Source organism: Chiloscyllium punctatum, chromosome 26, assembly GCF_047496795.1.
Source record: "Chiloscyllium punctatum isolate Juve2018m chromosome 26, sChiPun1.3, whole genome shotgun sequence".
Lineage (NCBI taxonomy): Eukaryota > Metazoa > Chordata > Chondrichthyes > Orectolobiformes > Hemiscylliidae > Chiloscyllium > Chiloscyllium punctatum.
In genome coordinates, this window is record NC_092764.1 from 30,624,352 (window position 1) to 30,857,040 (window position 232,689).

The following is a 232,689-nucleotide window of genomic DNA, read 5'->3' on the forward strand; positions in this document are numbered from 1 at the left end:
AAGGCACACAGTATGCCTCATTCAGCTGAGATCTGACACTAATTTCTCTATCTCTCTCAAACACTTCATCTGATCCCCTGAGCTGTTTTGTGTCGTGCATTCATAACGGTCTTCAAAACATTGCCATTGCTTTTTCAATGCCTTCTTTCTCCTCGTGATCTTGTGCAAATTCCGCCTCATATTTATCTTTCTGTCTCTAATTTCTCGCACTGTATCCCCTACTGTTTCCGGCAGGTGAAATAATTCTCAGCTTTTTCTGTAAGCCTGTTTATCTCTTTTCGAAGATCATCTAACTCGGCTCGTAGCCTCATTTTTCTGCTGACTTTCTCTTTAATCCTTTAGCATGTTGACTCCCACAACCTTTTGCAACTTTTTAAACTTCTTGTCTGGCAAATTTCCCTTGGACCATTTCCAAAGAATTTCCCTTGCGGTGTTTTCCTAGCCGCTGACGTGAGGAACACACTGTATTGCAGCCACTTCCCCATTAGATACGTGTGGAAGAGTCCCCTCCAATCAAAACTCTCCAAGTTCCCAGGCCTTTGACATCCCCTTTGCTTCGTCATCGTGGGTTAATCTTGCTTACTTAAACCAAGACTCTAGTTCTCCCTGTGCTTGGGCAATCAGGTCCGACTCTCTGCTGACTCAATGGAGAGATCTATCCTCAAGCTCACTCACTGTCTCTGTCGGAGACAACAGTTAACCTGAGTACACTTTAACTTAACTCCAACATCGGAGCAGTAAAACTGTTTCTTCTCGACACCGACCCAGGTACGCCAAATTCTGTTGTCTCGTTCCCACCCTCGACTACAATTATTAGCTCCGCACAAAGAGAAAAAGAGTCATGTCTGCATCAACAAACAATCGACTTTATTGTTCAAACAGACGTACAATTCACACCGTTTGGTTATGAAAGGGTTAAAATCAGGCATGTAATTCACACAAGACTAAAAGTTGTACATCAGGTGGTTAAAGGTTGTTTAAAGACTAATACCCGAGAATTGGAGCTCATGCTGGCTAGATCATTGGATAAAAGCAAATTACTGCGGATGCTGGAATCTGAAACCAAAAGAGCTTTGACAAAGGGTCAGTTAGATTCGAAATGTCAGTTCTTTTCTCTCCTTACAGATGCTGCCAGACCTGCTGAGATTTTCCAGCATTTTCTCTTTTGGCTAGGTCATCCCCGGGTACTTGGTGGAATCTCCAAACATTCAAGTGTAGGGTCCTCCACTTCAGCAAGTTTCACTGCCAGCACACTTGAAATTCTTCATCTTCATCCTTTTTCCTTAGCTTCCTGAACCTTGTCTTACTTCTCATTGGCTGGTGTGCTTCCAATTAAACCTGTTGGACGATACCTGGTGTTGTGATTTTTAACATGTTCATCTAGTGAGCCTGTGCCTTTTCATTTTAGGCTCGCCCCAAGGACACGGTTAGCATTACTTCATTAATCTTCCACCATATTACACCTTATGCCATTCCTCTGAGCTGACTCGCTCAAACTGGTTCCAGCCAGCACAAGACAGTGGCTGGGGCTTGGTTGACTTGAGTTCACAAGCAACTGTTTTTATGTGTGGGCAGCCTCTAGCCAACAATGTTCTTGTGCAGTATGATGTATGTGCAGCGTATGAGACCTTGGAATGTCTTTGTGATATGTGGCCCAATGGTGACACCTTTAAAGTTGCCTGAGATTACTTCTGCTTCACAGAGATACTGCAATTAATTTGTAACTATTAATGACATGGTCAAGTTTGCTTGTGGCCAGGGTTTATATCCCATAGTTGGTCACTGCATCCATTTTAGATCTACTTAACATTGCAGTTGAAGTTAACATGTCCTATGCCCTTGGATGGTCTCAAATCACTCAAAAGTAGAGCCTACAGCTTTTTCATAAGAAATCCATCCCGCATAGACCTATCATTCAATGCTACATCTCCTAGCCTTACACGTGGAGTTGCCTCCATTCATGCTTATTGGCCCCTCTGCATCCCATCATACTGTCTCCAATGACTTTCCCAGATTCCCTCCTACGATGGCTCCTGAAACCTCTCTACATCGTTTATGAACAGGGTTTTCTGACTGATGGTGGCAACCCCCACCCCGACTGACCTGGAACAGAAGCCCTGACTGATGAGTGACCATTCTCCTTACCAATCTCTGTGCAGCTCCCAGACTGACTTGTTTGGGATTTGTTGCACTGGACCTGCAGAATTGACGATACTCAACTCACTTGACTGTAAAGACAACCTAGCTGCTTTAAGTTGCCACCTGACATTTTTCAAGCCCTTGACTGAGATCAAATGGTGCTTTGACTCACTGTGCCCTGACTGTCAACAGTTCCCCATGACTGAGAATTCCTCTCCCTAAACTTTGAGACATTTCTATTTGGCTGAAGCACATGCACTATATTGAATCCTAATGTAGCACAGTGTCATACAGCAACATGCCCATCCCCTTGATTGAACAAGATAAGCTGCCTGGCTTTGTATTTGTGCTAAAAGTTATGGCGAAACAGAAGTGTCGTGAGCACCCATGTAAGCACAATCTGCGTAAATGCTAAGAAAGCAAAGAAAGAGCTCTGCGATACGCCTTGCATGCAAAAGGGCCTGGCAGCAGCACAGCAACAAAGCATGGAGTTGCAGTCCGAAATGCAGCATTTAAATGAGCAACTAAGTGGCAACTTGAAAATAATAATTAAACACTCAGAACAAATATTATAACATCAAGAAGGGAAAATAGAAGTTTTTTTCTTTGTAATACTGGGAAGATGCAAGAATTGAAAATGCCATCTCTACAAAATAGTTTACAGATCTATGCCTTTTTGTAAATTGTTGCTTTTCATAAGGCTTGAAGAAATATCAAGCAGTTTTTCTTCCTGATTTCTAACATTTGTTTGGAAATTTATTTTGGATATGTGTAATTCTCAGAGCTGAGTTAGACAATGGTTAGTTTGTTAATAGTTTGTCTCTGAAAGTGTATCATTATTTACATGCTTTGTTTTTCATTAAAATGAAATGCTTTTGAAATGTAGTCACTGTGAGTGTGCAGACAAATACATCATGGTCCCTCAAATAATAATGGGCTGAATGACTAGTAGTTGAATTAGTGGTGGTAGTCAAATGATAAAATTTGGTTAGGGCATTAGAAGAACTGAATAATTCATAGTGAATAGTTCCAAAAGAACTACTGATATCTAATTCGAAAGATGATACCTCTAATGATGTAGCACTTCCTGAACAATAGACTGGGAGTCTCTTTGTTATAAATACTGAGTGGATGTTTGAATCTATGATCTTGTCATTGCTTTAACAAAGCTAAACTAAGCTAGTACTGTGCTGTCCACATCAAAGTGTCAGTCTCTCATTGGATCTGAGCTTCCTCAAGCCTGAAATCCAAAAACTGAACAACTTGGAATGAACTAAGAGAAATATGGCTCTCCCATCTAAACATCTAAAACACGGCCCTCTCTCTCATTCAGCAGATCATCATCTCATAAAATAATTTTCCCTCCTAAACATTTTTTTTGCTGTGTACAAGTGAAAAATATCAGGAAGAAAGAATCAAAAAATATATTCTGCACATATATAGCATGAAAATGCATTTCATGGATGCAATAAATTATTTTTGTGGTTTGTAGTTTTTGGTTTCTTCTGTTGTGATAAGGTCTATGAGGAAATATAGTACTAAAAGGGTCGAGTATTATTTTTCTTCTAGTTGGTTGATCCACCTTTAATATAATCCATGTGCTTTACAGGAACATGACGTGCAATGTTCAAACATAAATTATCAGCATCTACTATATAAAGTACATTAACACAGATTAAGAAACAGGAAAATTTACCTGATGTGAATCCATTTGATGGTGGCAGAATATGATATTTGCTCTTTTCTGATAACTGCATATCTTTCTATACTGTTCCACTTGAAACAAAATAAAAGTATTAAGTATTCAGTCATGAATAGTAACTTTTAAAAAAAAAAATTCTTTCACAAATGTAGGTGTCACTGGCCAGGCCATAATTGTTGAGAGGGCAGTTGAGAGTCAACCATATTGCTGTGGATCTGGAGTCACATATAGGCCAAACCAGGTAAGGATGGCAGGTTCCATCCTTAATGGACATTAATGAACTAGATGGGGTTTTCCTGACAATCTACTTCATACTCATTATTCAACTTTTAATTCAAGACTTTTATTCAATTCAAATTCCACCATCCACCATGATTGGATATGAACCCAGGTCCCCAGAACCTAGGTCTTCAGATTATTAGTCTAGCAATAATACCAGTAAGCCATCACCTCCCCTAGGAACTTTTAGGCAATGAGGAATCAAAAACCTTTTTAAAAAAAGCAATAATTACAGAATCCCTACAGTGTGGAAACAGGTCCTTTGGCCAAACAAGTCTACACTGACCGTCCGAAGAGTAACCCACCCAGACCCATTCCCCTACATTTAACCCATGACTAACGCACCCATCCTACACATCCCTGAACACTCTGGTCAGTTTAGCATGGCCAATTCACCCAACCTGCACATCTTTGGATTGTGGGAGGAAAACCAGCTCCCAGAGGAAATCCACACTGACATGGGGAGAATGTGCAAACACCACACAGAGTCACCCGAGGCTGGAATTACACCCAGGTCCCTGGCGCTGTGATCCAGCAGTGCTAACCACTGAGCCACCATGCTGCCCAATAATGCTTGGCTGGTTACAGGAAAATCAATATAACGACAGTTTGCTCTTGTGTTTAACTGTTTTCTAATTATTCTTAGGTCAAATTACAAAATCATGATTTTTTAGAAAAGTATTACATCCCTACCCATTTTCCAAATACACAGGCAAGATGAGCTTCATCCCAGTGTAAATGAAGTAGCAATAGAGATATTGGATGCATCAGCATATATCATTCCTAATTCAAAAGATTCTGGAAACTTTTCTGCTGATTGGAAAGTACCAAATATAACCCCACTATTTAAGAAGTGATGAAGAAAGCAAGTAGCAACTACAGGCTTGTTTGGTTTGGCATGCATGGCAGGGAAAATATTACAGGGAGGAGAAAGTGAGGACTGCAGATGCTGGAGCTCAGAGTCAAGAATGTAGTGCTGGAAAAGCACAGCAGGTTAGGCAGCATCCGAGAAGCAGGAGAATCGATGTTTTAGGTATATGCCCTTCATCAGGAATGATGAAGCCCTTCCTGATGAAGGGCTTATGTCCAAAACATCGATTCTCCAGCTCTTCGGATGCTGCCTGACCTGCTGTGCTTTTCCAGCACTACATTCTGGGAAAATATTGCAATCTATCAAAAATATATGATAATCAGTGATAGAAAAAAATGGCAAAATTGGGTAAAGTAAACATGGATTTATGAAACCGTGGAAATATGTTTGGCAACTTATTGTAGTCTTTTTTGAGGATGTGACTTGAAGCACGGCAAAGAAGAAACAGTGAATATAGTGTATTTGGATTCGCAGGAGGTTTTTAAAAGGTCCTATACAAGGTCCTATAAAATTGGCGCACATGGGTTAAGAAGAAAAAAACTACTTTGGATTGAGAGTTGGTGAATAGAAAACAAAGAGTAGGAATAAATTGTTCATTCTAAGGATGGCAGGCATTACTACTGACCACAATGGTCAATGCTAGGTCCATAATTGTTCACAATCTATATAAATGATTTCAATGTGGGGACCAATTCTAATATTTCAAAAATTGCTGATGACACTAAATTGGGTGGGAACATAGTTGGCATGAAGGCAAGTGAAGATAGGTGCAAGGAGGTTTTAAGAAGACTTAGTCAGGATAACTGAATGGGCTAGAATATGGCAAATAGAATAAAATATAAACAAGTCTGAAGTTATTCATTTTTCTAGAAAAAAAGCAGAAAAATAGATTATTTCTTAAATGGTGAAAGTTTGGGAAATGTGAGTATCCAAAGGAATTTGGGTGTCCTTGTCCATGACTCACTAAATTCTAGAATGCTGCTTTAGCATGCAATTCGAAAGGCAAATAGTTTTAGAGTCATAGAAACAGACCCTTCGGACCAACCTGTCCATGCCGACCAGATACCCCAACCCAATCTAGTTCCACATGCCAGCACCCGGCCCATATCGTTCCAAACCCTTCCTACTCATATACCCATCCAGATGCCTTTTAAATGTTGCAATTGCACGAGCCTCCACCACTTCCTCTGGCAGCTCATTCCAGACATGTACCACCCTCTGCATGAAACGGTTGCTCCTTAGATCTCTTTTATATCTTTCCCCTCTCACCCTAAACCTATGCTATGTAGTTCTGGACTCCCCTAACCCAGGGAAAAGACTTTGTCTATTTATCCTATCTTTGCCCCTCATGATTTTATAAACCTCTATAATGAGAATTCAAGGGAATTTGAGCACTGAAGTAAAGATGTGTTGCAACAATTGTGTACAGCCTTGGTGAGAACTGAACTAAAGAATTATGTATAATTTCAGTTTCCTGGCTTCAGAGGAAACAAAACAAAATTAATCCCTGGAAATGGTGGGATTGTCTTATGACAAGAGATTTGAGGAATTGGGTCTGTATTCTCCAGAGTTTCAAATAATGAGAAGTGATCTCATTGAGGCGGGACAGGGTGGTCAGTTGTTCCCCAAGTTGGTATCTCTTGAGCCATGATCGCACGGTAGGGGGCAGGTCATTTAAGATGGAGATGAGGATCAATTTCTTTGCTTGGTTGTGAATTTTTGGAATTATCTACCTCAGAGGATAGTGGAAGCTCAAACATTAAACAGACACAAGACAGAAATCTACCGGTTTCTTGACACTAATGGCATGAAGGCAAGTGAAGATAGAGTGGGTATATGGCATTGAAGAGATGATCTGCCATAATCTAGATGAATAGCCAACACCTCTTCCTGTATTCCTAAAAGGCATTGATTTACTCTTGCCTTTAACTCTCTCTTCGTCAATGTGGCAGTAGTTTTTACAGCCTTTTTTCTTAAAAGGTCACCTTATCAAACAGTCGAATCAGACACAATGAGGAAATTCAGTGTATTGTACCGCTGCCAGCACTTTGAAACAAAGATCCAGTTAGTTTTATTAGAGGGAAAATTGGGTAGGACATAGTTAACCGCATGAATTTCTAGCTGGGATTAGAATGCAGTAGAGTGTTTTAGTTAACATTATAAATCATTTAAGATTAATTTTCACTTATTCTTATTCAAGAAATTAGTCAGGTATAAAGAAAAAATATTTAAACTGCATACGATGTAAGATTCGATGTTGATGCAGAAGACAGAGTTTCTGTGTAGCTGCCACATAGCTGAACCAGCATTAACCCTGAGGGTTTGTTTGGTAGTGGAGTGTGAGGATGAGCCAAACCAAGGAATACAAAGCAATGGGGTTTAGACAAGGATGGGAATGAAGCACAGGAGATAGAGGAGAGGATGGCACAGGAAAGGAGACAGGACGGCACCTGGAAAGATAGGGAGTGGTGAGACTAGGTAACAGGTATTGTGCCATACTGTGTAAAACAAGATGTTTGTCCAAAATAGACTATTTTGGAATTTGAGTAATGTACTGTCTATGTGACTTATAATGTATCTGATGAATCCTCGTTGAGTTAGTGCTCTCTCAGTATCTTTTCTGGGATGAACACTTCCAATGTTGGCTCAATAAACCATTGTTGACCTGAGGTTCCTACTGCCTTGCACTCTCTAACACATTCTAAATGGAACTGGAAATTCATGTGGAGATTTACAGGTTAACTCCCATTACACCCAAATATACCCCTTAAGGCACTTATTGAATTGCAAATTTTTCTCTCCCCGATTTGCAAGTTGCTGTTGAATATACTGCTGCCAGAGGCAGTGCATTCCAGATCATAACAACTCAATGCAAAAAAAATCCAACTCATCAACACCAAGCCCTATTAAATCTTTTGCCAATTTTTGATATTAATCCATGAGATGTGGGCATTGCTGGATAGGCCATTGCCCATCTTTAAATATCCTGAAGAAGGTGGTGGTGAGATGCCTTCTTGAACAGCTACAGTCCTTGAAATGTAGGGACAGCCAAGAGCTATTAAGAAGCCAGTGAAAATAATATCACCTCACATACACTGTTAAAACCGCTCATAATATTGAAAAGTAGCAAATCATGGATTCGAATAAGGAAGGTATTCAGTTTATTGAAATAATCCAATCAGACCTTTCCTCTTTCCCAAAGTTCCTGCAATTTCTCAGCTTACATCTATTTATCCAGTTACCTTTTTGAGAGTATCACTGAGTCTTTATCTAAGACTCTAGCAGGCAGCGCATTCCAAATTCTCATCACTTACTGCATTAAAAAAATGACTCACTAGTTCTTTTGCCAATCAGGTCAAATATTTGTTTCTTGTCATTGATCCTTAAACCACTGGAAACAGTTGGACACAATAGTGGTGTTAAAGTAAAGTTGTTTGAGACATTGATTAACTTCCTGACTTTTGTATTGTGTCTCTGTTTACAAAAGCCTTGATTCCAAATGCTTTCAACTCTCCTTAGTCTTTTCTCCTTTAAAGAGAACCATCTTAATGAAGTCCCTCATCCTATGTACCATCGAGTAGATCTCTTCATCCACTCCAAGGCTTTGACTTCCTTCCCAAAATGTTAAGTTTAGAAATGAACACAAAATACTTCTAAAAATCTGTTAATTCAAGATGTGTTGTATTGTACATCCTGTCTTTCTCAAAATATAATTTAATCAAGGACACTTCCTCTCTTCAGTCTATGTATTGAAAGTGCTATCTACTATGACTTCTTAAAATGGATTGCAGAAGTTACCTTAAATTTTGAGGAGTTTATCATTTCCTTTATAAGAGTCTGCTCTTCCTGAATAACAAGTTCCATACCTGACCAGAGTGTAACATTTACACAATTCTACTTTCTTTAAATTTATCAAAATTTTGATTAATACTTTTATTATCTGCTCCTCAATCTCTAAGGCACCCATAAGACCTTAGATGTAAGATACAAGTCTACAACTCTAAGAGCAGATGTAGGCTATTCAGCCTACTGAGTCTGATCTACCATTCAGTGAGATCACAGCTGATCTTACTCGCAATTCCACTTTCTAACCTTTTCTCCACAACCCTTGATCCCTTACTGATTAAAAATCTGTCTATCTTAGCCTTGAATATAAATGACCTGGTCTCATCAGTCCTGTGGTATATATTTTCAGAGATTCATGAACCTTTGAGAGAAGAAATTCTTTGTCTTAAATCTGCAACCCCTTATTCTGAGATTACACCCTTTGGCTCTAGACTCTCCCATAAGGTGAAAACAACCTGTCTGCACCTTCCTGGCCAAATCTTTCAAGAATCTTGTATGTTTCAGTAAGGTTGTTTCTTACTCTTATAAATTTCAACAAGTGCAGGCCCAAATTACACAACCTGTTCTCAAAAGACTGTCCTCCATTCCTGGTATCAAGCTAGTGAATCTTCAATGGACTGTATCCAACGTCAGTACACCTTTCCTCCAATAAGGAGCCCAAAACTGTTCACAGTATTCAAGCCAAGTCTGATTAATGGCTGATATAATTTTAGCAAAAACCTCCCTACTTTAGTACTCTATTCCCTTTGAAATAAAAGCCAAAATTCCTTTGGATTTTTTATTACCTGCTGTACTTGGAAACAAGCTTTTAGTAATTTATGAATGAGGACTCCCAAAACACTCTGTTCTGTAGCTTTCTGCAGTCTCTATCCAATAAAATAATATCTGGCTCCTCTATTCCTGCTGCAATATTGCACAACCTCACATATCCCCACAATATATTCAATTTCCCAAGTTTTCACCCACTCACTTAACCTGTCTATATCCCTTTGCTGACTCTTTGTGACATCCTTACCATCGAGTCATCCAGCACAGAAACAGACCCTTCAGTCCAACCATTCCATGCCAAACTAAACTCGTCCCACCTGCCTGCTTCAGTCCCATATCCCTCCAAATCTTTCCTATTCATCTACCTATTCTAATACCTTTAAATGTTGCAATTATACATCCAACACTTCCTCAGGAAGTTTATTCTACACATAAATCACCCTCTGTGTAAAAAATTTGCCCCTCATTCAATTTTTAAATCTCTCTCTTCTCACCTTAAATATGTACCCCCGAGTCTTGAAATCCCCATCCTAGGGAAAAAACTCTCATTATTTTATAAACTTCTATCAGGTCACCTCTCAACCTCCTATACGCCAGTGAAAAAAGTCACAGCCTATCCAGCCTTCTTTTATAATTCAAATCTTCCATGTCTGGCAACATCCTGGTAAATCTCTTCTGAACCCTCTCCAGCTTAATAATGTCCTTATTATAATTGAGCAACCAGAACTGGATACAGTATTCCACATCAGAAGAATGTTGTGAAACTTGAAAGGGTTCAGAAAGGATTTACTAGGACGTTGCCAGAGTTGGAGAATTTGAGCTATAGGGAGAGACTGAATAGACTGGGACTGATTTCCCTGGAGCATTGGAGGCTGAGGGGTAACCTTTAAGAGGTTTATACAATCAGGAGGGACACAGTTAGGATAAATAGACAAGGTCTTTTTCACTGGGGTGGGGGAGTCCAGAACTAGAGGCATAGGTTTAGGGTGAGAGGGGAAACATTTACAAGGGACTTAAGGGGCAACTTTTTAACACAGAGGGTGGTGCATGAAAGGAATGAGCTGCCAGAGGAAGTGGTGGAGGCTGGTACAATTACAACATATAAAAGCCATCAGGGTGGGTAAATGAATAGGAAGGATTTATAGGGATATGGGCCAAGTGCTGACAAATGGGACTATATTAGGTTAGGATATCTGGTCGGCATGGACGAGTTGGACTGAAGAGTCTGTTTCAGTGCTGTACATTTTTATGCCACTAAGAGTGCTGTATCATGTAATGTCCTGTACACTTCAACATGACTTCCCAACTTCTGTTCTCAAAGGACCGAGAAATGAAGGCAAGTGTGCCAACCGTCTCTTTAACCAGCCTGTTTATATGCGATGCCAACTTCAAAGAATTATGTACTTGTCCCTCTATTGCACAATACTACCCAAGGCCCTACTATTAATTGTACAAGCCCTACTAAAATGCACTCTTCATATTTATCCAGATTGAAATCTATTTGCCATTTTTCATTCTTGAAAACCTTCTTCACTCTCTACTATGCCACCAATTTTGGTCTCATCCACTTGCCCACCCATTTTTCTTCCATTTGCAAACTTGGCTATAGTACGATTGAGTTTTGAGAAGATTTGTAGCTCAGGTTGAGGTTTGCTCACTGGAAAGTTCATTTTCAGATGTTTCATCACCATAATACATAATAGGTAACATCTTCAGTGAGCCTCCAGACGAAGCACTGCTGATGATTCCTGCTTTGTATTTATATGTTTGGGTTTCTTGGGGTTGGTGATGTCATTTCCTGTTCTTGTTCTCAGGGGGTGGTAAATGGGGTCCAACTCCATGTGTTTGTTGATTGAGTTCCAGTTGGAATGCCATGCTTCTCGTGCATGACTCTCTTCAATTTGTTCTAGGATGGGTGTGTTGTCCCAGTCGAAGTGGTGTCTTTCGTTATCTGTATGTAAGTGAGAGAGGGTCATGCCGTTTTGTGAATAGTTGATGTTCACGTATCCTGGTGGCTAGTTTTCTGCCTGTTTGTCCAATGTAGCATTTGGCTATAGTACATTCACTTTCCTCATCCAAGTCATTGATATATATTGTAACTAATTGCAGCCCCAGCACTGATCCCTGTGTACACCAATAGTTACAGGCTGCACTCCTGAAAATACTCTCTTATCACAACTCTATTAATTAGCCAATCCTCCATCTACGTTAATATCATACCTTAAACATCATGGGCTTTAGCCTAATGTGTGGTACCTTATCAAATATCTTCTGAACTCCAAGTATACTATATCCACTACTTCCCCTTCATCTATTCTGCATGTCACCTCCTCAAAGAATTGTAGTCAATTTGTCAGGCATAATTTTCTTTTTATGAAGCCATGCTGACTCTGTTTGATCACTTCATGTATTTATAAATTCTCTGCTATTCCATCCTTTACAATTTTCCCAATAACAGGTGTGAAGCTATCAGGTCTTTACCTACCTTTTTTGTCTCCTTCTCTTCTAAATAAAGCTTTTGGATTGGTAGTGTTCCACTCCTTGGGAACATTCCCAGAATCTTAAGGATTTATGGAAAATTACTATTAGTGCATTCACTATTGCTGTACCTACTTCCTTCAATATCATAGGATGCATTCCATCAGCTCCAAGGGACTCATTAGTCTTTGGTCCCATTAATTTCCTTTGTACTTTTTCTTCTAGTGATAATTATTGTATTTATTGCCTCTCCCTTTGTGCCCCTTGAACTTTTAGTATTTGGAGAAAGCTATTAGTGTCTCCAACCATAACGAGTGAAGCAAAGTACTTATTTCAACTCCTCTGCTATTTCCTGGTTCCCCATTGTTTTAGGCCCCTTAGAGAATGAGGCTGGGCGTGTGTTCACTTTTGCTTATGTCCTCCTTATATATTTAAATAAGTTCTTTCTGTGCAACTTGGTATGACTTGTTCGTTTATCCTTAAGGGCTTTTGTTGGTCATAGAAGTGTCTGCAGGTTGAATCAACATGCGCAGCAAAGCGACCATCCAAGCTACATTTGCTCTCCCAATATAATTCCTTCTCAAGCAGAAGCGTCGAGGATTAAAGAGCGGTCAGTTGCTCTGTATAAGGTAAAAACAATGACTGCAATTGCTGGAAACCAGATTCTGGATTAGTGGTGCTGGAAGAGCACAGCAGTTCAGGCAGCATCCAAGGAGCAGCAAAATTGACATTCTGGGCAAAAGCCCTTCATCAGGAATAAAGGCAGAGAGCCTGAAGTGTGGAGAGATAAGCTAGAGGAGGGTGGGGGTGGGGAGAAAGTAGTATAGAGTACAATAGGTGAGTGGGGAAGGGGATGACGGTGGAAGGTCAGGGAGGAGAGGGTGGAGTGGATAGGTGGAAAAGGAGATAGGCAGGTAGGACAAGCCATGGGGATAGTGCTGAGCTGGAAGTTTGGAACTGGGGGGGAACTAGATGTTCCCTAAAGCGCTCTGCTAGGAGGCACCCAGTCTCCCCAATGTAGAGGAGACCGCATCCAGCACCACTAATCCAGCTCCGTATAAGGACTTTATTCCTAATGAAGGGCTTTTGCCCGAAACGTCGATTTCGAAGCTCCTTGGATGCTGCCTGAACTGCTGTGCTCTTCCAGCACCACTAATCCAGAACCAGCTCCGTATAAGACCAAGCGTGAAGGCTAAAACTTCCATGAAGTTCTGTTTTGCTACAGTTCTGCTCTGTTTCTTACTGATGTGACACACTTTCACCCTGACGCCTGTCGAGACCAATATCCACGAAATGCAGATTAATCCGTTATCTGCTACAGGCCAGGATCACGCCCTGTCGAAAGGCACTTGCGTCACATCCGGCGTCGAGGTGGGGAGGTCAGGTGACCACCGACGTCACCGAAACACACCAGGTGACCGCTGACGTCATCGAGGCACCATCAGGTGACCGGAAACGTGACGGAGGCTCTGTCGGTGGTGTATTGTGAGGGTCGTTAGGTGAGTGAGAGTGACGGGGAATGGAGTGGGACTCTCGCTTGCTGCACCAGGCCCGGCCGCCTGCCCCTTCCCTGCCCAGCCGAGCCGAGCCTCAGACACTTCTCCAAGTGTGGTTTCTTAGCATCCCTCAACTCACTTCCGTGTTCCCATACTCAAGGGGCTCTTAAGGCCTAAAGTAAATAACTTACTGAAGCCTGTGTCTTGTAAATAAAGTTTGAGGATTGGATCCAGTTTAGCTGATGTTTTTTTTTACCTCGCTCCTGTGATCAAGTTTGAAATGAGCGAGCCTGACTTTCACGTTGACTCTGATCGAGCTGAGAAACTTTACATTCTTATTGTCGGCGTGAAGGGTTGTTGTTAAAACTTTTTTTTTGGTTGATGCTCCTTCAACTGGAATTAAAAGCAATATAGTTTGGATCAGTATTGCCTCTCAGATCAGACTTAATTTTTGGCGTAACGCTTGCAGGGTCCAAAACCCACTCGATGCTTGGGATGGAGAACTGAGACCAGGTGCTGGGATTATTTCCACTGAAACTGGAAAGGGCTTAGGAGAGTTTTGTAAATGAATTGGGAAAGACTATCTTCTGGGTTGGGATATGAGATCAGGTGATTAAAATTATCTCTGCAGAATTGGTGGAAACAAACTTCACATTATGGAATAGATTAGATGGTTGAAGGGAACAAATGACAGGCATATGAGATAAGCACAACTGCTCTTGAAGGATAAACACTGGTTGGGTTAAATGGTCTTACATTGAAATCACAAAATTAAAATAAGAGAATATTATTTAATTTAAGCATGAAAATACTTAACAAGGCATCTTATGGATAGGCATAAGAAATGTGGACACCATCCCAAAAATAAATTAGGAGAGGCTGTTTCAGTTTAATGAAATAAATCGTTTTGAGAAGATTGTTAATGATTAAGAGACTTGGAGAGGGATTTACAGAAAAGTAATAATCAGAGGAAAGTGACATTCACTCTGAGTTATTGGTTCTGAATGTTTTTTCAAACATCGGTTTGGATAAGACTATGGAAAAAATAATATACCAGGATGGAATTCATTGATAAATTGAACTAGCAAAGAGATGGAAGGATAAAACCAAAGCAAGTGTTGTGTTGCTAGCTGGCATAGTTAATTATTATTTAGAAGTGGTATCAATATTAAAACCTAGCTGAAACCTTTTCTTTTTTTTGGTTTTTTTGAGTTTACTCTGTTTTAAAAATTCTGCAATGTTATTTCAGGTTTCAAAGTCCAGTTATGCTGCGATCAGGATTTAGACCTGAACGGTTGCGGGTCAACTTACGTCTTGTTATCAACAGGCTCAAGCTATTGGAGAAAAAGAAAAGTACGTACTTTGTTTTCTGTGAAATAATAATTAGTGATTTCCTGCTTTATATAGTTAATTGTTATTATTCATGTGGTCTCAATAGCTAATTCATGAAGTATTTCCTGTATATATTGGCGTTAGACCACTATGATCCACTTTAGATCATGATTTATAAATAGACCTAACATATCAGGCAACCACATCTTTTTTGGCACTAAGATTCATGTTTAATTCTAAACAAATTAACATTTCCTTTTCTGTGAACAAATCTGTACTTATTAGGAATGGGTTACTCCTCAGAGGTCTGTTTCCATACTGTAGGGAATCTAATCTAATCAACGTATGCTTTATTCACCTTACATCAGCATATAGGATCAGCAGGCCATATATGTTGCCAAGAAAATGTACAGGAGTTCAAGACATGTCTACACGGGAAACTGGGCCTGGTGAACAGAATAAGTCCCCAAGCAGTGCAAACGAAGTACCAAGCTGGTTTCAAGCTAGAAATCATAGCATTTGTCAGCTTATCAAATGATTGTGCTGCAGTGAGGGAATTCTGTGTTACTGAAAAACTTTTGGGGATGGAAGAAGAGGGAATTCACTCTGAAGATGCTGGAGATACAATGCTCCATGAGGACAGGAACTAACCGATGTCCTATGGTATTATCAGAATATGTTCTTGGAAAATTTGGAATAATTACAGATTCATCTGAAATGCAATGTGTATAGATTTTAACAATTCACTCATGGAATGTGGGTATTGCTTGCTGGGCCAGCAGTTATTATCTGCCCTTGAGGAGCTGGTGGTGGGCTGCAGTCCATTTGGTGTAGGTACACCCACAATGCCATTAGGGAGGGAGTTTCAGGAATTTGACCCAGCAACATTGAAGAAAAGATGATATATACTCTTTCCAAATCTGGACAGTAAATGGCGTGGGGGAAAATTTACAAGGAGTGATGTTCATCTATATCTGTTACCCTTGTACTTTGAGGAGATTGTGGTTTTAGGAATGCTGTCGAAGGAGCCTTGGTGAATTTCTGCAGTGCATCATATAGATGGGGCATGCTGTTTTCTATTGAGTCTGGAGGCACTGAATATTTGTGGATGTGGTCCTGATCAAGCAGGCTGTTTTGTCTTGGATGATGTTGTTAGAGCTCCATTCAACCAAGCAACTGGGGAATATTCCATCACACTTCTGACTTGTGGTTTTAGAGTCAGGAGATGAATTACTTGCAGCAAGGTTCCTAATCTTGGAGTCATATTAAACCCTGTATCTAGCAAAAGATTTAGAACTTTAGTTGATATAGCTATTTTATTGATGAGATCAAGGTTCTAATAGAACAGATGGGAAGTTGATGAAGACTAATATGTATACTGCCTGATATGATTGTATGATTTCATTATCAAATCATGGGATTCTGTTAGAATACAAATCATCAGATTGTTAAAATCATGTGAAATATTTAATTCAATGACTGAAGAGAGTGGCAAGGATAGAGAATTGGCTGATGGACAGGAAATAGCTAGTGGAGGTAATGGAGGTATCTTGTTCAGATTGGTGACCTGTAACCATTGATTTTAGTATGAATTAGTATTGGGTTTTTCTTATTTCAAAATGTCGACAAATTACACCAACCTGGGTGGCTCATAGTTTCTGCTGTGCTTAAATCGACCTTGATGTTGGAAAGATTCAAACATTGACTCATTTGTTGTGATCTACTGAAACTGCTGATGTGTAATGAATTTTTACTTTCCAGCTCTGGTACTGTATTTGTAGTTCAATTACTTGTAATGTAAAATATTACATGTTTAAAAGATGAATTTTGAAAAACATTGCACCATTTGTTATTATTTGGTTTCTTACAGCTGAGTTAGCACAGAAAGCCAGGAAGGAAATTGCAGATTATCTTGCAGCTGGAAAAGATGAAAGGGCCCGAATCCGTGTTGAGCACATCATTCGAGAGGATTACTTGGTGGAAGCAATGGAAATTCTGGAATTGTACTGTGATTTGTTGCTTGCACGCTTTGGCATGATCCAATCAATGAAGTATGTAGCAATTGTGACACAAAGTTGTATTATTGCAATAAGCATGCAAACGTTTGGTTGTGTATGCTGTTTATCCACTAGTCTTATGTCATATGTGGCTGATGAACAAAGTATTGAAGTGCTGCTTTTGACTGAAAAGTGAAAAGTCACTTGATGCTAGTGTTAAATTTGTAATAGTATGTTTGCTGAATTGTTGCTGACATTCATATTCTGCCAAAACCATACAATTGTTAGCCACCTCTCTGAAAATCTCGATGCTAACAATAATTACTATGTTCATGTCTTGGGACAGATCATTTATTTTTGTGTTAATTCTTAATGATAACAAAGGCCCAGTATAACTGAGTTTAACAGTGGAATAATTTATGGTATTTACTAATGGTATCAACTTTTTCTGTGAAGCACATATTTATTACCTCAATATGTATGAATACTAGAATTATCACATCGGTTCACAAAATTGTGCATAATGTTAAGCTGATAGATTTGTATTGCACTTAGTTACATATTTTTATTTACCACTATCCTTTATTTGCTGATTCAAAGCAGTACTCTGTTAGGGTTCGAAGTTGAGTTTTCTGGCAAGAGTAAAATTTGTTCTACTTATAACCATTGAGAACAGGTTCAAATCTGTGCTTGTCACTTGTCTGGCAACTAGCTATTGAATACTTGGTTTTGGAATTTTAGCAATGTGGGATGGAGTTGTGGTGAGTAGTTGTTGAATTAGCTATTGGGGTAAGGGAAGGTAAACTGGGTTAGTTGTTTATAGCAAACTCAGATATCCAGTATTTTAACCAGTTAGGTTAGTATTCCAGGTTGTTAGTAATAACTGACCAGGCAGTCTAGCTCAGTAAAAGCTCCTGGAAGAGTAAAAACGTCAGTTTGTGTCTGGTACCTCCCACTTGAAACTTTGCAAGCTGTTCCCCAGTACATAACAAGGTCAGAGTTGGGCAAGTTTATAAGCAGTCCTAACTGCTATCACATGTATATTTGAGGTTAGAAGCTGAGCATTGCATTTTCCAAACTAGGTGACTCTGGTTTGAGTAGTGGGTGTATCCCTTCTGGAAATGTGTGCGCATTTCTTAGTTGGTTCAGCTACAATGCACATTTCTTCAATGGAATTGGCTATAATGTGATTGAAAAATTTAGACCATTATTTGTAGAACATTCAACTTTTCTTATCTGTATTGGCCAAAAGGCAATTCTGATCTCATTGGTTTAAATGGTGCTGCTCTTACGCGATTTTCTTATAATGGGGGATCACACAGGAACAGAACAATTGCATTACATCAGAACAAACTGCATTGAGAAAACAAAACCTCAAGGTGATTTTTCAGTTTGATTTGCAAGTGTAGGTCAGCAGCTAACTTTTTTTTTAAAACAAAGAGTTGTTGAAGCACCACTAAAGTTAAATAAAGTGAGGAATCTTTTTCAAAAGGATATGTTTTATTTGTAATCTACCTTTTTCCTTCTGTATACATGTAGGGAACTTGACACAGGCCTCAGTGAATCTATTTCCACTCTGATTTGGGCTGCTCCACGTCTTCAGAATGAAGTTGCTGAATTGAGAGTTGTAAGTAATCTTTTAAAGTTGACTGCTGATGAGTTGTGGTTTCCATCTGCCCCCTTTTCATTCAGGGATCTGGACCCAGGCCTGGCAGAGGCAGTTTCTTCATTAATCTGGGCTGCCCCAAGGTTTCATTCTGAAGTAGGAGAATTGAAAATAGTAAGTAGCAGAGATTGGTGGTGGAGGTAGCCAGGCTGCAATATCCTGCTGCCGTTTTGCACGTGTTCTGCATGTCCACGTTTGCAGTGAGGTGCTACTGTTAAGTTGTCAGTTAGTGACTGTAAGTAGAGCATAGAAAATACTTGAGTTTTTTTCATGGAATTTGTGTAGTAGAAAGTATTTGTGACTAAGTTATTTTATTTTCCTTTTTAGCTCAAAAGTGATGTGTGTGAATGATTGAGCTTCCCTAGATTCACTTGTGTAGCCAACTGAATGCAATTATTGTTATATCCTAATCTGTTTGCAGTTGTATCCTTTTTCTTACTTGCCTTAAGTGGAAACAACAAGTTCTGTACTTTTCATTATATTTACCAATCTGATATTAAGGCAGACTAAGAAACCACTTCTGTTTCTAATTCTTTTTGAATTTTGATATTCGATTTTATACCTTGAGTTAAGTTTATTATAAGCTTTACTTGTAGAATTAGAAATTCTAGAATTTGAGGGTTAAAAGACACATTGAACAATCCTATGTCTGCTCAAGGAGCCCTTCTCAGTGGGAGCATGCTTCAAAGCTAGGGCTGTTGTACTAATACTCTGACCCATGTTTCAGTGAGCGAGGTACCTTAGCATATGATCATTGAATACAAATATCTGTATTTTGGTTGAGGAAAATCTATTGGCAGAAGAATGCTCTTTAAGTATATTTTTAGATGGTTTCTTAGATTGCCCAAATTATCTTAAATTTGAGATGTTAGTGGTTATGTTTACTGTTTTGGGCGGCACGGTAGCTCAGTGGTTAGCACTGCTCCTCACAGTACCAGGTTCCGAGGTTCGATTCCAGCCTCGGGTGACTGTCTGTGTGGAGTTTGCACATTTTCCCAGTGTCTGCATGTGTTTCCTCTGGGTGCTCCGGCTTCCTCCCACAGTCCAAAGATGTGCAGGTCAGGTGAATTGGCCATGCTAAATTGCCCATAGGGTTAGGTGCATTAGTCAGAGGGAAATGGGTCTGGATCGGTTACTCTTTTGGAGGGTCGGTGTGGACTGGCTGGGCCAAAGGGCCTGTTTCCACACTGTGTGGAATCTAACCTAATCGTAATCACTAGTAAAGGTGCTGTGAGTTTATGTTAGCCATACATAAACTTTCCAACTGGAAGTAATTGTAATTTTTGCAAAATGTTAATGAGTTATTATTGAAATACGTTACCATGTTAGATTCTACACATGAAAAATGGGAGTAGAATTTTAGAATAGATTACATTTTTCCAAAATATTACACCGGACTTTTCTACCTTTAATTTTTGATCTGTTTATCAATGCTGTTTTTTTTTTTAACCTTGTATCATTTTTCTTCCTCAATAATTTGATCTTTAAAGATGATGAGTGAATAGTCTGGGAAGGGTAAATTTGTAGCATAAAGAACAGTACTTAAAAAGCCTTCTAATTCATTCATTCAAAAAAAATGCGATTAATCCCCGAAACTAAATTTAGCATGCTGTGATTATTTTAAGCAAAGGAATCTCATTATTTTTAATGCTCCAAACATTTTGTGTATTTTTTTTCTTTAATGGATCTTGGCCATTATTGCTATTGTTTCTCATTAATTTCTGTAAAACTTTTTGTATAAGTACTACTCATTTTCATATTTTATATATATAGATTTTCATGATTTATGAAGTGTGATTTGCATACTAACCAATTATTATATGAACAAATTGGGATCAGTTTTTTAAAAAAAAAACAGTAGCGAAGAAATTAATGGGACTGAAAGTTGATACATACCTGGACCTGATGATCTACGTAGCTAAGTCATCGAGTCATACAGCACGGAAACAGATCCTTCAGTCCAACCAGTCCATGCTGAACATAATCCCAAACTAAACTAGTCCTGCCTACCTGCCTGTTCCTGGCCCGTATCCCTCCAAACCTTTCCTATTCATGTATCTATTCAAATGTCTTAAATGTTGTAATTGTACCCACATCCACCACCTACTCAGGAAGTTCATTCTACATGTGAACCACATTCTGTGTATAAAATTTGCCCCTCATGTCTTTTTAAAATCTCTTTTCTCTCACCTTGAAAATGTGTCCATGGTCTTGAAATCCCTCACCCCAGGGAAAAGACAACAACCATTAATTCTATCGATACCTATCATTATTTTATAAATTTCCACCAGATAGTCTGTCAACCTCCGACACTCTAGTGAAAAATGTCCTAGCCTATCCAGCCTTTCTTGATAACTTAAACCTTTCATACCTGGCAACATCCTGTTAAATCTCTTCTGAGCCCTCTCTAACTTGATAATATCCTTCCTGTCACTAGGTGGCCAGAAGTGGACACAATATGCCAGAAGAGACCTCACCGATGTCCTGTAGAACATCAAAATGACTTCTGAACTCCTATTCTCAAAGGACTGAGCAATGAGGGCAAGCGCGTCAAATGCCTTTTTGATCACCCTGACCATATGTGATGCAAACTTCAAAGAATTATATACCTGCAACCCTGGGTCCCTCTGGTCTACAACACTACCCAAGACCCTATCATTAATTGTGGAAGCCCGACCCTTGTTTATTGTGTTATATGGGTAAACCCTCCTGCTAAATTTAAAACCAGCAGCGCAGAAAAGATTTATCTGCTGCAGTAATCTGTAAAAAAAAAAAGAACTATTTTTAAAGTAAAAATTAACAACTTTTTTCTTAAAGTATAACAGAGAATAATTAACTAACCGCTATTTACAATTCCTTCCTCTAACCTATCTTTTACCATCCCTTCTATACTAGTCTGATAAAACTCCCAATTAAGAATTACAAAACCATACTTCTTATAACAAAACCAGACAGCTTTTGTTCTTCTATTCAGATCTTCGTGTATCGTCCTTTCTTCTTCTTTAGGAATTTCTGTGTCACAGGTTACTGATCGAAAAGGTACCTTTTTTAGGCAGTTTATTTACATGCTGGGCTTGTCGGTTCTCCTCTCAATTGTTCAATTTTCCCTGATCTTATACCCCCAAAACATCGGATTGTGTCATTGGTTTTTAAAATTGTCAGTATACTCAATTCAAACTGGATTGGAGTTTGATATTTTTCAGAGCATAATTTATATTGATTGGCCGAATTCAAATTTGTCTTGTCTCCTGGCAACGAGCTAATAGAGTTGCTCGAGCAAGGGTTACATTGTTGCCTTACTGAGAACAGTTGGTGCTGTGTCTGGTAGTTCTGCTTTTAGCTCTCTTAAAGTACACACACATCTTCATAACAATTGTATCAAAATTCCATGACAACACTGAAGTGACAGAACTATTTGCTTAACATCATTAGCAAGCAAAATGTTAGAAACTATCAGAAAGGATGTTTTAAGTGGACAATCAGAAAATAAAGGTTGGAATTGGCTGAATCAACCTGTATTTATCAAAGGAATATGGTGTTGTTGAATTTTGATGCTTTTTCTCTACAAGTTGCTGCCAGACCTCTGAGTTTCTCCAGCTTTTTTTTAATTTTGTTTTTAGTCTTCACGTTTCTCACTAGTTCACCTTCATATCTATTTTCTCTTCCTTTATCAACTTCTTGGTCCCCCTTTGTTGAATTCTAAAATGCTTCAAAGTTTTCAGCTTATTACTTTTTAGTTACTTTATAAGCTTCTAATAATCTTTATAATCTTTGATTTCTTGTGGTAACTATGTTTGAATCACCTTTTTTGCTATCTTTTTGTGCCTCAAAATAATGTAAATGTATTGTAAACTATGTAAAAATTATTAAAATGTTAGGGATTACCTGTCCATCATCACGCCTTTTATTAGAAACATAGCAAATAAAAGCAGGTGTAGGCCATTCAGCCCTTCAAGCCTGCTCTGCCATTCAATATGATCGTGGCTGACCATCCATCTCAGTTCACTATGCTTTGATCCCTTTAGCTCTAAGAATTATATCTAGCTCCTCCTTATAAACAATCAATGTTTTGTCTTGAACTGCTTTCTACTGCAGAGAATTCCATAGGTTTACCACTCTCCAGGTGAAGAAATTTTCTTCTTCTCTGTACCGTTAGACTGTGACCTTTAGTTCTGGACTCCCCAGTTATCAGCAACTTCCTTCCTGCATTTATCCTGTCTGATCCTGTTAGAATGTTATAGAATATATATAGGAGAAAGTGAGGACTGCAGATGCTGGAGATCAGAGCTGAAAAATGTGTTGCTGGAAAAGCGCAGCAGGTCAGGCAGCATCCAAGGAGCTGGAGAATCAACGTTTCAGGCATAAGCCCTTCTTCAGGAATGAATATATATATCTTCCCCTCATTATTCTATACTTCAGTAAAGAAAGATACAAATAAACCATGTAATTCTCTGCAAGTCTATCTTTTGTTTACATTATAATGATTCTTTGTTATTAACAGACAAGTTTTCAGTTACATTGTTTTATGCCCAGTATCCCATGATTTCCACTAAAACAAACTTTAACCAAGCAATACTAAAATGCTGCCATTTGCTTTGTATTTTGAGTCGTCCAGGTGATTAAGTTTTTCTTACTTTCCCTTTTAGGATTTCTGAGACTTGAATATACCTAGCAACATTTGATAATGTTTTCTTTCTTTGTAGGTCTCAGATCAGCTGTGTGCCAAGTACAGCAAGGAGTATGGAAAACTTTGCAGAACAAATCAAATAGGGACTGTGAATGAGAGGGTAAATGCAATCTAATTTTTTTTATAAAGTACTTTGCTCAAAGGAGCGTCACTACCATTTCATTACAAAACAACAAATTTTGACACAGTGAATGCTTACTGCAAAGTTTAAAAAAGCTGTAGCCCTCAAAGTTAGATGATGCAACATTCAGCCATCCATTAACTGCAGTTTGCCAATAGCCTTTATTCTATGGATCAGTGAATATAATTATGCCCCAACACTTAGTTATTAGAAATTACTACAATGATAAGAATAACTAAAGAAGTTGGTTTATCTCATCAAACTTGCCCCTTCTGTATAAACATATGGTTTTCTTCTGTTACTAAAATATGAATAGAGAATGGGAAAATTAATGAATAAAACTTTCAGATATTAGCCATTCCAAGATTTTTTATTTCTTTAGGTTGACTGACTGATTTTGGTGTAAAATGCATAAATATTTGCTCTCAACATCTTCTGAAATAGAAAAGCAGTGCAATTTTTCTCAGTCTACCATTTAAAATTAAGTATTTCAATCTGGTATTGATGCTTAGCAGGGTTTAGATTCTCCTGATTCATCAGTATTTTTCCTTACAACGTGGTTACATTTTAAAAGTGTACAGTTAAAATTAGCCTATTATGAATTTGTTCATACAGAAGTTCTGATTATTTGATAGCTTGCACTAATCTAGCAATAACTAATTTTGTATTGCATTATTCATTTACAAACTGCTGCGACAGTTACTTGGAATTCTCAAGATTTCACCTTTTTGCATGTTTTTCTCATTGATTGAATTCCTTTTCAGCTAATGCTCAAACTAAGTGTTGAAGCACCACCTAAAATCCTTGTGGAGAGATACTTAATTGAGATAGCAAAGAACTATAATGTTCCATATGAGCCTGATGCTGTTGTCATGGTACGTACAAAGACAGTTCCATCTACAACGGTTCTAAGGTACAATCTGAATTGTTGCTCCAAGTCACAAGTTGTACAGTTTATTAATAGTTGCAAGAGTGGGTAATCCTATCAAGAATGTAGTGTAGTTTGTTTTGAAATGAAGTTCAACTGAGTATTTATTTAATTAGGTTAAAAACATTTCATATGATGTCATTCTCAGCTGTAAACCTTGCTTTCAATGTCATCAATATGTCCTGCTTAATAACTGAAAGACATTCTCCTGATCAAAGAAAATTTGGATTTGTTAAAAATGGGTCATGCGTACTGAAACTGATTTGAAGTTTTTTGACAAGCTAACTGAAGGAGTGAGAATGTCTATGCATGTTACTTATATGGACTTGCCCCTTGAATCAAGAGCCAAAGAACACAGATTTAATGTGATTGGCACAAGAGCCAAAAAAAACCCCATGGAGAACAAGTTTTTAAATACAGAGAATAGCTATGGTTGAGAGAGTGCTGCTGAGAGGGTGGTGGAGTCTAACAAATCTTTTATTCTCCAAGAGAATTGAATAAGTACAAGAAGAGAGAAAATTGCCAACTACTGAGAAATGGATAGGGGAGTGACATTAGCTGGATTGATCTTGGCGAGATACGTCTTAAACTGAATGACTATTGCCTGTGCTGTAAGCATTCTTTGGTTCCTTAAAATATTATATGCTAACTTTGAAACTCATGACATTATTGACTTTGTTAGGAATTTGGCTACATGTAGGTGATGGAGTAAAGATAATGGACAAGCACCCTAACTGGCAGTATGAGGTTAGTGGTGATCTGCAAGGATTTGTGTTGATGTCTCAACTAATCACCATATTTATTAATAGCTTAGATGATAGGATAGAAACTCTCACCTACATTTGCAAATGGCATAAAGATAAGTGACCTTGTAAGCCCTGTAGGTGAAAGCATTAAATTCAAAGATAAATTGTTAGATTAAATGAATGGATAAAATGCTAGAAAATGGATTTCAGTGTAAGCAAAGATGTGTTATCCATTTTTGATTTAAAAACAATAGATCAGGATACTTTAAGCGATGGATAACTAGTAACAATGAAGTCCAAAGGAACATGGGAGTCGGGTGTACGGATCTATGAAATGGCATGCACACATGCAGAAAATAAACAAAAAAGGTTAATTGAATGCTGGCATTTGTATCTAGGTGACCTGAATAACTACAGTTAAAAGTTATGCAAAGTTCTGTTTAGGCCATACCTGGAGTATTTTGAATAGTGCTTGGTATCACGTCCAAGGAAGGGATATGTTGGTTTTGAAAAGAGTGCAACACAAGTTTACCTGAATGTAACTAACTGGGCTTCGAGTTAAATGCAAGGAGAGGTAGTGTTGTATTCCTTGAAACTTATAAGGTTAAGGGGTGATTGATGACCTTTTCCATTTATTCTGGGCAGCAGATAGAGTGGATATTGAAAACGTTTTATTTCCTAGATGAGGCTTCGTGACAAGGATCACTGTATAAAGGCCAGAACCAGATCATTCAGAAATGAAATCAGGATCACTTTAATATGCAACTGATGGGATAAGATTGAACTTTCCTCTGCAGATGACAGTTTTTCAATTGCAGATATTAAATTTGGGTATTATTATACAAGGATATTTAGAGACAAAAGTAGTTTACAGATCAGCTGTGGTCTTACTAAATGACAGAATAGGGGCTAAATGGTTTACCTACCTATTTGTGTCCACAGCAAATTACAAAGATTGATAACACATTGTGAAAACATTTCTCTTAACCTTGGTCCTAAATAGCTAATTCTGATGCAGTTCTAGTCCGTCTGCTATAGGAAAGATGTTGTTATACTTGAATGGGTGCAGAAAAGATTTCCAAGAATGTTTCTAGAATTGGAGGGCTTGAGCAATAGGGAGAGGCTGAATAGGCTGGGGCTATTTTCCCTGGAGCGTCTGATGCTGAGGGGTGAGCTTATAGAGGTTTATAAAATCATGAGAGGCATGGATAGGGTAAATAGACAAGGTCTTTCCAGCATAGGAGAGTCCAAAACTAAAGGGCAGAGCTTTAAGGTGAGAGAGGAAAGACTTAAGGGGGACCTAAGGGGCAACTTTTTCATGTGGAGGGTTTTGCATTTATGGAACAAGCTGCCAGAGGAAGTAGTGGAAGCTGGTACAATTACAACATTTAGAAGGCATTTAGATGGATACATGAATAGGAAAGGTTTAAAGTGATATGGGCCAAATGCTGACAAATGGGACTAGATTTATTTAGGATATTTGGTCAGCATGGGCGAGTTGGACCAAAGGGTCTGTTTTTGTGCAGTACATCTCTAACTCTATGACTCTAATCTCTTATTCTGAGATTGTGGTTTGCAGTTCTAGATTTATTATTATCTACCCAGCAACCCCTTTGAGAATTTTGTGTTTCGGTAAGATCATTGTGCGACTCTTTCTTCTAATTTCTGGAAAAATATAGGCTGAGTCTATTCAATTTGTCTTTGACACAGTCCCCCATTCCAAGAGGCAGTGTATTGAATCTTTCTTGTGCTGCTTCTGAGCCAGGTTTGTGCTGCTTTAACCAAAAGTGTGTACTGTACACCAGGTGGTTTTGCCTGTGAATGATACTATTCTTTACAATCTCTCTCTTGGTTTATCTCCTTATTAAGCAAATTCTCCACACATTAAAATTGCTTCATCATGTCTAATGATCATAGAGTCATCGATGTACAGCACGGAAACACACCCTTCAGTTCAACTCGTCCATGCTAACCAGATATCCTAAATTAATCTAGTCCTACTTGCCAGCACTTGGCTCATATCCCCCTCAACCCTTTCTATCTTTAAGTCTGTTCATTTGCACAGTATTTATAAGATTTAGAACAACTGACACAACCTTCCATATCCAGATGATGCTATTGATCTTATGCATTTATTAAGTTCTGAATTTGCTGATTTTTCAGTAAATCATAGAGTTGAAGAATAAGCTAATGGTTTTAAATTATAACACTATAAAATGAAGGTTGTCTTCTAACTGCTGTGGCAATGAAATGAGTATTAATTTTAGCAAAGTCTGTGCTTGGAAGTTATAGTTGAGATTGGAAGCTCTCTGCAAGTTGATTATTTAGAAATCAACACTAGTATGCAGGCACTTTGAAAAAAAATCCAATTAGTTCTACTCCCCTGCTCTTTCCCATAGACCTTCATTTTCTTAATATTTATCAGCATATTTTTAATTTTTACTCATTGAGGATGTAGCTTTACTGATTAGGAATGGGCAATGAACACTGGCCCAATCTTTTACCCCACTCCCTTTTTGAAGCTGTTTTAAGCAGTGCAATCTAAATCATAACTCGTGTGTTTAAACAAAAAACCTCCTGATTTCTCTTCCTGAGGCTCTTCTAATTCTTTTCAATCTTTGTCCTTTGGTTACTGACACTTCTATCAGTTTCTTACTATTCACTTTATCAAAACCTTTCTGTTAAATATTATCTTACTGTTGTTTTAAAGAACACCAGTTTTTCATCCTTGATATCCATAGTACCATTGCATGAGTGTTTCAATGGCAAGTTCCAATATAACATACATTGTAATTTTTTTGGGTTTTGTGGGTAAGTACTTTTGGAAATTTTAGTGCTTTGTTATGTAATACAATTATATTTTTCATGATTTGAAATGTTTGCTAATTACTTCTAGGGTGAAGTCCCAGTTGGAGTGGAAGCAGATTTGATTGATGTGGATAATGGTGATAAAAAGGGTGGCCCTGGAGGGGGAGGTGGTGGAGGATTTACAGCACCTACTGTAGACACTATGCCAATGCCTATGCCAATGCCAACACCATCTGTACCATTTTCATACCCACCAAGGAAAGGGCCAGTAAGTATTTTCGTAAACAGTTTGCCCTCAAATACTGTGTCCAATTTTATTCAGTTCTGCCCAAAGAAACAACTTTGACTTACTTCATATCCTTTAGGAAAAAAAAGGATCCTAAGAGTCCTTCACAGAAATATAATCAGACAAAAATAATTGGTGAGATGCGCACAGAACGTATTAGGTTAAAAGCTTTGTCAAACAGGAGAGACCTAAACATGGAACAGGAGAAGCAAAGGGCGTAAAGAAGAAATTCCACACTGTAGTTTTGGGACAATGGTGGCAGTTATGAAGCAAACTGGTGGGGAAAAGTGGGAGTGGAATGCAAAAGGAACTAAAGGGTCTGAGGTTTTTTTTGTCAGTTGAGAAAGAGAAAGCAATGAAGGAATTTAATCACAAAGATTAAAATTTTATATTTATCATATCAGGCTGTGGGAGCCAATGTGATGCTGAAAAGCATGGGTAATAGATTATTGAAATGCTGTAGGATTGGATGTGGACAGCAGAAGTTTGGATAAAATGAAACGAAGACTGGAGGCTTGACAGGAGAGTGTGGGTCATGAATAGAATCATGTATGGAATGCAGAGTACAACTTGCATCATAAAAGCAAAATACTATGGATGACGGAGATCTTAAAAGTTTCAATAGGAGTCTGTTCCTGTCTCTGCAGGTGTTACCAAACTTGCAGAGTTTCTTCAGCACTTTACTTTGCTAACTTGAATACTGCCTTTGTGATTCTAAACCAGTTACAGTTGTATTGTTTTTTTTACGTTTGGGCGTATATACTTGGGATGGGTTATTGGTAAAAATAACTTCTGAAAGGGTCTATGAAAGGTTAGTTGGCTGTTAACCAAATCTAGTTGAAATCCGTATTGTTAAGGGTTCTTTTTTTTCCTGGTACATGTAATAATCTGCTTGTTTCTGAAACTTCTGGTTTAAAGTGTAGGTTCTAAATTCTTTAAACAAACATTTAAGTTGCCTGAATGGCATCTTTTTCATAGGCAAAGGATAGTATGTATTCTTTTGCTTCAACTAGACTAGTTTTTTTTTTATTGCTTGCTAAATCTTGACATGGTGATTGACACTCTTTATATGAAATTACATATTTAATTTTCAAAGTATCAAGTATACCCGTTCAGTGGTCACTGGTTCACTTGCTAATCCACAATCTGCAATATATTAAAAACAACAATATTTAGTGAAGTAAATGCTTCAGTTCTCCTGTGAGTTTAACAATTTGTAAAGAGTGTGATTGATCACATTCGATCTCTTAAATTCCCAACATATCTCTGAAATGGAGGTGGAACACTGAGTATATTAGTAAAATCTCATTCTGTGCGGTCAGTTGTGTGAGAGGTCAATTAATTGGTAATTGTATGGTGTGTATCTCTGATGACCAAGGTATGAAGCAATTATAAACAATCCAATTTGAGGTGCTGGAAATTCCTGGTGAAATGTGTATTGTAGCATTGAACATGCCTTCTGATTCAGATGTATTCTGTGATCTGAATTAGTGGTTTTGGATGGCACTGATGAGTTGAGATTGCACATCCCTAATTTACTCCTTTTGTGGGTGTGGGGAAAGGTATGGAAAATAATGGCTCCCAACCAAGCTGGTTAACATACAGTAAACAAGAATTGTTAAAGCCAAGTTACATAATCCTGCTGATTTGATAGTGTAGATGCTCATAGACTTGATCATCAAAGTTGCAATGGGAGGTGTGATATGCTGACACTGTATTGGATTGAATCTTGTCTTTTTTTAATTTCATCTAGGATAACAATCTACCAGTGGACACTTACCAGCCATTCAACAACTTCCAGCCACCTAACATGGGGGGTAACCCACCCCCAATACCAACACAACCACCAACGTATGAATCTGTAAGTTGCTGAGGTTCTTTTGCAGCAGCAAGACCTGAATATGGCAACTGGGGAGAATGGATAATCAGGAAAGATGTTTCAATTGTTCTTTCAATGCTTTCAGCCATGCACTAATAGTATTAACACCATTGCCCAAAGCTATGCTCAATTGTGCTTAATGTTAGAGTCACTATTCTTACTCTTATGTTTTAAGGAATGTAAACTATAAGAACATCCAAAGTATCATTTTTTTCCCCCACAGTATTCCATGGGTCCCCTAAAACCTCTACTGTACTACCAAACAACCTTTTTCAACACTGGAAATTAGTATGGAGTCCCATCTCTTCAGGTTCTAATTGTTCGAAATTTTAAATGTATGCTGTCTAAAGAACCTTGGTGAATTTCCTCAGTGTGTCTTGTAGACACTGCTGCTTTGAATGTTATTGGTGGAGGGATTAGATGTTTGTGGGTGTAATGCTTATCAAGTTGACTGTTTTCGTCATGGATGGTATTGAGCTTTTTGAGGGTTTGTTGGAGCTGAACTCATCCAAGCAAGTGGGGAGAATTCTATCACTCTCTTGACTTGTGCTTTGTAGATGGTGAACAGGCTTTAGAGAGTTAGGCACGTGCTTGCTGTCGGTTCTTAGTTTCTCCTCTGCTCTTGTAGCCACTATATTTATATAGCTACTCAAGTTCAATTTCTGGTTAATAGTAGCTCTCAGGATGTTGATGGTGAAGGATTCAGCAACAGTTGTGCCATTGGATGGATGATAGTTCGGTTGTCTCTTATTGGAGATGATCATTGTTTAGCACATGTATGACACAAATGTCATTTGTCGCTTGTCAGCCCAGGTCTTGTTGCATTTGGGCATAGATTGCTTTAGTATCTGAGTTGTGAATGGTGAATATTGTGCAATCATCAGTGAACATTCCCACTTTTGACATTATAGAGGAAAGGCCATAGATGAAATAGCATAGAATAGACATTTATTGTCATGTGTACCTTTACATGAAAAACATAGTGAAAAGTTTTAAAAGTCAACCTATCGTTGCACCTCCATTAATGACCAAAGTCATACATCATAAGTAAAATTAAGACTAAATTTATCACAGTTTGGCTAACAGTTAAATAGCTCAAAATGGTTGGGCTGAGTATACTACCTTGAGGAATTCCTATGTAGATGTCCTGGAGCTGAGATAACTGATCTACAACAACCAAAATCATTATCTTTTGTGCTAGATATGACTAGCCAGCAGATCTATTTCTCCCTGCTTCCCTTTGATTCCAGTATTCCAGCTTCTTGATAGCACACTTGATTAACTATGATCTTAATGGCGAATGCAATCACTCACCCCATGCCTCTGGAGTTCAGCTCTTTTGTCTATATTTGAACTAAGCGTATAATAAAGTCATGAGCTGAGTGCCCCTGGCAGCACCCAAGCTGAACATCAGTGCAGTATGCGTTCTAAGTGGTAACACTGTTGGTGACACCATCGTTGTACTATGATTGAGAGTAGATTAATAGGTTGATAATTGGCCAGGTTAGATTTGGGCTGCTTTTAGTGATAGTTGCCAACGTTGGTGTGTAAATGACAGCGTTGTAACTGTACTGGAACTGCTTGTTTAGGAATTATGCAAGTTATGGAGCACAAACTTCAGAATTGTTGCCAATTTATTGTCTGGTCCCATTGCCTTTGCAGTATCCAGTACCTCTGATTATGTCTTGAAGTTAATCGGAGTGAATTGAATTGGTTGAAGACTGGAGACTGTAATGCTGTGGGCCATGAAAGGAGAACGAGATGGATCTCCCACTCGATTTTTATGGCTAAAGATTGAGGAACAGTTTCAACCTTGTCTTTTGACCTGGGTTTCCCCATCATTGAGAATGGGGATGTTTGTGGAACCTTTTCCTCCAACATGTTTTTAGTTATACACCACATTCATGACTGGATGTAGCAGTTTTACAGAGTTTAGATTCAATCTGTTAGTTGTGCACTCACTTAGCTCTCTCATTGCTGCTTATGCTGTTTCATGCACAAGAATTTTAAAAAATTTATTGTAGCTTCACCAAGTTGGGCATGTTAATTTTAGATATGCCTGGTGCTGCTCCTGGCATTCCCCCTTGCACTCTTCATTGAAATAGTTGACCTCCTGGCTTGATTGTATTGGTAAAGTGGGAAATATGGCAGTCCTTGAGGTTACTTATTCTATAAATTTTACAAGGTCTACAAATTTGCTACTGCTGATGGCCCACAGTACCTCATGGATTTTCAGTGTTGAGTTGCTAGATATATTTGAAGTCTACCCAACTAAGCAGCTGCACAATGTGAAGATTGGACTTCGTCTTCACACAAACTGGGGAGTGGTCACCCTTGCCAAATTGTCATGGATAGATGCATCTGCAGAAAGCAGGTTGGTGAGGGTGAGGTCAATGATGTTTTTCCTTCTTATTCGTTTTCCCATCTACTATCACAGACATAGTCTAACAGTTATGTCTTCAAGACTTGACCAGTTTAGCAGTAATGGTGATAGATATTGAAATCCCCCACCCAGAGTACATTCTCTCTCCTTGCCACTGTCAGTGCTTTCTCTAAACGATGTTCAACATGGAGGAGTACTAATATATCAGCTGATAGGCTGTGGTTTCTGGGAATCAATAGGAGGTTTTCTTGTCCATGTTTGACCTAATACCTTGCGAATTCATAGGGTCAGAATCAATGTCAAGGACTCCCAGGGCAACTCCCTCACTCAATGCCATTATACCGTTATCCCCACTGGGTCTGTCCTGTGTGTGGTATAGGACATTCCCAGGAATAGTGATGGCATTGTCTGGGGCTTTGTGTATAAGGTAAGACTCTGAGTATGACACTGTCAGGCTTTTGCATGACTCATCTAAGACAACTCTCCCAATGTTAGCTCTAGCCCAGATGTTAGTAAAGAGGACTTTGCAGATAATGGGCCTGAGTTTGCTGTTGTTGTTTCTAATGCCTTCATTGATGCAAGGTGGTCTATCCAATATCATTCCAGTTTTGAGATTTTTTAGTGGATGAAGCAACTAAGTAACTTGTTCAGCCAGTCCAAAGGATAGTGAATAGCCTAGTACATTGCATACACGTAGGCCAGACCAGGGAAAAGTGACATTTTTGCTTCCTTCAAAGACATTGGTGAATCAGATTCATTTTGACAGCCTGCAACGGTTTCATGGTTAGCATTAGAATTTTAATTCCAGATTTTCATTTAATTTGAGTTCCACTATGTGCTGTGTGGTAGAATTTGAACCAGAGTCGCAGAACATTATGTGGGTTTCTCTAGTATTATTCCAGTGACAATACCACTTTGCTGTCACATCCCAAAATCTGCCTAAATTTTTCTGGGACCCGTGGCCAGGATACTGGCATGTATAAATGTAGACGAAAGTGAGGACTGGAGATTAGACTCAAGAGTCTGGTGCTGGAAAAGCACAGCAGATTAGGCAGCATCCAAGGAGCAGGAAAATCGATGTTTTGGGCAAAAGCCCTTCATCAGGAATGAGGCTGGGAGCCTCAGGGGTGGGGAGATTATAAATGTAGTCCCATTGATTATTCCATTGTGCTTATGTGTTTAATATAGAAAATTATTTCACTAACAAGCTTGCCTCTTTTTTTTTTGAAAAGCCCATTAATATTAACATGATCAAGAAATAAAAGGTTTCCTTGTGTAAAGTCAAAGCTATGGTTAGATGAAGTAAAAAAGAAACCATTGAGGAGCATAATCACTGCCTTTGACTGACTAGTTGGGCTGAATACCTATTTGTGTGTTGTACATTGTGCAATTCTACGCAATTACTGTTTTCAGGGAGTTTGAGTTGATGCAAATAACATTGCTTTCTTTCATGAGTTAATGTCGACTTTCTAACAACATGTGTTTGATTGGGACCTTTTAATATAGAAAAAAATCCAAGTTGGTTCACAGGAGGAGAAAACCCTAGCACTGAATCTTTCAAAATGTTTAAAGAGAAATGGGGGCAAGTTTATTTGTAGTAGGATATTTTGAAGAGGCTTTGAAACATTTGACAAAGGCTTCAGGGAGGAAAGGTGAAATGGAAAGCATGGTACAGGTCTAAATCTCTACATTTTTAGAAGAGGAGAGAGGGCCATAGATCTTTAGAGAGTTTTGATGTGGGGAATTATGGTAAATGTTTTAGAAAGATGTACATGCCCAAACAGAAAATATTTCAATAATGAACAAAAGCAAACAAATATTTCAAACACTTCACCTCCTTTCTAAATCTGAAAGGACAAAGGTCCATTCTGCTCAATCTCTCTGCATAAGAGAGCCCTATAGTCTCAGGAATCAAGCTGGTGAACCTTTGTTGCACTCCCTCTGTCAAGAATATCCTTCTTTGTATAAAAGGACAAAAACTGCACTCCAGTTGAGGGATGTTCTAACCAAAGCCATGTCGCATTGCAGCAAATCGTGCTTACTGTTGTATTTGAGCCTCAGTCTAACAAAGGACAGTGTTTGTTATTTGTCTTCCTAATTATTGTGTGCCTGTAGGCTGACTCCCTATGATACAAGGACACCCAGTAATCCCTCTGCAAAACAATATTTGCTTAGTCTCTCATCTTTTGAAAATATCCTGCTGTTGTATTTATATTCTCATATAGAAGTACTAACTGTATCAGCAAATATTATGTTTAATGAAGATGATTGAAGGGTCAGCTGTTCAGTAGGCAGGAGGTGTACTTGGAGAGACAGGTTTTGGATCCCTCATTACAGGAATTACCTCTAGTGCCTAACCATCAACAGCGTGAAGTTTGCCAAATCTGTAACTCGCTGCTTACCTGAATGAAATCATTGTGTGTGCTGGGCATCAATTTCTAGGATAATATGCAGTTGAGTGGGAAATGCTTCCAGCTTCTGTTAGTGAATATTTAATTCAGGTCATTATATTTCATCCGTTGCCATGAAATACTGTAGATAGCTTGTCATGGATATTTGATTATCAAGTCTACTTGATTTTAATAAATGCTTCTAACAGAATCCAACTCAACAATCTAGACTGACTTATCATGAACAGCATATTCCAGATCCTCAAGTGACATACCTGGTCTGAAATTGACCTTTTTTTTTTGGATTAATGTTGGCCAAAACTTTCCAATAAGCAAATGCTTCTCTTACTGTCTGACAGCTTGCATAGTGACATTTCTATCGTTAAGTTGACTTGATTGTATTACTGATAATTGATATTGTTTAACAGATAGATGATGTTAGCAGTACTGACACTTGTTTGCCTTCTCCCAAGCTTCCTGGTAAGTCAATGCAGATTTCATCTATTTGTACACTTTGAAAATGTTTTTGATGATTTTATGTTAGCTGATGTGACACTGCACTGCATAAATTTTGTTTTATTATTTATATTGTGTAGGTCCTTCCGTCCCAATACCGGCACCTCGACAGTTGCCAGGACCTGCTTCTACTTCAAGCAACTTTGTTTATGACAACGTGACAATACCCGAATTGCCTTCTGTGCCTGACACCCTACCAACAGCATCTATTGGTGGCACTTCCACAGCTTCAGAAGATATTGATTTTGATGATCTGTCTCGTAGATTTGAGGACTTGAAGAAGAAAACTTAGTTTACTGATTAAGAATGTTGTACTTTAATTTTCATGGAGCAATTCTAAATTCACTGGTTTATCTCTACAAGAAACTGTAATGCTTTATAATGAACCAGATGCTATGTATGCTGGTATATTAACACTCCTCCCTTAAAATATTATTTGAATTTCTCTTGATAGTTGGTATACTGTACTTTCAGACAATATTCTAATCCTGTCCCTGGTTATATTTATGGGGAAGGGAATTCTGGCATAACTTAGGGTTAATAGTTGAACCTGGATTCAAATCCAGTTTTGGCTCATGAATATTCTAATTTGAATCTAATTTTCTTTCTCAGTGCTCCAAATAATCAGGGATGACAGGTGGAGTTGAAAGAATAAACAGTATGTTACATAGTGAGATTGCATGTGATTTGAGACTAATGTAAGGGAAATAGCTGCCTTGACAAAATTGTCAGTAACATTTGGTAAAAGGGTAAATTGTTTTCAAACAATCATTGGTCAAGTATCTTGTGTATTCCAAAAAAAGTAACATGCACCTTCCGATTCACAGATGGAAAATTCCTATATTATTTAAAATCTAATTTAAAATTCATCTGTAGTAAACATCTGTAACTTTTCATGATTCATTCATGTTAGAATAAAATTTTTGAACTTCTAGTGTAGCAACTGGTATGCTTGGTATACTTATTAGTGATTACCAAGAATGGTTGAAAGATGTCTACATGTCTACTTTAAGAGCATTCCAATTGAAGCTGTTAATACAGTTTACTTTCAATAGAAAGCTAAAAAAAATGAACTTTTATGTTGCAGTTTTAAAATTGATCTAGGTAGTTGGGGGATGATGATGACTAAAATCTTAAACAATAGCTTACTCACAAGTCCCTTCAATGCTGTGGGAATTCCATCTTATTTTTAACAATGACATATGCATTGCTTATTTCTGGCTTAAATACCAACAGAAAATGGAGCAATCAAATCAGTAAGTTTTTGTGTGCACATTGGATTCCATATACTGAGTATGTAAAATTCTTTTCTCAAGAAGATTGTTAGCATAAAGTAGTCGTCTAACCATTTTGTTGTAGAAGACATCTTGCTTCACCGTACAGCCAAAAGGATGGATGGATTCTGTGGTGCAGTACCTTTGCTGTTGCCTTCCAGTACCAATGGACTTCAAATCTTTACTTGCTGATCAGTCCTTTGCTCCAGTCAGAAGCATCCAAGACTGAAGCATTCAGTTAGAGATGTAAATTGAGCCCCTTACCCTTTTGATTGGGCTGATGTCTGAAGGGGTTAGTGGAAAACTAGAGTAACTTTGACAGCCCATAACTAAGGCAATAATTCTTCGAGTCACTGACCTATGCTTTTGGTGGACAAGATGTGTGATACAGTGAAATTACTTGAGACAAAATGGGATAAAATACATCTCTTCCTTCCAAATGCCACAAACAGTCTTTTTGAGTAGCTGCTATGTCTCCAAGTTCCTGTAATCACAAAATTTACAATCTGGAGAATGTAGGTGAATGCTACAACAGAACCATGCTAATACCTTGCATGGTCTGTAATGACAGGTGAGTGCATCTGTGTGTGTGTATATAAAACAGGATAAATGATAAAAAGGCAGACCAGTGGCCTGAGCTTCATAGTTTCCTGCATCTGTTTCTACATTGTCATTAATAAGCTTTTAATGGAGCAAAACTGTAAATGTTCTAAAAGTTTGAAGTTATTGAATATTGTTTAACTTATACATTTTATCATATAATTAAAGTGGTTTACATTAGCTACCAAACAAACTAGATACAGCAACAATAGTAATGAACTCATTCCTGGGACATGTGAAATAGTAATGATTTTGCAAAGTTGATTTACACATGCATGCACCTAGGATTGATATCTCAATGTACATGAGGGCTGGACATAGTCAAAATAGCTTTCAAACAGCAAGTCTGGCCAGTAATCATCTGGTAGTCCAAATTATTAGTGGGTTAGGAATAACCTTTTAGTGGAAGTAATGCATTGTTATAAATCATCATAACTATACTTTCAATGCAGATTGATCTTAAATTTTCACTTTGTAATGTGTTGATTTTCCATTCTTCTGCTCATAATTAAACAATGTTTTGAAAGCCTTATTTGTCACATTTGGGGTCCTTTACAAAAATGTATGCAATCTTGGTGTACTTGATATTCTTTATGTTTAAACATTGCTAAATAAAACAACTTTAAAGGGTTTCTCTGGTTGAAGTTCTGTTAATTCAGGTAGCATCTAGAATGTTTGGTACCTATCAGTTTAATGTGGATATTTACTATGTAAGATTGTATATTAGCACAACCTACTTGTACAGCTGATGATAGACTATTTTCCATCTGTTAGTTGTTTAAAACAATGGAATCCTGAAATTCCTTGTAACCACAAGACTGTCCTGTCATTTTAATACTCCAACCTTGGGCCTGTGGTCATTAGCATAGTGGGCTCGTGTCCATCCTATTTTGCTTTAGAATGATTTTCCTGTTGGAAGTAAGTAGGGTTCTGTATACACTGCAAAACAAGCTTGTATTTGCTGCTACTCTAACAGTAATTGATTACTCTTGTGCATAATATTAAATTGTGAAATGTAGACCCTGATTTTTACCAAAACATTTTGTTGAGTTCTTAATGTTTAAAATCATTTTTGGTTTGGAGCTGAGAGTTGAAGGTGATCTTTGGACTGAGAACAGTAGCTTGTTTTTCTGAAATAAAATAGAGAACAAACAAAATGATATTTGTTTGAGGCCAGGCCTGGAAGTTATTTGAAAGTTCATTCTTGTTAAAAGTACTGCACAGGCATCTTGACTGCAGAGACATTTTTACTGTAATGACAGGTGAGTGTATGTATGTATGTATGTATATATGTGTATATATAACAGGATAAATAATAAAGACAGACGAGTAACTCCAGGTCTGGAAAATTGCTAATGTGGCACCCTTGCTTTAAAATGGAGTAAGGCCGAAGATGGAAAATTACAGACCAATTAGCCTAACCTCTGTCGTGGGTAAGATCCTGGAATCCATTGTGAAGGACGAGATTTCTCCATACTTGGAAATGTATGGGAAAATAGGGCAGAGTAAGCATGGTTTCATCAAGGGGAGGTCATGCCTGACAAATCTGTTAAAATTCTTTGAGGAAGTAACTAGCAGATTAGACCAAGGAGAACAATGAATGTTATCTACCTGGACTTCAAGAAGGCCTTTGACAAGGTGCCCCACACAGAAGAGAAGATAAGGATCCATGGTGTTCAAGGCAAGGTGCTCGTATGGTTTGAAACCTGGCTATCTGGCAGAAAGCAGAGTGTGGTGATAAGAGTCCTTTTCAGGGTGGCAGCTGGTGACAAGTGGTGTTCCACAAGGCTTGGTGTTGGGACCACAACTTTTCCTTTATACATTAACAATCTAGATGAAGGAACTGAGGCCATTCTGGCTAAGTTTGCAGATAATACAAAGATGGGTAGCATTGAGAAGGTGGGGAGAGTGCAGAAGGATTTAGACAGGTTGGGAGAGTTGGGAGAAATGACAGATGGAGTTCAACATGAGAAAGTGTGAAGTCATGCTTTTTGGTATGAAGATTAGAGCTATGGACTTTTTTCTAAATGGGAAGAAAAATGCAGAAGTCTGAAGTGCAAAGAGACTTGAGAGTTCTAGTCCAGGATATTCTCAAACTTGCAGGTTGCATCAGTAGTTAGGAAGGCAAATGCAATGATTAGATTAGATTCCCTACAGTGTGGAAACAGGCCCTTCGACCCAACAAATCCACGCTGACCCTCCGAAGAGCAACCCACCCAGACTCGTTCCCCGACGTTTATCCCTGACTAATGCACCTAACACTACGGGCAATTTAGCACAGCCAATGCATCTAACCTGCACATCATTTGACTGTGGGAGGAAACTCACGCAGACACTGGGAGAATATGCAAACTCCACACAGACAGTTGCCCGAGGTGGGAGTTGAACCTGGGTCCCTGCTGCTGTGAGGCAGCAGTGCCAGCCACCGTGCCACTGATGGCATTTAGTTTGAGAGGACTTCAATATAAAAGCAGAGATGTACTTCTGAGGCTCTATAAGACTCTGGTCAGGCTGCACTTGGAGTATTGCATGCAGTTTTGGGCACCATGTTTCAGGAAGGATGTATTGGCCCTGGAGTGTGTTCAGAAGAGATTCACGAGAATGGTTCTAGGAATGAACAGCTTAACATTTGAGATATATTTGAGGACTCTTGAGTCTATACTCGATGGAGTTTAGAAGGATGAGGGGGGTTCTAATTGAAACTTACAGAACATTGGCCTGAACAGGGTAGATGTTGGATTGATGTTTACATTGGTAGGAGTGACCAGGACCCAAAGGCACAGCCTTAGAGTACAGGAAGACCTTTTTAAGAATAGAGATAAGCAAAAACTTCTTAAGCTAGACAGTGTTGAATCTATGGAATTCACTGCCACAGAAGGCTGTGGAGGCCAGGTCATTGAGTATATTTAAGATGGAGATAGGTTTTCTATTGTAAAGGGGATCAAGGGTTACGGGGAGAAAGCAGGAGAATGGGGTTGAGAAACTTATCAACCATGATTGAACGGTGGAGCAGACTCTAGCTGAATGGCCAAATTTCTGCTGCTATGTCTAATGCTCGATAGGTGGCAGGTGTTGAATATTCACTAATGCTTTGTGGGGAGGTAGTCAATCTGGCAGGTGTTGACCTTTTTTTTGGGGAGTGCATTTAAGTCAGATTGTGTGCTTAAAAACTACAAAATAGAGGGTTGATTGCTCCCTGGTTGTCCTCTCATCAACTTATTGAAAGTTCAAAGAATAGAATCTCTGTTATAAGCATTAAATGAATATACTTCCGCCTACTGAAGCTGTTTGCATGCATTAGAACATTGACAAAACCAAACAAGATACCATTTTGTTTGTGTGAGAACCAAAGATAATTGAGTTTAAATCATTAACAATTAACTTTGCTCCAGCAAATCTACTATGTTATTAATAGCTAACTGTTTTGTTGAAGCTACAAACCTGGTGTACTGGTTATTCAAAAAGTCTGTATGGGAACCTTTTGGGGGCAGTTTTGAGGGTCATTGTTTTGATTTTATTGCCTTGTGTATACAAGGATAGGGAGGCTAATTTGGTTTGGCTGTCTGTGTTGCAACAAGTGCTGCATTGCTGCCAATCTCATCTGATCAGCAAATGGTGGATACAAGAAGAATTCTTTAACCACCTGTTAACAATTTTCAAAAAGCATAGAGATTTTCCAGAATCTTGCCCCAGCCAAATCTTGGTCCCCCCCCCCCCACCCTTCCCCTTCACCTTCACCTCTGATGCAAAATATAGGAATTTTAAGAGTTGGATGTTTTCAGTCTGTCCAGATTATGACATAGCTTTCTAGAAATGAATTATGTTGATTAGCAAAGTTCAGAATCCTCTCCAGTGAATGTTCAGTTAGTTCCTTTAAAGAAACCACCCAGGTATATACACAAAATCTGAAATACATTTTTCCATGTTCCTCCAAAACTTAAGTCATCCAAACAACAGAGAAAAAATATTGTGTATGCTGGAAGCTCAAACTGAGAATGCTGGAGAAACTCTGCAGGTCTGGCAGCATCAGTGGACAAAGAAACAAAATTCTGAGCCCAGTATGACTCTTCAGAATGGTTATGAAGAAGTCCTACTGGTTTCTAAATGCTGACTGTTTTTTCATAGGTGCTGCCAGACCTGAATATTAAATATGAAGCATCTGGAGGGCAATGAGTTACTTCCATTCCACCTGTGAGTGATAGAGATATTCAGCTCATGTTATAACCTAAATTTATGAACAATGGTAATACTGGTAGTGGATTTCAATGAAGTATAAAATGGTATTTTTCTTCAGTGGAGGTTGTTATTTTAATGGATGGTTCTAAATGAGAAAATTAATTGAAAATGTGAGAAGTAAATGAGAAGAGAGGAAGAGAATGGGACAAATATAAACAGGAAGTCAAATTGAATATAATCAGTTTTTCCACTGGAGCAGTGTCACCTGTTGTTAACTTTTGTAATTAAAGCCAAATAGTTAAATTAAGAGATTAAAATCAGGATATACAGGTAGTTCTCCTACAAAACCGTGGTTGTGTTCCTGTGTGACACCATGTTATAGAAAATGAAATTGAAATAATGGGGCCTGTGGGAAAAACCAGGCTTGAGGTGAACCACCAAAAATACCAGTAAAAATTTAAACAAAAATAATAGCCTAACACAAACGATAGCACAGTCCAAGTAAATTCTGATGTTTTACAACTGTTGTGTGCTATTATATAGTGCAAGTCATCAGAATCTTCAACAGATTATTCTCAATTGACATCTATATCTGTTGGCTGCACTACATTCTAGCCAATCTTCTGATCCTTGCCCAATGATGACACTGGTCAGATGCCAGAATGAAACCTGTCTTGATAGATCAAGGGCTGAATCTTAATTTGCTAAGTGTCAGTTTTGTCAAGTTTTCAGAGGGTATCACATTGTGATGCTTGAGGACATCTATCACCTTATTTTACAAATCTGCCTGATTTATTACCTACCCCACCCTTTGGTGCATGTCTCTCACATTCTAGCACTGTCATACCATGTGCCATTTCCAACTCGCCATTTCCAACTCACCACTTCCTGGATATGCCAGAACTGACTAACATTTGTGGTACAGCGTCATCTTTAAAAAGATATTGTGCAACCAAACAAGAGCTGTCAGGCTGGAGCTACGCTGTATAGTTCCTGACATTGGCCCTGGACATGGCAGGCAATGGAAAATTGGTGCCTCTCTTTTTGGGCTGGCATTGGGAGATGCTGCTATTGGGGATGGGATGATGCAGAGGCAGGGTGTCATTTTTCTCCCAGGCCAATAAACGACACTATTCTACTGGAACTGCACCAACCTGGAGCAGGGTTACCATCCAGGAGAGTGCAATTTCAACCATCTGAAGGAATGCACAGAATGTAGGAAGAAGATCAATGACATTCTCCACTCTGCCAGTGTAAGTGCCACTATCATTGATATCTCGCTCTGTCTCTGCTACTGTACCCATCATTTCCTGCAACATCTTCCCCACTCAATCTCATTTGCACTAACATCTGACCCTGACTAACCTGAATCTCTTCTGCACAGCCTACTCAGCCCCTCGACATCTCCACACATGCATCAAAAATAACTGTGTGCCACCCATCTTTCTCCCTGTCATCCATGTGCAGAGTTTCCTGACTGACCACCCTGAGCAGTTGACTGACCATGTCCAAACCCCTATACTGATTTTTTTGCAGTTGGTTAGTCACTGAAACAGAATCACAAGGGTGTGCAGATATTCTTTAACACCTAAACATATTTTTTTGAACAAAAAGAGAGAAAAAAGCTCTGGTACAAAAAAAAAGCCAAGTTTCTAACTGCTCTTCAACACTGTCCTTTTACTGTTAGTCAATTCCTGTGAAATTTCACTATTATCTCAACTCTAAGTTTTTGAATTAACATTTTGCTCCCAGCTTCTTTCATAATACTTTTCCAAGTTCACTAGTACAAACATTTCACAATACTGTACCTGTCACAAAGCTCTTCAGGAGAAAGTGCACAAGCCAACTGATCACGTGGTGCTGGCGTGGAGTCCAGTCCTCAGCGCACTGCAACACCCAGTGTCGGCGATGAGGATCATGTAAGAGCGAACGTTGAGTTCCCTTTGTAAGAAAAAGGTTGGCAATTCACAAATCGCATTACAGATAAATCACGTTTAATAAATGCGTGTTACAGGAGAACGACCTGTAAAAGAAAATGATTCAATTGAGTAATGCACATGGGTGTAAAAATCTAGGTTCATAAGCTTCCCCCAAACTGCACTTTAACCAGCTGCACTGATTTTATGAAAATGTTTTAAAATGTGCTATTTCCTAAGAAAGGCTAGAACGCTTTGTTTTAATCAGTAATGCAAACTGATGTCACTATTTTGGTTTGTGCTTCACCACGCTAGAATTATGATAGAGTGCTGATGAAGAATTACATAAAGGAAAGTATAGATACAAAGAAATGAGTTACCATTTTCCCCATGAAAACCTACAATCCCAGTAACACAGCATCCAAATACCTGCTGAAAATATTAATTATTGTTAGTCCTGAATTTGCTTTTTACTGACTTGGACCAATATCTCCTTGTCTTATACTTGTAATTTAATTCGAAGACATGTTTGGATTATCTGTCTGTACATTTATAAAATGCCCAGTAGTTCATTGTCATGCACTGCCTTTAAAGGTTGCAGTTCTACATTTTTTACGAGTTCCTCCTTCAACATAATGGATCACTGAAAATAAATGCAAAATACATCTTGGACTTCAATTTCAGAAATTTGATCCATCATTGTAGTCTGACATGCCTGAATTAATTCTTTATTACTGAATAAGTCAGGCGGAATCACATGGCTTATAAAATTATGTTTGTGAGATCACTTCTGATCTTTATATTTTGCTGAAGGTTGAAGTATGGAGTTCCAAATATTTCTTGTAATTGCTATTTATGCTTGTTATCAGACTGATGCAATACCTTGCCTGAGAAGGCAAATTGAGTTTCGAAGTTCATGCTATGAATTTGTGCCAATGCAACTCAACTTTTCCAGTGCCCAAGGATGGTGCAAGCAACATGGTGGGCATCTCGCCTTTGTCAAGGATAATGCAACAGACATATTTCTGAGAGACCACATTACAGATAATACAACTACATGGATTGGTCTGGCTTATTTGGTACATAGTTTGATTCCTAAATCCAATAATCCAGGTAAGAGATGTAAATCAACAGTTAAATGCAAGTTTAAGGGCTATACATGACAGCTGTATAAAACAAAATTAACGAAAACATCAGCAAATTAAAAGTGAGAAGAATTAGGAATTTAAACAGAGGCTAATGTTTGTTGTCTGACATAATTTGGTCCAGATTACTGCTTGTCTGGGGCTATGAATGTGATTGATCATTAATTGTACAGTGTTTAAGTTGCTGATAAACTAATGTGACAGCATTGCTCATGTGGAGCATAAATTCAACACAAATGTGTTGGTCCTAACGGTTTGTTTAGTGATTTAAGTTCTATGTTAAATTCTGTGATGATATTTCCAAATGTATAAGAAGTGAAACAAAATAGTTTATAACAAGTATTGATAATTTGCTTTATCATCTTTTCAATTTGTAAGTATCCATAAATAATAGTGTAGCAATGCAGTCACTTGTATAAAGTAACATACAGATTTTTTTCCATTATTATCTTTCATCAGGAACTCAGTGAAATAGCTGCAAGCAATTACAACGGAGTATTTTATCTGTACAAGATATTTTGAAATGTGATAAATTTGTACAGTTCATTTGCAATTTAGTTTTGTCTTGCATTTTGCAAAGTGTAATTGCATGTCTTTTTTTTGTGGTTAGCATAAAGAAGACAAAACCTAGATACCTCATGCACAGAAATGTGCAGTTTTAGTTTATGTTGATACTAAATTATAGCTAGAATAATGCTATTAACATCAATTTACACAACAATGCAGTATGATGCAACATTAACTATATCAGGTATATTGGATGAAAAAGTACTTACGGCAAATGTGGCAGGTGGGGTAATAAAGTTGTTGGACAGATGATAACTTTCAGATTTTTACAATTAAGTAGATTGGCCATGTGAATTTAATTTATCAGTATAGGCTGAAGATTTTCAGTAGGTTGATCAATAAATTTTTGCTTTTTGGGCAATATTTGCTGAACAGACTTTTCAACCTGCAAATATATGGCATGAGGATCTGACTAAGGCCCTACATTTACTGTAAAAGCATTTAAATAGACATAAAGTACAAATGTAAGCAATTAATTTCTTTTAATTAAAGTACCTGAAAACATTCTTGTGCATTTGTCAAGGACTGCAATATAATTGCACAATTTGATTTGTCTTTGCATTAAATGTGTGCAAAGTAAGATTTTACTCTCACTATTTGGGTATTAAATATTCAGAATAGATTGCTGCATTTTTTATAGAACCCACTTAAATTTTTTCTAGTGCTAACTATGACTAAGCAGTCTATCTTGATGTATGCTCATGAGTTTGACCACCAAAATGACCTATAGGTAATAAAATTATAATCAACACTGTATGATTTAAAGAGGCATTACCTCAAAGGAAAATGTTTGATAAACTCGTCACACTAGGCCAAGAAATCTGTATGCTATCTGTGTCAATAACATTGCTAATGTTATTTTTCAAGTGAATTTCATAATTTTTGTTTTGTAGTACTAACAAATTGAAATAGTTTTTTAACATCAGTGGTATACTAAATACATTAATGGTGGAAGTATTCATTGAATATGCAGTGATGGATGTAAGAAATTCTCTGTCTCATTGGATCTTGAAAACATCATGAAAACAGACCCTTCAGTCCAAATCGTCTATGCCAATTAGATATCCTAAATTAACCAAGTCCCATTTGCCAGCATTTGGCCCTTATCTCTCTAAACCCTTCCTATTCATGTATCCATCCAGATGTCTTCTAAGTGTTGTCATTGTACCAGCTTACAACCATTTCCTCTGGCAGCTCCACACGCTCATACACTCACCACCCTCTCAGTGAAAAGGTTGCCTCTTGGGTACCTTATAAATCTTTCCCCTTCTTCCCTTAAATGTTTTTTCCAGATATAATATTCTGATCTTACTGATTCTTTTCTTCACATTGTTTTCTTTTGCAAGTTCTTTACCCATTTTAGTGAAACTGCCATCTATCTGTTGAAAAGGTAATGGTACCAAACCAGAACAAATTTCATATTGCTGTCCTATCACTATATTTGATGAAGTGTTTATTGCATGAGTTTCAACTTTCAATTTATAGTTGATATGCAGGCCCTTCAGTTATTGGCATTAGCAAAATGACTCAATCACTGCAACCTATTCACTAGTAAATGGATGTAAATGTTATTTCATCTAGCCTCAGAAACCTGTTGACATAACAAACTTGCATCAAAAAGTGGGAAGTATCCAGCCACAATGTTTATCTGTTTTCAATGTATTCTGCTAAAATCTAGAAATCCCTCCCAGCCAACTGTTTATTCAGAAATTTTACATTCCTGAAAGTCTTGTACAGAACTTAAACCAAAACTCTTTGTATTTCTTTTTTCAGCTCTCACTTGGTTAGATGGATCTTGCCTAACTTACAAAAACTGGCTTGTACAGCCATCCTCTTCTCCAGAAGATTGTACCTATATTCGCAAAGCAAGTGGATACCTGAATTGGCTCATGACCAACTGCAACAGCATGTTTTCCTTCATCTGTGAATTTGGTATGAATACTTTGATACCAAACTATGGCAGAAGGTCTTGTTAATAGTGAAGAGTAAAGAAATGCTTTAGGGTGCTGTTTTATGGGCTCCATTGTTAGTTGTGTGAGGTGAGAGTCATAATTCTCCAGGTAGATTTCCTGCAGTATATGCACCTGCCAGTGGCCATTTTTATAGCGGAGCAGTGAATAAGGCCTAATGGATTTGAAGTCGAATGGCAACTCAAGGGTTGTGTTCCTACTTGGCTGCAATTTTGAGGGTAGTGGAAGGAGTTCAGTGACAGTAAGAAGCCTGTCATGTTGTCCTCCTAGCCCTTGAGCAGGAAATGGCACTGACCCCCTTTGTGGCCACTATGGGCTGGGCCCCTGAATCCTCCCTACTCAGTGAGGGGAAGCTAATTGGAGTGTTAGCTATGGGGCTGTCAAGAGAGTGATTAGCTCCGAGGAAATAAAGGAAGGGACACTTTAACCATGCTGGTGATATCAGGACTCAAGTGTTGCATCAGATCTTCTTACAAAATGAACTCATGCACTCATTCATCAGCCCCCTCTCCCCAACTCTTTCCTCACTGATTCTGTCTCTGAAATTCCCTTTAAACTTGGAAGACTTTTTAACTCTTGGATTTCCATCATGGAGCATGTCTTTCCTGTTGGAACAGGAACCTGCACTCGTGCAGGATAATGTTATAAATTTCCTTTCTGGTGCACAGCTGCCACGTTAACATATGCTTTCATTTTTGCAGTATCCTGAATTGCCAGCCCAGGAAATGTCTTCCTCATAGTATGCTGGATATCTAAGCCACGTAATTTCTTCTTGACCATGTCTTGAATTGTTGGATATTGATCATCCATTCTCAGTGGTGACTTCCCTCAAGTTGTTCACACCATATATCCAATCTGAGTAAACAGAGTTTACAATTCTTAATCTGTCAGTAAATCTGTCCTGAAGTGTGTAGACTCCTTACTTTAACTTATTACTTAACTCAACTCTTTCATTTGATATCACTGATTGTAGTATTTGTGAAACCAGCATATTCACTTCCTAAGTCGTCTTATTTGAGGATTGGTTCATGCTTAGCATAATGTTTTTATAGCTACTGAGGATTCTTCATTGAAAGCTAAGAAGCTGAACTATTTTGCTTAACTTGACTCTGCTCAGAACCTGACCCCACTACTGTTCACAATGCCATGTTGCAGTTTGAACGTTGGAGGTTCATGAATGAGCTCAAGTAGGTATGCTGCTCATAAGTTATCATTGTTGGTGTTGCCTTACAAACTTGTTGACTCTTGCAGGTTTAACTCTCCTCCGTGTTGACAGCAACAGAAAACATTTCTGCTAATCAAGCATAGTTGCAGGTTGTCATCTTGCTGAGAGTATGTGACACATTTCTTATGTCAACCAAGATAATCTCAACAAGAGTCTGCCTCCTGTGTTGATTCCATAAGCTTAGACCAGATCACCTACAGTATGGAAACAGGCCCTTCAGCCTAACAAGTCCACACTGCCCCTTCAAAGACTAACCCACCCAGACCCATTTCCCTACATTTACCCCTGACTAATGCCTAACACTATGGGCAATTTAGCACAGCCAATTCACCTAGCCTGCACAACTTTGGATTGTGGGAGGACACTGGAGCAAACCCACATAGACACAGACAGAATGTGCAAACTCCACACAGACAGCTGCCCAAGGCAGGAATTGAACCCAGGTCACTGGTACTGTGAGGCAGCAGTGCTAACCACTAAGCCACCAAGCATCTTATGAAGGATTAGTTCATACTTAGTGGTGAGTCTTAGAGAGTTTTATGAAGTGCTATTATTCTTTGACTGGTTGTTCCACAACTGATTGTTCAGTAACCAAATGTTCCTTTACCTATAATTCTGTAGCTAGTTATATCTAGACCACTGATGTTTTCATTTGAAATAGTTTGATTCCTTCTACCATTTGAAAAGGATTGAGATCAAGATATTAATGTTCAAGAGTGATCATTCTTGATTGTGAAAGGCATGTGAGTTCTCTACTATCTGATGTCCCTTATAATGGAGAGTTGCTTGTAGTAAACTTTTAATCTTAAATTCTATGCCTCTTGGAGCTTGTAGTTGCACAGCTGATCGCTGTAGACAGTGTGGTTTCAAGCATGGTACACTATCTGCTAATATTGTGACACTCACCCTTGAATTGGTGTAAATGTAGTGAGAATCCTATTGCCATAAAATCCCCTTGCTAAAAGGCTAGGTGTGGATCACTTATTTTAGCCAGAGAAACTTTCGGTGATGAAGTGGGTTTGGTCCACAATTCCTTGAGGAATAGATGCTGAATTCCTCGGTTATATCCTGCATTTTCAAGAATTTTATTTGTTCTGATATTAAAGTAATTGCCAAAGGCTTTCATACTTTATAAAATAATCTATTGCTTCTTTGACGCAAATGCACTTTAACTGAACTCTCGATGGAAAGTAGTATATTAACTTATTCAGCTTCAGATTTAGCATTTTATTTGAAAGTTATTCTGCATCTCAAGAACTGATTTCTTCAAAATATCTAACTCCGTGATATATTGGGTCCATTTCTGAAATTATGTCTTCCTGGCAATATTATTTCTGATGTCATGTATTCTTAATATGATTATTTACTTTCCTTGATTTAAAGGCTTCTAACTTTGAAATATAGCACTGCTGCTGCTTTATACCTCTGTACTAGAAGGGTTTACCATGTTTCTGCAATCAAAATGGAGTATTTCCACCTTCTGTTAGTTAAATAGGAAGATGAGGCAGGTGAATGCAGAACACTAGGATTGCCTGTGGGGTGGACCTGTACAAACGAGGTGGTAGCAGCTGAGTGGAGCTAGCAGAGTTTCTTGTGGAGCATTTTGCTGTTAGAGAAGCTTTAATCTTAACAGCCCAGGGGTGTAAGAATCAGGCGAGAATAATAGAGTTAATAGCAGTATGCACAAAATAGAATTGGTTCTAATATGACATGAAAGTTCCGTTCTTGAGTGACATCGAGTTATAAGAAAATTGTGCAATAGCCGCACCATTTAGACTAATGAGACTGGAATCTTGCTATAGCCAACACAGGTAAGGAAAGTTTGCATTCTACAAATATCGGTCTAAACTTTTCAATTTGAGTTGAAGAAACCTGCATTATAGCAGAACCGACTGCACTGTAAGAGACAGAAAGTACTAGAATTGAGAACAGTATATTAATAGGTGGAGTCAGAGCAGAGGAAAAATTAGACTTTTCTAAATCAGCATTGCACTACATGTATGTTGTTGCACGGAGAATAAAAAACTAATGTTGGTGAGTTATAGGCACAGATTGTGATGTGGAATTATGATGTTGAGATGACAATAGCTGACTGAAGGAAGAGCGGGATGGTGTGTTAAATATTCCTGGTTTCAAGATGTCCAGGAAAGACAGCAAAGGCAAAAAACAAGGAGAGGTGGTACTCTTGGTTAAGGAGAGCACTGCAGTACTTGAGAAATAACTTGTCCTAGACTGGTCAAGGACAGAGTCAGTTTGGTTTGAGCTAAAGAGCAAGCATTGTGCAATTATATCACTCTGTGTCATCATCAGCCAAGCGACTGGTGAGAAAGATGTAAAAAAACAAATGTGCAGGGAAATCACAAAGAAGTGCAAGCAATATGGTGTATTTATAATGGGTAAATTATAGTTGCCCAAATATAGTGTTAGTGGGATAGTGGTAGTGTTAATTGTAAAGGGGCAAGAAATCTTAGATTGTGATCAGGAGAATTTCTTGCAGCACGATATGTCCAGTCCAACAGGAAAGAAAGCATGTTATACCTGGTTCTTAGAAATGAAGTTGGCCAATTAGATCAAATGTCAGTGGAAGGCCATTTAACAGACACTGACAATTGTAATGTTTATGATGATGTTGGAAAGGATATTGGACATCAAAGTAAGAATAAATTACTCATGGTAATAGGGGGAGGCAGTGATATAAATGTAAAATCATCATTGTCTTGTCAGACCATAGAGCTGCTCCTCCACTAGAGAGAGAGAACTGGTGGTTTAATCTGAGGATCACTGAGCCTCGGTGAGGGGAGAAGTTGAGAAGCAAAGTCCTTCGTAGTGACATCAACTGGTTTGGGAATTGCACCCATGCTTTGGCGTCACTCAGTGTCACAAACCAACTTTCCAGTCAACTGACCTCCATTACAAATGGTGACACGTATTGCAGTGGCACCAATAAAGGCATATGTGATGGGAAACAGCTCCATTCCCTATTTCTAACTAGTCTGCTTCAATTAGCACAGAATTCAATTAAATATAAAAATCAAACAGGAACAAGGCATTTTCATGATATTCCACCTAACTTAGCTAAATATTATTAAAATAGCTATTGATGTCTCATATGCTAAGAAGAGCCAGGAGGGGACATGAGAAATCATTGGCAGATAGGATCAAGGAAACCATAAAGCTTTCTATGGGTATGTCAGAAATAAAAGAATGACTCGTGTAAGATTAGGGCCAATCAAGGACAATAGTGGGAAGTTATGTGAGGAGTTTGAGGAGATAGGAGAAGTGCAAAATATTTTTCATCAGTATTTACACCGGAAAAAGACAATGTTGTCAAGGACAATGCTGAGATACAAACTACTAGACTAGATGGGATTGAAGTTCACAAGAAGGAGGTGTTGGAAATTCTGGAAAGTGTGAAAATAGATAAGTTCCCTGGGCTGGATAGGATTTATCCTAGGATTCTGTGGGAAGCCAGGGAGGAAATTGCAGAGCCTATGGCTTTGATCTTTATGTCGTCATTGTCTACAGAAATAGTGCCAGTAGACTGAAGGATAGCAAATGTCCTCTTGTTCAAGAAGGGGAGTAGAGACAACTTGGTAATTATAGACCAGTGAGCCTTACTTCAGTTGTGGGTAAAGTATTAGAAAAAGTTATAAGAGATAGGATTTATAATCATCTAGAAAGGAATAAGTTGATTAGGGATATTCAACATGGTTTTGTGAAGGGTAGGTCGTGCCTCACAAACCTTATTGAGTTCTTTGAGAAGGTGACCAAATAGGTGGAAGAAAGTAAAGCTGTTGATGTGGTGTATATGGATTTCAGAAAGGCATTTGATAAGATTCTCCATATTATCAAATCTTGCACAAAATATGTAGGCATGAGATTGAGGGTGGTTTAGCAGTTTGGATCAGAAATTGACGAGCTGAAAGAAGACAGAGGGTGATGGTTGATGGGAAATGTTCATTCTGGAGTTCAGTTGCTAGTGGTGTACCGCAAGGATGTGTTTTGGGGCCACTGCTGTTGTCATTTTTATAAATGACCTGGATGAGGGCGTCGAAGGATGGGTTAATAAATCTGCGGATGAGATTAAGGTCAGAGGAGTTGTGAATTGTGCTGAAAGATGTTGCAGGTTACAGAGGGTCAGAGGTGCAAATGGAGTTTAATGCGGAAAAGTGTGAGCTGATTCACTTTGGAAGGAGCAACAGGAATAAAGAGTACTGGGCTAATGGTAAGATTCTTGGTAATGTAGATGAGCAGAGAGATCTCGGTGTCCATGTACATAGATCCCTGAAAGTTGCCACCCAGGTCGATAAAGTTGTTAAGGCATACAGCTTTTATTGGTAGAGGGATTGAGCTTTGGAGCCATGAGGTCATACTGCAGCTGTACAAAACTCTGGTGTGGCCACACTTGGAGTATTCCATACAGTTCTGGTAAACGCAATTTAGGAAGGATGCGGAAGCATCGGTAAGCGTTCAGAGGAGATTTACTAGGATGTTGCCTGGTATGGAGGGAAGGTCTTATGAAGAAAGGCTGAGGGATTTGAGGTTGTTTTCATTCGAGAGAAGAAGGTTGAGAGGTGACTTAAATGAGACATATAAGATAATCAGAGGGTTAGGTAAAGTGGACAGTGAAAGGCGTTTTCCTCGGATGGTGATGGCTAACATGAGGGGACATAGCTTTAAATTGAGGGGTGATAGATATAGGGCAGATGTCAGAGGTAGTTTCTTTACTCAGAGAGTAATAGGGGTGCGGAACACCCTGCCTACAACAGTAGTAGACTCGCCAACTTTAAGATCATTGGATAAACCTATGGATGAAAATGGAATAGTATAGGATAGGTGGGCTTCAGTTGGTTCCCAGGTCTGCGCAACATCGAGGGCCAAAGGCCTGTACTGCTCTGTAATGTTCTATGTTCTATGAGTGGGACAAAGTTGTTTAAAATTTTAAACAGAGGATCATACAAAAGCACAGGAAAAAGTTAAAGGGTAATTGTATTGTTCTAGCAATGATCCAAATGGGTTTTGTCTGTGCTGCAAACTTCTGCTGACCTGATGCTATTTCAGATACAGATCTAACACCTTGCTTTACAAACTTAACATACATCAGTCCTGATAGCAGCATATCGTTATATAATTATCTTTGCAAATACCATGTGTGAAGTAAAGCAAGCTAATTTTATGCCAGTTGGATTCTAAAGCTGTCAGCAAATAGTAATTATCACAAATTATTGTGAGCGTCAATAAAGCACTTTGTGTGATTTAACAAAAACCTTTTGCAGTGCAGTACGTAATATGAATTTCGTGCTTGGTATAGACTCCAAGATGCCACCTATCTATTCTGTTTTCCACATCATCCCCCCATTGGAATGGCAGTTCAATCCAAACCCAGAAAAATTCTCATGTACAGTTTATACAGGAGATGGAAAAATGTCCTACTTTTACCATCAACAACAGTAAGTAACCTTCTAATACTTTAAATTTTGCTTTTCTTTATTTGTCATGGTATGCAAATCTTGAGTGGAGTGTTTTGGGCATAAGTACATAATATAATACTGCTTGTATGAATAACGTAGCTTGTTTCCATTATAACTGACTCATTATAGACTATTGTTTCTTCAGTTTCTTTATTCTATTTCCCACAAACTTGGGAAAAAACTGAAAAGTAAGAGAAAAAAAAATCAGTGAGGGAAGTGGGAGCTAAAAGTAAGATAGGAGAGTAAAGTTAAAACAGAGAAAAGTGAGAAACAGATGAAAGTATGGCAGCAAGACAGAAATAGTAGTTGACAAGTAAGAGAATGAGAAATGCAAAACTGAAAGAGGAAAATATGTGAATGATGTTGAAGATCCATATTCTGATCGTGTAGTGTTAAGGTAGATGATGAGCCATTGAATAGCAGAGCAGGCTGATGAGCTGAAAGGCTTATACATCTTTGTAAGTTCCTATTTGAATAAAATCACCTTTACTAAACAAATTGGAACAAACAAACTTTAATGAACTGACCTCCACATAAACTCAACCCTGTGTGCTTTATGGTGCAAAAGGACTATCGTAATATTAATTTATCCACACAGCCACACTTTAAATATTTAACCTTTCAATAAAGTGAATGACTAAGTAAATATATTGATTTGTTCTTGGTATGATTTGTCTTTCACTTTTGTTCCTGTTTTTACTTTAATTAGGTCGTTTACAATGGCACACCTGTACAACGCTTTAGGTGTTTATTCCATCTCCATTGAATGTAAAAACAGCAAAGACGTTTGGGCAATTGGCAAATCCAAAATTGTGTTGGAGCCAGTTAATAAACCTAATGGCTTACAGTGTTACAGTCCCAGTCTACTGGACACAATTCGTAACTGTGCAGTTCAGTATGGTGACACATTGTGGATTCAGACAGAAAAAGAGAATGGTATAACTTACTTCTGATATCTAATACTTACATTATAAGCTTAAATAATTAGATGTTTATGTTGAATTTTCATTAAAATTAACAGTACAATAATTTTTTATGGGACAATAAAAGGATATTCTATTTTATAATCTAGTCTATATATTCTATACTAACTGACGACCACTCCTTGACTCCTCCACTGTTGCTCAAGTTTATCCAACACATGGAACTAGATGAGCATAATCTTTCTTCGATAGATTATGGCCAAGTCATAGGTTGTTATTTTCTGTTCCTGTTCCAACTTCAATTCCCTAACTATTTCTTGCGTTTTCTCCTTGGCAACGGTCTGAGATTTATCCTCATGTCGTATTTGACACCAAGTAGAGCTTCTGACCACATTTTTGTGTCATCACAAGGACTGACTTTTCCAATTTCATAACATTACCCAGCCTTGTCCTAGTTCAGCTCAACTGCTGCTGAAACCATCTTTCATATACAATTTGTCAGGAGTTTCTATCCATGAACGTCTACAGAGGAACCTTGATTATCCGGCATTTGATTATCCAAATATCAGATTATTTGGCAAGATTGCAAGGTTCTGATCCTCGGCTAAACTATGTTATTCAGCATTCGATTATCCGGAATTCGATTAACTGAATGAAATGCTCCCCTTCCGTGTCCTTTGGATAATTCAGGTTCCTCTGTATCCCAAAGAGCGGTCAACTATGTCAAAAACAAATTCCTATCATGAAAAAACATTGCATTACTTATTTGCCCAAATTTTCGTTGTTTTGTTAAAATTCATTTTTAATTATCTTTTTCATGTTTTGATAGCATTTCCATGATGATATGACACTGTCCTATAAATATCTTGGCTGATATTATTTGTGTGGCTCTGTCTCCTCTTTGTTTATTGAGATAGGTCATGTTACTTATGCAATAATAAGTCAAAGAGTGAATTTGTAGCTACCCTTTGCCACATGGCATAATTGGGTCATTGTTGTAGCAGTTGTCTGGAAAACAGAAATGTTGCTTCTAACCAAAGATTAATTTAACATCAAAAGCAAAAGCAAAGTATTGCAAAAGTTTAGCGACTCAGGTAGCAAATTTACAAAGAGAAATGGAGATAATGGGCAAAATGTGAATGAAAGTTCTCGCAGCTGCCAGAAAGGGTTGGTAGAGGAGCTTGCTGGGCTAGGGCAGCATTAAGTCTCAAACCTGCTTCTTAGCAGCGTTGGCTTTTCCGCACTCTTTAACTCAGCCATAGTTTTAGAATCCCAATCCTGGGTTTCCCGGCCCGTCATGCTTGGGGAACGAAGATGGCCCTCATTATTCTGGATTGCTGACCAGACAACATGAATATTTGAAAGTTCCCTGCCTAATCTCCCTCACCAGGTTTTGGAAGCCCAAAGACTAGGAAGTTGGGTTCAAAGTATTGCTGCCATTGCCAGGATGAACTGGAAAGGTGACCATAATCAACAATTCCAGAAAAGCATCCAAAGCATATACATCTGTGCCTGTGAAACAATTCATTGTGAAAGCCATTTAAGTAATCTGATCAGTTTTGTTATTTTATTTGATTTATCCCTTAACTGTGTGTGTTTGTCTGCCTGTCTTTACTTTGAATGTTCAGGTTTAAAGCAGACACTAATCAGTTTAACATGCTGTTTAATTTTCTCTCTGCTAAAGTTATTGCATATTTAATAAATAGTTAAGTCTTATGTTTAAGACACAAAACCAGTGTCTGGAAATTAATTATTCTCAAAGTCTGGGATTGATTATTCAAATGTCTGATTGATTATTCGAACTATTGAAATAACTGTTGGGTGTCTCTGACAGTTTTAATTTTACTGTATTGCGAATACAGAGGTAGAAAGGTTAATTTGGCTTAGCTGTTTGTCTTGGTGTCATAACACTGGGCAACTACATAGCAGATGTAGTATAACGTAGACAAGTGTGATGTTTTCCACTTCAGTAGGAAACACAGAATGGTAGAATATTATTTAAATAGTGTTAGCTTGTGATCTAGAATAAGGGCTCACAATCTCAGGATATAAGATAGACTATTTAGGACTGAGATGTGGAGAAATTTGTTCATTTGGGGAGGAGTGAACGTGTGAGATTCTCTATCACAGAAGGCAGTGGAGGCCAAGTCACTGAATATATTTAATAAATAAATAGATTTCTAGACTAAAGGCATCGAGGGGAATGGGAAGAGGGCAGGATTGTTGCATTGAGATAGAGAATTAGCCATGCCCATTGAATGACAGATGCAGACTTCTTAGGCCAAATTTTCATCAGAGTCATACCAGACTCGAAACGTTAACTTTGTTTCTTTCTCCACAGATGCTTCCATATCTGCTTAGTCTGTTCGATATCTTCGATTTTTATTCCATCCCTAACTTTTTCAATTAAGGTTTTGCCCAGTGTTCTAGCTCAATGACATTTCATCTGAATTTTCATTTTTAAAATATATTCATTCATAGACTTTGTTGGCTTGGCTGATTTGGCTGGTATTTCTGTCCATTCCCAATTGCTCTTGAAAATGTGAGCCACTTTCTTGAACTGCTGCATTTCATGTGGCATAGTCCACCCAAAATACCATTAGAAAGGGTTTTGATCTAGCAACTGTGAAGGAACAGTGATATAGTTCCAAGTCTGGATGAGGTGTGTAGCTTGGAGGGGAAACACACAGGTGGTGGTCTGCCCATGCATCTACTGCCTTTGTTCTTTCTGGTGCTAGATGCTGAGGGTTTGGATGGTGCTGTTGCATAGAGTATGCCGAATCATCATTAGTTCTGCTGTCTGATTGACCCCATATAGTGTTGTATGTATGTAGAATACATACAAAAATATGAGATTAACCTAAATATATATTCAGTCCTATTTGGTTTCAAACCAAATTTGTACAAGAACTGCAGTGCATCTGTTTACAGGAACTCTTCATCCATTGCAAACCTATTGATGGTGTACTGCATTACCACTCAATTTCCCTGAGCTATTACTAAGACTAATCTGACACCGCAATTCCAAAAGCTGAATAGACATCTGACCGAGGTTGTTGATGATTTAAGAATGTATTGGAATAAATGTACAGGCACTGAGGGACCTTGTATTTAAAGCATAGATGCCGATAACATAATGAATAAATGAATAGAAGTGCTGGTAAAGTGTAAATGTTGGGAGATAATTTGATCTTTTCCCTCTCTTTTCATTTAAAATTCTTGCTTTCCTTTCTTTGGATTAAGCATTCCCAATAAACTGGTTGTATTGTAACATTTGCAATACAAAGGAGAAAGTGAGGACTGCAGATGCTGGAGATCAGAGTCAAGAGCGTGGTGCCAGAAAAGCACAGCAGGTCAGGCAGTGTCCGAGGATCAGGAGAATCAACATTCTGGGATTCTTGATGAAGGGCTAATGCCCGAAATATCGATTCTCCTGCTCCTTGGATGCTGCCTGATCTGCTGTGTTTTTCCAGCACCACGCTCTCAACCCACATTTGAAGTACAAATCCAATACACAATAATACAGCAGATACAAGTTTTATTAAATAAAATTAAGTTATTGAAGCACTCAATTGACTGTAGAAAACTAGGAGGTTTAGTTTGGTTTCAAATTGCATAGACTGAACTGAATCATGCAGTTAATTGCTATAATCTACAAAAAAAATGTTAAAACACATGAAAGAATTTTAGTAACTGCACTGGTTTATATATGTATGTCTTGTATATAATTTTCATCATTTTTTCCTTGTAGGTTTCAACTTGGCTTATACTATGTCAATTGGAAATACCACTCTTCACGCATCTACTCTGATACCAGGAGTTATTGTTATAGACGGGTCTTCGCAGTCCCTTATTGGACCAGGTCAACACAGTGTGACTGTTTATGCACGAAATAGCTCCATAGAGATATCTCAAAACTTAACAATTCTTCTACTTCTCAAGATCAGTGGTTTGAAGGCTGAGTTGGAACCACATGCCCTGAAACTGGGCAACAATGTCACCATAAAGGTCTCTGTATCTCAGGGTTCACCAATAAGTTTGCAGTTTGACTTTATCGATTCTCACAACATTTTGTCTTATACAGCGAAGAGTTCTAATGGTCAACTTCCAGTTTATACATTTTTGATGCAGAAGGAAGGTAAATGTTGCATTGTTATTGGGGATTGGGTTTAATTTTTGTTTCAGAAATAAGTTATGTAACATAACTTTATTTGAAGCATATGATACATCCCACAAAACTCCATTATTTGTCCATGAATTATTTACTGATTGCTGATCAAATTTATAAATCGCAATGCTCAATAAATTGATTGGCCCATTTCTTACATTCCTTTACAGAAGAAACAGACACAAGAAATATGAGGAAAAGTAGGCCATTTAAGACTTCTTTGCCCATTCAATAAATCATTGATGACCTGAATGTTGCTCAACTCCACTTTCCTGCTTGCCCTCCATAATCTGTGACTTCCTTGTACATCAAAAATCTGCCCAACTCTGCCATGAACATATTTAATGACCACTGCTCTGAGGTAGAGAATTCCACAGATTAACAACCATCTGTGAGAAGAAATTCCTCCTTATTTCTATCTTAAATGGGAAATCCCACATTTTGAATTGGCATTTGTTGGTTCTAGGTCCATCCTGAGGGGAAACATTGCCCATAGCTATCAATCCTGTCAACTTCTCTCAGGATCTTGTATGCTTCAATAAGATCACATTTCACTCTTCTGAAATTTAATGAGTGTAGGCCCAAGGGCTTAAGCCTTCCTCATAAATCAATTCTATTTTGGGAATCAGCCCAGAGAACTTTCTATCAGCAGCCTCTAATGCAGCTGTATATCTCCCTAAGTAAGGACACTAAAGCCATGCAGAGTACTCCAAATATATAACCTCCTGTACAACAACCAGCAGACTTCCCTACTTCTATACTCCATTCTCCTTAGAATATAAGTCAGTATCCCACTGGTATTCCCATTACTTGCTGTGCCTTTATGCTCACTTTTTGTGATTCATGAACCAGGACAGTCTGATTTCTCTGTACTGCAGCATTTTGTAATTTCACTCCATTGAAGTAGTCAGCTTTTCTATTCTTCCCCAAGTGGACAATCTCACATTTTCTCACATTATACACCATCAGTCCCCTGTTTGCCTACTTAAGTATTTTTCTACATCCCTTTGGCTGAACCTTATTTTTTATGGCTAGTTTCATCAGGTTTAACTGAGGGTTTCTTTCCTTGAGGTCTAACTAGATCTTCTGGCATATCTTACAAAAGTCACCTCATTAACTCCCTAAATCACCCCATGATTTCCATCTTGCTCTATTTTGCCACGCACCATTCCCATAATAATTTGTCTTTGCTGGGATATCCCAGAATTGACCAACGTCCCTTGGTTCCTGTACCTTCTTTAAAAACTGATTGTGTACTGGGACATCACTGTCAGTCTGTGGCTGCCTTGCACACCACCTTCTATTTGCCCCAGACTGGGCAGTCACAGGAAATCATTACCCCACTTTGCAATAAGGAACCAGCAGTGGAGGCCATGACACCAGACCCTGCCAGCCTGATCCAGATTAGTGCAGTCCTAGTCTGGAGGAATGCCCAGCACTCTAGGAAGAAGGTCAATGACTTAATCCACTCCACCATTGTAAGTGCACTCCACCATCTTCTCTCTGATGCCTCACACTCACGCTCCACCAGTCTCACTACTGCCTGCAACACCTTCCCTCATTCACTGTCACCTACTCCAACCTCCGATGCCACTAATCCTGCATGCCCGCTCTGCTGCCTGTTCAGTCACTCAGATCACCTCCCCACCTGCACTAACAGTAACAGCTGTAGCACAAACTTTCAGCTTCCTCAATATCTGCCTCTATATCATTCCAGGAGGAAACTAGCCTGCAATAGGGCTACAACATGCCCTTATGTGGCTTGGATCCTGACTGTGACTGCTCTGAGTGTTGATTGATTGTTTCCAAGCTCATGGATATTAAAAGTTGCCCTTGACTTGTGCTGGATTAGTGGTGCTGGAAGAGCACAGCAGTTCAAACAGCATCCAAGTAGCTTCGAAATCGACGTTTCAGGCAAAAGCCCTTCATCAGGAATAAAAAGCTGAAGGACTTTTGCCCGAAACGTCAATTTCGAAGCTACTTGGATGCTGCCTGAACTGCTGTGCTCTTCCAGCACCACAAATCCAGAATCTGGTTTCCAGCATCTGCAGTCATTGTTTTTACCTCCTTGACTTGTGCTTACATACCCTTTTGGCAAGCTTCATTGCTTGACTTGACTGCGACTCTATGACTGAGAACTGTTGGCGACCATAGCTTTGGATGTGTTGCTAAACAGCACAGCAATACTGTGAGCCTGTTATCTCTTGCTGAATGATCAAAGTGCAAATAGGCAAGGCAAGGAAACGGTACCCTCTACCTGTCTTCACTTATCCCCACTTGACAACCCTGCCCCTGCCACCCCCTTTATCTGCAGCTCCCCCTACACCTACCTCCAGTCCTGAAAAAGAGTTACCCCTGAAAAGTTGACTTCTCCACCTCCTGATGCTGCCTGGCTTGCTGTGTTCTTCCAGCACCTGCAGTTTATTTGTCTCTAAGGAAGTGCAACGCAGACATGCAGTGAGCATCCAGAAAGGCTCAGAGTGAGCGATCAAGCACTATGAGAGCAAGTGAATGGACAATAATACTATAAGATGTAAGGGCAGATGTTGACCATTCAGTCCATCAAGTTTGCTCTGCCATTCAATGGTATTTAAACAAACCTGAGATGCAGCATTGAAGTACAGAAGTTTACTGAGAAGTATACATTGCCTCAATATGTGACAGTTACATAATAGATGCAGCAAGTTGCTCCTGACATTGAGATAGGCCTCACTGCAATTGGTACGTGTTGAAATGGTTTGCCATTGTTTGAGACATTAAATACACTGAAACTGGTGTTTATCGTATCAATAGTCAAGTTCTTTGTGTTTTGTCAAACAATGCAAACCCTCAAGAAATGATCCTTGCACTGTGAATGTTGGTACTTTTATCTGGGAAGTGGATAGTAGTGTAGACATGGAGAGGGTCCTGTTGTTGCCATGGTTGATGCATTTGGCATTTCTCACTCTCATTCACAAGTATTGAAAATCCCAATTCATCTGTGACCAGCACATTTGATTCAAGTGATAGTGCCTTGTGTGTTTCATACCCACTGGTTTGTCATGGGCATGACTATGGACAATGCTGTCATGCTTTTGGCATTAAGACTTGTTTGCCCTTGAAAATCATTTGTTGATATATGCCAAGTTCATCTTTATAAACTAAAAATGAATGAATGTTAGATACTTCTTTACTATTGTTGGAGTGGGGTTGGGAGAGTGATCCTTGAGCCTGTGGGCAGGGATGGGGTAAGTCCTGTCCCTGGAGAGAGGACATTGATCCCTGGACCTGGGGAAGGGGATGGGGACTGCCCTGAATCTAGAAGGTGGGGTGGGTGGCTGGTGAGGGGAGTGAGGGGTTTGTGGGCACAAATTTGATTTGTTTCCAGAAGGTGTGAATGGTCTAGCCTGAGCTTTAGGTGGTCTTACCTCCCTGTACTTTGGAAGGTGGTTTGATGGTGGACTGAAGCGTTGAATGTACCACACGATCATGGTTCTGAGACTTTTATTGGATGGTAGAGCTTTTCTCAAACATTTTTGATTCACAATACATTTTTTACCTTTTCCTTCTCTTGGTAAAGTAGACAGGGACTGTTCAGAAAGAAGTTCCAGTGACAGTGAAGTCATGATAGTCAGTGACTAGGTGCTATTATTCACATTCATCTGCTGTCCCCAACCATCTAGATGATGGGTTTTGAAGATGGAACACTGGAGTGGGCCCAGGGGTCACTGCTTGGCAGAGTGGGCCCAGGATGGGAGGTCACCCTCATTGAGTAGCTCCAGAGACACCAGAGAACGATCAGAGGGGAAAAGCAGTCTCCCATTTGAAACAAAAGAGTCAGGAAGGTGCTGGGAAAATGTTTAAAAGTGCACATTAAGATCTGTTTATAACAAAGGAAGCTGCATTTGATGCCTAGACATCTGCATAGACAAAATTAACAAGCTGTGATCACTTTGGAACACTTGACAGTTCAAGGATAATCATCTGTTTTCAGAATTCCACCCTGTTTGCATTACTTTATGTTCGTTGATAGTCTGCTGCAGTTTTGAGCATTTCAGAGCATGTTGAAAGTTCACCTTTTTCTGGTCTGGTGACAAATCAACCTGGAGAACCTAACAAACAAAAACCCAAAGAATTGTGGATGCTGGAAATCAGAAAATAAAACACAAATTGCTGGAGAACTGAGCAGGACTGGCAGCATCTCTGGAGAGAACATAGAACATAGAACATAGAACAATACAGCACAGAACAGGCCCTTCGGCCCACGATGTTGTGCCGAACTTCTAACCTAGATTAAGCACCCATCCATGTACCTATCCAAATGCCGCTTAAAGGTCGCCAATGATTCTGACTCTACCACTCCCACGGGCAGTGCATTCCATGCCCCCACCACTCTCTGGGTAAAGAACCCACCCCTGACATCTCCCCTATACCTTCCACCCTTCACCTTAAATTTATGTCCCCTTGTAACACTCTGTTGTACCCGGGGAAAAAGTTTCTGACTGTCTACTCTATCTATTCCTCTGATCATCTTATAAACCTCTATCAAGTCACCCCTCATCCTTCGCTGTTCCAACGAGAAAAGGCCGAGAACTCTCAACCTATCCTCGTACGACCTACTCTCCATTCCAGGCAACATCCTGGTAAATCTTCTCTGCACCCTCTCCAAAGCTTCCAATCTTTCCTAAAGTGAGGCGACCAGAACTGCACACAGTACTCCAACTGTGGCCTAACCAAAGTCCTGTACAGCTGCAACATCACGACTCTTGAATTCAATCCCTCTGCTAATGAACGATAATACTCCATAGGCCTTCTTACAAACTCTATCCACCTGAGTGGCAACCTTCAAAGATCTATGTACATAGACCCCAAGATCCCTCTGTTCCTCCACCTGACTAAGAACCCTACCATTAACCCTGTATTCCGCATTCTTATTTGTTCTTCCAAAATGGACAACCTCACACTTGGCAGGGATGAACTCCATCTGCCACTCCTCAGCCCAGCTCTGCATCATATCTAAGTCCCTCTGCAGCCGACAACAGCCCTCCTCACTGTCCACAACTCCACCTATCTTCGTATCATCTGCAAATTTACTGACCCACCCTTCGACTCCCTCATCTAAGTCATTAATAAAAATTACAAACAGCAGAGGACCCAGAACTGAACCCTGCGGAACTCCACTTGTAACTGGGCTCCAGGCTGAATATTTACCATCTACCACCACTCTCTGACTTCGACCGGTTAGCCAGTTTTCTATCCAATTGGCCAAATTTCCCTCTATCCCATGCCTCCTGACTTTCCGCATAAGCCTACCATGGGGAACCTTATCAAATGCCTTACTAAAATCCATGTACACTACATCCACTGCTCTACCCTCATCCACATGCTTGGTCACCTCCTCGAAGAATTCAATAAGACTTGTAAGGCAAGACCTACCCTTCACAAATCCGTGCTTGCTGTCCCTAATCAAGCAGTGTCTTTCCAGATACTCGTAAATCCTATCCCTCAGTACCCTTTCCATTACTTTGCCTACCACAGAAGTAAGACTAACTGGCCTGTAATTCCCGGGGTTATCCCTATTCCCTTTTTTGAATAGGGGCACAACATTCGCTACTCTCCAGTCCCCTGGTACCACTCCCGTTGCCAGTGAAGACGAGAAGATCATTGCCAACGGTACTGCAATTTCCTCTCTTGCTTCCCACATAATCCTAGGATATATCCCGTCAGGCCCGGGGGACTTGTCTATCCTCAAGTTGTTCAAAATGTCCAACACATCTTCCTTCCTAACAGGTATCTCTTCTAGCTTATCAGTCCGTTTCACACTCTCCTCTTCAACAATACGGTCCCTCTCGTTCGTAAATACTGAAGAGAAGTACTTGTTCAAGACCTCTCCTATTAAGCAGAGTTAATGTTTTAAGTCCAGTGACCCTTCTTCAAAACCCTTCTCATTGAGCTGTTTGCATTTCTGAATCTTCTTAAATGTCTCCTTTCTGCCAATGTTGTAGTGCATTGTCTTGTTGGTCACCTGTGCTTCATTCTGAGGTCTGGCCCTATTTCTTGCTCAAAGCATCCTTTATTGGTGCAGATGTAATAACAAACCCAATGAGCTTCTCTGACAGTTCTTTAGACTCCTGCTGAAAGCTGCAGCATCTTCTGACAAGCTAATCAATGGAGTTGATGGCTGCATGGCATCCGTTAAGTCTGTTAAGTTTGACATTAGTCTGATCTTGAGTTTGCCTTTGACAGAACTTTTCTAGATCTTTCTGATTATCCATGGAAAGACCAGACACCTTAATTTTGTGAAGTCTTTCCTTGAAAATGGCAAGCAATGTTTTTAGAACTCTTTTCTTGGTATTATTTTTTCATATAGAACAGATTACATTCATTGGACAGCTGTAATTCAGTAAACCTGTCTTTGGAAGACAGTCAAAAATGAGGTTTCCACTATCCACGATCCCACCTTAAAAACATTGGACTGTATCACTGTCATTGATGTGTCCCTGATTTTGTGTCAGTGTAAATTTAAAACCATTCCTTCAGTTAAGAACACAGATTCTGCAGCTGCTGTTATCAGAACCTGTTACTAATGCATTGTGTACACTGGCTGACAGAGTGTTCTTCCAGCTTCTTAGATACATTATACTTGCTTTGTGTTGCAGCTCAGAAAAGCACTGCAGTCTTATTTTCTTTTCCTTTTTTGATGAAGGTAATCTTAGAAATTGATGTGGTATTGCTTACGTACTCCCATAATTTAAAAAACTGGCTATGGATGTTGTGATATCGAAGAAGCCAACAGATACTTACTGCAACCACTATATAGAAACATTGCATGCTTCAAGTGCATAAGTGTCTGGGTTAACATTGATATTTTACAGTGGTAGAATTTGCTTTCTGTAGAGCATCATGTTTTAAGGGATCTGACATAAGATGCAGTATGAGACCTTAACATCCTCAGGTCACATGTTGTGTTGCAGTGATGACATTGAGCATGTCGTTTAAATGCAACTGTGGCATACAACAAAACATACTCTTCCCCTTGCTTTCAAATTCTGATATAGTTTTGACTTTCCCTTTTGTATCCTCCTGTAGGCCTACAGGATACCTGCGTTCTTTCACTTTTGGCCTTGTGAACATCCCAATCCAAATTTTAGGAACACTGCCATCAGTGGCTATTTATTCAGATTCTTAGGCCCTAAGCTTTTTAATTTTTTTCCTTAAACTTCTTTGTCGCTAAGTCACTTTCCTTCTTTAAGACACTTCTTAAAGCACTCGTCACCTACTGGAGTATCCCATTTTGCACTTTAGTCTCAAAGTCTGTTTGATAACACTCCTGCGCAAAATCTTAGAGCATTTTACTGCCTTAAAGATACTCAATAAATACAAAGTCATTTTCGATAGCTTTGATTAACTTTGAGTTCCGTTGAAAGCTGATATTGTTACCCACTTACCAAGTGCTCATTTATCAATAGTCCATTCATGTTCAGTCTCTGGTCACTTTATTAAATGGAATGGGTGCTAGAAGTCTCAAAAAGTCTTCCCATCCCTCAGTCAAACACTTGAATATTAATTGGTATCAATGTTGTGTTTCAGAATGGATTAAGTTGGGAAGGGAAGGAAGTGAATAAAATGACGTTTAATTTTGAGAATGTTATGTTGCATTGTTATTTTCAGCTTGCCATTTTTGCCTTCTTTTCTCTGCCAATTTCAGGTACATTTCTCGTGATGGTAACTGCTACAAATATCTTATCTACCGAGCAGTTTATTGTTGGCCACGTCATGGTTACAAATGATTTCTCTAAAAGGAGCACTGCGATTAGGAAAAGAGCCTTACCCAATGTAAGTAATGAAAACTGATTGTATGTTTAGCTAAAAACTACAATGTATTTATTTGAATAGAGAAGATGATGGTCTATAACCAGTATGATATGTAATTTCAGGGTGGCATAGAAAGAACAGTGGTGAACAGTATATTTGAGGGTGATTTCCTGTTCATAATGTGTCACGCCATCTACAGGGGACAGTTCTATAATAGCCCAGCTTCTTCCTTTCTCCTGTTATTGCTGTCACAGATGCCTTAATAAGGAAAATTCCATCAATTAGTGAGAAAGAAAGCCTAATAATTTGCTGATTATTGCACAATGTTTAGCACCATTCATGACTCAGATACTGAAGCAGTCCATGTTCAAATACAACAAGACCCTGGACCATATCCAGGCTTGGGCTGACAAGTGGCAAGTAACATTCATGCCACATAAGGGCCTATCTCCAACAAGAGAGAATTTAACTCTCTCCCCTTGACATTCAGCGGTGTTACCATCACTAAATCTCCCACAATCAATATCCTGGGAGTTAACATTGACCAGAAACTGAACTGATCCAGCCATATAAATACAGTGGTTACAAGAGCAGGTTGTAGACTCGGAATCCTGCAGCAAGGGAACTCACCTCCTTCTCTCCAAAGCTTGTCCACCATCTGCAAGGCACAAGTCAGAAGTGTGATGGAATATTCCCCACTTGCCTGATGACCAACTGCAAGTTTCTGTCCAAGCCAATCACCACTCACCATCCTGACATGGATATGTATCACTATTCCTTGGGTCAAACTGTTCCTTCAGTGTCACTGGCTCAAACTCCCTGAATTCCCTCCCTAGCAGCATTGTGAGTGTACCTACACCTGGTATATGGACTGCAACGGTTCAAGAGACAGCTCACCATCTTTTCTCAAGATCAACTGTGGATAGGCACTAAATGTTGGCCCGACAGTAAATCTCACATTACAAGAATGAGCAAAAATGAAATACGGGAATTCATCGTGCCGTAGAAACTTTTGCGACAGTCAATAAAACTAAAATGTAAAGTACCCAAATATCCCTGGTGAAAACATTCATACTATACTAATTTAGTAACAGGAATCCCCAGGCTTACAGTAAATCCTTTGTCTCTGTGATTTTTCCAATGAGTCAGTACAGATTTTGTTTTGGCACGGTCTTGAAAGCAGACAATTCTAAATGTAACAGACCTGGTCTGCTCTCCGCACTGGATTCCAGACAGCAGGATATATCAACGTAGGATTGAAACAGCTAATAATTTAAATGCCAGCTTTCTCTGCAAACTCTGCAGCTGCGTAAAGCTGGGGCTGTCACCAAACCTAGCCTTGAAACCAGAAGTGAAACTTTTGGCCAAAGAATTCTAATTTGTCTCCATTATGACAAAAATCATTTTCTTTAAGATCACAGGATAAGTAAGCTATGGTTGCAAGTCTACTAAGGAGAACTATTTTATTTATCTTAAAAACAGAACATTAAAATTTGTACAACAAGATGCTTACGGCAAGGATCAGATGCAACAAACCGTTTGCTGAAGACACTTCCAAACTCTGAAGACCTTTTTAGCAACACTCCCAACCTTGAGCAGGTAAAGAAGGTAGATTGCAACTTCTGTTGTGTTTGTGAACAAATTTCCATCTTGACACAGAGATTGACAGAAAAAGCGAAATATTAATTTGTTTTGATTAGAATATTAGCATCATAAACACCAACAACAGAAATAATCTTTGGTGGGAGTTAGGGATTGGGGCAAACTCCAAGTTTCATATCTGTGGTTCACAGAGGATCTACACATGTTAAAGTGCAACTGTCTCTGGCTGCAGAAATTTTCATGTGCGACATTTAAAAAATGACTTGTGACCTTTTATATCTGGTAGGAGAAAGTCTAAAATTGTCAGAGTTCTTTGGGAGATAGGCCTGGGACACCTTTGGGAGTGATAAAGTGCCCTTTGTTATTAAAAATATGACATGAATGTACATAAAACGTACTTTTTTTTAGATTAGATTAGATTACTTACAGTGTGGAAACAGGCCCTTCGGCCCAACAAGTCCACACCGCCCCGCCGAAGCGTAACCCGCCCATACCCCTACATCTACCCCTTACCTAACACTACGGGCAATTTAGCATGGCCAATTCACCTGACCTGCACATCTTTGGACTGTGGGAGGAAACCAGAGCACTCGGAGGAAACCCACGCAGACACGGGGAGAACGTGCAAACTCCACACAAGTCAGTCGCCTGAGGCGGGAATTGAACCCGGGTCTCTGGCGCTGAGGCAGCAGTGCTAACCACTGTGCCACCATGCCGCCCAAACTCCCAAACTACTTAAACTCATTAAAGTTAAAATTTCCATTTACTAGAGTATAATGTTTTGAATCTTGTGAATGATTTGATAGCTAAACAATATAAACATGCGTATTTTGCAATCAGAAGTATTCCATTTCTGATTGGCTGTTAAAAGATGATAGTATTGTGTGAACATCACAACCTATTATCTCTTCACTTGTTACTCAAGATATTAATTATTAATAGACCTTATCACTCATTACAGCTCATTTCCAATACATTTTATGGCTTTCCACTGGGATAATGCATTTATAATGATATTTTCTTTTCCATTCCTTTCAGATAAGAGCATGCATATTGTCATGTTGTTGTGACAATTAATATAATCCCCATTCATGTTTAATAGACAGATATCCTCATACTGCATCAGGCAGTAAAATACTTGTCAATATTTACTGTTACTTCATTTTTAAACAATGTTTTTCTGCAAGTTACTAGTTCTATCCTTTTGGGTCCTATCCCTATCCAGAAGCCCAATGCTCTCCTGCAGAAAATCCCAACTCTGTGTACAAACACCAGTGAGCATTCCCTGCTCTGAGCTGACTCTGAAACTGTTCTGTTTTATCCTTAAAGGCTATTGCATTTCTAACATTGTCAATTTGTTCTCTTCTCATCTCCTTTCATCATTCTGCAGTAAGAGTCAAAATTATTATTTTCTCCAATACTCTGTTTTGTTTTGCTTTCTGTTATAAGGTGATTGAGGACACCTTGCAGAAATTTTCTGGGATAGCAATAAATGCATCCTCCCTGCAGGGAGTAGAGACTGCGACTACTTATCTTGATATGATCACCTCACACCCTGATAAACTGACTGTTAGATCACAGGTAAGATCAGCTTTGTATATTGCCCTTTGTTATGATTCTGATGCAGGGAGTGTGCTGATAATCAAGCCCCACTACTCCAAGAGCCATATAAAATGTCAATATTTTATTAAATCACCAAAACGGTCAATTTGTTTCTCTTTATTGCTGTTCTCCAGAACAAACTTGATTGAGTTTTTTGAAGAAGTAACAAAGAGGATTGATGAGGGCAGAGCAGTAGATGTGATCTATATGGACTTCAGTAAGGTGCTCGACAAGGTTCCCCATGGGAGACTGATTAGCAAGGTTAGATCTCATTGAATACAGGAAGAACTAGCCATTTGGATACAGAACTGGCTCAAATGTACAAGACAGAGGCTGGTGGTGGAGAGTTGTTTTTCAGACTGGAGGCCTGTGACCAGTGGAGTGCCACAAGGATCGGTGCTGGGTCCTCTACTTTGTGTCATTTACATAAATGATTTGGATGTGAGCATAAGAGGTACAGTTAATAAGTTTGCAGATGAAACCAAAATTGGAGGTGTAGTGGACAGCGAAGAGGGTTACCTCAGATTACAACAGGATCTTGACCAGATGGGCCAATGGACTGAGAAGTGGCAGATGGAGTTTAATTCAGATAAATGCGAGGTGCTGCATTTTGGGAAAGCAAATCTTAGCAGAACTTATACGCTGAATGGTAAAGTCCTAGGGAGTGTTGCTAACAAAAGAGACCTTGGAGTGCAGGTTCATAGCTCCTTGAAAGTGGAGTCGCAGGTAGATAGGATAGTGAAGAAGGCGTTTGGTATGCTTTTCTTTATTGGTCAGACTATTGAGTACAGGAGTTGGGAGGTTATGTTGTGGCTGTACAGGACTTTGGTTAGGCCACTGTTGGAATATTGTGTGCAATTCTGGTCTTCTTCCTATCGGAAAGATATTGTGAAACTTGAGAGCATTCAGAAAAGATTTACAAGGATATTGCCAGGGTTGGAGGATTTGAGCTATAGGGAGAGGCTGAACAGGCTGGGGCTGTTTTCCTTGGAGCGTCAGAGGCTGAGGGGTGACCTTATAGACGTTTACAAAATTGTGAGGGGCATGGATAGGGTAAATAGGCAAAGTCTTTTTCCTGAGGTCGGGGAGTCCAGAACTAGAGGGCATAGGTTTAGGGTGAGAGGGGAAAGATATAAAAGAGACCTAAGGGGAAACTTTTTCACTCAGAGGGTGGTATGTGTATGGAATGAGCTGCCAGAGGATGTGGTGGAGGCTGGTACAATTGCAACATTTAAGATGCATTTGGTTGGGTATCTGAATAGGAAGGGTTTGGAGGGATATGGGCCGGGTGCTGGCAGGTGGGACTAGATTGGGTTGGGATATCTGGTCGGCATGGACGGGTCTGTTTCCATGCTGTACATCTCTATAACTCTATAACTCTATGACTCTATGAAACTGAGACTTTCACTGGGTTTCTCAGTAAACTCAAAAATAACCTTTTTTTTATACAGAAGCAAACTTACTATTGCAATAAGTAGTACGACTGGGTAACAACTAAGCCAAAATATGGAATTAAACTAATCCTATATCCTTTAATTCCCAAATGCACACCATAGACAATATGATACAATTCTGCAGCAAAGAGGAGGCTTATATAAAGTAAGGAAATGTGAAAGTCCCCTCAATTGCATAAGGGTCAAAACTCAAAAATAAAAAAAAGGACTTCTCACAGACCTGCTGACATTGAGGTTGCAATGCTGACAGTTACAGAATCGATGAGATTCTCAAATCAGACCTCATTTCAGATAAGAGTCAGTTAGACTAAGATCTTTGAATGGCAGAAACACTTACACGATCAGAATTTAAGAGTAAGATAAAGATACTGATTTATGGGACTTCTTCCAAGTTCCCAGAAGAAACTTTACTGAGACAGGAAAGGCTGTCTTTCTGTTGCTCGTTTCTTGGAAGCTTTTTACTTCACTTATCACCCTGTACTGAAACAGCAACTTCAGTTCAGAGTCTGTTGCTAGTGAGCCTTCAATACAGGCAACTGACCTTTTGTAAACAATACTCTCCAAGTTTTAACTTCTCAGTAATTATTGCTGAACACAACTGCCAGAAATTTTGTATCCGTTCAAAACGCTTTCAATTCAGCACATCCTAATCCTTCCATATATCCGTTCCTCATAGCCCTTACATAAAACATGTATCCTTAGCAAGTCAAATTTAAAATGCATAAATAGGGAACAATGTTTCATTCGCTTGCAACTTACAATACTCAGGCAATTTACAATGTTGTAATGTTTCAGTCAATTAAAAATAAATTACTATTAGTTGTAAGTTTCATGCTGCTTCCCATACTAAGGGGCATGCATTTAAGGGGGTAAGGGGTTAAGGGGGTGGGGAATATTCAAAAGAAGCATGAGAGGCAAGGTTTCTTTTTACACAGAGTGATAGGAGTCTGGAATTCACTGTCAGGGTGGCGATGGAGGCAGCTATGATAAGGGCATTCAAGGAGCTTTTAGATAAGCACATGTATGTGCAAGGAATGGAGGATTATGGATCAAAGGCAGGCAGAAGGCATTAGTTTCATTTGGCATTGTAATTGGCACAACAGAGGGCCAAAGGGCCCATTCCTGTGCTGTACATTTCTATGTTCTAGGGGGCATAGGTTTAAGGTAAGGGGGAATGGTTTCAAAGGGCTCTAAGGAGCAACTTTTTCATGCAGAGGGTGGTGCGTGTATGGAATAAGCTGCCAGAGGAAGTGGTGGAGGCTGGTACAATTATAACATTTAAAAGGTATCTGTGTGGGTATATGAAAAGAAAGGGGTTAAGAGTGATATAAGCCAAATTCTGGCAAATGGGACCAGATTTATTTCAGATATCTGGTCGGCATGGGTGAGTTGGACTGAAGGGTCTGTTTCCGTGCTGTACATCTCTATGACTCTATGACATGTAGACTTTGTCAAGAGCACCCATTTACAATGATTAAATAAATCAAACTATGTTTCAAATAAAGATTATTCCAGGAATATACATAATACTTTTGGGGTCTAGACTGTGGTGCTGGAAAAGCACAGCAGGTCAGGCAGCATCTGAGGAGCAGGAGAATCGATGTTTCAGGCAAAAGCCCCTCATTAGGAACTCGGATGCTGCCTGATCTGCTTTGCTTTTCCAGCACCACACTTCCGCCTTTAATCTCCAGTGTCTGCAGTCCTCACTTTCGTCTATAATATCTCTGGGCCCAAGTTGTATGATTTAGCATAGTGCATATAAATATTCAAATTAGGAGTAGTCTATTCAGTCCCTCATACCTGTTCCACTATTCAGTAAGATCATAACTGATCTGATTGTAACTTCAAGTCCACATTCCTGCTGTGGACTTTTCATCCCCTTGCTTAGCGGAAAAATATCTATCCTTGTCTTAAATATATTTAAGGACTCCGTTTCAACATCATTTCAAGAAGAGCTTGAAAGACTCACAACCCGCTAAAAGAAATAAATGTTTCCTCATTTTAGTTTTCTCAAGTGCTAAATGCAAAGTGTTGCCATGCCCCAGTGCCATCTTGAAGCACTGAATATAATGTAAGATGTTACTACAATAGAGTTCATCTTTCTCTCTTCTTAATCCTCCTCCAGTTGCTGTTTGACATTTGAAACAAGCTCCTGGGTCTTTGTATCAGGCTTTGGGGTCTCATTTACAAGCCTCCACCACCTCAACTGTGACCACCGTGTCCATGGTGGAGCCATAGAGCTGGGGGTGTGTGGGTTCTATACCTCCTCTTCCCCATCTGATGCTTCTCCAGACACTGCCACCAGTCATTGGTTATCAGGGTCCTTTGCCATCCCTTTCACTGAAGCTTCCACTCCTTCAAGCACCTGGACCTAGCTGTAGACCTGGAGCCTTAGCTCAGTCCAGGCCCAGGAGGTCAGCCCAGGGCCTATTTCGACTTACCGGGAAATCTCGGGTTGGGGTGTGGCCATGTTTGGCTCGTCCTGACGTTGCTACCAGTTGTCTCCTCCTTCATTGGCCACTCTTCTAGCTTTAAAGAAAAAAGAAAAAGAGCAAAAGAAAGTGAAAGAAAGCAGATTGGAGTGGAGCTGAATGGTAAACGCCATTTTGAAATCTCATTATTTTTCAAATGAGCAGCAAAAGGTCAGGTTTTTAAGGAAGCATCATTTCATATTTGCCATCACAAAAATCATTCACAGCAACATTCCCTTGAGCTGCATGGCCATCAGGCTCCACGTATTGGTGTGCCAGTGATCTCTACTTCTAGTTTCAGAAGTGCTGTGACTGGACTGGGAGGTCTGCAAAACAGCATGAGATTTTAACAACAATACAAGTTCATAGATGGTGAAGTAATTAAAGAAAACAATGACTGCAGCTGCTGACTCTTTATGCAAATAGTTTAAAAACAAGAAAGAAATGATAATAACGGCAATCCAGAGCTTGGTACTTCAACAGTAGCAAGACAAGTAGAACCTTTGTCTGAAGTCATCCTTCATCAACTACAGCAGGACCTGAAGTACACTGAATGCTTCACACTGCCTTCAAATGAACCGATCGATATCATCACCACAATCCAGCTGACTGATTTTGTTTGTATGGTTTGAAGAACATGACTAAAAAAGTTCTCCTCACCCTTTTGCCCCTTAAAGCGAGGACAAGGGGTCAGAATATCTGCAAAAAGTTCAAAAGTACGTGCTTGAGAAAAGCAAGAAACTGAGTTCTGTTACATCTGGTGTATCAACAATGCTTGGCGCAAATACGAGCTTTGTTGGATTTTGTAGAAATGATCCTGATTTCTCCTCTTTTGTCAATTGCCACTTTATAATCCACCAGCAACTATTAGTGAGTAAAGTTGGGGACATTTCTCATGTAATGATAGTTTTTAATATTGTAAATTCGATTCAAGCAAGACTCTTTCAGCACTGCATATTTAAAGCCTCACTCGATGAACTCTATATTGCCTACGGTGAAATAATCCTCCATGCTGATGTGTGCAGCAGCTTCTCTGACAATGCATGATTGCTCAACTTTGCACTTCTTACAGAAATAATATCAAACTGAGCAAGCTGAGCTATGAACTATGGAAAATAGATATAGCCTTACACATGAGCAGTACTGTGAATGTATTCAAATTGAAGAGAAGTCTGTGGTCACCCCATTTAAAAGAAAATAAAATGCTGCAACACTTTGAGTTGGGAGAAAATATTATAAAAACAAGTAAAAGGTGAAAAGAAGTATTCTACCCTGAATACCTCTGTGCACTCCTGAGGAAGTTAACAGAAGAATTCAACAAGCAATTTCAGGAATTTCAGAAGTATGAAAAAAACTAATCGCCATGTTTGTCTCAAATCCATTCCTTCAAGTACATGTTGATGGGTTGGCTACCAAATTACATCAAAGCAGTGGAATTGCTGAAGATAATTACTATGAAAAATAATCTTGAACTAAATGTCAGAACAAGGAGCTCTGATTTCAGTGGATTTGGAAAATACCCATTTCTGTCATTTTGTGCTTTTAAAGTGAAAACTTTCTTTGAATCCACATTCCTCTGTGAGACAGCTTTCATCCAAATTAAGATTGTAAAACCCAAGAATTGCATCCAGCTCACAGATACCCATTTGATGGACTATGCATTGCTAACAGTCCCAAACTTCAACACAAATTTCAAGACACTGGCAGATAATACTGTTATACTGAGACTTGGTGAGCAGAGCACACAATGAATGATGTTATATACCAGGTTTTAGGTTTGTAAAGCTCTAAAAATAAACTATTAATTCTCTGTTTTTCTGCTTTGCATTTAAATTCAAAAAAGTGATGCCTTGCTTAAAATGTTTGGAGACCACTGCTCTCCAATGAAAACTGATGCAAAGTGCTGATTCAATTTATATGCCATTTCCTTATGTTCCATTCCTAAGTATCCAAACTCACTTTCTGCAGGATCAATGATCATTTTAATTATTTTCTTCTTTAAATATCTAAAGGAAAACTTACTATCTGTTTTTATATTTAAAGTGAGCTTTCTCTTGTGCACTAATTTGTCCCTCCTTATTTATTTTTAGTCCTTCTTTGCTAATTTTTAAATTCTATCCAACCTTCTGACTTGCCACCTACTTCTAATCATCCAAACAGCCCATATGCCAATATAAATCTGTTTATTTTTTCAATTGCCGAATGCGTCTAGCCCCAGCTTCTTCTGTAGGTCATCAAAGCTTAAGTCAAAATTGGACAGGAATAATTTGTCCAGGTAGCTTTTTGAATCATTAGGCTTGTGTCTCTAGCTCATTTAGCTCTGTGTGCCAAATTACTTTGATCCTTTCTTAAAAAAAACGAAGGTCAGACCTTCACAACTGAAAACCAAACTCTCCTTTACGTCTACTTTAGAATCCGAGTTCCCAGAAAATGATTATATTATAAAATACCTTCATACTAGTGAAAATGGCTGCACTGAAGGGGAATGAAGTTAGTTCCAGGAAGAATACCCACAATCACATGTCAGCAGTTCTTGTTTTCAATGGACTTTCCATCTGCAGTGGTAGTCATTGTAGATATGCCCTTAATGGCCCTATAACCATGAATGGAAGAGATATGAAGGGACCTAATCCTGGGTGCATAAACTTTCTGTAAACAGTGAAGATTCTAAATGAAGACCTATTGGTTTGAATACAAAATTCCACTTTCTCTTAATGTTGAGTTTATTAGTTGGGAATTCTAGGATGGAATAACAAAAGTTTTATTGAATGATAAATATTAAATGGGTTTCAACCTCACAGCTGGGTCTGTAGATGGAATGCATTGCAATGAACCCATATTTTGAAAGCTTCCAAGATCTCTCTTCTCCTCAGGAAGAAGCTAATAATGCACTCCTGAACCTGAGTGACAAGTTGCAGAATCTTCCTACTATAAAACCGAGTGATGAACTGTGGAAGCTATATGGAGCAAAAACTGGTCTTAATGCAGTTAACAATCTTCTAAGTGCTTCAATGAAAACAAATAGTTTTGATGTGGAGGAAGAAAAGGTAATGATTCTTGAATGTTTAGAAATGAATGGCTTGGAATTAAAATGAAATAGATTAGAGTGGTGCTGAAGAAGCACAGCAGGCCAAACAGCATCCGAGGAGCAGGAAAATCGACGTTTCGGGCAAAAGCCGTTCATCAGGAATGAATCAAGAATTAAAATGAAACAGGTTTGTTGAGAAAGCTGTGCAGTCGTCTTTCCTGTGTTATCTGTTTAATGTTACAGTGGAACACCGAACATTAGTCACACTTCATCTTCATTAGAGGAATCTAAACCTTACTTTGCAATCTGAATTTTCTCTGGCTGGTGAGAGAATTGGCAAGACACCTTTGGTGCCTCCATTCAGGAAGTCCCACTGAGTAACAACAGATCAGGCAGTGTTGAGGCCACTAGTAGGAAGTGGATAATAAGAATAAATGCATCCTTTTTAGGCTGGCAGGATGTCACAAGTCATGTGTCACAGAGGTTGATGCTTGGGCCTCAACTCTTTTCAATTTAAAAAAAACCTGATTTGGAAGAAGGACCATGCTGATGACGTAATGATAGATGTGAAATTGAGTTGTGAAGAAAATATAAGAAGCCTACAAAGGAATGTAGGTAGGATAAGTGAGTGGGCAAAGATCTACCAAACGGCATAGTTGGGATAGTGTGGAATTTTCCATTTTGACAGGAAGAATAAAAAAGAAGCATGTTATCTAAATGGTTGTAGAACTCTGAAAGGCAGAGTGATCTGGGTGTGCATGAATCACAGAAGATTAATATGCAGGACCAACAGTCATTCTGGAAATCTAATAAATTTAGGATTTGCTACAAAGTGAATTAAATGCAATAGTGGGTAATTTATGCCCCTATTATATGGGCATTGGTGAGATCTGTGTGTGGTACTGGTCACCATAATGATAGAAGTATGTTAATGTATCGCAAGCAGTTCAGAGACGATATACTCGACTAACACCTGGAATGAGTAGGTTGCCTGATGAGAAAAGGCTAGGCCTATGTTCTTTGGAGTTTAGAGGAGTCAGTGATGACTGAATGGAAACATATAAGATCCTGAGGGGACTTGACCGGGTGGACGTTGAAAGGATATTTCCCCTGGTGGAGGGATCCAGAACTCTGGTTCATAGTTTAAACATAAGGGATTGCTGATTTGAGACAGAGAGGAGGAAATTTTTTTTTTGTCAAGGGGTTGAGCGTCTTTGGAATTCCATTCCTTAAAAGGCCAGAGGTAGATAGATTCTTGATTAACAAAAGGATGAAAGATTATCAGGAGATATGCAGGACCACAGAGTTGAAGTTAAAATCAGAACAACCATGATCTTATTGAATGTTGGAGCAGGCTTGGAGGGCTGAGTGGCCTACTCTTCTTCCTTGCTTGCATGCCTATCTCTGAAGCAAACCCCTAGAGGTGGAAGCGAGAGATGCTGGACAATCAGAAACCCATAGCTCTTGCACTAAAGTGCCACTGAGGAGACAGTGGCTGCTGCCTGAAGGACATCAATGGATTCCCAGGATTGTGGGCTGCTCAGGGCACGGTAAGAAATAAAAACAGCAAGTGTTGCAGAAATTCAGCAGGTCTGGCAGCATATGTGGAGAGAAAAATAGAGTCAATCTTTTAGATCCAATGACCCTTCTTCAGAATGTATCAGAGCAAATAAGAAATGTAGGGTGTAATCCTCCTCAGCCCTTCAGCCTCCAACCACAACTCTTTCTCCAACTCATTAATGACATCACCAGTGCTGCTTCCTGCTCTTGAACAGAATTGCAAACAAAATCATCAGTTTTGCTTCCTATTTCCATTTTTCTCTCCCTTTCGCCTGGTCCATCTCTGACTAATCTCTTCCTTTCCTTGAGTTCTGTGTTTCCATTTCTGGGCTGTCCACCAATAGCCATTGCACGTCCACTGACTCCCATAGTTGCTAACTTCCTCACACCCAGCTTCCTGTGAAGATTTGATTCCAAACAGTGTCTCCTTCACATCTGTTCCAATAATGCCACCTTTCACTGGGTTGCGTCTGACATGACTGAAGATACTCTCCCAACTTTGGTTGACAGGGCCCTCAGCTGTGTCCAACCAATCTACCACATTTCTGCCTTCACCCCTTCGACTCCTTCCCAGGACATGGATAGGGTTCCCCTTGTCCTTACTTTCCACCCCACAAGTCTCTGTACTCAGAGGATCATGGTCCACCATTTTTGCCACCCCAGCTGGATGCCACCACCAAACATATCTACCCCTCCTCTCTGCCAATAGCATTCTGCAGGGATTATTCCCTCCATCTCACCCTGGGATTGCTCCATAGTTCCTAATGCTTCCTCACTCTCCCATGGCAATCACAGAAGATGTAACAGATTTTCATCCATCTTTCTTCAACATTTTACTTGTACTTTTTTCAACCTGGTCCACTATATGTTATTCTCACCATGTGCTGTCCTTTTCATTGGTGAGCCCAAACACAGCCTGGAGCACCATTGTATGGAACACCTTCATTTTGTCTGCAGGAATAACTCTGACTTCCCAATTGCTTACCATTTCAATAAACCACCTTGCTGTCTTGCTAATATTTCTGTCCTGGGCCTACAGCAAGTTCCAGTGAAGCACAATACAAACCTGAGGAGCAACACCTCATTTTCCACTTGGACATTTTACAGCCTCTAGGCCTTAATATCAAATTCTGCAACCGCAGAGCCTGACCTCTTCCTCAACGAATTCCGCTTTCTCCTCCTCAATGAATTCCACTGTCTCCTCCTCAACCTCCTCCCACCCCAGTCTACAGCATGAGAAAAAACACCATTTTTGATTACTTTCAGCTCTGAAGAATAGTTGTATCAGAATCGAAACATACTCTGCTTCTCTCACCAGACTTGCTGCTAGACCCGCTGAGTTTCTCCAGTATTTTTTGCTTTCTTAAATTAGGGTGAGAGTGTGTGGTTGTGTCTGGCAGGGGTTGAAAGGGGATAGTAGGGTTGCAAGCAAAGCAGGGGATGGCTCTAGTCAGGCAGAACATTGCTGAAGTGTAATATTGAGGGAACTTTCAGAGGCACTGGCTAAAGCTTTCTAATCAACAGATTCACAGGTGGTGTCAGAGAACTGGGACAATGCAACTTATACCCTTGTTCAAAACAAGGATTTACAGGCTGCTGAAGTTCTTGCCCAAACTCCCGCCCTCCTGGGGTTGGGGACTGTGCAGGGAGTTGTAGATAATTGAGAGGGACTCCAAAAAGCCCGGGGCCCCATGAATGGAACCTAAATGACAGAAAGATGAAGCTTTTAAGTAGGCACCAATTGGCCATTTAAAGCCAGCAGCAAATATCAGTTTGGAGGGAAGACAACAGCTTGGCAGGCACATTATTTTAATGCTGTCAAATTCCTTAATAGTCAGCTTTAACATGATTTGAAGTTGTTAGAAAGATATTTCAAATGTTCGCTCTAACAAAATGCATTCCATTATTACTTTTGATTTTGCATTCAGATGGCAAATATGTTTGATGTTCTCCTAACATCTATGGATAAAATATTTTCATCCCTTGAGAGTCAAATTCAGGAAGATGACCCTCCAACTGTTTTCCAGGCATCATCCTTCAGTATGGCTTTAAAAAGGTAAAGAGCATGTCCCAGTAAGAGTGCTTCAAAGTAGCAATATTACATAACTGCATAACTCTAAAAGAGCTCTGAGTTTATATCTGTGATTATTAAAAGAAAAAGGAGATTTAGTAGAAATAAATGAAATTTAAGTCGTGAAAAATTGTAAAATAGTGGGTTTCTTGAATTACTGCTGAATATAAAATTGAACTAGCAACTGGGTACAAAAATTCTTACTGACATGGATTATGCTTTATTGAAGAGGTACGATTACAGTCACAAAAGTAAATGATAGTCTTTTTATCAAGGACAACATCTTTCATTTTAATCGCTGCATAGATTTGCCAGCTCATATAATGCAAGCTTTATAATTCTCTTTTGTTCTTACTTCAGGTACAGTTCAAAGAACTTAAAAGGAAGCAGGATTGATACCTTAGAGACAAATTCATTTAGTTGCATTTTCCCAGATTCTATTGATCTGCAGAGTATTTCAAATAAATCAGTTCAGTTAAGGGTAAGTATATGTTTACAGGCTATGTTCAATGAAACGTCTCGCTGGCAGTGAGTGTTTAATGATTTAATCTTCTCTACTCAAGAGGTAATATGCTGTGGCTGTGTAAACATTCCTTATTTCATTCTTGAAAGCATGCAACTTTCATCCTTATTAATGTACAGTAGGCAGTTTTCATGGACGGTGATTATTTTCAATGCTTCATTCAAATGACTCTGGATCAGCAACTATGGTCTCAGTGTCATGTTGGATTTTTTTAAAGAGGGTTTTGCACCATGAGGTGAGCTTTTACTTACTGAGCTTGTCTCATTAACCACCTACCCCATCTCCAGGGTGTCCTTCTCACCATTTTCCAGTCCTATCTTGACACACACAATTCCTGGAAGAACCTGCCACTCCTGGGATATGCTGAAATTGACTGGCATTCCTGGCTTGTTATAAAAGACCTCCATGTCAGGCACAGGGTGTCAACATCTCAGGACATGCTTCATTGGCACAGGCCACACATACCTCAAATCCTGGACCTTGGCATCTGACTTTTTCCATCCTAAGAACCCTCATGGCACATCTGTGACCCACTTACAGAATATTTCTGCACTTCAATGCTGTACTTCAGGACCCAACAATAACTATCCTTATAATGCTGGAGCAAGAGCACTGTCCTCTGGAACACCCACAGTTCGTAGAGTGCACGAGGCTGTATCTCCGGGCAGTGAATGACAGTCATTCACTGGTTCACTCCCTGAGCACAATGCCCTGACCAGTCTGTATCAACCTGCCTAGTCTTTGTTTTAAAAAAAGATTATATTTGCTAATCTACCTGTTCAGAAACATTATGACACATCTCTAGAGCAGGTGGGACTTCAATCCAAGGTCTCCTGGCTCAGAGGTAAGGTCTCTATCACTACACCATGACAGCCCTAACCTGCTTCATTCAAAATTGAAACAAGGTTTGACAGCTAATTGTCAGTCAGCATTTTCATAGCAGCATTCCCCATTACAGCGCCTCTAACAATTCGAGTCCATTCCTTGCCAGTCAGGTCAATGAATCAAGTCTGTATATTACTGCCTGTATTTGTGGCACAGTGGTTATGTCCCTATCTCTGATCCAGGAGGCTTGGATTCATGTCCTATTGACTACAGAGGTGTGTACTAACATCTCTGAACTGGTTGTTTAGAAATTATCAATCTGCGTTCTTTCTTCACATCACCTGTGTGTTGCTATCTGCCTGTCTCTGGGTCCTTCTCTCGCATGCTCCTCTATGTGCTGCTGTCTGCCTGTCTCAGTTTCTCATTTACCCCATCTAACATGCCAGTTTATTAATTGGTTTGTGAATCTAGCTCCATGGGAAGGGTGCAAAACACATAAAAGTACCCCCTACCACCAGAAGTAATCCCAAGATTACTGAGATTCACAGCAGTTTCGAACGTAATTCTTCAAACTGTGTTGCAAGGTCTTCAACCTATTCCTTTCTAATTTGGTAATAGTGTGAAACATGGCTTGTAGCTTCCCTCACTTTTCAGAAGTTTTCCACCCATGTTGTAGCACTCTTCATCCTGACACTTCGGATGAAGTTCTGGTAAAATGCATTTTTCACCAACATGAATTGGCTATAATGTGATTGACGAATTGTGGACACTATTTGGATAACGCTAACTTTCTATTGAACGGATATAGTGATCTTCTACATTGCGATTTTCTATCATAATTTCCCATAGCATGATTTTCTATAGCACAGGGTTGGAGAGGAATGCATCTCTCACATTATACCGGAACAGCCTGTATAATGTTCAAGACTCCATGACTGAAAAGTAATCTATTTTATTCGTCAAATCTGAACCATTGCTTTCTTGGAATACCATCCTTTTATTCACACATCTCTGCATTAATTTTGTTTTAATAATGTATCTCAAGAACATAAATATATCTTAGCTCACAGTGTTTTCCTGTCCTGAGTTGTCCTTCTTTTCACAGTCAATTTTTTCCCTTCCATGATTTCAGAGACAGCTGGGAAATGCCCATTCCTTGCCATTTATTTTGGGTGTGTAGCCTGTTGATTCTCAGATCAGCCATTTGCTCAGGCAATCCAATGTTTTGATGTTTCAAGCACATCCAAGCCCCAGAAAAGATTGCACATTAAGATATCCCACATCAGAGGCTGGGTACTTGGGTTATGTGATACATTCCTTGTTCCAGGCCCACAAATCTTCCTCTGGTACATTGATAGTACATTTTTAAGAGTTTGTCTCTTGAGTTGTATATAATGAGATTGCCATACTGTGCCAAACAGTGTAGCACTCATGTCGGATTGTTTATGTATAACCTAGAGTAGAAATCACTGTCGCTGATGTTATTTCATGTTTATACATTGATAGTCACAGAATTGTCTCTTGTTGCTATGGAGTAAATGAAGGATATTGCTTGATGAAATCTGTGATGTGTAAAAAATAATTTGAAAATCCATAATGATCAGTCATAAATCATTTACAGTATGCTAGGCTTGGAAATATTTCATAGTTTGCACTTTATTTCGATTTCTTTTGTTTGGATCATGCTTAAGAATAGTATTTATCCTAGTCATAGAGTCATAGAGATGTACAGCATGAAAACAAACCCTTCGGTCCAACCCGTCCATGCCGACCAGATATCCCAACCCAATCTAGTCCCACCTGCCAGCACCTGGCCCATATCCCTCCAAACCCTTCCTATTCATATACCCATCCAAATGCCTCTTAAATGTTGCAATTGTACCAGCCTCCACCACTTTCTCTGGCAGCTCATTCCATACACGTACCACCCTCTACGTGAAAAAGTTGCCCCTTAGGTCTCTTTTATATCTTTCCCCTCTCACCCTAAACCTATGCCCTCTAGTTCTGGACTCCCCAACCCCAGGGAAAAGACTTTGCCTATTTATCCTATCCATGCCCCTCATAATTTTGTAAACCTCCATAAGGTCACCCCTCAGCCTCCGACACTCCAGGGAAAACAGCCCCAGCCTGTTTAGCCTCTCCCTATAGCTCAGATCCTCCAACCCTGGCAACATCCTTGTAAATCTTTTCTGAACCCTTTCAAGTTTCACAACATCTTTCCAATAGGAAGGAGACCAGATAACAGAGAATGCATAATCTGCTGGTAAGAAATTTCTGTGGTTTTTAATTGTATTTTTTTGACAATGTTCCTTTAGATGGTCAACTTTAGGGACAGTCCTCTCATATGGAAAATGCAAAGGAATGTCAGTGGACCTTTGAGCAATATATCTTTATCTTCAAACAGATCAGAATTAAAAGTGATGAATTTGTTAGACCCCATTGAGGTAATTACAGGAAGTGACAAGCACATTGGAATTCTCATTTTTGTTGCATTTTTTATTTTATAAATTTACATTTTACTGTCTTTTGACATTGAAGTATAACCAAATGTTGTCTTTTTTTTCATCTTGAAGATTTTACTGCCCAGATCGAACTCAACCCAACTCTTCCCAGCTACATATACCACAGCTATGAACCTAGTTTTCCATAGGTTCCATGTAACTGATCCAGAATCAGCCATTGTGATCTCTGTAGAAAGCAATCCAGTTACTTCAACACAACTGTACTTCAAACATGCTTCCAAGCCCAATGAGACACTATATGAGTTTGAAAAAAGCTTCTTTCCACAGAGCAGCACCAGTGGTAAGATAATAGATACCAATCGATTTTGTTTCAATGAAAACCATGAACGTGAATATAATTCTGGGTGGTTGAGAACAGTTTCACAAATTAAACTATTGGCAATCAAGATTGAGTGTCGTGTTCAAAAAAGGCAGTATTGGGAGTTTAGAAAGATTGCGGAAAAAACAGAAAAGGAGTGAGTAGGGGGTTAGGGACGAAAATGGAGAGGGACAGGAAGGTCAATATAGAAGAGGTTATGGAGAACAGAACAGAGTGAATGCTGGAGAGGACAGCAGACATAAAGTCAAGGAAGGCGAAGAGACCATTGGAGAAACACGTAGGAAGTAGACAAGTAGCAAATGGGAAAAGGGGAGAAGAATGGAGGGGAAAGGTAGTTAGACAGGAGGAATAGGTGAAATATGTAGACATATTTATGTGGCAAATGAGTTTATAGCAGCAAAATTTTCTGCTTCCACTGCTGGCAAGCTTGGAGGTAGAAAGAGCATTTAATTAAACAGGACGGTGATGTCTCTGAACCCCACTGCCTTCTCATCTCTGCCAGAATTAGTTTTGAGGCAGGAAGGGCACGGTTAACTTTTCCATTCTGCTACCGAGTGAGGCCTTTCAATGGCCCATTAATGACTGCTACCTGTCACCATATGGTGGTGCAGGATGGGTGATACTGTGTGGACTAGCCCTCATCTTGGGTGTAGGTGGAAGTGAAGCTCCTTTGATCAATGACACTCAGTTCTTGATGAAAGGACTCCACGTCAGGAAGAGGGCCTTTGAATTGCACTCCCCTGCCTGTGTTTCTGGGTCCCGTGCCACCTCTCTCCTCCATGACCTCAACTCTGCAAAGCTGAGTGCCCCTCCCAACATTATTTAGCTGCTGCCTTTGTTCTCTGTGCTCATGAGACTTCAAGGGATATTCTTCTGGCAGTAGTCACACCATCCTCAGTGTGTTACTGAGAGCATGAGCTGCTGGCCCCTAATTGCCTGCCTCTGGCTTCATCACTGTCTGATTAATTTGTGGTTCAGTGGCCTATCTGCAAAGAGGCAGCATGGGTCTCTTGCTAACTCTGCTTTGAGACCCCAAACAACACCAAGATTCTGTCCAAGGAGCATGGGGACGTGAAATGGGAAAAAGCAGCCTCTCCATACTCATTGAGGAGGAGATGGGGTTAAAGTAAGGCCAAGTTGTTCTCTCTGTATAAAGGTATTGGAGTGTGTAGTGCAGATTTGCTCAAGATAAAGTCTCGTCATTTCATCAGATCTTTGAGCCTTGCTCTAGTTTTCTTCACTTGTTTGTAGAAGCTTCCTATTTCAACTTCAATGAGCGATAAGTCTTGGCAAAATATATGTGAGATATATGATTTTCCTTTTGTGTGCTTAAAAGAAACACTGATCCTTTTCTTTCATTAATAAAGAAGTTCTAGCACTTACACCATTACCACCAAGTGTTTGCTGGTGGCCTGTAACTTTGAACATGGAATCTTTTATGTCTGGAGTGCTCTCCCCTGACAGCTGCGGAAGCTAGATCACTGAAAGCATTGAAAGAGGAAGTCAATAAATTTTGAAATATCAGGGAGATGATGGCTATAAGAAGCTGACAGGAATTGAGAATTACACAGATCAGCCATGATCTTATAGAATGATGGGGCAGGCTTGAGGGGCTGAATGGCCTAGTCATGCTCCTATTTCTTTTGTTTCTTCTTTTTACCTAGGCCTGAGATGACTTGCTAAAAGGCAGGGTCAACTGAGGAGGTATCAAATGATCTGGCTATCCTAGGTAAACAATGCACATCCCTCTGGAGAGGTGCTCCAAACTTGTTGGTTTACCTTCTTTTGTTTGTGCTGACAAAAGTGGCAATTAACATTTGTATCACAAAAATGCCCAGTAATGACCATTTCCAAAAGGTGAGAATCTAACCATTGCCTCTTGGCATTCGATAGCATCACCATCACTGAATGTCCCACTATTAACATCCTTGGGGTTATCATTGACCAGAAACTGAACTGGACTCACACATAAACACAGTGGCTACAAGACTTTTTTTGAGGTATTTTGGGTGTTGGAGGTGATTTCCTCGAATTCCAGGAGCAGCAATTACTGTTTTATATGCTGTTGCATTGTTTTGGAGCTTTGGAAAAAAAAAGTCAAAACAACATCCATTTAAAAGGGAGAAGGGTAGACAAAGGAAGCACATGGTGGGGACAGTGCAGGAGAGAGAGAGAGAGAGAGAGAGAGAACCTGCAGTTACTGCCTTTGCTGTTTGAATTCGTGTATCACTGGACATCGGAGTGCATCTGGGAAAGTGATCAAACAATGAAGTTCACGACTAATCTTGGAGGAACTGTTCGGCGAAGTTCACAGCACAGAATCAGATAAGTTAATTGTTGTTTTAAGTCTGTCCAAGATAAAGGCTGCAGTAGTGGGTACAGTGGATTCTTTCTTGATTATATGTTTTTGGAGATAAGTCTCTTGATTAAACTTAAAATATAAGCCATAGCTATTAAGTTAACCTGGGGCAGTGTTTGTAAAGGAATAAGTAATATTTTCTGGGTCTGTAGATTGTGAAGGAGCAAAAATGGCCTTTGCTGGCTTCTTGTCAGATGTGGGAGTTTTTTTTTCTCGATATTTTTATTGGAAATTTAACATTTTTACAAGTTTACAAAAATAAACAAAAATCTCAAGTACAAACATTGATATACAATTAAATCTTAAATGAATAATAACCAAAATTTAACAAAAGAAAAATACCGAGAAAAAAAACCAAAACTCAACTAACTACTAATCTAACCTACAACTAACCAGAGTGTATAATTAAGTCTCTTACATTATTCAACTAAGAGAAAGAAAAAAAAAACCAACGGATAACACAGAAATTGGATAGTGAGATACATGCTCGGAATGTGTTAACATCAAATGTAACAAAACCCGTATTCATACGAAATTCCTCTCCCAAGGGGCCCCGGACCAGCCAGGTTCACAATCTCATTAAATAAAAGCCCTTGCTAGGATAGCCGAAATATCTGTATTTATATAATTCAAGAAGGGCTGCCATATTTTATGAAATAATTTGGTCTCTCGGTGCACCATATTTGTAGGGAAGTCAAGGAGAATACATTCCATAATTAATCTGTGCCAATTTGAAAGTCCAGGGGGGCCCTCAGCCACCCAGTTTACCAAAATATTTTTCCTTGCACAGAAAGAGAGAATAGAAAATAATCTCTTCCCGTACATGTCCAGGGAGGGTAAGTTCGAAAAGCCCAAAAGGAGAGATACAGGGTCCACTTTAACTTCCGTTCCTAGAATTTCTGTCAGGGTACTTGCTACTTTAGTCCAGTATCTACGGATCTTATGACAGGTCCATAGACAATGTACAAGAGTGCCCACCTCTATTTTACATTTGAGACACATTGGCGATGCCCCTGCCTTAAATTTTGCCAATCGATCCGGTGCAAAATGGGCCCTATGAAGTATCTTCAGCTGGATAGCCTGAGTTCTGTTGCAGATAGTGATTCTTCTGGCATTTTCCCAAATGTCATTCCACGTTTCTATAGAGATTTCTAGTCCCAAATCCTGATCCCATGTTTTAAGCAGGTTGTTCATATCTCCCGATACTTCATCATGTAGTAAATGATAAATAGTACGGAAGATACCCCCATTGGTCGTAGCACTCTACATTTTCTATAGATGTGGGAGTTTAAAGAGAGTTTAAGGGTTACTGCGGATTATATCTGCCATAAATGCTGTTGGATGCGAATCTTATCAGATCGAGTGAATCGGTTGGAGAGACAGATAGAAGCGATGAGGAATTTGCAACAGCAACAGTATGTGATGGATGGCAGTTATAGGAAGGGGGGGAAAGTCTCACATACAGTTACTTAGATGGTTTAACTCCAGGAAGGGTAAAAGAGGTAGGCAGCTAGTGCAGAAGTCTTTTGTGGATATACCCATTTCAAACAGGTATGCTGTTTAGGAAATGGAGGGGATGATGGATTCTCAGGGGAATGTAGCAGGAACAGCCAAGTTTCTGGTATTGAGACTGGCTCTAATGCAACGTGGGGTATGTCGGCTTCCAAGAGATCAATTGTGTTAGGGGATTCTGTAGTCAGAGGTACAGACAGAAGTTTCTGTGACCAGCAGAGAAAAAGCAGAATGGTGTGTTGTTTCCCTGGTGCCAGGATCAAGGATGTCTCAGAGAGGATGCAGAATGTTCTCACGGGGGAGAGGGGCCAGCAGGAGGTCATTGTCCACATTGGAACCAACGACAGTGGAAGGGAAAAGGTTGAGACTCTGAAGGGAGATTACAGAGAGTTAGGCAGAAATTTAAAAGGGAGGTCCTCAAGGGTAGTAATATCTACGAGCTAGTGAGGGCAGGAATAGGAGGATAGAGCAGATGAATGCATGGCTGACAAGCTGATGTATGGGAGAAGAATTCACATTTTTGGATCATTGGAATCTCTTTTGGGGTAGAAGAACCTGTACAAGAAGGACGGATTGCACCTAAATTGGAAGGGGACTAATATACTGGCAGGGAAATTTTCTAGAACTGCTTGGGAGGATTTAAACTAGTAAGGTGGTGGGGTGGGACCCAGGGAGATAGTGAGGAAAGAGATCAATCTGAGACTGGTACAGCTGAGAACAGAAGTGAGTCAAACAGTCGGGGCAGGCAGGGACAAGGTAGGACTAATAAATTAAACTGCATTTATTTCAATGCAAGAGGCCTAACAGGGAATGCAGATGAACTCAGGGCATGGTTAGGAACATGGGACTGGGATATCATAGCAATTACAGAAACATGGCTCAGGGATGGGCAGGACTGGCAGCTTAATGTTCCAGGATACAAATGCTACAGGAAGGATAGAAAGGGATGCAAGGGAGGAGGGGGAGTGGCATTTTTGATAAGGGATAGCATTACAGCTGTGCTGTGGGAGGATATTCCCGGAAATACATTCAGGGAAGTTATTTGCGTGGAACTGAGAAATAAGAAAGGGATGATTACCTTATTGGGATTGTATTATAGACCCCGAATAGTCAGAGGGAAATTGAAAAACAAATATGTAAGAGATCTCAGCTATCTGTAAGAATAATAGGGTAGTTATGGTAGGAGATTTTAACTTTCCAAACATCGACTGGGACTGCCATAGTGTTAAAGATTTAGATGGAGAGGAATTTCTTAAGTGTGTACAAGACAATTTTCTGATTCAGTATGTGGATGTACCTACTAGAGAAGGTGCAAAACTTGACCTACTCTTGGAAAATAAGGCAGGGCAGGTGACTGAGGTGTCAGTGGGGGAGCACTTTGGGGCCAGTGACCATAATTCTATTCGTTTTAAAATAGTGATGGAAAAGGATATATCAGATCTAAAAGTTGAAGTTCTAAATTGGAGAAAGGCCAATTTTGGCGGTATCAGGCAAGAAATTTTGAAAGCTGATTGGAGGCGGATGTTTGCAGGTAAAGGGACGGCTGGAAAATGGGAAGCCTTCAGAAATGAGATAACAAGAATCCAGAGAAAGTATATTCCTGTCAGGGTGAAAGGGAAGGCTGGTAGGTATAGGGAATGCTGAATGACTAAAGAAATTGAGGGTTTGGTTAAGAAAAAGAAGGAAGCATATATCAAGTATAGACAGGATGGATGGAGTGGATCCTTAGAAGAGTATAAAGGAAGTAGGAGTATACTTAAGAGGGAAATCAGGAGGGCAAAACGGGGACATGAGATAGCTTTGGCAAACAGAATTAAGGAGAATCTAAAGGGTTTTTACAAATATATTAAGGACAAAAGGGTAACTAGGGAGAGAACAGGGCTCTCAAAGATCAGCAAGGCTGCCTTTGTGTGGAGCCACAGAAAATGGGGGAGATACTAAATGAATATTTTACATCAGTATTTACTGTGGAAAAGGATGTGGAAGATATAGACTATAGGGAAATAGATGGTGAATTCTTGCAAAATGTCCAGATTACAGAGGAGGAAGTGCTGGATGTCTTGAAAAGGTTAAAGGTGGATAAATCCCCAGGACCTGATCAGGTGTACTCGAGAACTCTGTGGGAAGCTAGAGAAGTGATTGCTGGGCCTCTTGCTGAGATATTTGTATCATCGATAGTTACAGGTGAGGTGCCGGAATACTGGAGGTTGGCAAATGTGGTGCCACTGTTTAAGAAGGGTGGTAAAGACAAGCCAGGGAACTATAGACTGGTGAGCCTGACCTCGGTGGTGGGCAGGTTATTGGAGAGAATCCTGAGGGACAGGATGTACATGTATTTGGAAAGGCAAGGACTGATACGGGATAGTCAACATGGCTTTGTTCATGGGAAATCATGTCTCACAAACTTGATTGAGTTTTTTGAAGAAGTAACAAAGAGGATTGATGAGGGCAGAGCAGTAGATGGGATCTATATGGACTTCAGTAAGGCGTTCGACAAGGTTCCCCATGGGAGACTGATTAGCAAGGTTAGATCTCATGGAATACAAGGAGAACTAGCCATTTGGATACAGAACTGGCTCAAAGGTAGAAGACAGAGGGTGGTGGTGGAGGGTTGTTTTTCAGACTGGAGGCCTGTGGCCAGTGCAATGCCACAAGGTTCGGGGCTGGGTCCTCTACTTTTTGTCATTTACATAAATGATTTGGATGCGAGCACAAGAGGTACAGTTAGTAAATTTGTAGATGACACCAAAATTGGAGGTGTAGTGGATAACAAAGAGGGTTACCTCAGATTTCAACAGGATCTGGACCAGATGGGTCAATGGGCTGAGAAGTGGCAGATGGAGTTTAATTCAGATAAATGCGAGGTGCTGCATTTTGGGAAAGCAAATCTTAGCAGGACTTTTTCACTTAATGGTAAGGTCCTGGGGAGTGTTGCTGAACAAAGAGACCTTGGAGTGCAGGTTCATAGCTCCTTGAAAGTGGAGTCGCAGGTAGATAGGATAGTGAAGAAGGGGTTTGGTATGCTTTTCTTTATTGGTCAGAGTATTGAGTACAGGAGTTGAGAGGTCATGTTGCGGCTATACAGGACATTTGTTAGGCCACTGTTGCAATATTGCGTGCAATTCTGGTCTCCTTCCTATCAGAAAGATGTTGTGAAACTTGAAAGGGTTCAGAAAGATTTACAAGGATGTTGCCAGGGTTGGAGGATCTGAGCTACATGGAGAGGCTGAACAGGCTGGGGCTGTTTTCCCTGGAGCATTGGAGGCTGAGAGGTGACCTTATAGAGGTTTACAAAATTATGAAGGGCATGGATAGGATAAATAGACAACGTCTTTTTCCTGGGCTCGGGGGGCATAGGTTTAGGGTGAGAGGGGAAAGATATAAAAGAGACCTAAGGGGCAACGTTTTCACGTAGAGGATGGTACGTGTATGGAATGAGCTGCCAGAGAAAGTGGTGGAGGCTGGTACAATTGCAACATTTAAGAGGCATTTGGATGGGTATATGAATAGGAAGGGTTTGGAGGGATACGGGCCAGGTGCTGGCAGGTGTGACTAGATTGGGTTGGGATATCTGGTCAGCATGGACAGGTTGGACTGAAGGGTCTGATTCCATGCTGTACATCTCTATGACTCTATGACTCTATAACAAGAATCCTGCAATGGACAACTCCCATCCAGACTTCCCAGAGCTTGTCCGTCATCTACAAGGCACAAGTCAGGAGTGTGATGGACTCCTCCCCACTTTTCTGGATGGGTGCAGTTTTAGACAACACTTAAGAAGCGTGACGCCATCCAGGACAAAACAGCTCACTTGATTGGCACCAAATGCACAAGCATTCAGTTTCACCATTACTGATGCTCAATAGTAGCAATGAGTACTATCTACAAGATATAGAGCATCTTCCAAACCCATGACCATCTATAAGATTATGGGCAGCAGATATGTGGGAACACTACCACCTGCAGGCTCCCGTCCAAGCCACTGAACATCCTGAATTGGAAATATATTGCCATTCCTTCAGTGTTACTACCTTAAAATCCTGGAACTCCCTCCCTAAAGGCATTGAGGTATATGTACATCAGATGAACTGCAGTAGTTCAAGAGGCAATTCTTCTCAGGGGCAACTATGAATGGGCAATGTTGGCACAGCTCATGTCCCATGCATGAAACAAGGAACCTCTTTCCGTTGGTATGATGATTTCAAACGAAAAGTCTAGATTTTACAGTCTGAAGACAATTAGGAATCAACCCAGGAGATAGGGTGAATAGCTTAATAATATAGCAGGTTCTTGTGTTCAAGAATGCGTTGCCTGAAAGGTTGGTGGAGACAAACCAGTTTGCAAGGACTGTTCCCTTTGACAGTCCTTGGTTTACGCCACTCTCCCCACCAACATCCCCGCCCGAACCCCCAGGTACCTTCCCCTGCAACCAGAAAAGATGCAAAATCTGCCAGCACACCACCTCCCTCACCTCCATCCAAGGCCCCAAACAGTCCTTCCAGGTGAGACAGAGGTTCACCTGCCCCTCTTCCAACCTAGGTGCTCCTGATGTGGTCTTTTCTACATCAGGGAGACCAAACATAAACTTAGGGAATGGTTCACCGAGCATCATAACTGGGCCTGCATGGGACAACTGGACCTCCCAGTCACTGCCCAATTCAACTTCCCTTCCCATTCCCTTTCCAACATGACCATCCTTGGCCTCCTCCATTGCCACCATGAGCCAAACCACAGATTGCAGGAACAACACCTCATCTTCCATCTATGCAGCCTACAGCCCGGAGGACTCAACATTGAGTTCTCCAATTTCAAATAACCTCCCTTCCCATCTCCTAACTCCCTTCCCAGCCCCTCCCCATCCTTTCCACTGCTCCCTGCAACCAACTGGATTCATTCCTTCCATTGACCAACCAGGTCATACCCTCTACCTGTCTTCACCTATCCCCACCTCACCAACCTGCCCCCACCATCCTCTTTATTTGCAGCTCCCCCCACACCAACTCCCAGGCCCGAAGAAGGGTTACACCCAAAACGTTGACTCCTGCACCTCCTGGCTTGCTGTGTTCTTCCAGCCTGTCTACTTTGAAAGGATGATGGAAGCTGATTCTGTCCCAAAGAGCCTGAACAGGGACCATTGGATAAATGGCCTCTTTCTATGGCTCTACTTTCAGCGATTGTACTCTTGGATTCAGTGCTGTCTTTATGTACATGACCACATTTCTTTAAGTAGTTTGCTTTTAATTTTGGAATCTTACCTAATGATTAGAAATCATACATTTTTCATTATTTTATCATTCTAGTTGAAGCCTACAGTTGTGTCATAACATCTGAAATGTTAATGGGCAGGAACGGTACTTATTATTTAGCAGCCAAGCCTCTCCAACAGTCAACTGCTCCAGAGGCCAACATAACTTTCACAATAAGTACCATCAGTACTAAATGCTTATACTGGGATGAGATGCGGCATCGATGGTCAACCCATGGATGTAAGGTAAGGTGAAGGAAGCTTCAACACTATAAAATTGACAACAGTCTTGTAAATGTGTTGATCAATTCTGTTCCGAGCAACAGATTGTGACTGTCAAAAGCCTCGCTTATTCCAAGTAGTTTACTATTACAGATCTCCATGCAGCATTAATTTAGCAAAATTATATATTATCATTCTTTCTGATTGCATCTTCACAGTGTTTCAGCCACTGTCCACCAGCAGCTGCCCTCCAGTAAAGGAAACAAATCATTGCTGAGAATAGAAAACAAAATTGCACTGAGTGAAATAAGCTGCATTGAATCTAAATTTATAAGGTGTTGTGGAACTGACTAACTCTAGAGCAGAATTTTTTGTTTTGCAAACCTTGTCAGAGTGTCAGTATTATATCACATGAAGCACTACATTAGGTTGCAGGCAAAATGGCAAAATGCAGGCACCTGAGGATTCCTATTGTGCTTTCACTGGAGACCAAATCCAATGAGATTTAGTCTAGTCAAGCTCTGAATGGTGTATTCATTTAGACACAGGTGCTTATAGATAGCTTGTAGCACATGAGAAAACGAAAGTATACTCACCAAGTAAAACAAATGTGTACTTAGCTCCCAGTAGCTCTCTGCAAAACAATCAGGAATATAGAGGAATAAAACAGGTATCTTAACAAAAGGTCAAATGCAAACATTCCTACTCAATGACTTGGTTATTCAGCTCCCACTGAATGAACAAAGTGTCAATTACATTCTACTGGAGGCCATTTGACAATATAATTTTAAATTAAAAATAAAGAAACCTATCTGTCTATCTGACTGCAATTGAGAGAGCTCCACAGATAATTATCATGTGGGTGGAAAAATGGTGAATTTGCAACTTTACAACCACAACATTTAACTTCTGTAAAGTTCTCCAAGCTGCTCTCCATTTTCATCCATCACAAATTATAATTCCTTCAGAATGCTGCAACCTGAATCTTCACTTCCATAGCTCCAGTGCCAAGCTAGGTGACATTAAATGGTCATCTATTCTTTCTGCATCTGTTTATTCCTGGTAATCTGCTGCAATCATACATTCTGGAAACTATTTCTGAAATCAGGTTACTTCCTGCCTGGACAACAGTGTCTACATTTAAAACCATATACCATGTCTTCAGAAATAGCCCAGGTTCTGAGTCCATGTGCCACCAATTTGCTTGGCTTAAAATTTGGAAGCATTACACCTGTGTTTTGGACATTAGAAGTGACTTTAGAAGTCCAAATTGACATCTGGAGCAGCCTTGCACACCTCTGGTTTGAGTTTCACTTGATAAAATATTTGCAAAGGCGTTAGTGCATTGTGGTATTCGTAGAAAATCTTTGAGCTCCCATCCCATGCTTTCTGAATCTGTGTCTTTGCTGGGTCTCAGTTGTGAGATGAAATCCAGCGTCTCCTTCAGCCACAGTGTACTCTGTTGTGTTCTGCAGCCACTCCCAGCACAGTCAACACTGTTGTTGTGCAGCCCTTGTGTCAATGATCAGACTGCATAAGTTGGTGTATTAACTGCTTTGAAATTCTCGTGTGTAGGACAATTGCACCTTGCAATCCCGTTTTATATTTCAAAAGGCTATTGAACTGGCCCCTGCAAAATTGTTCACTCACTCTGTCACAAATCTCTTGTAACTATTCTCCTCAGGTGTGTATTTCTGTCTCCTCTATCTATAATCATACCTTCTTCCTCCAGCTCAGAATATGCTTGAACCTTTCCAACCTTTTAATCTGTTCAGAGATGTTTTTCTGCCCAAGAGGAGATCTAAAAATATGCTAGCCAACATTGAAATACTGCTCAGTGATGAATACTGAATTGTCCTTCATTATTTCTTGGGACTCATCACAATTTCTGTTCTGGAGAAATTCAGACATGAAACACTGTAAATTAGGACAAATTTATATTTTCATCATTAAAACAGGCTTGACCTATTGTGGATTATTGTTGAATTTGTAATTAATTGCAAGTCTTCAGTTCACGCTCAGAAGTCTCCTCCAGAAAGTTCTACATGTTTTGACTTTAGAATTTGCTTTTCTTGCAGGGAAAGAATGATTCACATTTATTCTATCTTTATCATGTAGGTGGGTCCAAAATCAAATCTAAACAAAACCCAGTGTCTTTGCAACCATTTCAGTTTGTTTGCTACCTCTTTACTGGTCTTGCCAAATACAGTGGATGTCATGGAAACTGTCAAATTATTTTCTCAAATCAAAGACAACTCTGTAGTAGTCTCATTATTGGCTGCTGTTTTTGGAGTTTATATCATCTTAGTCATTTGGACTCGAATGAAAGATAGACAGGATTTAATGAAGGTGAGAAAACCTTTCAGAAGATGCTGCAACTTTGAAATTTAATTTACTACCAGTTAGTTGAACTATACTTTTTAAATAAAAGGTGTATTAATGCTTTTGTTGAAGTATTTTCGATTTTAAACCACATATATATCCACATCATTTGAAAATACTATGAAGTTTCAAAATGATAGAAATGTCATGGTATGTTATATTTTCTATTAAAATGGTGACGCAAATCAGCTTAATGTTAGCATATACTATATTATATTATATGTAAACACAAGATTTACTAATCACCTCAGTGAACATAATATTGAACAGAGTGTTTATGTATTATGCAAATGGTTACATTGCAGTGTGTTGTTTAATATCTACAAAAGTGAAAGATGCTCGGCTGTGTGTGCTGACACTGTGGAGTATGCGCAATGGACTTCAGTGAGATGTTTTCATGTCTCCTTTTGATTGTGAGTCTTGAAAAGGGTCTACGTGGACCCTGTTTTAATTAGCCAAGTGTCAGCAGACACTTACTTTGCACCATAGAGTGTTACAAGATTTTCAAGCCATCAGTTACTTATATTAAGTGTTTCTTTTAAACTGCAGCACTATTTTCTGGGTGATGAACTCTGTTGGTGTTAACATTGAATCATAGAATACATGCAGCACAGAAGGAATGCATTCAGCCTGTTGTATCTGTACTGGCTCTCTGCAGGAGCAACTCAATTTGTCCCACTCCTAACCCTTTCCCATGGCCTGGCCACCATGTTTACATTTTTGTATGGTTATCCAATTTTCTTTTGGTAGCTGCCTCACACCCTTAGGCAGTGCAGTTCAGATCTTAACTACTTTCTGCACAAAAAAATCATTTTTTCCTCAAATTGACTTTGGAGCCCCTGTGACTTTGAAAACTGACATCAAAACCCTTGTTTATCTTCTCTTTGAGGTGTATGATGCCAGTTTCCCCAATCTATCCACACAACTGGAGTGCCTCATGCCTGAGATCATTTGTGTGAATCTTTTCTGCACTTTCTTGGTGAAGTCTTCACATTCCTTCCTAAGACAGAGTGCTAAGAATTAGTCACAATGGGCTGAGTTTTCCTATTTTTTGGCTACGTGTTATTTTGGGGCATTCTCATGTAGAGTCTCCCTCATGGCTCATCGACACTTTTCTCATGCAGTCTTCTGTTGCTCATCTTATTTATGATGGGTGTGGGCTCCATGGTGCCCTTCTTGCACAATCATGTGGTAGCAGAAATGGAAGTGCTCACTGGTGTCAGGACTCACTCTATTCCTGCCCTTGGAACATATAAACCCCAGCTGCACATCAATTCAAACGTTGCAAGCCAGACACTGTCCGTCATACCCTGCTGCTTCAGCATTTTTGTCGTGAGATGTCCCAGAAAGGAATGTTAGCACCCAGCTTTGCAGAAAGCGACCTGGAGGTCATGGTGGATGGTGTACAGGAGGAGGAGTCCATTCGCATCAGACTTTGCCAGTCTGGCATGAGATTGCAGCCCTGGGAAGAGCTATTTCATAGACAAAATGTTATGACCAGCAGAGCTGCAAGAGGATCAGTGATCTTTTCTGATCTACAAGGATAGTGTCACCATTGTCTCTCTGATACCTTACACTCAGTCTCATCACAACTGCACCCATCTCCCTCCAAGGCTCATGATCTACCAATCTCACTATTACATGCATGTTCTCCACTTAACAGCTCTCACTCAGCTCAACCACAAGCTACAAACATAGCCTCTTACTGAGATATTTGTATCATCAATTGTCACAGGTGAAGTACCGGAAGACTGGAGGTTGGCAAACGTGGTGCCACTGTTTAAGAAAAGTGGTAAGGACAAGCCAGGGAACTCTAGACCAGTGAGCCTGACCTCGGTGGTGGGCACGTTGTTGGAGGGAATCCTGAGGGACAGAATGCACATGTATTTGGAAAGGCAAGGACTGATTAGGGATAGTCAACATGGTTTTGTGCATGGGAAATTATGTCTCACAAACTTGATTGAGTTCTTTGAAGAAGTAACAAAGAGGATTGATGAGGGCAGAACTGTAGATGGGATCTATATGGACTTCAGTAAGGCATTTGACAAGGTTCCCTATGGGAGACTGATTAGCGAGGTTAGATCTCACAGAATACAAGGAGAGCTAGCCATTTGGATACAGAACTGGCTCAAAGGTAGAAGACAGAGGCTGGTGGTGGAGGGTTGTTTTTAAGATTGGGGGCCTGTGGCCAGTGGAGTGCCATAAGGATCTGTGCTGAGCCCCCTACTTTTTGTCATTTACATAAATGATTTGGATGCGAGCACAAGAGGTACAGTTAGTAAATTTGCAGATGACACCAAAATTGGAGGTGTAGTGGACAGCGAAGAGGGTTACCTCAGATTACAACAGAATCTTGACCAGATGAGCCAATGGGCTGAGATGTGGCAGATGGAGTTTAATTCAGATAAATGCGAGGTGCTGCATTTTGGGAAAGCAAATCTTAGCAGGACTTATACACTTAATGGTAAGGTCCGAGGGAGTGTTGCTGAACAAAAAGACCTTGGAGTGCAGGTTCATAGCTCCTTGAAAGTGGAGTCGCAGGTAGATAGGATAGTGAAGCAGGCGTTTGGTATGCTTTCCTTTATTGGTCAGAGTATTGAGTACAGGAGTTGGGAGGTCACGTTGCGGCTGTACAAGACATTGGTTGGAATATTGCGTGCAATTCTTTCCCTGAAGCGTCGGAGGCTGAGGGGTGACCTTATAGAGGTTTACAAAATTATGAGGGGCATGGTCAGGATAAATAGACAAAGCCTTTTCCCTGGTTTCGGGAAGTCCAGAACTAGAGGGCATAGGTTTAGGGTGAGCGGGGAAAGATATAAAAGAGACCTAAGGGGCAACCTTTTCACACAGAGGGTGGTACGTGTATGGAATGAGCTGCCAGAGGAAGTGGTGGGGGCTGGTCCAATTGTAATATTTAAGAGGCATTTGGATGGGTATATGAATAGGAAGGGTTTGGAGAAATATGGGCTGGGTGCTGGCAGGTGGGACTAGATTGGGTTGGGATATCTGGTCGGCATGGACGGGTTGGACCAAAGGGTTTGTTTCCATGCTGTACATCTCTATGACTCTATGACTTCCTGCCCACTGCACATCATACTGTCTGTAGGAAAGCCAACTTTTGGGCAAAAGTCCTTCATCAGAGCTTTTGTCCAATATGTCAATTTTCCTGCTCCTTGGATGCTGCCTGACCTGCTGTGCTTTTCCAGCACCACACTCTTGACTCTAATCTCCAGCATCTGCAGTATTCACTTTTGCCTAGTTGATTTTAACCCCACTTCGAATCCTCTTCCAAGAATGCCTACCTTGAAGAGGTTCTCCTCTCTCTACAAGGATCTCAGTGAGTCTTTCTCTCACTGCAACCTTTAGGCCATCTCCTCTGCTCTGAAGCTCTGCAGCCACATTCTGAAACAGACTCGCTATTACAACCACATCTCCTTCCTCAGTGCCAAATTCATGATGAAGGGCTTTTGCCCGATACGTCGATTTTCCTGCTCCTCAAATGCTGCCTGACCTGCTGTGCTTTTCCAGCACCACACTGTTGACTCTAATCTCCAGCATCTGCAGTACTCATTTTTGCCGTCATACTGTCTGATCCTAGTTCTTATTTACTCACTCACTTGGGGTGCCTCAGCCCATAGAGTCATAGAGATGTACAGAATGGAAACAGACTCTTCGGTCAAACCCATCCATGCCGACCAGATATCCCAACCCAATCTAGTCCCACCTGCCAGCACCCAGCCCATACCCCTCCAAACCTTCCTATTCATATACCCATCCAAATGCCTCTTAAATGTTGCAATTGGACCAGCCTCCACCATTTCCTCTGGCAGCTCATTCCATACACACACCACCCTCTGCGTGAAAAAGTTGCCCCTTACGTCTCTTTTATATCTTTCCCCTCTCACCCTAAGCCTATGCCCTCTAGTTCTGGACTCCCCAACCCCAGGGAAAAGACTTTGTCTATTTATCCTATCCATGCCCCACATCTCCTGCTCCATTATGGTTGCTAACATTCCTTTCAGTTACTTTCATCTCATTCAATGCCTTCTTTTCTGTCATCATCTTTTCATTCTATTCAGAGTGGTACCATGTTCAATGTCTTCATTGTCCTCCTCAGAATACTGCTGCCACTCTCCCTGCTCCTCAGCATCCATGGTATGCTCTCTCTCTTTCTCTCTCTCTTTTTGTCTGCTCCAGTTGTGTAGGGACACAACATGTCAGGATTGTACCTTGTCTGGAGCATACTGCAAAGCCCCATCAGAGCAATCCAAACATCTGGCCGTCATCTTCAGGAGCCCTCTTGTCTTTTCCACAATGGCCCTGGTGAAAACTGTGCTGCATTGTATCTGTATTCATAGAATCATAGAATCCCTACAGTGTGTAAACAGGCCATTTTGGCCCAACAAGTCCACACCAACCCTCCAAAGAGTATCCTACCCAGACCCAATCACTGATCCTATTATTCTACATGTCCTCTGACTAATACATCTAACCAACACATCCCTGAACACTATGAGCAATTTTAACATGACCAATTCACTCGACCTGTACATCTTTGGACTCTACCTCAGTCAGTGAGCTCCATAAAGGAGCCAGCAACCAGGTTTGGAGAGGCTAGTCCTTGTCTCCCAGCAGCCATGCACATGTGGTATTCAACCCTTCGAATAAGGCAGGAACTCGAGTTATCAAGAATATAATCATCATAGCATCTTCCAGGATAGGGCAATCCTTTCAGCTTTTGCACTGTCCACATTCAGGTTTAAAGGCTAATATCCCCTAATTTCCCCTTCTACCCCTGGCCTACCACATTGCCATGCCGACCATAATGATCCACTGTTCCCCACCCTAATCCCCACTCCCACCATTGAACCCAGGGTAGTGGTGTCTTTGAAAACCTCCTCTTCCCCACTCTACTCCAGGTCCTCCAATGTAGTATAAGAGCTGACCCGTAGATTTGGAATTGAACCCTTCAGTGTCATTCACCCATTAGCCACGCAACCTAATTCAGCTCATTACCAGACTTGGCTTCCCTACTTTCTGCTTCCTTGCATGGACTGGCCCCTGATCAACCCAAACCTCAGGACGAAGCACAGCTCAGCCCTCTGAGTGATGTCTCTACAGCCAACAGATTGATTGAAGCTGACCTGTAGAACCGGGTCCCAAACTCCACACTGGAAGGACACTGAGCCCTTGACCTTGATCGCAAGAAGCACCCGACTGTCTGAGACCACCTCTTTGGACTGGGATCAGAGAGTGTCTTTTATTGAGTATGATGACAGTTACTTACTGACAATAATCCCCTTTTTCTACACTAGGGATAACCATGACAAGCTGGTCTGTCTGCTTTACAAGTTAAGGCAGGACAGAGATGCTGTGAACAGCCAAGTGCAAAGTAAGTGCCAAAGAAGCAAGTTAAAAGCCACAGAATACATCCTGTGTAGATGTAAGAGATGGATGTGTCATATGGCAGGAGCATTACAATATAAGGTGTCAGTGAGCAGTGAGGAAGTGCTAAAGTGTTTTAAGTTGCTCCAAGATCAGCCATGAGGATGTGGTGAGGTTAGGTGCTTTGCCAGTGTCAACTTCTGTTGACAAAAGGTGGAGGCAGTTGCTTCCCATAATGCAGCTTCTGCTTAGTAACCGCTCTGACTTTCCTGTTGGCAACTCGGGCCATCCGATTTCTTGCCAATGCTTGTGAGCTGTGTGGAAAGAAGATGAGATGAGCTATTAATGTGATATAAATGCATGAAAATGAGGTGATTACCATTTATTAGTGAGATTCTAAACTCAATGTTAAAACCTAAAGGGGAAAAAAATGCAGCTTTTTTCTTAACATCGACAATCAGATTTATTCATTCTCACCGTGTTTTCTCAAATTACTCAACATTGCCCACATTGCACAAAGGCTGGGAAAATTCCACCCAATATTCGAGTTAGTGCTGAGCCAGTGCTTTAGAGAATCATCATAGCTTCCTTATGTTTGTTCTCAATGTATGTATTTTAAAAAAAGACACGTTTCCAAACCCCTTTTTAACCACTTTCTCAACAGAGATCATAAGACATAGGAGCAGAAATAAGACCATTCAGACCATTCAATCATGGCTGATGTGTTTCACATATCCATTCTCCCGCTTTCTCCCTGTAACCCTTGATTCCCTTTGATACTCAAGAACCTGTCTATCTCCGTCTTAAATATTCTTAATGATCGAGCCTCCACAGCCTCTGCTACAACCTTCTATGATTGTGCACATGTAGAACCAATCACTTTATTCTTGAACTGCCTTTAGAATGTGCACTTTATTTTGGAATTGCCTCTTGATTGATTGATTTATTGTTTTCACATGTTCCGGGATACAGTGAAATGTGTTGTTTTGCAAACTATGCAGGCATACAAAGTGTATCAGGCTGGCAGAGCAGAGTGTACTGTTGCAGCCACAAAGAAGATGCATAGAGAGAGAGAGAGAGAGAGGTCACCGCCACATTGTTTGGTGCTCCCTCAATCACAGGCTGCTTCTCTTCTGATAGGTTCACCAGTAAAGCACAGGAGAGAGTCAGCTTGTGATTAGAGAAGCAGCTCCTTACAGATTTGTCACTGCTACTTACCTGCGTGCAAAAGCGTCTTTTCCACAGACTGTAGAGAGAGATGCATGGTCAGATTTTGGGCTGACCATGTTGGGAACAACAACCAGATCATCAACCATTGCACAACCAGTTAATGCTCAAAAATATAACATTCAAATTTTTATTAAAATCTTAAAATTGTTGTTTAGTAGTAATTGCATTATATCATCTTAAAATTTGTCTTTCATTTAGGTGAAGAAAACTGTGCTTGCAGATAATGATCCATTTGCCAAATACCATTACTTGGTAAAAGTCTTCACAGGTCATCGAAGAGGAGCAGGCACTACATCTAAGGTCTGGAAAATGAAAATACAGGCAAATTCGATAGAAATTAATTAAATTGAAATGTTAATAGAGTAATTGGGGCTTCAAGATAACCTGCAGAAATCATGGAAGGAACAAAACAGTTAATTAAATGTTCTAATCAGAGTGTAATACATCTTTCATTGATTGCAGTTACTGATATAACTAGTCGAACTGTCATAAATTTTTGACTTATTTCTTGAATTTGGACAATGCTGGTAAGATCCCAGTAATTACACACTGAGAAGTTGGATCTTTTCCTTGAAGAACTGCTGTTAGGTCAGGACTTTCAGGATTTGAGCCTTGGATCAGAAAAGGAGATTTTATAGTTTGTGCTTCCCAGAACTCCATAATAAATCATATTCTTGACACAAAAGTTGACAGCTTACAAGATATATAATTTCTTACATTGCTCCTTGTGTGACATAATGATATCTGTTTGGAGGTGGGTATGGTTCTGTTGTTTGCAAAATTCTCCAAACGTGGGCCACTTTGGGATGGGGTCAATCTAACAGTTACCCACTGTTTTACTGGTCCCACCTACTCACCTCCCGGAGACTGGGAGAATACTGCCTGGTGTCAGTACTTGGATGAGAATCTTAGCCATTGACATCTGGCTATGACATCGTGGCAGAGCTAACAGAATTACTGCTTCTTGCCTAAACTCAATGAAAATAATGCAAGATGGATGATGCTATTGTGATGTCTCAATACAATCGGAACCTGGCCATATGGATTGGCATTTGTAAATGTACCACTCAATCTCCAAATTTTTTTTATACACTTATGACAACATTCCATGATTTTTGTCACTAGGACCAGAAAACTTCCTCGCTTTTGGATCAATTGCAAATTTCTGCTTACTTTCCTGCTCATAAAAATGTCTAAACTTCAAGTCCGACAGTTGGCAATTTTAGAGTTGTGACAATAAGATGCATAACACATTGCTTTATTATTATTTGCTTAGGTAGTAATGATGCTGTATGGTTCAGCAGGCCAAAGTGACTCCCATCACCTGACTGATCCAAAGAAACCAGTCTTTCAACAAGGGTCAGTGGATGAGTTTCTCCTTGCTACTCCATTCCCATTGGGCAACCTCACCAGCATTAGACTGTGGCACAATAATTCAGGATCCAGTCCATCCTGGTAAATGTACTTTAGTGATTCATTCTCTAGAGCTTTCACAATCCTGTACAGCATTCTTTTACAAGGCACATCTTTTGCTGTTTTACTGCGTGCATTAAACCTGATGAAGCTTAACTTACTACAGAATGAATTTTTTTTTAACGGCTGAACTCTCATTAACTGCAGGTACATCAATCATGTAATTGTACAAGATCCAGAAACAGGGAAGCAATGGTACTTTTTCTGCAATTGCTGGTTAGCTGTTGATGCTGGACAATTTGTCCTTGATAAAACCTTCCACCTCGCTTCTGAAGCAGAAATGAAAGATTTCAGGTATATTCTTAACATTTCATATGAAGAGCTGTGCTTATGTTTTCCTTCCCAATGTCAGGTCTTAATCAACTAGGAGAAAGTGAGGACTGCAGGTGCTGGAGATCAGAGTTGAGGAGTGTGTTGCTGGAAAAGTACCGCCGATCAGGCAGCATCCAAAGAACTGGAGAATTGACATTTTGAGCATAAACACTTTGTCAGGAATGAGGCTTGTGGTCCAAGGGGGCTGAGAGTTAAATGGGAGGGGGGTGGGTCTGGGGGAAGGTAGCTGGGAATGTGATAGGTTAATAAAGGTGGGGTGAAGGCGATAGGTCGGACAGGAGGGTGGAGTGGATAGGTGGAAAGGAAGATGGACAGATAGGACAGGTCAAGAGGATGGTGCCGAGTTGGAAGATTGGATCTGGGATAAATTGGGAGGAGGGGAAATGAGGAAACTGGTGAAATCCACATTGATCCCGTGTGGTTGGACGGTCCCAAGATGGAAGATGAGGCGTGCTTCCTGTAGGTATCAGGTGGTTAGGGTTTGGCGGTGGAGGAGGCCCAGAACTTACATTTCCCTGGCAGGATGGGAGGGGGAATTAAAATGTTTGGCCACAGGGCAGTGGGGTGTTTAGTGTGTGTGTCCCAAAGATGCTCTCTGAAATGTTCCGCACGTTGGCCTCCTGTTTCCCCAATGTAGAGGAGAGTACATCAGGTGCAACGGACACAGTAGATGACACGTGTTGAAGTACTGGTAAATCTCTGTAGGATGTGGAAGGATCCTTTGGGGCCTTGGATATGAGGGGGGAGGTGTGGGCACTGGTTTTGCACTTCTTGTGGTGGCAGGGCAAGTTTGGTGAGGGGAGGGAGGGTTGGTGAGGGGTGTGGACCTAACAAAGAAGTCGCAGAGGGAATGGTCTCTCCAGAACGCAGATATAGGCGGGGAAGGAAATATATCCCTGATGGTGGGGTCCACTTGTAGGCGGCGGAAATGGTGGAGGATGATGCAATATATCCGGGAGGTGAGACTCCCCTACATTGGGGAGACAGGATGCCAACGCGCGAACCTTTCAGAGAACATCTCTGAGACACACGCACTAAACAACCCAACTGTCCGGTGGCCAAACACTTTAACTCCCCCTCCCACTCTGCCAAGGACACGCAAGTCCCGGGCCTCCTCCACTGCCAAACCCTAACTACCGGATGCCTAGAGGAAAAACACGTCATCTTCCGCCTTGGGACTCTCTAACCCCTTAGGATCAATGTGGATTTCACCAGTTTCCTCATTTCCCCTCCCCCCAACTTATCCCAGATCCAACCTTCCAACTCGGCACCGCGCTCTTGAACTATCTTACTATCCATCTTCCTTCCCACCTAGCCGCTTCACCCTCCTCTCCGACCTATCACTTTGACCCCCACCATCATCTGCCTAATACATTCCCAGCTACCTTCCCCCAGCCCCACCTCCCTCCCATTTATCTCTCAGCCGTGGCTCACAAGCTGCATTCCTGATGAAGGGCTTATTTTCAAAATGTCAATTCCCCAGTTCCTTGGATGCTGCCTGAATAGCTGTGCTTTTCCAGCAACACACTCTTCAACTATGTCAGGTATTGGTCACTTTCTCCTAACAGTGGACAGAGTATATTAGTTTCAGGTAGCTTGCCACTGATGAGTAAGTTAACATTAGATATTCTTCCACCTATTTGGCCGTCAAGTCCAAAGGTACGTGAGACCCGAACCCAGACCTTTTAGCTCAGAGGGCTGCACCATAGTGCTGTACTGCTTTTGGTTCAAAATTCTCATCCTTGTGTTTGAATTTCTTTGTGGCTTTTCCCTTCCCTGTCATTTTCTCTGCCTTACAAGTATCCCCAAAATTCTCCATTTTTATCATTCCGGTATCTTTTGAATCTTTACTTCCCTTTGCTTTCAGGTATCTCAGTCCCATGCTCTAGAATTCCCTCTCTGAATTGCTCAGCCTCTCCAGCTCATTTCCTGAATTCGCTGCTCACAATGTGGTCTCCTCTACATTGGGGAAACGAAGTGTAGACTGGGTGACCACTTCGCAGAACACCTACATTCTGTCAGCAAAAATGACCCTGAACTTCCACCTTCGTGTTCCCTGGCTAATACCTCTGTCTCAGGCTTGCTGCAGTGCTTCAGTGAAGCTCAGTGCACGTTGGAAGAACAGCACCTTATTTTACACTTGGAACTCTACAGCCTTCTGGACTCACTATCGAATTCAACAACTTTAGGGCTTGATCACGCTTTTCCCCACCTGCACACACCTGCACACATCGTCTGCTACTACACGCATCCATTGTTAACTACCAATAGTCGCCATTAACGGTTACTTATTCTCCCAGGCAGACCAATTGCCACTCCTTTGTCTGTCCAACTGTTCTTCCTTCTCTTTGGGCTCTATCCTCACCTATTGGTTACTCTTTATTTCCCCCCCCCCCCCCAACCTTCTGCATAAAGAATTTTTTTTTCCCCCCAGTTACCATAAGTTCTGAAGAAGGGTCCCAAAATGTTAACTCTGATTTTCACCACAGATGCTGAGCTTTTCCAGAAATTTCCATTTTTGTTTCTGATTTCCAGCATCCACAATTCTTTCTACAACACTGAAAAGAAATGAAAGATAGATTGTTAAAATTAAAATTTCTAGACAGGTCCATTAACAATCAAAAAGTGAACAGATATAGTTTAATACTCAATTGAAGTATTAACTTTTTCAGCTGCTGATGGGGCTATTATTTATTATCTTTGCATTTTATAATTGGGTTAGAATTTGCACTTTTGTGCTTTTCTAGGATGTCAAGGAGGCTAGTACATTTCACAATGATCTGTGTAAAGCACTTCATAAGCAATTGTAAATCAATATTTTAATATTGACTTTGTGATGTTCCTATTTTTGCTTTTCCAGCACATGAAACTTAATGTCAAATGTGTGACTATATTATGTTTGATATCACTTTGACATGGATCCAGTGACTAGTCTGTGATATTAACATAAACAACACACTTTTTTAACTTGTATTCATCTTAGGATATTTTGAAAGAATTCATAACTGATACCTGTCCTGTTTGATGTGTTCCAGCAATCTGTTCTTCATAAAAACATCTGAAAGTTTCACGGATCAACATATCTGGTTTTCGATATTTGCTCGACCCCCAAGGAGCTCCTTCACCAGAGTGCAGCGGGTCTCTTGCTGCTTCTCTCTCCTCTTGTGTACGATGTTGACCAACATCATGTTCTGGGGAACAGCTGATAATGGGACTGAACAGGAGGAGCAATTGGGTAAGCAGTCTGTTGCAGTAAACTATTTAGTGGTGAAAATAAAAATAAAAGATGTCAACTAAAGCTAGGGGATGCTGCAAACATTAGGCTGTAGGCTCTGACAGGGGCTTTTGCCTGAAATGTCGATTTTCCTGCTCCTCGGAAGCTGCCTGACCTGCTGGGCTTTTCCAGCATTACTCTGATCTAAACTCTGACAAGGGGTGCTACCTGAAATGTTGACCTATTCGCTCTTCCAGATGTTGACAAATTCAAGCCAATATTTCAAGCATTTTGGGAGTTCACTTGCCGGTTTTCACCTGAAGGTGCTTCCCTTTATAAATTATAGTTAAACCATTTTAAATGTTCCTCCTGTAACTTTCCAATTGTACTCATTATTCATGTATTATGCAAACAATCAGGCTTATTGGTTTATTTGGCTCTGAAGGCCAATACAAGTGAACATGTTCTTTTCTCGTTTCTGTAAAGGATAATTTTTCATGTTTTTTAAATGTATTTCATATGTGTTTAAAGAACTTTGCTTTCCAACATCAACACTAAAATACATGTGGGAATTATAGAAATGATGAATGTAAGTGTGGAGTTGGTTACAAAATGGTGCTGTAATCAAAGAGTTCAAAAGATTTAAACATGGAACTGAAGCTCTAGTAATCTAAACCGATAGTGAAGATTGGGCTCCAGCTCATTCTTTTGCTATTATTTGTAATTTTTATTTATTGTATTATGTTTTTAAGAATTTGGTTAGGAGCTTGTTTAATGTGTCCTGAATTAGTACGTTATAGGTTTTGAGCAATGTATTTTTTAATCCATAACTTTGAGGAACTTTAATACCCAACCGTGCTGAGGCTATGAAGCACATTCCTTTTTGAAATTTAGATTAAAGCTTTCTCTCCACTCCCAAGTCTTTGACCTTACCCCAGATCTTCCAATCTTCCCCAATGTTTCCAATCTCTCTCAAGGCCTCACACCTCCTGCTGCCCAGCTCTGACCCCTCAAACCTCTGATGGTGGCATTTGATCTCTCATAAGTAGGATTTTAATGCTCCCCGCCTCAGGAATCCAAGGATCAGAGCCCATCCCACCAGGTTAGGGTTGTAACATATCTTGTCCTGTGTCCTTTTCCAGTCTGGCCCTGCCCAACTGGGCATCAAGCTTGACAATCAGGCTGATTCCCAGGCTCGAGTCCTGCCAGCTACACAAGGGTTGTGGAGTTAAGCCTTTCCTGTGCTTTGCATACCCACTGAAGGTGTAAACAAAGATGTTTTTCCAATATTACCTTCCCTCTGCTGAATTGCCCTCCATGCTTTAACAGTATTGATGATTATTGGGTTATGGCAATATTTCCTAACTGTCCTCACCTTGTCCAAAAACATCAAACTGGTAAGGGGGCACCTTGCCTGGGAGGCTTCGATATCTATCCATATTGAAAGAGGGTCCCCCACAAACCCAATCACTTACGTAGGTCAAAAGTGAGCTTAATTGGTAATTTTTAATGTCCGGAAGGTATACTCCCCCCAATCTGTGAGGCAACTGCAGTTTGGCTAATTTAATGAGGGGCTGTTTACGGTGCCAGATAAAGGAGCTGAACCAACCGTTCAGTCTCCTGAGTGTTTGTTTAATGAAAATCAGGGGGACCATCTGTATAGGGTATAGCAAACGAGGGAGAATATTCATCTTAATAAGCGCTATCCGACTCAACAATGAGATTGGAAGTCCCTCCCATCTTTGGAGATCTTGTTTAATTTTTTCAAATAATTGAGTAAAATTGGCTTTGAACAGCCAATCCAGAACTGGAGAGATGAATATGCCCAAATACACAAAACCACCCTGTGACCACCTAAATGGGAATCTATAGTCACTCTCAAGAGCCAACTCTTTCGTAAGACCACCTATAGGCATAGCCTCTGATTTAGCAAAATTAATCTTATACCCTGAAAAAGCGCCAAATGCGTGAATGTATTGTATCAGGCAAGGCACTGAAACTGTTGGATTTGTCAAGAAAATTAGAACATCGTCTGCATACAGCGAGATCTTATGTAATTTTGACTCCACTTCAGAAGCTGATAGAGATCCCCATGAATGGCCTCCGCCAACAGTTCAATCACCAATATAAAAAGTAATGGTGAAAGGGGACAGCCCTGCCGGCTGCCCCTAGAAATGTTAAAATTGCTTGATCGTACCCCGTTGGTAATGACCGCAGCGAGAGGTACACTGTAGAGAACCTTTACCCATCTTATGAAAACTTCGCCCAGACCAAACCGCTCGAGAGAATAGAAAAGGTATGGCCACTCAACTCGGTCAAGTGCCTTCTCTGCATCTAAAGAAATCACCAATCCCTGTATTGACTGCTGTTGGCATGCTTGAATTACGTTAAGCAGCCTCCTAACGTTATTGGAGGATCTGTGACCCTTTATGAAGCCCGTCTGATCCTCTTTAATAATAGGGGGTAACACAGTCTCCAGCCTTAACGCAAGAGCCTTAGAGAGGATCGTAAAGTCCACATTTAAGAGAGAGATGGGCCTGTATGAAGCACAGCCTTCTGGATCCTTCCTTTTTTAAGGATAAGTGAAATATTGGCCTCTATCAGAGATGGTGGGAGTCAAAGATGACTGTATGAACCATTAAACATATTCAGCATTGGGCCTGACAATATACTATAAATTCCTTATAGAATTCACTGGGAAGTCCTTTCCACTCTGAAGCTGCCTCACAGCTTCCTGCACTTCTTACTTTGATAATGGGGCATTGAGAAAGGACTGTTGTTGGGAGTCACACCTGGGAGCTTCAGATCTCTAAAAAAGATTCCATTTTGGCCTGTCCCTCCTCACAATTCTCAGATTGATATAACTTAGAGTAGAATCTCTGGAATACCACATTAATCTTTTTAGAATCACATGTTAGGTTCCCAGACCCTTCCCTAATCGCTGTAATGGTTTGTGGGGCACTTCTCTTTCTGGCAAGGTATGCTAAGTATTTGCCTGGCTTGTCACCATGCTCATATGACCTTTGCTTTGCAAAGGCCAGCTCCTTCTTTGCCGTCTGCGTGAGCACGGAATTTAGTGTAGACCGCAGTGCCGTAATCCTCTGGAGTTTGACCAACGAGGGTCTGTCAGAATAGGCCTTCTCAGCTGCCTTCAACCGTGCTTCAAGGAGACAGTGCTGCTCACTCTTCTGCCGCTTCCTACTTGTGGAATATGAAATAACTAACCCCCTGGCATAAGCTTTGGCAGTTTCCCAGAGAACAGATGAGCTATCAACTGAGCCTATGTTGATGTCTGGGAATTCCTGAAATTCCCTAGAGAAATATTCCACAAACTTGCTGTCCATGAGAATAAAGGGGTCCATTCGCCAGTACTTGAATCCACTGTAACATCCTTAATTTTAACCATGAGGTACAGTGGAGCATGATCGGAAATGGCAATATTATCAATCGTAGAGGATGCCACCAGATCCAGGGTTACCGCAGGGGTCAGAAAAAAAATCAATCCTCGTGTGACATCTATGTGGATTGGAGAAAAACGTGAAATCCCTACCTGTAGGGTGGAAACACCTCCAGACGTTCACCAACCCTAAATCCGCCTACACAAACACAATAACTGTTTAGTTTATGCAGAGGGTATCGAGGGAGCTTTAGGCGACCTGTCTACTGTGGGGTCCATGAGGCAGTTAAAATCTCCCCCTATAATGATGTACTGAGACTTGAGACTTATCAGTTTAGAAAAAGCATCTACCAAAAATTTAAGAGGATGAGCTGGGGGACAATAAACATTTAAAATGCCATATTCTTCCCCATTTATCAAAACTTTAAGAATTACAAACCTCCCGTATGTGTCTTTAACACATTCCAACAACTTAAGTGTGGGATTTTTCCTTACCAGTATAGCCACTCCCCTACTTCTGGTATTAAATAATGAAAAATAAACTCGGTCAAAGCCATTCTGCTGTAATTTCAGGTGTTCCTTGTCATCCAAATGTGTCTCCTGTAACAAAGCAATATCCACCTTCTCCTTTCTAAGACTCAAGAGTACCTTCTTCCTCTTAATTGGTGAGTGACTTCCCTTGATATTCCAGGTACACCATTTAATCAAATCATTAGCCATAATCTTCTGTAATTACATTTAAATTCCAGAGAGGAGGAACCCGAACAACAAATTGCTGAGCCTTAGTGTCACATGGTCCACCAAATATAAAAACTAGATAAACTAAAGCCACTACATTTAACAAACATACAAAATTATTAAAAATAAAAAAACAACGAAAACCAGAAAACAAACCAACATATAAAGCGCCAATAGCTCTGAGTAGGGGAACTCACCCCCTGCCCGGACAGAGCAACTACCTGTCCCAAACTGCCCATAAATAGGCATCTAACCATCTTAACCACCTTCACTTCTCCCAGCTAGAGCCGCATCGCAAGCACAAGCTAAAAAGAATAAACACCCCATAGAATATCAATATGAATAAAAAAACATTCTTTTATAAAAAAAAGGTTGAAATAAATACCCCACCCATCCTTTGGTATGTCCTAACTTAGAAATTTAAAATGTACATCTTAACCACTGCCAGACATAGTTTGAACCAAATTATTATCAATAGAGGGAAAAAAAGGGGAAAAACAAAGCTCCAACTGGATTTCCTCCATTTCTTTTCCAGAATGATAAACACATACACCAGCAACAATATTTATACATACTACAATTGTTTAAATTAGCTTATTTTTCCACAAAGTCTCTTGCCTTCTCCGATGTGTCAAAGAGATGCATGGATCCATCTAAGGTGATCCGAAGCACTGCCGGATATCTCAGGGAGTACTGAATCCCATGCTCCTTCAGTCTTCTCTTGACATCATCATACAATTTTCGTTTCGGGATCACCACCGCTCAAAAAGTCCTGAAAAAACATTATCTTAGACCCCTCGTACATTAGGGTCTTTGGATCCTTCCCCTGGAGACTGGAAGCCTCCATGATTCCTTATCCCAGTAATGACGGAACCGCACCAGGAAAGGACAAGGGCGTTGACCCAGACCCGACCTCTGTGCTGCGACCTGGTGAGCCCTCTCTATCTTCAATCCTCTCATGCCAGTCTCCAAGTCAAGGAATTTCAGAAGCCAATCTTCAACAAATTCCACAGCAGCTCACCTTCCTTACCCTCAGGCAGACCGATGACCCGAATGTTTTTTCTCCACTTGGTCACGCAAATTACGAACCTGCGTCTTCAGGGCTTGGATCTATTCCTTGAATGAACTGGCATCAGCTTCCACCACTGTGACCCTGTGCTCCACCTCATCCGTCCTCTTCTCCAGGTCTCCCAGCTGCTGCTCATCCTTCTGCAGCATGAGAGAGACTGGAGCCAGCTTCTCTTCAATCTGTTTCCCCAACATCTCATGAGATTTCAAGAGCTGGTTCATCAGGTCCTGGAGAGTAATTGGCTCCAAGGCTGCTGCAGGCTGAGCTGCAGGGCCGGCCTCAGATGCTCCTCCTCCCTTTTTAGGCATTTCTGGACAGCTGAAAATACAGGTACGTCAATTTTTAAATGTTTCTTGGAGCTCCACAATCTTTCCAACGCCCCAATAAATCCTGATGACCTGGCTTGGGTGGGTTAAATAATTGTCCTGTTCCTGCTGCGATGCGAAGCTCTGCAGTGTGATCTTCTCAGATCGCCGCCATCTTAGATCCCTCCCTCAGGTCCTTTTTAAATCTTTTCCCTCTCACAATAAATGGTAGCATGATGGCTCAGTAGTTAGCACTGCTGCCTCACAGCGCCTGGGGCCTGGGTTCGATCCCAGCCTCAGGTGACTATCTGCATAGCGTTTGCACATTCTCCCCGTATCTGTGTGGGTTTCCTCCCACAGTCCAAAGATGTGCAGGTTAGGTGTGTTGGCCAAGCTAAATTGCCCATCCTTTTCAGGGATGTGTAGGCTAGGTACATTAGTCAGAGGAAATGTAGAGTAATAGGGTAGGGAAATGGGTCTAGGTAGGATACTCTTCAGAGGGTCGGTATGGACTTGTTGGGCCAAAGGCCTGTTTCGACACTGTAGGGATTCTATGATAAACTTATGTCCTCTAGTTTTGGACTCCCCCCACTTTAGGAAAAGTATCTTGGCTTTTTATCTCACCAATGCCCCTCATGATTTTGTAAACCTCTGTAAGGTCACCCCTCAGACTCTGATGTTCCAGGGTCAAAAGCCCAGCTTATTCAGCATCTATCTATAACTCAAACCCTCCAACCCTGGCAACATCCTTGTAAATATTTTCTGCCCCCTCTCAAGTTTAACAACATCTTTCCAGTAGTAGGGCAGCCAAAATTGTACTCAGTGTTCTAAAAGTTGCCTAACCAATGTCCTATGCAGCCGCTACATGACCTACCAACTCCTATATTGAATGATCTGATAAATGGAGGCAAGTGTGCCAAATGCTGCCTTTAGCACCTTGTCCACCTGCGACACCACTTTTAAACAACTATGAACCTGCACTCCAAGGTCTCTCTGTTTGGCAACACTCCCCAGGGCCCAACAATTAACTGAATAAGGTAAAAACGAGGACTGCAGATGCTGGAAACCCGAGTCTGGATTAGAGTGGTGCTGGAAAAGCACAGCAGGTTAGGCAGCATCTAAGGAGCAGGAAAATCAACGTTTCAGGCAAAAGCCCTTCATCAGGAATAGAGGCAGGGAGCCTACAGGGTGGAGAGATAAATGACAAGTCTAATGATATGTATAAGCCCTGCCTTGGTTTGCCTTACCAAATTGCAACACTTCACATGTATCTAAATTAAACTTTATCTGCCACTCCATTGTTGGTTTTAAATTCATAGAATTATAGAATCCCCACAGGGTGGAAACAGGCTATTTGGCACAACAAGTCCTCACCAAGCCTCCGAAGAGTATCTGACACAGACCCATTCCCCTACCCTATCCTGTAACCCTATATTTCCCGTGGGTCCGGACCTATGCGTCACTGACATTATGGGTAATTTAGCCTGGCCAATCCACCTAACCTGCACATTATTGGATTGTGGGAGGAAACCAAAACACCTGGAGGAATCCCATGCAGACACAGAGAATATGCAAACTTCACACAGACAGTCGCCTGAGGCTGGAATCAAACCCAGGTCCCTGGTACTGTGACGTAGCAATGCTAACTACTGAGCCACCATGCTGTCCCAATGTCTGTTAAATTTTGTTTTAATTTTAGTTTTGTTTTTATGTATTACAAGATACGGAGTTAGGTCACAGACTAGCTATGATCTCATTGAATGGTGGAACAGTATCAGGGGGCTATGACCTATTCCTTTTCCTATGTTCCTATTCTACCCTCATCTCTTGCTGTTGTCTCAGGCTGAACCAGACTGTTTGTATACACATCACTGTATTCAATCACAGGTTGAGTATCCTCCAACCCCATGCATAGACTATCATTTTAAGTAGCAACACTGGTAGTGTTGAACTTGACAAAGACAAGACATCTCTGTTTAACCATTTCAAACTTATTGCAAACACAAAAGACTTTTTTAACAAATAAAACCCACTGAGGCATAGTTAGTAAAATATAAAATTTTATTCTTTCAAGAATTTTCAGGAAAAAAAATCATAGCTGGTAAGTAGCTATTTATTGAATTCAACCAAATTATTTGTTATTACAGATGACCACATTATCGGTTTGCGAGAGGTAATCATTGGAATTGAAAGTGCCTTGATCATTTTTCCTGTGAATCTCATAATCGTGCAGATTTTTCGAAACACGCATCCCAAATCAACTGACATATCAGCAACACTAAATAAGTCAGCTTCTGATGACCCCTCAGAATGTCAACGAACCCCTGAGAATATAATGATGGTGAGGATTGTTTTCTTTCTCCCCCATAGAAATCATTCCACGTGTACAACAAACCTGATATTTGTTAACAATACCTTGTAAAATTCCAAATACCTAACTATAACGAGACACAGCATCTTCAGAACTAAATGGAGTCAAGCATGAAATAAAATGGTGGCCAGGGGTATATCTGGAAATCCCAGTTCTATTTCTGGCACTGACTAATTTTATCGGTTTGAGGAAGGACCGTTTGAGTGTGGGAGATGTACACATTATTGTTTAGAAGTGAGGACATCATTCTGCCATAGGCAGAAATTTCAGAAATTTTGCAATTTTCATCAAAGCAGCTGCATTTTAGAAAACGTTCTAACTTACAGCTGCAGAGTAGAGGTGGGAAGCATGGGTTCGAGGTGTGATAAATATAAAACATAAGTGAAAATGGTATTGTCCCCTTTACATTTCATCATGAAATGCCAATTTCTGAGTTATATCATATTTACTAAAATCAGTGGTGTCAGTGATTGGAAAGTGCAAGTAATCATGAAATAATAGTTACAAGATGGTTATTTCTGACATTGCAAGCTAAGAAGTGAAGGAATAGCGTTGTATAAATACTACATACTTTATCCATTGAACAAGGTGCTATTATGCATTGTACAATCTTGAAATGCTAGCCTTGTGTGAGATCCGAAATTGTTGTTAGCACCCTCTTGGGGATATTATTCCTTGCAAAACAACTCAGCCATCTCATTGGCTGTTTAAAAAGTTTTATTTGGTGTTTGAGCTTTTATCTGCCTTCTAAGGCACTAATGGATCCTGAAGTGCTGTTTTTATCTTTCCAGTTGTCTCATAAGAATGTGTAATTTATGGCTTGGCTACCAAGCATTCATGGATTCTAAAATGCAGAGTTTCCTTTTGCAGCTGCTCCTGGGAAATGCTTGCTTGGTGGCATGGCTGCCTACAAGATAAATTCTGAAGTGCAATAATTGTTTTATTTAACCATCCTGGGACTGCAAGTTTGGTGGCTTTGAGAGATTTATGAGCTTGTGAAAAAAATATAGGTTTTTCAAGTGCCTATTCTAGTGACTTATTTATCTTGACAGTTGTATGAGTTACAGACTGCCTTTATGGGTCATGTGAAATCTGTTTGTACTGGGTGAATAGATTGGGGTTTTGAGAGGGGCAAGAGGTATGTGGGACAGGGGAAAAGGGTAATGGGCTTACTGTGGGGTGAAGGAAGTAGAAGTAGAAAGGCATGAGGAGGTAGGGGGTTAGAGAATGGTGGGAATGGGATTCTATGCTGATCTGTAAAGCCAAGCCAATATTTGTATGGGTGAAGCAATAGTTTCAACCTGGCTGCTTTGGTATCAGTCTGCCTCTGTCTCTTCCTTGGGCTGATAATCCCCCCAAAAGATAAAAATCCCACCTGCCTGCCATGCTGGAACAAACATGGGATTGTAACATGGGAAATGTATCCAACTCCGAATTCTTGCCTCCAAGAGGCATCTTCAGCCCAAGACATCTATGGTGCTGAAAATGATCATTTTCCCTTGTCATGGTTTAGTAAGAGCATATTTAAATCTAATCTTCAGTTATTTTAAAGGAGGTCTTGAGCATTGCTGCTGCCTATGCTTGCAACGAAGATTTTCTATCTCTCTTGTTTGGGGCATCCTCTGCAAAGATTGCCACACCTCTTGGACCCCTGCAAGTGACTGAAAGACCTCATCAGTGATGTGAAAGATAGCAGAATTGCAATTAAAACAAAAAAGAAATACACGTCTACTGTGTCAATAGAGGCAGAGCAATTCCACACATCGACTATAGGGTTTCCATGGATACCAAAAATACCACTGTAAAACCTATCGCTCACACTTTGAGTTTGTTCACCTTAAGAAAGAAGCTGTGCAGCAGTTGGGAATCTGGAAGGAGCTCCATGCTGCTCCTGAGTGTTAGGAACAGAGTGGGTAGAGGGTCTCAGGTTTCTGATGGTGAGATGAAAATGTGCAATTAAGGTCTTAGAACTTTAAAGAGTTTTTGTCAGGTTGGGATCAGAAAACCTTTTTGCATTGATTTGCATGTTATCAAAAAGCCACTTCACCAGTATTATGTTTGTCTTCGCAAAGAAGTTTTGCGTAACTTTTAAAATCATTTATAGGATGTCAATGTCACTGGTTGGACCAGCATTTGTTTCCTACCTAATTGCTCTTGAGAAGGTGGTGGTGAGTTGCTTCCTGACCAATCTGCAGTTTCTTTAATAGGGGAGGCAATAGCCTAGTGGTATTATAGCTGGACTGTTAATCCAGAAACCCAGATAACGTTCTGGGGACCTGGGTTTGAATCCTGCCATGGCAAATGGTGGAACTTCATTTCAATAAAAATCCGGAATTAAGAATCTAATGATGACCATGAATCAATTTTCAGAAAAACCCTCAGATTCACTAATGTCCATTAGAGAAGGAAAGCTGTTATCTGGTCTGGCCGAGATGTGACTCCAGACCCATAGCAATGTAGTTGACTCTTAACTGTCCTCTGGGCAATTAAGATTTAGATTACTTACAGTGTGGAAACAGGCCCTTCGGCCCAACAAGTCCACACTGACCCTCCGAAGAGCAACCCACCCAAACCCATTCCCCTACATTTACCCCTTCACCTAGCACTACAGGCAATTTAGTATGGCCAATTCACTTAACCTGCACATTTTTGTACTGTGGGAGGAAACCGGAGCACCCGACGCAGACACGGAGAGTATGTGCAAACTCCACACAGACAATTGCCTGAGGTGGGAATTGAACCCGGGTTTCTGGCACTGTGAGGCAGCAATGCTTACCACTGTGCCACCGTGCTGCCCATGGGCAATAAATGCTGCCTGGCCCATGATGCCCTAATTCTGTGAATTTTTTTTTAAAATTGGTGTAGGTTCACCCATAATGCTTTTAGGGAGTGAATTCCAGAATTTGACCTCATGAGACTGAAGGTATGGTGTTATATTTCCAAGATGTCAGAGTCAGTGGTTTTGTGGGTGAGGGAATTGCAGGTGGTGGTGTTCCCATGAATTGCTGCCCCTGTCCCTTTTAGATGGTGGTTGTCATTGATTTGGAAGGCATTGTCGAAGAGGTCTTGGTGAGTCTCTGCAGGATCTTTTAGATGGTAAATATTGCTGTTACTGGGCATCAATCTTAGAAGGAGGAGATGTTTGTGTTAATTAAGTAGGCTGCTTTGTTCTGAATGGTGTGCGATAAAGCAGCTCCTTTAACAAGGTTATACAGTCCTTGTTTGTTTTTCAGAGAGGTTATAAATGGCATAGACTCTGAATAGTCTGGATGTAGGGTTTTAGGGCCAGTTTGAGAACAGCTAACAGATACTGCCTCAGGCAGAAGGCTTTCAAGATTAAAAAAAAATCACTTGTACAATGAAAGGGAAGTGGCCATTTCTCCCAGCTCAGCTTTTCTCTGGTTTGTTTTTTTTTAGGGGGTAGGGTAATGTGGAAAAGCCACTGGACCCAGAAGCAGGTCCAGACTGGTACTGTCTCTCTGTGACTTCTATCCTGTAAGAACCTGTATTTGGTTTTGCCTTTTGTGCCCGAAGGCTTGTCGCAAGCATTTGGAACAACATCATTAAATTAGGATGATCTGTTGGGTTTTCGAATAGGTCAGGTTATTCCGTATCCTATTTTCTGTTGTTTGTGTTTCATTCAGAAATCTTGTAAAGAAATCCTGTTTTGTTTAAAACTAAGTGGTTTGACCTTAGCTTAAAACAACTAGCAAAGTTAAGGTCTGGGCTACCTTCTTGAAATGTTTTGACGGAGTCTGGCCTGGTCCATAACAGGTGTCAAGCTTCTTGGGTGATTTTGCAGCTGCAGTCATTCAGGGAACTCAGAAGTATTCCATTGTATTCCTGACTTATGCATTATAGATGGTGGACATACTTTGGTCAGTCAGAGGTGAGTTATTCGCTGCAGGAGTGCTAGCCTCTGACCTGCTCTTGTAGCTACAACATTTATATGACTAGTCAAGTTCTGTTTCTAGTGAATGAATGCTCCCTAGTTTCGAAAATGGGATTCAGCCATGGTAATGCCATTGTATGTTCAAGGGCAATGGTTAGATTCTGTCTTGTTGGAGATGGTCGTGTGAATGTTACTTGTCACTTGTCAGTTTAAGCCTGAATATTGTCTAGATGTTGCTGCAATTGAACTGCTTCAGCATCTGAAGAGTTGAAAATGGTGCTGAACATTATGTATTCATCAGTGAACATTCATATTTCTGGAGGAGTGATCATTAATGAAGCATTGAGTATGGTTGGGCCCTGAGGAACTCCTGCAGAGCTGTCCCGGGACTGAGATAACTGATCTTTAACAGCCTTGGCCATCTTCCTATGACTCCAACCAGCAAAGAACTTCTCCTGGTTCCCATTAACTTTCATTATTTTAGGGTTTCTCGATGCCACACATGATCAAATGTGGCTTTAATGTAGGTACTATTTCATCTCGTATGGAGTTCAGTGCTTTTGTTCATGTTTGAACCAAGACTGTCATGATGTCAGAGCTCCCATCTCTTTAACAGACTAGCTCACATCTGCAAAAGCTGACAGCCAATTGGAAGGCCAACAGCTCTTCAGTCTCAACACTGCCTCCAAGAATGGTGGCCACTGCTGAGACTGCACCCTCTCCACAGTAGTCCACCCTGGATGAAGCTGAGTGGGGTATCCAAGGGACATGTGAAGCATTGGGAGGACTGGGAAGGCAGGAATTGTGCTATCAAGGGCATATGCGCTGTGCCTTTGAGGATAGCCACAGGTACCCATTCACAAGGGACCCCCTCATTTAGGCTGCAATGGCACTGCCAGGATAAACTTGGTGACCACTCCACATGGCAGAGGGCCCACCCATTGCTGCCAGCAGTGGCAAGAAGGGGACACTAACAGGGCATTATTTGGCCACTTAATGTTCTCAATTAAACTCTACTTTGATAGGTTGCCTTCCACTTTCCCTGCCACTGATAAAACGCCAGCAGCAGTGCTAGGCAGTGCATCCACCAGAATCTGCCTTTCCTTTCTACTTCTTGAACTTCTCCCTACTCCCACCTCACTCATAACACTGTCAACCAAGCTTTGGTCAGTGGAAATGTTATTCGTTTAAGTATCAATATCCATTACCAGAATTGCAACATGTGAATAGAGGTGTATCTATTTCTGCTTATTGTAAGTTGCAAAGTTAGATCTCCAAATGTTAACCTCTTTTCTTTATTCATAGGACATCAAAAGGATTGCTAGTTCTTTGCCTGGAAAGCTAAAAGATGCAATGCCAACACTAGAAGATGATATCAGAAATGCAAATGACATAAATAAGTTACTGGTATTAATAGCAAACATTATTCAGCACTGTAATGAACAGTCTGATACTCAGGAGGCTCCTATTCCAGATAACGGTCAGTGCATATGCTTATTTTTATCTTAAAATCAGAACTAGGCCATTTAGGACTAAAATGATGGAGCACTTATTCACTCAAAGAAATGGCAATCTGGAATTCCCTCCCCCCACAAACTGTTACAGAAAAGACAATTGAAATTTCAAAACTGAGTTTAGTTCAGTAAGAGTGTTAAGGGATATGGAAACTAGGAAGGGAAATGGATTAAAGGGCACTCTACCCTTTCTAGCCAGAAAGTGAACTAACTTCATGAATAAACCCATTGCATTCTCCCCAGGGAGTTAGGGATGGGATTGAGTCTGGGTCAATCACCTGATGCAGACTGAAGCTAACAACAGAGGCAGGTGGATGCTGCTGTTGGCAGGTTAGAAGACCTGTCCCCTTTCACAGTGACACTATGTTGGTGCTTCCACAGATATGGCTTCCATGTCGTTCTACCCAATCTTATTTGTCCAGTCAACATGCAGATTAAAATCACCCATGACAATTGCAGTGCCTTTCTGAGGTGCCTCTATTATTTCCTGATTATGCTTTGTCCTACACCAATTCTACAAGGGCCAATAGATGACTCCCGCCCTTTCTTTCCCTTGCTATTTCCTATTTCAGCCAAAATGATCCTTATCATTACTCACCATTGCACTGATACCGGCCTTAATTAACAAAGCTACTTTACCTTCTTTTCGTTCCTGCTTATTCTTCCAGAATGTTGAATACCCTTAAATATTGAGTTTCCAGTCCTGGCCACCTGGGAGAGTTGTCAAGTCATGTCCATTTTTTTAATCTATTTGTGCTGTCAACTGATTTACCTTATGGCAAATGCTGAGTGCATTCAGAGAAAGACCCTTAAGCTTTGATTTTTTTACCAGTATGACTTACTCTGTTTCTAATTTCTACTGCACTCTTCTGTGTATATTTTAAGACCATAAGACTATAAGACACAGGAGTGGAAGTAAGGCCATTCGGCCCATTGAGTCCACTCTGCCCTTTGATCATGGCTGATGGGCATTTCAACGCCACTTACCCACACTCTTCCCATATCCCTTAATTCCTTTGAGATCAAGAATTTATCAATCTCTGCCTTGAAGGTGTTTAACGTCATGGCCTCCACTGCGCTCCATGGCAGTGAATTCAACAGGCCCACCTCTCTCTGGCTGAAAAAATATCTCCTCATTTCCATTTTAAGTTGACCCCCTCTAATTCTAAGGCTGTGCCCACGGGTCCTAGTATCCCTGCCTGACTGAAACAACTTCCCAGCGTCCACACTTTCTAAGCCATGCATTATCTTGTACCCTTTCCTTTTCTACCCTTTGCTGTTACACTTTGATTACCACTTGCCTCTCCGTTACTCTGCTGTTTCCCTTAGATTTTTTAAACCCTGTCCTCCATTAATTTGTTTAAAACCCTATCAACATCCTTAGTTGTGCTATTTATCATGTCACTGGTCCCAGGGAACACTGGGAATAATTTTGCAAAATTTGGAATCTGATTAAATGGAGATTCAAAAGATAAATTGAGTAATCGTGTACTCTTGAGGTGGCTCAAAGGTACAAGTTTATGCTGTTTCTCCAAAATCAACTCCAAGTCGTTCAGGCTCCATATTGGGAACACAAGATTGCTGAATAAGTTCTGCAAAGAGCTTAAGAAATGGACTGTATTTTCACAATGCATACAACACATGTCAAAGAACTGGTGCAAAATGTCGATTTAAATATATTTCTGATGTATTTCCATAACTCATAATTAATAGCAGGAGCAAATGGTAGTCCATAAGTTTACATTGCTAGGTCTGTTACTTTGATTTAGTGGGGGCTGTGCTCTGAGGCTTGCAGGACTTTGGTTGTCACTCTACTGCCAGCATTTCTTATGCTAGATTTGAATCAAAATATATGATGTTGACGTGTCTATTAAAATGCATCTCTTCGCAAACGTATAGTTTCTCTTGTGTCTTCTTTATAACTCAAAATCATTGAAATTCCATATATATATTTTAAGTGCAAGAATATCATTGATAGGAAATGAGGAATATTTCTGTGCTGTAGACCTCTAGGACTCTATATAACCACACCCCTCCCTCTCTTCCCAACATGATGGACAATGTCATATTTTTAGAAAATGATTCTTCAGCTACCTGTAGTCCTGATCAACAAAATGAAGATAACAATTCCATGGTCAGCAATCCTGAAGACAATAATTCCACACGCAGCGATCCTGAGAAAGAAACAGATCAAATGATGAAACACTTCTTACACTATGTGAGTCATCTACTTAACTATGTGGAAACTGAACTGCAAGAAATGGAACTAAAGACATTTCAGAATCCTTACACTCAGATACATGCTACAGATCAAGTGCAGAAGATAATACAGTTCATCAAAGCAGCAATTAACTCTGCAGATGCTAACCACATTACTAAGAGGTATGGAATACTATTTATGATATTACAGAAATATGTGTGTTATACTGTTGAAACAAGTTTTTAAAACAGACAGTGAGTATTTAGAAATTCGGAGTAATTGATTTGAGTAGCTGTGGATAATAGGAGTCCCCTATCCATCCCTGAGCCCTTAAGTATGCAAGTTTGTACACGCAGTCATCTCTATTGCTTTACTGAAAATCTTTCATCATAAGCCATAATTGCAACTTATTGTTAGTATTCATTAATTTGTTCATTTCACGAGCAGTTTGTACTTTATTGAACAGAAGTAAGAAAACAAGCCCTGTTTCGAAAGGTCTCCCTTGGTGGTTCATTTATATTGGCTGGCTCCTGGTGTTTGTCACAAGTAGTGTCTCGGCATTCTTTACCATGCTGTATAGTTTTGATTATGGCAAAGAGAAGTCCATCCAATGGCTCAAATCCATGATTGTCAGCTTCGTCGAAAGTGTCTTCATCATACAGCCATTAAAGGTAATAGCAGAATCAGCAGATAATGAAAACCACCCCATAAATGTGGTAAAATTAAAAACAGTTATCAGTCAAGGGCTGATTCAAATGGTGTCAGGATCACTACTTTCAAGGGACTATCAAAGGGGCCAGCTGCGCTCAGCCAATTCCATAAAATCAACTTGTGAATGGAAGCTAGTTATGGGCAATTAGCAGAAATTCCCTTTTTATTACAGACAGATATCTGGATTATGTAGCAGAGGACTTTCTCACTGTGACATTGAAAAAGCCACATTATGATTCACTTTGGGATCTCCTATATTCTTGGGCATTAATGGAGATCCTTGGGAGCATTACAGTGTCTGTGCTGGGTGGGCACTGATGCTTAGAATTCTCTATTTTTACTAAGATTTTTAGGGCCACTTGCCATGTCCCAAATTGTACAACCATGGCAATTTCTTGAGTCAAGGCTTCAGATCGGAGAAGGATTGACCTGGTTCTGTGGTCTATGTCCAGTTCTGTAATGTTCCAGAATTTCAGACATATTTCTAGAGGTTAGGCAGAACTGCACCAATGGTGCAGGCCCAGACAAAGCATATGGACTGCAAGGGCATGGGTTTTCCTCAATTCTTGCATCATTTTCCCGTAAGCTTGCAAGCGTGGCCCAGCCTGGGGTGGCCCAGCAAAGGCTAGCATTCTGTTCTCCGTCTGCATCAATGCAGGCCAACAAGTGCAGCTACACAGGTCTTAGGGACAGGCTGAAGAAACCAAATAATTCCTTCCCTCAAAAGCTTGATTTCATCCCAACCCAGTTTTAGAGCTCCTGATCTCAAAGGTCTCTAGAGGCTTATAACTCTGTGCTTTCATTCCCCATCCATCAGTGCTAGTCCCTGTCAGGAGATAGATGATGAATTCCTGATGAAGGGCCCTTGCCCAAAACTTCAATTCTCCTGCTCCTTGGATGCTGCCTGACCTGCTGTGCTTTTCCCACTCTTGACTCTGATCTCCAGCATCTGCAGTCCTCACTTTCTCCCTGTCAGGAGACAGGCAGGCTATAGGTATGGCCTGGGGTCATGTAGATTGTCCACTACAGGGAATCCTTGTACTTTTGTAATCATGTCAGGAAAAAACATTAAAGGATGACATGGAATTCTGCCCTTGATAGGATGTGCAGTTTCAGCTAGTAGTTTAAATTACAGGTTTCAATGAAATCTATCAGGCAGTGTCAACCTTTAACAAACAGTACCAATACTAATTGCCTTTCATTTCCAGAGATATTGTAACTAACTAGTTTTAATTGTCTTTCTGTTAAGGTTTTATTTGTTGCTGCCTTCATTGCTCTTATTGTCAAAAAGGTTGAGAGAAATGAAAATGAGGAAAGCTACAATGAAAACTTGCTTTCTACTATCAGTAAGTTTACATAAGATAAGAAATATTGTGGTGATAAGCCTAGAATAAAGTGTATCCAGGCAAGTGATTCAGTGAATCATATTGTAGAGATACAGTAGAAATTCTTCCAGATATAGCATATTTAGCAGAGATATGCAGGCCTCCACCATTATGTCCTTGCCAATCTAAGGTCTGAACATTCCTCTACTCTATTGGCTCCAGTGCAGGATAGACATGGTAACTCAGATAGGAGGCCAATTTTTCACCATTAGACCAAATTTGATTTTCCTTCTTTTCTCCCATCATGCTATGCCTTGATTGCCCTGCCACATGTAACTAAGAGCAGGGACACAGGAACTCACAATCCCATTATTTTAACAGCGTTCTGCTGCTGACATGAAGGAATAGAAAGACAGAGATGCTGTTGGTCCTTAAGGCAGTAGTAGAGGGTCTGCCATTGCACCTATTTCATAAAATCACACCAACAGCAGGACAAATGCATTCGCTCATTGAGTTTGTACTAGGTCTTTGACAGAACTTCCCAATTTTCTTAATCTATAGCCCATCAATTAATTTTCCTTCAGTTGCTCTTTGAAAGTTTTCATTGATTTTGCTTTCAGCTCATGCATTCCAAATCATAACGACTTGTTGTAGAAAATATTTTCTTTTGATGCTGTCTATGCAAACAAATCAATGAAATGCCTTTTCAAAGGTGACATGCTCAGCGTCAACTGCTCTTGTGAACCCTTGCCAGTTCTAAATCAAGAAATTCAACCTAATTAGTAAAACATAGTTTTTTCTGTAATGTGTTCACCTTCACTTATTAAACCATATTTTTCCAAGAGACAATTATTTTGTCTTGGATAAATCCTCTAAATCTTTCTCCATCCCTGATTTTAGGTTGACGCACAGGGTTAATTCCTGTTCCCTAGTTTGAATGGAGTGCAAAATTTGCAGTGCTCTGTTTGGCACTACATTGTATTTTCATATCTGGGCAGATTGTAAAATTGTGTTTAAAACCTTTTTATTTTCCACCCTTCTTTCCTCAACAACACAGGAAGCATCTCAACTAGACTAGAGGGACATATGGGAGAAAGTAGGGACTGCGGATGCTGGAGATCTGAGTTGAGAGTGTGGTGCTGGTCAGGCAGCATCCGAGGAGCTAGAGAATTGCCATTTCAGTCATAAGCCCTTCATCCTACTCCTCGGATGCTGCCTAACCTGCTGTGCTTTTCCAGCACCACACTCTTGATTAGAGACACATATATAAAACTTGGAAATAACAGATACAAGCCTGAACTGATCCTATGTCACTTAAGTGGAACTCTATTTCATACCATTACCAATCATTTCCTCTCCTCCATATCTATTTTTAATCTATATAAATTCACTATCGTCACCCCTTGCATTCTCTCCTTTAGTCAAGTCAGATACAAACTTCTGATTTAGTAACTTAGATATGCTCTTGCTTTTCAATTCTTTACCATATCCAGTTTAATTCTGTACTGAATTACGAATGTGATGTACACAAACTAGTCCATATAGAAAGCCCATCACTATAAACAAAATTATATGGAACTCACTACAGAACTGAAGTATGAAGAAGCCTCAACCCAGTAGTCAGGATAAGAAAAACCATGTGCATCCATATTTTGATTTGTCTTTGTTAAATTCTGTGAAGTAAAAGTTAATATGCTGTTCAGTATAATCGATAAGATAACATGGTTCCATAGTGCTGTATCTTTGAAATTGCAGCTTCACAAAATAATCTATGTGGTGTGTTGTTGTGTCGCCATAATCTTACCAGACCATAGGGGCTGCTCTCTCATTAGAGAGAAAAGCGATTGGTGGTGATTTAACCTGAGGGCCACCAGATCTTTTACCATGCTAGCCCTTGCCCACAAAGTCCAAGTCTGAAATCTACAGTTTCCTTAATGATTGTGGGGCTTTCAAAACCATTCCAGGAATTTCAATCCAAAGCAAAATGGTTATTGTGTTTACACAACATCATAAATGTCAGTAACACATTGTAAGTGTACGAGAAGTATCAACATGTGTATAAATGAGGACAAATATCATTCATATCAGTGCTTATGTTTTAGTCTTACTATGAAACATATTCTCTGTCCAACATTTCAACCAATTCATGCAAAGTATTTTATTAGATGAGGATCTCAATGTGGTAACTCCCAACTATACTAAAAGGTCAGATGCTGGTATTTACAAGCCACCGTCAGTGAAACATGTGGAGAAAATGAAAGCACAGCACCTCAAAGAAAAGAAAATGTATGATTTTATTAAAGATATATTTGGTATGTAAATAATCTTTCTATTTATGATTATAAGTCACAATAAGTTTTGAGAAGGAAAGGTTAAACCAAAGGATTGAAGACCAAAATTAGACAGATAAACTTGGAAATACAGACAACTTGCAGGAAGAAAAATTTGTACTTACATGATGCTTTCAATGACATTAGGATATCATAAAATGTTTTACAGCCAATGAAATGCTTGTTCATGTGCAGTTACTGTTGCAATGAAGGTAACAATGTAGTTAGTTAACACATTATTAAACTATCAGGTTTAATCATCAAAAAGGTGGAATTGCTAACTGTGCAGAGCGAATAAAGAGTCATCTAGACTCAAAATATTTTGTTCTCTCTCCATGAATGCTGCCTGACCTGAAGTGATTTCCAGCAGTTTTTGTTTTCACTAGTAGTGTGGAGAAACCCAGAGTGAGGTATATCATGTGATGGGAGAGCTCCAAATAGAAATGCAGTCCTTTCCCACTCAAGGAGTAGGATTTGGTGGGCTTCAAATGGGCCTCTCTCCTCTGCCCACGGCAGAAATTTTGTAATGATGTCGGTTCAATTCCTTAAGTGGCTGCTTAATGATCTCACATGTCCCAAGGGCGTGTTGACCTTGCCTTGATCTAGCCAAGGGAAGAACATGTATCAAGGCACCTGAAGAGGAAACAGGTACAATACCCAAAATTTCAGCTGTCCAAAAACTAGACATTTTTAATATTCAATTGAAAAGATAATGACTTGCTTGTTTTACAGGCAAACATCATACTAGGCACTACATTCTGCGTCAAATGTCCACCTGCAATATTGCTGTAGGCATCAAAGGAGTACCCAGGGCCTGTACCTCAAGACTGACAGAAAGAGAGAGAGAAAAAAAAACATAAGGATCAAAAATTCTGAAGAAAAGAACATTTGAGGAGAGAGAGAACTGGAGACCAATAAAAAAGAAAAGTAGTAGAAAACAAGAATTTAGAGAAAGAAACAGAGAGACAATTGCAAGCAATGATACCAATATGTTGTTATTTTACAAAAGGTCAATTTGCTGGAATTTTGATCAAATCTTCTAAATTAGAGCCAAGTAGATCATGCAAATATTAATTGAAATACTAAATCAGGCAATTGTTAAATATATGAGTATTATAGAAATGAGTTGAGTATTGCTCTTTCAAATGTGGCACTGGTTGCTCGAATGGTTAACATTTTACATTTTGCCCAAACTGCTGCTACTTTAATCACTTTTGTGTATTTCGTCTACTGTTGATGACCAGAAAGATTCAATGAATAAATCAGAATTTATGAACCACAGGTATCCAATAAAGCAGCATTTTCCAGTCATACAAGTGACATTATGATTTTTAAATTAGATTGACCTACTTGACAAAAATGAAACTAGGTTCTTTGAACTTTCTCATACTTTTTTTTTGCTTATTTTAGCTCACGTGGGATTTCTGGTTGTGTTGGCAATTATTGCTTATGGAGAACGAAGCCCTCATTCATTTTATTTAAACAAAGCTCTCAATGATAGTTTTACCAGGAAGTTCAATGGATCCCTGGCTGTTAACGACTTTTATATCTGGGCCAATGAAATTTTATTACCCAACTTATATGGACCATACGAAGGTAATCCTAAAATAATATTGAAAGAAACTATATGAATCCATGGTAAGCATGCTGTGGACAGAGTATTTTTATTGGTCCTTAGACTTCCAATCCAAAATTAGCATATTTGAGATCCAGTATTAGACCTGTTGTATTTTTTAATATGTTGAATAATTGAAAATATTTGGCCCTAGTATCTTCCTTTTCTGCTGTTTTCTGGGATATAGATATTACTGGTATGGCTAAACTTTGCTGTCAATCCTAATTGCCCTGAAGAAGATGGCGGTGAGCTGCCTTCTTGAACTATTGCAGCCTTTTGGACGCAGGAACACCAACTGTGGTGTTAGGGAGTTCCAGCAATTATATCTTCACTTCTAAACTTATAGAGGCGGGAAGCTCATTGTAAAAGCAACAACAGATGGGTGATCCTAGGACATTATCCTGAGGAGCTCCTGTAGCAATGTCCCAGGACTGAGATGATTGATTATAATCATCGTCTATTGTGCTGCGTATGGATCCAACCAGAAGAGAGACTTTCCCCGATTCCATTGACTTCAATTCTACCAGAGGTCCTTGATTCCACACTCAGATAAATGGTGTCATGATGTCAAGGGCAGTCACTTTCAGCTCACCTCTGAAGTCTATTGATTTTGCCCATGTTTGGACTAAGGCAGTGATGAGGTCAGGAGCTGGGTGGCCCTGGTGAAATCCAAATTGAGCTTCAATGAACAGATTACTGTGTGTAAGTGACTCTTGTCAGAATTGTCAATGATACTTTCCATCATTTTACTGTTGATCAAAAGGAGGTTGATGAGGTGATAATTAGCCATATTGGACTTTTTCCTTTCTTTTTGTGGACAAAACATACCTGGACAATTTTCAACATTATTAGATACATCAACTATTGTACTGGAACAGCTTAGCTAGGGTCATGGTTAGTTTTGGAGCACAAGCCTTCACTACTATTTTCAGATTGTTGTCAGGGCCCATTGCAGGATACAGTGCTTTCAGTCATTTTTAGTTAGTGCGTGGAGTGGATCCAATTGGATGAAGCTTGGCATGTGTCATTTTAAGGAGCTCAAGAAGAGGCTGAGGTTGATCATCCACTCTGAATTTCTGGCTTTAGCCTTGTTAATATGTCCAAAATTTTTATAATTCTGGAAATACATTACTTTAATAAGTACAGTGCATATTGCATAATGTGTCTAAAAAATCTAACAGTAGGGATCATTTGATATTCATTCTCTAAGTCGCCATCTTAAAATCGTAAGTAAATCTTCAGAGTGACTTGAAAATCACTGTGTATTTTCTAACCAGGATTTATAACTGATGGGAATTCAAAGTTGCTTGGAAGTCCTCGCATTCGACAGGTCAGAATCAAACCAACTCCTTGCCCTGTGCCAACAAGATTAGTAGATAGTATTCAGGAGTGTCGTGCTCCTTACTCCTATGGTGATGAAGATATGTTGGACTTTGGAAGTAAAGGGAATTTCAGTGTAAACACAGAATCACTCTGGTTAGCTTCTGCCTGGCATTACCAGAGTGAGTCACAGCTGAAAGGATATCCAGTTTGGGGAAAGATCGCTCTTTACCGAGGAGGCGGCTTTGTGGCTGAGTTGGGAACAGAAAACAAAACTGCAGACAGGTAATTAATATTTCAAAGAGAGAGTGGAAAATTAAAGGATTCTTTTTTTTGTGAAGAATGTTCATTGTAGGATGAGAAATATCCTATCTGTATGCTTCTACTGAAAGACATAAAAACATAAGAAATAGGAGCTGCAGTGGTTTACATGAAGACTCAACCTGCTCCACCATCAAACTTGATTTCAACTCCACTTTCTTCTCGGTAACCCCAACCATTGACTCCTCTAGAATTCAAAATGTGTCCATTGCAGCTTTTAAAACATTCAATTATTCACCCACTGCAGCACTCTGGGGTAGAGAATTCCAAAGTCTGAGAGAAGAAGTTCCACCTCATCTCTGTTTTGAGGAAGAGACTCTTTATTCTAAAACTATACTGTTAATTCTACATTCTTCCACAAAGGGAAACATCCTTGCAGCATGTACTTGTTTGAACCTTCATTCCGTCTAATTATTCCTGCCATGACAGAGAGCTTCGAAGTCCATCTGTGGCAGTAGCTCCCAAAACTGGCTGCACGGCTGAGAGGGAGCATTGGTTCACAACCTCTGAATCTTGTGTGTTTCAATGTTGAAACTTTACTTCCTGGTTGAGGGCCCAATGACGTGGAGCATAGATTTAAGCTAAGGGCAAAGTTAAAATGGGAATCTGGAACTTATTACCTGTAAGGATGGTGGAGGCAGAAACATTCATAACATCGAAGAAGCATTTAGATGTACACATGCAAAGCCAAGGCATAGACAGCTATGGCCCAAATGCTGGAAAATGGGTGTTTTTGATTGCTGCAGATTTGATGGGCCATATGAACTTTTTTTGTGCTGTAGATCTCTATGACTCTATGTCTGTAATAAAATCATCTCTCATTCTACTGAACTCCGGTTAGTTTAGAGCCAATCTGAACAACCTTGCCTCATAAGAATTACTTGCAATAATCTATCCTGCGTCCATCACACACTGAGTCATGGAGTTGTGCAACATGGAAACAGACCCTTCGGTCCAACTCGTCATGCAGACCAGCTATCCTAAATTAATTTAGTCCCCTTTGCCAGCATTTGGTCCATATCTCTTTAGCTCTTCCTAATCATGTACCCATCCAGAAGCCTTTTAGTGTTGTAATTGTACCAGCCTCTATCACTTGCTCTGCCAGCTTATTTCATACAGGCGCCACCCACTACATAAAAATGTGTTCCTTACATCCCTCTGAAATCGTTCCACTCTCACCTTAAATCTATGCTATCTAGTTTTGGGCTCCCCTACCCTGGGAAAAAGACCCTATCCATAGCCGTCATGATTTTATAAACCTCTATAAAATCACACCTCAGCCTGTGACACTCCAGGGAAAACAGACCCAGGCTATTCAGCCATTCCCTATAGCTCAAAATCTCAACTTGGCAACACCCTTGTAAGTCTGTTCTGAACCCTTTCAAGTTTCACAACATCCAATAGCCGGAAGACCAGAATTGAACACTATATTCCAAAAGTCACTTAACTGATGTAACCTCTCAACTCCCATACTCAATGCAGTGACCAGTAAAGGCAAACATACCCAACACCCTCTTCACTACCCTGTCTACCTGTGACTCCATGTTCAAGGAACTATGAAACTGTACTTCAAAGTCTCTTTGTTTGGCAACAATCCCCAGGACCTTCCTATTAGGTGTATAAATCCTGCTCTGATTTGCCCTACCAAAATGCAACACCTCACAATTGTTAAATGCTTTGGCATCTTCACACCATGCGCTGTAACTGTTAACTATTCCTTATCTAATTTGATCATGCAATGTGCAAGTACACTTGCTGCATTTCACACCTACAGAATGCCTTGCTTGATTCTGAATTAGAAATGTAGATTTTTTACATTCATTGTTTATTCAAAATGCTGTGATTGCTTTGAATAATTCACATGTCCACATCATCATGCAGTTGATAACAATTACATTTTTAATCAGAATGGGGATAGCATTTCTCATAGAATCAAATAAAATAGAAGCCAGTGTAGGCTATTCGGTCCTTCGAGCCTGCTCTCCCATCAATGTGATCACGGTTGATCGTCCCAACATAATATGCTGTTCCAGCTTTCCCCTCATACCCTTTGATCCCTATTGCCCTTAGAACTATATCTATTTCCTTTTTAAAAACATTTTGCCATTAACCACCTTCTCTGGTAGAGAATTTCCAAGTTCATCACTCTCTGAATAAAGTAATGTCTCCTCATCTCAGTCCCAAATGCCTAGCACTTAGCGAGTTTTGAGAAGGTTTGTAGCTCAGGTTGAGGTTTTTGATGTAGGTTTGCTCGCTGAGCTGAAAGGTTCATTTCCAGACGTTTCGTTACCTTACTAGGTAACATCTTCAGTGGGCCTCATGCAAAGTAATGCTGAAAATTCCTGCTTTTTATTTATATGTTTGGGTTTCTTTGGGTTGGTGATGTCATTTCCTGTGGTGATGTTATTTCCTGTGGCGAAGTCACTTCCAGTTCCTTATCTCAGTGGGTGGTAGATGGGATCTAACTCGATGTGTTTGTTGGTAGAGTTCCGGTTGGAATGCCATACTTCGGGTTAGACCCTATCTACCACCCCCTGAGAAAAGGAACAGGTAATAACATTACCACAGGAAATGACATCACCAACCCAAAGAAACCCAAACATATAAATAGGAAGCATGAATTTTCAGCATTGCTTTACATGAGACCCACTGAAGATGTTACCTAGTAAGGTAACGAAACGTCTGGAAATGAACCTTTCAGCTCAGTGTGCCTACCACTGTATCCTTCAACTGTGACCCCTGGTTCAGGACTCCCTGGTCATCAGAAACATTATTCCTATGTTTAGCCTACTTAGTCTTAGAAGTTTACAGGTTTCTATGAGATCCCTCCCAATCCATTTAACCACCAATAAATATAGTCCTAACCAATCCAGCCTGTCTTCATACATTAGTCCTGCCAATCCCAGGAATCAGTTTGGAAAACCTCCACAGCCAGAGCATCCTTCTTTACATAAGGAGACCAAGACTGTACTCTATATGTGCTGGAACAGCATATTATGTTGGGATGATCAACCGTGATCACATTGTACAATTGCAACACATCCCTGCTCCATATCCCAGGACATTGTGGGAAGTTAAGGAAGAAATTTCAGGGACCCAGCAGAGATATTTGTATCATTTACAGCCATGGATGAGGTGCCAGAGAACTGCAAGTGACTAATGTTGTCTCTTTACTTAAGAAAGACTACAAGGTGAAGTCTGGGAACTATAGACCTGTGAGTCTGACACCAGTGGTGGGTAAGTTGTTAGGTGAGATTCTGAGAGATAGGATTTACAGGCAGTGGAGAAGCAAGGGCTGATTAGGGCTGGTCAGCACGGCTTTGTGCGAGGGAAATAGTGTTTCACAAACTTGATTCAGTTTTTTGAGGATGTAACCAATAAGATTGATGAAGGCAGAACAGTAGACATTGTCTACATGGACTTTAGTGAAGCATTTGACAAGCATCTGGATGGTAGACTAATTAGTAAAATTAGATGACATGAGATTCAGGGAAAGCTTGCCAATTGGATACAAAATTGGGTTGACGGTAAGAGACAGAGAGATTAGATGGAGGGTTGTTTTTCGAACTGAATGCCTGTGACCAGCAGTATTCTGCAGGGATCTGTGCTGGGTCCAGTTTTGTTTGTCCTTCGTGTAAACAATTTGGATGAGAAGTTAGGAGGCATGCTCAATAAATTTACGGATTACACCAAAATTGGTGGTATAGTCTGAATTAAGTCTACAGAGGACAGTATCGCACCATTGTCACCATTTATTTGTATGGAGAGAGTCCTTGACACTGATCCAGCTCCCTCTGAGACAGCTCTCAGAATGAACAGGATGTCTGACACCCTCTTCTTATTTGTCAGCCAGGGTTCCCTAACTAGACAAGAAAACAGACTCAATCAGGGAATTCATATACTATGAGGTCTACTTGACTGACCTCATTATAATCATAGGCGACAGTGAAGAAGGTTATCTAAGATTAAAAAGAGATCTTGATCAACTTGGCCAATGGGCTGAGGAGTGGCAGATGGAGTTTAAATTAGATAAGTACAATGTATTACATTTTTGTAAAACAAACAAGGATAGGATTTATACAATTAGAATCAGGGCCTTGGGTAGGGCTTATGCTTGAAATATCGATTCCCTTGCTCCTCGGATGCTGCCTGACCTGTTGTGCTTTTCCAGCGCCACACTCTCGATCCTTGGGTAGTGTTGTAAAACAGAGAGACCAAGGTGTTTAGGTACATAGTTCTTTGAAAGTTGTGTCACAGATAGGCAGGATGGTTAAGAAGGTGCTTAAAATGCTTGTCTTCATTTCTCATTGAGGATAGGGGTTGGAATGTCATGTTGTACTGAATGTTGGTGAAGCCACTTTTGGAGTATTGTGTGCAGTTCTGGTTGCCCTGCTATAGGAATGATACGATTAAATTGGAGAGAGCTCAGAAGAGATTTGCCACAATGGGGTTGGAGTGTTGGAGTTAAAGGGAGAGGCAGGGACCTTTTTCACTGGAGCATAGGAGGTTGAGGGGTGACCTCAGAGACGCTTATAGAATCATGAGGAGCATAGATAAGGTGAATAGCAAAGGTTTTTTCCCTAGGATGGGGAAGTTCAAAACTAGGGGCATATTTTTAAGATGAGAGGAGAAAGATTTAAAAGGGACCTGAGGTATAGCTTTATCACACAGAGGGTGGTTTGCATGTGGAATGAACTGTCAGAGGAAATAGTTGATGCAGATACAGTTATAAGAAAGTGAGGACTGCAGATGCTGGAGATCAGAGCTGAAAAATATGTTGCTGGAAAAGCACAGCAGGTCAGGCAGCATCAAAGGAGCAGGAGAATCAACATTTTGGGCATAAGTTTATGCCTGAAACGTCGATCCTCCTGCTCCTTTGATGGTGCCTGACCTGCTGCGCTTTTCCAGCAGATACAGTTATAACATATAAAAGACATTTGGACAGGTTGGACAGAAAAGATTTGGATGGTTATCGGCCAAATGCAGGAAAGTGGGACTGGTTAATTTTGGAAACTTGGTCAGTGTAGATGGGTTGGACTGAAAGATCTGATTCCATGCTGTATATCATTTGCCTTCTTCACTGCTTGCTGCAAGCTTACTTTCAGCAGCTGGTGTACAAGGACACCCAGGTCTCTTTGCACCTCCACCTTTGTCCAATCTGTTGCTATTCAGATAATAAACTGCCTTCCTGATTTGCTCCCAAAGTGGAAAACCTCACATCTATCCACATTATACTTAATCTGTCATGCATAATGTAGGTAAACATTCCTCCTTCATACAATGAATCCTGGAGATGGAAAGATATCTGAGACCACGCTGTATGCCACATCTGTGTTCTAATGGTGAGCTTCTACCATAAACCTTACTGCAGCAACTGGCTTCAGCATAAACAAAATGAAATAGCTATGTCATTCTGAACCAAAGCTTTCTGGAAATAATTACAGCTCAGTTGTAGAGCACAAGCCATCTGCTTTATGACTTCCCTCTGGGATTGCATTGTGAATTAACAAACAGCAGGCTATCTGTTGGATTCATTCACTGCACCAGATGTGGTCTGAGACATCTGATGCAGGAAGCTGTGAATAAATTGCTGAGGGAGTTTAAAAGAAAAGAGTATAGTTTTATTTTGGAATATTGCCCAACAAATCACAGTTTAAGAGTTGAACCTCTGAAACCCATGACTTCAAGAATATCATCCAGTTCCTAATCAGCAAGAGGGTATCTCACGCAGTTATATCTCATTATCAAGTTTACGATACCTGGTTCTTATCCAAATCAGTTATGAAAGTGTGAATAGTGAAACTATAGTAAAGAGCCAATTCCTGAAGGAGTTTATTAATTGCTACAATTCCGAGGAGTTTTAAGAACCTGTTTGTAGTTCTTCCATTTTTGATTGGATTAATATTGAGTCTATTTCATGAATTCTTCCTAGTTTCAAGTGTTCAAGTTTTACTCCCTTGTGGGAGTAAAGATCGTCAGCAACTGTATTTTGCAAGTTCCTTCAATTAATTCTGACTTTCTCTTCATGGATCTACTGTTTCTGAACAGAAATTGGTCCCATATCTCCAAGGTGCAGCCCTTCCAAGTTTCTTCTAAGAGTCTAATCTTCATGTCCAAGACTAGAGATTGTGTGTTCACAGGCTGTCCATTCATGGTTGAGATTGTAGCCAAGCTTGAATCTGTCACAGCCAATACTCCAAACACTTTCCATCTGGAAATCCATAAACACACAGCTGGAGCTCCAGCTGTCTTTCTTCTTCTGGGCCAATCACACCATATTCTTGGCTGTTGACTATTTGTTCCCCACTGGTTCACTTACAGCCTTTAACTTCCTAAAGAGGCAGAGCCATTCCTTTTGGCTCGTGTTTTTTAGGAGAAAGTGAGGACTGCAGATGCTGGAGATCAGAGCTGAAAATGTGTTGCTAGAAAAGCGCAGCAGGTCAGGCAGCATCCAAGGAGCAGGAGAATCGACGTTTCGGGCATGAGCCCTTCTTCAGGAATGAGGAAAGTATACCAAGCAGGCTAAGATAAAAGGTAGAGAGGAGGGACTTGGGGGAGGGGCGTTGGAAATGCGATAGGTGGAAGGAGGTTAAGGTGAGGGTGATAGGCCGGAGTGGGGGTGGGGGCGGAGAGGTCCTCATGAGTTTCCTAATTTCCCCTCCCCCCACCTTGTCTCATTCCCAACCCTCTAAATCAGGCACCACCTTCCTAACCTGCAATCTTCTTCCTGACCTCTCCGCCCCCACCCCCACTCCAGCCTATCACCCTCATCCTATCACGCTCACCTTAACCTCAATCCTGAAGAAGGGCTCATGCCCGAAACATTGATTCTCCTGCTCCTTGGATGCTGCCTGACCTGCTGTGCTTTTCCAGCAACACATTTTCGGCTCCTGTTTTTTGTTTGACATACAATTGTAGATTTCTTCACAAAAGTATATGTTTTGTCAGTTTATTTCAAATATTCCAATGGGATAAGTGATGTTTTGTATTTTTCTCTAAAGAATTATAAACTACCTGAAGGAAAACACTTGGGTTGACATGTATACCAGAGCCATCTTTGTGGAGTTCACAGTCTATAATGCAAATGTAAACCTGTTCTGTGTAGTTACACTGATGCTGGAGATGAACGCAATTGGTAAGAGACAAAGCTTTTATTATATATTATACATTTACTACTAAGGGAATGGGATGAGGAGAAGAACTGACCAATGACAGTTAAGTGAAGTATGAATATGATATTTACACATTTGATTTGGACAAATGTCATGTGGAGGATAGATACAAAATTTAGAGATCTATTGTCATACTTTCTACTCAATGGGCATTTAATCAGCAAATTCATGGTGAGGGGTGAGTTTCATACATCTACAGACTGCTTCAAAATGTATATTGTAACTCTATCTGTTTTGATTACTTTTCCCATTAAGAGGAAGCTATGGATACCTCTGATTAATACCATTGTTCAGGGATTGCAGTCTTGGACAGAGTTCAATCCAGCCTGGGTGTAGGTTTGCTCGCTGAGCTTGAAGGTTCATTTTCAGATGTTTCGTCACCATACTAGATAACATCTTCAGTGAGCCTCCAGAGATCTCCGGAGGCTCACTGAAGATGTTACCTAGTATGGTAACGAAACATCTGAAAATGAACGTTCCAGCTCGGCGAGTAAACCTACATCTAGAACCTCAACCTAAGCTACAAATCTTCTCAAATCTTGTTAATCCAGCTTTTCAACACAGGAACAAGTTGGGTCTACCTCATCATAGCAATCTCCCAGTGGCATGAAAACCTCTTGTTGAAGTTGGAGGCAGGAACAGACTGGTGCAAAAACCTTTCCATTTGTGAATGATTTCATTTAGGCTCTTGCAATGGCAGTGGTAGTGTTCCTAATCGGGCAGACCAAGGTTTAACTTCCACCTGCTCCAGAGATGCACAGTAACATCCCTGAACTGGTTGATCATAAAAATAGGTTAAATAAGAATTTGGAATTCAGTGGTGGCTCAGGGATTACATGGGAGCCACATGACTTTCCTGAGCCTCTGAAGGGCATCCAACAAATGCTGAGATTTGCCTTTCAGGGAAGTCCCTCATTGTCAGGCATTCTATCCCATTGAGAGACTACATCAAATGTTAAGTGCTTTTTAAAAGCTTTGTGTATATCCATGAAATGGTTGGAGGAGAATAGAGTGAAGTTATGAATTGATAATGTGTGAACTAGGTGCTTGATGAATGAAGCCTGTTAGTATGAAATATGTTCAGGTGTAAAATCATTTAAGATTAATACCTCTGATCTAAGACTCAATGTGCTCTGTTCTTGATATTTCAGAGCTTTTGCTAATTTTGAATGTCTTTTTGAAATAGTTATAATGAAATGATACAGCCAGAAACCTCTTTTGAAGTCATGTAATGCTTATTGCTATGTTCTTATATTTAGTGATGAGCACAAACACTTGACCAACCTTTAATATGTTGAAATCCTCATCAGCTATAAATTTATTTTTCAGGTGTCTTCCTGGGCAATATGCAAATGGAAATTATCCGCCTCTATCACTACGTGGACCAGAATTACTCTTCCATCATTGGGGCCCAAGTGGTCTTCATCATCATTGTTATTTATTACATGGTTAAGCAGGTAGGTGGAACATGGAGTTAGAAAATTGGCTTTTTAGTGAATTTTAGCTAAAATCATGGGAATTATATTATATGATGATATTACAGTTTGAAGACATTGGTAACGATTCCTTTGTCTGCTTTTTAAACTGAGTAATACTATCTGTTGTGTCTATTAAAACAATACAGGAATTTGATATAAATCTTTGGTGTTTTTATATGAGATTGTCCTGGAGTGTCAAGAAGCAGCTGCATGTCCCTCAGGGTGCACAAAATGACAGAACAGTCATCACAAACAAGAATTTGTTCTGTAATCTTCATCTGAGTTATGAGTCTTTCCAAATTGAGGAAGCTGTCAGCTGTCCTGAGCTTATTGTGTAAGTCAAGATTTGAGTGCTTATAAGACCATGGCTGAAAAGTAGTTTGACAAACCGAACTGGGGGCATTATGTAGCCCTGTTTAGTGAGAATAAGAACATCTGATAACACCGTTCTGCACTGTACTGGATATCATGCCATCATCAAATAAGTGGATGAAGCCCATAATCATTTCAGGGCAGCTATATTCATGTCGTACCTCCCACAGGCCTCAAGACGATTGTCAAAAAGGGTGGCACTGGAAAAGCACAGCAGGTCAGGCAGCATCTGAGAAGCAGGAGAGTCGACGATTTGGTCATAAGCCCTTCATCAGGAAACCCTTCATTGTGTCAAATTCATTGATCGGGTCTATGAACACCATGTTGAGGTTCTTGATCTGTTGCAGCACTTTTTTCTGAATTTGATGCGTCACAAAGATCCTACCAACTGTTCCTCATCTGGCATGAAATCCACACTGTAAGGGTCTGTAAGATCAGAGGCAATCCTACTGAGAATTGCACAAAATGTCCTTGCTGTGGACCAAAGGGAAATACCACAATGATTATCACAGTCAGATTCATTTCCATTTTGTTTGTATAGGGTGGAGCTTTGGAAATGTTATTGTAGCTATGGGGTCTACTGCCCTGACTCCAGATTAATCTGAAGAAACTGATGAGTATCCTAGCCCTGTGAGCTCCTACATACGTCAGCTTCTGGTTCATTAGTTGATGCCTTTACCAAAGCTGCAGACCTCTTTAATTTCTGCAGTGTGTATCATCTACAAGATGTGCTGCAGAAATTCATCAAAGCTCCTTAGACAGCACCTTCCAAACTCACAGAAGGGCAGGAGCAGCAGATACATGGGTATACCATTACATGCAAGTTTCCCTCCAAGTCACTCCCAATCTTGACTTGGAAATATATTGCTGTTCCTTCAGTGTCACTAGGTAAACCCCTGGAATTCCCCCCGTAATGACATTGTGGGTCAACCTACAGCTTTGAATCAAAACGGCTTGAGAAGGCAGCTGACCACCGCCTCCTCAAAGGCAACTAAAGGTGAGAAATAAATGCTGGCCAGTCGGAGTTGCCCATTTCCCATGAATGATTTTTTTTTTTAGCAACACTCAACTCGATTCTTAATGTTATTTTGGGAATTTAATCTCCCACAACACTATGTTGCATAATAAAATTGCCCATTGTCTGAAAAATGCTAAAAGTGTCTATTCCCTTGCAAAAGTAAGTATTGGACTGGCAAATTCACAGACTTTGGAGAAAGCATGAAATTTGTCTCAAAAGCTGATTTATGACCAGGCAGTCAGTGGCTCTCACATCATGTCTCTGTGGCTATAGGGCATGCACAACCTACCAGTGCCACATTAAACGAGCAGACGCCTTGCATATTTCTCTATTAACAATATCTGATGTCTGGACGTAAAGACCTATAGTTCCTACAAAATGCCTCATACCTGGTTTCAAGAACATGTTGATCAGAAGTCAACGTTGCTCAGTCAGCTATGTGTTTTGCATGGAGGACTTCTGAAACGACAGGTGATATTTCACATCAGCTGAGCACAGGAACTCACACCATGAGGCATCCTGAAGTCAGATAGAAAGCCACTCTGAAAGCCAATCTCAGAGTTTGCAAAGTAGCTCCCACTATATGGGGAAGAAAAAATAAAACAAACTTGGACAGATCCAAATGCAGAAGGTAAAAGGTAAAAGGTTCTGTCATCAAAAGATCTCAACATTTGGAGAAGAATGTGTGAGGTCCCTGCAGGACAAGTGAACATGTTGCAAAGCCAATTCCTTTGCACACCGCTCTGGCAGTGACTTCATATGTAATGTCTTGGGTTTCGAAGTCAAGATTCAGTTTAATTTCACATTTGGGATGCACCAAAATTTAAAAAAAATAGCTGTCGTCTTTGATGAACACTCATTGAAGTAACAAGAGAATCTATCATGTTGTGTAACTTCCAGCTGTCAGTGTCCCATCTTTGTATTTCACCAGTACCTGTAAATGATTTGTAATTTTTTTAATAATATATTTTTATTAAGACAAACATTTTTCAATATTACAACAAATACAAAACAATGCAATTCAAAACAGTACAAAACTAAACCCAAATAATAAAAAAAATTCCCCAACCCACCCTCCTATACGAATGTATAAACATATATAGAGAAGTATAAAATTTTTTAAAAACCCTAAACTAGCTATTTAACTAACTAAATAAATACCTAACAACAAACAAATAAATAGTAATAACTCAGCCCAGCCAAACAAAACACTCATACATTCACAGTTCCTCCTCCCTGGTTATTGGACTCGTGAACCACAATCATTACGGCTATATAAAAGCCCTTGTTAGTGTGGCAGATAAATCTGTGTCCAGGTATTTCAAAAAGGGTTGCATTGTCTTGTAAAAATTCTCAGTTTTGTGGTGTACCATACTTGTGAGAAAATCCAGGGGAATATACTCCATAACAATCTTCCACAGGCCTGGGGGGTTTTCGGATATCCAACCTAGCAAGATATTCTTCCTTCCACAGAATGTAAGAATATTGAAAAGTTTTTCCTTATGCGAGTCTGCAGGAAATACAATGGGTAGGCCCAAAAGGAGCGAAATAGGGTCCTTCTCCACCCCTACACCTAAAGTCCTCTCCATTGCACCCACCACAGCGCTCCAATATGTTTGAAAACTGTCACAAGACCAAAGACAATGGGTAAGAGTGCCCGTACAGACCTTGCACTTGGGACATGCTGAAGATACCCCTGGGTTAAATTTTGACAAACGGTCGGGAGCCAAGTGGACCCTGTGGAGAATCTTCAACTGTAAAGCATGGGTCCTATTGCAAATTGATATCTTCCTTGCATTCTCCCAAATATCCTCCCATGCCACTGAAGAAACTTCAACACCCAGCTCTCTTTCCCACATCTTGCAGAGTCGATCAGACTCCTCTGAGGTGGCACCCCCCAATTGGTGATATAGAGTACTGACAGAGAATGTACTCTTAGCCCTTAGTACCCCCCCCCCCCCCCCCCCCCACCTCTCTATGTCAAATTTGCAGGGATCAGTCAAAAGTGTGGGGTTTTTTTTGAATAAAATCCCTAACTTGAAAAAAACGAAAGAGGTCTCTATTAGGTAACTCGTACTTCCGTACTAACTGATCAAAGGACATCATTACATCTCCCTCAAATAAATCACCCATGCAAGATATACCCCTAGCTGCCCAACATTTAAATCCTGAATCTATCATACCTGGTTGAAAACTTGGCATACCCACTAAAGGGGTAAACAAAGATGATTTGCCAATATTACCTTCCCTCTGCCGAATTGCCCTCCATGCTTTAACAGTATTGATGATTATTGGGTTATGGCAATATTCCCTAACTGTCCTCACCTTGTCCAAAAACATCAAACTGGTAAGGGGGCACCTTGCCTGGGAGGCTTCGATATCTAGCCATATTGAAAGAAGGTCCCCCACAAACCCAATCACTTACGTAGGTCAAAAGTGAGCTTAATTGGTAATTTTTAATGTCTGGAAGGTCTACTCCCCCCAATGTGTGAGGCAACTGCAATTTGGTTAACTTAATGAGGGGCCGTTTACGGTGCCAGATAAAGGAGCTGAACCAACCGTTCAGTCTCCTGAGTGTTTGTTTATTGAAAATCAGGGGGAGCATCTGTATAGGGTATAGCAAACGAGGGAGAATATTCATCTTAATAAGCACTATCCGACTCAACCATGAGATTGGAAGTCCCTCCCATCTTTGGAGACCTTGTTTAATTTTTTCTAATAATTGAGTAAAATTGGCTTTGAACAGCCAATCCAGAACTGGAGTAATGAATATGCCCAAATACACAAAACCCCCCTGTGACCACTTAAATGGGAATCTACAGTCACTCTCAAGAGCCAACTCTTTTATAAGACCACCCATAGGCATAGCCTCTGATTTAGCAAAATTAATCTTATACCCTGAAAAAGCGCCAAATGCGTGAATGTATTGTATCAGGCAAGGCACTGAAACTGCTGGATTTGTCAAGAAAATTAGAACATCGTCTGCATACAGCGAGATCTTATGTAATTTTGACCCCACTTCTGGAGCTGATATATTGAGATCCCCACGAATGGCCTCTGCCAACGGTTTAATCACCAACATAAAAAGTAATGGTGAAAGGGGACAGTCCTGCCGGCTGCCCCTAGAAATATTAACATTGCTTGATTGTACCCCGTTGGTAATGACCATCGCGAGAGGTACACTGTAGAGAACCTTTACCCCATCTTATGAAAACTTCGCCCAGACCAAACCGGTCTCAAGAATAGAAAAGGTACGGCAACTCAACTCGGTCAAATGCCTCTAAAGAAATCACCAATCCCTGTATTGACTGCTGTTGGCATGCTTGAATTACATTAAGCAGCCTCCTAACATTATTGGAGGATCTGCGACCCTTTATGAAGCCTGTCTGATCCTCTTTAATAATAGAGGGTAACACAGTCTCCAGCCTTAACGCGAGAGCCTTAGAAAGGATCTTAAAGTCCACGTTTAAGAGCGAGATGGGCCTGTATGAAGCACAGTCTTCCGGATCCTTCCCTTAGTGTCGTATGGTTCACCAAATATAAAAACTACATAAACTAAAACCACTACATTTAGCAAACATACAAAATTATTAAAAATAAAAAACAAGGAAAACCAGAAAACAAACCAACATATAAAGCGCCAATAGATCTGAGTAGGGGAACTCACCCCTTGCCCGGAGGGAGCAACTACCCGTCCCGAACTAACCATCTCAACCACCTTCACTTCTCCCAGCTAGAGCCACATTGCAAGCACAAACTAAAAAGAATAAACACCTCACAGAATATCAATATGAATAAAAAAAATTCTTTTATTTAAAAAAAAAGGGGGAATGAATACCCCACCCATCCTTTGGTATCTCCTAACTTAGAAATTTAAAATGTACATCTTAACCACCGCCAGACATAGTTTGAACCAAATTATTATCAGTAGAGGAAAGAAAAAGGGGAAAAACAAAGCTCCAACTGGATTTCCTCCATTTCTTTTCCAGAATGGTAAACACATACCCAAGCAACAATATTTATACATACTACAATTGTTTAACTTAGGTTAGTTTGTCCTCAAAGTCTCTTGCCTTCTCCGATGTGTCAAAGAGATGCATGGATCCATCTAAGGTGATCCGAAGCACTGCCGAATATCTCAGGGAGTACTGAATCCCAAGCTCCATCAGTCTTCACTTAACACCATCATATGATTTTCGTTTCTGGATCACTGCCACTGAAAAGTCCTGAAAAAACATGATCTTAGACTCCTCATAAAATAGGGCCTTTGGATCCTTGCCCTGGAGTCTGGAAGCCTCCATGACTCCTTATATAAGGAGCCATGACTCCTTATATAAGGAGCCATGACTCCTTATATGAGGGTAATGATAGAACCGCACCAGGAAAGGACGAGGGCGTTGACCCAGACCCGACCTCCACGCTGCGACCCAGTGAGCCCTCTCTATCTTCAGTCCTCTCATGCCAGTCTCCAAGTCAAGGAATTTCGGAAGCCAATCTTCAACAAATTCTGCAGGCCGCTCACCTTCCAACCCTCAGGCAGACCGATGATCCGAATGTTTTTTCTCCTGCCCCTGTTTTCAAGATCATCCACTTGGTCACACAAATTACGAACCTGCGTCTTCAGGGCTTGGATCTGTTCCTTGAATGAACTGGCATCAGCTTTCACCACTGTGACCCTGTGCTCCACCTCATCCGTCCTCTTCTCCAGGTCTCCCAGCTGCTGCTCATCCTTCTGCAGCATGAGAGAGACTGGAGCTAGTTTCTCTTCAATCTGTTTCCCCAACATCTTGTGAGATTTCAAGAGCTGGTTCACCAGGTCCTGGAGAGTAATCGGCTTCGAGGCTGCTGGAGGCTGAGCTGCAGGCCCAGCCTCAGATGCTCCTCCTCCCTTTTTCGGCATTTCTGGACAGCTGAACATACAGGTAAGTCAATTTTTAAATGTTTCTTGGGGCTCCACAATCTTTCCAACGCCCCAAGATGACCTGGGTTGGGTGGGTTAAAGGACCGTCCTGCTCCTGCTGCGATGTGAAGCTCTGCAGTGTGATCTTCTCAGATCACCGCCATCTTAGATTCCCCTGTAATATCTTTTACCTGCCATTGATATTGACAACGAGGGAAAACCATTCTGCACATGGCTGGCAGAATGGAAGCATCCCACCTTTGGGCATTGCTTCAGCAAATAATTTAGCATTGTTTGGGTTTCTGAATTTGTGCAAGTTGTGTTTATGTATGCAATGTACTTCAATACTAATCACCTGCCAAAACCAATGGAGAAAAGTATTCTTTGAATTGCTCTTTCTGGCATTTAGGAAACTTATGTCAACTATGACCAGCTAGCTTCAGTGGCAATAACATTTTGGATGGAATCATGCTCCCCGATTGGAAATATACAACAAGTATGAATAACTAAATCACTAAATGGTAGTTATAGTGGAAGAGAAATCTTCTTTAAGATGAAGTTGGATGTCAATGAAATAAGTCAAGCTTTTTTCATAACTACAGCTGATTAAATTAATATTACAATTGCACTGTGATTTCTATAAACAACCATTAAAATTAATCAGTCAGCAATAATTTAATCATTCATTTAATTCAATGCCTTGGGCACATGTCTTATACAGAGGTAATTATACAGGAAAATGCCTTGCAATATGATGTATCATTTGGTGGTGGAGAACCTTGATTTATTGTGCCGAGGTAATTGGTAAATCTTTAGGACTTGAATCAGGGTATCTATATTAAGTCCTACTCTTGGATCAAACCTAACAAACAAATGGAATAAAAAGGGAGAGGTTTGATAAACTGTGATTCTTTATTTAGTCACAGAGCATTTCTTTCAACCTGACTGTATTCCGTCCAAAGCACCCGAAAAACCGAGACTAGCGACAGACAGGACTTTATAAGAAGAAAGGGAGACTGTGAATGCTCTGGGAGGGATGTCCGGTTGCTCCACAACATAGTGGCCTCTCCCATCAAAATTACCTGAAAAAATGGACTAGTCATTTCCATCTGAGATTCCATCAATACCAGCCTGAAAGATGTCAAATGAAGGACAACTGGAAGGCCTATCCTTTTGAAGGAATTGTCCATGTGAAAATGCAAATCATGTTTCTGCTGTGTATGAGGAATCCTGATTGTAATTTGGTGACAAGTGGTGGAACATGCATCATACACAATACCACCCCGCATCACCCTGAAGTACAAAGAGAACTGTACTGTCCAATTCTCTCATTCTGAACCTATGCTGCAGCTACCTGTTTACCAGTGAGCTAAACACTTCAACAAAGTCCCACTATTAAAATGGGCCGGGCCTTCTCTAGCACAATGCAATGGGGCAGCCAGCCAATGTATTTTGCTCATTAATCACTTGATAATTAAAACAAATCTCTTTCTCCATCTGAGTTACAAATACAAGTGTAAGGGAAAAATGTTAATCAACTGGTTGTGGAGATGTTGTGTTATTATTTCGCAAAGCTAACTTTGGTAGTACTTAAAGGAGCTGAGGTGATGCTAATGTTCAGCAAATGTACTGAAACAAAAACTTCACATGACAAAGGGGCAGCGCTCTGAAAGCTTGTGATTTCAAATTAATCTGTTGGAGTATAACCTAGGGTTGTGTGACTTCTGACCTTGAAACAAAAACTGGAAGTGCTGCAAATACTCAGCAAGGCAGGCATCAGCTGAGGAAAGAGAAACAACTTTTCAGAACCAGGAAAGGAGTTTTATCCAAAGCCTCTGGTCACATGTGAAGACCAAGTAGCAATAACACCAGAAAACAAAGTTGAGGCTGCTGTTTTTGATTCAGCTACAGACAGATTGAATTCTCAGTCCAATCATTGAGGCCAGAAAGAAGTTTGTGTCATTGCTCGCGTGTAGAGACCAGTCGTCTATAAAGAGAAAGGTTGTGTACAACCAATAAAGTCACATTTACATGACAACTAACTACTTACAATGGAGACTTGTATGGATGATTCAATGACAGTCATATTTGTAACTCTAGAACATGTATTAATATTTCATAGAGATATTAAACTATTACAGTTAAATTCATCACCAATTAATGACAGAAGAAATGTGCAACAAAGGAACAAATGTAAACTGCAGCTTTTTTTTATTCTACCCCATAAAATGTGGGTGTCATGTCTGGGCCAGCTTTTCTTTTCTAAAATGGTAAATGGGGTTTTACAGACCATACACAGCCCAATATGTAGAGGACTAATGGCAATGAAATAAAATAATGTCCAATGGTTGTTTGTTATGATTTGAATGACTTCACATCAAGAATGAAGGTTAAGCGTTGGACCATAATGTATATGTTTGACAATATGATAAGGACCCATTTTTTAAAAATAACTACATTTTATTTACATATTTATTTGTATTGGTGAGCTATATCTTGCTGCTTTAATGTTTAATTTTAAACAGTCATGTGGTACAGAACATAGCATGTTACAAGTAATATTAGAATTATGTTCTGGACATGGAGGTGGTGGTGATGGTAATCTACTGTACAAACATTCTGGTTGTCTCAAATTTGTTCATCTGCTACTTTACTGGAGGCGTGAACTCACTTAGTTTAAAAAAGGACACACAAATACTATTTAGTTAAACATCTCCAAGGTTATAGTCCAACAGGTTTATTTGGAAGCACTAGCTTTCAGAGTGTTGCTCCTTCATCAGATGGTTGTGGAGTATAAAATCATAGGACACAGAATTTATAGCAAACATTTATGGTGTCATGTAACTGAAATTATATATTGAAAAAGACCTGATTGTTTGTTAAGTCTCATCTTTTAGAATGGGCATATTGGTTTCAGTTCTTTCATATATAAATCCCAGTATTTTCTTAAAGTTACATCCTCAAGTGAACTTTAAAAATAGGTGCCAAGTTGGCTCAGATAATGCATTGAAGGTGTGAGGTTCCCTGTGTGAGGCTGTCTGTGCTTTTCTTGCTCATCGACCGCCAGTTCCGACATGCCACAGCAAGAAACCGTAATGACCTCCTCAGGAGACAGACACGAGCTGCAACTGACAGGGTACCCCTCGTTGTCCAGTACTTCCCAGGAGCTGAAAAACTACACCATCCTCCTTGTAGCCTGCAACACGTTATCAATGAGAATGAGAACCTTGACAAGACCTTCCGAAAACCTGCAGTTCTTGCCTTTAAACAACCACCAAACCTCAAACAGATCATTGTTTGCAGCAAACTGCCCGGCCTTCAGGACAACACCATACAATCCTGTCACGGTAGACGCTTCAAGTCGTGTCAGTGTCAACATGGATACCACCATTACACGTGGGGACACCTCCCACCACTTATGGGGCAGGTACTTATGTGATTCAGCCAACATTGTCTATCTCACACGCTGCAAGCAAGGATGCCCTGAGGTATGATACATTGGTGAGACCGAGCAGAGGCTACAGCAACGGATGAATAATAATCAACAGACAGGAGTGTTCCCTCCAAGTCGGAGAACACATCAGCGGTCTAGGACATTCGACCTCGGACCTTCGGGTGACCATCCTCTAATGCTGACTTCAGGAGAGGCAACAACACAAAGTGGCCGAGCAGAGCCTGATAGCCAAGTTCAGTGCCCAAGGGGATGGCCTCCATGGGGACCTTGGGTTCATGTCACACTGTGCGCACTACATACGCACGCACACACACACACACACACACACACACACACACACACACACACACATGTTTGTGGGGTGAATTTGTACTTGCAGAATTACATTTTATTTGCTCAAAAACTGCATGAATCTATGTAAGCTTCTGTAAATTCCTTTTTTAGATTATAATCCGTCTGAACATTGGGACACAGATAACCTCACACAGGTTACCACACACCTTTAGTACATTATCTGGGCTAAAATGGCACCTATTTTTAAAGTTCATTTGAGTATGTAACTTTAAGGAAGTATTGGGATTTACATATGAAAGAACTGAAATCAACATGCCCATTCTAAAAAGATTTAAAGATGCCGGTGTTGGACTGGGGTGTACAAAGTTAAAAATCACACAACACCAGGTTATTGTCCAACAGGTTTATTGACCACCTGATGAAGGAGCAGTGCTCCAAAAGCTAGTGCTTCCAAATAAACCTGTTGGACTATAACCTGGTGTTGTATGATTTTTAACATTCTAAAAGATGAGACACTTAACAAACAATCCAGGTCTTTTTCAATGTATAATTCCAGTTACATCATATTGTAAACTTTTGCTATAAATTCTGTGTCCTATCATCTTATACTCCACAGCCACCTGATGAAGAAGCAGCGCTCTGAAAGCTAGTGCTTCCAATTAAATGTGTTGGACTATAACCTGGGGTTGTGTGATTTTTAACTTTGTACACCCCAGTCCAATACCAGCACCTTCAAATCATGAATACCATATAGGTCAGCATATTAAACATTGATATGCTACTATCCAGAGACTTGATTCACAGTGCTAATCATCGACAGTCATGATTTAGGATTTTCTTTTGGGTTGGGCTATCACTCTTTTATGATCACAAGATGTTTTCACTCCACAACATAAAATACTATATTTATAGGGCACAATTTTTCCGAAAGATAAATAATCCTTCTATGGGACCAAATTCCTTTCCTGACACAAGGGATGAAGCTAATTTGTAACAATCCTATTTCGAGCCCCTCCATGCATCAGCTATTTCAGCAACAAGTCACATTGCCTTTGATTAAACTAAATGCTTCATTACTCAGCTGTACCACCAGATGGTTTGCCGCCTTTTTGAGTAAAGAGTGTATAATGATATTAATCCTGAAAACAGAAATGAATCATAGGTGCAGAAATAATTGAATTTAGAACATTTAAGAAAATGGCATGTTAAAAAACAGACCTGAACAAAAAGGGTCAGAAGTGCAATTTAATCCAATACTGTGATTGTGAAGAAAGATCTTCAATTTATCCAGATTTATTCAAACTGTATGTGTTCGGTCCTCTTTCAGGGAAAACTCCTAAAGCAAAAAAGAATGAAATATTTCTGTGACAAATGGAACTTGATTAATTTAGCCATTATCTTGTGCAGCTGCAGTGCACTTGGACTGTATATAAAACGGGCTGTCCTTGGAACTCGAGTTATGAATGACTACTTGAAAAATCAGGACAGGTAAGTAGACAAATTCTTATGCTGTGCAAATTGTTGAAGATGTATTCAAATCAATGGAGATAAGGCAGGGTCTGTTTTCAGACATAATGCTTGCAGGATGATATGACCCATTGCTTTAAGAATTTAAATTTACTGCTGACAGAGATGAAGTAGTTTACACCTCAACTCTAAATAGGGGTGAGCACAGACTCCTGGTCTAGAGCAAAATATTTCAATTGATTTATTTTCAAAAGACAAATTTCATTTCTAATTGAAGAAGAAAGTAGCAGCTGCTTTTGTGCTTTGGGGACCAGCGCAGTGTTTGTTCTAAAATTTGCCAAAAGAACTGGTTTAACATTCTTGAGGATTTAATGTGTATGGGATAGCAAGTAATTACTATTGACCCATCCTGAGTAAAGAAATGTTCTTTGAACTGCATCTCTGGGTTATTGATAAACACTGGCGCTTATTGCACAGTAAGTTCACAATTCAACTTAGAATTTGGCTCCAAAATGGTCAGGTTTTAAATCTTTTCTTTTTAATTGTGTTACAAAACCATTTCTTTCTTAAACAATCAGGCTACCTTGTTAAGATAAATATGACTACACTTCTGATTGGGCCTAGCCATTATGGTTAACATCCACAACTTTATATTACAACCTTTGTTTTTCATTCCTTGCTTCAAACTCTGGTTTATGTGAGTAATTTACCTTTTGACCCTTATTTTTCCTGTAGCTACTGTTAAGCAGCAAAAATCCCTTATTCACATGCCTCATATTTTCCCAACGAATTATCTAAATTATTGATTTGTTTTCATTTTTAGTCAATGACCTGCACATTGCAATTTTGTTATGATTGATTTCAAGAACTATGATAGCAATTTAGTAAGATGAATCAGTTATAAACTCCAAGTGTATAACTTGCTTTAAAGATAAGGTTATTGATTTGCAAGCCACTGAATTTGAATATTTTTTTAAAATTTGTCCGCATAATGATGTGAAATTATTCCTCTACTACATAATTCTCTACTGTACATATTCTATTCACTGTTAATTTATCCAACGCAAAACATTTTGCAAGTGAGAATCTGGTGAAGGTTCTTTTTGGGTCAGGATTTTACAAGAATGTTCTGCTTTTAATTGAAGTGTGTCAGAATCTTTTACATTCAGCATTGCCGCTCCCACATTTCTCCCAGAGCATTCTGAGTTGGTGAGACATAGTGATAATTCCGAGCCTACAGCTACAATAACTATATCAAATTGCAGTTTTAAACACAAGACAATATTTCAATATAGCTGATATTAAATTGATTAGATAAACATTATTTTTCAAAACCATTTAAAATCTAAATTATGTTGGTGGTTACTTCCAGGTTTGTAAATTTCTACGGAACTGCAATTACAGACTCGAGTCTGGGTTATGTGATCGCTTTTTTGGTGTCACTGGCAACTGTTAAACTGTGGAATCTGCTGCGTTTGAATCCCAAGATGCACTTGATTACTTCTTCACTACAGAGAGCCTGGAGTAATCTCTTGGGACTTCTGGTCATCTTGATGGTGTTACTTATTGCCTATTCCTCTGTAGTAAGAAATCCTTTTCTTCTTAAAACTAAGAGGTTTTCAATTTCTATAACATTGTCTAGATTCAGACTTCCAAATAGTACAAAGCATTTATCTTGCAGGGACATATGTCAGCAAGTATTATGCTTATGCTGCCACTAATGGAATTTAACTTAATCTTTTTCCAAAGTACGAACAGTTCAGATGAAGTAGGAAGTAATCATGGCATTTGTTCCTCATGTACTGTGTCAATTTACTAACAATAACCCTTGGGCATTTTTATGGTGGTCTTTCCAGATGATGCAATCTGGTTGAGAATTCTGTAAAAGAATTGAATTTGAAAACTTGCATTGTTTCTGGTGTAGGATAATCTGATGGCTTGACCCTGTGATTAAACAAATTCATGTCATGCTTTTGATTGGATTAAGATTGCACACATAATTCTCTGTGCAATCACAGCCAAGCTGTATGTAATTTTTTTTAAATTAAGTGAATAGGAGGCACTTCACTGTTGAGAGGTAGGCAGAGAGATGGATTAAGTCATTGCAGAGCCCTGAAAGGAAGCTACTAGCCAGGTATTTGTACAATAAACAGGCATTTCCCAAATTTGGGAAAAAACTGAATAAACATTTTAATATTTATGAATCTACTAATGCCAAGACAATGAATATGAGTTATTTATTTTAATCTATTAAAAGTGTCTCTTTAATCGATCTATTGTGATCTGCCTTAGTCCATTTCCTCAGTCAAGTCTTATTTCTGACATTCTTGAGCCATTTACGGGGGAAGGATAATTGGATCAAAATGCAAGGAACATTTTATTGGTTTGATTAAACTTGGGAACTATAGATACATGCATCATTTGATTGCCCTTTGTAGAACTACTCACTACAAACTGTACCTTATAGTCTGGTATTCGAGGCTGTGCAGTATCTACAACCTCAAATACATAGGTTCTTGTTGTCTAGAGGAATTAAGGGCTACGGGGAGAACGCTGGCAAGTGGAGCTGAAATGCGCATCAGCCATGATTGAATGGCGGAGTGGACTCGATGGGCCGAATGGCCTTACTTCCACTCCTATGTCTTATGGTCTTATGGTCTTATACACACACACACACACACACACACACACACACACACTTCGCCTGGAGGGGCTGGAAGTTCAGATAGCACATGTTCAGAAATTAGCCAACATAGCAGGTTAAATGATGTGACACTTGCAGGTAAATTCAAGATTTTCTTTAGCCAGAGTTATGATGTCACCTATCGATCATAAAAGGAACTTGGGTTTCTTGAGCCTTGGTCAACACCACTCTAAACTAAAAACATAAGGAAGGCTTTGGAAACTTCAGCCACCATTCCTTAAGCTATGGCTTAATAACCTCAGGAATAAGTCTTGATTTAGAACTGGCCTTATTACAGAACGTGGAGGACAGATTAGAGATCTATGAATTAAAACTTTCCTGTTGTTAGTAGGTCTTTAAAAACAACATTAATTCTAAAGATAGATATTCAGGGAGCTCAAGTCATTCTAGGATCTATACTTGGTCTCCTCTAATTTCTCACCAGTATGCAATTCCCTTGGTGACACAGTCCAAAAGAAAGTCATGTTTATATGTATCCTGCTCCTCGAATGATGCCTGACCTGCTGTGCTTTTCCAGCGCCACTCTAATCTAGACTTTGGTTTCCAGCATCTGCAGTCCTTGTTTTTACCATGTTTATATGTATGCTAACAACACCTACCTCCAGATCACTATCACCTCACTCAACCCATCCATTATCATGAATTTGTCATTATGCTTGTATGCCATAAAGTATTGATGAGCAGATATTTCCTCCAACTTAATATTGGAAAGACCATTTTCTCTCCGATATAAGCTATCAACTCCCTCCCTGGTGCAGAATAGGAGTGAACCAGGCCACTGACAGTCTTAGTATTATGGGTGATCCTGAGGTGAAATTCCAGCTACATATTGGCTCCATTCCACCTCCATCATATCACATTAATTTGCCTCCATATCAGCTTATCTGCTGAAACCCTCTTCTATGCCATGGTTTTCTGGAGCTGTTTGAACACAATCCTGACTAACACCCCGTGTCCACACTTCATGGTCTTAAGCTCATCCAAAATTCTGCCTTGGTCTTTGCACATGACAATTCTCATTCGGCCATCACCTTGTGCCTGTTGATGTATATCATTAGTGAAGCAACACCTCAATATTCACCTCATAACTCTCTCTGCCTCTCTAACTTGTTATGTGCTCTTTAACATTTACTTCTTTTATCAAACTTTTAGTCACCTTTCTTAATTTTCTCTTATATGCTCAATGCTGGATTTTATTCAGGCTTCACCCTGAGCCCCTTGAGACTTTTTAATATATTAATGGTGTTATTAAAATGCAACATGTTACCGTAGAAAGTTTTATCATCATGATACAAATTAAGGAAGTCTCATAAATATACAGCTGAGTTCACATGTAATTGCTGTACCTACATTAGCAAATAGCTTATTTGTACTGTGATTTATATTTTGAGTATTGCAAATAAAGGACCATTTTGTTGGAGGTTTTTGATTCAAACTCATTAGGACAATTTGCAAGATTAAATCAAGGGCATTTTAAACGTCATTTTTTGAAAATGCCAAAGATTAGTTTATTGCCCACTAGTAGTTATGCTGGAAGGGGCTGGTGTTCCTTATTGAATCACGATGTGGAGGTGCTGCTGTTGAACTGGGATGGAAAAGTTAAAAATTTCACAACACCAGATTATAGTTCAACAGGTTTATTTGGAAGCACTAGCTTTTGGAGCACTGCTCCTTCAGGTAGCTTTGGAACAGGATCATGATCCTGCTCCACAGTTTCCTGATGAAGGAGCAGCGCTCTGAAACCTTATTGAATCACTGCAGTCATTGTGACATTGGTGCTCCTATTATAGTAGTAAGATTGTTTTTGCCATTAAATGCCTTGTAAATTCCTTCAAAGGATTTTATCAGCCTGTTATATAGTTTGGGACTGGAATTATATATAAACCGAACTGAGTAGGGCTGTTAAATCTGGTGAGTAGATTTGCTTTGGAGGATATATGAAATGTTTCTTCACTTTTGAAGGAGCAGCGCACTGAAAGCTAGTGCTTCCAATTAAATCTGTTGGACTATAACCTGGTGTTGTATGATTTTTAACTTTGTACACCCCAGTCCAACACCGGCATCTTCACTTTTAGTAGCAGAGAATTATTTCACATTGCAACAGTGTCACTGTGCCATTATGAGTTCAATTGTGCAACTGCAAGATCTATTTCTAGGCTGCAAATTTATCTTTATTGCTCAGTATGTGTTGGGATTCCTATAGTTCCACGTGCTATAATATTGGACATATTGGCATCCTCATAAATAAGCCATTTGTTTATCTTGCAAACCTGAGACTAAAATAGAATGCATTAAAGCTATTCTGCAGGATATTGGTTACACTAATAAGATCAATTATCATCTTATGTTGCAGTAACTCAGGCAGTCTGCTCAGTCTACCTCAGATTAGAGCTTACGTATTTGAAAAGTTTGAGCAATAGGTGAAGCTAACTGTTTCCTGCTGCTGCTATGCAGTAGCAATGCAAATGGTGTTCACCAAGAACAGGATGATGCCATCAGGCCAAAACATATTCTGCCAATCATACTAATTAGTGTTGTGATATATGATTGTCAGTGCTGGCGTGATGCCGGCTATGGGGAACACACCTTCCGAAGGTTGGTGGATCATTTCAGAAACATGTCCATGCATGTTCAGAATCTGTTCAGAACAAGCAAAGTACTGACCATACCCAATCAGTCCATGCTTCCAAAACTCACAATATCTAACATTAGATGTAATTCTGCAATTGGACATCTTTTGCTGGATAATCCTGAGTAAGCAAAGAATCATACTAACAACCAATCTAGGATTGTCAGCTAAGTTAGCAGTGTGGCACATTGACATGTAATGTAAGCTAATCATACTAATACACAAGACACTGTTCTTTGTAGATAGAAAGAACATGCATTGCACTGTGCCTGTCAATTCAACAAAATAGGATGACAATGATTTGCTGGTTACTTTCTCAGGGTAATGCCCTAACCAATCAGTGTTAAATTGGACCAGTCCAAAATTTAAGCAAAACCCAGATGTTAGCTGTCATTCATCATTTGGTGCATTCTCCATGGTAATGCCGAAGGCAATTTCAGTTCATTTACCAACCAATCAGAACTTTCCTCTCACTGGGGTAGAATTTCCTCTTTGAAATATTATTCTTGCAAATTGTCCTGTCTTTCTTCAGCAATACTCAAATTCAGTACTACTAAATAAAATCTACATGATGTAAAATTAATGGTTGACTCTCTCTCCCACAGTGTTACCTGGTGCTTGGTTTATACTTATCCTCCTACAGGACTTTCAGCACTGCAGTTATAACAATTATCCATCTGCTGCTTGGAGCCTTCAACTATAATGAGGTGGGATTTCACTAACTGTACAGTATAAGACCATATGATAAAGGAGCAAAATTAGGCCATTTGGCCCATCGGGTATGCTCCGTTATTCGATCTTGTTTCCCAAACCCATTCTCCTGCCTTCTCCCCATAATCCTTGATCCCTTTACTAGTCAAGAACTATCTATCTCTGTCTTAAAAACACTCAATGACCTTGCCTCCACAGCTCTCAGTATTGATGAGTTCCATAGATTAACCATCCTCTGGCTGAAGAAATTCCTCCTCATCTTAGTTCTAAAGGCCGTCCCTTCACTGAGGCTGTGCCCTCAGATCCTACTCTTTCCTATTAGTAGAAACACCTTCTCACATCCACTCCATCCAGGCCTCTCAGTATCCTGTAAATTTAATGAGATCCTCTTCATCCTTTGAAACTCCATAAAGTACAGACCCAGAGTTCTTAACCATCCTCATATGACAAGCCCATAATCCCTCAGGTCATTTTTGTAAAGCTCCTCTGGATGCTGTCTAATGCCAGCACATCCTTCTTTAGATACATGTCCCAAACCTGCTCACACTAGTTCAAATGTGGTCTGACCAGGGCCTTATACTGCCTCAGTACTTCATATATGCTCTTGTACTCTGGCTCTCTTGAAATGGATGCTAATATCACATTTACCTTCCTAACTGCCAAATGAACCTGCATATTAATGTTAAGAGAATCCTGAACGAGGTCTCTCTAGTCCCTTTGTGCTTCAGATTTGCAAGGCCTTTCTCCATTTAGAAAATAGTCTATGCCTGTAATCTTCCTACCAAGGTGCATAACCTCACACTTTTCCACATTGTATTTTCTCTGCCACTTCTTTGCCCACTCTCTTAACATATCCAAGTCTTTCTGCAGCCTCTCCACTTTATCAACCCTAACTGTCCACTTTATGTCATCTTCAAACTTAGCAACAATGTCCTCCTTCCTTCGTCCAGATCGTTAACGTGTCTTACAAATAGTTGTGATAACAACATGGACCTCTGTGGAACTCCGCTAGTCACTGGCTGCCCTCCTGAAAAAGACCCCTTTATACCTACTCGCTGTCTACTGACAGTCAGCCAATCCTCTATCCATGCCAGAACCTTGCCCCTAATTCCATGGGCTCTTATTTAGTAACCTCCCATGCGGCAGGTTGTCAAAGGCCCTCTGGAAATCCAAATAGATTCTGTCCACTGACTCTCCTTTGTCTAACTTACTCATTACTTATTCAAAGAATTCTAATAGGTTTGTCAGGCATGACCTCCCCTTGATGAAGTTGTGCTGACTTTGCCTTTTTCTACATTGCACTTCCAAGTGACCTACAACCTCATTCTTAATGATGGACTCTAAAACCTTACCAACAAATGAGGTCAGACTTACCAGCCTATAATTTCCTTTCTTCTGTTTCCCTCCCTTCTTAAACAGAGCTATTACCTTAGCCATTTTCCAGTCTTCTGGCAGCCTCTCTCCCTCCCTGACTCCAGTGATTCCTGAAAGATCACCAATGTCTCCATAATCCCCTCACATATCTCCTTCAGAACTCTGGAGTGTACTCCATCTAGTCTGGCTGATTTATCCACCTTTGGACCTTTCAGCTTTCCCAGCACCTTCTCTTTAGTGTTGGCCGCGACACTGATCTCTGACACCGACTCTCACTGAAATTATGGTCTGGTACTGATGTCTTCCTCTGCCATTTCTTTGTTCTCCAGAACAACTTCTCCAGCCTCATTTTCCAGTCATCCGAGATCCACTCTTGCCTCTCTGTTACCTTTTATATATCTAAAAATCTCTTGGAATCTTCTTTTATATTACTAGCTAGCTTACCTTCATATTTTATCTTCTTCCCTTATTCTTTTCTAGTTGTCCTCGACTGTTTTTTTTAAAAGCTTCCCACTTATCTTTCTGGTATTGTATGTTTTTCTCTTTTGCCTTTATGCTGTCCCCAGTGTCCCTTGTCAGTCATAGTTGCCTCATTCAACCTTCATATGTTTTTTTCTGCATTGGGACGAAATTCTGCTGTGTCTCCTGAATTACCTCCAGAAACTCCTGCCATTGCTGCTCCACTGTCTTCCCTTCCAATCAACATTGTTTTGTATAGTGTGTGCATTTAAGTAGAACAGCTTCCATCTTGCAATGACTGCACCCTTCTCATTGTTGTCCCCTTATCTGCTGTACCTGAAGTTAGATTTCTGATCCTTTCCAAAGTCTTTGTCGTTTTACTTGTTCTGGAAACTTTAATAATCTCTGCTGACGCCTCTCTGTCTTTAACATTTTCTCCAATTTATTTTAAAGTCCTACACCCCAAGTCCTAGTTATACAACTTGCCAGGACTCTGGTCCCAGCATGATTCAGATGGAGCCCACCCAATCGGAACAGCTCCCTCCTTCCCTAGGACTGGTTCCAATGTCCCATGAATTCAAACCTGCTTCTCCCACACCACACGTGTTTACCTCTTTAATCTTGTTGACTCTGTGCCAATTTGCTCATGGCTCAGGTAGTTATCCAGATATAATTACCTTTCTAGTTCTGCTTTCTATTTAGCCTCTAGCTGTTTACATTCCCTCACCAGAACCTCTTTTCTCATTCTACTCATATTGCTGGTAGCTACGTGGATCATGACATCAAGGTCTTTCCCCTCCCACTCCAGGTTCCTCTGCAGCCCAGATGAGATACCCTGAACTCATACACCAGACTGCCAACACAGCCTTAGGGACTCTTGATCTTGGCCACAGAGAACAGTTTATTCTCCTGACTATACTATCCTTGATGACAACTAGATTCCTCTTGCCTCCCTCTCTTCAATGGCAGTCTATCACTGCACTATGGTCAGTTTGCTCATCCTCCCTAAAGTCTCCACTCTGTCCGACTTCATGAACAGTTTCTTGCCATGAAGTCTGTTGAGTTTTCACCTGTTATCCCATACTTGCCTCATATACTCCATACTACATCCCTTTTCTCCAATGCTCGTCTGACTTTAGCACTTGCCGCAGCCAAGAAAATATGCTGCTGCCAGGAAATCCTGGAATAGATGATCATGGCTTACACCCTTTTGAATTCTGGTTGTACCCTGGTCAAGCACTGACAGTCTGGATGTGCCCTTCACTGTCAGTGCGATGGCACAGCAAACCAACACTTCTCACAGTACAGAGGCAGCATGGCTAACACTTCCTTATACATGCAACTGCATGTTCTAACCACGTGACTCCCTGAATTCTCAGTTTCCTTGATCTCCTTGCTCTGTTTAACAAAGAATAATGTGCCTATGACAAGCTTTTATTGTTACTCATGGAAAAAATCAAGCATATCTATAGCTCTTGTTTCAAGACTTATATGCATTTTAATTTTAACCCTATTAGTATTAACCTTTTGCTCTCATTTCAATCAGGCTATCTTAAATTTTGCATGTAGAAAAAAAAGAAACAAACCCTGCTAAACCCTTAACGATTCACAGACAATTATCCAAGCTCAGCTATATTTTGATACTGCAGACAGAAAAAGCTGAACTCTGTAAATTTGCAGATTTTTACTGCTGCCTTTAAAGCAGAGAACTTGTGCAACACATACTAATTTCTCTGATTGTTAATTGAGCACTAGAATGGTCCCCATGGATTGGAAGGCAGCAAACGTAACTTTGCTGTCAGAAAAAGATGGAGAGAGAGACCTGGGAAAATGTCTGACTTTAATACTGTGGCAAATACTATAATCTATAAGGGCTGTGATACCAAGGCACTTGGTAAACCACTAAAACAAGGCAGAATCAAAATTGGTTCATAAGAGAGAATTAATTTTTGACAAATCTAAATGAGGTTTTTTCGGTGCATAACTGGTGTAGGGTAGATAGGAGAAATGACTAACATTTTTGGATTTTCGGGAGATGATTAATAAAGTGCCCGATAATAGGCTATTTCTCTTGACCAGAGTTCATGGCATTGGGATGATGTATTACTGTGGATTGAATATTGGTCAACAGATAGAAAACGGAGAATAGGGATATGTGAGTCATTTTAGTGCTGGCATCGTATAACCAGTTAATTATCACAAGGATGAGAGCTTGGACCTCAACTTAAAGTACTGTGACAGTTTTGGTTATCTTGCACCTAAAGGAAAATATACTTGTTTTAGTGGGAGTGCACAGTTTATTTCTGAGATAAGAAGCTGACCCATGAATTAATGTTCAGATAGAAAGGGCTTATCATGTCTGATGTTCTGAACTATGAAGATGTATCCCATTGGAACATTTGAAGTTCTCCAAAGGCTTAACAATGTGGCTGCTGAGAAGCTGTTTACCCTGACTGGAGATTCCATACTGTTCTTTCAGGATAAGAGGTCAGCCATTTAGAACTGGGACGAATCAGCCAGGCCATGCCAGTGACAAGGAGAAAGTAAGGACTGCAGATGCTGGAGATCAGAGCTGAAAAATGTGTTGCTGGAAAAGCACAGCAGGTCAGGCAGCATCCAAGGAGCAGGCGAATCAACGTTTCGGGCATAAGAAGAAGGGTTTCAGGAAGAAGAAGGGCTTATGCCCGAAACATCGATTCTCCTGCTCCTTGGATGCTGCCTGACCTGCTGCACTTTTCCAGCAACACATTTTTCATGCCTGTGATCATGCTTCTATTTGAGTCACTTCCCATTTTGTTCTTATCTCCAACATGTTTATCTATTCTCCCATTAAATGAATTTAAACAATCTTGTACATTCTCCTGAAAAGATTCAACCAACTGGACCACTGAGAGTTCAGTATTGAGATACACTTTCTCGCTAATTTGCAGAGGTACAAATTGATTTTGTACCTAGAACTACCAGGAATAATTTGTGCCGCAACTAGACGTTAACAGTTAGAGGGGAAGACAGGAAGTGCAACAAGCATCTTAAAACATCACAAATGGAATCTCTTTTCTGTTAAAGTCAGTATGGTATCCAATGGAAAGGTCACTATTTCATGCAACAATTAAATCTGTAATTTACATGTATTGCTGGTTTTATATTCTGGATTAGTGATGCTGGAAAAACGCAGCAGTTCAGGCAGCATCCGAGGAGCAGTAAAATCGACGTTTCGGGCAAAAGCCCTTCATCAGGAATACAGGTACAGTGCCTGAAGGGTGGAGAGATAAGTGAGAGGAGGGTGGGGGTGGGGAGAAAGTAGCATAGAGTACAATAGGTGAGTGGGGGAGGGGATGAAGGTGATAGGTCAGAGAGGACGGTGGAGTGGATAGGTGGAAAAGAAGATAGGCAGGTACGACAAATCATGGGGACAGTGCTGAGCTGGAAGTTTGGAACTGGGGTGAGGTGGAGTAAGGGGAAATGAGGAAACTGTTGAAGTTCACATTGATGCCCTGGGGTTGAAGTGTTCCGAGGCGGAAGATGAGGTGTTCTTCCTCCAGACGTCGGGTTGTGAGGGAGCAGCGATGAAGGAGGCCCAGGACCTCCACGTCCTCGGCAGAGTGGGAGGGAGGGTTGAAATGTTGGGCCACAGGGCGGTGTGGTTGATTGGTGCGGGTGTCCCAGAGATGTTCCCTAAAGTGCTCTGCTAGGAGGCATCCAGTCTCCCCAATGTAGAGGAGACCCCGATGCGGTCCTCTACACCCTCCTCTCTGACCTATCACCTTCATCCCCTCCCCCACTCACCTATTGTACTCTATGCTACTTTCTCCCCCACCCCCACCCTCCTCTCACTTATCTCTCCACCCTTCAGGCTCCCTGCCTGTATTCCTGATGAAGGCCTTTTGCCCAAAACGTCGATTTTACTGCTCCTCGGATGCTGCCTGAACTGCTGTGCTTTTCCAGCACCACCAGTCCAGAATCTGGTTTCCAACATCTGCAATAATTGCTTTTACCTTGCTGGTTTTATAGTTTGATGTAAACATCATCTCTGGGACGTACTTCAGGATTTTTCCTCCCATCTGGTGCAAGAGCATCATTGCCTGGTTTCCACCAAGACTTTGCCAAAGTTAGTAACAGATCAAGAAAATCCTTCAGGAATTTCAGCCCCAAGGAGTGAAAAAGCAACAGATTTTATATTATCTCTATAAGAATGATTGTGGTAATGTTGCCCGTATCTGAGAGGCAACAGTATACACGTAGACGAAGATACAGCAGAAGCATTTAGGGCTCCATAAAACTCAATTAATTTATTAAGTTCCTAAATGAATAAAACATGCTTTTAGCAACAAGAGATATCGCAATCATTGTCTTTCACTCCCCTGGAGTCTGTAACTAACCCCAAACGTTATTAACCGGGAGAGTTGGCAGCTAGCCAGGTTGGAACTCTTTTTTTTTATATATGACTTCACCACACCTCCTGATGTAGGGTACTCCTGCAGAGTTATCCTTCAAAGTCTTGCTGAAAATCAAGGACTTATACACAGGTCTCTGAGTCAAGTTATGTCTTATTTGTAATTATCCGAACATGTGACCAATCCTGAATGTTTTGTCATTATTTGTTAGAGACGGCAGTAACTGATTTCCTGCAATCTTCGCTCTTAGCAGACCTGAATAACCGAGTGTAATTCCACTCATGTAACAGCCCATTATAAAGTCTCTTATCAGTTCCTGTTAACTTCAGCCTTATCCAACAGTAATGCCACTTTGTAGAGGCCTTTGCCAATAAATATTGTAAAAAAACTAATTGGGTTTAAGAGTTTAATTATTGAAAACTTAATGCCAAAGTAGATATTTATTTATTTACATCAATTATGTTTCTCCTTCTCTTGTTCAGGTATTGCAGACTTACCCTTTCTTGGGTGCAATCATCATCAGTACCTGTGTAATCATCATGACATTCATTCTCATAAACATTTTTATTTCTGCCTTACTCATGTCCTTCAGTGAGGAACGACATCACCCAATGGTTTGTATTAAAAAGATTTTGGAATCTTTATTTTGTTTTTGCTGACAGATATTGTAGATTCACAATTAGAAAGGATCAAATACTAACAAACACGGACACCTATAAATGCTTGTGTACCATTACAACATGGAGACAGCAGTTGAATTAAATCAGCCTTTGTAACTCTGTATTCACAACACCAGTTAAATTAAAACCTTCTTAGACCTTCAAAATTGATCTCATTGATTTGTAACCAGACGTTTGGGTAATCAATCCAAGATTGTGTGAATGATCAATTCTCAACACTGGGTCTGTAGCTTAAAGAAAAACTTAGCAATTTATTAGCAATGCGGTAACTTTAGCAGAGCAAAATTAAACAACAAAGTAATTTAGTTGATGCCTGTGATTTAAACCCAATAACCTTTGTTTCCAGCCCCATTTATACAAAAGGCAGTCAAACAAACACAGTTAGTGACAAAATACAACAAAATAACAAAACTGGCCAGATTCTTAAGGAGTTTTCATGATGTGTTGATCCATAGATGAAGGATTTTTTGGTTGATTTTCTAACGATGTTGATCAGAGAGACAACTTTTCCAGTTCACTCTGATGAAGTCAGTAATACTTCTAACTTAGTTTTGATTCTCTGAACTTGCAATAGCTGATAATACAAGGTTAGACAGGGAAATTTCAAATCTTCATGCTGTAGCATCAACAGTCAAAAACCTTCTCCCAGAAAATGCATTCCAAAGTTCAAAACTCTGGCCCCTCCCTGTCAGACTGACTGACTGAGCTCTCAGCTACCATTCAACATCTGCTACCTGCTTGTGCACGCGGTCTTTTCCAGACCAATTGTTGGAACTAATTCTGAAGTGTTGACTCTTCAGTGACCAAACACCTGTTATCTGTTTAAGCATATTGATCTGCCCCAGTGTCAAAAAGTCTGCAGAAACTTTGGTCAAGAACTAACCTGCAATTAACTTCTAGGCCTGGCCTCACAAGCTAACAACAGTTCTTTCTTTTCTCTTCCTTTCTTTTGAATCACAAGCTGCTGCCCACAGTCTAAAGGTCATATTCAACACATCATTCTCAGTCCACAGCTCCAAAAGCAAAATTGAAAAAAGAATAAAATATGATTAAAATAAAAATAATGAAAAATCAACAAGTGCAGACAAAAATACACATTTGAGATTAGCAGAGATTTATTTTATCCACTTCTGTTAAGTCACTGAGGTAGCAATTGTTTGAGACAGTTCATAATCTAGCATTTTCCTTGACCAGTCAGTAAAGAACCAAAAAAAGGCCACTTTATAGCCAGGAAAATGATATGTATTAACCTCTTGTTACACTTCACATTGTTTTTTGCAGAGGCTTCTAACTTTAGTGCTAAGTGTGCTCACGTAAAATGAATACACAAGTTAACGTTTTATATCAGGCTGTTTCAATAGATCAACCCATAGGATTGTAAAGTTATTGTTCAAACTTCTAATATTTACAACAGTTGGTGTCAATTTTCACTATTTTAGTCCCAAAATTAACTTTTGTTGATTTGTGTTATTTTTGACCCCACATTCCATGAAAGGAGAATAAAAAATGGCACAGGTAAAGGGTTAAGGTCATTTGCATTACGTTGGTAAAAATTGGAAAGTGTAATCATATTCATTAGTTTCATGAACATAGCTGAGATAGACTAGTAGTTACAATTGAATTATTGAATGACTCAATTTTCTGCTTAATTCATTTTTTTTATTTTTCAGCCTTCGGAAGATGAAGAAATAATTGACTTGTTGCTGGTGAAACTGTGCAACATCATTGGAATTCAAAGAAAAGGGAAGGAAGAACCACCATCAAACGCTGAAGAAATGGCATTTGTCCAGGAAAAATAGTCGTCATCTGCAAAATCAGGAAGAGAGAAATTGGAGAACTTGGTGATTATTGTGACATTCTGAAAGAAGAACATGCAATCAAATCAGAAAGTTTTTTAAAAATGCAGAATATTATACCGTAACCATAATAGATTGAATGTTTTAGGTTAATTTTAGTCACTTTTGTGTTTCAAAAGTTTTGTAATTAATCAGATAATCATGAAGAATTTATTTTAAGGTCATATGTTGCTTTGAAATTATTCTTTTGACATTTAGGAATGAAGAAACAAGACTATTTGTCTCTCTGAATGTGTTCTGATGTGCTATTACATCATAGTTAAACTGTACCTTAACTTTTTCTGCCCATTTTGCTCCATATCTTTCAATGCTTCTATCTAACAAAAATCTAACAATGCTGTTGATAACCAGGTTAAAAGTTGTACTTGAACCAATCTCCACAGCCTATGTTCACGAGGTGTGTGTAGGTTGGATTGGTGGGGAGCAATGATACAGTCTGAATTCCCGCTGACCTTTATGTGAAAAATCCTTCTTGAGTTCAATCCTAAGTGGCCTGTTCTAATTTGAAGATTATATGCCACCTTGTTCTGGATCCCCCTGACAGACGAAATAGCGTATCTGCATATAGCCTAGTAAATGCCCTCAACATTTTAAAGACTTTGACCTGGGTTTTCACCATGCCGGGCGGTGCGAGTTGGGAAATTATCCTGGCTTTACATGTCCATTCCCAGAGAAAATGCGCACAAAGGTGGGATCTTTGTTAGATCACATGGAATAGAGGAAGAACTAGCTATTTGTATACAGAACTGGCTCGAAGTGGAGGGTTCCTTTTCAGACCGAAGGCCTGTGACCACTGGTGTGCCACAAGGATCTGTGATGGCTCCACTGCTTTTTGTCATATATATATAAATGATTTGGATGTGAACATAGGAGGTATGGTTAGTGAGTTTGCAGATGACACCAAAATTGGAGGTGTAGTGGACAGCAAAGATGCTTACCTAAGAGTACAATTGAATATGGACCAATTGGCTGGGGAGTGGCAGATGGAGTTTAATTTAAATATATGTGGGGCATTTTGGAAAGGCAAATCAAGGAAGGGACTTATACACTTAAGGGTAAGGTTCTAGGGAGTGTTGCTGAACAAAGAGACCTTGGAGTTCATGTTCATAGCTCCTTGAAAGTGAAGTCTCAGGTAGATAGGGTAGAGGAAAAAGGCATTTGGTATGCTTGCCTTTATTGGTCAGTGCATTGAGTATAGGAGTTGGGAAGTCATATTGCGGCTGTACAGGGCATTGGTTAGGCCACTATTGGAATACCTTGTGCAATTCTGGTCTCCTTCCTATTGGAAGGATGCTGTGAAACTTGAAAAGGTTCAGAAAAGATTTACAAGGTTGTTGCCGGGGTTTGGAGGTTTTGAGCTATAGGAAGAGGCCCAATAGGCTGAGGCTATTTTCCCTGGAGCATGGAGGCCCCAGGATGGAGGAATCCAAAACTACAGAGCATAAATTTAAGGTGAGAGTAAAAAATATTTAAAATGGACCTGAGGGGCAGCTTTTTCATGCAAAGGGTAGTGAATGTATGGAATGAGCTGCCAGAGGAAGTGGTGGAGGCTAGTGTACTTATAACATTTAAAATGCATCTGAATGGGTATATGAATAGGAAGGGTTTAGAGCAATGTGGGCCAAATGCTGGGACTAGATTAATTTAGAATATCTGGTCAGCATGGACGGGTTGGACCGAAAGATCTGTTTCCATTCTGTACGTCTCTATTACTCTACGAGTCATTATTGTTGGGGAGGTGGATATGGGCTTAATTTGGGTTAACTGACCCAGGTAAAATGTGCAAGGCAGCCAAATGGACTGCTGGGTACTGAGGTGGGCTGTTTAAAACACCTCGAGAGTGCGGTGTTGGAAAAGCACAGCAGGTCAGGCAGCATCCAAGGAGAAGAGAATCGATGATTCGGGCAAAAGCCCGAATGAGTTTAAAAGGCCTGCCTCAGGTGCTGAAGAAAATCATCCCTGAAGATTGAAAGAAACAGTCAAACTCAAAACAACTCTTAAGCCTCATATTCTCTTACCTCCTAGACACTCATCAAGTTCTGTACATTCCATCTCATTGTCCCCATGCCAGGATAGAACAACCACCCACACCACATTGACATTCATGACCCCATACCAGGCTAAATGTCCTACCCACCCTCCATATCCACTTTGCCAGGCTATGCCCATCGCCCACCCCAAGTCAATATGTGGCATTTTCCTGCTTTGCTTTTCTTTATTATTTAATTGAGAATGGGCATCATGGCAAGGCCACCATTTGTTGCCCATCCCTGTTTTCCCATGAAAACTGAGTGGCTTACTTGGCCATTATAAAGGGCAGTTAAGAGTCAACTGCATTTTGGTGAGTCTGCAGTCACATGTAGGCCAGACCAGGGAAGAACAGCAGATTTCCTTTCCAAAAGAATATTAGTGAACAGATAGATTTTTTACAATAATTGATAATATTTTCATGATCACCATTAGTTAGTCTAGCTTTATATTTCAGATTTATTAATTGAATTTGAATTCAATTAGCTGCTGTGGTTGGCCTTAATAATTATCCTTAAAGCCTTAGTCTTTGTATAATTAGCCCAGTGACGTTACAACTACTGTCTCCTCTTCTACCTACATTATACATTGTATGAAACAAATGGATCCTATAGCAATAATTGAATGTGTTTGAAAAAAGCTTTTAAAAAGTCATTCATTACTTGCAACAATGTTGAAAAATTTTCTTAAATATGTTAAACATGCTAAACAGCAAACCAATGGAAGTGTCAATTATCCAAATTCTTTACAGTATCAATAGCTAAAATAGGAAGCATTTGAAACCTCTTAACCACGAAATTGACAGCAGAGATTTGAGACCCAGAGTTGTCAATCAGCCAGGTGCTCACATAGTTCAATCCTGCATGTCTTAACTTTCAGCCAAGAATGTTCAATAGAATTGAGTTACTCCTGAGATATACTGTCCAAAACTGAACATGGTATTCCAATGAGATCTGCCCAAGATTTGTATATTGAAACTTACCTTCCTCATTTTTGTATTCTAAACTTGTTGAGATAAACGCGATATTGCATTTTAGATTACTTTTTAGACCTGTATAGGAACTTGCATATTGAAATAACACCCCAATCCCTCCTTATTGCAGTAACTTCTAAGATTCTGATTTTAGTTCCTTAATTCAGAGTTTGAAAGACAGATGGATTTTGCTGTTAGAATTTTTCTAGATTTAATTATCATCAATAAAAATGCCAGTGATGTGCATCAATTTGTGAAATTGAAGTTTAATAGCAAAATGGTAAATTGTGACACATTTGTAAGAACATGGCTCCTGTATAAAATTTAGCATAACAATAACAATTAACAAATGTTCATAATGATTGTTCAGCAATTTCTTTTGCTTAGTTCACTATATTATTCCTCTTATGCCCATTTCAGCTATGAATGAAACTGAATTTGATAATACTAACAGTGTAAAAGATAGTTTAGATAAATTTACCTTTTTATTACAACTGTCCTCAATGGTAATATTATTTTATATGAATGTTGGAAGAGAGACAGTTCATTTAGCTGCTTGTGCTTTTTCTGGCATTTAATAACTACATACCATTACTCCATGTCCCAGAACTTTGCCTGGGTCTGCAGATTAATAGTCTAATGATAATACCACTAAGCCATTATCCTTAATATGAAATAATGTTTAAAAAACAGTAAAGTGTGAAAATTTGAATTTAAAGTTGAAGTGCTACATTATCTGAAATGTGTGAATAATATTTAAACAAATAATAATGTGGATGCAAGTTTGCATGAATGTTATATGCAAGCCCTTTACTACCAGAAACCAATCCAAGGTTCAAAGGGAACTTATACAGGAAGTTGTTGCTCAATTATAAGTATCAATTAGAAGAAAATATTTCACGCGCTCAAAATTAAATTTCTGTCACATATATCATTACAATAATGCAGATTACAAAATAGGGAGTTACCTTGACATAGGATGGAGTGAGTAAACAGGTGAATGATCCTAAAAAAATTACAAATCCATGAACTTCACACTGCATCATGGAAACAAAAAGTCGCAAGACTTTGGCTTGTTTTGTGATTGGTATTCTTGTTCTGCTTTTCCTTTTAGGTTTATGGTGAATGTTGTACTTCTTACATGCAAATATAACGTATACACTCACAAATGATTTAACCTTACATAAATATATAATTGACGACTATCTTTATGATGTATCATATTGGGTTCTGAGTACCTACCACCGGTGGCCTGTGGTTGGGATAGACTGTACCACCAATCTTCCTTTATTTGCTGAGTCTAAGGACCAAATAATTATCAGTGGTAGAAGATGGACTCTCCATAAAGAAAGGCGACCAGACTTTCATAAAAATGTATAGTTTATTGTGTGATAGCAATAAATCAAAATTTGATTAACTAGTTGGTCACAATTAAATACAGGGTGGAGCAGGCAAACAAGTAGGTGAAGGGATGAGGAAACAAAGAAAGTTACAAAGGTTAAATCACCATAATCATCTCTCTTTCTCTCTCTCTCTCTCTCTCTCTCTCTGATGAGACAGCAATCCCATGGTCTGGTAAGACAGTGGCAACCTTGTCTTACTACAGTGTACAAAGAGTTTTCTAGACATCAAGTAAAAAAGTATGATATAAGTGACCTGCTTATTTCTAATTTCTAGTAAAGGTTTCTAATCCGCCAATATATATGGTAATGGATAGAGTAAATTGGAATTATATTTTCTTCAGGACTTTTGTTTCCAAAATACTAATTCCAAATTCCAAAAGGGACCCACATGCTGAATTCAAAGCCACACCAAGATATACTTAATCTTAGTTTTCAGTTTCTCCAGACATCAAATAGAATGGGCAAATAGAACAGTACAGCACAGGAACAGGCCCTCTGACCCACTATGTCTGTGCTGACTATGAAGTTATTCTAAACGAATCCCACCTGCCTACCTGCACATGGATTGTTTCCTTCTATCCCCTGTCTGTTCATGTTCCTGTCTAAATGCCTCTTAAACAATTCTATTGTATCTGCTTCTACCACTTACCCTGGCAACATGTTCCAGGCACCTACTATCCTCTCTCTGTGAAATACCTGTCTCACACTCCTCCTTTAAACTTTCCCCCTCTCAACTTAAACCAATGCTGCCTAGTATTTCACCCAGGGAGAATGACTCTGGCTATCCACCATATCCATTCCTCTTGTAACTATATAAACTTCCATCAAATTGCCCCTCAGCCTCTGACACTCAAGTGAAAACCAGCCAAACTAGTCCAACTATTCGAATAGTTAATACACTCTGGTCCAGGCCACAACCTGGATAACCTCTTTTGCACCCTCTCCAATGCCTCCACATCCTTTCTATAGTGTGGTGACCAGAACTGCACACAATACTCCAAATGTGGCCTCACTAAAGTTTTATACAGTTGCAAAATGACTTGCCAACTTTGATACTCGAAAGCCTGACTGATGAAGGCAAGCATGCCATATACCTTCTTGACCACCTTATCCACTTATGTTGTCACTTTCAGGGAGCAATGGATGTGCAGCCCAAGATCTCCCTGTATATCAATGCTCCCAAAGTCCTGCCATTTATTGTATACTTCCTTCTTAGATTTGACCTCCCAAAATACATCACCTCACATTTGTCCAGATTAAACTTCATCTACCTTTTCTCTGCTAAATTTCCAACTGATCTATATCCTGCTGTAATCTTTAACAACCTTGCTCACTATCCACAACTCCACCAATTTTCATGTCATCTGCAACGTTACTAATCATACCACCTAATTTTCATCTCAGTGAACAGTTAAATTAAGCCTTGAAATATAGAAAATAAGACAAATAACTATAGATGATGGAGATCTGAAACAAGAACAGAAATTGGTGGGAAAAAAAGCAGCGGGTCTAGCAGCATCTGTGGAGAGAAATCAGAGTTGGTGTTTCAGGTCCAGTTTCCATTCTTCAGACCCATTTTCTCCTGTCCCACTAATTTTAAACCTTTATCTCCCCTTTACCACCATTATCCTTCCTTGACTTTTCCTCTGAGCATCTTCATCATCTGTTCCACTCATTTCTCCCCACTCCCTATGGGATCAACAGCATAAAAATGACCATTTTCCATAATTTCTCCATTATTTTGTTTTCCATAAGACCATATAGGAACAAAAAATAGACCATTCAGCCCATCGTGTCAGCTCCACCATTCAATCATGGCTGACAAGTTTCTCAACCCCATTCTCCCACTTTCTTCCCGTAAGCCTTGATCCCCTTGACAATCAAGAAACTATCTATCTCCACCCTAAATATGCTAATGATCTGGCCTCCACAGCTTTCTGTGGTAGTGAATTCCATAGATTCACCACTCTCTGGCTAAAGAAGCTTCTCCTTATCTCCATTTGAAAAGGTCTTCCCTTTAATCTGAAGCCATGCCCTCTCCTACCAATGGAAACATCTACTCTCTCCAGGCCATTCAGTATTTTGAATGTTTCAACTAGATCCCATGTCATCCTTCTAAACTCCATCAAGTATAGACCCAGAGTCCTGAAACGCTCCTCATATGTTAAGTTTTTCATTCTTGGGACTATTCTCATGAACTGCCTCTGAACACTATCCAGGGCCAGTACATCCTTCCAAAAACAGCACATTATACTCCAAACGTGGCCTGACCAGAGCCTTATAGAGCCACAGAAGTACATCCCTGCTTTTATATTCAAGTCCTCTCAAAATAAATACTAAAATTGCATTTACCTTCCTAACTACTGACTCAACCTGTAAGTTTACCTTGAGAGAATCCTGGACTAGAACTCTCAAGTCCCTTTGCATTTTAGACTTCTGAACTTTCTGCCCATTTAAAAGGTAGTCCATGCCTCTATTCTTCTGAGCAAAGTGCATGACCTCACACTTTCCCACATTGTACTCCATCTGCCACTTCTTTGCCCACTCTCTTAACCTGTCCAAATCCTTCTGCAGCCTCCCTACCTTCTCAATGCTACTCATCCCTCTACCTATCTTTGTATCATCTGCAATCGTTGCCAGAATGCCCTCAGTTCCTTCATTAGATCGTTAATGTATAAAGTGAAAAGCTGTGATCCCAAAACTGATCCTTGCAAAACACCAGATTACCATCTTGAGAAAGACCCTTTTATCCCTGCTCTCTGCTTTCTGCCAGTCAGCCAAGTTTCTCTCCATGCTAGCACCTTGCCTCTAATACCATGGGCCTTTATCTTATTCAGTAGCCTCCTGTGCAACACCTTGCAAAAGGCCTTCTTGAAGTCCAGGTAGATAACATCCATTGGTTCTCCTTGGTCTAATCTGCTCATTACTTCCTCAAACAGTTCTACCAGATTAGTCAGGCATGACCTCCCGTTGATGAAACCGTGCTGACTTGGCCCTTTTTACCATACACTTCCAAGTATTCAGAAATCTCATCCTTCACGATGGATTCTAGGATCTTACCCACGATTGAAGTTAGGCTCATCAGTCTGTAATTTTCCACCTATTGCCTTACTCCACTTTAAACAGGGATGTCAGGTTGGCAATTTTCCAGTCATCTGGGACCCTCTAGTGATTCCTGAAAGATCACCACAAATGCCTCCATTATCTCTACAGCAATCTCCCTTAGAACTCTGGAGTGTAGCCCATCTGGTCCAGTGATTTATCCACCTTCAGGCCATTCAGATTTTCTAGCACCTTCTCTTTGGTGATGGCCACTATACTCAGCTCTGCCCCCTCACTTCCTTGAACTTTTTTGGATATTACTTGTGTCTTCCACCGTGAAGACTGATGCAAAGTAATTGTTCAGTTCCTCAGCTATTTCCTTGTTCCCACTACTATCTCTCTAGCTTCATTTTCCAGTGGCCCAATGTCCAATTTTGCCTGTCTTTTGCCCTTAAATATCTAAAGAAACTCTTACAGTCTTCTTTTATATTACTGATTAGCTCACCCTCATGTTTAATCTTCTCTCTCCTTATTTCTTTTTTTTGTTGCTCTCTGTAAGCTTCCCACTCCTCTGGTTTCCCACTGTCCTTCACCACACTATATACTTTCTCTTTTGCTTTCATGCTTCCCTGACTTCCATAGTCATCCATGGTTACCTCATCCTCCCCGTCCCATGCTTCTTCTTCCTCAGGATGAACCTCTGTTGTGTCTCCTGAATTATTCCCAGAAACTCCTGCCATTGCTGTTCCACTGTCCTTCCTACTGGATTTCTCTCCCAGTCAATTCTACCCAGCTCCTCCCTCATGCTTCTGCAGTTGCCTTTATTCAGCTGTAACACTGTTACATCTGATTCTATCTTCTCCCTCTCAAATTGCAGGGAGTGAATTCAATCATATGATCACTGCCTCCTAAGGGTTCCTTCAGCTTAAGCTCCTTTATCCAGTCTGCCTCATTGCACAACACTAAATCCAGTATTGCCTGTTCCCTCATGGGCTCCACCACAAGCTGCTACAAAAAGCTATCTCTTAGACATTCCACAAATTCATTTTCTTGCAATCCACTACCAACCTGATTTTCCCAGTCCACCTGCAGATTGAAATCCTCCATGATCACTGTACTTTGCCTTTCCTGCACATCTTTTCTATCTCCTAGTATATCTTGTGTCCCAGTTCCTGACTAATCTTTGGAGGCCTGTACATAACTCCAACTATGTTTTTTTTTACCTTTGTGGTTCCTCAATTCTACCCACAGAGGTACTACACTATCTGACTCTACTTTGTTTCTTTCTATTGATTTAATTTCATTTCTTAATCATAAGGCAACCCCACCCCTTCTGCCCACCTGCCTGTCTTTTCAATAGGATGCCCTTGAATATTCAGCTCCCAATCCTGATTCCCTTGCAGCCACATGTCCGTGATGCCCACCATGTCATACCTGCCACTTTCAATCTGTGTCACAAGCTCATTTACCTTATTTCTTGTAGTGTGTGCATTCAGATATCACACCTTCAGTCCTGTATTAACCATCCTTCTTCTCATTGTTATTTGTTTGCCCTTTCATCTCGGAAGTAGAGTCATTTCAGACTTGAAATGTTAATTCTCTTTCTCTCTCCACACCTGCTGAGTTTCTCCTTGTTTGCTATGATCTGCCTGTACTGTTCGCGAAACAAAACTTTTCACTGTTCTTAAGTACATGCAATTACAATAAATCAAATCAAAAATCAAATCAGCCTTTTTGGTCCATAAATAACTTGTGCAACATAAAAGTGCTTATTTTACATAACATTCCATTTCAATTGTGTTGTATGAATTTTCTGAGAACAGGTTCATAAGTCACAATACATATGCTTTGCAACCAATTAACAGATCACTTAACAACTAAACACAAGGTATTAATATGACTTATCGAAGGTGACACTTTTAAAGATATACTTAAATGGAAATCAGATCAGAGTGAATGAAAGTGCAGCACAAGCTACTACAGATGCTCTGGTGATGAAGACATCGTAGTTATAGTATTAATAAGGGATTCTAGCATATCAGGTGTCCATCTAAATTTCCATATTTAACTCCTCTTGTGTTTGCTATATGATAGAAGGTTTTGGGATCTAAACTCCATGCTCTCTGTGGTCACGGTGGCTTCAACTGATTAAGTGAATGGTAGTCACATAACAGAGGAATTCCAAGATCTGAGTGATTCATACAGATCAATAAATTCTATGAGATGCTCTCCGCTGAAGTGACATATGGAATAACACAATAGTATCTGGTAGCTAAATTTCTCAGTAGCAGTTACATACCATCAGGTAAGCTTACAGAATACAGAAAATATCTGGTATCTATTTACATCTTTCACATCTCTGGTGACAGATGGTTTAAAGTCTTACTATTCAATAAATTTGTTAATGCCAAGTCGAATCTGGTGTATCCAGACAACTTTGAATGATTCGACTGCATGGACATTAAATAAGGAGAAAGGCAAGTGAAATTGACATCTATGAACTTTTCACCATGGTAAGAGAGCCTGATTTGGCAGTGTTAATGCAGGGAACCTATGCAGAAGTTGGTCTGTCTGTGTGGAAAATCAGGAGATATCCTGTATTGCTTCTGAACCAACTCTGCAATATTGGCACTCTAATTTTCCCAAAATAATCTCATAGGATGTTGCATCCCTTCCTGAAATCAGTTAATCGCTGACCTTAATCATTGCTTTCTTGAAATCCTAACTAAACAAATCCAATGATACAAAGTACCAAAGTTACTAATCTCCTGAATTGGCTATGCAATTCCATTATTATCAAAAGTACCTCACTAATGTGCTTCAAGAGAGAAAAGCAATTTTTTCTTACTTTTTTTCATGTTCATAGATGTATTTCTTGAAAGGTTGTTTATGCTTACAGCAGAGATACATTTGACAAATAAACTATTGCACATTAGGGGACATTTTACATTAATCATGCTCAGGACATGTATAGATTCAGATGACCAAATACTGAATAGCCTGCACTGTTTGGGGAAATGGTGTCTTTTCAGGCAACGAGACAAGATTTAATGTAGAAATTTGGGGATGGCTGAATATACCGTGTTTTCATTTCTTTCCTCTGGGGAACCGGGAACAGATGTTTCGGTCATGGGATAGGTGTACAGAGTTAAAATAGGCTTGATTAAAAAATAAGCTGGTAGTTCAAAACATCCACTTTTTGTTGCAGTAACTTAGTCAGATTTTCTCTGCTTCAAGGATTTCGTACTGCCTTGATTTCCGAAGAAGCCACAAAGTTTCTTCAACAACAGGTCTACTATTTCCTGATCCTCAGATGGCTGGAACAAAAACAAATCAGGATAAAGATGATTATATTTTTTAAAATGCAACCATGTGAAATGCTAAATATACATATATAATGTAATGTAAATTTTAATTGTTCAGAAAATTATAAACTGGGCAATGTTTGATGGTAAATAATGCAGCCCATCCCTTTTTCTATGCTGTAATCAGAATTTGCCTAAACCTTCAAAGTAGAATTTACATATTGGTTGACTGGGGAGAAACCACTCATGTATCATCTCATGGATGTACTATAGCTACATTAAATAATGACAAAATCTTCATTGCTATCTTCGTCTTTTTTTTTCAATGTATTCATAGGAAGTGGGTATCAATGGCTGGCCAGCATTTATTGCCAGGAAACACCTAAATGTTCAAAATCTGTGGTCATTCAAGATCACTCACTACAGTTAATTCATGACCTTTCCCATCAGATGAAGGCATGACTTGCAGTATGTCTGTTCACAGTCAGCTATGCATGTGCTTCCATCTGGATCCTAGCACAGGCAGAGGCTGTGTGTGATGGCACACCCACTCAGGTTGGGAATTTCCCTAGCCCGACTGAGGAGACAGAAAAGGGAACCATTTACCAACTGGCCTACTGATAAGTGCAATGGAATCCCAAGTGTCTTGGTCTTATTGTAGTTTATCCAATTATGAATTTTCTCTGATTTGCAGCTTTATCTCCCTGATGGAAGCTGGAAATCTGTCCCACCTGAATAAACTCTCATCTGACTTATAGGAGAAAGTAAGGACTACAGATGCTGGAGATCAGAGTCAAAAAGTGTGGTATTGGAAAAACACAGCCGGTCAGGCACCATCCGAGGAGCAGGAGAGTTGTTCCATGAAGGTCTTATGTTCGAAATGCGACTCTCCTGCTCCTCAGATGCTGCCTGACCAGCTGTGCTTTTCCAACACCATACTTTTTGACTCTCATCTGGTTTATATGTCAAGTGACTTTGACTGGGAGGGTTCAATATTATGGAAATCACTAACAGGTGGATGCAATGAGGTTTTTAAAGAGGTTTGAGGTGGTTTGCGGTTTTCCTTCCCATCAGCTGAAATCAGTTCTCACTCAGATTCTTTGTAGTTCAACTGCTGTCTCATCAATTCTCATGGATCCAATTCTGTTTATGGCTTGAAAGGAGTCCATTCACCCCATTGTGTCTATCTCAGTTTTTTTCTGAAGTAAACCACAGTTAATCCTACTGTCCTGTTCACCTCGTTACCTGAGCCAGCTGAATCATTATGGGATTATGTAAAAAGAGTTTCAAAGTCACTTGTTTCGAGATATATTTAGCCACCTGGTGGCAGAACATTTACCTTCTCTCAGGAAAGGTGTACATACCATTGGAGAATTGCGTTCCTCTGTGAAGGTCAACAGAATTACTGATAGAAAGAGGTTTAAGATCACAAACGTCATACAGATGGTGGAGGAAGCAATAATAATTGCACCTGAAATAGGATAATGTTCTAATACCTGGGTGCAAATGAACATAAACATATAGTTAGAAAAGTAAGAGACAAGGATTTCTATTATGCTGGCACATGATTGTTATAAACGAAAACTATTTCAAAACTAAACAGCTGATACCTCAAAGGTGTGAGAAGTTATAATGAAGAAACACCAAATCTGACATACAAACTCTAATCGCATTTGGAACTGCGGTCCTCACCATTTAAAGCAGTGATGCATATCTTAGACAAATGACATGGGACTCAACTACAAAGTTGTTCCTTCCAACAATAAAAAATGCTGGCAATTTGAGGCATAGGAGGGTGGAAGATTTTCCATGTCATTGCTTACAAGTTGCTATGAATTTCATTTCAAGATTTGAATTGATTAAGTCTCTTATAAGGACACACAATATTTACTGACTTACTCCAATATGTCTGAGCAGTAAATTAAAGCCACAGAAAATGCTGAAGTAAAAGCAAAAATCATTCTGAATGGCTACAACTGGCAAAAGGTTACAATTTTACTTTTTGTCTGCACAGTAGGACTCGGAACAATCCTTATTCAAGCACAAACCAATGGAATACGAAACACAGACTATTTTACATTGAGAGCTTTTATAGAAACTGAAAGATGCTTTCAAACCACAGACAGAGAAATATGAGCAGTTATATGAGGATATGAAAGGTTCACAAACCACCTCATGGCATTGAAAATTTGGATCAAGCCAAGTCTTTGGCAAACTTATTGGGATTGAAAAGAATCTCAAAAGTACATTTGCATAATCAAAGATTCAGTTTAAGCTGATGACATACAACTATGCCACATTCTGTGTTCCAGGCCATGTACAAGTAATAGCAGATACCCTCTCAAGAGCAGTAGGAGATAGAGCAAAAAATAGAGGATCATATTCTTGCAGTTGAAGTACAATTTTATTCTTCAGCTTTTGCTAACATTTTGCCAGCAATTGAGAGCAAACTCAGACAAACCTGTGCAGCTCATAAATCTGAGAATGGGTATACAATTGCCCGACTGCAAGGATGCTTGAAATATTGTCCAGCAGGCCAGTACAGAAAAGGTACTGCAAGCAAACACAATACTTCACAATAATAAAAGGTTAATTGCCATTTGACAATAGAGTGGCTCTACAAAAATAAACGTCAAGAGAAATCTTACAGAAACGACACAGTTACTACAAAGTGGAAGAAAGTGAGGATTGCAGATGCAGGTATTACAAAGTGCAGAGCAGGAGTACAACAATCAGGATGGTGGCCAGGTATTTTAAAAGATGTTTCATATGTAGCCAGGTATCTACAGTCAATGGTTTAGTTGAAGGTGGTAATAATAGGACCAATAGTAATACTGATGTTAGTGAATACAAGGTCTATATAAATAAAGTAGAAGTAAATTCCCGGAATAATGTAGACTAACAAAGGATGAACATGGGGGGAGATGTGGAATAATGGGAGTCATGCAAACCATGATGATATACCAGATCATGTGATTGTGATGTTAGCAAGCAAGAGAAAACCAGTCTAAAATGAGCAAGCGAAGGAGGGATGCCAGGCAGTAAGCAGGTGTGCTACATTTGATAATCTATGTACAAGGAACATTACAGAACATAAGGAGTTGAAAAGCCTAACTTAAATAAAAGGAGCAGAAAGTCTCAGGGACAAAATATTTGCAGACACCCTCAGCCTGTGAAGCTCCAGACCTATTCCTCAATGTGCTGTTAACAATCTTGGCTTAAAGAACAAGATAAAACATTAAGTCCAGACTTTTACTCTCATGCCACACACTGTTTGTTAAATTGGTTTATCCTTGTGTAAATTTTACTCATAGAGAATGTTTTTAAAAATATAAAATGTTTTCCAACCTCATTATAATTAAAACTCCCGAGCTGAAGAAGAAATACTGTTGTAGCAGCTTTGAAGAATGTACTGTAGGAGGATAGATTCAGGCCCATAATCACATAGGTCTATAAAATTCAGAAATTGCAGTCATTTAGATAGTCTCCACACTTTGACAATAACTTCCTCTATTATTTACTTGACTAAGTCAAATTAGTTAGAGCTTTGGTAATGAGGTATTCTTATAGACCCTGCTGAAATTTAGTTGAATGGCTTTATTTGACTTTTTCCAATTTTGAAGCTCTCTGAAAATGCTGATCTCTATCTTTCAATCTGAATCATAGCTACCTCATTCAGCACCATAGTCTTATCATTCGCACTAAAACTGCCCTTGATGATTGCCATCAGCTTGTTTCTGCTTACATTCACAGATTTTGTTTGTATCAAATTGTGCTTGCTGCTTTTCTCAAGATTCACTTTTCTGAACATGAGGAAATGTCACAACCGCTTGTGCAACACCAAACAGGGCCGTACAAAATGAACTGTCTATGGAGAGAACAGCAAGTAAATTGTGCCAATCCCAACAACCTGGAGTATTTGATGATGATATGCACTGCACTGATATGATAGCCCCACTTTTAACAGTTTTAGAGTGAAATAGCTCTATGCCCTAGCCCCTACTCCCTTTGGCGTCTTCTTTTTTCATGTTCCTGACCATTATCGTCCCTGCCGATTTGGAAGGAGTTTACTTGCATGTCAGGTCAGACAGCAAGCTGTAAAATCTGTCTAGTTTAAAAGCAAAGACACAAATCACATTTCATTCTGGTAAGGGAACTCCTCTACCCTGATGATACAATGCTAATCGCTCAGATGGAAAATTCAGCAACAGACTTGAGAGGCTCTCCTATGCCTGGAGCTAAATGCTCCCTGATAAGCATTAAGCAAACCACAGTCATGAGATTCTCGAGGCTGTAACTTTTGCAAAGATATATATTGCAAGAATAATTGCATTAAAAGTGAAAGTTCACAACATATCAGTGTTTGATATTTGAATTCAGTTGATGAGGATTCCAGCAGCACACCCTATGGAAAAGACGAATACCAACCCCTAGATTTCCTCATTTCACTGCATGTGAGAAGACCAAAGTTGCTGTCAGTTTCACTGGGCAACACTCCAAGTTAAATAACATGCAGTAGAAAGGTTATTTTTTCCTTACCACACTAGCGTAGGCCACAAGCAGCAGAATGAGGACAACAAATAAACCTCTGAGACTCCCCCAGGCTCTCTGCATTGCAGATGTGAACAGGTGCAGCTTTGGATCCAGCTGCAGTAGATACCAGAGTTTTATTGTGGTTAGTGCCACCAGAACAGCAATGATGTAGGTAAAAGCCGAATTTACGCTCATCAACCCATGGAAACTGACAAATCTGTGGAGATAATAGTACAGTTGGAAACAAATTATAGCTGACAGCTTAATGATTAACATGGAAGTTTTCCAGCATCTTCTTTTTATTTGGGTGGCAAAAGGCCATCTCAAACCGAAAATGTGTCCCTTAGCACCTGGCTAAGTTGTCAGTGTGGAGATTTAGGAGAATCTTGTGATCTGAAGAGAGAAGTGTATCCAAGGCAAGGGGAGACCTAAAAGCTTTGAGAAACAATTTATCTTATGGGTCATGACTGACACTGACTGATCCTCCCATTTAGACAGGTAGGAGGCTGGAAGAATACAGCAAGCCAGGCAGCATCGGGAGGTGGAGAAGTTGACATTTCATGGTAACCCTTCTTTGGGACTGTCCTCAGGACTCTCCTGAAGAAGGGTTACACCTGAATCGTCGACTTCTCCACTTCCTGATGCTGCCTGGCTTGCTGTGTTCTTCCAGCCTATTGCCTATTCTGGATTCCAGCATCTGCAGTTTTTTTGTTTTTCCCATTTGGCTGGTTTGGCTGGGCAACCCTATGGTTTCTACACAGCTGTCCATTTCAAATTAACAATTGGGTCTCCATGACATCAAGTAAGTCCAATCAGCACAATTAAAGCAGGTTTCCGGCAGGAGCGTTTCTCCTTGTGCTGAAGCGACCAGGTTAACGTCAGTAACAGGAGGACCAGAGTAGGGGCTTGGTGCATCGCTGTCAAGGACTATTTCAATTGTCTATCAGTTTTCCATCCACTGAACTGGGTTTAAATCACTTGAAAAGCTTTTAACAATGATCATTGGCCAGGCTTTATGCCAGTCTACGTTCAGGTTGTGGAGTTACCAGGCAGGATGAAACACTACCCACACAATGAACCCTCAGCACAAAACTAGATAGCTGGGTCAAGGAAACAAACTTGGAAAGATATGGTAAGGTAGGGACAAGGAAAGAGAAAAACATGTATATGGGAAATAATAAGCAGATCATGACAGAAAGATATAGAGAGTGTACAAATCCAATATTCAGTCAAAAGACAGTGCTATAGATTACAACTATCATAAAATGTCAAAACTAAAGGTTCTGTATTTGATTGCATGTAGTGCTTGAAACAAAAGAGATGAACAAATTGCAAAATAAAAATAAAGAAGTACAGTTTGACAGTTATTGCAGAGACATGGCTGCTGAATGATTGGGATTGGAACATGAGATTAAAGATGGACAGCAAGTTATAAAAAAGTGAAGGGATGTCTCTGCTAATTCATGATAGCATTAGAATAAGAAAGAGGGATGACCAGGATGTAGAAGCAATTTGGGAGAGATGTGAAATGATAAAGACATCACTTGTAGGTATAGTATACAGGGCCAGTGAGAGAGGAATAATAGCTGGAAATGTTGGCCAGCTTGCTTAATATCTGTTATGGGGGAATATGTTTGAAGCTACTATCAGGGCATTTACAAAAATTCAAGGTTATCAAGCAATGTGGTGACATGGTTTTGCGAAGGACATTCATGTTTAATCAATTTATTGGAGTTCTTTGAAAAACTAACATATACTGTGGATAAAGGGTAACCAGTGAATGACTGTACTTAGATTTCCTGAATACACTTGATAAGGTGCCATATCAAAGATTATTGTGGAAAATAAAAACTCATGGTGGTGGAAGGTAACATATTGGCATGGATAGAAGATTGTCTCACTAAAGGGAAAAGGAGAGCAAGCAAAATGGGTTAGCAAGGCACAAGATGTGGTGGGTCAAGGGATCACTGCTGGGGTCTCAACCTTTCACAATTAATATGTGTGACGCAGCTGAAAGGTCCAGAGGTATGGTTGCTAAATTTATTGATAGTTAGGAAAATTAAGTGAGAAGATGGCATTGGGAAGTTATAAGTAGTTTGCATGAGTGGGCAAAATCAGACAAATGAAATAAAATGTGGGAAAATGTGAAATTTTCCATATTAGTAAGAAGAATATAAGGAAACATATTATTTAAATGGTAGGAGATGGCAAAGCTCTCAGATGCAGAGAGATCTGCAAGTACAGCAAGTAATTAGGAAAGCTAATAGAATGATATTGTTTATTGCCAGAGAATAGAATACAAAAGTAAGGAGATAACATTTCAGTTATAAAAGTCACTAGTATGACTGTATCTGGAATAATGTGCAGAGCATTGGTCACCCTGTTTATGGAAAGATGTAAGTGCATTGAAAGCTGTTTGAAAGGGCTTTACCAGACTAATATCTGGAATGGGTGAGTTGTGTAATGAGGAAGGGTGGACACGCGAAGCTTATATCCACTGGAGCTCAGAAAAATAAATGTGAATTAATTGAAATGCAAACGATCCTGAGGGACCTTGGCAAGGCAGAATGAAGAGGATGTTTCCTGTTGTAAGAGAATATAGAACAAGAGCTTCTGATTAGAAATACAGCCTGTTCTGATAGAACGCGTTTCTGTGCAATCCTGTGTTATAAGAAAATCGCATAATAACAGCACCATCTAAACCAATGGGGCTGAAACACATAATAGCCAATGCAGGTAAGGAAAGTTTGTTTTCTACAAATAATGGTCTAAATTCTTCAATCATGTTAAAGCTAATTCGTGTTGAAGAAACACGCGTTATAGCAAAACTGACTGTGAGCAGTCACCCATTTTAATCATAAGAAGAATTTCTTTTCTCATTGATGATCTGAGTCTTTGCAACTCACTTCCTGGTGGAAGCAGAACTTTTGACTAGTTTTAAGGCAGAGATAGATAAATATTTTATAAGCTAGATGGTGTTAGGTTATTGGATGAGCCAGAACATAGGAACACATGAACTAAGTAGGTCATTCAGCTTAGAGTGCAGGACAATCGACGTTTCGAGCATGAGCTCTTCATCAGGAATGAAGGGGTGGCCCAAGGCAGCTGAGAGATAAATGGAAGAGGGGAGGAACTGGGGGGAAGGTAGCTGAGAGTGCGATAGGTCGATGAAGTTGGGGATGCAGGTGATAGGTTGGAGAGGAGGGTGGAGTTGGATATGGATAGGAAGGACAGGTCAAGAGGGCGGTGCTGAGTTGGAAGGTTGGATCTGGGATAAATTGGGGGGAGAGGAAATGAGGAAATTGGTGAAATCCACATTTACCCACGTTCTGGTTGGAGGGTGTCAAAGCGGATGATGAGGCGTTCTTCCTCCAGGCGTCGGGTGGTAAGCGTTTGGCAGTGGAGGAGGCCCAGGACCTGCATGTCCTTGGCGGAGTGGGAAGGAGAGTTAAAGTGTTCGGCCACGGGGCAGTGGGGTTGTTTCGTGTCTGTGTCCCGGAGATATTCTCTGAAGTGTTCCGTGAGTAGGCATCCTGTCTCCCCAATGTAGAGGAGACCACATCAGGAGCAACAGATACAGTAGATGATGCTTGTGGAAATGCAGGGAAATCTCTGAGAAATATGGAAGGGTCCTTTGGGGCCTTGGATGGAGGTAAGGGGGGAACGTGTGGGCACAGTTTTGGAATTCTTGCGGTGACAGCGGAAGCTGCCAGGAGGGGAGGGTAAGTTGTTGGGGAGGTGGCATGGACCTAACAAGGGAATCACAGAGGGAATGGCCCACCCCCTCCCATTTATCTCTCAGCCCCCTTGTGCCATCACCTCAATCCTGATGAAGAGCTTATGCTTAAAACGTCGATTCTCTAGCTACTCGGATGCTACTTGACTGGCTGTGCATTTCCAACACTACACTCTTCAAATCTGATCTCCAGCATCCTCAGTCCTCACTTTCTCCCATTCAGCTCAGACAGCCTGCTCCAGCATTCAATTAGATCATGGTTAATAGCTACCTCAGTTATTTTGCCACATCCTATTGACTTTTGTCTTGAACAAGCTTACTCATTGCATAGCCTCCTGGAGCTGAGATTTCTAAAGGTTCACCATGGTCTGAATGAAGAAATTCCTCCACAAGCAGGAATGTGAAGTAATCTGATCAACCATGATCTTGCTGAATGGTAGAGCAAAATAAAAGTGCCAAGAGGCATTATCCTGTTCCTAACCTGCCTGATGCTATGTTTTTATAACAGTCTATGTAAGCTCACCCCAAATTAGCTAGCTACCCCTGCAGCTTCTGAATGATAGTCTGACCATGTGACAAGCCCTTTCGCTACCATTGGTCAGGAAGTTCTGTCTCTAAGGAACTGTGTTTTTTCCTCCCTCTATCATCCAGACAGCCCTCCACTGCATCACCTCCATTCCCTGATCCACTCCCCCTCCAAACACAATAAAGACAGAGTCCCCCTGTCCTCACCTACCACCCTACAAGTCTCTGCGTCCAATGCATCATCTGTAAACACTTCCGCCACCTTCAACTAGCCCCCACCACCAAGAATATCTTCCCCTCCCCATCCGTCTCTGTCTTCTGCAAGGACCATTCCCTTCAACAGTCCTTGGTTTGTGCCACTTTCCCTACCAAACCCCCTGAACCCCCAGGTACCTTCCCCTGCAACCAACAAAAATATAAAACCTGCCTGTACACCACTCCCCTCACTGCCATCCAGGGCACCAAACAATCCTTCCAGGTTCACCTGCCTCTCTTCCAACCTAGTTTACTGGATCAGGTGCTCCCAATTTGGTCTTTTCTACATCGGGGAGACTGAACATAAACTTAGGGAACTGTTCTGGGCCCACAGGGGCCCACTGGACCTTCCAGTCACCGTCCATTTTAATACCCCTTCCCATTCCCTTTCTGACGTGATCACCCTTGTCCTCCTCCATTGCCAAAATGAACAAACCTCAAGTTGGAGGAAAAACACCTCATCTTCCGCCTGGGCAGCCTACAGCCCGGAGGACTCAACATTGCGTTCTCCAAATTTAAATAACACCGCCCTTCCCATCCCCCGACTGCCATCCCAGCCCTTCCCCCTCCCTTCCATTCCTCCCTGCCATCAACAGACTCATTTCTCCCATTAACCAACCAGCTCGTACCCTCTACCTGTCTTCATCTATCCCCAACTCACCACCCTGCTCCCACCACCCCCTTTAGCCCAGCTCCCCCTACACCCACCGCCAGTCCTGAAGAAGGGTTATACCCAAAACATTGACTTCTCCACCTCCTGATGCTGCCTGGCTTGCTGTGTTCTTCCAGCCTCCTGCCTGACTACTTTGGGTTCCACACCTGCAGTTTTTTTGTCCCAAAGGAACTGCCAACTGATAAATGGCTGGCAGTTGCCTTGCTCCAGCAGTGCCCACATTTAGGACAATACAATGGAGAATCAAGAAGAGACACCACAGAAACCTTTGAGAGAAATCAAACATTTCACTGGGATCAGGCTGGCAGATCAAGGCAAGGGGGCTGCACATCTAAGATCAACAGGGTAGGGGTAGGTGCCCCCTGCACAAATTATGTTGGTGGAAAGGGCACTGGTGGTCAAAAGAGACTCAAAAAGTAAAGCAGCCTCTTGTTTGTCCATTCACCAGATTTTATTTGACTGGCTGAACACATGGCCCCAGATTGCTCTGTTGCTAAAATTCTACTGGGGCAGCAGGACGACGCAGTGTCTCGGACTATTGGCATGATGACCAAATTTACAACTCTCCCTTCTGCTTGTCACTTCATCATTAGGCGGTTGTAAGAATCCAGCTGGCCATTGTGTGAATGTGATGGTGGTGTGTTGCAGTTCACTCTGAGTTGCTATGGCAACATGCATTTTTAAATGCACACTGTGACTGCAGCTATGGATGGCGATGATAGAGACTCCAATATTCTTTCCACCACATGGCTGACCAGAGATCTCTCATGCTCTTACTCCCCACTACTGATGTGTAAAGCAAACAGTTACAGGTTGATATTCAAGCTGTTTGTACATGTTATGATTCTTGGGATGGAACCTGAACCCAGAGCCCAGAACCTCCAGCTCTGAGGAATGCCCCCTGCACCACAGATGTATGTAGACAGAATTCATAATGAAGTTAGACTTGGGCATGCAGTTCAGCTTCTAAATGCATTGTCACAAAATATGATGTGTTAGTGGGTGTTGGGGGAATGTGTAATTTGCAGGAAAGACTTGCATTGAAATAGGAACCAATCAGCAATATGGAAAATCAAACTCAGCAAAGCTTGCAACAATAATAATACTAATAGCTTAAGAAGCAAAACACCTAGGTCACATCATCAGTCAGGACTACAGAAATGCAAGAGAAATTAAATCTTTATCATATCAAAGGAGTACCTTTTAGGATTTTCAAGATAATAATCTAGAGTTCCTCTCTCTAAAGATAACCGTTTCAGAACTAGTGCAAAAGCACTCCAACTGCAGAAGATGATGCATGTTTCCATCAAGTTACGTTTATCCTGGAAATATTTCCAACGCTGCTGTCTGAGGAGTTTTCCCTACAAAAGGAGATGCAATTAATATTCCACATTGGATAAATATGCAAACTGAATTTGTATGTCTTTTGTGTCTCATAGTGCCAGGGAACAAGGTTTGGTTCCACCCTTGGGCAACTGTCTGTGTGGAGTTTGCACTTTCTCCCTGAGTCTGTGTGGGTTTCCTCCGAGTATTCCAGTTTTCTCCCACAATACAAAGATATGCAGATTTGGTGCATTGGCCATGCTAAATTGCCCATAAGTATCTGGGGATGTATAGGCTGGATGGATTAGCAATGGGAAATACAGGATTACATGGATGCTCTTTGGAGTGTTGGTGTGGACTTGATGGGTCAAATGGCCTGCTTCTACACGGTAGGGATTCTATAATTCCGTTATTGTTTGGTTAAGTAATAGTGCAATACTTAAGTCCTATTTTGCTCTAGTTATGAATTTAAATCTAAAAATTTGTCATGAATAGTCAGGTTAACAAATGATAAGCTGTAGCAGATGTTAGATAATTTTATATCCATTATTATGTCCACCATAAGGTGAAAGGACTTTAGAATAACTGTTAATTTCTAAAGGTGTTGTTAAAGACCATTCCTGAGAAAATCATTCAGATACCTTATAGAACATAGAACATTACAACGCAATACAATCCCTTCAGCCCTCGATGTTGCACCATCCTGTGAAACCAATCTGAAGCCCATCTAACCTACACTATTCCATTATCAGCCCTATATTTATCCAATGACCATTTAAATGCCCTTCAAGTTGGCAAGTCTACTACTGTGGCAGACTGTTCCACACCCTTACTACTCTCTGAGTAAAGAAACCACCTCTGACCTCAATCCTATATCTATCATCCCACAATTTAAAGTCATGTCCCCTCGTGCTAGCCATCGCCATATGAAGAAAAAATCTCTCACTATCCACCCTATATAATCCTCTGATAATCTCAGATGTCTCTATTAAATCAAATCTCAACCTTCTTCTCTCTAACGAAACAGCCTTAAATCCTTCAGCCTTTCCTCATAAGACCTTCGCTCCATATTAGGCACCATCCTAGTAAATCTCCTCTGATCCTTTCCAATGCTTCCACATTCTTCCTATAATGTGGTGACCAGCACTGTACACAATACTCCTCTGCATCCTTTCCAACACTTTACCCACAACCAAAGTAAGGCTCACTGGTCTATAAAAACTACCAGGTTTGTCCCTACTCCCGTTCTTGAACAAGGGGACAACATTTGCTATCCTCTGGTCTTCTTGCACTATTCCTGTAGACAATAATGACATAAATATCAAAGCCAAAGACTCTACGATCTCTTCTCTAGCTTCTCAGAGAATCCTTAGGATAAAGTCCATCTGACCCAGGGGACTTATCTATTTTCACACTCTCCAGAATTTCTAACACTTCTTCTTTATGAACCCCAATCCCATCTAGTCTAATAGCCTGTATTTCAGTATTCTCATCAACAACATTTTCTCCAGTGTGAATACTGATGAAAAATATTCATTTAGTGCCTCTCCTATCTCCTTGGACTTCACATACAACTTCCCACTACCATCTTTGATTAGCCCTAATCTTACTCTAGTCATTCTTTTATTCCTGACATGCATATAGAAAAGCTTTAGGGTTCTTCTTGTTCTTACCTGCCAAAGACTTCTCATGTCCTCTCCTGGCTCTTCCCAGCTCTCTCTTTAGGCCCTTCCTGGCTAACTTGTAACTCTCAAGCACCCTAACTGAGCCTTCACGTCTCATCGTCACATAAGCCTCCTTCTTTCTCTTTTTTTGTAATAGATATTTTTATTGAAAATTTAACATGTTTTTACAAGTTTACAAAAGCAAACTAAAAAAAAACCCAAGTATAAACATTGATATACAGTTAAATCTTAAAGAAATGATAAACAAAATCTATCAAACAAGAAAAAAGAAATACCAAGAGAAGAAAAAGATAAAACTAAACTAACTACTCATCTAATGTACAACTAACCAGAGTGTATCATTAAAGGTCTTGCATTATTCAAGAGGAAATAAAAACCCAACGGATAACACATAAATTGAGCAGTGATATACATGCTCAGAATGTGTTATTATCAGATCACCCGTATTTATCCAAAACATCCCGAGCATAGAGCATATAAAATTCACAAAAATAAAAGCTCTTTAGTACATTCAGATCAATATAATTAAAAAACTATTTCTAAATAGTAAAAAAAAAGTATAAAATGTATTTAAACAGAGATCTTTCCCCTTATTCCCAGGGGGCATCACTTCCTTGTCAAAAAACCCATCATAACTTCTCCCAACCAGTGCCCCACCCTTGACCCAGGCACCTCACGATAGGATAAAGAAAATTCAAGTGTACTACTGAACTAGAACTAAGAGTGAGTTCCCTATCCCCACCCCCACCCACACCAACACCTGGATATATTTGATAATGTTAATACCATATATGAACATATATGACTATAAAATTACAGTCTCAGCAAATATTAATTAAATATATTCATACAAAATAACAGGGGAAAACAACCCTGCTCCCAAGGACAAAGATAAAATAAGATAAGGTAGCCACCTTCTCCCCCATCTACATTAACTAGACCCCCCTGGCCTATATATATATATAAAAGGGGGGAAAGAAAATTGCTAAGTAAAGGATGAATAAATAAACCCTTCTTCCCACCCCCTGGAGATAATATTAAACAGTAAGGTAATGAAAGGAAAAAAAAGGGGTAAACCGGGGTGGGGGTAGGGCAAAACAACATCAATTAACTCTTATAATTTGTCTAAGAGAGTCCAAACTTCCTTGGCCTACTCTGGTGATCTGAAGTTATACACGGAACCTTCATGGCTGAAGCATAGTATAGCTGGGTAGTGCAAGGCTTATTGAATGTTTAAATCCCTTCAACGCTTCTTTGCTTCATCAAACGCCTTCCTCTTTCGGACCAAAGCTGGGGAAAAGTCCCGAAATAACATCATCTTGGATCCTTTATAAGTCATGGCTTGGGGATCTTTCCCAAGATTTCTGGAGGCTTCCAAGAGCATCTGCCTCACCTTATAGCTCTGCACCCAGAACAGGACTGGGCAGGGGCGCTGGTTCGAGCCGGGCCCATGTATTGCAACCCAATAGGCCCATTCCACCCTTACTTGGCCTGATCCAGCCTCCAGATTCAATAACTGGGAAGCCACTGTTCAAAGAACCTTGTAAGCTGGCCTTCTTCTTCCCGTTCAGGAAGGCCCAGCAAACAAATATTTTTTCGACGACCTCGATTCTCGAGGTCGTCAATGTGATTCTCTAAGGTCTGGACTTGCTGCTCGAGAGTCCGGACCCGATCCACGGCCGATTCTGCATTGGCATTCAATTTCTTCAATGTCTTGGCCGTGCTTTTGTAGTGCGGCCGAGAATGAATTCCATCGACTTTGGCACTCTTCAATGAAAGCATCGATCTTCACATCGAATTTGGAGATTATTTCCGTGAGGCTCGCCACAGTAGGTAAGTCCCCCAGACTGCTGCAGCTGGGGAGGGTGGGGGAGGGGCTCCTGCCCGCTGAGAACTGCGGGCTCCTTTCCCCATAGTCATTTTTACAGGAGACTGAACTGTTTAAATTTAGTACTAAACCATTAATTACATTAAGTAAAAACTATTTTTAATTGATTTGGTGAGTGTGGTGGAGGAGGGTGGCCCACTTTGCCTAGGTGTTGGGAGGAGCACTATAGACTCAGACTTGCTGAGCCGCCGCCATCTTTGATCTCCCCTTGTTTCTCTTGACAAGAGATGCAACTTCTTTAGTAAACCGCGGTTCCCTCACTTGACCACTTCCTCCCTGCCTGACAGGTACATACTTATAAAGGGCACGCAGTAGCTGTTCTTTGATCAAGCTCCACATTTCAATTATGTCCATCCCCTGCAGCTTCCTTGCCCATCCTACCCATCCTAAATCTTGCCTAATCGCATCATAATCTCCTTTCCCCCAGCTATAACTCCTGCCCTGCGGTCCATACCTATCCCTCTCCATCACTAAAGTAAAAGAAACCTAATTGTGGTCACTATCACCAAAGTGCTCACCTACTTCCAAATCTAACACCTGGCTACAGTTTGGCTTTAAAGCCAAGAATAACTCCAGTAGACCAGAATAATTTGAAAAACTAAAATGTGGCCATTTCTCTTAGGTACATTGTCTTAGCAATTTCAACTTGTAACACATTTAACTCTTAATGTGTATAAGTACACCGACTGATTTTACACAGCTATTTCTGGCGATCATGTTTTAGGATAGTATCACTGTATAAATAATTTGCACCCACCTGTATCACCATATAATAAACAACACAGAGCATGTATAAAATCTTTACTGCAGCAAACAGAATTGTAATGTCTCTGTTATGGACCAGTTGTATGCTTTCCAGTTCTGTAGAAGTAATAAAGGCCCCTGTAGAATTAAATAGGGTTTATTTGTATTAGCACAATTTGGATTTGATCATTAGACTTCTTTAGTTTGTGCAGAGGGTTGTGTGTGCATGGAATGAGCTACCAGAGGAAGTGGTGGAAGCTGTTACAATTACAACATTTATACAGCATCTGTATGGGTATAGAGGGTTTAGAGGGATTTGGATTAGTGATGCTGGAAGAGCACAGCAGGTCAGGCAGCATCCGAGGAGCAGTAAAAATTGACGTTTCGGGCAAAAGCCCTTCATCAGGATGATGGTATTCCTGATGAAGGGCTTTTGCCCGAAACGTCGATTTTACTGCTCCTTGGATGCTGCCTGAACTGCTGTGCTCTTCCAGCATCACTAATCCAGAATCTGGCTTCCAGCATCTGCAGTCATTGTTTTTACCAGGGTTTAGAGGGATTTGGGCCAAATACTGATGAATGGGACTAGATTAATTTAGGAAATCTGACTGGCATGGACGAGTTGGGACCAAAGGATCTGTTTCCATGTTGTACAGCTTCATCATTCTATAATAACATTGAAATTTAACCTTGAAAACTTCTGATCTTAAATTTGACTGATTCATGCTTGATTTTTGTGAGATTCATTGCAATTCATTTTGTGCAAAGGAATGAAAATATGGTAGTTCAAAAGACAGATATACCAGTGTCAAATTTGCAACGCTTCAAATACAATTACTTTAAGTACACTCTCAGGACACAGACATTGCTGGTGAGATCGGTATTTATTGTCTTTAAGAAGCTGATTATGGACCTTCTTCTTAAACCATGCAGTCTGTATTGTAAATTCTTTTAGTTAGGGAGCTACAAGATTTTGATCCAATGACAATGAAAGAATAGCAACCATTGTCTGTTTCAAGATGTGTGAAATATGGAGATGACGGTATTCCCACGCACCTGGTCCTTGTAGATGGTGAAGTTTACTAGTTAAGCTGCTGCTGAAGGATCTTTGCAAATTGTTGTAGATATCACGCCTTGGTACACCAATGATAGAGGGAGTGAATATTTTGGCTCTTAACTAAAGTATTTGGAGTCAAACTTATTTAGACTTGTCGTAATTGTACCTATCCACACAGATCACATCAATTGTTTATTAGCGATTAGCAACAATGAAAATATATGCCATTTATCTGAAAACATTTGGAACCCTCTTCAATAATCCTGATTTTTTTCAATTCACATGGATGAGGGTGATATGATGCAAAGTACAAACTTAACTTCATAGGATTTCAATTGGCCATCAGCTTCCTGACTAGGAATGCTGTAAACACAACATTCAGAATGTGACTTTTGCCCTATTCCTGTTCCTTTTCTAGTTTGCCATAGCAAAAACTGCATACTTATATAGAATATAGTATGGAAGGAGATTCATCAGTCCACCCTGCTCAAAGTATCATTCAGGCTTTGACCACAGAAAAGGCAATCAAAAATATGTGATCTCTTACCGATACCATTTGTCTCCAGTGTCAATGTTGTTGCACAGAACAGATTTACATTTGCATTGTAGACTGTGAACTCTATAAAGATTGCTCTGGTGTGACTGTCTATCCAATTGCTTTCAATTAAATATTCAACAATCCTGCAGGATAAATCGGAAGAAATGCAACAGTGAATGAATATAAAGGAAATGTCAAAATATGTAATATTGTTTTCGGAATGAAATGTGAATAGTCATGGAAGCTATTTGGTATCTGATAGAATAACTGACCTGGATGCATTCTCTTTTTCTGTTGTCAAGTCAGCCACATAGCCACTCCCTCTGTATACAGCAAGATTTCGCCAAAAGGAATAGCCCTGTAATCTTGGTTGGTATTGCCAGATGTAACTGAGATTTGAGGCATAATCAGATGTGTTGTTTGACCACTGCTCTCCATAGTTTGACATATCCTCCTCATCAAAAGAATAAGGGACTGCACAATGTTTAACAAGGCTTTTTAACATCTTCATTGCAGGACAATCAATGTTTTTCACTCTTAGTTGCCGAATGCGAGGGCTGCCAAGTAGTTTTGAGTTGCCATCAGTAATGAATCCTAATGACAAAGTCAAACTTATCATTATTCTAATGGTATCCCTTTGTCTTTTAGAAGCTTCTTGTTAAAAATAATAGTCAATTTTGGAAAATGGACAATTCATGTCTATGGGACTGAAAACAGATAGTTAGGAAGGATCATTAGAGGATACAAATGGGGAGTTATATTGTGCTCCAATAATGTCATAAAAGTTCAATATCCCAATCATGCATGAAGAGGCAATAGCTATTACTGAGAGGAAGAGAAAACTAAATTGTTATCAACCAGACTTAGGGTCAAGTTGTGGCATTACTGGTGGGCATCTGAAATCAGCTTCCTGATCTGACTTCCTCGCCATAGAATGAGACACCCATGAAAAATGAAGTGAAGAAAATATCTTAAATGTAGGAATTTGTCATTAAGAAAGAAATATCATACATGTAAAATTATATAAATGCATGCTGTTGTTATGTCAATTGTTTACCAACAATCTTTAAATGATTAAAATATTAAATGCCTTAATATGCTCTCAGCATTTAGTGTTATATGTGACCTAATGTTCTTTTGACATCTATAACTGCTAAAAATGTTAATTCTAGAAATATGACATTGCTGTCAAAGCCAGTATTTATTTCTCATCCTGCATGAATTTCCAGTACTCCCTTCATCCTACAATAATTCTGAGCACTTGCTGAATATGAGAACTTGATCTCCAATATCCTCTGACCTTGGAGATCTTTCTTCTAATGATCCTAGGACCAAGGACCTGCTCCAGTGTTCCTGGAATCAATGATGCACTCATGGAGTTCCCAGCTTGAAAGGCTACCTGATAGACCCTGCAACATCATCCCAGAAGTGTCAGATCCCAGGGCTGTTTCCAATTCTGATAAGTTAATGCTTCTAAGAATACTGTATCACAGAATATCCTCATATTTATAAAACTTTCTGACTAACTGTGAACATCATCATCTGTAGTGTTTTTTTCTTTTAGGATAAGAGTTAAACATAATATGTTTACCTTTATAACTTCCATACAGCTTGGGCAGTAACAATTTGCTAGTCCAGGTGTAAAAGTCCTCAATACTTTGGATATTATTGAAAGAAGGGGTGAATGCCTGGTTAATGGCTCTGTTGAGATAGAATGAGTTGGAATTTTGCTCTCCATAAGCAATGGTTAGCAACAAGGAAATAAATAGCAAATGAACTGAAAAAGAGAGAAAAAAGGGCATCAGAATATGAAAATGTCAAGTTTACTTTCATTTTGTTTCTATATAATGGGAACACTCAATAAACTTAAACGGTGTGAGTATATTAAAGAGGACATAGGTCCAAAATTAGTGGCTGGGCATACTAAGATATTTATATGTTAGCAAACAATACAAGATATCATTTACATACCAAGAATCTTCTGTATCATTTCATGTATTTTCTTCTCTTTGCTTTTCCTCTCTTTCACGAGTTCTACAAATTGAATTGTTGGTGGTTGGTAAATTGTATTATTTCGGTCTATATTGGAAGAATTGTCTGATTTCCCTGTGGTTGCTATGGTTTGTTGAAGGATGTAAATGGATTAGAAATGGAACAAAATGAGAAACAGACATTTGGCATCAAGTCAATATTCTTTCCAAATATGAAACACAACTGCAGATGCTGGAGATCTGAAACAAAAACAGAAATTGCTGGCGAAACTCAGCAGATCTGGCAGCATCGTAGGAAGCAAGCCGAGTTAACATCTCGATTTCGTTGACTCTTCATTAGAACTGATGGCAACTCAGAAAAAGTGGTATTTATGCTGAGGACAAGGTTGGGAAAGGGGGATGGGAAGGAGTAGTGACTGGCTAGGTGGAGTTGGAGCTCAGAGAGAGAGAGAAATATGTAAGGGGAAGGTAAACAAGGAAATAATGGATAGCAGGCCAGAACATAAGACAAGATAAGTGCTAAGAGTAGGGTGAGCTGTTCTGAAAGCAATCCATATGTGATAATCAGCTTAGGAGGGGGTCAGAACGGGTGACAGTTCTAAAAGGACATAACATCATAAAAGGAAGGGTCTGTTTCCATGTTGTACATCTCTATGACTCTATGACAGGGTGTGAGGTCGGTCACATTAAATGGTTTGCTTTCAGTACAGCTCTCCCATTCTTTCCTACTCTTAGCTCTTATTCTCACTTATTCAGCTTCGCTTCTGTCCTGCTCTACTATCCATAATCTCCTCGCTTAACTACCCCTTTCATATCTCTCTCTGGGCTCCATCTCCACCTGTCCAATCATCCCTTCCCTTCCCTCTGCCTCCCCCAAATTCATCTTCAGCATAAATATCACTTTTTCCCAGCTGCTATCAATTGTGACAAAAAGTCACCTGACTCGAAACTTTAACTCTGCTTTCTTCCCACAGATACTGCAAGACCTGATGAGTTCCACCAGCAATTTCTGTTTTTGTTTCTTTCGAGATATTAAATGCTGTGAACAAAGGTTAGCCTGTAGAAGTATTAAATTTGTATTTCCCAAAGGCATTTGATAAGTTAACACATTGAAAGTTATTGTGAAAATTAAAAACTCATGATACAGGGGGCATAGATCTAAGATTGGCTGGCTGGCAGAAAACAGTGTGCACAAATGGGTCTTTTCCTGATTGACAGGATGTGGCAAGTGCAGTCCTGCAGGGGTCTGTGTTATGGCTTCAATTTTTTATGATCTGCATCAATGATTTAGATGGGGAGAAGAGAAGTCACAGTAGCCCAATTTACAAATGTCACCAAGATAGACAGGAAAGTATTTTGTGAAGAAGATGTAGATAGGTTGAGTGAGTTGGTAGAAGTCTGGCAGATGGAGTAAAATATGAGAAAATGTTAAATTGTTTACTTTGGCAGGAAAAATAAGAACGCCACGTGTTATGGATCAGACCAGACCCCCTCAAGACATGTCTTTCTTATGTTAAAGGTAAGTGCCAGGCATTGCAATCCAAATGTAATTTGATTGGTCAAACTATCAGGCTTGAAGACAAACACACTTTATTCATTCACTATGGTTGAATGAGTTGAAATGTACGGTGCTGGAAAAGCTCAGTGGGTCAGGCAGCATCCGAGGAGCAGGAGAGTCGACATTTCAGGCGTAAGCCCTTCATCAAAAATGTAGAGGAGGAAGGGGGAACGACAGATAAATAAGCAGGTGGGGGGTAGGGCTGGTGGAATGTAGCCAGGAAGGAGATAAGTAGATGTAGGTGGGAATTGTAATAGATTGGCAGGGAGGGTGGAGCGGATGCGTGGGAAGGAAGATGGACAAGTAGGACAGGTCAAGAGAGCAGTGCCGAGTTGTAAGGTTGGATCTGGGATGAGGTGGGGGGAGGGGAGATATGGAAACTGGTGAAATTGATGCAGTGTGGCTGAAAGCTCCCAAGGAGGAATATGGGCTATTCTTCCTCCAGTTGTTGGGTGGCTTGAATTTGGTGATGGACCAGGCCCAGAACTTGCATGTTCTTGGGAGAATGGGAGGTAGAGAGGAAATGGTCAGCCACGGAGCAGTGGGGGTGTTTGGTGTGTGTATCCCAGAGATGGTTTAAATACAAACTAAAGAAACGTTTGGAATAACAACTCTAGTGGAAAACTTAATAGGATTATTTAGCTACCAAACAATTTACATTTGTCACATAAACATAGTCTTGGCAAAGGCAAATTTAGTAACATTGATTGTCTCACATAGCAGCAAGAAGAGAATCAAGGCTGTAACTAAAGCAAAGAGAGAAAGAGGAAGAGGTCGCAGCTTTCAGTTACTGACAATTAAAATTAAAACCCTGGTTCTGTGGGAGCTTGACCCCACCCTTTGAAGCTGCTTCTATTGTTCCACCTTTTTAAAAAAAAATTAAGGCCTCACAAGCTGCTTACTATATTAGCTTGAAGCAGACCGCTCATACCTCTGTCTCAACCTCTCTTCATAAAAAAAAGGACAAAATACATCTCTTAAAGCCATAGTATCATCACACAAGGATTACTTAAATGGAGAATGATTGCAAAACACCAAGTGTAGAGGGATTTAGATTTCCAGGTGCATGAGTCACAAATGTTAGTATGTAGGAACAGTACATAATCAAGGAGGCTAATGGGATGCTATCTTTACTATAAGAGGAATTGAATATAGAAGTAAAGATAGCATTCCTCATTTTATATGGCATTAGTGAGACTGTGTCTCAAATACTATGTGTAATTTTGGTCTTCTTGTATAAGGAAGGATGTAAATCCATGGGAACTGGTTCAGAAGACATGTACTAGATTGATACCTGGAGTGAGTGAGTTGCCTATGAGGATGATTGGACAGACTAGGCTTGTTTCATTGAATTTTAGAAGAATGAGGGTGACTTGACTGAAGTGTGTAAGACCCTGACTAGGTTTTGATAAGGAGGAGAAGCAAATAACGGGAATGTGGAATTCAGCAAAAAATAGATCAGACAAGAACTTAATGAATGGCAGAATAGGCTCCAAAGGCCTAAAGATTTACGTCTGCTTCTCATTGATATGTTTGTGTGTTCATTCCAGTCCACTTTATCACTGATTATATCTGAGTGTAACTATTGTAATCTGTTACTGAGATTTCATTAGTTTTAGTCAATACAGTAGCAATATGGAAAATCTAGACAGAAAAGAAAAGCAGTTATCGGTTATTTTGTTTTAGTGAAATGACTGATTGTTGTGGGAATTGCATTAAAGCCACAATATTTGGCACGCTTGCCTTCATTGCTCAGACCTTTGAGTATAAGAGTTGGGACAGCATGTTGAGGTTGTACAGGATGTTGGTGAGGCCTTTTCTGGAATACGGTGTCCATTTCTGGTCGTCCTGTTATAGGGAGGATATTATTAAACTGGTGAGATTTACCAGGATGTTTCTGGGACTGGAGGGTTTGAGATATAAAATTAGATTGGAAAGGCTGGGACCTTTTTCACTTGAGCGTAGGAGGTTGAGGGGTGACCTTATTGAGGTTTATAAAATCATGAAGAGCATAAATAAGGTGAATGACAAGGGTCTTTTCCCTGTGGTGGGGTAGTTTTAAACTAGAAGCCGCATTTTTAAGGTGAAGGAGAAAGCTTTAGAAAGTACATGAGGGGCAACCTTTTTACTCAGATCATGGTTTGTGTGTGGAATGAACTGCCAGGGAAGGTGGTGGATGCAGGTACAGTTTTAACATTTAAAAGACATTTGGATCGGTTCATGAATAGGAAAGGTTTGGAGGGATATGGGTCAAGCATGGGCAGAGTTTACTTTGGGAACATGTTGGGCGTGGATTGGTTAGACTGAAGGTCTGTTTCCATGCTGTGTGACTCTAATGAAACTGCCCATTTCCTACAAGTCAACTGTAGGGGTACTTATACTTTACACATACCCTGTACAGTTCAAATCCCATGTGTCCACTCAGTTCCCATATCTTGTAATTCTTGTCTTCTTTTCTACTTCAATCAAGTAACCCAATGCTTCCTCACATTTTTATCTACTCATGCCATGTGAAAGTGTGGTATATCCACCGCATTGCCTCTAAACCCTTCCAATAAAATACAGCTTAAAACTGCACATAGTATATCAGCTGAGATCTTACTCAAGCTGTACACTTTGCTAAATACATAGAGATTTTTTATGTTTTACACCAATTGCTATAGAATCAACAACAACAACAACAAAACATGCATATTTGAAGCGGCTTTGACATAGTAGAATATTCCAAGTTACTTTACTAGATGCTGTGAGGCAAAACTTGATAGTAAGCAATGTGGTGGTCAAAGACAGGTGGTCAAATATTTAGTCAAAGAAATACATTTTAAGGAGCATCTTCAAGCAGGACAGGTATCAAAGCAGAGAAGTTAATGGAAGAAATTCTAAAGCCTTAGGGCCTGGATAGCTAAGGGCACAGCTGCCAATGGAGAGGCAAAGAATTTCCAGGATGCAAAAGAAGCCAGAATTGGAGGTGTATATAATCCCTCCGTGCCGGTTGGTTGAATACTCTACAGATTTCATATGGCCTCTTTGATATGAGACACTCCTCTTAGTGTTCTGTGAATTTTGACACCTTGAATCCCTCTGCTTCTCCACATTATTCAACGTTTTTATTCAACGTTCAATCACTATTTTTATATATTTAAGAAAAATGAACACGCTCAAATTGTTGGCATCAATTTCATTGGTCACTGTGGTCACCAGTTTAACATGCTAGCAATATAGCTTTCCAGAAAACATGATTTATGATCTGGTATTTGTACCTGAGAGGTTTCACTGAATCTGGTGATAATTTTTGCCCACTGGTTGTCCTTCATAATTAATGTCTACCCTTGTCTTATCAAACACTTTCTCAGCCAGCCTTCAAACGAATTAAAGTGAAGCACATGCTAAGGACAGAATAATAAGATCATAAGGTGATAATGTAGTTATGAACGTGGATTGCTCTTTTGTACAGTTAGATATTGGACAGACTGACCACAGTTCTAGATATGAAATACTGAGAGTGGCTATGGGAGGAACTGGTAAGGTGTAAGCACAAGCATCAGTAGGGCAAGGTCCTAACCATCCAACAGTTACTGGTGTGGATTCACCTCCTCCTTGTACCGTTACCTATAAAGATTGACTGTGTGAATTAATCCTTTAATAATAAAATGCGTATACCTGGTGTCAGATGGAAAGTCTGTTCATCAACATGATGGTGGTCTACCTTTTTCACAAACAAAGCAATAAATGCAGCAGCACAAAAAACCTTCAAAAAAAGGCACAGCGGATGGAGAGAGATCAATATTAGAGAAATGAAATATCATTTGATTTGAAACAAAAGTTCTTAAGTTTGTTCAGTTGACCACTTAATTTGGAATTTTACATCTGAAACTAATAGTTACAAATTTTCGAAGTGAAAGAGATCACTTTCCTTCTCCACAGCATCACACCAATAGATTGTAATATTTTTTGAAACACACATGATACTTTCAGATCATCTGACACCTCTCGAATAAACAATTCAGAGATTACAATCTGATGAACATAGGTTGAGCCTAAATAACAACTCCTGTGATAATTGATCGGACATTATTTCTAAAAAAACTAGCTAAGCTGCTATTGTAATTGTTTGCAAACATATAAATCAATGGCAGAATTTGTGTTGTAATGACATAATTCACATTTTAAAATAGTGCTGTGTTGCTTACATGTGACAGCATTGTAATGTAAATGTTCAGTAATTGCTCAGAGCAGCAAAGATTCTCCTTTCAGAATATCACAGAAATACAGCATTGTTATGGTGCAGAAAGTGGCCTTGATGCACCTTGTGTCTGTCTGTACTTGATCTCCAAGTATTTTTGGCTTAGTCCTAATTTCCTACTTTTTCACTCTTAAATGCCTGAGGCTGTACATTCCACAACCTAGTGACTCACCAAGTGAAAAAGCTTTTCTTCATCTCTTATTTGTTTCTTTTGCAGAGCTCTCTAACCCTATGTCCTCTGGTTCTCCATTCTCTTAGAAGCAGGAACAGTTTCTTCCGATCTGATCTGTTCAGACCTCTCACAATTTTGGAAACTTTTAATGGATCTCCTCTCCATGGAAAATAGTCTCAAATTCTGCAATCTAACCTCTTTTATTGAAGTGGCTCAATCCTGGAACCATTCTAGTAAATTTGTTCTGTACTCTCTCCAATGCATTCACATCCTTTCTATAGTGTTGCATCCAGATTGTACTCAATACTCCAGCTGAGATACAAACCAGTGTCCTATGTAATAAAAACAAAAAGCACTCGAGAAACTCAGCAAATTAGGCAGCATCTGTGGAGAGAGAAACAGATTTAATGTTTTGATGAGTCCAGTATGACTTGCCGCCAGAACTGCACTCTTTAACACCAAAAACGAAGAGTCAAAGTTTCTTGTTAAAGTATGAAATGAGATGCAGAATGAAATGGCACTGGGACCAGTGACAGCTTTGAGTAGTGTGGATCGATGTTGGTGAAGACAGTGTGTGCTTATGGCAGTACTTGGCAATGGATGTGGATCTCTGGATGCAGTGGGAACAACTGTCTGAGGAGTTTTGCTTTGTTGCAGAGATATCTGTAATTTTGGGTGATTCCGAATGTGAAGGTTGGGACTTGAGTTGGAATCTGTGTGGGGTAAGGCAGAGCTGAAGACAGTCACTGCGGAAGGCGATGTGGCTATGAAAATGAATTTTAGTACACTCCCTGAATAAGTTCCAGAGAAAATTCATTCTTATTGCAAATTAACTGTTTTCTCTCCCTGATGCTGAGTTTCTCCAGCACTTTCTGGTTTTTATTTCAGATTTCCAGCATCTGCAGTATTTTTCTTTCATTGTAGTGTCCTATTAAATTCATGATGTTGTCTCTACACTGTATTCTACACCACCATAATGAAGCCGAGCACACTCTTTACTTTATTAACTGCTGTCTCAATCTATCTTGCCACCTTTAAAGGCATACACACTTACATCATGGGGTCTCTCTGTTCCTTCACAACTTTAGAATAACCCCCATGCATTGCATGCTGTCTCCTCATGTCCTCTGTACTGAAATCTATCCCTTCACACTTCTCTGCATCTTAGCGTTAATGCTGGGAGGGTCTCCAAAGAGATCACCTTTCTCTGCTTTTAGTGCTTTCAGATTCCCTCAGTACCTATCTAGTAACCTGTCATACATCAAACACTGCCTGTCTCTGCCTCTTGCTGACATTTTTACTGAACACCAATCTCAGAATTGCAAAATGAGGAAAAGAAAACCTTTGCCCCTAAGTCATTGGACACATCAAATGTGGCACTGCGGCTTCGAATAAACACCTTTTCACAGCTTGTTTACATGCACGTTGACACAATTTCTATTATTATAGTTAAAGCACTTAATATTGGTGGTGGACATATTTTTGATTTCATTGATGTTATAGAGCTGCTGGTTGAGAGATCAGCAATAAAGGTCTATGCATTACCTTTACTGGCTGTAGGATAAACACACTTTGGAACAATGATGTTGCCATGGAGATTAACCACTTGATAGATTTGGATTTGCCATAGGACAGCCCATACAATATAGTGAAGAAAGCAGATGTAGCACTTGTTACAATCACCAGAAACCAAGCAATATACACAAACCACCAGGGGAGCCCATTGAAGCGCTGCTGTCTAGACTTGTCCTGCTGGTGGTTAGGGTCAACAGAAACTCTATTCAAGTCCTTGGAGTCCGCAGTAGTATTTCTGTTTGAAAAATATTTTAATAAAAAGTTAGATTTCATTTTTATTTTCTTCAGTAATAAAAACACAGCAAACCAAATCTCAGGGTGCTGTACTGGATAAGTAGAATTTCTAGTATTCTGGTATCATTTTTATCTGGGTGAAAAAATATCAGCTCAAATTTGTTATAAGAAGATATATTACTTATGAATCAAAAGTAAAATCAGGTGTCCTAAATAGAAAGATGTTTCATTTTTATTTGAATAGGAAGCCATTCAGTCCCTACAGCTGAAATATATAACATTTGAAATCCTGTCCAACAAAGGGGGTATACCTTCCTGGAAGGCATCTTGCACAGTCGATTTCAGTTTCTTTTGCAGAATAATTCTGCTGAGAAAGTGAATAGCCAGTATGTGTCATTCTCCAGTATTCTCCCTGTACCCAGGGCCAGGGACCAAAATCAAAGCCTACAATGCTGCTCCCGGCCTGGCCTGGGGCCCCTGCTCAAGCACAGTGACAGTGACACAGCCGCTGCCCTGACCCAAGGATTGCAGCCCATCCACCATCTGATCAGAGTGGGGGGGGGGCATCCTGACCCATGTACATTTGCTCTGACCCCTGACCTGAGCCCAACAATTCCATCCTGAGCTGTGCACAATGGTCCCACCCTCAACCAGAGCACTACAGGCCTGACATCTGACCTGAACATTGGCTGCACTTCTGACCTCTGACCTGAACACTCTGGTCCTGACCTCCAACCTAAGCACTGAGTCCACTCCTGATCTCTGACCTGAACAGTTTGGCCTCATTCCCGACCTGAACACTCCAGCCCAATTCCTGAATTGGGTACAGCAGTTCCCTTGGAACACTAGGCCCCAGTTCTTAGACCATGACATACCCCTCTCCTCTGCCCGGGCTCTGCCTGTACCCTTGCAGATTGTTTTTATTCAAAGAATCATCTATTGTCCCTTCTAATGCCACAACTGAACCTACCTCCACTGCACTTCCAACTGATTTAAAATATTCAGATGTGAACTTATATGTGTTTAAATTTGAGCAACAAACCTGCCAGTCAGGGATTTAGATCAGAGGATATCAACTCATCGTGACTATTATGACATTGCCAAAAAGAGACACTCATTAGGATTGGGATAATAAGAAAAGACCCCTAGAAAGGAAACATCAATTTATAAAAAAGGTTACATTGTTAGTTAACTTTCTTGTTATAACAGTTGGGAGATCAGAAGTCTTTCTTATAATTCATAATTCTCAACTTTCATTGAGGTCTGTAGCAGAGGTTCTTTCCCAATATGGGGTTCAACATCTGATTGGTTGAACTGTATGACTTGGAATAAGATTTCCTCTATGTTGTTTTATAGTATATTCTGTACTCAGGAAGATCTCTGTTGATTACCATCTCTCTGGATGATTATGCTTTCACTGTTTTCATCATGTTTCCATATGACCTTTCTCCTATGTTGTTGGCTTCTAACATTATACCTTCTCTGTTAGATAGAGGCTTGTTGTTTTCTGTAAGATTTCTGTTTGCTTGAACTCTCCAATATTCCAGGATTTCACGCCGCTGAAGTAATCTCTTTGCAGAATAGGAGCTTTCTACCTGTCAATAATTTGGATGTTGCTAATCTATATTGTAATGGAATAACTTAGTCATTCAATAGTGTTGTTTTGAAAACTGCATTCTTTTTCAACAGTTGGTCTGACTCCTTGTTCAGTTTTCTTGTTAGACTGAGGATATATTTGTGAATGTGTATAATATACAAATCTGCAAAATGTGTGAAATGTTCATTTGCAACCATGTATGCAATATTGGTATATTTAGTTGCATTCCTGATCTTGCAATCTACACACGATACATTTCTTGACAACCCCATGATGCAGTAAACTGAGGGTCTAACTCAATCTCTTCAATGAAGTTAACATCCTGTTGATTACAGTGATCGAGAGCCACATTAGACAGTGCATCTGCTGGTGTTTGTAGTTAACCCTATACCAATACTTAAATGAATCTCATGAATCTCAACAGCAATCTTTGTATTCCAGGAGACATTCTTGTTCGTTCCTCTCAACAGTTAAGGAACTATTAGAAGCTCAAGGGTTATTGATAAGGGGGTGTGGAAGGAGGACTGGTAACCATCATGCGATAATGGGAATCACCTAAAACTGCCTGTGGACTGATCACACAGTCACATAATTAATCTGACTAGAAATGTATGTAATCAATTAATAATTTGATTGGTTTGTAACAGCCAAAGTGGGCTAAACGAAAATTTATTAAAAAGTGTGGAGAAGTTCCTGGACTGTCCAGGGGCTTTATCCCCACTGATGTAAAACGATAAACTCTAATACTTTAAGTTTACTAAGGGTTGAACCAAAAGCAGAAGTTGCTGGTAAAACTCAGCAGGTCTGGTAGCATCTGTGAAGACAAATCTTCACAGTGACCCTCCCTCAGAACCTGCTGAGCTTTTCCAGCAACTTCTGTTTCTGTTTCTGAACAAAAGCCACACTCTGCTCTTTCAGAACAGAAAATAAAGGTGCTTTGACTTTGTTAAGAAAAATGACCTTATTACTCTGAGGAAAAGTAAAAACAAATAAACAAACAAAAAATGGCTCTCCCTTGATTCCATCCCCACCAGCCTCTTTTGGATTGGAATCACAGGGGGCCAAAGTTAAAATAAACTCAAGCAAAATCAAAGAAAACAAATAAATAAACACACAAATGAACAACTAAATAAATAAATCTCCTCTACTCCATCCCCATTGAACACTCCTGGGACTAGGGCAACAATGTTTAAAATCCAGAGAAAGGTCCACTTCTCACTTCAACTAAACATAAAATTCCTCTTTTACCAATCCCCATCAAGCACATCTGGGACAGGGACAGTAGAGGGCTAAAATAAAGGCCCCCTTGGGAATCCAAAATTGGAACAAAGGGCAAATAAAACAGCCCCCTTCCTGGCTCACCAGTGTTTTATCTCTATAATCACTTTCAGACAATTATCTAGTCTGAGAACTTTTCGCAAGCATAATGTGACTTTCTATGATTGTGTCGATTGTCCACAGAACTTGATGATGCTTGAGTCACATAAAAAACTGACCATTGACAACCATCTGTATATTCTTGAGAAAAGGAATATTCTGAAGCATGTAGCTGAGGTATTTATTGAAATAATGGTCAGTAACGAAGGATTATAATGTTAGATGCTCAGATATCTGGAATTATAATATGCATTCCAAGATCATGCTTATGGTTTCGTGAAGAGGTCTGTGACTTGCAAAAAATTAGATAGACATTTTGCCAACCATTCTAAAAAACTGTTGAAAGTATTAGACCTAAACAAGAATTGGGAATTCACTACAGCTGTTTTGCAGATCTGCAATTATGTCCCTGCTACTGAAAATATTCCCTAAGAAATATTTTCAAAATTTCATACTTTTCAATAAGTATCAAGCCTATTTCCTGTTAATGATTCAAAGCCTTTCTACAGCTCAGATTAAGATAGTCGAACAAAGTCTGCACAAGCACAAATAATACTGTTAAATTTAGGAGCTGGAACCATGCCAGAACATGCCCTGATTGGTTTCATGACAAGAGAAATAACTCCCATTCTTGTTATATCTTCTGTTCAAGTTTAACTTGATTCATTAGTGAATGTGGTATTTTTCTAGGCATGAAAACACATATAGCTTAGCAGCCTTTCTCAAAATAACACTATATTTAAACATTGAGATGCTTTGAACAATTTGGAAGTCCTTTTAAGAGTGACTCCTGGGCTCTTAGAACATAGAACATTACAGCGCAGTACAGGCCCTTTGGTCCTCGATGTTGCACCAACCTGTGAAATCAATCTGAAGCCCATCTAACCTAGACTATTGCATGCTTATCCAAATGCCTATCAAATGACCGTTTAAATGCCCTTAAAGTTGATGAGTCTACTACTATTGCAGGCAGTGCATTCCATGCCCATAACACTCTCTGAGTAAAATTACTACCTCTGATATTTGTCCTATATCTATCACCCCTCAATTTAAAGTATGTCCCCTTGTGCTAGCCATCGCCATCCGAGGAAAATGGCTCTCCATGTCCAATCTCTCTAACCCTCTGATTATCTTATATGTCTCAATTAAGTCACCGCTCAATCTTCTTCTCTCTAACGAAAACAGCCTAAAGTCCCTCAGCCTTTCCTCATAAGACCTTCCTTCCATACCATGTAACATCCTAATAAATCTCCTCTGAACCCTTTCCGAAGCTTCTACATCTTTCCTAGAATGTGGTGACCAGAACTGTACACAATACTCCAAGTGCGGCTGCACCAGAGTTTTGTACAGCTGCAGCAGGTCCTCATGGTTCTGAAACTCGATCCCGCTACCAATAAAAGTTAACACACCATATGCCTTCTTAACAACCCTATCAACCTGGATGGCAACTTTCTAAGATCTATGTTCATGGACGCCGAGATCTCTCTGCCCAACAAGAATGTTACTATTAGCCCATTATTCTGCATTTCTGTTCCTCCTTCCAAAGTGAATCAGCTCACACTTTTCCACATTAAACTCCATTTGCCACCTCTCATTCCAGCTCTGCAGCTTATCTATGTCCCTCTGTAACATACAAAATCCTTCATCACTATCCACAACTCTACCGACCTTAGAGTCACTTATAAAAATGACAAACAACAGTGGACCCAAAACACATCCTTGCAGTACACCACTAGTAACTGAATTTCAAGATGAATTTTTCCCATCAACCACCATCGTCTGTCTTCTTTCAGCTGGCCAATGTCTGATACTGCTAAACTGCTATATTGCCCTCAATCCCTTGCCTCTGTATTTTGTGCAATAGCCTACCACGTGGAACATTATCAAATGTCTTACCAAAATCCTATATACCACATTAACTGCTTTACCTTTATCCACCTGCTTGGTCACCTTCTCAAAGAACTCAATAAGGTTTGTGAGGCATGACCTACCCATCACAAAGCCATGTTGACTATCCCTAATTAACTTATCCCTTTCCAGATGATTATAAATCCTATCTCTTATAACCCTTTCTAACACCTTTCCCACAACTGAAGTAAGGTTCACTAGTCTGTAATTACCAGGTTGTCTCTACTTCCCTCTTGAACAAGGGGACAACATTTGCTATCCCCCAGTCTTCTGGTACTATTTCTGTAATCAACGACGACATAAAGATCAAAGCTAAAGGCTCGGCAATCTCCTCCCTGGCTTGTTGTTAAACGTCTTCCACCTTTCATGATAAAAATTAAAATCCATACAAGCTTTGCTGCTTAAACGAGAAATTATTTGATTGTGCAACATGTACAATATTGTCAGGATCAATTTTCCCCTGTAGTGGAGTGTTGCTTGCAGCATTCTTTTGACTTTCAATTCTGTTCCCCCTGGATTGTATAACTGGATATTTGTTGTTTGCAAGCCATTGCCATGAAGATTACTGCCTTTTCAACCTTGACCCTCACCTGAGGTATGGTGACCCTTAGGTTAAGTTCACCATCAGTTATCCCTCTCTTTTGAGAGAGCAGACCTGTGGTTCTCTGGGATTGTGGCAACTTTACCTTATTGACAACCAGGATGTTCTCTCAGATAATGCTGTTACACTAAGATGCCCATTAATGTATATGTCTGTGTTCCAGAATGCCAAATTAATATCACTGACTGCTTCAAAGAAGTCCATTGTTTGTCTTCAGATGAAGTTGTTTAATGCTATTGATAGCTATGTGTGCAAAGAATCTTTCTTTCAGACTTTAAAATGTAAGTGTTTGACACATCTTTCCAAAGTTCCCAACTTTCTCACCGTGAAGGCATTCTGTTTTGTTTGCAAGATGTTGTTGGTACCTGTGAGGTTTTTTGGTGCCATAGCTTTGGAAAGTTTCAATGACACTTTGTATAATCCCTCCTTCTTTTGCTGAGTTTCTCTTACTGTCTTGTGTTTAAACAACTGCATAGACACTGTCGATCTCCACCACCAAGAACTTTCTTCCCCTCTGAGGATTACTCTGTTCTGCTTCTAAGCCTTTACTTGTCTCACCAAGTGTATGTCTTTCTGAGGGTGAGATCTTCTTCAGACTGCAATAAATCTGACAGTTATTCATCAGCAAAATTACAACAATGCAGACTCTGATTAATCCTGCTTTCAAATATCTGTATTCATAACTTTCAAGTAGACCATAATCATATACTGATTCACTTGGATTCTAGACTTGATCAAATCTATCTCTTTCCAAACTTTTGTTGGTTCTGGGGTTAAAATGACTATCAATTTTTTTTAAAAACTTCATCAATATGATAATAAACATGTTGATATATTTCAATACTTCCTTTCTGATGATCATATAATCTGTTGTGCCTCCAAGAATAAAGAAGCATATTAATTCCTTCAGATTTTCAGCCTAATTTTGATGCAGTTCTATATTCTACATAAGATCAATCTTCCAACTCCATTTTACTGAACATTTTCATGGCTCCTCTGGCTTCATTTTCTTACTTCAGCCTCAGGTTTCCAACATGGAGTTCTGAATCAGAGCTGCAGGAATTTTTAATGTGAAGTTGTCCATTCAACTTGATGATTTTGGGCTATTTGGTAAGCTTTTTCTAAAAGATTCTAAAGGTTTTCTCATCTCATTCTTAATCTCTGTTCAACTCTCTAGCTCAAATCAGGAACTGGCGCTGTTCACAAGACAATTGCCTCTTGCAATGCAGCCTGAGTACCCGTGTAAGTAAAGCTTCTTGGTTTCTGGGGTTCACCTCTTTTACAAATCTGCTCTGCAATTTTCAGTTTGCTAATGCATCTCTCTTCAGATCTGAAGTTGAATGTTTTTTTAAAACCAATTTTTGATTTTTTTTCTCTGGTTTCTTCACTGCAGCTTCCACCTTCCACTGGCAGCTACCATAAGTAAGGGTTGAAATTAGGCCCTAGCGAGTAGAGTTTACAGAGTCTTCTGTATGTTAACAGAAATGAGGTTATTGCATTCTTGTAAATTATGCATAACCTCACAATAATACATCTGAACCCGTACAAGTCTATGTAAGGTCTCCTATCCATATTATCACTAATATCATCCCAGTGAGTTGAATTACTCAGATACTTCCTGACGTGAACTCTTCAACAGTCCTTTCAGACCCTTATACAAAATATGGTTTCTTGCATCCTAATCGTAATGAGTTCAAAATGAAAATCTTTGACTTTGAGTTTCTATTTTTAAGCAATGTTTAGGCTCTGTCCTACAGAGTAATTATTTTAATAATTATTTTGCAGTGATGTGATTTAGTGGCTACAAGAAATCAAATATTAACTATGATGCTCTTTGTTACACACTGAGAGGGTATCTATCAATTGACAGTCTTTGTAATTTTACATCTATTATCTTGAATGGATACTTCAGTATGTAGACATAGACTACATACCAAGAACTGCTGCAGAAAAGTTACTGATAAAGTATTAATTGTTAGGAAAAATATGCCATTGGTCAATGCTGCAGTACAAACTTTCTAATTATTGCATTAAACACAATGCCCGTCGTATCTTACATTTATCTAGTATGAATTTAAGATGTAAATTTTGCTGCACTTCTAAAGCTTATCAATTCTTAGGGTTCCAAATGTAAAGATGCACACATTATATTAAAGCTAGATTTTCATTTTCGAGTACAATCATCACTGAATATCAAGTTAACACCATAATAACATCTTGGCTACCTGTACCTTTCATAAATTGTATCGTTGAACTGAGAGGAACTCCGCAAGAAGCACATCATTTTCTGCACCTGATCGACAGCATGTATTTGACTGTAGGGGTTCTGGAATGTGCTAATACCCATCTGATTTAAATTTTCCTCCAGTTGTTCCAGTAACATGTATAGACAGCGTTGCTGCTGCTTAAGCTTCTGATTCCTCAAACCTGGGGGATTCTCTGACAGAATAAATTAAAAATACTCATTTTTTGTTCTACAGAATATTTTGATCTGACATTGCTCTTGACATCAGAGACTAAATGGTGTACGTTTAAGCATCCTTGAGCCAGGCCTTAACGAGGGTCTCTCTCTCTCTCTTAACAGTCACACATAAATAAGGTTTGCATCTTCTGAGGGGTGACAAATATTCCACTTGAAAGTTTCCCCCAGTTGATACTGCTCCACCTCCCATCCTGAATCTTCAAACTCTGCCTGTACCATGTGTCCTTCAGAGAGCCGCAGTGGGCAGGAAAGCAGGATATGGCCAACACCAGCTGCTGTACAGCAAACTTAAATGTTCAGTTTGAATATTCTTGAATGGTGAGTGGATGAGTGAGTGAATGTGTGGGATCAGTGGTTAAGGTGAGTAAGTAGGTGTTGTGGCATGTGGATGGTGTACCAGGTGCCAGGTGAGATGGCAAATAGATGGGGAGTAGTTGAAGAAGGCAGCAGGTGGGTGAGGTGGCAGATGAGTGTGGTGACAAGTGGGTGGGTGAGAGGGTAGGAGGTGGAGTGACAGCTAGTTGAGGTAGCGGATGGGTATGTACTTGGTTATTAGATGGTATGTGGGTTAAATGGTAGATTAGTGAGGTAATATTCCAGCCTGGTGGAGTAGTCGGGCTGGATCTGGATGGACCAGAGGTGATCAGGTGGCCAGAGTTAGTTGGATGGTAGGTCAGGCAGGGCTCTGTCAAGGATTAGCTGAGTCAGGTCAGAGTGGGTGGAGGGAAGTTAGTTGGATGGTGGGTGAAGTTGTAGTCAGGAGGCTGGAAGTTAGTCCTGGGGTTGTTGTGTACTTGAGGGTTGGGCGGGTGGGGGTGTTGTGTCAGGGGTCAGCATGAACAATTTGGGTCAAGATTAGAGTGGTGCTGGAAAAGCACAGCAGGTCAATCAGCATCCGGGGAGCAGGAAAATTGGCGTTTCAGGTAAAAACCCTTCATCAGGAATGAGGCTGGGAACCTCGGGGGTACAGAGATAAATGGGAGGTGGGTGGGGCTGGGAAAGGTAGCTGAGAGTGTAATAGGTGGATGGAGGTGGGAGTGAAGGTGATAGGTTGGAGAGGAGAGTAGAGCGGATAGGTGGGAAGGAAGATGACAGGTAGGACCAGTCATGAGAACGGTACCGAGCTGGAAGATTGGAACTGAGGTATGGTGGGGGGAGGGAAATGAGGAAACTGATGAAATCTACATTGATACCATGGGGTTGGAGGGTCCCAAGGCAGAATATGAGGCGTTCTTTCTCCAGGCATTGGGTGGTGAGAGAGCGACGGTGGAGGAAGCCCAGGACCTGCATGTGGGAGGGGGAGTTGAAATATTGGGTCACGGGGCGGTGTGATTGATTGATGCAGGTGTCCCAAGAGATGTTCTCTGAAGCACTCTGCAAGTAGGTATCCTGTCTCCCCAATGTAGAGGACTTGATTCGGAGATGCCAGTGTTGGACTGGGGTGTACAAAGTTAAAAATCACACAACACCAGGTTATAGTCCAACAGGTTTAATTGGAAGCACACTAGCTTTTGGAACGACGCTCCTTCATCAGGTAATTGTGGAGGGCTCATCGTAACACAGAATTTATAGCAAAGATTTGCAGTGTGATGTAACTGAAATTATACATTGAAGAATTGATTGTCTGATAAGCCTTTCATCTGTTAGAATACAGTGATAGTTTCACTTCTTTCATGTGTAAGTCACAAAACCCTTTTTTTAAAAGTTGCATTCTCGGGTTAGCTGTTAACAATGGTGATAGCTAGACAATATGTTGAAGGTGATAGCCCCCTGTGTTCTCTGTCTATGACCTGATGTTTAGATTGATTCCAATCTAAAAAGTGAGATAACAGAGTTTTACATAAATTCATGCAGTTTTTGAGCTCAGAGTTCTACATGAATGTATGTGGTTTTTGAGCAAAGTGTAATGTCACTCTGCAAGTACAAAAAAATTCACCCCACAAAATATATGTGTGCATGTGGGTCTTTGTCTGTCTGTGTGTGTGTCTGTCTGGGGTGGGGGTTGTGAGTCTGAGAAAGTGTGTGTGCGTGTGTGTGTGTGTGTGTGTGTGTAGTGAGTACAGAGTGTCTTAAGTCTGTGAGGGGGTGCATGTGTGGGAGTGTGTGTGTCTATAAGGGTGTGTGTGGGTGTCTGTGTGTGCGTCTGTGTGTACCTGTGTCCGTGTGTGTGTGAGAGTGTGTGTGTGTGTGTGTGTAGGAACATCTGTGTGTGTGTGTGTAGTGCAATGGTGATCACCTGTAATGTGACATGAACCCAAGGTCCCGGTTGAGCCCTCCCTATGGGTACCGAGCTTAGCTATCAGCCCCTGCTCGGCCACTTTCCTCTGCTGCTGTCCCGAAGTCTACCTTGGAGGATGGTCACCCGAAGGTCCGAGGCTGAATGTCCTGGACCACTGAAGTGTGCATCGCTCCGAAAGCTAGTGTGCTTCCAATTAAACCTGTTGGACTATAACCTGGTGTTGTGTGATTTTTAACAATGTAGAGGAGACTGCATTGGGAGCAGTGGATACAGTAAATGACATGTGGAAGTGCAGGTGTAACTTTGATGGACGTGGAAGGCTCCTTTGGGCCCTTAGACGGAAATGAGGGGGGAGATGCGGGCACAGGTTTTGCAATTCCTGCAGAGGCAGGGGAAGGTGCCAGGAGGAAAGGGTGACTTGTTAGGGGGCGTGGACCTGACCAGGTAGTTGTGGAGGGAACGGTCTTTATAGTAAGGGGATAGGTGTGGGGAGGTAAATATATCTCTGGTGATGGGGTCCATTTCTAGGTGGCGGAAATGGTGGAGGATGATGCGATGTATGCGGAGGTTGGTGGAATGGAAGGTGAGGACCGGCTGGGGGGGTTCTGTCCTTGTTGCGGTTGGAAGGTGGAAGATGAGGCGTTCTTCCTCCAGGCATCGGATGGTAAGGGAGTAGCGATGGAGGATGCCCAGGACCTGCATGTCCTTGGCAGAGTGGGAGGGAGTGTTGAAATGTTCAGCCACGGCACGGGAAGTGAACAGTTTGGGGATCAGTTGTGTAATTACATAGGTGTGAGGTTATAAGCTAACATTTCCTTGGGGGACTAGGTAAATAAGTGTATCAAACCAGAGGGAAGACTTGAAACAGTCACAGAATGTCACAGGGACTAAGGACATTGCCCATCAGAATGTTAAACTCCCTGGACGATCCCCATGAATGTCAGGGTGTTGGAGTTTCCACAGGATTCCAACAGTTACTGCCATCTGACAATCCAGAAACCAAATCATTTAGGTCAAAGGATATTAATGAAACAAAGTATGATCTTGCCACTCAGGGAAATATTTCAACTTGACATTCCACTCCTTAGGTAAAGTGCTGTGCAATATTCAATTCTAATAAATCAGTCTCATTCAACTTAGCTTGAATTTTGATTTTCAGGTGAGCTCATCTGACTATTCTTAAATAATGTCCTAACATCTGAGTAAATCATTAGCTTATGTACAACCAACCATGATATCAGTCACATAATGTTTTTTGAAGCAAGTTAATGTCTTTACCCTCTGTATTAACTGTTGTATTTGTATTTTCAATCATATTGCGTTGGTCCACACTAATGTGAATAAAATTGGCCAATAGAGCTAAAGTTTGATTGATATCACTGGTATTATTCACTTCTTCTTCAAGTGTGGGTACTCCATCCGACAGTGACCTGGAAATAAAGCTGATCATCTTCTTAATATCCTAGATGTAAAGGAAGGAACAAAACTGCATTTAATGCTCCAAACAACATAGCGATGGAGAATTCCCTTCAGTACTTCAGTACAGGTGGGTTGAGCACATGGTGGAAAACCATTCTGTAAGGGTTCTTGATCTCAATGGAATCCCTATACCTATTAGGATAAACAGGGTAGTGAGGGAATCAAGCAATCCCCACCGTTGAGACATGATTCCGTTCATTCACTGTCCTCCATTGGCTAGGGTTGGCATAGTTGCTCAGTGTTTAACACTGCTCCCTTATTGCACCAGGCACCTGGGTGTTACAGAGGAAAGAGTAGAGGAGTGGGTTCTGGGTGGGATGCTCATCAGGGAGTCAGTGTGGACTGGATGGGCTGAATGGCCTGCTTCTGCACTGTAGGAGTTCTATGATTAGTTCTCTGGTTCAAACATAAAAGAAGAAAGTATCATCTTTGTAGGAATTAATTAGATTGTTTTGACAAACATGTCATTCCTTTTCAGAGGCTCTGTTTTAGATGCAGTTATATAAACTAACAATGTGTCAGAGTTTTGTACAAGGAGCTTGCTGGTGATCAAAAGGCAAGCAATGCTAACTGTTCTCACGCAGCCATTCAAAGCAGACAATGCATGATGAGAAGAAATCTGAGCTAAAGCATAATAACTGGAGTTTAGGGTATAGTTTGAATATTGTTGGAAGTTTTGCAATTATTTTATCTCAGATCTTCCAAATATGTTTAAGTTATTGTACTATGGCCTGAAAAATAGTCATTTTTTTCAATAAAACAGACAAATCTGCAGTATAATCAACTCAAAGCCCAATTTTCCAGTTGGAAAGGAGAAATGGGAAGCAGTTTTGATTTGGCGTATCAGATTAATTCTCATTGCTAACTGGATATAATTGCTACTTTACCACACAGGGAGTAGGGAAGGGGAGTTATTGCCAAAGGCCTGAATCAGTTGTTCAATTAATTGTCACGGATACATGAACTGAGGTGAGTCAATGAAACAAAGACACACTATGTTGTGACTCACTGCAGTAACTATCATTGCAGCTACCATTTCCACATTAATGTTTAGGGCAAGAGTTAAAAAATTCCTGCATTTTGATGGGTAGCCAGACTCCAGGACAGGGAATAGGTTGATGATACATTTTTAAAATCAGTGAATTTTTATTAATGGGATTGGGCTCTTCTATAATGCTGAACCTCTTCAATGCCACTCCAAACTGTAGCTTCTCACATAGGCTGAGAGCAAACTCTATCCCCTCAGCAGCTAAGATTTATCTGCCTCATTGCAAATTAGAATATTTAACAGATGAATTCTTAATGACCCCAAAACAATGTCAACTACCTCAATACTAATATTGGGCCCATTGTGTTGTGAAATAAGGTGTCTGATTTATGCACATTTATATATTAATAACATTTATTTTGGATTTCTGAATTTGAACTCGTGACATACGTGGATTTTCTGTATGTCTAATGGGATTTAATGATTATCTTCTATATATTGTAATGCTACTATGGCTTTAAGAGGTGTATTATGTCCTGGTTTTATGAAGAGAGGTTGAGACTGAGGCGGTGAACAGTCTGCTGAAAACCATTAAGGTAAACAACACATGAGACCTTTGTGTTTTTTTTAATGTTGGAACAATAGAAGCAGCATGAAGGGGTGAGGTCAAGTTCCCACATAACCAGGATGCTTAGTTTCAGCTTTTCATAATTGCTCTGGTCTTGAAGCTGGAAGCTGTGGAAGTTTTATTCCTCTGTCTGTTACAGTTAAAAGCTGGGGTTCTCTTCCCGCTGTTGGAATTGCACGCAAAACAAACTATTTTACTGAATTTGCCTTTGCCAGGATATGTTTATGAGATGTTATTATATTGGAATAGTTAATTAATAGTAGTTAATATACTATTTTGTTAAGCATTTAAAGTTAAACCAATTCTTTTATTTTTATTTTGTTTGTATTTTAACTGTAACACGAAAATAAAGTTTGCTTTGCTTAAATTTGAATATTTGACCAATCGAATTGCATCTGGAATGCAATACCTTACCTTTAAAATAAGAAAAAATTAGATTCTAGACTAACTTCTTAATATATTTTGAGGTGCTTGGTCTGGTCCATAACAATATTTGTAGCCATGGTAATTATTTTCAAGCATAGTATTATAAGAGAGACTTTCCCCTATACTCCTGAAAAATCTCTCCAGATAATTATTGAATTCCCTTTTGATAACCATGATTAGGTCTGTCTTAAGCAGCGCATTCAGATCCTAACTACTTGTTGCATTAAAAGTTTCCATCATGTTGCCGCTGGTTTTAAAATGTTTGCTATTAATTAAAAAAACAGCCTGGCATTGACAAGTAGCTTTGACAAGTATGAAGCTTCATCTTTCTATCCCTCATTTTATTTTAATTTCTGTATTTGATTTGACATTGAAGTCACTATTCTGACACCTTCTGGTTCAGAACCAGCATTGTTCCTTATCAATTCTTCAATCTAGTTGACTAAAGTGATACATTGATTTTTTTTTCCTTGTGTGCACAGTTACCTGATGCTTTGTAGAGGGTACAGTGCATTTTGGATAATTGCCTGATAGACACGTGCATACTAAGAGTCTGCATAAAGTGTACAGGTGAGTTGAAGTTCCCCTCTGACTACAACATTCAACTCATTAATATTTGAAAGAATATATGTATGTACTTTTGGAAAACCTCTAAAACATTCCACATTGAAAGTTGAGACTTTCATTGTTATATGGGAAAGGGCCAGTAGCAAGTGATAATTCAAATATTATTGTTATTAAAAAGCTCAAGAATGTATATAGAGGTTTCAAGTATTTAGATTTCCTAATTAACCTGTTCAGGGATGTATTACACTCTTTTGGAGCGGGAGGGACTTAAAGCCAGGCCTTCTGGCTCAGATATAGGGACACTAGCACTTCACCACAATGGCCTTTATAATTTTATCGTATTTTGAATTCAAATTTTACAGCTTGGTGGGATTAGAATTTGTTTCACCAAAGAATTTTTCTGGGGGCCCATGGATTACTGGTCCAGCAACGGTAATTTGTGAAATCATCTCCAGAAGAGCCCTTATTACACATATTTTCTAATCTACCTGTTGCAAGATGCTGTTACACACCCATGGGGGGGAGGGCAATGCAAACCCAGGCCTCCTCCTCCTTTCCAAGTAGTAGGGGCACTACTACTATGCCACAAGAACCATATGAATTCAAGCATCTTTCTTTTTATATCTAGAAGCACTATCCTACACAACCAAATGTCTTCCCCATCACTGCGGCAATTTATGCCTACTAATCACCAAATGGTTCCATCATCTGTTTAGAAAGTAAATTAGGTTAATCTCCTTGTTAGATTACAAATGTGATTGTTTCAATAGCTTGGAAACATTGGCTCACAGAAACTCCCTCCTGTAGATTACATACATTAGATTTTCAGCTGATTACTTGATTACTAGTGTCTGCATTTTATTAAGTAGACACTGCTTATGAAAAACTGATCTGTATTAACATCTTTGGCATATGCCAATATATGTTTTACGGGCTTTTATGGTTTAGTAGTCCCTATCTCTGTACCAGAAGAGCCAAGTCCAACTCCCACCTACTCCAAAGATGTGTAATAACATCCCTGGACAGGTTGGTTGGAAATATATCTATATTAACATGTGGAAACTATACTTCTTTTGTATAAGAATGATGAAGTGACAGCTCTTCAATCACCAATACAGGCCTGATTCCCCAAGGCATACATTTCTAAAAATGGTCATCTACAGAGGAAACAATATAAATCATATTGGAGGAAGTATAATTGAAATATTTGATAACATTTCTTTCGGATTTTTCCTGGAGAACTGACAAGGATTCAGCCAATAAACAGACTACCACTGAACTATGAAAAGCTACCTCCTAACAATTGCATATTGTGTTAGTATTAAGAATTACGATTGGATCTTGATTTTCTGAAATCTACTCAATGATTAAAAATGCTCCATAATTCTGTAAATGATACATGCATTGCACATAAATAATGTAATTAAATGTCTACATTTTTGACCATGGCTTATTTATACAAGAAAATACAAAATTTTTCTCAAGGAATATAAAAGCTGCTGCTGACCTGTACTAGAGACTCTGGATTGTAAGCATGCAAGGTGGATGCTGACTTCTGAACACTTGCATTTTCCAGTATGTTTGTCTTATTTGGTCGATGGCGAATGGACCTGAATATCTGCACAATTCCCAGATTGATAGGGAACATGATCAATGCACTCTCAATTCCAATCATCAACTCCTGTATAAAGGAACTGAAATTTCCTGGAGTAAAGCATGAATTAAGTTAGTTCACAGGAATAAATGAATTGTTTAATTGTTTAATGAACTGTTCAAATTCACATATATAAATACAATTCTTTAATTGAAAAATAACAATTATTAGTGAGATAATAGCCTTATATTTTCAAAATGCAGACAGCAATGTGGCCTTTAATAGGTTACATTTGATTAAAACATCCACCTTGCTTCTCCACTGAAGCGTGGTGTGCTACTTATTTTTGTGGGTTCTCTCAAACCCAAAGTGATCTAGCCTGGCCAAGGAATCCACCTTTCTGGTCTACCTAAGAGTCTTGTTGAGTAAACAATTATTTAATTACTGCAAGTATTTGCAAGTTCCATGAACATGAGCTACCTTAATACAAAAACTGTTAGGAGCACATTAGCCAAGGCCTATCTCGAATAAACCATTCTTTGACCAAGTTCCAATGGCAGCCATCACAGTAAGGATTACTTACTGTTCTCAACTGAGTACTAATGTTTCAGACTCACATGAAACATTAGATTAGATTACTTACAGTGTGGAAACAGGCCCTTCGGTCCAACAAGTCCACACCGACCCGCCGAAGCGCAACCCACCCAGACCCATTCCCCTACATTTATCCCTTCATCTAACACGACAGGCAATTTAGTATGGCCAATTCACCTGACCTGCACATTTTAGGACTGTGGGAGGAAACCAGAGCACCCAGAGGAAACCCACGCAGACGCAGGGAGAATGTGCAAACTCCACAGTCAGTCGCCTGAGGTGGGAATTGAACATGGGTCTCTGGCACTGTGAGGCAGTAGTGCTCACTACTGTGCCACTGTGCTGCCCTGAAACATATTTTCTGAACCATATTTTCTCCTAATTATTACATTTCTCCTAATTATCTATAAATTTACATTTACACTGCCCAATCTCCTTTACAAATTTAGACCATCGGGAGTTTCACTCTTCTCCTCAATAGATTCTCTTCAGACTCAAAAGAATGATAGTTTGGTGGTTAGAAGTCAGTTGACTGGCCATAGAGTCATAGAGATGTACAGCATGGAAACAGACCCTTCGGTCAACCTGTCCATGCCAACCAGATATCCCAACCCAATCTAGTCCCACCTGCCAGCACCCGGCCCATATCCCTCCAAACCCTTCCTATTCATATACCCATCCAAATGCCTCTTAAATGTTGCAATTGTACCAGCCTCCACCACATCCTCTGGCAGCTCATTCCATACATGTACCACCCTCTGCGTGAAAATGTTGCCCCTTAGGTCTCTTTTATATCTTTCCCCTCTCACCCTAAACTTATGCCCTCTAGTTCTGGACTCCCCAACCCCAGGGAAAAGATTTTGTCTATTTATCCTATCTATGCCCCTCATAATTTTGTAAACCTCTATAAGGTCACCCCTCAGCCTCCAATGCTCCAGAGAAAACAGCCCCAGCCTGTTCAGCATCTCCCTGTAGCTCAGATCCTCCAACCCTGGAGACATCCTTGTCAATCTTTTCTGAACCCTTTCAAGTTTCACAACGTCTTTCCGATAGGAAGGAGACCAGAATTACACGCAATATTCCAACAGTGGCCTAACCAATGTCCTGTACAGCCGCAACATGACTTCCCAACTCCTGTACTCAATACCAACAGTGGCCTAACCAATGTCCTGTACAGCCGCAACATGACTTCCCAACTCCTGTACTCAATACTCTGACCAATAAAGAAAAGCATACCAAATGCCTTCTTCACTATTCTATCTACCTGCGACTCCACTTTCAAGGAGCTATGAACCTGCACTCCAAGGTGTCTTTGTTCAGCAACATTCCCTAGGACTATACCATTAGGTGTCTAAGTCCTGCGAAGATTTGCTTTCCCAAAATGCAGCACCTCGCATTCATCTGAATTAAATTCCATCTGCCACTTCTCAGCCCATTGGCCCATCTGGTCAAGATCCTGTTGTAATCTGAGGTAACCCTCTTCGCTGTCCACTACGCCTCCAATTTTGGTGTCATCTGCAAACTTACCAACTGTACCTCTTATGCTCGCATCCAAATCATTTGTGTAAATGACAAAAAGTAAAGGGCCCAGCACTTGTGGCACTCCACTGGTCACAGGCCTCCAGTCTGAAAAACAACCCTCTACCACCACCCTCTGTCTTCTACCTTTGAGCCAGTTCTGTATCCTAATGGCTAGTTCTCCCTGTATTCCATGAGATCTAACCTTGCTAATCAGTCTCCCATGGGGAACCTTGTCGAACACCTTACCGAAGTCCATATAGATCACATCTACTGCTCTGCCCTCATCAATCATCTTTGTTACTTCTTCAAAAAACTCAATCAAGTTTGTGAGACATGATTTCCCATGCACAAAGCCATGTTGACTATCCCTAATCAGTCCTTGCCTTTCCAAATACATGTATGTCCTGTCCTTCAGGATTCCCTCCAACAACTTGCCCACCACCGAGATCAGGCTCACCGGTCTATAGTTCCCTGGCTTGTCTTTACCGCCCTTCTTAAACAGTGGCACCACGTTTGCCAATCTCCAGTCTTCCAGCACCTCACCTGTGACTATCGATGATACAAATATTTCAGCAAGAGGCCCAGCAATCACTTCTCTAGCTTCTCACACAGTTCTCAGGTACACCTGATCAGGTCCTGAGGATTTATCCACCTTTAACTATCTCAAGGCATCCAGCACTTCCTCCTCTGTAATCTGGACATTTTGCAAGATGTTGCCATCTATTTCCCTATAGTCTATATCTTCCATATCCTTTTCCACAGTAAATACTGATGCAAAATATTCATTTAGTATCTCCCCCATTTTCTGTGGCTCCACACAAAGGCCGCCTTGCTGATTTTTGAGGGGCCCTATTCTCTCCCTAGTTACCCTTTTGTCCTTAATGTATTTGTAAAAACCCTTTGGATTCTCCTTAATTCTATTTGCCAACGCTATCTCATGTCCCCGTTTTGCCCTCCTGATTTTCCTCTTAGTATATTCTTACTTTCTTTATACTCTTCTTAGGATTCACTCGATCCATCCTGTCTATATCTAACATATGCTTCCTTCTTTTTCTTAACCAAACCCTCAATTTCTTTAGTCATCCAGCATTCCCTATACCTACCAGCCTTCCCTTTCACCCTGATAGGAATATACTTTCTCTGGACTCCCATTATCTCATTTCTGAAGGCTTCCCATTTTCCAGCCGTCCCTTTACCTGTGAACATCTGCCTCCAATCAGCTTTTGAAAGTTCTTGCCTAATACCGTCAAAATTGGCCTTTCTCCAATTTAGAACTTCATCTTTTAGATCTGGTCTATTCTTTTCCATCACTATTTTAAAACCAATAGAATTATGGTCGCTGGCCCCAAAGTGCTCCCCCACTTGACACCTCAGTCACCTGCCCTGCCTTATTTCCCAAGAGTAGGTCAGGTTTTGCATCCCCTCTAGTAGGTACATCCACATACTGAATCAGAATATTATCTTGTACACACTTAAGAAATTCCTCTCCGTCTACACCTTTAACACTATGGCAGTCTTTCCTGTTTAGATCCCTCACCCACCCCATCTTTATCTGCATTCCTAGCTTTGGAATATCCCTTGCACCATAACATTTAATGTAAAGTGGAGTGTACCAACTTTGACAAGAGGAGTGCTCTGATAGTAAAGTCCCACTACTCAATGAGTCATCCCAAATATAGAAATGACCAATTCAATCATGGTAAGTTGACTTAATTTGAACTGCTGTCTAGAACACTAAATGTCTTCTAGTATGTTTCACAAATTTAAAAAAAATGTTTTTATTATGAAGAAATATTTCTCAACAAGTGACAAAATGATTTTTAATTATTACCACACAAATGTAAACTATTTGTATTTTAAAACCAACATATACATGTTCAGACACAGAGCACAATGAGACATAAGCTCCGCAGAGAGATTGTGGATGAAATAAGTATAGGAAGAAAGGATAAATCTTGTGAATTGAGAGTGTAAAACACAAGGATTCAATGAGGTGACTTTCTCACAATTCTTTCAATCCCTGCCAACCTTGCTGTTGGTCACAGAATAATGGCAGACCTTCAGTCTGGGAACTGGTCAGTTAGACCCAAGGTCTTTAACTGAGTCAACAGTTCATCTTACAAGTGCTGTTTACTCAGAAAGAAAGAGGGAGAGACAGTGTTTCCTCACAATCTGTCCATACCTGCAAGAGTTTGTTGTTCCTTTTCCAGAAGAGACACTTATCTTTGCAGCAGTTCCTTGGATGCTTTCCTTCAGCCTTCTAGCTTTTCCTTTTTCAGGAGAAAGAAGACCTGCCTTTTGCTGCAGAATTTGTGAGTTCTCTTTCCGACACCCACACTCCCAGATCTGTAACTAATTGAAACTAAAATCCAAAGCTTCTGCCAGACACTTTGAGCCCAAGACTCTCTCCACAAGTTGGTCTAGCAAAGCTAGCAATCCCTCTTATTTCTCTCCACACAGCTTTGCTTTGTAAAAAATCACTTGCTCCTTTGTGAACAATGCATGAAGCACAACACAGCTTCACCTTTTAATTCGAGTCCTAAAATGATATATGCTTACTATCTGCAAAACAGAGAACAGCCCAAAAGTTGACTTTTTCCAGGTTACAATCCAATCATGAACTGCTCGGTAGCCATAAAGGTATTAAGTGTAGAACAAGTTTCTTAGGCAGGGTGGGGAAATGAATAGCTCTGATGGCATGACATTAGAGATGACATTAGAATGGGGTGGACAATTAATTCGTCTGTGTAAAAGTCAGCATTTTGAGATTTGACTGACCAGATCCTCCATTCGGTCTCCCCATTCATTTGGGATTACACAGTGAGCTTGGAACATGCTCAGATCCAGAAAGGGCTGGAACACTCTTTCCTGAATTGTGGCCCATTGTCTTAAACAACAACATCAAATGCGTTGCAGAAACCTCTTGGAGGGTATTGCTGACAGTGCTTTCGAATGCCACATCCTCAGCAATAGCTGCTCACTGGTGATCAGTTTGGGTTTCACCAGGGCCACCCAGCTCCTGACCTTATTACAACCTTGATCCAGTGATGGACAGAAGAGGTGAACTCCAGAGGAGAAGTGAATGACTGCCCATGACATCAAAGCAGCATTTGGTTGTGGCATTAAGGAGCCCTGCTAAAACTGAAGCATTTGGATCAGGGGAAAACTGCTTAGAGTTATACTTCGAACCAAGGAAGATGTTTGTGGTTGTTAGAGATCAATTATCTCAGTCTAAGGATATTACTGCAGGTGTTCCTCAGGGAAGAACTTTTTTTAAATCAACCTGTTTCAGAATTTTTGACACATTGCTGGAGCAAGTGGGAATTGAACTCAGGTCTCCTAGCTGAGAGGTAGGGACAGAATCACTGCACCACAAGAGCCCAGTCCCTCAGGGTAGTATTCTAGGCCCAACTTTTCAGTTGCTTTATCAATGGCCTTCTCTCCATTGTAAAGGTCAGAAGTGGAGATGTTCGCTGATGATTACACAATGCTCAACACCATTCGCGACTCCTTAAGTAGTTAATGTCTATATACAAAACTGGACAATATTTCAGCTTAAAATGTTGTGTGGCAAGCACCATTCATGCCACACCAGTGGCAGACCACAATGGCCATCTTCAACAAGAGAGAGTCTTATTGTGTCCCCTTAATATTCAATGGTATTATGATCATTGTTGAATCTCCCACTGTCAAGATATTTGGGATTAATGATGACTGGACACTGAACTGCACAACCACATAAACACAATGGTTACAACATCAGGTTAGAGGCCAGAAATTCTGAAGCAAATAATTCACTTTTTTTCCTAAAAACTGTCCACCATCTAAGAAGCACAATTTAGGACTATACTTAAATGCTCTGCACTTGCCTGGAGATGTGTGGCTCCAACAAAGCTTGAACTTAATACCATCCAGGTCAAAGTAGCTCGATTGATTGGCACCCACTTATCTCCTTAAAAGTATTCACTCTCTCCACCTCGGATATACAATGCCACAGCATGTACCATCTACAAAATGCATTGCTGCAAAATGCCAAGGTTAATTTGAAAGCATCTTCCAAATTCATAATCTCTATCCCCGAGAAAGGCAAGTACAGGAGATTCCCCAACTGCCTACACATTCTCTTCCAAAACACATACTGTCCCGACTTGGGACAGTGGTACTGGATCAGAATCTGGGAAATCTCTTCCTAACTGCACTGTGGGTGTAACTGCACCAGGTGGACTGCAGCATTTCAAAAAGATGGCTCACACTACCTTCCCATAGATAACTAGGGATGGGCAATCCCAAATCCCGAGCCATGTTGTCACATCCCGGAAATGAATAAACATTCATGGGCAGCACAGTGGTTAGCACTGCTGCCTCACAGCGCCAGAGACCTGGGTTCAATTCCTGCCTCAGGCAACTGACTGGGTGGAGTTTGCACATTCTCGCCGTGTCTGCGTGGATTTCCTCCGGGTGCTCCAGTTTCCTCCCACACTCCAAAAATGCGCAGGTCAGGTGAATTGACTATGCCAAATTGCCCGTAGTGTTAGGGGAATGGGTCTGGGTGGACTTGTTGGGCCGAAGGGCCTGTTTCCACACTGTAAGTAATCTAAAAAAACAAATCTTCTTTCCACGTGGAAAATGATGAAGATGCTGGCCCGGGTAAACACAGCATATGTCACTTCCTGGATGTACGTATAGATGTATCCTGAATTTTCTTGGCCTGCTTCAGGTTTCTTTCATTATTCTTTCATGGGATGTGGGTTTTGTTGGCAAGGCCAGCATTTCTTGTCCATCCCTATTTTCCCTTGAACTGTATGACTTGCCAGACCATTCTGTGGGACAGTTAAGAGTCAATCATAATGCTCTGGGCCCTCAAATTACATATAGGCCAGACCAGGTAAGGATGGACGGATGGAGGAGCCCATGCCATTTTAGGAGTAAAGTCTAATAAGCCTAGCCAAGCAAACTGCACTATCTGAACAGGCACTGCCAACCCCCAACGCCGCCCCCTCCCTCCCCACACCACACCCCAATAGCTCACTGTTTGGCAAATAGATTACTCTAGTTGGTTTAGATGCTGCATTAGCCACAGCGTCACAATGCAAGAGTCCAGTGGACAAGTTCACTCCCAAAAGTTTCCAAATATTTCAGGAAACTTCAGTTCTTGGGGTGATCAATTACAGAAAGGTCACTCTTGCAAGTAGAATGGTCAGAATCTCTGAGGGGTTGCTCTTCCAATCGCTAACGAGCCTGAGTTTATTAACAGTAAAAGCAGAAACAGAACAGCCTGTGATTGGAGGAACAGTGCGCAATAGGAAAGTTATTGGAAATAGTGACAGTGAGTATGTAGCTGGGCGGGAAGCTTTGGTCAAGGCCAGGGAAGATGTTTGGTTAAGACCAGGAGAGGGCTTTGGTCAAGGCCAGGGCAGAAGTTTGATCAAGGCCAGAAGAGAGCCATGATAGGAGCTTTGGTTGGGTAGTTACCATTTGCTGACACCAAATGAAGGCCTTTTTTTGGAGCAGGTGGGTGGATTGGGCAAACCCAATACAGCAATAACAAAGGTATCTTTGTGGACCCCAGTTCTTACTCACACCTCCTGTGCCTACAACAATGAAATCACAAAGGATTTAGTGGCATATTTTGAAAGAAACCTTGATTTGCTGTCCATAGTCATAGCTGAGATTTTACATTATAACTCTCCTTTCTATATTCTAAAGAAGCTCAATCCCACAAACAAATCAGATAATCCCAATCCTTTCTCATGATTACTATTACCCAATGTTGCTGCCTGTGCTGCTTCATCGGGCGACGTGCCCCAGAACATGATATTGGTCAGCATTGAACCAAGCAGCAGTGAAAAGCAGCAGGAAACACGCTGGACTCGGGTGAATAAACTTCTCGGAGGGCGCTCAACCACTGAAAACCAGATATGTCCGTCCGTAAGGCTTTCAGCTGTCTTCGTAAAGAACACATTTCTGAAACATAAAAACAAGGATACATTAATCACAATTAAATTACTTATTACAATCCAGCATTATCTAGAAATAGAGACCTCCAGTAAAATAATTGTTTGACTTACATCAATCTGTTGAAGTAATACCACTGTCAGGAGGTGGCTACGCAAATACAGATGTGTCAGGTAGTTGGTGCAGTGAAGGATAAAAGGGATAACGAAATGAGGCCATAAGAGGTCTCAATAATTCCCAAATCAAACCACTCAGTATTTGGTTAGCTAACAGTGAACTGTTAGAGAGGTTATGCACTTTGTTTTCATATTTAGAGGCAGAAAAACAAGGTTACTCACCAAATGTAGAGAAGCCTGTAAACACAAAGTGGGGTGTACAACTTTAGCCGTGTATGATGTGGATGTAGGGGATTACTCTCCTATAAAACATTGGTCCAGAGAAACAAGCCCAGGTAATAGCAGATATCTAATATTTGTTCAAATTCTGCCTGACTGAACCCAGACAAAGCAGGAGGATTTCCTAAATAGCGTTCATGCCTAACCCATAATGGCTCAATCAGATCCCACATTGACTACGGAAAGTTTAATGGAATAACAAAGGCACACTCCTACCCCATTCCTTGCTTGGAAAAAATGAAATCAACACCAAAAGAGATACTCCACAGTGTACAAAGAAACTCTGAGATTGTTAAAGGATCTTAAATACTTTGAGATAAATGTTCCGCATGGCATTACAGCAAAAGTTAGACATTGATATGTCTTGATCATTATCCCCTAGCCTTTGGCTATTTAAAAACCAAACTGCCAGACTATTTTGATGAAGGTTGCTATTACAGTCCTATCATTAAAAGAGTGCTCACATTGAGAGAAAAAACAATGTAATTGTTTTGTCACGAATGTGTGCAACTTTGTGGGAATTGGAGGAAAGCTCGCAAAGAACAAGTTTCCCAGCTGATCTCTTCCATTTCTGAAAAGGAAACTGTCGCTATCAGTTCACGATGAAACCTATTAGTTTTACTGAAAGAGTGAATTACAGAATAGCATGAGTGTATTTTTGAGCAAGATGCAACTGCAATACATCAGAGAGAACTGTGTGCAATTAGTGACGACCACATGTGCCAGAACATCAGAGCTATAGATTCCAGAGTATCCATGGCTATATCCTTTTGCCTTTAAGAATAAACCACTCACTAATGAGTTGGTTTCCTTCAGAAAGCAAATCTCTGCAAAGGAATCGTGTGTGTGTGTGTGTTTGTGTTCTTAGATCCGAAGTGACTGACTGTGTGTGTTAATCAATCATTATACCTTTAGATTAAGTTGCTTTCTAATAAGCCCATAATTACAGTTATTAAGATGGTGGTTGGTAAATTCTTTTTGTTTAAAACCTCACATGGATAAGGTACTTAGTTAGTTATCTTGGTAATGGGGAAATGTATTGTTATTTTATGTTGTGACTTGTGGAGTTGTGTGACTGAAGCTATGATGCACTCCTTCAGCCTCACTCATACTAGATCTTGTAACATTTTACAGAGGAGGAAGTGCTGGATGTCTTGAAACGCATAAAAGTGGATAAATCCCCAGGATGTGATCAGGTGTACCCTAGTGTGGGAAGCTAGGGAGATGATTGCTGGGCCCATTGCTGAGATATTTTTATCATCAATAGTCACCAATGAGGTGCGAGAAGACTGGAGGTTGGCTAACATGGGGCCACTGTTTAAGAAGGGTGGTAAGAACAAGCCAGGAAACTATAGACCAGCGAGCCTGACATTGGTGGTGGGCAGTTTGTTTAAGGGAGTCCTGAGGGACAGGATGTACATGTACTTGGAAAGGCAAGGACTGATTAGGGATAGTCAACATGGCTTTGTGCGTGGGAGATCATGTCTCACAAACTTGATTGAGTTTTTTGAAGAAGTGACGAAGAGGATTGATGAGGGCAGATGGTGGACATGATTCATATGGAAGGCATTCGACAAGGTTCTCCATGGGAGACTGGTTAGCAAGATAAGATCTCATGAAATACAGGACGAACTAGTCATTTGGTTACAGAACTTGCTCAAAGGTAGAAGACAGAGGGTGGTTGTGAAGTGTTGTTTTTCAGACTGAAGGCTGTGACCAGTGGAGTGCCACAAGGATCGGTGCTGGGTCTATTTCTTTTTCATCATTTCATCATATGGCCACACGGTGGCACTGCTGCCTCACAGCATTCTCCCCGTGTCTGCATGGGTTTCCTCCGGGTGCTCCGGTTTCCTCCCACAGTCCAAAAATGTGCAGGTTTTGTGAATTGGCCGTGCTAAATTGCCCATAGTATTAGGTGAAGGGGTAAATGTAGGGGAACGGGTCTGGGTGGGTTGCTCTTCGGAGGGTTGGTGTGGACTTGTTGGGCTGAAGGGCCTGTTTCCACACTGTAAATAATCTAATCTACTCATTTATATAAATGATTTGGATGCAAGCATAGGAGGTATAGTTAGTAAGTTTGCAGATGACACCAAAATTGTAGGTATGGTGGATATCGAAGAAGGCAACCTCAGATTATAACGGGATCATGATCAGATGGGCCAATGGGCTGAGGAATGGCAGATGGAGTTTAATTTAGATAAATGCGAGGTGCTGTATTTTGGAAAAGCAAATCTTAGCAGGACTTATACACTTAATGGTAAGGTCACGGGGTGTGTTGCTGAACAAAGAGACCTTGGAGTGTAGTTCATAGCTCCTTGAAAGTGGAGTCACAGGTAGATAGGATAGTGAAGGCGGCGTTTGGTATGCTTTCCTTTATTGGTCAGAGTGTTGAGTACAGGAGTTGGGAGGTCATGTTGCAGGTGTACTGGACATTGGTTAGGCCACTTTTGGAAGATTGCGTGTAATTCTGGTCTCCTTCCTATCAGATGGATATTGTCAAACTTGAAAGGGCTCAGAAAAGATTTACAAAGATGTTGCCAGGGTTTGAGGATTTGAGCTATAGGGAGAGGTTGAATAGGCTAGGGCTGTTTTTCCTGGAGTGTTGGAGGCCTTATAGAGGTTTATAAGATCATGAGGGGCATGGATATGATATTTGGATAAAGTCTTTTCCCTGGGGTGTGGGAGTGCAGTAGTAGAGGGCATAGGTTTAGGGTGAGAGGGGAAAAATATAAGAGATGTAAGGGGCAACTTTTTCACGCAGAGGGTGATGTGTGTATGGAATGAGCTGCCAGGGAAAGTGGTGGAGGCTGGTACAATTGCAACATTTAAAAGGCACCTGGATGGGTATATGAATAGCAAGGGTTTAGAGGGATATGGGCCAGGTGCTGGCAGGTGGGACTAGATTAGGTTGGGACACCTGGTCGGCATGGACGGGTTGGACTGAAGGGTTTGTTTCTGTGCTGTACACCTCTTTGACTCTATGACTATTGTAACATTTACTCTGAGTCTAAACTGGTACCACAAGCTACGTACACAATGATGGGCTCACTTGGGTACCATCTAAGGATGGTAACCTTGGGGATCTGACCACTTAGCAGAACCTTTGGGTTTAATCCACATGTTGCATCTTTCAGCGAAGAAAAGTGATAAAGGTATTGCTGCTTGCTAAAGATACAAGCATACAGAATTGGAACAGAAGTTGACCATTTGACTATAATATAAAACCGAAAGAACTGTGGATGCTGTAAATCAGAAACAAAAATAGAAATTGCTGGAAAAGCCCAGCAGGTCTGGCATCATCTCTGAAGGGAAATCAGAGTTAATGTTTCAGGTCTGGTGACCCTTCCTCAGAATGGGCCACTGGACCTGAAACGTTATTTTGATTTCTCTTCAAAGATGCTGCCAGTCCAGCTGGGTTTGACCATTTGGGTCTTGAGTCTGCTTCACCAATCAATAAGATTTGTTTGTGTTTCAAGTTTCCCATTCCTCTGTATGCTTTGATTCCCTTGCCTATCAAGGTGGAAGGCTTCCAAAGCTGCATAAGCCGCTGAAAGAAAAACAGTCACTTCATCTCTGTTTTAAAACTGTACTCTCTGTGTTTTTATTCAAATCACTTTTCTAATCAACTTGTTCAGAGACGTTATTACCCATCTCTGAAGCAAGTGGGACTTGAACCCAGCCTCCTTGTCTGGGGTAGGGACACTACCACTATGCCAAAAGAACCCCCCCCCCCCTCCCCCACCCACAACTCTTTGTTCAGTGTTCACCCCTAAGCCGAATCATTCTTTCCTCATTCATCATGTCAAGTCTATTCAGGATTGTAAACATATTAATCAAGACGCCATTCTCTCTTCTAACCTCTTGTAGAAACAAGCCCAGACTGTCCAGGCTGTCCTCATAAAACGATCCACTCATTACAAATAACAATCAAGTGCATTCACATCCTTCCCTAAATAAGGAGGTCAAAACTACACAGAACTTAAGTTGTGGTCTTATCATTGTCCTGTATAACTAAAGCTATCCTTACTTTTATGTTCAATTACTCTGTAATAAAGGATAAAATTCCATCAGGCTTCTTGATTATGTGTGTAGCTGCATCCTAACCTTGTCTGTACTATTCCCATTTCATATACCATTTCCTTATTATCTGCTATTAACGCTCCTCTTAAATGAAGACATTTTACATCCTCTTTTCCTCTTTCCATGTCTGTAGAAACTCTTGCTATCCACATCTACATTTCTAGCAAGCTTTTTCTCATACTTTAATTTCTTCCTCCTCATTAACATTTCTTAATCAAGAGGAATTGTTCTTTATATTCTGACCTGCCACTTATCTTTGCATTATTATAAGATTTTTCTTTAAATTTGATGTTTTCCCTAGGTTAACCACAGATATTGGGCCCTCCTTTTAGATTTTTTATAGTAGGGATATTATTCCAGTTCAACTCAGCTAGTTCGAATTTCATAGTTGCCCTTGTCTAAGTTTTTAAAAAACTAGTCTTAGACCCACTCTTCTCCATTTCAAATTAGATGTTAAATTAAATCGTATTATGATCACTGCAACTGAAATGTACTTCTTCTCTGAGGTCATTAATTAACCCTGTCATTTTGCACAATTCTAAGTCTAAGATAACTTGCTCTCAGATCTATTTCAGAATGTATACTTCTTAGAAAATATCTGAAAAACATTCAATGTACTCTATATCCAGGCTACTACTGCCAATCTGATTTTTCTAGTTTATATTTGGATTAATATCTTCTATGTTCATTGTCCTCCTTTTATTGCAACTATCCAACATTTCTCCTTGTATACATTGTCCTACATTGTGGGTATTGTTAAGGGGCTTCTTTCCTTACTATTTCTCATCTCCACTCAAACCTATTCAAATCCTGATCTCCTGAACTAAA

General features: G+C 40.2%; 2 protein-coding genes across 5 annotated transcripts; both read left to right on the plus strand.

Annotated features, from left to right (window-relative positions):
- The first annotated feature begins 13,474 nt into the window (after positions 1-13,474).
- On the plus strand, positions 13,475-37,824 carry ist1 (IST1 factor associated with ESCRT-III). 4 transcript variants are annotated; one of them, XM_072596020.1, is made up of 10 exons: positions 13,475-13,582; positions 14,829-14,932; positions 16,782-16,962; positions 18,448-18,535; positions 23,278-23,361; positions 24,147-24,257; positions 27,953-28,132; positions 29,904-30,011; positions 35,231-35,282; positions 35,399-37,824. In XM_072596020.1, the coding sequence occupies exons 2-10, from the start codon at positions 14,845-14,847 to the stop codon at positions 35,608-35,610; spliced, it is 1,104 nt and encodes a 367-aa protein (XP_072452121.1). In that variant the 5' UTR covers positions 13,475-13,582; positions 14,829-14,844; the 3' UTR covers positions 35,611-37,824. The 4 variants fall into 4 exon arrangements, with proteins under 4 accessions (XP_072452121.1, XP_072452124.1, XP_072452122.1 ...); XM_072596023.1 differs by lacking the exon at positions 18,448-18,535 and adding an exon at positions 18,601-18,688; XM_072596021.1 differs by lacking the exon at positions 13,475-13,582 and adding an exon at positions 13,633-13,757.
- A 14,815-nt stretch (positions 37,825-52,639) lies between these two features.
- Positions 52,640-165,919, plus strand: LOC140453232 (polycystin-1-like protein 2). Its single transcript, XM_072547807.1, has 31 exons — positions 52,640-52,653; positions 54,372-54,598; positions 58,337-58,723; positions 66,441-66,568; positions 69,599-69,730; positions 76,550-76,723; positions 80,193-80,320; positions 80,696-80,816; positions 84,257-84,485; positions 93,696-93,886; positions 95,981-96,211; positions 103,058-103,159; positions 104,136-104,314; positions 104,480-104,626; positions 107,701-107,900; positions 115,536-115,729; positions 118,784-118,828; positions 120,957-121,131; positions 123,256-123,547; positions 123,832-124,036; positions 125,326-125,422; positions 127,567-127,713; positions 129,142-129,327; positions 130,624-130,951; positions 137,989-138,122; positions 139,489-139,616; positions 151,003-151,163; positions 152,515-152,725; positions 157,081-157,182; positions 163,896-164,027; positions 165,764-165,919. Exons 1-31 carry the CDS (start codon positions 52,640-52,642, stop codon positions 165,890-165,892), a joined length of 5,256 nt encoding a protein of 1,751 aa, XP_072403908.1. The 3' UTR covers positions 165,893-165,919.
- Positions 165,920-232,689: the final 66,770 nt, after the last annotated feature.

Coding starts and splice junctions, on each gene's coding strand:
- ist1 (XM_072596020.1), top strand. CDS start 14,845: ATGCTGCGATCAGGATTTAGACCTGAACGGTTGCGGGTCAACTTACGT. Junction 24,258..27,952: donor AGCCTGATGCTGTTGTCATG/GTACGTACAAAG, acceptor AATTACTTCTAG/GGTGAAGTCCCAGTTGGAGT. Junction 28,133..29,903: donor ACCCACCAAGGAAAGGGCCA/GTAAGTATTTTC, acceptor AATTTCATCTAG/GATAACAATCTACCAGTGGA.
- LOC140453232 (XM_072547807.1), top strand. Junction 124,037..125,325: donor TCATCATACAGCCATTAAAG/GTAATAGCAGAA, acceptor CTTTCTGTTAAG/GTTTTATTTGTTGCTGCCTT. Junction 139,617..151,002: donor TTTATTACATGGTTAAGCAG/GTAGGTGGAACA, acceptor GTCCTCTTTCAG/GGAAAACTCCTAAAGCAAAA.